Raw genomic sequence first — 258539 nt, forward strand, 5'->3', positions numbered from 1 at the left:
TATCTCCTCTAAAGCTTCATAAGAGATCTCAGCTGCATCACTCACTGTGCTCAGATTATTCTCCTTAATAGAGACACTCACACTCTCACATTTATCTCCTCTAAAGCTTCATAAGAGATCTCAGCTGCATCACTCACTGTGCTCAGATTATTCTCCTTAACCAGAGACACTCACACTCTCACATTTATCTCCTCTAAAGCTTCATAAGAGATCTCAGCTGCATCACTCACTGTGCTCAGATTATTCTCCTTAGATAGAGACACTCACACTCTCACATTTATCTCCTCTAAAGCTTCATAAGAGATCTCAGCTACATCACTCACTGTGCTCAGATTATTCTCCTTAACCAGAGACACTCACACTCTCACATTTATCTCCTCTAAAGCTTCATAAGAGATCTCAGCTACATCACTCACTGTGCTCAGATTATTCTCCTTAGATAGAGACACTCACACTCTCACATTTATCTCCTCTAAAGCTTCATAAGAGATCTCAGCTACATCACTCACTGTGCTCAGATTATTCTCCTTAGATAGAGACCTCACACTCTCACATTTATCTCCTCTAAAAGCTTCATAAGAGATTCTTGGTAACATCTTGCACCGTGCTCAGCCCTTACGAAACAATAATATATGGGAATATATTGACAAATATATAATGTGACATATTACATAATACATTTCCAAATATTATAACCGGTGCTAATATTTTCACTATTACATCAATATATGCATTGGAACAATATAGTATGTATTGAACATATAAATATATTTAGAATCAAAGACTAAAATAAATCTCAGATTTTGATCTTTTATTGGTTAAATTGCATATAGAGGTTTCCACATAAATGTTGAAATTAATTATACACATACGTATATATATACTTTATTCATGGAATGAGTCAAAGCAGATTTTCTGGTTCCTTGCATGATTTGCATGAATATGAATATAGGGGGAGATCTGCTAGTATTTATTGTTGTATTACTTTGAATTTTTAGAAGGGTTTGTGTGTGTGTATATTCATGGAGTTACTGTGGTGCTGAACAGTAGAGCCTGTATATAGAATAACGATTGGACAAACACTTGTAAGATATGATATGTTTTAAAAAATAATGGCTGGGCCACTTCTTACAGTGATTCCCTAAAGTGCTTTTAGTATAAGCAGGTGTGCTATTTTAAACTATATATGTTCGAAAATATAAAACATGTATGCAACAGTTCGTAGAGTTGGGAAGAGAAGGCAGGAAACCGGCGAAGATTTAAAGACTTTAATCCAAATAAATAAACAAACTGAAAGTAATGCGGTAAACCCTCATGGAGGACTGCCACGCGCACACATAATAAAAGATAAACAAAACACAAACGTAAAATCCAGGCCTGGTCCTCTATATTATTCTGTATTTTAATTTACAATTATTTAATTTAAATATATTTATCCTTCATATAATAGGAAATATATTTTCTTTCCGTAAAGGTGGCTATTATTCTTAGCTAGAGAGTTTCATTTTTCAATTTTATTTTAAACTCCACAATCAAATGACATACATACATGATAATAAACCCATTGATTTACTACAGATATATTAAACAAAGAAAAATGTTATGTAGCAACCAATAAAGAAATTTTATACAATTATATACCATACCATTATTCATCTACAATTACAACAAATTCTTGTTGTGGTTATGCATTCATTCAATCAATCAATCCCTTTCCAATGTGTTTGGGAAATGTGATGCCATATGCAATGCCTGGCATTGAAGACAAATTTACAAACATTAGTTTGCTTAAATATTTTCAAGAACTAGAATTTTCTTTTTATAGGATTCTCAAGTAAGCTTACAATGTGAAAACAAGTTGCTCCTGTTACAATGTCCTGCTGGAGATCTAGTCCTGTGCATGACAATTCATTCACAAAAGCAAGATGTCTCTCATTTGAAAAATTGTCTCCATCTTTATAAAAGAAAAAGAAGTCAATTTGACCATAAACATAACTTCATTTCCATCATGAAATGTCACAGTGCAATTGTTTCTTCTTTTGGCTCTGACATACTGCTTTGATGAATAGACAGTTCGGCCTATCTGAACTCTGCTAAATGCCTTCACAAACATTACTATGTAAGCTATGTCCTAAAAACATTTCTAATGTAGACATGTCTGCGCAATCCAGCAAAAGATTGAAGGGAACACCCATTTCTTTCACTCTAAAGGCACCTGTGTTTGAAAAACAAAAATGACTTGTGTCATTTGTCATCTTTCTAATGAAATCAGCAGTGGTATTACCAATTTTGGTGGTTTGAGCAATATTTGGGAGACACTGAATAAGTTTCACTGCATTTACCATTTGTAGAGGAATATTTTGAGTTCCATGAATGAGACGAAGCAAATGTCCATTTTTGTCCTCAAAGTGAAAGCAAGAATGGGTCCACAAAGGTCCAAGAGCTCTAACACTGTCTGCTAAATGAACTAATAAGTGAACATTGGCTGTCAGGTATCTGTCACCATAAAGCTCATTCATCTGAGAACAAAACTTCCACAGAAGTTTCTCAGCGTGATCTATTTGTGCAAAGGTTATGGAATCCAAAGAAGAATGAACATTGCTTCACTTAGCAGCAGAAAGTGATTGTAGTATAGGTTTGCAAGAATACCTCGAAAAACTACTGGCCCAAAGAACAACAACATACACCGGTACTCTGAAGCTTTATAGTACATTCTGTGGACAGAAACAGAGCGAGGGAAACGTGTTTTAAATGGTGGTTTGAATTTCACTCATGCGTTTGTCTACTTCACTAATTGATCTGACCATGCTAAAAGAACAGCGTGAGAATTCTGTGGAAAACCACAAATGCATCAAAAGTCGCATTACACCAAGAAGCACAGAATGCATGTAATCAACACCTGTGCCTAAGATCAAATCAAAGCTATTTACTGTGCTGAGGTATGTGGGACCCTTAACTCCACGCACTATGGTTTCTGAATCAAATGACAACTTGGCATCTTCCACAAAATCTCGTATGAGTACGTGCAGGACCCTTTGGATCTTCAGTTTGAAAGGGGAAAGTATGCACATGTCCCCTTTCTCCTGTTTTAATTGTCTTGCCAGGCTGTTCACATTTTAAACATCCAAAATGTCCATTGTACTGAATAGTATTTAACACTAAAGCTTTTGCGGGTAAATCACAAGTACCTGCAATGGTTAATACTCTGCAAATAAAGGGACTATCTGATTCATAAAATTTAACAAGGACTCCATCTCTTTGTATATTATTAAGAGTGTCACACAGCGGTTAAGGAAAGTCCAGCATAGATGGTTTTGACTCACCAAACCAAAGACCTGCAAGAATCATGTTTTTCCTCTGTTTGTACGCTCAACAAAATTTAGTTCATTTATGATACAATAAAAAGGCCACACTGAGAATTTAGAGGACTTGAAAACAGGAATGCCATCTGTGTTCAGAGTAAGGAAATATTGTGGGAATCACTAAGTAACCCACCACCTGCCAAAACTTCTGATATACTTGTCCATCATATATATCCTCTACATTGCACTGGCCCTTTTTTTGTCTAATGAATCTAAATTTTAACTTTTCCTCAAAACCTTTTTTTGCGAACAATGCCTTAATTTGAGATTCAATTGGAACTTCAATGAAATATGAAGTTGATACCTCTGCTTCACAGACCTGACACTGGCCGTTATCGCTCTCTACTGACATGTAACAACCGTTGCAATATTTGTGCACAATAAATGAGGGACCTGCATTATCAAAGATTTGTTTGATTTTTTTAGATTTCCCAGGCACTCCTGTTTTGATGTTCTACTGGACAATGCAGGGAGATCAATTTGACCAAGTCACTCAGGGCTTTCCCTGTAATTTTGTGTCTATTAGCAAAAGCTAGTATAATGAGAACGCTTTCTGCAGTAGATACAGGAGCATTTTTGTAAAGTGAACAATCACCAGGATTTTCCTTAAATTGAATTTCTGCATCATCATTAAGGTCATTGTCAAATAAAGTGCCATCATTCCAATCAGCATCAATACCATAGTGAATAGGATCAAAATGTTCCCACATCACAATCAGTAGTGTACGGAGTGTAGTCTTGTTTTGTATAAAACTCTTCATTAACATTACAAAGTTCAGGTCCGTACATCATAGAAGATCCCTCTGTCTGAGAAATGCCATTGTCCACTCCAAGCACTTCTGCAGAGCAATCATCTGCTCTGTGGATTGACATGTCTCCTAAGGTTGCAGTGTTTTTTTCCTGCAAGAAACAAGAACAAACACCAAAGTGTGCAAACTTTCAAAAACAAACAAACAAACAAACAAAAACAATAAATTCTCACTTTGATGATTTTTCTTCTATATCTTTTCATTTTTGATTGGTCCTTAATTTTCCTTCTCCAACGAGACTGATTAATTGTTATTTGCGCCATCCTTTCTCTTGTGACTCAAGAGTATATACTGTACTACTCAACCAAATAACTTGCCTTAAAATTAAATCAAACAATACTGTGGCAAGTTTATTTGCACTGCTTCTTTTATAAATTAGCCAAACACATCTGACATTGTTAGCTAAAGTATTTTGCCTCATTGGCAGTATAGGTGTTGCACTGATTACATCAGGGTGTGCAGTTTACCTGTGAGCAATGATTGCCATGAATGTCATGGTGCACTTAAACAAGTAGGAGATGGTTCAAACCATAGATACAAATAACCATAAACACAACATTTATATTGCCCATTGTAAAAACTGGCATTTTACCACCAAGTGTAATGACACTAAACAGTGAGGGAAGCAGAAAGAGAAGGTAAGTAGCCCACAAAGATCTTTTTATTAGGCATAGTTTATGGTACTGAGAATTTGGTCTTATCCACAGAACAGAGATCAGTGTGATGGAGATACCTAAAAGAATCCGTAACCCAATCAAAAAAAGAAAAGTCAGTGAGCCAGTCACTGCCCTACAAAATGAAGAACAAGAAGGTAAATAAGTTTAATAGTTTTGACAGTCATTTGTATTAAAGGCTTCATTTAAATTAAGTCTGTACGTCAATAAGCCTTTGTGTGTCCCTTAGGCTTGCCTTGAACCCCATGACTTTTTGAATTGCTGACACTGCCAATTAAGCTATGCTTGCTTACAGTGTTTGGGAAATTTGTGGTGGTTGGATGTTAACTGTAATGTGCATATGTATCTGGGGTTTATTATGAATCAAAAAGCTTCAATGTTGTATTCCTAGTGACTATTTATTGACTTTGGATTTATTCTTACAATTACAGGACTTTATGTTTTCTAACATTTGAAGATGGATATACTGCAATAATTTGTAAGACCTGCGACATACTTACAGAAAAGGAGTCGCCAATTACTAGCTTTGAAGGACTCATTCCAGGAGCTCGAGTTCTTGCAAGATGGTCAGACAACAAATTTTCAAAGTCAAAGAAGGACTGTCTTCGTCTTTTCCATCTACTGTTTGATCAGTCCTTCACTCATGAAGAATGTTCAAACTCTGTAGCATTTGGAAAGGCATGGCAAAGTCCCCAGAGGGCAAGACAATTTTGGATAAAAGTAAAGTAAATGGAATACTAAGTAAGTTCCTAAATCCTTTTTATCAAATGTCAACTTCATGTTCCATACATTTAATCTAAATGTTTGGTTATGTTATAGGCACAATGGGATTAAAAGTATAGTTACAGTAATTTCCCTTGACCAGTTCATGTAACATTTTCCCTTTTTCCCCAATTGTAGCTTATGTCATGAGCTGCAGCAAATGTCATGGATGGAAACCAGTTGAAAAGTCAAAGCTGAAGAAAGCCCTTATAAACAAGTGTCGCATGAGATCAACTTAAATGTTTATGTAATTGTAGTGTTACATCAATGATGTTGTGTCATTTACTGGTATTTTATTTTGCTGTTTCTGTATTTAAGTATCTATATGTAGCTGTGCTGCAGTCTAGAATTTGTTATTTATTTATTTTTTTTTAATGCTGCTTATAAAGTGTAAAAAAGAAACTATATATTTTAGTTTGATATTGTAGAAAACTTGTTTCTCTAAGATTAAAATATGTCTTTACAGAGATTGCAAAGTATAAACATAACTCATGTGCAGTATCTAACACTATTTATTTATTTATTTATTTATTTATTTATTTTTATTTGAAGTGCCTTGTAAAAGATTTCCATATTGTATTTTCTTGCCATTGTATTAAGCATGTAAAATGAAACTTGAAAACCTACATGAGCAAAGAAAATGTTAACCTCATACTGAGCACAGTAAAAGCAGCCTAACGTCTGAGCAATAAAACTTTCTGCAAGACACTTAAGAGCTCTCCCATCTTCATTTTAATACAGTCTCATGGATGTCTTCTCCAAATTTACTTTAGTCTCATTTATGTCTATTTGTATGTTCCCTGGGCAATTTTATGAGGAAAACGTGAAGTCAAATCTGAAACCTAAAGTGGACACTGATGAGAATCACAATCATAAATGCTGAGCTTAGTAAGAGCAATCTCTGAGTGAAAACACTTTCTCTAATTAGTGTTGAAAGAGATTACAGCAAGACAATAAAGAGAGTTTTAGGAGAAAAATCTGAGACACTGCTGATACTACAACAAGAGCTAAATAAGAATCTCAATTAAGTCTCAGATATTTCTCATGTCTCAGTTGTGTCTACTCTTATTTCTCCTAATCGATTTTAGGAGAAACATCTGAGACACTGCTGATACTACAACAAGAGCTAAATAAGAATCTCAATTAAGTCTCAGATATTTCTCATGTCTCAGTTGTGTCTACTCTTATTTCTCCTAATCGATTTTAGGAGAAACATCTGAGACACTGCTGATACTACAACAAGAGCTAAATAAGAATCTCAATTAAGTCTCAGATATTTCTCATGTCTCAGTTGTGTCTACTCTTATTTCTCCTAATGGATTTTAGGAGAAACATCTGAGACACTGCTGATACTACAACAAGAGCTAAATAAGAATCTCAATTAAGTCTCAGATATTTCTCATGTCTCAGTTGTGTCTACTCTTATTTCTCCTAATCGATTTTAGGAGAAACATCTGAGACACTGCTGATACTACAACAAGAGCTAAAATAAGAATCTCAATTAAGTCTCAGATATTTCTCATGTCTCAGTTGTGTCTATTCTTATTTCTCCTAATGGATTTTAGGAGAAACATCTGAGACCCTGCTGATACTACAACAAGAGCTAAATAAGAATCTCAATTAAGTCTCAGATATTTCTCATGTCTCAGTTGTGTCTACTCTTATTTCTCCCTAATCGATTTTAGGAGAAACATGGGAAGACAAAGCTGACACCTAATTTAGACAATAAAGAGATAATTCAAGCTTCTCTCATCACAATCTCAGTTTTAACTCTCTTAGACATCTCTCATTTGCGTCTATATTTGTTTCTCCTAAGGAATTTTAGGAGAAACATCTGATAAACAGCTGACACTTAATCAAGAAACATAGGAGAAATCACAACTATGTCTCCTGAGCTTAGAAAAAGCAACCAATGAGCAAATAGTTTTTCCTCTGGGCCTGTACGTGAACCGGTGACATACGATACACATACTTGGGCCCCTGAAGGAAAGAAAGAAGCGGAAAAATGCAAGAAAACCAAAAAAGCGATGGAACTCAACTCTTGGACTACATAAAAAACCCTTTAGTGAAAGACATAGAGGCAGAATGTTCTGGAGATGTTGGATCTCCAGTTCACAGCACCTTAGAGGTTGCCACCCAAGGACATGTGAAGAACCACTGCAGATTTCTGTCCTTGGGCTCTGTGTTAAGCTTTGACCTGCCCAAAGATATGAGCCTTATCCCTAGCATTCAAGATGTCATCGCAATTGGCCCTCCTGAGCAAAAGAAGATAGACTCTCATCACCTGAACACTCAGATTGATCGTCCAACAGCTCTGAGCACCTTTAAAACAGTCCGCTCACGTCCAGTGCAAAAGGAAGAGCCCAAACAAATTTCTCAAGGTGAAGTAACCCTTAAAATTGATTGTAAAGACACCAAAAGGATCAGCATTGACACGGTTTCTTTTACTGAAGATAAATTTCCTCCTCCACCTTCTCCATTTGTTGAGGACATCTCATTTGAGGAGAATCAACCCTCATCAGTCAGTGATCTGACCAATATTCAACAGAAACATCTATCTGGGATCAGTTTAGTGCCCAAAGAAGAGGTGGTTAGTTGGAACGCAAATGGGGACTCAACTTGAGAACAAGGAGAGCCACTATGTAAGTGTTCCAGAAGATGCCATCCAAGGTATAGCCAACCACAGCTCAATTACGGGAGAGATTCATGTATGTCCTAGCGTCCATACCTTGGTTAACAATCTTCATGGACACATGTTCCATTAGGCCAGCGAAGAACTCCAGCACTCAGCAATTAAGTCCCAGCCATGCATCTCATGTAGTGTTGAACTTCAGAGCCAATGGAAGAGAGGACTCAGTGGACTCTGGTCATTCCAGCTCTGGGAGCTTCAAGTTATGTGCCGAGGGTCCATACATAGACTCCTCAGATTGTCCAGTGCCCAAGAGGACCATTGGGAAGGTACCATCCCTGGATGCAGGAGTGTCCAACAATAACTTTGAGTTCTCCAAGGACAATAGCATTACCTTATCTTTCGACATTGATGATCCAGTTCATCCTGACCATCAACAGTTTGAGCAGGAAGAGGAGGAGCTGGAGGACATCTGGAACCACACCAACAGCTACCGAGAGAGTCTGAACTCTGACATCATGTATAATGGCTACCAGGCAACCTCTTCTCTAGACCAGCACCGGGAACCCTCACCCAAAGAACAAGCAGTGCTCTTCAGGAAGTTGGTCACGGGCCTCTGCACCCAACCTTCTTGTGGCGGAGATCAGACTGCCACCATATGTCCAGACTATGGTCGGTTCTGGGAAGCAGCAGAACCCAAGGGAAGAAAGGCAAATTCTGGATAAAGGGGACAGAAGGTCTTGGGCTGCGTTCACTCAACAGGAACAGGTTTACAAACAAGTGACTGTTAATGAAACGGCTTCAGATATCTTGAAACTACCTGAAATACAGGACCAGCAAAAGTATATCTACCATTATAGAGAGGAGGAGGAGGAGGAAGGGGAGGAGGAGAAGGAAACAGGTTTTCTGAAGGTGAGGTCTATAAGTTGGCAGTCAAGCCTTGTTAGATGTTGTTTAGGACTGTTTTAGTCAGGGGTGTCCACCCTTACTCCTGGAGGCCCACTGTCCTGTAGAGTTTAGCTCGGACCCCAGTTATACATACCCTGAACTAGCAAATCAAGGTCTTTAGGCATACTAGAAACTTCCAGGCAGGTGTGTTAAGGGAAGTTGAATCTGAACTCTGCAGGATGGTGGTCTTCGAGGACTAAGTGGCTTTAGTCCTGCTCTTAGACGGCCAATGTCCTGTAGAGTTTAGCTTCAATCAAACACACCTGATCCAGGGACCTCAAGGTCTTCACGATTGCTAGAAACTTCCAGGCAGATCAGGTGTGTTTAGGCAAGTCAAAGTTAAACTCTGCAGCACAGTGACTTTGTGGTTTAAGTCCCCTGGTTTCAGTCCTACTTCTGGAGGGCCGCTGTCCTGCAGAGTTTAGCGCTAATCCCAATTGAACACACCTATCTATCTAATCGAGGTTATTACTAGGTGTACTAGAAACGTCTGGAGAGGTGTGTTGGGTATAGTTTGAGCTAATCTCTGCAAGACTTTGGCCCTTTAGGACCAGGATTGGACATCCCTTGAACACGTCAGAATGATATTAATGAGATGAACGCTCATGGCTGAAGTGGGAACTTCCGGAAATCTTTGCCATCAAATTAAGTTGTGGCCAACATATCTAATATATTTTTGCCCACTACTGAGGTTCTGATTAGTGCATTGATCTGTGTTCTCTCTCCGCAGGACCAATCCTTGAGCCTCCTGTCTGTTCATAAGGGATTGAATGGGAGCAATGATAATGATATCCAGGTACCTAAAGTATAATTGCAGACAATATACAAGAATAGAGAGTATATGCTTAAGAGTTCTTTAGAATATTGAGTAAATAATTATTGTATCTCATCATATCAATGTTGTTAATTCTAATCTTTGACCGTTGTTTTTCAGAGTGGAAGACAAGAACTTGAACTGCCATCTATGGAAGGTACACTGGAGAGGAAACACAAACTACAGCTGGGTGGAAAGAAGGTAAATATCACAATTAGAGATATTTCCTTGACCCCAACCGCAAGAAATACGCATTGTGTGTCTCATGACTCATGTTTTACCTGCAGGCTACTTTGGTAGACGTCAAATGATGGTTGCATTTCGGTTGGTCTTTATGTAACCAATAAAATAAATTCCCTATTTCAGGCACCATGCAGGGCGTGGAACTCCTATCATGCTGTGCTATACAAACAAACAATATGTTTCTATCAAGACAGGAAGGATACACTCATGGTAAGCTTGAAGACTTCATGTTCTGGCTTTGCAACCAAGCAGAAAACTTTGTGTTCCTTTATTGCAAAAAGACATCATTAGTTACATTGCAAGGTTGAACCATGATTAAATTGTTATTGAATTACATTTAATGGCAGCTGGAAAGTATCTAAAGGTATTAGTTTAGCCAAATTACTCTATATTTGTACCCCATAGAGCTGTGTGACCAGCCTTCCTCTGAATCTAATTGGAGCGGTGTGTGAACCATCGCCAGAGTACACCAAAAAACCCAACTGCTTCTCCTTGAGGTAAATGACGGAACAACTAAATGGCGTCTCATGTTTGTCTTAGTTAGAGATGGAAGTAGTTATTTAAGTCATTTTTACCTGCACATATTCAGTTGAAGGACTTCACTTTTCTCTCAGATTGCGGGATGGATCGGAGTATCTCCTCAGTGCACCGTCCCGATTCATGATGAAGAAATGGATCCTCAGAATCCAAGCACACACTGGTAATATACCATTAACTGTCTGCCTGTCTGTCATTAACAAGTTTTCAATGCTGCATTATATGACCACTCATATTCACATGCAATCCTCTGATTTCTACAGCGTCTATTGATTCTGTAGTGAACAGATCAACATGTCATGGGTCTTCAGCTTCAGCGACGCTCCCTAGACATTCTCCTGCTATCACTGGCTGTCAGTGTGGAGATAAATGTCACTGCTTCATGAGAAATTATGTCACCACCACTGTTTTAGCACAGAGTCAGCCCACCTCAGGCCGAACCAAAGAGATTATAGTTCACACCAGCGAGGCTCTGCAGATCCATCAAAGGCATCAGGATCTGTTGCACCCCTCGTTTTCAGATGCGGGTCATTGTGGTAAGAAACTGTGAGACTAATACAGTTCAGTGAACTAAGAAAAAAATAACAACAAATTGCAATTTTAAATATATCTCAATACAAAACAGTAATTTTAATCTTTAAAAAATAATCTTTAATTCATTTGATCCAATAAATGTAGCTTTAGTAAGCATAATTTAATTTTATAATTTATTTGTATTTATGAATGTAAAATATATATATATATATATATATATATATATATATATATATATATATATATATATATATATATATACAATGCCGTGCATTTTGCAATATTTTAATGCTTCTGTCCATTATTATTATGTCTCATTTATATAAATTACTCAAGGCTTAGTCATATTTTATAAACCCTCATAGCTCTCAGTATTTAATTTATAATAAATGTGTATAAATTGTATAAATATGTTGTTAGATAGTTGCTTGATCGTAGTTGCATTACTTTAAATAGCACTACAAAAAAAAAAATTATAATGATAATAATTGTCTTAATCAGTATTTTGCCTTGTCCAGGAAAGAAAAAAAAATTATATATATATATCTTAAGTATGCTATTATAGGGGATTTAAAAGCATATACTTGATACAAATTTAGCTTTCTCAGCAGCTCATTCAAGTAATAAATAAATAATATGCCAGATAAATGTTTTAGACATTCAAAAGAGGGCAGTAGAGGACTCTGGTGCTGATCAGCGCTTCACCAGACATTATGAGGCATGGTCACATCTGTTTGCTGTCAGCGGCTTTCTATTTCTGGAGAAGCACTCTGGATTTTGTCATCTCCACCTTGGTCACATTATTTCTCACCTCGAGTACTTTGTTACTCACTTACACTGTCTGCCCTTGTACTGCAGAGGTTGAATGATTCATTTTCTGTGTTGTGTTTTTTCTCTCTCTGTAGAGGATGAGTTCGACTCTCATGGCGAGTCTCTGAGACAGAAACCATCCTCTATGTCCACTGTTCAGGGCTGGACCAGCGAAAAGAGACGCTCACACTCCTTTACCTCAGGTACATATGAGCCACATACGATTAGGACTGAATTCAGCTGCACTTAAACTAATATAGGGCCCTAAGATTTTTTAACATTTCGGTGCTGTTTAGCTGGTTGAATTCAGTTTGAGTCAAAAATCATGACATTAAGAAACAATTTATTAAAAGTAAAAACAAAAAGAAATTCAGCCATATGGAATGTTTTATTTCTTCCCCCAAATTCAATTTTTTCCATTTAAATTTTTCTGGATTCCGTTTTAATGGTTAATTTAAATGTTAGTAATCAAAAAGCATATACTATAAAATACATTCTATTTTTCTTAAACTCTCTGTTTTCGGCCAAAATTTTTCTAGATTCAGTTTTAATGGTTTAATTAATTTTTAACTGTATGGTTTAATACAAATTATTGTCCAAAACTGTGGTAATCAAATTAAGACATGAAAAATAACAATTTAATTAAAATGTAATCAGATGAAAAAAAAAATTATTTTCTTCTTTTTTTGGCAACAGATGCCTACTATTGAAATTAAATAATGGAAGGAAAATTGCATAATTATTCCTTAAAAAACATTTCTTATTACTCATCTCTACAGCCACATATCAGAGGATCAAGCCTGTAGCGCCTCCTTCAGGCAGAGGCCAGGACAGCAGCTCCAGCTACTCAGTGACTCTCTTCATCAGAGATGGTGAGATGCCATCAGTCTGTAAAAGCACAGCGACAGCCTCATCAAACACCGATCTGCCCATGAGGAGCTACATGAGCCTCCCACGACCCCCCAACAAATCCGTCTTCAGGAAGTTCTTTGGGAAAAAGGAGTGATGGACACTTTCTGTGACACTGCAGGTCAAAGACCCTGACTGACACATGTGCAGGACACAAGTTCAAAACATTTCTCTTACATTTATTTATGGATCTGATGGAGAACCATTTGTGTATAGTTTTTTTTGAATGAGATCTTGTATGATTGTGTTGCTTCAAGATGTGTAATGTTCACTCCTACTTCTTCTCACTTCATCAGCCGTTTTGATATCGGCTCATGGACGGTTCAGTTAATCTTTTACTCACCCTCATGTTGTTGTTCCTAACCGATATGACTCTTTCTTTAATGGAACATTGTGCATTTAGCTGCACTTTTATCCAAAGCAAATTACAAGGAGGAACAAAAATTTGCAACGCCAGCAGGTTTTTTAGACTATTTAGTAGCAAGCTAGAGAAGAGAAGAAACACAGAGAATATTTGAAGTCTGTCAAGCTCCAAAAAGACAAAAGCACAACACAGAAGTATTATAACAGTAATGCTTATGACTCCTCCACTATATACCAATTGCTCTGCAGTCATAAAACAGTCATGCTTTGTGTGAGAAACAGACCCAAATTTAATATTTTACTCCCTACCCAAACATTTTAATATGAAAGTCCAAAAATCTCACTTGATTGAGGGCTGTGGGCTGAATGTTAATGCATTATAAACTAGCTATATTATATTGGTATATTCAATTTTGCATTAAATTATATTATATAATATTAGTCTTTTAAATCCAACTAAAAGATTTTATCTTTGGCATTTTCCCACTTTTTTTAGGTTAGACTGATAAAACTGGGACTCGAACTCAGGACGTCTGATGACAGCATGATGCCCATTTATCAAATAAATAAAAAAATCACTAAAATCAATTCATTAATATTTTTTTTTACAAATCTTAAAAAAATTCACTTTTCAGTGCAAAAAAAAAATATTATATATATATATATATATATATATATATATATAAATGGTAAAACAAAAATATAAATTAGAAATAAAATCCTCTCGTGATAAATGGCATGACGGATCAATTTAGGGCATTTTTGCACTCTGCAAATCTTCCCTTGGTGCTTTCTTGTCGTTTTGGAGCACAATTAACCCTTTTGTTACATAAAACGTGTTTCCAATTATTCTGGAGGGTCACTTTGTTGCACAGACTTGAGCGTAATGACTTCGGCTCGTACCAAAACTCTGAATGAAAGTGTCTGTCAATGAAAAGTATTAGACAGAATATAGTTCAAACTATAAAAAACACTTAGAAAATAGGAACATCATGAGGGTGAGAAATGATCGGTTCACACTAAACATAATTACTATATTATATTCTATCAAAACTTTATAGTTAAAGGTGTGAACTTTCATTTATGGATGACCTCAACATTTTCCCGTGCTGAGACGTCTTTATTTGCCAGATTTGTTTCATGTGTATAAATGAGTGCAGTTTGCTGTGGATGTGATGACAGCTGTAAAATACTGCCGTACTGAATCTACTGATATGATACTTTCGATAGCTAATGTGTTCAGTGTTCCTACCACATTCCACTTGAGGTGGTTTTCAGTTCGTTTATGGTCTGTTTTTGGCATGGATTGCAGTTTCTCTGAGGTTTTGGCACATATTATTTCTCAGCTTGTCATGTTTCTCTGCATCTGCTGGTGTGAGTTCTGTGTGGACTTATAGGGTTAATTCAACCAAAAATGAAAGGTCTGTCATCATTTATTTACTTGAGGGTGAGCAAATGTTGTCAGTAATGAACATTTTTGGCCAACTGTACCTTAAACATGTTGTTTTTCTTTCTAAACTAAACATTTGATTCACATATACTCTAGCGTTGCCTTCTGTATTTAAACTAATGCAGTGTGTCAGGAGAAGATGTTTTTTACTGTCTGGGTCATGCATGATCTTTCGAGATTGGTTGCATGGATGTCTATGACCATTTTAAACAATTTAAGAATGTAATGCATTATTTGAGATATTTTACATGTGGAAATATGATCAGATTGTAAAGAATCTTGAAAATAATGCATTCATAAGCATTGTAAGAAAATAAGGTCATTACAGTTTGAATGAGCACAATGAGTATTCACAATGTGGCCTTTCTTCCTTTAAACGCGTGGTAAAATAGAAACACTACACTGGTTATATTTTATTGGGTCATGTACCTCCATAAACTACCATTCAATTATGTCGGTCCAAAAGCCTTTGGTCTCTGTCTCTAGATATGGCTATTTGAACAATTTGTACTTTTTAAAAATGACTTTTAATTCTTTGTGTGACCTACTGAATAAGATTGCAACAAGCGTTTGCAATCATTTGCATTCGTTTGCTGTATCAAAATCAATAGTTACATAATGGTACTGGATTTTTTTATATTTTCCATACTTGACTGGAATATTTAAAATTGTATTTCATTGTATATACAAGGGAAGATTCTAAGGACCGGAATATTGCATTTAAGTTGAATTCTAGTTATATCTAATGGTGTATCGCTTTTCGCAATATGCAATATTGCAAAAAATTTAACTTTTCTACATTTACATTTAGTAGCAGTTTATCAGTGGTGACAGTATCAAGGTGATGAACATATGGCAGAAATGTACAGTTCAGCTCTTATTTTCTAATAATATTAAGGGGTGAGATGTATATTGTAAATAGCAGAGGGCCTAAGACAGATCCTTGCAGTACTTCACTTATACTGTGCTTTGTAAAAAGAGCTGAATTTGTTTCGTATAGGCAATGAAAAGTCTTCGGCCCTGAGATAAATCAATGTCCACAGCTTCTCTCATAGTGAAGAAATGAGCTGTTTGTTTGTCTGATGCCTGTTTTAACGATCCACTGGGCACAATTCAACACACCCTCATCTTTCCCTCTCAGACGGGGATTTCAAAAGTGCTGATATGGCAACTGCAGATTAACATTGTAAGAAAGCCTCCTCAGTAATCATTAAAACAGCACGGAGGACATCTGAGCCTTCGGCTTGGGCCCCAGACCCTCGGAGGTCGATGTTGTGCTCGTGTGTTTGCATATGAAAAGCTGGATGCCCCTCCAGTCCCTTTAAGCTTTCAAAGATTCTCCGCACACATAACTGGTGAGCATTTCATGTTAAAATGATCATAAGAGACAGTACAGTCGCCACTTGAAATAAAGCAAGCAGGGTGCAAAACAAAAGAGGATCGGCTGTAAATCCGGGCGTCCCGGACCTGCTGTCAGCGGTGGGGGTGAAAGTGCTCAAACAATGGCTTTCATCACACGGTTAATGTCGGATTAGATTGCATTAAGTACTCGAAATGTGCTGAGTGCAAAGGAACGGGGCTTATTTAATGAGCCATAACGGTGTGGTGTGGCCCTGTATATGCAATACGAGATTCAATAATATTTTGCATACTTAATATTGAATCAATATTCTAACCAAGAACAAAATCTAGTCGAATGCAGCTATTGCTTTTGATACAGAAAAAGCAAATTCAAATCTTTAATATAGGACGCATAATGCTTTAAAAAAAGCCTCAAGTCTCTGCCATATTTTGGTCTCTTGACATAGCTATTGGTAAAATGTGTGGTTTTTAATAAGACTTAATGTTTGTTGAAATGTGACTGGATTTTTTTCCCTCCATACTTGAATATTAAATATCAATTGTGTTTATGTAAAGAGACCAGAATATTGGAGAGGCTTTATGATGCCTTTATATGTTTGCAGAAACTGAGAAACTGTTTTTTTCTCTGAATCTTTTTAATACAAAAAGTCATATTGTAAATGTTTTTACTTTCACTTTTGATTCATTTATTGTCTAAATGTATTAATTACTTCAAAATATCTTGACCCCAAACTTTTAAATGGTTGTGTGTGTGTGTGTGTGTGTGTGTAAGGCTGTAGACAGGACATTCATTTAATCCATTTCTCTGTCAATGACTCAATATTTCAGTGAGTCAGAGTGAAGTTGAGCAACGCTGCTATTTTCCCATCCGTCCACATCACGTCTCACCTCAGTTTGATCCCGTGATGAATCCATGAAGACTCACAAACTTATACAAAAGACATTAGTCAGTGCCCATTAAAAGCCTCAAACAGAAATGAAAATCACAAGACTAAATACAGAAAATAAGGAGAATTTTGCTTTATCTGATTTGCTATACTCATTCATAGCTCTCTATTGATTTTCATCTCTCAGTATGAGACAAAGTTGATATTTAAATGACATCTAGTGGGGTCTGAAAGTCTGGGATCACTATATCTGACGTCCTCCTGTCAGTTTTGCTCCGTGATGTTGATAAATGAGCGGAGCGTGTTTAAAAAGAGCATTGACTGGTGCTCACGAGTCAGTTACGCCGATGAAAGCCAACAATGGAGGTGGAGAGTGTCAGAGCAGAGGGGCGTGTCACAGAGGTCATGACCTGCTCCTGTACCCCACGCCACAGGTCAAACTCACTTTGACTCTTTAGGACAAGAACGAAAAAAAGCAACGTGCACTAACAGGCATCTCATTCTCAATAGTTTGTATCCTTGCCGGAAACAATGAAATAATTATTTTATCCAATATTTAAGAAAGATTATTTTAATATACCGGTCAAAAGTTTAAAATTATAATAAAGAAAATGTATTTGCTTGAAATATAACTCTTTTCCTCACCAAGTCTGCCTTTATTGTACTAAAAATACAGTAACTACAGATAAATTGTGAAATATTATTATAATTTAAAATAACTGTTTTCAATTTGAATATATTGTATATTGTAATTTATTCCTGAATTTTCATCATCATTATTCCAGTCTTTTTTAGAAACATGCTCTTTTATTAAAAATGTTAATATGTTCTTTTCTGTGAGCTCGAGCTGAAGGGTTTGACCTGGTGTCATGGGAAACTCTCTGTCCAAATGTGTCCCTGAGGGCCGTTTCTGACCGTCTCTCTTGTTATTGTCACTGCTGGCCAGTTCCTCAGAGGTCACGACCTCTCACTCATTCATATGAGGAGGCTGGAAAACATTGCGTCAATAAGGACGGGTTTGTCAGATGGAAACAAGAGCTCTTCACTGAAGCAAACACTTCATAAAATCACAAGGAAATAGTTAAAGTAGTTAGAAAAGTTAAAGCTGGTCTATGTGCAGCAGTTGTTTCAGTTTCCCAGTCATGCATTTGGCAGATGCTCTGCATTACATTACATTCGAGATGTATGTTATGCATTTCTTGGGATTTGAACCTATGACTTTGTTGCAGGCATCATGCTCTATTTGAGCTATAGGAAAACATTTTCTTGGCTCTATTTGTAAAAACAGATAAATTGTGTCTACAATAATGCACTTGCATAGAGTCAGTTTTATAGCAGAACTGAGAAGCTTGAATTTTGCATTTCAGTTGCTTTTTGCACAAAATGCTCATAATGGCGATCTGCAAAAATAGTCACAAAAATAGAAAGATAGTGCATACATTAAAAATAAGTGTATTATAGTGTAAACCTGTTTTAGTTTTCTGAATGTCAATTTAAAAAATAAATGAATTATAATTTGACTAACTAATAACATAATTTAAAATGCAAAGGGTTAAATGTGTAAAAAAAACTGAATTATAATTTGACTAAATAATAACACAATTTAAAATGCAAACAAAGGGTTAAATGTGTGAAAAAAATTAATTATAATTTGATTAACTAATAGCAAATTAATCCATATGCGAACAAAGGGTTAAATGTGTAAAACTGAAATAAATATAATATAAATCAGATAAGTCAATCAATTTAAAATCAACTGAGTTAGAATTTCAATAACTAACTGCAAATAATTCAATATGCAAACAATATTTATAAAAAAATAAATAAATAAGATGCCTCCAAAAGAAGATAAATCATAAAAATTACAAAAATTAGGTCAAAATACTGTTTTTGTTTGCACATCATTTTATTTGCATTATTAAAATTGATACAAAGTTTTTTTTATATATATATAATTTTTTTAAGTAATGCACAAAGGAAACTGCATTTTGTTTAGATCAAGTGAAAGTGACCAGGTTTAGCATCTTCACGTGATCGTGACAGACTCCTGGAGAACTCAACAAGGTTAGTAAGCGATTTCATGATGTTAGTGTAATGCTAACATAAAGTATATAACATTTATATCTTAAGAGTGTATTTGAATGTTTGTCCTGTGCATGCAGCGTCTTGCACCACAGATGTCCAATGTACTGTAAGTGCAATGCTACAAAACCAGTTTGTGCAAACTGAAGGATGATTCAAAGGGATTTTCTGTGGTTAATGGTGATTTACATTGATGATTCCTGTAATATATTGAGAGACCTTCTCATAAGATGAACCAGAGATGCATGCATCACACTCATTTATTCTGAAAGCTTGTTTTTGTATAGATGTGAGCGTGTTTGGCTCATGAACAGGTGTCTGGTATCGTGTGATCTGTGCTTTTATATCTCTTTACTGTGGTCTTCCTCGGCCGCTTTGATCTGCGTGGCTTCAAAGGTGAAACTCTACACGTGTGTTTTGAAGGGCAGTGATGTATGCGTGTCCTCAAGTCATCATGACTCACAGGACACTTCTGTTTTTGTGCTCGGTCCGGTATTTTTGTTCTGCTCTTTCATATGAGTCCCAACTGATATGTTAATATAATAAAGATCCGATAAACAGTTTTGTCTGTATTTGAGCAGTCGAACATTTAAAAGCATTGTAATTTGGTTAACTAATTGCAAATCATTCATATGCAAACAAAGAGTTAAATATATAAGTCTGTTAAAGGTCTGTATTTCACATATATAACAAATATAACAAATAATTAAATGTTGCAATCAATATTTACTGAAAAAAATTAAGATACCTTCAAATGAAGATTGTTCGAAGCATGATATTATTGTAGCAGATAAATAAATCACAAAAATGACATTATATTATTGTTTTTGTTTGCATTATAATTAACACTGTACACAGTTAAACAAGAGGAAAACTGTTTAGCTTTTAAAAACAATACCTTTCTGTTCCATCCTTGTGACCAAAATACTCTGCTTTCTTTAATTTCCAAAGTCTATCTTTTATGCATTTAATAATTCAATACCTAAGACTAATACATGCTGCTTCTGTCCGGTGTGTATCTCTCATTTGTTGAACTCTGAGGCATTGGTTAATTTGTTGCACGCCTGTCTGTTGTGATTCATCTTGATGTGCAAAAAATCTTAACGTACACTATAATATGCAGAGAGGGGTACGACATTTAGGGTCTGCCCTCCGTGAATGCATGTCAGCAATATGGAAATGAAAGGCGATTTAAAGACGCCCAAACATGCTTATTCAGTCATGCTTGTGTTGATGTCTCTGTCAATGAGTGAAGAAACACATCTGAAACCATCTGTATGTGTTGGCACCGGATGGAGCAGCTCTTATGGGCAGATGCTCCTGGAAATCACCAAGACTCTTCTGCAAGCTCAGATAAAGTGGACTTATGGAAATTACTTCTATCCATTTTCAGTGATGCTAAACTCATCTTTAGTGTGCACAAGGGAAAGCCACTGAAAGCAGTTTTAGAGGAAAATGAATAAATAACAGGATACGAAATCATTAGGTGTCATGATGCTCCGGTGTTAAATGCTACAAGTCCTATTAAAAAAAACAATGAGTCAACATTTATGCAGAATCATTAGTATTTCAATATTTACGTCAAATACTAAGCAGTCACCTCCCAGACAATTATACAGGGGAGGAAAATCTGTATAATGCATATTTTAAACTGGTCTTTTATTGTGTTCAGTCTGAGGCACACCTGTGCAATAATCATACTGTCTAATGATAAGCCACACCTGTGAGGTGAATGGATTAAATCGGCAAAGGAGAAGTGCTCGCTAACACAGATTTAGACAGATTTGTGAACAACATTTAAGAAAAATAGGCCTTTTGTGTACATAGAAAAAGTCTTAGATATTTGAGTCCATGCAGCTCATGAAAAATGGGGTTAAAAACAAAAGTGTTGCATTTATAATTTTGTTCAGTATATTTAGTAGTAGCTCGTGTACATGTAATGTACTGTAAAATTCAGTTAATGATGTAATCATACAGACGATGAACAATATTAACAGCAATGATTATATGTCGAAATCAAAATTTGGTAGTTCTGTATATTTGGACTACATAGCAACTAAATTAACCTAGCAACAATACAGAACTCCCTAACTACTGTACATGCTAATCCAAATAATCAGTCTCCCACAACACTGATTTTTGGGAAACTTTTGGAATTTTTATTTTTATTTTGTGCGGCCTCTTTTGCAACTCTAAAACATTGTAAAGTGTAAATATATCATCTCTGTTAGTGAGTTTCTAAACATGTGAAATATGTTTCTTTATTCATGGTTAAAATGATTCCCCAAGGCACATGTCATGCATTGGTTGGTTAATCAAGACGACATGAGGCTAGTTAAGGGTATGGATCTCAGAAGACAAATGCATATAGGGTCAGTGATCTATATAGTTATAGTTCCAAGCCTTTATGCCTAAATCTATAAAAAAATTACATACAAATGAAATAAATACAATTCTAGTTTTAAAAATGAAATGGGATCAGACGTTTTAAAAGCAGTTGTTGTGGTTGGGTTCGTAGCATTGCACTGACCATCTGCGACGACATGAACGACTTATATTTAGCAATTTGTTTTAAACAATATTGCATGCATTAAAAACAATTCTTTTTTGCATATTAAAAACTTAAATTACATCATTTACTCACTATATTGTTGTAAACATATCTAATTTTAAAACAGTTGCTGGTAGCCATTAACTTATGGAAGAATATACTATAGAAGTCAATGGGTACCGGCAACTGTTTGGTCAGCAACATGTCACAAAATACCATCTTTTGTGTTTAAAAGAAGAAACTAATACAGGTTTGGAACATGATGACAACATTTTATTTTGCCCCTTTAAACAGACAGAAAAAACAAACAAAGAAACTTTTTTAACTTTGTGAAAGTAAAAGACAAAATGTAAGTTTTAATGCATTCAAGTTTTCAGTAAATAATGACATTTATAACTTAATATGCATTTATTATTTCAAAGTGAAACATATAGTATTACATGTTTTAAACATATTCAGGAACATGTTACCATATACATATATATGGTAAAAATAAATAAAACACCTGGAAGCCTGACAGCGTCGTCCTCTCAAACATGAATTTATTTTCCTGTCTAATGTGAAGCTCATGAGGAAAGGTCGCGTCCTGTCCCACTGAAAACATTTAAGGGCTGACATCACCTATGTTCATCTCACACACGGCTCCGTCCATTACGAGATGTGCTGGAGAGAACATGCTTAATCACACGCATACATCACACACGTATGAACACGGCTCGACGGCAAACAAAAATCACAATTATCATGAACACATGCTCCTCCTGGTTTACTTCAGGCACTCTTGTACAGCTGAGACAATGTCGTCGAAGACCACGTCTCTGTTTTCCTTCGTGATCTGTTGGAGGACAGACAGACAGCATAACTTAACTGGAATTTGACACTTTTGAAAAATAAATAAAATAGAATTTCAGTCAAATCTCTTGCAGTTCTGATCAACACTGATTAAGTGCTGGATTGCACAGAAGTTAGTGAATGACGCGAGTTTGAATTCTGTTGATGTGGACTTAATACTTCAATACAGACCCACAATAAGAAATGAACAGGAATCTGTTATCATTTATCATATGAGCAGCGCACATGTAAACCACACACTGAATGTTTCCATATGTCTGGATTCATCTTATGCTTATCTAGACACATGTCCTGTTTGACTCACAGATAAACACTCAAATGAAGCCATACATCCAATTTCATCCGTGTGGAAGGCCAGCGTCCATCTGATATCTTTTGGGGAACTATGCACTTCTGATTTATAAAAGCATTTAGGTCTAAATTAAAGAATTATGAATTTGAATTGCATGTAGAGTTTCCATCCATTCTGAATTGCACAATTTTAATAAACCTGAGTGACATGTACCATATTTTTTGGACTATAAGTCGCACCTGAGTATAAGTCGCAACAGTCCAAAAATGCGTAATGATGAGGAAAAAAACATATATAAGTCGCACTGGACTATAAGTCGCATTTATTTAGAACCAAGAGAAAACATTACTGTGTACAGCCACCAGAGGGCGCTCTGTGTCTTCAGTGTAGACTACAGCAGCATAGAGCGCCCTCTAGCGGCTGGAGATGGTAATGTTTTCTCTTGGTTCATTTCTCTTGGTTCATGTCAAATTAATTTTGATAAATAAGTCGCACATGACTATAAGTCGCAGGACCAGCCAAACTATGAAAAAAAAGAAAATATGTAATGTGTCGGTCATGCATAAATGAAAGTGATCAGATTTGTGTACTCAAAAAAAAAGTTTCTCTATTTGCATCTTGATTTTATTTAAATAATCATTTTCAAAATGCATTTATTCCAGTTGTTTAGAATCAGCACTTTATTGTAAAAAAGGAAAAAAAATTGTAAACAACATTTAGCAAAAAGTAAATCAATCCGTTAGTGTATTTAAAACGAATTCAGTTCATTATAGAAATTGTGTGTTTTATTTCCTAGCCTGGCACTTTGGAAAGACCCTTTAAAAAAAAACACTATTACTTAATTACACCATTACAATTGCATTTATTCTGTTCAAAAGTATGAATATTGTTAAGATACGGCTAGCTGTGGAACAAGCAATGTTCAGTTAGTTGATGATCAAATTCTGACTGGTGTTGCACCACGTTAAGTTTATTAGTTAATGTTAAAACGGTGTAATCCAAAAGCATGGAAATTTTATATGCAATTCAAATACATAAATCTTAAATTTAGGCCTAACTTTTTTTGGAGTGTATCATAGGCAGGCATGTACTGGCCATCGGGACTACCGGGAGATTCCCGGTGGGCCGCGGTCTGGTTGGGCCGGTGCGTTATGTATTTTGTTTTTAAATCATTATTTATCGCAAATATATTCGTAAGTATATTTTTGTACAGTCCAATTCCGGCCTTACGTGTCTCTTTCATGAAGCCGCAATTTGCTTTTTTTTTTTACGTTAGTCACAATAATTTATTTAAAACATTACAAAAAGCAGTATAAAGAACAGATAAAACGACGCGTGCGCATGATGCTGATGCGAGCTGCGAGACGTGACGTGTTCACTGGCCAATCAGAATCAAGTTCTAGCCTTGAAAAGCGGCCGCTTTACAACTGCGACGAAATTTAATATGTTAAATAATAAAATATCTAAGCGTAAAGGAGGGGCCGAAGTTGAGAGAGAGAAAACGACAAGCACTTGAGGCACATGCCACCAAATGTGTCAAGATAAATAAATTATTTGCTGGAAGGCAAAAGACTTGAGTGAAGACGTCCTCAGGGCGGGACTTGACTGCTGAGGTGAGACAGAAATGTAATGATACACGTTACTGCATTGTTTTGTTTTAAAAAGTTAGGATATTCCAGCTGTAATATGCCACCACTCACTGATCTATATAAATTGCATTTAAAATTCTCAGCTCTCAAGTTCTGTCTAATTTATTACAAAATTCAGACAATACCGTTTTGGCGTCAGAGAATGTGACGTGACAGATCGCTGTAGCGCCTCAGTTCAAGTAAACCGATCATCTGTTACTTTCTGTTTAAAGATACAGTACAACTTACAGAAATTTATATATGCCTCAGAAATAATATCGATCAATTATCAGTCAAAACAGCAGGAGAACAATTATTTCACAGAATGTTACATTTACCTCAAGAAAGCCCTTTAAAGACCATAGCAGGTTAGTTGAGATTGAAAAATAGCCATAAGAAAGGAGTATTTTGCTAAATATGTGCACTACAGTGCATATTTATTATATTTTCACCTAAAGTATTTTACATTTGATTATGCAATATCTGTACCTGAAAACGGTGCTATTTATGATAATTTTTTAACATTTTTATTACTGACTGTTCACTTGTGTTCTCATGTTTGAACTTAATAGTTAGTGTTTATTGTGGTATTGAAATTACAATTGTGAAATGAGATTGCAGCTTATTTACAAAGAAAACAATAGCAATTTTATTTTTATCTTTGTTTATGTATTTATTTTTGGCAGGGCAAGACAAGTTCTGAACCCTAGCATTGAGCTCTGCATTTGAATAAAGTGACTTGACATACAGCCAAGTATGGTGACCCACATTCAGAATTCGTGCTCTGCATTTAACTCATCCGAAGTGCACACACACAGAGCAGTGAACACACACACACACACACACACTGTGAACACACACCCGGAGCAGTGGGCAGCCATTTATGCTGCAGCTTTTTAAAGGCCTTTGATTATGTTATGAAAAATTTAAAATAAATCACTACACAACGTTCTTTGTCTTAATTACTCTTTTATTTTATTGTAGATCAGTGGTCTTTATAAATAATGCTTACTATAGTTCAGTGGTCTTAATACTAGCCTACTATACGCAGCCAACAGGTCAGAGGTAATTTGTGTGAATTAATATAAAAAAAAAGTGTTATGTTGCAGCACATGAAATATAGTTACAGCAGAAAATGTGTACCCTAAGCATTAATATTTCTATTAGAATAATAAGAAGCACATAAAATAAGACCTTTAGATATTTAAAATAAAGCCTGATAAAATAATTTACATTTTCTTTGTTTATTATTTTAATAGTTTTTTCTTGGTTTTGATAGTAATACATTCTAATTAGTAATTTTACATCCAGATTAATGTATGTATAGACATGTAGTGTGCGTGTGTGTGTGCGCGCATGTTTACATGCATGGTGGGCCGGTCTGGATGAAGTCCAGGGCTGATTTTTTGTCCCAGTCCAGCCCTGATCATAGGGTCAATATAAACTCTTTAAAATAGATAAAGGACAAGAAGAGTGTATTTCTGTAGCATCTGTTGAATGATCTGCAGTATGTGTGTGTGTGTGTGTGTGAGTGTTGCATGCAAATGGAAGGTGAGAAGGAGGTTTGCTTGGAAATCTTGAGTGATGTAAAACACGTTTTTACCATAAATATCTTGACGTCCTGTCGGCTGCGCACCTCCTCCACCAGCGCCAGAGGTTTTCCTTTAGGAACAGGGATGGTGCCCAGGATGGAGCAGCTGGAGGCGTCCAGCGTCTGTCTCACCGCACGGATAAACGCTTGGCTGAACAACTCCATCTTTCCGATCTCATCGATGACAAACAGCCTCTTGCTTCCCTCCCGCATCTGTTCCATAATCAAATTTCATTTAGTTTAACTTGATGTACTAACATAACTAAAACAAAAGCTAAAATAAAAAATAATTAATATATATATATATAATACAACATAAAAAACAGAAACTAATAACATCTATTACTTAAAATAATTTAAATTAAATGTGTGTATGCATATATATATATATATATATATATATATATATATATATATATATATATATATATATTACATTTATAAATTAAACCGATCAGATTTGTATACTCAAAAAAAAAAGAAAAACACAGTTTATCTATTTGTTATCTATAAGACAGTAGACTAATACACTTAATGAATAAACAATAAAGCTATAGACCTAAAAAAAAACCTAATGGAAAAAGGCTACACATTCAAATAAAAGTTAACTGAAATTAAATCAAATCAATACGTACGTCTCTGAATAGAGGGAGAGCGAGGCTCTCAAACGACTGAAGATCGACCACGTACTGACCGACCCTGAGTTCACGTCCACCTGCGGCGGCCTGAGCGCTGGATCAAACACAGAAGAGTGTGTTAGTGGCTGACTCTGAGCAGCGGCTGACCGATGGAGAGATAGATACCTGAGCCTGGACAGCTGTCCTCTGTCCCCTGTGAGTGTGACCACATCAAAGCCCACTCTCCGGCCTCGCTCTCGGACCTCCTCTGTGTAGAAACCACTGACAGAAACCCCGGCCGAGACCACGGCGTCACACACTTTCTTCACCAGAGTGCTCTTACCCACACCTAGCACACAAAACACACACTGAGGATACTTAATGTCAGCATGAAAGGGTGGCTATAAATGATCTCACTACATGATGGCTTAACTGATGAATTAACCTGTTAACTGCCACTCACATTTTTGAACATAGACTTAAAAGTGCATGATCCAAACCTAAATTTTGTCAAACACTCTTGTCATAAATTAATCGATTACTTTTCCTACATATCTAACGATTTTGACTTATTTTCTCTTGCAATTTTGAGTTTATATCACAAGTTCTAGACAAGTACATGGAAACTATCCAAAGTTCTGTTAAAATTCCATAGCAGTGAAAACAGCATCTCTATATTCATCCTACATGTCTTCTTAAGGTGGAAAAAAACAAGGTTATTATAGTTAAACCGTGGTAAGTAACCACAAATAAACCAAGGTTTTGCTACACTAACCATAGATAAACCATGGTTTTTAAAATTGAGGTTAAACAACAACAACAACAACAACAACAACAACAGAAAACATGGTTACTACATTTTTACCACAATAAAACCATGGTTAATTTTCTTCAGGGATTTTTTTCTTCTTGCTTTTATTTATCTTTTATTTATTTATTATTATTGCCCTGTCTTAATGGTATGATGTTTCGTATGCTGTTTGATTAAAATATTAATAATAATAACAATAATACAAATAAAAATCTGAAAAAAGATTCACGCTCCTGATTGATCGGAGTCATGCGTTTGAATCAAACGAATCGGTTCCAACGTAAATTACTCGCTCAATTGAATCGGTTTATCTGTTCCCTCCGCTTTTCGCGTCTTTAGTCATGTTTACACGACACTGTCAGCACTTTACGTGCTTATCTCTCTAGTTTTATGACATTGACTAAAATAGTATGACGCTTATAATTAAAATATCTAAATGTATGTTTCATTTTACCGGGAACGCCAGTCAGGAACACGTGCTTCATCATTTACAGATGATTCCTGCTGCTTTATTTCAGGTCGGGAACCCACACATGTACACTTGATACGTTCTTCTTTGGCGTGTGACACTCACTGCTACATAACTTCCGGCAACAAAATATGACGCAAGCGCAAAGGAAGTCACGCGCCTGTGCGCAGGATTCAAAAGTTTATAAATGAGGACATTTTGCATGCACTGAGGTTCTTGTCTTCTTTTTCCACAGGCAAAACCGACCGTAGACTCTGTTTTCTGGCTTGTGTGGTATTAAATGAGCTCCTAGACTTACAATCTTATAATGTGGGTTACTGGGAAATGGAGTTTATTAGTTAGTTCTTTTCATAAAGGATTTTAAACAATATTGTAGTTTTGTTTAGAAGTATAATGCTAATAAAGCGTATTACTGATAATAAGTGGAACTGATTTTATTTTATTTCTTATTATACTCTGACACATTTTACTTTGAATAATTATAATAATTAAATATTAATAATTGTTATTTGTATTAGTTTGGATAATTTTACATTTACATTGAATTGAGTCATTTAGCAGACGGTTTTTATTCAAAGCGACTTACAAATGAGAACAATTGGAGCAAATCAAAATCTACAAAAGAGCAATGATATGCAAGTGCTATGACAAGTCTCAGTTAGCTTAACACAGTACATGTAGCAAGATTTTTTTTAATTATATAATTAATAAAAAGAAAAGAAATAGAATAGAATAAGAAGAGATCAGGCTATTGTTAAAGGCCTTTTTTGGTTAATTGTATAATAAATTAAAAGAAAACAAATAGAATGCAAAAATTTTTTTTAATTTATTTACGTTTTAACCATGTACACTTGGTTACGTGTTGCTTACGAATGGAACATTTATCTTAATGTTGTTCTGTGGTTGTAAAAAAAATTATATAATAATGATAATATCATTATTTATTTTCTTTATTATTATTATTATTATTAATAATAAGTATTGCATAGGTACACATGAAGCAGAGGCCAGAGAAATGTGTTTTTGATCAGCCGCAGTAATTTTTTATAAAATGGATCTTCAGTTATCTTTTATTATTATTATTATTTATTTATTTATTTTTTGCATTCATATATCAGGGGTGGTTCTAGGGTGAGTGGAGATCTGGCGCTTAGCCCAGAAAAATCAGTGTATGTGACTTTTTATTTTAATAAATTAGAAAGATTTACCTTGTTTAAAATATACAACAAAAAACAAAAACAAATGTAAAACATTTTATTTAAAGTACTGAGGAAAATACATTTGCTTTTTGCAAACAAAAATTAATAATTGCAAAACAAATGAAACAGCCTAAAAGCAATGATTTTGCAATAAATATTTTCCATGATCTTATCTATTAATATATTTGCAACGCTGCTTTTATTTTGCGTGTCAGTCTAGTTTGAGCTTGCGATACCATTTTTCCTTTGCGCTTCACCTTTCTGCACGTCTCTCTTTGTGGCACTGTTTTGACGTGGGGGCGGATTCAAGGGACAGGGGCGTGTACAACATGCCTCCCTGGAAGTGACGTCATCGGCCCGAGACGCAGCTCACTGATCCAGGTCCTTTTATGATGAGCAGAGACTATCAAGTGGATCGTTTATTTTTATTCAGTAGCATTAAAACATTCATGTTTTCGTTTTATTTACTTTATTAATAAATGTATGTGTATTAGCAGCGTTTGCTCAAGTTAAAGAAGTTATTAACATGAACATCTGCTGTTTATTTCTCTCTATGTGCACACTTTTATAGCATTATGTGTACTGGGATCGCTAATCATTTGAGTCAGTTCGGGAGTTGGTAGCGGGATCGCGAATCATTTGAGTCAGTTCGGGAGTTCTTAGCGGGATCGCGAATCATTTGAGTCAGTTCTGGAGTTCTTAGCGGGATCGCGAATCATTTGAGTCAGTTCGGGATCGGGAGTTCGGAGCGGGATCGCGAATCATTTGAGTCAATTTGGGGATCGCGAATCATTTGAATAAGTTCAGAAGTTCGTAGCGGGATCGCGAATCATTTGAGTCAATTTGGGGATCGCGAATCATTTGAGTCAGTTCGGGAGTTCGTAGCGGGATCGCGAATCATTTGAGTCAGTTTGGGGATCGCAAATCATTTAAAGCGGTTCGGGAGTTCGTAGCGGGATCGCGAATCATTTGAGTCATCTGACTCCAGTTTGGGAGTTGGAGGGGGATCACGAATCATTTGAGTCAGTTCGGGAGTTCAAAGTGGGTTTGCGAATCATTTGAGTCAGTTTGGGAGTTCAAAGCGGGTTCGCGAATCATAGCTGGATAGGCATTTTTAACTAATTTAGTAGCTAGTTCTAATTACGTTTTCCACGCTTGTTTAGGTGTGATATGTGAACTCGTATTTTTTGTTTTAATGATGTGCCTTTTAACAGTATCAAGTATATTAAAAAACTAAACAAATCGTGCCTAAAAAGTGCACGCATCTAGGCTAATGTAAAGTAACATGATGAAGTCATACTAGTGCGCGATTTTGAGTGCGTTCATTCACTGCATTATTCTGTGTATTCAAATGCATTTATGAATGCATGTGAATGATCACAAAATTCAAGATATGAACCCTTTGTGCCAAAAGGGATCTTTCTTGTCATTATAGAACCTTTTTAGCATAAAAGGTTCTTTGGAGTTGAGTAAAGAACCCTATGGTTCTATATAGAACCCCAATGATCCCTTTCTTCTAAGAGTCTGTTGTCATATATATATATATATATACATGAAGAGTTAATTTGCAAAAAACATAACAGATTTTTTCATTGTGCATTCCAATTAATCTCAGTCAAACTGCAGTTGGGTTATTTTGACTAGGTTAAAAATAATGCGAAAAATAAAGAATCATATGTTATTGCAAATTAGAAAACAAATGCTGTTTTAAATTTAGTTCATTTCAAAATCCTAATAATAATAATAATAATAATAAAGTAATTCTTTGAAGTCCTTTTGTGAAAAAGCTTTTCTTCAGTTTTCCAGTTGGGGCCACTATTACTCCAGGTTCAGATCATAGTTGTTTTTCAATTGATATCCAAGGATAATTCAACCTTGAATACCCAAAGACCAAACAATCTCAACTTAAATGAACTGATGTGAAAACTATGAAGTTTTCAGAAATACCTTTGGTGAAAAGTCTATTTACCGCTGTATGTGGTCTTTAATCCTGCCCTCCCTGTGAACAAGTGCGTGGGCGGAGTTTGGCAAAAGTTCAACCAATCATATGCCGCGGTGGGCGGGGCCACAGACCGGCTTCATGTGATCCGAACAAACGCAGTATTTGGCTCGAGAGAGTGGAGGGTGAAGATACCAGCTGCTCTGAGAACATCAGTGTTTCTCTGTGGAATATAATCATTCACTGCATCTGTATTTTAAAGGAATGAGACTGACGTTATGGGATTTTCCTTTACTCTGAATGCTGAAGGTAAGGTCCACTTTTTAAAAAAAGTAGCCCAGTGCCAGACAGACAGTCTGTGGTTGTTACTTATTGTTTAGCGTTTTTTTGTAACAATAGCTGCGGTGAGTTTTTTTAGGTTTAGTAAAGATGTGTCAGGTTTAGTCATGTAAACCCTTGGATTGTGACCTAATGAGCTTTCTATCTAGGCGTCACAGGCGCGTGCAGCAGGTTTTGGGCGTTTTGGGCGCGTTCCTTGTTGTCAACACAAATGATGCCCAAACATGATGTCTGTTTGACAGCTCACTAAGTATTGAGAAAGTCCTTCTGTTTTGGAGGTGTGTGAAAAATCCTGAGTTCTCACTGTGTGTGTGTGTGTGTGTGTGTCCTTGAAACAATACTGAGAAGGGCTTAGGTGAAAATATCACACAACCACAGACTAATGACACATGCATTTAGTCATTTTGTATCTTTATTGTGTTTAATATGGGATTTTCCTGTATCTGAGGAGTTATCAGGTTCAAGTGTAGCCCAGGGACTGTGCTTTAAATAACACACAAAGGCAGTCAAGATAAAGTTGATTTTAAACACAAGCTGTCAGATATCCACTAGAGGGCTCTTGACTGTTCTTTTGGATCAACAATACAGGGCTGTTAGAATATTTTATATTATAGTGATTATCTATAGCACATGTTTCCAACACATTAGTCTTTGCAAGGCAGAATTAAGAGTTTGGTCATCTGGAACTGTAACACAATAACATGCAGTTTATTTACTATGTTTACTGTTTAGTTGTGTTTCTGATGCTTGAGTGTCATTTTCCATGGCATATGAATGTGACAATCATTCAGAAGCATAGTTTATATAAAATACCATATCTAATGCCATTGTACTTTTTTGTAACGACATAAACAGTCTTGCTGCTGTGATCACTCTTTATTATGCTCTAATCAAAGAAATCACGAGTGCTTTAATGTCTTTGTGTACAGTGGAGATATGAATGCAAGCATCTTTATGCTGTGTCACTCAAAGGACTTCAGTATGAGTGTTTTCTGTCTTCTGAACAGCCAGCGCTTATCAGATTATGGTCAGGTAATTGCACGTTTGATTAGACAAGTTACACAGCCAAGTCCTTGTGTCAAGGTTAATAAAGCCATTTTCATTATAGCCGTATCAGTGATACGTGAGGGACACGGACAGGAGAAAATCCTTCTGATGTTTGCTTCTTTCATGCTTGCAAATCAAATTGCATCCCTGTCTCTAAGGATAAAACCAACCTGGAAAGCCTTTATATTTTGTAGACTCAGAAGTGCAATGTTCTTCAAGGTGAAGTGTGCTATTAAGATAGTTTTTCCTAGTCTAGTTTAGGCCTAAAGTATAGAGACCACTATATGTGAACTATCCGTGTTTATTTGTTCTGTATTGTGACTTACATCCGAAATTAATTTATTTTGAAAAACAAAAACATAGGGCTGGGTTCAATCTATCTAGGGCAATGTTGTTGATTGAATTTTAAGAATTGATCATTGCATTTAAAAAAAAATTAATATATGCTCATGCACAGAAGAAATGCTCACAATAAGATCAACATGCATTTGGAAAATAGTTAGAATGCATTTTTATTTAATGCTGAAATTAAATGCAAATAACACATAGTGTAATGCAAGTAACCATCTAGTCATGCATTCATAATAGACTTATTGAATCCCAGATCTGCTGTTGTTGACGTCAAAGGCCGTTCATCCAATCAAACTATTCAGTGCTAATTGATCTGTCATTTTGAGAAGTTAAACCAACTACAGAGATGCCACTGCCGCATTGTGGTAAAGTGAGGTGAGAATACTGACAAGGTGAATGACTATTGTATTAGTCAGTCTGCATAGTCTTTACTCTCTTAATAGACTCTTGTTATAGGCAACAATTGACAATGTTGGCACTCATTGAACTGAACTGAATCAACAATGCATCTCAATTCTGAATCTAAACAATGACACTGTTGCTTTCTGCAGAGATGCTTTTGTAATGGAAATTTGAAAGCACTTTAAAATTGATGCAACATGATTGATGCAATCTTGCAACTAACATTGTTACTGTTTATTACTGTTAAGCAGCTTTAAAAACAATCTGTATGTGTAAAATGCTATGCATAAAAGTGTCTTGGCTTTACTAGATTTAGAAAATTGTGCAATTTCATTGTTATCGGCATGTTTATGTTTTCTTGTTGCTTGCCTACATTTACCTGTGAGAAATGAGAAGTCTTCCCGTCTCTGGGTTTAGATGGCATACTGACTACAGAGGGATGTTTATCTTGCGTTGCACTCCTGAATGCATTCATAACATAACAACAGGAAATTAAAGCTCATTTTGGAGACCTCTCTTGAAAATAACACCTGTCAGGACAGGTGGACAGCTGCTCGCTACCCTCACATCAATCAGGAACGCTTTGTTTAATATGCACCAAGTTACTAAGCGTTATGTGTATTGTTTAAGTGTGTCGGATATGGAAACCTGTTTCGATTTGCTGTCGTACCAGTCTGATTGAATAGGAAAGGGTTGTGAGACAACAAACATATGAATCTTAGCTGTGCATCTAATCCGTCGGATAGGAATAGAATATCTTGAGATGTGGCAATCAGGCCCAGAGGATGCCAAGACAACTGTTTATCGCTGTTATCGCCCTCATTGCATGATATTACAAGGATATTTCATGTTTAATCAGAAGAGATGAGATGGACTCCAAATGAAATGGATTAGTAGAGGCCATCTGCTCTTCATGTTTACTGGCAGCTCATTCAACGTCTAATGGAGCCCATCAAAAATGGCCTTTCCCAAGGCAAGAGTCAGTATTATTAATACTTAGCGATTTGTAAAAACCATTGATGCTGAGTATGAAATTTCATCAAATTTGTTTATGTACCAAAAATATGCATGATTCCTCAAAATCATAAAATAGGCAACCTACAAACTCAAATCATAACTACAGTTCAACATATCACAGAAAGATTTTTTAAATTGGATACCATGGATCTTTAGCAATGCAAATTTGTGCTTGGTTTGTAATCAGTCACCCGTCTGGTTCATTCTCTCTTGTACTTGATAATGACCAACACTTGTGACTGGCATCATCAGAGCAGATCCCTGCCAGCTGCTAGTTGATGCCTCAACACGCCTGTTTGTTTATTCCAACCGCATTTGTCTAACTCTTGTCATTTGGCGGAGATGCGAGAATCACAACAATGAATGTTTTTTGTTGGTTTTGGAGTGTGGAAAATGTAATCTTTTTTTAAAAACGTAGTGTTTTATCAGCTCTCAAACACGCTGTTTGGCCATTCTGTGTCAAATCAACCAAATCTCAGAAAGTTCCCAGTCTAACGTGAATAGTGAAGAATACCAAAATATGAAATCTCATGGATGTATGTTTACAAAATAATTCACTATTTTGTCGAGGGTGGTCAAAATGAAAAATTTCCCGTGAGATTTGGAAGGTAAAATGGCTTTATAAAGATGGCAGCATCAGTATGATATTATTCTTACTTGGTCTATTAGTGTAATCTGTTGACTTGTATATTACAGTTCAAACACAGGAAAAAACATTTTTTGAATTTTCCTCCAAAGATTTGCTTGGTGGTAACTCGAGAGGTATTAAAGATATCTTAATGTCCTGTAAGATTCTGGTTCAAACTGTTCTTTAGGTATATTTATTTTTAAGGCCATATACTGTATGGTCTAGTTCCAGAGATATTGGGATATCTGAATGTGTAAATCGTTGAATTTGACCCATTTTAAGTGGTCGAAAACCAAATGCAGGTCACTTTGCATACATATGACACTTATTGTGAATGAACTAAAGATGAATGTATGAAAAACAAATAATGCCGAAGCTAGACATATATCTTGTTTTCCTATATCAAACTTATTTTAGAAGTCCTATTGGTTACTAGTAGTCCCCTGCTGGCTTCACATTGTAATTAAATAAGGTTAAAGCGTTTGAATGCCACTATTGTGTTCACAAGTTACTCTTGTTGTGCGTCTTTATCTCATGTGTTTGGCTCATGATTTGAATGATAGGATGCTGTGAACACATTAATTTTATTTGTAAGACCGGTTGTGTAACACCTTCATTAACCTCTGGCTGTATCCTGATCTTTGGCTCGAACACTTGACATTGTTCTCAGCTATAAGGACATGTATACACATGAAATCTGAGCAGGTGTATCTCCATCATTCATTCTTCAGTGTGCACGCGACACCATCTCATCGTTCAGTTGGGTGAAGGAGACGCCCTGATTGAGTTTCTTAGAGATGTTCTTGTGTTGCACGCTGTCGTGCGGTTCTGAGCAGGAGATGATTTACTGGCCCAGGGAATATCTGCTGCTGCTAATTTTGTCATTGTCACTGACGTTGCTTTACCCTTTTGTCTGTTATTGTGTACGGATTCAGTCCCACAATGCATCTGAGTTTGGTTACAAATTAACGATTAAGAAATGAATGCTTATATTCATCAAGGATGCATTATGTTGATCAAAAGGGACAGTAAAGACACTTATAATGTAACAAAAGAGCAGCAATTCAGCATATTAGAATGATTTCTGAAGATCATGTGACACTGAAGACTGAAAGCAGTTTATATATATATATAAAAGAGGCTTCTAACTTAAACATGTCTTTTAAAATGAAATCTACAGCACAAAATTGGTGTATCTGCATGCTGCAAAGATATTTTCTAAGCATGCCCAGAGGTGAATGTGTGAGCATGCATTTTCCAGCCTCCTATAATCACCTTACAGACCCAGTGTAAGCATGTTATGTTTTGCAGATGAAATATAAGTTGGTTATCTCCTCGTTCTGTCACTCATCCCATTCTGTTTCTGCCATCATGGCTTCACTGCTACATCTTTATGAGAGTTAAGCAGTAAATTAAGCTGAAGTGGGTAATTTTTGCACTATAAGCACCCAGTTAAATTGCACAAATAATGTTTTCCCCCCCTTTCATTGTTTAACATTTCAGTGGTGTCATAAATGGACACGTCAGGCCACTCAAACAAACGGAGAGTTGTTATAAAAGTGTCAGAGTGTTTCATTATCCAGGGAAGTATTTGAGCATTGAACAAATTGCATCACAAATCCATTTTGTTGTCAGAGATGTTGGCAATCCTTAGCCACACGAGTGACGTTTTGCAGTATTCATACAGTACATCAAGGACCGAAGTGGAAGAAACCGCTCATTTGTCATGTACTGTATAGCTTTTTTGAATACTTCTTTATAGGCTCAATGGGATCTGTGCATAGCCTTAGTTTGATTTTTATTATATTCCTTATTTTTTCTGCATGTATGTTTATGTTTCCCGACATGTGTCAGGGATGCGTATCTGTGTGTGATTTAACTGCTGTAATCCAATCGCCGGATATATGCCACATGTGATCTGCCGTTGGTTGATGAATGGATGGCTGCTTTCTGACAGTGGAGGCCCATTATTAACACGTTTCCTCAAAGTGTGCTTTGTGTTAATAGATGCAGTCTTCTCAGATTGTTCTCTAGTCTCAAACTGTTCAAGAAGATTAAGAAGAACAAGTTGTTAATGGGTTTTGAACCCAACATGGATGTTGAATTCAACTGATATGCGTCTGACAGACTTTTAGAGAATGTAGGGTTAGCACTAAATGCTACATATTAGCATGCAGCATGGCACTATGTGGGTCAGTATGCCGACCCGTCTGGTCAGGGGTCGTGATATATGGTGACAGAGTACTGTGAGAAGTTATGACCCAGTTATCATCTGAAGTATGAGCTGCAGACGCGGTTCAATGAAATGTAGGCTAAGACCGACGTAAGGCTTACATGCATTTAATCCTGAACAATTTATCACAGAGTGCTGCTTGTGGAGGGGAAAATGGATTTCATTGCTTTTGAGTCCCTTTTGCAGATAACCGCTCTTGTTCATAAACGGTTTGAGTCAAGATCATCACATCACACAAAACAGTTGAAATGATACCAGGTTGCTTTACAGGATTCATGAAAAATCATATTTTTCCCTATGGAATTGAATTTGCATTGAAGTTTAATGTAGTAGCTGAATGCGTGGGTTAACAATTCAAAAGGATCAACAAAACTATTTTTTATTATAGCTTGTCATTTTCTGTTTTTGTGAAATTTGCTAAATTAGTTTTACATCTCAATCTAGACACATTAGTATTCTAGGCTGTAGACACTTTTACATGAATTTACCACAGTAAACCATGGACAAAATCACAGTAAATGCAGTCTCTCGTGTCTAACGGCATTTATAAAATGGCAGCAGTAGCAAAATGAAAATACACTAGTGTTCAATAAGTAATTTAAATTAAATAAACCATTTATTGGATATTTTGATATATTTGATTATATATTTTGGTCTTATATGTGTCTCGGGCCTATTCTTCATTTTAAGTTTGTGGTATTTCCGACGCTGCCGAGACCGGCATTTTTTCAACAACAAAATAAACACAGCAAACATGCCAGTGTGGGAAAGCAGCGGTTAAGAAAGTATCCATTGATTCAAAGCTAGCAGCTTCTACTTGATTTTCAGCCATAGCAGCTCTATATAATGCATGGAATATGTTTAACTCTATTTTAATGAATTGCATTGTTTTTGGTGTCATGCCTATTCAATAAAGACAGACTTCTGCAACTAACTTGACCTTTCTTTTTAATAAACTTGAAAGCCTCTACACTCATTTCCATGTGCGTTTACCCATAGCGTGCTTCCCTCTTCTGGTTCCCCACTACAACAAACAAACAACAATTGTTCCTATTGTCACATGCATGAGCTGATCAAAATCTAATGATTAATGTGTGAAATAATCAATGATCTGAATCATTAGTGGCATTAGTGGCAGCCCTCATGATAGTATTATAATTATTCCTCACACAAACAGTTTTGCCTTTTCAAAGTAAAAATAAAACCCTTTTCAGTTTTTATACTTCAAAAATGTCATGTTTAATTTAATGTGTTGCGACGATTACGTGCACTTTGAGTGAAAATGTTTTCAATTCTACAAGTAAATCCTGCACCAACTAACTTTATAATTATCTTTTTAGTCTTTGGCATCTAGATTCAACTTATTTCTCAATGTTCGTTGTCCATCTTGTTGTTGAATGTCTGTTGTCTCACAGAAGAGACAGTGAATGTGAATCAGTCATTAACCCCTCGGCCACTGGACTCGGGGCCACGAGGGTTAAACCTGCTCTCTTTTCTCCAGTGGCTCCAGACAATTGGGACACTGACCCTGACGCTCCGGACCTGGGATCTGAGATGAGAGGGATTTCGAGCACATACCTCTGGCCTATTGTGAGAGAGAGGAGAGGCATGCAGTCGCTTGTGGACTCTGTTCTATTCACTTTCTCTCGACTCAGCCTTTTTCCTGTGACATGTTCACAGTTGTGTGAGATAGTGAAGTGCAGTTTGCACAGCTGGGAAGGCCACTGAATAGAAACATACGCAGGTTGGTACCAAAAGAGAGCAGGGTTTCACGGGGAATATGTTCCTGTTCATTCGGCCTTAAGCGACTTTTGTTCTCTTGTTGTTTGTGAATTTAGGTTTGGCCTCGTCAGCTTTCCCTCCATGGTTTCTAAAAAGGTCTTAATCAAATTTAAAAGAAGCAGTCAGATTGTATGCTTCATTTTTTCTTGTAAATAAACTTAATGTAAGGAAAATATTTGAGTTAATGTATTCTAAGTGGTTTTCAGCATGTTGATCAGGTGTTCTGGATGGTTACTATACTCTTAAAAATAAAGGTGCTTCACAATGCCTAAAATATCTGATGAACCTTTCTGTTTCACAAAAGGTTCTTTGTTGTGAAAGAAGGTTCTTCAGATTATGAAAAGTAAAGAAAAAAAATAGATGGTTCTTTGAAGAACCTTGGACTGAATGGTTCTTTGTGGAACCAAAAATGCTTCTTCTATGTCATCGCTGTTAAGAACCTTTTGAGCACCTTTATTTTTAAGAGCGTATGTTACTTACTGGTCAAATTCTGTATTAAATTCTTCCAGAATCATGTTTGTCTATTTATTTTGTTTTTAAGTTTTTTTTCTTGGTCTTTAAAATTGGCAAAATTACATAACTTAATGCAGTCAATGTCGCTTTCATTTATTTCCTTGTAAATAAACGTCATCCTTTATTTTCTCAGAGGAGTTTATGGACACTCATAATGTCAAAAAACATCAACACACAAAGCATTTAGGCATTTTTATTTAAATATTTATAATTTTTTTTATGTTTAATCTTTTTAATAATTGTATTTGTTACTTTTTTTATTTATAACTTCAATTTTTCACTTTAATTTAATGTCTTTTTTCTGTGTCTTGTGATGTTGTAAGTTGTAGTTTTTTTTCCATCAATTTTTATCCCCAGGAATTGAACCAATTACCTTTGCAAGAAATGGACATATCTTTTAGAAACACACTTTTTTTTATATATAAATATATGTATTATATTGTATCACTCCTGCAGACAGTATTTTATAGAATAATATAAGCTTGAAACCTAAAGTTTGATCGGTGATAAAGTATTTTTGCCTGTTGCATCCCAAAAGCCCTGATATACATCAAGGCCTCGAAAAACAAGCTGACATCATTCTGTGTGTAATAATGAAATCTCATCAGCCGTTGTGTTGGTTGGAGTAGATTTGTATTTATCAGACCTGGCTGTCTTATTATGAACTCTTAAAATGCTGTTTTTATGGGTGAGGAGTTTCAATTATTGTTTCAAATGGAGCGTAACCTTGACAGATGTGTGCTAATGTGGTCACGATAATAAGGTTTGTGTTAGTTTGAGCCGCTTTGGGAGTTGATACTGGATGGATTGATGTTCTAACCTCCTTCATCTGATCTTCTTTGGGCAAACAATATTAGAAATCAGATTCTTTCTTCATGCAATACATGTGGGCTAGATAATAATATTACAGCAAGTTTAATGCAATGATTATGTCAAAATGAGCTTTGAAAACTGCTGTCAGTAAGTTTGACATTTTATTAAAATGATAAACACAACATAAATTATAACATTTAGCTTAACATAATAGTTCAATTCAGTTTTGATTGGATAAACATGTTAATCAAAGATGGTTTATTGGTATTAAAGAAATGCACTAAATTCTTGATTTACACTCCTGATTTACAAACTTGGATAATGGCCCTGTTGTTGCACATACATGATAATACGGTTATTATACTGATATGAAGATATTATGTTTTGTATATGAACCATATTAAGACTATATAGTTTTCAGACATGCACCATTGAAAGTAAATATAAAAATCTTTCAATGTCAGTGCATCTCTTGTAATCTGAAACAATCACTTGTACCATGGTATTCCTGTAAGACTTTTTCCCCCGAGTGGAATAAAAGCTCAGTACATGCTTCTACAGGAACAATAGACCTGTAAAATGAAAATGCTGACATGTCGTCCTGGGTCTATTTTTAGGACTAAGCAATTAATTCTAAGAATGGCTTAATTACTTTTACATGCATCACAAAAGGACAATCACAGAATCATGGGAACGTACATTCCTGGGTAAGAAAACACTATTTGATGTTGAACATTTTTACCTTGAATAGTAAAACGCAGGCTTTTTTATTTTTACTTTGCACATGGTTATGTATGGATGTGACTGTTTTTATATTCTGCATGCTAGTGTTTAAAATGGTTAGCATTCAATGCACTCTTAAAAATAAAGGTTCTTAATTGGCATCTGTGAAGAACCTTTAACATAGACTCTTCCATTGAACAAAAGCTTCTTTATAAGGGAAAAATATTATTTAGATTTTTGAAATGTCCTTCACTGTAAGAAAAAAAAGAAGCTTAAGAACTGTTTACTGAAACATTCTTTGGAAAAACCAAAAACTGTTGCATCACTGCAAAAGAAATCCTGGAAATACCTAATTTGGTGTTTCCTGTCAAACAATAATAAACAGACTTTTTTTCTTATAGATTGTCATTATGCAGATTCACCATTTTTGGTAACTATTTCTCTTTCAGTTATCCCCCAAAATGTACAAATTGTACCATGTGTCAGCAAAGTCAGTATTTTTTTTTTTTATCCAATTCAAAAGTAAACATTTGGTTATTGGTCACATGGTCAGGCATGTGTTTAGCTGTCAGTAAAATGTTTCAGTTCATGGCCGTCGACGTCTCCATATATTCACTCGTTATTTTTTTTCAGCTCTGGGATTGTCCTCAAAAGCGCCGTTTCCCTTTTCCTGTTTAACTAATGAAGGCCAATTAAGCTTAATTGGAGAGTCACTTATCAAGCAGTCCTGTATTTAACCTTCCCTGTCAGCGGAGCAGCCAGCCACAGGTCAGAGCTCATTTAGTGATGCATGAAAGCTGAGATTTAACTCATTCGGTTGCTAGAATGCATCGTGCAATGACATTTTAGAGAATTTAAATGCGTTCTTCTGCAATGTTAGTTCTGCCCTCTTCCCGTCTTATCTGATCGCTTCTCCAGCCCAAGAAACCTCCTGCGGCCGTGTATAATTGCTGATGACCGTTTCATGAATACGAGCCGTTTGATAAAGCCAGCGATTGCTCATTCCAGCGGTCATGTGGTCTGATTTCTGGAAACAACTGGTTTTCATCGTGTTGATAAGAAGTGATTGATTCATGTTTCTTTTACCAGCAGAGATGTTCACAAACGCTTGCTTTTGACATAAATAATGTGAATGTTGCAGTTCCCCGTGCTTTGATTTGACAGACTAAAGCTTCTCTCCTCCTTTAATGGGGATTAGATCAGTGAACTACAGTCTCCTGAGCTTGACAATAAACAATATTTTAGTCAAACAAAATCTTACAGGTTCCTAGGCCTATTTTTAGTAATGCATGACACATTTAGTAAAAGTTAAGTATAATAAAACATTACAGCGATTTTACCATGAATACGAGGGTTTTACTAAGGATGTGTTCAGAAAATGTCAATCATTTTTTGATTGTATCATTATTCATTCACCCATATGTTGATCTTAACCCATATTACCTTGCTATAAATTAGGTAATTTGTTTATAGATCAAAGACGAGGCATTTATTTCGGCATCATATTAAAATTACTTAAGCGATTTTATATTTTTTGTATAAATACAATGTTTTAATTCAACATTGTGCCAACTTTTTCATGACATCACTGGACTCATGTTTACAGGATATGAGTGATTTTGACAGGAAAGAGCCTGTCACTCTCTGAAAGAGCCTTTTATCAAGCGTGTGAAGGAAATTGGCCTTTGTTTCCTGTTGTGTTGTGCCATGCTGGTCACTCTATTGTTCTCACATAACAAGTGCTTCTAGAACACAAGCACTTTTATTGTCACTCAAACCGCATTGGAAACCAACTGATGCGTTTTACATTCGATTTCCTAACACTGTTTGGTAACATTATCTTGTTGCACTTCCAGATTCTCAGGCAAACTGGAAAGGACTTAATACGCTTTTGTCGATCATGTTGTCCATCTCAGGCCAAGGTTGCACATTTACTGAAAGTGAAAAGGAGAAATCGATTCTTGGTTGCCATTTTTTCCTGTTACAGAAGTTGAACATATAGGACATTAGTGTACATTGTTACTCGCGTGTTCTGTACTGTTTTCGATCACAAGAAGTGCGTTTGACTGGGTACGAACACCAAACTGAACCCTCTGTTGTATCTCATTCACTCTTTGCCTTTAAACAGATGCTTATACATAACATGATGACAAAATACCAATCTCGTCAATCATTGTAGCAAATATGTGATGTGTATCATTATATTAAATCCGTGCATCAGGTTTTAAGCCCAAGACATACTGCATTATTTTAGCAATCCTATAAGATAATTGCATGTTTAATTAATGCAATTAGACGTTTGCTGATAGCCTATTTACATCTACCTCATACACGAACCCTCTTCGTACACTCGGGCCATTTTCAGTTAAGTTTTCACCTGCTAGAGATCTGGACTGACAGTGGCCTGATTCTTCCTCATCTCATCTCTTTTCTTGTAATCTGTAGCTCCTTGGCAATGTCGAGCAAATCACAGATCATCTGCTCCTATTCCCTCCCCCTCTCCTCTCCAAAGTCCTCTCTGGAAGACTTTCTCCGAGCTCACTGTACGGATGTTTAATGAAACAGAAGCTACCTTCTTTGCTGTGGGGTGAAATGGAGCAGGGATGAGGCAGATTTCCTTCACATTGTACTGGAACGGGATGAATTGAAAGGATTGTTATGCAACAGAGATGACCTTCTTTGCTTTAACCTATCAAGTTTATTATTGTCGTTCTGCTACATGATGTCAGCACTTGAAATCCTCCACAGTGGGCTTCGGATGGGTTGTGAGTGTTTTTAAGAGGTGGTTTTTCTGAGACAGGGTCATAAACATCCACATCTTTGAAGCCCCAGACACTAACCATATTTACAGTGCAGTAATTGCAACAAATGCCACATGTCACAAACATGGTTTCCTTTCATAAAATGTTGTTTTATTGTGAGTTTGTTGTAATTGTCTGTAAGATTTAAGATGGTGGGCGGGAAAGAAACAAACATAAATGAAAAACATTCTCACAGCTTTGATTGGCATTACACAGCAACCTGTTTTAGCTTAGCATTGGTCGGTGCTGCTGAATAATATAAACTAAAACTAGATTAAGTCATAGTTGTGTTTGGAAAATGGCTGGCTTCTAGCTGGTAGAAGCAGGTTTAGGTGGTTAACCACACTGAAAAAGGCACTTTTTGGTTTTACAATGCAGTTGACCTACTAGCCAAGGGATCTAGTTGAGCTGGTAAACCCAAAAAGTTGGAAAAATTAGTTCAAGGTCATAAGGTTCCTTCCCAATGAAAACAAGAACTGATAAATTGTGTACCTTGAATGCATTGTATAGGTCACTTTAATTGAATGATTGATATTAATTAAATGCAAGTCTAAAGTACTCAGTTAACAGCCTACAGAAATACATTCATTTATTACATAACCAATAAGGGTTTACGTGAATAATTAATAAGCGCCACGTCTTGGCATATTTTTGCATATATTTGACCATTTAGATGCACACCTTGAGCTAAAAGATGACTTTACATGTATGTGTTCTGAGCGCATCCACAGAAATCCTCCTGAGGAACAGCGCAAGTTCTCTTTCGCGTTTTTACAAGCATGAATAATTTAATCAACTTTTATAAATCAAGCACGTTCCATTTTGCAAAATTCACGTTACATGATTTTACTGATTTGCAGGTGAAATTGGGCTTTTATGGAGGATGCCAGATGAATGTTGCTGGAAACGGGGCGTAATTGGCCGCAATAATAGTTTTATTTTAATTATTGTATTTTCGTTATCGTTGGAGGCTGAAATCAGATCTGTATTTCGATTAATTGCACAGCCATAAGGCAAGTTAAGTAATCAGATACTTTTTTGGGGGGTAACTAGTAAAGTAGGACATTCATTTTTAATTTACAAGAAAATGAGTTACCTTTTCAAATAAGTAACGCCAGTTACTTTGTTTTCCCATTAATTGACTGACAGCTCTCCTGTCCCCATGTAAAAATCAAGAAATGCAAACGACTAATTAGTTACTGTTTTAGGGGTTAACGCAATATTGTAATGCATTACTTTTAAAAGTAACTTTACCTAATGCTATGCGTTAATGTAAGTTTAAATAATTGATTGATTGGTTAACTAGTCCATTAGGCAACCCAAAGACTTTGAAAACATGTAGTTTTGCTAAAGCCAAGCAGAAAATCATTTTCCAAATCTACTTTGCTTTTACCTTCTGGATTGTATACTGTTGTCTTTTTGATTTTCATCCCATTGTGTCCCAAATAGTGAGCTCGATATGGACTTATAGTCTTGTGACTTTGGTTCATCCGTTTTTGTATATAATGTTGTTGAAGTCGAGCTCTATGACTATTTTCTGCCGTAGGCCCATCACAGACCCAACAGCTTGTTTTAACCGGCTCAATGTAGCATGTGATTTGAGGCCTGTAAGAATCAGCTTAAGAAAACCCATGTGAGAGTTCAAGGAGACTCAGTTCCCATGCGGTGGACTGTTATTATGCAAAAAACGTCTTCAGTAAAATAATTAAAGTAAGTCTTTTGTAAAAGGTTCTTAAATGAGTCCCCTTTGGGCTTAACAAATCTCAAGTCTGCAGCTTTCTTCAGCATAAATGTCATATTTATCTGTGGTGGCTTTATTATATCTGCAGGGGAACTTTTTTCCCTGGGTGTGAAATGAAGTTGTGAAGGTGAAAGATCCTCTGCGGTACCGTGCAGCCGTCCGTAACATTGAAAACATCTCCAGACTTCAATCAGAAACCCTGCAGTGAGGCGATAAGGAAGAGGGGAAGAGGAATGATGGGTTTATTTGGGTCCATGTGGTTGGGCTCCAGCGGTGCTGCGATTAAGGACAAGCACCGTCCTCTGTTCGTTTTTCATCTGGTGACTGATCTTGTCTCGAGGGCTTGTAAGAAACATTCTCTCTGTGTAACTGAAGCTCCCTTTATGTCACTCTGAATTATATAAACATTTACGCCATGAGATTTTTCTGAGCTTAAACACTGAGTCTCTTTTATGAACAAAACAAGCACTGTAGAGTTGCATGCTGATTCAAATGGTGCAGTTTCCCATGGCATAGTGGCTAGCATGTGTGCTACAACACAATAGTTCTCAAGTAGGTTTGAACATAGCTTGTGTTCAGTCTCAATACTTTTTCCTCCTTAGTTGATCTCCCACATTGTATCTTTTTATGTGTTTATATACATACCCCCCCCCCTTCAAAAAGAAGTTTGGAATTTAATGCTAGTACCTTTTTTCATTATATCGCTCTATTTATTGCTCTATCTATTTAATAACAAAATAATAAAAAATAAAAGCATCTGCTAAATGACTAAATGTAATTGTAATCTCTTTATCTATTGCTCTATCTTTATCTTTTTGTCAGTTGCTCTATCATTCTGTCTGTCAGTCTTCCATTTTATCATTGCTTTGTTGATCTCTCTTTCGATCTATCCCTCTGTCATTCTATCATTCTATCTACCTATCACTCTATCTGTCTCTAGCTTTTTATTTCTCTACCATTCAACCTATCTATCTATCATTGTTACTTTTTCTGTCTAATTGTCACTCTATGCTTGTTGCTGTATTGTTCTGTCACTCTATTTCACTGTCTGTTGCTCTATCACTCTATTGTTCTATTGCTCTGTCACTCTGTTGCTCTGTCTGTCGCTCTATCACTCTTTTATTCTGTTGCTCTGTTTTTCTACCACTCTTTGTATAGCTCTATTGCTCTGTCACTCTGTTGCTCCGTCTGTCGCTCTATCACTCTTTCATTCTGTTTCTGTTGTTCTACCACTCTATATATCAGTCTATTGTTCTGTTGCTCTGTCTGTCGCTCTATCACTCTTTCATTCTGTTGCTCTGTTTTTCTACCACTCTATGTATAGCTCTATTGCTCTGTCATTCTGTTGCTCTGTCTGTCGCTCTCACACTTTCATTCTGTTGCTCTGTCTGTCGCTCTCACACTTTCATTCTGTTGCTCTGTTTTTCTTCTACTCTATGTATAACTCTATTACTCTTTCATTCTGTTGCTCTGTTTTTCTAACACTCTATATATCACTCTATTGTTCTGTTGCTCTGTCTGTCGCTCTATCACTCTTTCATTCTGTTGCTCTGTTTTTCTACCACTCTATGTATAGCTCTATTGCTCTGTCATTCTGTTGCTCTGTCTGTCGCTCTATCACTCTTTCATTCTGTTGCTGTTTTTCTACCACTCTATGTATAGCTCTATTGCTCTGTCATTCTGTTGCTCTGTCTGTCGCTCTCACACTTTCATTCTGTTGCTCTGTTTTTCTACTACTCTATGTATAGCTCTATTACTCTGTCACTCTGTTGCTCTGTCTGTCGCTCTATCGTTCTATCTGTTGCTCTAATTGTTGCTATGATTTTTTATCTATTGCTATCTGTCACTCTAATTATTGCTCTAGCATTCTGTCTGTCATTCTAACTGTCACTCTTTCTATTGCTCTTTCATTGTATCACTTTATCTGTCGCTCTATTGCTGTTTCTATTGTTCAATCACCCAAATTTTTTCTGTCCCTAATCATGTAGCCAGTTCTCTTAAACTCCCATAATGCTTCTCTTTATATTTGAGGTTCAGTGCTGTGTCTCGTTATAGTATTAGCTAGGATGGATTCATAAGGTCAGAGGTGACTTCACCACCAGGGCTCTGATGTCAGGTCGTATCAGCACTCAGTGGAAAATGGGAGTTTATCCAGTTCACCTCTCTTGAACACTTTTTTTTCTTCATTAGACCGCTTCACAGGAGCAGTGGAGGAAAGAGACCAGCTTATATGATCTGCAGGGAAGCCTAATAAATACATCCAGAGAGGGAGTGTTTTTTTTTTATTGAGAACTGGCAAACTGTCTTGGACTGTCTGTTTGTCTGTCCAGATGCCAAACCTGTTTATAAACAGCCATTATGGTTGAAATTCAGCTTGAAACTTTCAGTGCACTATTAATGAAATGATGGCACTCTGCGTTTGGTCCATGTAACTTACATGCTTAATGAGCTTGCAGAGTAATTTGGTCTCTGTTTGAACTACAGCTCTCATTTATTTTGCATGTCTGTGTATGCATACATTTCCACACATCTTGGGTTCAAACCCCGGTCGAAGAGGAGAATGCATTATGACTCATATCACGTCAGACGCATTAGTTTTTTAAAAACCGCAAACGCATGTCACTTGATGAGTCGATTCACAGAGTGAAAGAGAATCTCATTCATGGGGCTTGTTTCTCACACCTGAATGAGAATGCCCTCCTCCATTAAGTCAAGTGGTGCATTGTGTAATTTACCAAAGAAATGCAAATACTGGGAACAGATGCACTGGGCTTCTCTCTTCTGCTATCATTAGGAATGATCCTGTACTGAAGGACCCACTGCGGTGAGATGGGCCCATAGTCTTTACAAGGGAAAAGCCATGTCACCCCGGCACGTGACTCCTGCCGGATTCTTTAGCTCTTTTCTTTGCCTCTACAATCTCTCAGGAAGGATAAATGGGGTTTTTTAGTGCACCGAGCCTGAGGGAAGACTCACTCAATGAAGGACACACACACACACAGCGAGATTCTTTTCAGTAGAAAAATGGGAACTTTTAAAAAGTATCAGCCGCTCAATCCCTCTCTCTTGCTCTCTATGAGAGTTTCCTCGAATGTTTCCACCCCGCCCCGTACGAGAGCGGGATGAGGGAATGGAAATGACTTGGACCATGTTCTGTTGCATTTCTTTTTATGGGGCATTTCAGTGAGTTCCTTTCCACTCCTTTTAATAAGGGTTTTATTCACTGTAGGAGAATATATTAACCCCAGCTGATGTTTGGAGGGTTTTCGTCATATTTTTGGTCTTCAAATTACAGCAGAAGTTTTGTATGTCCATAAAATTGAGAAACACATTTTCAAGACAAATTCTCTCCCACTTTGCCTCTAAATCAAGCATTGTAGATATAATTTTATTTTTATTAATTTATTGCATTAAATAATAATAATTATTATTATTAATAATTGCTGTTTTTCGGGCTTCGTAAAAAATATAACTAATTTATACATAAAACAATAATATTAATAAATATATTTTAGGAGTAGTTATAATAATAATAATAATAATAATGTTTTTTTTTTACATTTTGAAAAACTACTACGTTTACTAATTATTATTGTTATTATTGTTTTTCTTGCCTTTTACATTTTGCTAAATGTAGATAATTGTTATTATTATAAAATATATTAATTATTATTATACTTTTAATACTACTACTTGTAGATTAATATTATATTTTTAAGTGTAAATTTAGCAAAACCACTACTTTTAATACTAATACTAATAAATTATATATTTTTTATTGTATTGTGTTGCACTTTTGCTCAATTTCTTTTTCTTATCATTATCTCTCTTGTTTTCGTCTAGTTTATCTGTCCTTTGGGATGCTTCTTGGCATTGGTTTGAGCGCTGCTCAGTGTGGCTGTGTTGGCTTTGTCTGGTCATTTCCACGTGATTTGGATTCATCTGCCGCACGTCTTGTCAGAACGGGCCCGTGTCTCACGGCTGATGCCCACAGAACAGCTGTTTCCAATGGCACTTTCAGAAGGGCTTTCAAAGTGACTCTTATAAAAAATAAAAAAAAAGAAGAAAAAAAGAGAGAGAGAGACGGCAGCTGCATGACTGAGGCGAACAGTCAGATTCTCATGGAGCTTTATCGAAACCATCTCCCTGCGGGGTCCATCAAGGCTATGGAGAATAAGTTAGCGGTTTTTGGTTAATCACATTTCTGTTGTTGGAGTTTCTCTTTTAATTAGTGGAAGTTCCTGCTGGGATGTGACAGATGTTCAAAGCTGCCACCATTTCCTCTTTGTCATTGTTTATTCATTCTGTCGGCTGCGTTTGGTACCCAGCTGCTCGACAGGCCGCTATAAACCCTCACCTCCAGACGCAAATGCAGAAATTTGGTGGCAATTTAACCACCATTAAGGCTAAAAATTTACATTTCCGTTATTTGATTGTGAGTACTTTAACAGATATATCAGTTGAGTGAGTACTTGAGATGAATTTGTGCAATTTTTTTTGTTTTGTCATAAAACTAAATAGTAGTAAAAATAGACAGTTTCCTTATAGAATATGCAGCAACAAACATACAGTCTGACCGGACTGATTCACAAACAAATGTGTCTGGTGAACTGATTCTTTTAAAAGAATCGCATGTGTTTTGTTTTGCAAAGTAACTTGTAACTACACCACAGAATAACACAAAGGCAGTAAATAGACCATTTCTCTGCGTTTGTTTCTGTATGCAACAAAGCTACAGCGTGACCAGTCTAGTCTGATTCATAAACAAATGACTCTTATATGCCAATTCTTTTAAACGAGTCTCAAACTTAAACTTGAGCATATGTTGTTTTGTTTTGCAAAATAACCAGTAACTACCACAGAAAAATGCAAAGACCGTAACTAGAGAATTTTCTTGCGCTGCATGCACCATCAGATGTACAGTGTATGTGTTTCAGTGATCAATCATTGCTGTCTCTTCTCCAGTTTCAGTGAACTGCTCATCGCTAATGGTGACATCAGTCTCTTTCATGGCTTTCCCTGCTTCTGGGCAAAAACAACAAAACCTCCCTCTGTGCTTTTAGCTCTTTCCTCATCTCTCAGTTTGTCAGTTTTTGTTGTAGACAGGTAATGGAGCTGATGGAGAGTGTTGCTGTACTGAAATAGGTACAGATGCTACTGTTAACACACCAGACCAGTGAGAAAACGTTGAGAAGGTTGCGTGTCTAAATTAATTTCTCTAAAGCATCTTTAATACAACATTATATAACAGATTCATCGCTATTAAAGATATATTTAAAGTTTCAAGCAATGACTTTGCATTGCCTTAGGACATATTCAAATGCGTCTGTATGTCATGTCTCCCATTTTTGTTAGGATTAATAGTTTTGTGCGCTTGAAGATTATAGATATTTACATTCATGCATTTGGCAGGTGCTTTCATCCAAAGCAAATTACAGTGCACTCAAGAAAGATATGCATAAATGCATTTAATTAATAGTTCATGCATTATCATATTTATTTGAGTATCTGTCAGCTGGTCTATTTAGATGTATAAATCAGTGTTGCATTATTAAATGGCATGTTGAACTAGAAACAGACTTCATTAAACGAATAGTTAACCCAAAAATGAAAATGTGCTAAAAAATTTGCAATTATGATCACGTAGCATTGCATCACTTTGCATGAAATTGCATGAAAGTCCAAACAGCTGATTTAAAAAAAAAAAAAATCACTATAATCTACTCAAGTCCATCAGTTAACATCTCGAGAAGTGCAAATCTGCATGTTTGTAAGAAACAAACGTTTTTAACTTCAAGCTGCCACTTCGGGGGGAAAAAAATTACTCCTTAAAAACACTTCCTTCAGTGAAAAAGTCATCTTGTCTAAATCAGGAGAGAAATCTGCACATAACAAACACTGTTTACAAGAAAAAACAATCCAAAACAGTTTGATGTGAGATGCACTTTTTCACTGGAGGGAGCATTATTATGGATAATGAACTCTTCCTTTTAAGACCAACCAAGTTGATTATAGTCGAATTTACATTTCTATGTTTGCATTTGTCAGATGATTTCATAGATGCCTTCAGCCAGTTGTTTTTAACATAACCATCAGTTTGGGATTATATGAGTCAAATATGAGGGATTTATCCCATCAGGTCTGTTTAAGCAGCAGTTAAACCTTCACGCTCGGTCTCCTGATGTCCGTTGGTGAATGAGTTTTGGTTGAGTGGCTCAGTTTGGTCCTGTGGTGCCAGCAGTGTGCTCACTGTCTGCTGTGACTAAACAAAGCCTGCCAGAGCCAAAGCGTCATCTCTTTGTGTCATGGTGAAAGTGGTCGCCAGGTTCTTCTCTTCTCATTGAATATCCTGTTTCATAAATTCATATTCCCAAGGAAAAATGGCTGGTAGACAGCATATCTCGGTGCAATCGTATCTCAAACGTGATGCATTTCATTTGTCAGCTTTTGAAAGCAAATAAGACTCATGCTGTCATTGGGGACAGCTGGATCAAGCTGGGGTTACCAAATTGAGTCCCTCTCTGTAGCACTAGTGAGGGATGATGGGAGAGACTGAGTGTTTACAGATTACAGCTGACATCAGATGGATGGGACGGCATGATTGAGGGTGAAAACATCAATGAATAGACCTCCTGAGCGTAATAGATGCCCAAAACACTCACCGGCTGCTGTGGGACATCCTCTCAGGTCACTGTAAGCAAATCTGTCTGAAGAATTGGTCTCAATGGATTCTTGAATAATATGAAATTAATTTCATTCTATTTTACAGGCATATGATCTTTGTGTAGATATTATGTTAGTACTTTTCTAAACAACACATTTATTTGTGAATAATGGTCCATTTATTAAAATCTGGTCCGGTTGGTTAGTTATTTCTTTTGTTTAGTTTTTTTATTTTTTTTTATTAATTTATTATTATTTTTTAAGTCATTTAGTTTAGTATTTTAGATAATTATTTGGGGTGATTTAGTTACTGTATTTAGTTGTTTTAAATTTACTTCGTTATTTTAGTGATTTAGTTGTTTTAGGTCGTTATTTGGGGTGATTTAGGTATTTATTTGATTTGTACATTTAGTTATTTTAGTCATTTAGTTGTTTTAGTTAGTTATTTGGGTATGATTAGATTTTTTTAGTTTTTTCGGTAAATTTGTTATACTTGTGTTTTTATTTTTATTTTATTTGTTTTTTTGCAATGAAAATAGCCTTAGATGCTGACATGGCATTCAATAAATATATACTTCTACTAGTTCATAGTCATTTTATTCTTGTATTTATTTATTTAGTAATTTTTGTCACTTTATTTATTTTTTTGTTTGTTTAGTTTTTATGTATTGTATTTGTCGTTAAGTTTGATGTGACATTTTTCCATAGTATTTATTTCAGAATTAATCCCGGTTTTTCAGAGCTGAATTCACTGATTTTTTTTGCACGTCCCCCTGCCAAACAAGTGTCCTTGTTGTGGTCAACTATGGACAAGTTGGCCGACAAATTGTTACCATGTTTCTAGCTAACCTGGCCTCGTTCTGTGCATGCCTGCTGTTCATTCAGTCGTCTTCTACTCAGAAGCGTTTATGTGTATTACACACAGGCTGTTGTGGTCTTGATCAGCACACTTAAACCTTTATTTTAGTTGATTTGAATGAAAGCATCTTCTGAAGGCCTACTCATTAACATGGATGTTTATCTTCCGCTGATAAAGCTACCGTAAGTGTGTTTGTTGTTGGAGAGCTGTGTGACTTTCTATGGTGTTAGACAGTCAGTATTTAAAGTGGCCCACATGAGGGACGTTCCTCTGAGGGGCATGACATCTGTTCTCAGGCATTCATCACAATCCCAGAAGCCTTTCTGTGTTTTTTGTTTCATCCTCTAGGTCATTTGCATTATTTTATGTACATGCTCCCCTGCCGCCCACTAAAAACCTCCAGAACGCTCCTGTGAAATATAAGTTCGTCATGACCAGACCGCATTTGCATTTCAAAGTCACTCTGTGTCCTGAGCAGGTGCCATGAGACCATGTGTTAAATCCTAGCTAAGCAACAGTGCGGATTTGGTTTCTGTTTTGCTCATGTACTCGGTGGTATATCAAACATGTTCCCATTTACTTTTAGTTCGGATGAAGTATTTTTGCTGGAAACTTGTTGGATTACATCTGTTTGGGATACAGGGTTTCACTGTGGACTGGAGTTTGAGTACAAGACCGTTCTACTTTTTGCTTTGGAGAGTCTGGCTAAGTTTAGAAAGGAGTTCAAGCACACTTCTAACTGAATACTGCACACTATGGACTGTGTACTGCCTTGTCTGTTTTAGAAAAGGATGTGAAACTGGATGCAATATGAAATGGTAAATTGGTACACAGTAGTACACTACATTGTTACCACATGTGTTTCTTCATTTACTAGAAATCGATTAATATTGGCTTTTTATGGCTGATACCCGGAAATACCGATTTGGGATTATGTTTATTTTTGTTTAAAAGGCAGATAACAAATAAGCATTATTATTTATATTTATTATATTATTTACTATCTATAAATCAATCGGTCGTTCATCCTTTCTCACTGTCTGTAGGTCCTTTTTTTCTATCTGTCCATCTATTATTATTGGAATGAGTGTCAGATAACCAATAAGCAGAGACATTTTATTTTATTTTATTTTTACACAAATCAAATCGTTAAAAAAACTACAGATAAAAATGAAATATCCATTATTAATATTCTGTTTTGTATTAATTAAATTTATAATAATGTAATTTAAGAAAATAATTTTCTTGTCTTTTTCATATTAATGTATTATTTTTTATGTATTCATTTATTTATTTAGTTGCATTATTTATATATATATATATATATATATATATATATATATATATATATATATATATATATAAATAATTTTTGTTGTTTTTTCTTTTAAATTTTGTGTAAAATCCTAACTTTTCACAATGATTTAAATAATGAAAACACATGGTTGTTTTTACCTTGATTTTATTCAGTACTCTGAAAAGGAAGTCAAACACACTGCATTGAGGACGCACAATGTGTTCTGTTGTCTGCTGCATATTTTGATGTATTTATGCTGAACAGAGAACATTGCTAATTACTCACTGCTTCTGCTAGTGAATCCACACAAACACACTCAGCTCTCAGTGCGTATGAAGTGTGTGTGTGCGGCATCTGAAGTGTCCATCACATATCAAAAGCCTCACTCTCATGTGAATTATGCTGCACTCCTTCAGGTCCTCCTGTTGAAATGTGCATGAGAGGCCATCTTTCTCCCAAACATCCCCCAAAACTGAAGTGAAACAGGCGTGTTGTCCTGAACCCCCTCCACCCCGCGCAGTAGATCAAAGTGAAACCGCCTGGAAGAAAGGCCACACTTACACAAATGAATCCAGCGCAATTAAGCTCTGCCATTTCCTTCCACTCAAACGATCCTTTATTAGATTCTTTCTAAGTTGCACTGATGCTGAGGAGGGGGTGGAGGGGGGTGTAGCTGAACATGAATGTCCTGATGTTGAGGAGTGACCGGATTATTCCATACACACACACACACACAGAGAGGGAGAGTGTGTGAGCGTCATTGTGAGCAGTTGAAGTAAAGCCAGCTGTGAGCTCACTGCACTGCTGAACACCGAGTGTAACCAGCCAACCATCAACAAACACTCGACAGCTTTGAGGATGATAAAAGATTAGGCTGCTACTCATTGAAAACGTTTCAAAAATGTGTTTTTAAAACAGGTCTGTTATAGCCTAAATAAAATTGTTAACACTTCGCTCAAACTTTGGCAGCTTTATTTTAAGCTCTGACTTTCAAAAACAACCCGTTAAACACGAAATATGTTTCTTTTCAGTTGTTTTCATTATGTTCAGGCCACAAGAGAAACATTAAGCAATATATGTCTGTCGTTCTGTCTGTTCTGTCTGTTTGTTGCTCTTTCTTTCTGACTGTAATTCTGTCTTTGTCTTTGTGTCGTTCTGTCTGTCTGTTGTTCTGTCTGTTTGTTGATCTTTCTTTCTGACTGTAATTCTGTCTTTGTCTTCCTGTCGTTCTGTCGTTCTTTCTGTCGTTCTGTCTGTTTGTCGTTCTGTCTGTTTGTCGTTCTGTCTGTCTGTTGTTCTGTCTGCCATTCTGTCGTTCATTCTGTCATTCTGTCTGTCGTTCTGTCTGTCTTTCTGTATGTTGTTCTGTCTGTCTTTTTGTCGGTCTTTCTGTCTGTCATTCTGTATTTCTTTCTGTCATTCTGTCTGTCTGTTGTTCTTTCGTTCTGTCTGTCTGTTGTTCTGTCTGTCTCTCGTTCTGTCTGTCTGTCATTCTCTCTGCCATTCTGTCGTTCATTCTGTCATTCTGTCTGTCTGTTGTTCTTTCGTTCTGTCTGTCTGTTGTTCTGTCTGTCTCTCGTTCTGTCTGTCTGTCATTCTCTCTGCCATTCTGTCGTTCATTCTGTCATTCTGTCTGTCGTTCTGTCTGTCTTTCTGTATGTTGTTCTGTCCGTCTTTCTGTCTGTCATTCTGTATTTCTTTCTGTCATTCTGTCTTTCTGTTGTTCTTTCGTTCTGTCTGTCTGTCGTTCTGTTGTTCTTTCGTTCTGTCTGTCTTTCTGTCTGTCATTCTGTCGTTCATTATGTCATTCTTTCTGTCGTTCTGTCTGTTTGTCATCTTGTCTGTCTGTCTGTCTGTTGCTCTGTCATTCTGTTTGTCATCCTGTCTGTCTGTCTGTCTGTCATTCTGTCTGTCTGTTGTTCTGTCTGTCTGTTGTTCTTTCGTTCTGTCTGTCTGTCGTTCTGTCTATTGTTCTGTCTGTCTGTCTGTTGTTCTTTCGTTCTGTCTGTCTGTCGTACTGTCTATTGTTCTGTCTGTCTGTCTGTTCTTCTGTCTGTCTGTCTGTCGTTCTGTCTGTCATTCTGTCGTTCATTCTGTCATTCTTTCTGTCGTTCTGTCTGTTTGTCATTCTGTCTGTCTGTTGTTCTTTCATTCTGTCTGTCTGTCTATCTGTCTGTCTATTGTTCTACAGGTTTGATGTTGAAATGCACAGATGCTGAAACATATGTAAAGCTGCATGCAGAATGTTTGTCAGTGAGATAAAGTCTTTTGTACCGAACAAATGCAGAGCTAAACACCTGCATGGATTCCTTGAGTGCCAAAACCATCTCTCAGCATCCAGAAGGTCACGTATCGAACCACACACAGGAACAATGGAGGTTTTTTTTGTCTTTGTATCATTCTCCTTTATTTTCCAGTGAGGTTGAATGTCACAGTCTAGAGCTGGCCCTTTATATATGCAAATGAGCCTGTTCTGCACAGCGGTTGGGGGTTTTGTGAGCGTTTTCCTAAACTCAGCCCCAGCCTGCCATCCCTTTCTCCTCAACTTTCACCTCCTCCTGTCCTCATTCTCGTCTGTCTTTAATCTCTAAACTTTAATCGTTTTTTATCATTTAAATGTTATAAAAAAATGAAATTGGATAATTTAATAATAATCATTATAATTGTTCTAATTACTATTACTACTAGAATTAGAATACAAATTTTTTGTATTATGGGATGGTTTTTATTTTACAATCCAGTAGCATTATTTTTGTAGCATTATTTATTGATTGATACTTTTTATAATTTAACAAAACATAAAACTAAATAATAAAATAATTATTAAATTAATAACAAATATTATTTTAAGCAATATTAGTTTTTATTATTATTTTTATTAAATACTCATTTTTTATTTTACAGTGCAATTGTATTGCAATATTTAACATATTTCTAAAAATTTAAATTAATATTTTTATAATTTAAATGTGAATAGGTAAACTATTCTTTAAATAATAATAATAATAATAATAATAATAATAATAATGTATATTGCAATATTTTTAATAATTTTTGTATAATTATAATAAAATATTGTTTTGAATAATCATAATAAAATAATAATATTATTATAGAAATACACATTTTTATTTTATAGTACCATTGTATTGTTGCAATATTTTTAATATGATTTCTATGATTAAAATTATAATAAATTATTATTTTGAATAGTTAGAATACCAGTAGTTGTTGTTTTTGTAGCTGTTCTTATTGTATAGTCACACTGAATGTGGGGAAAGGTTTTTCCTCTTGTTTTGGTCTGAGCTGATCTCGTGGTCTGTTATCTAAGAGCACTTTCTCTTGTAGATGCTCCATGATGTAAAAATGTGGTTCCTGCAGCAACAAGTGTCCTGAAGGACCATCACATACAGCAGGATAAAGGGCCGTGTCTTCAGGGACGGCTGCTTTAATACATGTGGACCGAGGATAGATGGCTCGTTCCTATTTTTTTGTGAAGGGATGGATCTGGGGATTTGAGAGGGGAGCGTTCCACGGAGCAAACCAACGACTTTGACTCTAAAACTTCAGAAGTTCTCTCTGTCCTTAGCATAAGTCTTTTTTAACATGCTTCTGGTTGCACAAGCTGTGGATGTGTTGAGAAACGTGTCTGAACTCAGCTGATAACACGACTGACAGTAGACGTTGCATTCTTTGATATTAGTGTGAATCAGTGGGGTCTTCCTGTCTTTGCACAGCATTGGTTTAAGGTGAATGTTGCTTGGCAGGTTAGTTAAACTGGTGACATGTTTATAGCTGTTCACCTGTATAGTAAAACATCTGGTTTAACTGATTTCAAATTAGCATTGTCTGGACTATCCTGAAATACTAAGTAAGTAAATAAATATACACATTGCAATCTTTCTACTTGAAAATTTCATGTTTTATGTAATGTGTTAATTGCCTTTTCTTTTTAATAAGCTGTGAAATCTACTAGCAATTTATGAGGGAAAATGGTTTCTACACCAATATTTTTATTTTATTTTTTTTCAGTGTACACTTTGAGAGTTATTTCAGGTTACAATTTTTTTTTAATATTATTTATATAATTTATAATTATTAATGTAGGGATTCAGCTTTTATTAATATTTTTGGTTTTCACTTAAAGTTTTAATAATTTAAGTATTTTTTTTATTAGTCTTTTAATATTTTTTTATATCATTTATTTATTTTAGCTATTTTTTATTTACTTCGTTTTAGCTATTTTAGTTCTTCAGCGTATTTATTTTATTGTGGTGTTGATTAAAAAAAATTAATTTTAAAGTCATTTTAAATTAGACTGTGCCATAAATTGTAAAGTTGTATTGTAAAGTTATTATTGTTCTTATTAATATTATTATATTTTTGAAATATTCCATTTTATAATTTTACGGCAACATATTACAATAGTTTAGTTATTTTAGTTTTTAAAGTAATAATTGTAACATGAATAAATTATTACTTAAAATATAAACAGTTAAATAATAAATATTATAAATGATTTTAATTATTAAAAAGATAAATTCTATTATCTTCTATTTAGAAATTTTGCAGCAAAATACTACTGTAGTTTTCAGTTGTTTTTATTTAATAATAGGAATAATAATTAATTAATTAAAAATAAAGTATAATAATACTATACAATGTTAATATTTTAGTAATTAAAAAAAATAATTTATTAATTTATGAATAATAAAAAAAATAATAACTATTATTATTTTTAAAATATTTAATAATTTAGTTTTTTTGCATTATGCATAACCACAAAAAGGTGAAGCTGCCCTAATTTTTATTTTATTTTTCACAATTTATCACAATTTTTTTATGAGCCTGAGCGGCACGCTGCTTCTAGTTTGAGTGTCAGCTTGTGGTGTACTATTATTTTATTATTGCTATATAACCAGAAAGCGTTGGGACAACCGTGCTCTCATCTTCAGTGTTTTCTGCTCCTTGGAGGCTGTGACCTGCTCCGCTGAAGCAGAAATAGCAGTGTTTATGAAACCAGAGATGCCAGGGTCTGCTTACAAAGTGAGGAATTTAATAATCGTCATCCGAATCACCTCAGGGTTAAAACAACGGCTCTCGAAGTCTGATTGAAAGCAGAGACGTCGTGTGAAGTGTGAACTTCTTGTGTGTGTTTGTTCTGAGTTCTTCAGCTCTTTGTTGAACCTGAATGAACACAACTGAACGTCGATGGATAAAGAACGTACATTTGAGTTTGAAAAGGAAAGTCTCTGAATAGGTTCATTACCTCATTTTGGCATTCGGCCAGTCATTATATCTGAAAGCCGTTTAGTGTGTAAGGTGTCTGATTATAGACTGTTATTTTAACTCTTCTTGCCAGCCACTTGTTATTGCAATCATTACTATTAGTTGCTATTGTTGTCCAAATGCCAAGCATTAAACTTTGCTACATAACTACATAAGCAGTTTGTGCTGTTCACATGCATGCTTATTAAAGACATTTATTTAGTTATTTTAATCTGACGGTCTTAATAAAGGGCTTTTTAGACTTGATGAAGGCTGAAATACATTGGCACAATAAAGGACTGATTTTCTAAAGCAGCACCTTTTTTATTTCTTGATTTCTCCACTCCACACGTGTCGTTGGTTTTTCAGTTTTTGCCTTTTACTGGTTGGTTTTGAGAAGTTCTGATCAGATCTGACAGACGTACATTGAATCAGAGATGGGGAAATTAGTTTTTGTTCATTTAAATGAAGCTAATATGAAATAAGATGCAAATATTTGATGAAACATTTTAAAAATTTGCCTTGGCAACTGACTAAAGTCGAAATACTGAATATTAAAAAAAATGCTAAAGTATAATAAATATATAGCTACACACAAACACACACACACACCCACATATATATATATATATATATATATGCAACTAATAATAAATCATCATAATATAATGATTTCTGAAGATCATGTGACGCTGGAGACTGGAGTTATTATGATGAAAATTCAGCTTTGATCACAGGAATAAATTGAATTTTAATATATATATATATATATATATATATATATATATATATATATATATATATATATATATATATATATATATATATATATATATATATATATATATATATATAATTATATTATTTTTTATTATTTTATATATATATATATATATTATAATATGTATATATTACATCATAATAATATTTCACAATATAATTTTTTTCTTGTCTTTTTGATCATATAAATGCAGAGCAGAAGACACTCCTGAAAAAACATTAAAAATCATTCTGATCCCAAACCTTTGACCCGTAGTCAATGTATATTTATAAAGATACTTCAAATATTATTAAAAAGTATAATAGTGTATATATGAATAAAAGGTGCAAAAGTTGTCTCTGGGGCTGGACATTTTCTAAAGATACTAATATTTACTTTTAGACACTAACATGTACACTCTAAGCACCTTTAGGGTCCTTAAATGCAACCTCTTCCCAGTGCAGCTTTTGTACCATTTTTTCTGAGAGTTTGAGTTATGCATCTACAGTAATACTACTAATATTATTTTTTTAATATTGAGAATTCATTCTTTCTTATTCTTTTGCACTATTAGAAACATTTGAGGGGGTTTGATTTCAGAAAGAAATGAAATTTGAGTGTTAGTATTTGACTTCCTCTCACTATATTAGAGTTGTAGTGTTGTGGGGGTTTAATCTCAGGTTAGGTTTGCGCTCATGCTGTCAGTGAAACCCTCTGCGGTGTCCTGACTTTTCAGCACAGCTCTCCTGTCAGATCCGGTTTGGAGGAGGAGGAGGAGGAGGTTTGGGGTGACCCCTGTGCTCAAGAGAATCGCAGCATTCAGCGCTCTCTGTCCTGCATACCTCACATCTTTAATGCACTCAAATGTGCAATGCATAAAAAATACTATAGTATTTTTGTGCCATTTTTTTATTTAAATACTCAAATTAAATAGGTATGAGCTCAAACCCCCACAAACCTTTCTAATGCACAAACATATATATATATATATATATATATATATATATATATATATATATATATATATATATATATAATCACCAATCTTAACAACAACTGCAATGATAAAAGCTATTATTATTATTATTATGCACATGCACAACTTGCCGTTATGATGGCACAATGTCTACAGTGGGATTTAGAAATAATTGTGTGGAAAAAGGTAAAGTAAAAAATTTATAGTAAAAATAAAAAATGAAAGTTTGTGTCCATGCACAACTACAACTTGTTTTTATGATGCCTGTGATGTGATTTATTATAAATAAGATTAAAATGAAAAATAAAATTGATATAAAATCGCTGCTATAAAATCTATTTGTACAAATAAGAAAAATATTAATACAAAAAATTTTATTTAATAATAAAAAAATAAAATGTAAAATAAAATTTCACAAGTTCCACAATATCTACAATATCTACGATGTGATTTAGTATAAATAATTGTGTGGAAATAAGGTTAAGTAGAAGGTTCATTGTAAAAATCACAATTTAAAATAATAAAAGTTATGTCCATGTACAACTTTCAGCTAGGCCACAACATCTACTGTTAATTTATTATAAATAATTGTGTTGGAATAAGAAAAAGTTTAAGAGAAAAAATGTAAAATGTAAAATAAACCAGAGAAAAAAATAATAATAAATAAAAGTTGTGCCTATTCACAACTCACTGCTACAATGCCACAATATCTGTGATGTGATTTATAATAAATAATTGCTTATGAAAAAGAAAAAGATTAATAGTAAAAATTTGGATAAAAAATAAAACATTTTTTTTTTAATGCAATTTATTCCCAAGCATAACTTTCTGCTACAATGCCACAATATCTACAATGTGATTTATTTTAAATAGTTTAGTGGAAATAAGGTTAAGTAAGCAAATCAAACTGATGAACAGGAATGAAATTAAAAATAAAACTAAAGATAACTTTAGCAATGGCAAAATAAGGTTAAACATGCTCACATCAAACGGTGTGCTCCTGATATTTTCCTCAGGGTGCAGCGATCTCATCTGAAGTAGATGACAGAGGCGTATCATTTTAAAGATGGCTGCCAGCAGCGGGTTCATTAATACTCCCGCAGCCTCTAATCAGGCCACCATGTCAAAAGATTATTTTAAGACCTGGCGAAAAGGCACCAAAGACACAAAACCAGCCCAGCCAGCGACAGAAAATGAGTTCATCGCCATAATTAGTCTCACAGAAGCCCCCCTCCATCTCCCCAATTTCATTTATTTGGCCTTGGAGGTTGACCAAAGATAATGAACGCTTGAGCTCGTTAGAGACCTCTGTGTGTGTGTGTGTGTCAGACCTCCCATCATTAGCTTTCTTCGCACACACAGAAGGCCCAGTCAGAAAACGAACTCTGCACAGGTCAGAGGTCAGAGGTCATAGGGATGATGTATTTTTGCTGACCGTGAAGCTGTGCTGCAATCAGGGGCCCCAGTAGAGGAAGACACGATGGAGAGCATTTATCATTGTCTGTGTTCTAGATAGAGACCACCCTGATGTCTAGTTTGTGTATGTGGCAGATGTTTATTTTGTGTTTTAGTTTACACTTTCCAGAGACTTATACAGTACAGACCAAAAGTTTGGAAACATTACTATTTTTAATGTTTTTGAAAGACGATTCTTCTGCTCATCAAGCCTGCATTTATTTGATCAAAAATACAGAAAAAACTGTAATATTGTGATTATATTATTACAATGTAAAATAATAGTTTTCCATTTGAATATACTTAAAAAAAATAATTTATTCCTGTGATGCTAAGCTGAATTTTCAGCAACATTACTCCAGCCTTCAGTGTCACACGTAACCTCAGTCGATCACATGATCATTTAGAAATCATTCTAATATTCTGATTTATTATGAGATAAATAAATAAATCATTTATTATTATTATTATGCTGTCTAATATATTTGATGAATAAAAGGGTAAAAAGAACTGCATTTATTCAAAATAATTAATAATATATTTTCTTTACTATCACTTTTTATCAATTTAACACATCCTTGCTGAATAAAAGTATTGATTTTATTTAAAAAAAAGAAAGAGAAAAATTATTATTATTTTTTTTTTTATTAATCAAAGTATCCTAAAGAAGTATCACATGTTCTGAAAAAATATTAAGCAGCAGAACTGTTTCCAACTTTGATAATGAATCATCATATTAGAATGATTTCTAAAGGATCATGTGATAATGATCCTAAAATTCAGCTTTGCATCACAGAAATAAATGATCATTTAAAGTATAATAAATTTTAAAACTATTATTTTAAATTGTAATAATATAATCACAATATTACATTTTTTTCTGTATTTTTGATCAAATAAATGCAGGCTTGATGAGCAGAAGAAACTTCTTTCAAAAACATAAAATTTTTTAATGTTTCCAAACTTTTGGTCTGCACTGTATGTATATATATATGTGTAGAGTTGTTCCGATTCCGATACTAGTATCGGAAATATCTCCGATACCACAACAAATTCTGGCATCGGCATCGGCGAGTACATGAACCCATATACCGATCCGATACCATTTTCTTAAAAAAGACCTAGTTATGACCGCAAGCTTTGCCTAACCGCTGCACGGTTCTTCTTCGCTGCTCAAAATGCATTGAAAACACAGGAAGTTGTGCTGTGTTGCCACAAGCAACCCCTGTTTAGAGCAGCGAAGAAGAAATGAAAACGCGTTAGCAGCCCTTATCTATATATGACTGGATCACTCATCACATTCTAAACTGCCAAAAGACAGTGAAGCCGCTACTATATTATAGATCAGTGGTTAGCAGTATGTCACTGTAGTACCGGTAGTTACAGACTCTCGAGTATATTCAGTACCGGCAACTGCGTTCAGTTGCTTCCGTGTAAGTCAAAACGCAGGGCTCCAGACAGTAGCCGAATATATACTAGTGTCTGTGAATATTAAACTGCAAAATACTATTTAAATATTACTCCCGCAAAATCTACATCTCTGTGGGTGACTGGCACAGATGCGCGAGAGCTCGCTGTTTTGTAGTCTCTGCTGTGTGTCATGAGGACACGAACGCATAAACCGTCACTTCATGAGAATTTACCGTTTCATTTGAGAATACTGTCATATCATAAACACAGACACTCAAAGATCTTCATGGCAGCCCATTAAAATAAATGTTTGGTTTACATGAGTAAATTGACAATATATAAAGCTACTGTTGTAGCCTACAGTAATAATAATACATCTCTATAATAATAATAATTATACCTAGATGGTTGCTTGTTTTTTACTTGTTTTTTACTTGTTAGAGATTATCTGATTAATAGATCTTTTTTTATATTCCTAGACTTATTTGTTGCAGTTTTTTTATACAGTTATATTGTAAAACTTAAATACCTTTTTTAGTTTGCGGTGTTAGATTTTTGGCTGCATTTGAAGTTCTTTTTTGCATAAGAAAATAAATAATACTGTCAAATTCATGTTAGATAATAAAAATACTGTAATAAATACAGTAGTTCACCATGTATTTGTTCATGTTTTATTGAGGGATCTGTCTGAAGCACACCATAAAAAAATTCTAGCAATTTACACAGGGCTAGTAATATATACAGCTGTATATACAGATATACACCCAGGTATCGGATCAGTACTCGGTATCGGCCGATACCCTGAGCCCAGGTATCGGAATCGGTATCGGGAAGAGAAAAAGGGTATCGGAACATCTCTATATATGTGTGTAATTGAAAAACTATTTCATAAACGTCTCAATATTGTCTCAATATTAATATATATTCAGCAGCCAAAATTAAATATTTAATTGTGCATGCTATTTTCTTCAGTCTTTACATTTCTATCTTTTAAAAACATTAATAATTGAAAACTGTTAAATGTAATCTTTAGCTAAACTCAAAGATGAATATAAATCTTTTATACTATACATTATTACATTGTAATGATAGGAAAAATAACTAACAGCTTATTGTTAATAATGAACACTTAGCCTATCTATGTATTTATGTGCAGTATTAAAATATAATAGATTTTATGTCAGTCATTAAAAAAATAACAGCTTATTGTTAAAAATAAACACATTCATTCATAAATTTTTGTTCAATATTAAAATATAACTTTTAGTGTAAGCTATTAAAATAGTTAAAGGGGTGGTTGATTGCGTTTTCACTTTTTTAACAGTAGTGTGTAATGTTGCTGTTTGAGCATAAACAATATCTGTGATGTTAAGGAGCTGAAAGTTCAAAGAGTCTTTTATAATTCTGGCTGTTAAATGCCTACAAAAATGGTGGGTAGGGACTACAATGAGCTACTTCCTGGGTTTGTGATGTCACAAACCTAGATAAACCCCGCCCCTGGAAAAATGCAGCAAAGGGGCGGAGCCGTGTTTTGCTGCTTTAGAGAAGAGGTAGAGAAAACAAGGGTACATTTAGCACATGCTTTTATCGAAAGCGTCTTACATTGCATTCAGGCTAACAATTTTTTTCTCCTAACATGTGTTCCCTGGGATTCGAACCACCAACCTTGCACTTGCTAACGCAATGCACTACCACTTGAGCTACAGGAATTTGTGGTTCTGTGTTTTAACGATTCTAATGGATTCACAGATTTATAAATCAATGTTTTAAAGCAGCAGTAATTAATACTGTTCCTCCTAGTTCTGCATCTCTCTCTCTCTCTCTCTCTCTCTCTCTCTCTCTCTCTCTCTCTCTCTCTCTTATTCAGATCACCAGCTCAGCTCCAACATGCATGAATTGCTTGGAGTGTTTTACATTTTTAGGTTTCTTAGTATATAAACATCTGCTAAATGACTAGAATTAAAAGGAGAAAGTGTTTTAACTACTCTGCCTTCACAAGAAGCCTTTGCAAGTCGTTTCCAGTTAGCATGTGGTTTGCTTGGATGAACTGCTGTGTTTAGACATCATTTGGATTTAGACGTTTAGATTTTTAAAGAGCTTTTGGTGAAGAATCTTGTTGGAATTCAGCAGTTTATTCTGAGTCTCATTACACTGAAGGAAACTCTTTTAGTTTACAGCTCAATAGTCACTGAGTGTTTTAAGGACAGAGTTTTTCTCAGTGACCCTGCTGTGTGTGTGTGTGTGTGTGTGTTTTAATGATTGTGTCAATGTGAAAAGGATTACGTAAACGGAGCTCCTCTGTTTTGTCCTTGCTCATCCTTTTAGAAAAGCCTGTCTCATTTAATGAAGTTATTTCAGGAAGCACTTTTGCTGCTACTGCATTTCAATGTGAAAACATTTAGTTAGGCTTCAGCACTGGGATCCAAAATCCTGCTCGCTCGTATCACTGTGAAGGACGGTCCGAGGGGAAGCAGTCTAGGAAAAACATTGCAAATAAACCAATGCAATTAGATAAATTGCGTTAGCTGATTTGATGTTAACATAGAAATTGCATGGTAGTTTTTATATTGTAAGTTTGCTTACAAAACTGTATTGTAGTATTAGCTAAAAATGCCTTGTGTGAGTCAAAATTATAGATTTTTCTTTTATGCCAAAAATCATTAGGATATTAAGATCATGTTCCTTGAAGATATTTTGTAAATTTCTTACCGTGAATATATAAAAACAAAAAAAAATTGATGAGTAATATGCATTGCTGGACTTCATTTGGACAACTTTTTTTTTATATATTTAGATTTTTACAAAATCTGATCCTTACAAACTATACACCAATGGAAAGCTTATTTATACAGTTTCAGATGATGTATAAATCTCAATTTTGAAAAATTTACATTTAAGACATTTAAGGTTTTGTGGTCCAGGGTCACATATGAAAATAAAACAATATTTTGACTTCTAAAGATATTGTTGTATGCTCGGTCACAATATTATTAATTTATTTAATATAAAAAATATTCAAAAATTTCAAATATTTAAATAGTTAAATTATTATTTTTAATAAGAATAAAAAATATTGGGGTAAAAAGACTATCTTTTATCCAAAAACTACAGCCAGGGCTCCCTTATTAACGTCTTGGTTGTATTTTATTTATGTCAGCTGTTAATTTGGGCCAGACCTTTACTTAATTAATTTATAAGTTTTCGGATAAAAGGGTATTTTAATAATGTTTATCTCAAAATTAGCTTGTTACTAATCAAAATGCTTTATCCAACTCTTGCAATATTGCTAATGTCTTTATAATGAAATACAGTATGCAGCATTGGCCTATATATTCAGTGTTTAGTGTATATTTGTAATAACTATATTAAGTGTTAAAACAACAGCATATACATTACAGCTTATCTTGTTGTGGCCCACATTGCCCCACCAGATGTTGTTTCTCCTGCAAATATAAGCTACATCAGACATTTAATCATGGGATAGGGCGAATGTAGTGAAGATGGGATGTTTTGTGGCTTGTTCCTGTTTTTAGGAGTAGTGAAATTGGAATGAAGATTAGTGGTTCGGTTCAGAAAAAGGGTCACAGTGTTTACATTTGTAGGATTTATAGCAGATTTTTTTTGTGGGCTGATAGCAATGTCAGGTCATGCTACATGATTCTGAATAGAAAATATATAAAGTTGCATGAATGTTGCACCCGTGCAATACACATGAACAAGAAAACCCCATTTGGGTCATCAGTGGCATCTTCCCAACCTGCATGCATTGAGCTGTACAGCTGAACAAAAGGTGAAGTTCAAATGCTGGAGTCCCCACTGGGAACCTTGTCTATACATGTGTATATATATATATATGCTATATGCATTTATAGGTGCGCATGTAATATATGCATTGCAATTCGGGGCCCCAGTACTCTGTGGGAGCGAATAAATGTGGCATGAAATTAAAGACATTTTGCTGTGTTCTCTTTGCCTAATGCATAATCCAGTTTGAAAACCACTGAACGTTCCCTTAAGTTTAATAAGACTGATTTGAACCCCTACTTGGCCAATAAAAGTTAGCAACAGAAATAGGCGTTTATATTTCTGAAAGATGTCTTTGTGAGAAGACCTTCTTGAAGGAGTCATCAGGCATGTTGTGCGGTACACACCCTGCCACTTATCTAACAGTCTTACATTGTTCAGTGGTCATAAGGAGGTTGTGAGAAAGTCATCCCACTGTTCTCTCTGAAATCCTGGAAGAGTATCCGAATAAATATATTCTGCTGTTCTCTGCTGCGAGATGCATTAATGCGCTTTTGTTTTTCTCCTTGCTCCCAACAGATCGCTCTCCTCCAGCTGTCGTCCTAAATTAGCTGAGCTCTGTGAAAGGAGAGCCTTTTCAACTGACCCCTTCTGCTCCTTGAAGCTCCAGCCGTCCGTGACACCCAAATGCTGCCTGTCTTTCATCAAACTGGTCCCTCCTGGAGAAAAATGGACTTGGAGTGAAGGGCGGCCCTTTATGTGGGCTGACTCCCTCTAGGACTACTCTGAAACTAGTTGAGACTCAAATGGGTGACCTATGACAATGTAACCAATAAGGGGACTTGAGTTCTCGCTTTCCCAAGCAGCTGCAAGCAGGATATGAGCTTGAGCCGTGGGTATCGGTGATAAAACAAACCTTCCATTGCTTGAGGCCTCCTCTAACGTCATGCAGCCATCTGAGGAATTATTTAGCAAGAAGCTGAAAGCGTTGAATGGAAGTATGGGACATCCGGCAGGCAACACGCAAGGGAAGCTGGATGGGGGTGGCAAGACGAATGGAACGCCTGCTATGCCAAAAATGGGGGTGCGAGCCAGGGTGACAGACTGGCCCTCCAAAAAAGATGGTTGGGTACCCAACTACGAGACTGTCATCACAGCCTTTCAGAACGGACAGCTAGACCAAAGTGTGCAGATCACGGATTTAGGTGGAGCTCCTTTGGAGCAGGATTATTCGGATACAAAATATTCCCTGAGTGACCTTTTGAGTCGATCCCCTTTGAAGGGACTCCATCCCATTCGTCAAAGGAGTAACAGTGACGTTACCATCAGCGACATTGACGCAGAGGACATAATGGACCAGAATGCTGTCAACCCCAACACAGGTGCCTCGTTGCATCGGGAGTATGGCAGCACGTCTTCAATTGACCGCCAGGGTCTTGGAAACGATGGGTTCTTTACTATGTTGCGAGGATATCGAATTGACAACTTGGACCATCGCAGCGCTCCGCCTGCTGGGTTCCCAGAGCTCCTTCGCTACGACACAACACTCTCCCCAAGCTTGCAGACCGCTGCACAAATAGCCCGAGGAGAGATCGTCCACATCTCCGGCTACGACTACGTGGACAGCTCCTTCCTCTACAGCCGAGAAAGAGAGAAGTCCTTCATGCGTCGTCTCAAGTCGGAATCATCCGAAACATCGCTGTTCAGGAAACTGAGGACTATTAAGAGCGAGAATGACGGTCTGCGGCTCTCCACCGAGCAAGATGACCGCCGGCCGCTCAGCTTCCAGAAGTGCTTCGCTCACTATGACGTCCAGAGCATCCTCTTTAACATCAGCGAAGCGGTGGCCAATCGCGTAAGCCTCAGCCAGAGGAAGAACACCACCACTGGAGCTTCTGCCGCCTCCCAATACCAAGTCCCAGGAGGTGGACAAGTGGCTGGGAATACAACTGGACCTGCATCCATGTTCGAATCGCCGCTCGGAAGTCGGGAAGACCTCAATCCCAAGGAGAATCTGGATGCGGATGAGGGGGATGGGAAGAGCAATGGATTGGTGCTGAGTTGCCCGCATTTTCGCAACGAGATTGGTGGAGAAGGGGAGAGGAGGATATCTCTATCCAGGGCTAACAACGCCACCTACAGCGCTGGAGGAGAAAACTGCTCATTCGAGTCCTCCTTGAGCTCCCACTGTACTAATGCCGGCGTGTCTGTACTGGAGGTGCCACGAGAAAGCCAGCCAATCCACCGTGAAAAGGTCAAGCGGTACATCATCGAGCACATCGACCTCGGAGCATATTATTATCACAAATTCTTCTATGGGAGAGGTAAGCCTTGTCTTTTGCATGAAAAACAAACCTGATTCTTGTTTGTTAAACTCAACATGAAACTAAATTGACCTTTCATTCCTGGTTCTATTCAGAATGATTCGTCAGTGTATGTTATTCAACATTTTTATTGTTTATAATCTTCCTATGCCTCTGAAACATAATTTCTATTTAGGTGATGATGTCACAAAGGTTATGTTTGTGTTTTTGTAACTCTGGCATGGACAAGTATTTTGTGGCTTATATGCATTTGTTGGAGTTTCCCTTTCAGATCAACCGCAGAACTTTCTACTCCCATCTGTGGTTTTATGGGATTGTGATCCCATGCTAATTTCCCCTGTTTAGTAAATCTGGCCCTAAATATTTTCATAGGTTTGTATCTTCATTGTACAAATGCTCCAAACCTGTATGAGTTTCTTTCTTCTGTTGAGCACAAAACAAGATTTGCAACCTGTGCTTGCAAAATGTGTCACAATGAGCCAGCTTTCAAACATTAGTCCTTATATCTCCATAAATATATAAAAAAAAAAAACATTCAAAATGATGTAAGATTTCTTGGAAATGACCAGAAAATGACTGGTCTGGTCTTCTGAATCTTCCAAAGCAAAACCACATAGCAACGTTGAATTTTTTTTCGACTAATAATATTACTTCATTAATAATCACAATATAAAAAACTGAACAAAGAACAGAAAATGCAAACAAACAGTTAAAATAGTGCAATTTAAAATAGTGCATTCATCTTACATCTGAACAATAGCATTTAAGTAAGACAACATATAGGCTTATCAAAAGAATCACTTTAGTGTATTCATTCCAAATTAATTGGTTATTAATACAAAAGCAGCGAGCAGCAAGTGATTCCCACTTATAAGACCTGCTGTGATGCAAGGATCTAATATAATGTTACATATCAGATGTTTTTCCCCAACTGTTCCTCAGACGTTCACTTAAGACGGAATAGATTATGTTTTCAGGAGTACTCACCAAGACAGATATTTTGAAACACTAAGTAAATGTGTATATTGGAATTGCACGCTGTCTGTGAGATGTGTCTTTATGCGCACGTTATGAATGCACGATCATTTTGCTTGTATCAGCATGGGTTTGAACATCACATATCACTAGTTCAGCCATCGAGAATTTGCTATGAATATTCACAAAGCCTCAATGCATCGACTTCAATGGTATGGAAAATAATTCTATGGAAGTCAATGGCTACCATTGGCAGTTTGATTACCAACATCCTTTCAAATGATCTTCTTCTGTTTTGTTCCACATGAGTGGGTGAGTAAATGACAGAATTTCCATTTTTGGGGCGGGGCTAACTTAGCAAAGTGTCTACAACGTACTATTCATTTTTAAAACAATATTTTTGCTGTGTGAAATATTCTCTCCTTTGGATGTCAGTCTGATGATTTAGGGACCGTAGGTTTTAAGAAGTATGGCGTTTGAGGTGTGAGAATGTTCTCCTGTCTTTGGCCTGTGATTTGTCATGTGAGAATAGACAGGGTGAGGTGCAGCTGTTCCCCTCCGAGGAGCCGTGATGCCGAGAGAGGCGAGACGGGACCCTCTCCTGTCACCACAGTCCCACCGCTCTTCATTAAAACACCTCAGCGTGTCTGGGAATGGAATAAGCGTATTATACCTCAACTTATTTTGCACAATGTCGTCCGTGTTTAACTGAGAAGGTGTCCGTGTCTGTCAGACTGCTTTTTTTATTGCATGTCTGCACATCTGCATAGACAGGATTGTGTTACTCATTCCTAAGCTCTGGAAAACAGCTGCTCCACTTCTTGCCATTCAGAAGTTCATTTCTTTCCTTTGACTGCGCTGAATAATGAGCCGCAGCCTGTGGGTGAAAGCTGTGATTGTGTCCCGCACGTTCACCGGCTTTCCAGCCATAGCGAATGAGCCAATTACAGCTCAGCTCAAATGACAATAAATCATGTTAGCCAGCTCATTCTGTTGGGAAAGAGATAATCATCCACCGTGCCGAGCTGCCAAAGACCTATCAAGCAGAAGAGCTCAATTTCCTTTACTTGTGTAAGGATATATTTTACCCTGATTAGTCTTGTGCATTTAACTTTATTTTAAGTGTTGTTTAAAGAGGAAAGGAGTTTTGACATAAAAATCGAAATTTTACCCATTTAGCCATGTGAACTAACTAATAGCCAGATATTAATTTATTTCGTTATTCTTAGGTTACTGTTGAATCTAATGCAGCTTTGTTTAATACCTAGCTCATAGTTAATTTAATGCTGTTTATGCAGTGAAGAATAACTTAAATAATGTTACATAATGGAAGATTTAAATAGGAACTTTAGTGCTTTTTTTATTACAACTCATTTGTAATTGATTGCATAACTTTAAACTGAATGCAAAACTTAAATGTATACATTTTTACGCAAATTGAAATAAATGAAATGCATAGCTTTAAACTGGATTATATTGAGTGCATAACTTCAACACAACTTTAAATGAAATAAAATTAAATTCATAACTTGAATGCATTGCTTCAAATTGAATTTAACTGAATGCAAAACTTAAATGCATAACTTAAATTCTAATAAATTAAATATATGCATAAATTTAATTAAATGGAATGCATAACTTACTCTTAAGATAAATGTTGGCTTTAAATTATTAAATACAGAAACTGATTTAATTTTGACAGTCTGACATTCTCGACTTCAAACAAACGGTCAGAGTCCATTTAACCTTTCAGAGCTGATCATCACCCCGTCATCGTCTCTAGAGGGACGTGAAAAGGACAGAGCTGTCAACATCTCTCCCTAGAGCCACTATCTTCTTTCACACTTTACTCTCCGTGATGCTTTTATCACCTGGGGAGAAGCATTGATTCCGTTAACTTCCTCTCCTGTTTTCCCCTGTTCGTGACCAAGATGCTGCATGATCGGAGATGCAAGCTGTGACATGCTCACTGAACGTCTGCATTAATGCATGAATGTTATTAATACTTCATATCGGTAAGAATCATGGCTCAGCTCAATGCCTCCCGTTGGCGACAGAATCTGATGTGTCATAGTTGCATTTCAAATTATTTTCAGCTCAAGAAACATGTCTGCTCATTATATCAGTGTTGAAAATATTTCTATGTAAAAAAAAAAAAAAAAAAAAACCTTAAGGATTTTTTAATGAAAAGAAAGTTTGAAAGAAGAGCATTTACAGTAATTGAAATCTTATGTAACTTCATAAATGTCATGATGAATAAAAATATACTTTCTTACTGAGCCCAAACTGTAAACGTAATATACTCTGTGTAAAAAAGGAAATAATTCAGTACTACAATATATGAAAGTACCGTATTTTCTGGACTATAAGTCGCACTTTTTTTCATAGTTTGCAAAAATGCACTTATTTGGAGGCATTCTCGAACAAATCTTACACAGCTCTGCGGATGATTTTGAAGCGCGTTGATGATGTGAGCGGTCTCGCTCTCCTCTGGTCGATGTGTTTCTGGGAGAAATGCCCATATAAGGACTTCCGTTCTCGTCTACGTCATTAGAGCCACGGTCGGGAAAAAAAACAGCCGAAACTTGTACCAACCAGGAAGTAAGATTTTCGGTAGTCATTCTTCTAAATTATTTTTTAAGACTTTAGCCATGTTTACCATGAGAATCCATCTCTTTAACACTGTGAACAACTCTGAAACACCATTGTACCCCCCCTTTAATGGTTTTTTCATCTCAGTGACATGCTTTAGCACACTATTCATCATGTTGCATAATTTTGGCCTCATGTTTTCAACTTGATGTCCAAATGCATGTTTGTCTCTAAAGGGGCTTACGAAAAAGGATATCAAGAAGAAAGAGGTTAAGCTTGGTCTGTAGCTGGTTTTATTTCTGTTGTTAATCTCCGATGGTGCATTGAAATCAGAGATTATGCTTCATATATAGCAACGATGTGTCTGTGAGACGTCATTGCCATGTGTACATGACAGATGACTAGAACAATATTTTAACCTTAACTCTTCTCCAATATAACTTTTTTTTAATATCATGAAGCCTATCAAGAGCATGTCATACTGGTATTTTATTCCAAAATCAAAATAGAAAATCATTTATAAAGTATTTAACATTAAGTTTCTATCGAATTAAATAATGTATTTTAAACATTTATTTGTTAGTTTGTTTGGAACAGATGATCATTTGACCATCGGTTGTCATTAAAATAATTAATGCAAAAATCTTAATGGTACAAAAATAAGCTTTTAGTTTAGTTTGTTTTGTTTTAATATCATAAAGCCTATCGTCACATTTTATTCTAAAATCAAAATATATTTTTATAGTATCTAAATAAGTGAAATATTTTATAAGTAAATTTATAAGTATTTAAAATTAATTTATCCTAAAATATATATTTTTTAATATTAATAATATCATGCATCCTATTTCAATCATATAATATTTTAAAATCTAAAGAGAAAATAATTTATAAAGTGTTTACAGTTAAACTACTATCAAATTACGTAATTTATTTTAAACGTTAGTTTGTTTGTAACATATGATCATTTTATTGTATTATTTGATTATTTTTAAAACATAGTTGCTATAAAACATTATTTGTTTGTTTGTTTGTTTGCTTGATTTTTTTTTATTTTTTTATGGATAATCTTAATAAATGGTTCTAAAATAAATGTAATTTTCTTTATGCAAAATATACTGTGCATTTATTTTTGTGGAGAGAAATATGACATTGACTTACTGAGATCCTTTTAGTTATATAAATTTAGTTTTTGTGGATACACAGGATAAACAGGAATAATTTATATTTCATTTGTCCATTTAATCATGAAAATATGAAGATGAATAGCTGTTTAATGTAAAGTATTACAGTGATGGACAAAATGATCAGAGCACTAGTATTTTCAGCAGCTAAACGTGGATTTAAGTCAGTTATTTCTCTCTGACCTCTCAGATAAGCAGCTCTTGGTCCTCTTCCTCTCCGGGTCGCTCAGGAAGGTGATTCTTGTTAAGTGTTATGTGTCCTTCTAGAGCCTGACCTCACATCTGTCCTGTCGTTTCCCTCAGAGCACCAGAACTACTTCGGTGTGGATGAACACTTGGGTCCGGTGGCCATCAGTGTACGGAGAGAGAAGCTGGATGACGGGAAAGACAAGGACACAGCGCAGTATAACTACCGCGTTACCTTCAGGACGAGTCAGGTAATAGAGCAATAAATAATGATCATTAATTGAGATCGCATTTGATTCATTGATCGGCCTGTCATGTAATTAATTCAGTTTAAAATCAATCCAAATTGCAATAAAATTTGAAAAATGTTTTGTTTCAGCTATTTTTCCACATTCAAATTAAAGATTTTAATTAATACTCTCCTTCTTTCAAACTTACAAGCTATAAAAATATGTAAAAATGATATTATTTATATATATATATATATATATTTATATATATATATATATATATATATATATATATATATATATATATATATATATATATATATATATATATATATATATATATGTGTGTGATAAAATAAAAATAAATGTATGAAAATATATCATCCTTAGGAGGTCAAATAGAAATCAGTTGCTTATAGCTGTATTTAATTAATTAGTTGATTTACTTTCTTACAATACAAAATCGTCAAAGTGTAAACATTTTAATGGTTCTAAAATAAACGTTATTTTTAAATTATATTCATTTATTCATTCATTTAGGATTCAGGATGGATAATCTTAAATTATAATTAAATTATAAGAAAATCTTAATAGACCTAAATTATTTATTTTGTAATGAGGTGAAATGTTTGTTTATTGTTTGGAAAAATGGTCTTAATTGTCATGAAAATAATGTCAAAATGCAAAAACATTGTTGTAAAATATACTTCATTTTCTAAATATAAATGGTAAAATAATATTATAATTATTTTATTAATATAAAAATATTTATTTATTTATTTAGGATGGATAATTTTAATAAAATCTAATTTTAATAAAAATAATCATAACAGACCTAAAATGACATTTCATTTTTTTTATGCATTATATATATATATATATATATGTATGTGTGTGTATATATATATATATGTGAGTATATATATATATATATGTGAGTATATATATATATATATATATATATATATATATATATATATATATATATATATATATATATATATATATATATATATATATATATATATATATATATTTATTTATTTATTTATTTATTTATTTATTTATTTATTATTATTATTATTATTTTTTTTTTCAACTGCTCCCCGGGCGCCGCAGCATAAATGGCTGCCCACTGCTTCGGGTGTGTGCTCACAATGTGTGTGTGTGTGTTCACTGCTCTGTGTGTGTGCATTTCGGGTGGGTTAAATGCAGAGCACAAATTCTGAGTATGGGTCACCATACTTGGCTGTATGTCACTTCACTCATATATATATATATATATATATATATATATATATATATATATATATATATATATATATATATATATATATATTTATTAATTTATTTATTTTTTTATTAGTTGAAATATTCTTATTATTTTTCGAAGAGAGTAGATGATATTATCAGATGATATTGATATTGTCATCTTCTCTCTTATCAAATGCATCGTCTCATTAAACCTCAGGCTTTGATCTTTAGCTTCTAATGGAACTCTTTCACAATGAAAATGAATTATGAAGCCTAGACGCACTCATGAATCAAAACGTCAGAATGGGATTTAAAGAGATGCTAGTGCTTCAAATCAGCATTCAGCATAAAAGCCTTTTACTTTATAAGTGAAAGTGCAGATAAAAGGGTCGAGACTCAATTACTTCCTTTCAGACAAGAGCGTGCTCTCAAATCTCCTGCAGGGAGGGGGAATTTCATTGCCAATGACTTAATATCCCAATGGATCTATGTATTTTTTTGTCATAGACTGACACTTGAGGTCAAACGCTGGACTGCTGTATTGACCAGACTGGTAAAACCTCCTGCCTTGTCATGGGATTTTGATTGTCTGAGGCAGGAAAATGTCCGTGCTGTGTAATGCATGTGATGTTTTATTCCTGTCCAGCGTACTAACATCTATCTCTCTCTGTCCCTCAGCTAACTACCCTGCGCGGGGCGATTCTGGAGGACGCTGTGCCCTCCACAGCGAGGCACGGGACGGCCCGCGGTCTCCCGCTGAAGGAGGTGCTGGAGTACGTGGTTCCCGAGCTGAACATCCAGTGTCTCCGACTAGCCATCAGCTCACCCCGAGTCCCAGAGCAGCTCCTCAAACTGGACGAGCAGGGGGTGTGTATTAAAGAGCTCGAATCTGATTGGATGAGCTGCGCTTGATGCTGTTGTTAAAGGGGTCATATGATGCTTTTTTTAAATGATCATAATTTTGTGTATTTGGGGTAACAGAAAATGTTGATATGCTTTTATGTTCAAAAAAACACATTATTTTTCAAATACTGTACATTATTGTAGTTCCTCCTGTACGAAGTCCCTCCTCCTGACAAGAGCAGTCTGCTCTGATTGGCCAACTGACCCAGTGCATTGTGATTGGCCGAACACCACAAGCACTCGTTGGAAATGTAACACCCTTTCTATTATCGCGAGCTTCATCTTTCAAAATAAATGGAAAGATAGTTAATAATGTCTTTAGTTTTACCATCAGTTCAAGCGACGAGTGGTGTGACAGACACAGTGATGAAACTCGTATGTGTTTGCAGTACACAAGACACGTGGTCTCTAATGTGTGACCGTCTCTCTCGCTCTCTCTCTCTCTCACACACACTCACACACTCGATGCAAAACTCTACATTTGAACAGTCACTAGCAAATACTTAAACTAAAAACAAAACATACTTCCAGTAGCTGATCCGGAAACACCAGATTGTCGTGGCTAAGTCAGAATGACCTCCTCTCCTAAGTTCACGAAACGGTCGTCAATAAAATGTGTTGCTGTTCTGTTGTAAGTAATCTTAAAGATGCATCTACATTTGGAAGAACAAATGAAGTGCTTTTGTTTTCTCCTAGATACACACACATCTCTCTGAAATGACTGCTTCAACACTAACTGTGTTACTGAAACCACACCGCCTCTCTTTGCGTGAACATTTGAGCGGCATTACGCAAATATTTCCACACAGTGATGTAGACATGTGGGGGCGTGTTTAAAAGAGGTGTTTAGGGGGGGCGTGGCAGAGTCTTAACTTTGATAGAGAATATCTCTTTGGGTTTAGTCTTTGCATCTTCACAGATCGTCTTCATGCACCAAGAGCTTGTAACACTCCAAAGAGAAAGAAAAAATTTAATCATATATTATGCATTTTGGTTTTAGGTTTTAGGTTTTAGGACAACTCTGATGAAACCTTTTGATCCCCTTTAAATGTTGACTAGTGTATTAATATGTCTATAAAATAATAATAATAATCAATAAATAATCAATATTATTATTACTATTACTACTACTTCTAATATTATACTACAACTGCTTATACTAATAAAACCAACTACAATAAAAATGTAAAATAAATATAATAATAATTAATCAAATTAATAAAAAAATAAATATTGCTATTGTGTTATTTCACTATAAAATAATCAGAAAGTATTTAAGAAAATATTATACAAATATAAATTGCATCTGATAAATACAAATGTTTATGGTTTATGATCTCAATTTCCATATTTTCATGATTTATAGTTTTTATTTAGATAAATAGTGCAGCCCTAATGCATAGTGTCTTTTATTGTAGTACTTTTGCCGATGTTTTATAACAGTACGTTTTATTGTTCTAATGTTCAGAGTCAATATGGGTTCTTCAGTGACTGGTTCTTTAACACTTTTTGGTAAACTGTATACTTAGCAGGCATCGTTTAGTCTGGCTTTAATGTAGCATTGTGTCTTTTCACTGAATTTTAAGCAGCCTATACTGTGCTGTGTAAAGATGCCTTAAGAATAAGTGAAGTAACGGTTTCTCACAACCCAAATATATCTGCAACAAAACAGTGCAGGAAGTGTTTGTGGATATATTGCATGGTCATGTGACTAAAAATCACCATGCACTTGGTCTCAGAAACAGCATGTCGAGTTGTTTTTCCACATGTCAACACACTTTCAGATGGTCGTCTGCTTTCTAAGGGAGAAAATCAGCCAATATCATGTTTAGAGATGATCAATAATAGCTCCAGTCATCCATTGATTTCCTAAGTTTGTGTGGAAGTGTGAATGACATATAGCTGGAATTATATTTTATTTTGTACATCGAGGCGTTCCATTCGTTCCCTCTCAATATTGCTTCTTTAGCAGCTTTACAAGAAAGTGTTTCTTGAATGTTAAATATAGTCCTTTTTTCATATGAATGGAAAGCCCAGTCATTTATTTTTTTCTGGTTATATTCTTTTTTCGGAAGAAAGTAATACTTTTGTTCAAGAAGAATGCATTAAATTGATCAAAAGTGACAGTAAAGACATGTAAATGTTACAAAATTTCCTAATTTAAACTTTAATTCGAACGACTTTTCTTTTAAACCTTTTTATTCAGAAAAGAGTCCTGAAAAATTAAATCCATCAGGGTTTCCACAAAAATATGAAGCCGCACAACTCTTTTCAAGATTGATATTGTGAAGATCATGTAACACTGAAGACTAGAGAAATGATGCAGAAAATGCTGCTTTGATCTCAGGAATAAATTACATTTTGCAATATATTCACATGCAAAACACTTATTTTAAATTGCAATAATATTTCTTAATTTTACAGTTTTTGCTGTAGTTTTAATCAAATTGTTATTAAAAACTTTATTAATATTTCACAGGAAACTATATTGTTACAGCAGCAACCTCAATTTAATCCATGCACACAGACATTTTTAAATAATTACACACCCTAAAAAAGAATCTTACACACACAAAAAATGCACATTACCCAATAAAATACATTACACGTATTGCACATTAAAAACCTGATAGCAGCAGGCAGCAATTATTTGCAATGCCGTTATATATTGGAGGGATCACTCTGCCACTAAATGTACTCTGCTGAAACCCCTCTAAAGCATGTAATGGGTGCGAATCATTGTTCATAATAACATTTATTTTTCTCAGCATCCTCATCTCCACAACCTGCTCAACCCAGTCCTGTGTGATGCCAATAGTAGAGCTTGCCTTTTTAATCAATTTATTTAGTGTGTTCCTGTCATATGTGGATGTGCCCAACCCCAACCCTTTTTTGTATACAGCTTCCATGTGGCTGAATCAGTCCCCAAAATAGAAACTAGATCTGGTTTGGGCCTCTTCCTCCTAAAATCAATGACTAGTTACGAGTTATGAGGAGATACTAAGCCTCAGATGGTTATTATTACACCAGTCAACAAAGTCCCTGATTGTACTTCCTCACAACCATCCCAGATACATCCCACAACAGCTGAATCATCCGAATCAGATATATATAGACTAAACAGAAAAGGTGACAGGACAGGTCCCTGTGGCACTCCAGTTCTACACAGAACTGTCTCTGAGGCACTTTTCTGAAGCGGCACGCTTTGTGGCCTAGCAGTTAAATAATCAGTCCCCCAGAAAACAAGCTCCAAATCCACCTGAATCCTCCTCATCTTCTCACACAGCAACTCTGGCTGAATGGTGTTGAATGCACTTGAGAAATCAAAAAAGGTGAAATTGTGCCAGGATTATCCAGACGTGTGTAAAACCTCTGGAGCATATAGATTAGGCTATATTAGGCTGGTATGCAAACTGAAGAGGGTCAGACACTAAGAAAGAACAAGTCTTTCAAAAGTAAGAGCAATAGATCTGAAAGTATTACATAAGTACTACATAAATAAATGCAGCCTTATCGAGCATAAGAGATTTCTAGTGTTATCGAGCATATAGGATAGTGTTACCAACTCCAAGCTTCTAAACACTGTCTTAGTATTTCCCTGTCACATGAATGACTGTGGATTCCCATCACCACATGTGCTGTGAATCTTCTTGTCGGGTTTACTGTCGAGATCAAACGTCGTCTGAAAAATTCCCAAGGTGTTTAGTCTCACATAAGAGACAGAAGCAGAAAAAGTAACATACCATTACTGCACTTAATGCACTTTATTGATCTCAGTTTCATGTTTTTTCTGTAGGAGCGTGTAAGGGTTCGTCCCAAAAGACTTGTGTTTTAGTTGTAGACCTTGTGTGGGATCCCATCTGAGTCAGTCGAGCAGGAAACTCCAGTGTGTGTAGTCATGTGTGTTACAGTGAAGCAGGGCAGTCTGGGTAATGTGTGTAATACTGTGATCAAAGCTGAATTTTCAGCATCATTACTCCAGTCTTCAGTGTCACATGATCCTTCAGAAATCATTCTAATATACTGATTTATTATCAGTCCTGGAAACTGTTGTGCTTCTTCATATTATTTTTGAACCTGTGATACTTTTTGAAATCATTACAAGTCCTACTGATCCAAACTTTTGACCCATAGGGTATATTTGTGACCCTGGAGCACAAAAGCAGTCTTAGGTCTCTGGGGTATATTTGTAGCAATAGCCAAAAATACATTGTATGGGTCAAAATTATAGATTTTTCTTTTATTTGATTTGATTTGCCTTTATTGTCTCCTGACGCAGAAATTTGTTTTGGGCATTCGGGATAACAGATACATACAATATACATATAACACAACATACTTCCCCTACACATAATTTACCACCAACCCACACCCCTTATTTCTTCTTATTCAATATTTTAATAGAAAGTGGTACAAATGAAAATTTAAACCTATTCAGTCTACAGTTTGGTAACCTGTACCTTCTACCTGAGGGCATCATCTCATACTCACTGTAAAGGACATGGTTCGGATCATTAGTAATTTTTAAACTTTGTTTCCTGACCGCCTCCTCAAAAAGCTCATTAAGACTGGTCGGTGGCACTCGTCCAATTATTTTTCCCGCCCTTTTAATCAATGTTTGGAGCTGTGATTTTAATTTAACTGACAGGTTACCAAACCAAGCTACCATACCATATCGGACAATAGACTCAATTGCTGCCTTATAAAATAGTAACATAATATCCTTGTCAACACCATGAACTCTTAGTTTCCTTAAGAAATGTAGACGCTCACATATTCTTGAGGAAACATACTCCACTTGATTTGACCACTGTAACTGTTTGTCTAATTGAATCCCTAAATATTTATATGTTGTTACTTGTTCAATCGGTACTCCTTCAATTATAATAGGGCTTTGATCGCCTATAGACCTAGGGTCAAAAATCATTTCTTTGGTTTTATTAACATTAAGGAGCAATTTATACTTATTGCACCACTTAACCATCTCCTCTATCTCCTGTATGTAAACACCAATGTCTGATTTGTTGTAGAGTAAGCTAAGTATGGCCGTATCATCTGAAAATTTAATAATAAAATTATTCCTACCGATAGTTCTGCATTCATTTGTATATAATATAAAAAGTAAGGGCGAACTTACACAGCCCTGAGGGGCACCTGTACTTACACTAATCATTAGGGCCGGGACTCGATTAAAAAAATTAATCTAATTAATTAGAGGCTTTGTAATTAATTAATCGAAATTAATCGCATTTTAATCGCATATAAATATTAGACCTGAGAACAGTGAGAAGTAATTTTTTTCACATGGATTTATAGTATACCATTGAATAATGACTGAATACATAAGCTTAAGCAACAAAATATTGTTTATTTTGTTCAACCAAGTCTAGCAGACCAGTGCAATTTTTGCCATGAAGTGTAGCAATAGCATATTTAGAAACAATTTAGAAATAGTACATTTCAGAAATTCAGGAAGCTTATAGGTGCTGGAACCTTCTGTAAAGTGTTTTTTAAGTAAAACACAATACTGTCAATTACATTCAGAACATTGGAAACACTGACTATTATAAAACATCTCTCTGTTGCTTCAGAGGCCATAACATACTAAGTCCAACTCTCAATAACCTTGGCCAAAACAATAAAGAGTTCAACATAAACTGTTGCACCAACAAAATAATACATAGTTCAACATAAAGTGTAAAGTCCACGCTAGCTGCTATATGTTTTGCGTTGAGGTGATGCTTGAGGCTCGATGTGCTGCAGTGATATGCGAACGCTAGTTGGTGCTCCAGTATAATCGGTCCCGCCGAAACTCATCCAGTGAGAAACGTTCCACGGTGCAAAAATAAGTTATTAAAAATGCGGGATTTTTTTCTGTAATTAATTAATCTTAGTTAACGCGTTATTTTTTGTGTAATTAATTAATCTCAATTAACGCGTTAAAGTCCCGGCCCTACTAATCATATCAGAAAGAGTGGAGTTAACTCTCACCTGCTGCTTCCTTTCTGTCAAGAAAGAGCCATACCATTTAACAATAAAAGGGTTCACTTCCATCTGCTGTAGTCTACTTAACATTATCTGCGGAAGAATACAATTAAATGCAGAACTAAAATCCATAAATAATAAACGAACATAACCTGATGGATTTTCCAAGTGCTTTAAGATGGAATGTACAGTTGTAATTAAAGCATCATCAGTACCCCTGCCATTATTATAGGCAAATTGGTACGGGTCCAAAAGATGCTGTACCTCACTCCTTAACTTACAAACCATTATACGCTCTAATGACTTCATCACTATAGATGTCAACGCTACTGGTCTATAGTCATCATTTTGCTGTGGGCATGTTTTTTGGGCAATGGAATGACAATTGATGTTTTCCAGATAGTTGGAATATTACATGTATCCACAGATAATTGAAATAAGGGGCACCAAGCCGGAGTTAGTTCATCTGAGAATGTTTTTATGCCAAAAATCATTAGGATATGAAGTAAAGATCATGTTCCATGAAGATTTTGTAAATGTCCTACCGTAAATATATAAAAAATTAATTTATGATACGTAATATGTGTTTCTAAGGACTTAATTTGCACAACTTTAAAGGTAATTCTCTCAATGCATTTAATTTTGGGGCACACTCAGATTCCAGATTTTTTAATAATTTAAATATCTCGGACAAATATTGTCCTCCTAACAAAACCATACATCGATGGAAATGACCCTTATGACTGGTTTTGTGCTCCAGGGTCATACATGTATGTGCGTGTGTATAAAAACCAAAATACAGCAAAAACAGTAATATTATGAAATATTTGTACTATTTATTCCTGTGTTTTCAAAGCTTGATTTTCTTTTTTATTCTTTAATTTTTAATCATATTTTTTTATTACATTTTAAAATTGCAATATAAAAATAATAGACATTTAATATATATATATATATATATATATAATATAATTATTATAATGTTATAATATATAATTATTTAACATTTAATCTATACTTAAAAAATGTATTTCTATATTGCACATCTCTTCAAAGACTGCATTGCTATAAGCTTTGAACTTTTTTCCTTATTTCTTAACGTTTTTTGCATCTCAGAGCTGGTTGGTTTGCTGTTCAATGCTTTGAACTTTTTAAGCTCTTTAGAGAAATGAATGGGAAAAATGCTTCCAGAAGCAGTCCTCAGCAGCAGGTTGCCCACTGTTTCTGCAGTGTGACGGTTAGCGCTGTGCAGGTAGTAAATGACTGTATGATGACCGCATGTTTGCTGGTGCTTGAGTCTCAGAGTCGTGAGAGGAAGTCATTCCTGCCCCGAGGGCTGATGGGAGCAGTGATGTCACTCACCGCAGTCAGGGTGGCGTTATGTAAAGCACTCAGCTCTCTGTGCCTCCATCACTAGCCTGTGTTTCTTCCGTCTTGTGGCGTTTCATGTCATTCGGAGGTTTATCTGGGTCTGTGTTGAGCTCTCTGAGGAACAGACAGAAGAATGTGTTTCAGTAATCTTTATCCTTTCTTCTGTACGTTTGAATAAAATATCAGGATCCAATAGAAAGTGTCCGTGTCAAAGATTTCAGACTCGTCCTGTGTTTTTGGCATTTCTTGCTCTGTTTAAAACTCTAGTGTGCTGCCTTGTTTTGATGTCTTTGACCTTTGCAACGCATCTCACTGCTTTTAAGGTCTTGTCCTATGAAATTGATGATTCCCTGTCATCACGTATGAAACTCTCCACTGACCTGGTCACACTGAATTCTGGCATTGCCTTTTTAAATGAAGAATAAATGTGATGCTGCCTTAAAATTTGCTTTAAAGTTAATTATGCGTCTGATGACATTAATTTCCCCAATGATTCCTAAGAAATATTTTAATTATTTAAAATAAAAGGTACAATTTTTGAACAGTTGAAATTTATATATAAATATGAAAAACTATATTAAATGTTTTAATATATATAACATGTAGGTTTTTAAAATGTTATGAATAATATTGTAATTTTTATAAAATATTTCTAAACAAAATGACTTATTATTTACCATAATAAATGTTAAGATTTTTAATTAATATAATAAAATATACATACATTAAAACACTTTCATAAATATTTTATATTTTTAAAAATAATATAATAAAAAGACAATTATTTATCAGTTAAAATGACTTATTATTTATCAGTTAAAATTTTGTAGAATTATATATATACACACACACATGATTTTTAAATTTATAATATATATTTTTTTATTTTTATAAAATAGTATTTTTGATACACTAGTGTTTGTAACAGAACTTTGACTCTTTGTTGCTGTTTAAATGTAAACTGTTGAGAGTAATTGATCTCATGACATCACTGTTGGCTCGTATGACGGCTCACATCACATTCGCTCCTCTGTGTTTCTCACCGTTTTCTTTCTCTAAAATCTGCCTGTTGGACATATCTCAAGCCATTCAGAATGTGTCAGCGGTTTGGATGCCGTCATGTACTCCTTTAATCACTCGAGTGTGTGTGTGTGTGTGTGTGTGTGTGTGTGTGTGTGTGTGTGTGTGTCCTTCCTGAAGCCAAGTAGGGCATCTCCTCTGGACTGCATTAGCGCTGCTCGAGCAGACGCTGTGGAAGTCACTGGCTGTTCCTAATCTGAAACAGTCTGCTGAAGGTTTCCAGGAGCGAGGTCGCCAGTACGGTTGCACGCTGGGAATACTTGACCTCCGTAAGAGAGCGGAGTCTGATTCCCGTCACGACTGGGTTACGCTTGCGTTCAGAGTCTGTGAGGGCAGTGCTGCTGTGTTTTTAGTGACCTGTCACAGCTCACTTCAGATCAAAGGAACTGAGGGTTTGAACCCTTTATCAGCTCGGTGGCAGGCTAAACTTGCTTAAACAACACCTCCGACTGGTAATAATATTCAATAATAATAATAATTAATAATATTATTTCTTCTTATTGTGATTATTATTAATTATTATTAATAAACAAAGCATGCATATTGTGATTTCTTTGTGAAATACCATTTACATTTTCCCTGACACAGAGTGTTTGTGTATGCAATTCCTTTAATAATAATAATAATAATAATAATATAAATAATAATGGTATTATTATTATTGTTGTTGTTATAAATAAACAAACAAAGTGCATATTGTGCTCACTTTGCAAAGTAAATGTTATTTTACAGATATAATAAAGCAAATGAAACAGAATATACAGTATATGATTTATTTGTGTAAATAGTGTTTTTTAGTTAAATTTGAAAATATTAAACCACCCTTTTTTATGTTGCTTTGGCAAATACCTGAAATAAGTTTGTTTAGGTATCACAGTTTTCTATGAGATTTAACTTAAACAATAAAAAAAAACCATTTCATTTCAGTTAAAAAATTATATTAATTTCTAAAAAAGATTATAAATAAAAATTGGATTTGCTATTACAATTAAAACATGCAAGAAATATTGTGTGATTTATTTCTATTTTTTTTCAGCAGTAGTAGCAGTATCACATACGTTTTACTAAATAATAGTAATATTTCTAGCACAATGCCTTTATGTAAAAACGAACTTTTATTTTGACGGGTTGCTGTGAATACCTTTAAACTGACACTGGTTTTCCTCAAATGAAACGGTAAAGTGCTTGTGAAGTGACTCAGAACAGTTCTGGGGATGTTGTTGATGTGTTTATGTCCTCATTGAGACGGCAGATGCTGATTCAGTCTATGTCGCACAGAGACGCGCAGAACATGCAGGATTCAGATTTCGACCAACTTTTGCAGCTTAACATTTTAAAATACTGGTCCATATGGAGATTTGATTTGATTCATTTATGCTAACTTTGACCAATTCCTTGACTGTGATATTAAATAAGTTTAAATAAGTTTCATGACTGGATTTTGAGATGCCGTCCGCGTTTTCTGCTTCGCGGAAATCATATCGCTGTATGCGTCAAGAACCGGGTTGACCGGGTACTCGGTACCACCGGTACTTAAAGAAACCTGCTACCGTCACATTTTCATTTTTTTTGTATTGACTTGGTACGACCGGGTCTTTTGACAACACTGCCTAGGATGCTTCGAGGGTGAGTAGAAGATGGACGAATTTTCATTTAACCATTTAATGATTTAATCTAAAATTAAAACCGGAATGTGAAAAGAAAAGTTCATTATAACTTTAAATTGATAAAAGTGCATAAATACGTTAATAATTTTATAACAAAAATAACAATGTCTCACACTAAACAAAAGCACACATTTTGAACAGTGTTGGTGGAACGAACTTTTAAAAGTAATGCATTACAATACTGCTAAAAAGTAACTAATTACGTTACTTAGTTACTTTTTATGGAAAGTAATGCGTTACGTTACTTTTGCATTACTTTTTAATTATGAGAAGGGCTTGATTGTTTTTAATATAAGAATTTGTATTTATAGCAAATGTAAAAGCACTTTCACACCAAAAAAGTGTAAAGAATAAATCTCAGTCTGAAGGAAAAGTAAATTCACGTGTGTGCAGAAGAACACAGGAGAGGAAGATTCAACACTCTTCAGCAATAAAAAAACAATGAAGCACAATTTTACACCAGTTTATCTAAAGTCATGTTAGTTTGGTTGAACTGGATCATCGAAGGTTAGCAGCAAAGACATAGTTAATAAAATAGGATTAGATACATTTGTGTTTGTATCATATTCTGCTGTTTTCATTTCTTTTTATGAATACTAATTTTTTTTTTTTTTTTGCGAGTGAGATAAATTAATGCACATTCACATTTAGTCTAGAACTACATCATGTTCACACAGTGCACACAACGCCTCTGTGCTTCTGATTTCTCTCAATATAGGGACCGGAGACTCGTCAGTCAATAAACGGGAAAACAAAGTAACTCCAATGTTTTCTGAGAGAGAGAGAGAGAGAGAGAGAGAGAGAGAGAGAGAATCGTGACGATCCACAGGGTTTTCTACTCTGCCGCTGAGTTTCTAATCCTTCCATTTCCATAATGATTATTAAATCCTCATGAATAAGGTCTCTGTTTGTAGTCAGTGTGTCACAGACTGAGCTCTTCTGAATGTACTCATGTACAGTACAGACCAAAAGTTTGGAAACAAAACTATTTTTAATGTTTTTGAAAGAAGTTTCTTCTGCTCATCAAGCCTGCATTTATTTGATCAAAAATACAGAAAAAACTGTAATATTGTGAAATATTATTACAACTTAAAATAATAGTTTTCTATTTGAATATACTTTAAAAATTAATTTATTCCTGTGATGCAAAGCTGAATTTTCAGCATTATTCCTCCAGCCTTCAGTGTCACATGTAACATCAGTCGATCACATGATCATTTAGAAATCATTCTAATATTCTGATTTATTATGAGTGTTGGAAACAGTTCTGCTGTCGAATATATTTGATCAATAAAAGGTTAAAAAGAACTGCATTTATTGCAAAATAAATAAAAAATTCTAATAATATATTTTCTTTTCTATCACTTTTTATCAATTTAACACATCCTTGTTGAATAAAAGTATTGATTTTATTTAAAAAGAAGAAAGAAAAAAAAATTACTGACCCCACATTACTGACCAGTAGTGTATATTTTTATTACAAAATATTTATATTTTAAAAACATACCTTTTTATTTTTTACTTTTTATTCATCAAAGTATCCTAAAGAAGTATCACATGTTCTGAACAAATATTAAGCAGCAGAACTGTTTCCAACTTTGATAATGAATCATCATATCAGAATGATTTCTAAAAGATCATGTGATAATGATCCTAAAAATTCAGCTTTGCATCACAGAAATAAATTATAATTTAAAGTATAATACATTTTAAAACAATTATTTTAAATTGTAATAATATAATCACAATATTAAATTTTTCTCTATTTAAAAAAAAATAAATGCAGGCTTGATGAGCAGAAGAAACTTCTTTCAAAAACATTAAAAATAGTAATGTTTCCAAACTTTTGGTCTGTACTGTACATGAAAATACCCATCCACACCTAAAAACCAAACCTGAGATGAGTGTTTTATTCATGACTTCTTCTGAGTACATGCCTTTGCTCGAGGAGTGAAGTTTTAGTCGTAGTAAACGATTATAAACAGGCTTCTGTGGCACGTGTTGTTCTTGCAGCTGAGTTTCCAGCACAAAGTGGGCGTCCTGTACTGTAAAGCGGGTCAGAGCACAGAGGAGGAGATGTACAATAACGAGAACGCCGGGCCGGCGCTGGACGAGTTCCTGGATCTGCTCGGTCAGAGAGTCCGGCTGAAGGGCTTCACCAAGTACAGAGCTCAGCTGGACAACAAGAGTATGTGCTGAACACACCACACTATAAACACCATTTACTTTTCACATTTAGAAAAAATTATCTACATACACTACTGGTCAAAATTTGGGATCAGAATGATTTTAAATGCTTTTCTTCTGCTCGTCACGGATGCATTTATTTGATCAAAAATCAATATTGTGAAATATTATGATTCTGTAAAATAATGTTTTTCTTTTTTTAATATACATTAAAATCTTTTATGTCAAATATACATTAAAAAAATGTATTTCTGTGACGCGCAGCTGAATTTTCAGCATCATCGCTCCAGTCTTCAGTGATCATTTCACATTTTTTGGGAACTTGTGATACTTTTTTTCAGGATTCTTTGATGAATAAAAAGTTACAAAGAAGAGCATTTATTTAAAGTAGAAATTAAAACTTTAATTCAGCAAGGATGTGTTAAATTGAGGAGAAGCGATGGCAAAGATTTATATTTTGAATAAATGCTGTTCATTTTAACTTTTTATTCATCAAGGAATCCTGATAAAAAAAATTGCAGTTTCCAAAAAAAAACTATTGCCTACATTAATAATTCTAATAATAAATCATTATATTAGAATGATTTCTGAAGGATCATGTGACTCTTTATAATGGAGTAATGGCTCATGGAAATTCAGCTTTGCATCACAGAAATAAATTATATTTTAAAGAATATTAAAATAGAAACCATTATCCTATATTGTAATAAAATTTAGTAAGATTACTGTTTTTTTCTGTATTTTTTATTAAATAAATGCAGCCTTGATGAGCAGAAGAAACTTCTTTATAAAACATTAAAAGTATTACTGATCCCAAACTCTTGACCCGTAGTGTGTGTGTGGGTGTGTGTGTGTGTGTGTGTGTGTGTGTGTGTGTGTGTATGTATGTATATATATATAATGATAAAATATGATGATAATTAATATTATTAGAAATTAATTAATTATTTGATAATAATAATAATTTATAAATAAACAGTGCACATTGCTCTAAAACACTACATTTTAATAGCATTTATTTTTTTCACATTTGCAAAAAAAAAAATATATATATATATATATATATGTGTGTGTGTGTATAATTTTTGTTTTTGTTATTATTAAAAATAAATAAACAAGCACAGTTATTATTGTGCTCAGGCACTTGACTGGTTTTGTTGCTTCTGTGTAAACTTATTTACTTTATTTTCTTAATTAATTACTTTATTATTGATAATAATTAATGGTAAATTTTGGAGAAAAAAATAATTTCTCCTCAGATTTAAACAATTTAAAATTATATATATATAATGAGATAGTGATGTGTTTGTGTTGATTGTTCCAGCGGACTCCACCGGCTCTCACTCGCTCTACACCACATATAAAGACTACGAGCTGATGTTCCACGTGTCCACGCTCCTGCCCTACACCCCCAACAACAGACAGCAGGTACAGATTTATTATATGTGTCATGATATGTTCTCTTGATCAGATAATGCCGTTGTCTCCCTTTAGCTGCGTTCTGGATCAATGCTCATCAGGGTTTGGATGTTAATAGAGTTGATATAGTGTTATGTTGGTGAAAGAAAACCCAATGTATTTAAATCTGAATATGTTTTATAAATTAAAAGATATATTGATGAATCTCTTTTCCCTCTTTTTTTGAACATTCTTTGATTATTTTTTCCTTCCGTTTTTAACAATTTATTTTATTTCTAACTATATATTCATTAGTGTTTCATTTCTATTTAATTATTTATTTTATTTTTATCTTTAGTTTTTTTATGTATTTTATTGTTTTCCCCCTTTTTTGGACAATATTTTGTATATAACCTCAGGTTTGAACAGTTAGCACTTTGTTTCTTTTCAATTATTATTTGTTTTCCCCACATATTTATTTTAATTTTTTATTTTTATTTGTTTAGTTTTTTTGTATGCATGTGCATTTTAAAGCATTTACTTCTTTCAAGGAAAAAGAAAAATCTTAAAGACTGAGTACTTCACTTTGGTAAATGCATGCACTGCATTGCATCTAATGCCATTAAATATATTTAATACGTTTTGTATAAAACGATTCAGTTGCAATGACTTTCCTAAAACGGAGCCTCATCATTGCACATGTCTTGACTGATCGCTGTCACTTACATCTCTTGACAGTCGATTGGCAGGATTAGAGGATTTTCTGTCTTTTTCTTCTCCAACTTCAATTAAATTCGATTGTGCAGGATTAGTGCATAAATCCCTGTCCGTAAGCTTCCAGAAGACTCGTGCTCCGTTCAGCCTCACATCTTCTCATACACCCATAATCCTGTTTGTAACCCTTGGCCACTCACAGGAAGGCAAGCGCATGATTAATATGACATCTCGGGGTTAATGGAATATTATGAGTTCCTCACTCCGTTCCCTTATCAAATATCTTTGAGATATGAAGGGCTGACAGTGCTAAAAATCTCTCAGGTTACAGATATTGTACTTATGGATGAGCACAAGAGATTTTAAGACTTTCACAGCTTTTGCAAACATCTTTTGTGCCATTTATTGTGCAAAAAATTAGTTCAGATGGCACATTGCTGGCGAATGAGTTTATATATATATATATATATAACTCATATTTTTAATCTTTGTTTTTGCTGTGAAAAAAAATGTTACCCTCCTAAATTAGTTAAATATTTTTGATTTAGAAGACAAAACATATTAAAAATAAATCATGACAAACAGGGTCCAAAATCTGCTTTTTGCCACATCTGCTGATATTAGTTGAAAATGTTATTGTAATATTTTTTTACAGGCTGTATGTTTAGCAACACAAAATTATTATTATTGTTATTAGTAGTAGTAGTAGTATTGTTAGTGTTAGTATTATAGTTTCTTATTTATTTATTTTACCCTCCGTTTGCTCTTGACAAGTGTTAAATTTTACTGTTTTTATCAACACACATGTATTAGTATAATTAGTAGTAGTATTTGCTGTAATAATATAATAATAATAATAGTTTTTATTTAATTTCAAAATGTTTAGCAACAAGTTGTTTTATTTTTTTCACTTTTTATTTTGTTCACAAAATTATTATTATTATTATTATTATATTACAGCAAATACTACTACTAATTATAATACATGTGTTGATAAAAACAGTAAAATAAATAAATACGAAACTATAATACTAACACTAACACTACTACTACTTTAATTATTTTTACTATTATTACTACTAATTTGTTTTATTTTCAGAATTTTATCAACATAACATTTTTATTATGATTTTATTTAATTAATAAAATTTTTAGAGTTATGATTATAGCTGATGTCCATTTATTTTTCAATATTTTAACAACATTCAATATTTAAACAACATAAAAATAATATTTTATGTATATTATTATTATTATTATTATTATTATTTCACACTGCAAATGTTAACTTTGGGCCCTGGTTACAAAAGACGATTGAAAATATCATTTTCAGTAATTTTTCCTATAATTAGAGTTTCTGTTAGTTCATATTAGCCAAAATGAAAGAATTTTCGGGCACTTTGAAGCTGATGGATTTGCTGCTACACTTACTAAAGTGTCCTAAAACCTGTCCTTTGAGTAAACGGCACACACCGAGTCCATGCACCTCTGTTCTTTGTCTTCTCTCACCAGTTGCTCAGAAAGAGACACATAGGAAATGACATCGTCACCATCGTGTTCCAGGAGCCTGGTGCCTTGCCTTTCACACCCAAAAACATCCGCTCCCATTTCCAGCATGTGTTTGTCATCATTAAAGTTCACAATCCGTGCACGGAGAACGTCTGCTACAGGTGAGTGAAGCAAACGTCTGTGTGGGAACGATGCCTTTGATTTACACCGTAAATTATGATTATGATGCACTATATTAAGAGAAATAAAGTGAATTCTGTTACTGTAAAGAGAGAAAAATATAATTGAAGCTGACGGACCTGCATTAAATGCTGGATAACTCGCAGGAACTGTTTAAAAGCAATGCCAAAGGCTGGTTGAGGCATTTAATTATTGCATTAAAGGGGAAATTATGTAATTGGATAAGTCTGATTTGTGCATCTCTCATATCATGAAATCTATAGTTATCAGTTACTGTAAAACCCAAAAATACACACATACCAGTGCCATGAAAATAGTCCATATGACTCCTCCTCTATGTAAATCTTATGAACACTTACTGTAGTTTTATGGAACACTGCTAAAGTCATTATTCACTGAAAATCTTGATTCGTGTTGTTGTTTTTAACTAAAACTTTTACAATTATTTTTGGCCATTGAAATAATGCAGAAAATGTGAGCGAAAAAAAATATATGTATAGATATTAGAAAAACGGGAATTTAGAAAAATAAATAAATAATAAAACACTAAAGTCAAAATACTACAAATTAATCAACTAATTTAAAAAATATATGTGAAAAATAAACGACCACCCTGTTACAATAAAATAGAAATGTAAAAAGTTAAAGAATAAAACTGGAATATAAACAGTACAATATAATACAAAATTAAAATTATAATATACAAACATATTGTGTTAAAATAGAATAGTAACAAATTGATAAAAGATAAAATGGAAATTAAAATTCCTAAAACTAAAATAAAAAAAAAATAAAAAAATTAAGCAATTATATAAATATAGAAAAATATCATAAAATAACAAAAGCAAAGCAAAATTACTCAAATGTAAATATTAGAGGAAAAAATTATAATAATTTAAAAAATTTTAAAATGTATATATATATATATATATATATATATATATATATATATATATATATATATATATATATATATATATATATATATATATATATATATATATATATAGTATATTATATTATATATTAAATATAAAAGCACATAACAAAATTACTTAAACTTATAATGAAAGCTAAATATATAAATCAAAGCTGTAATAGTATACAAATAATATTATAATAACACTGGCTCTCGTTTCCAGTGAATAACGACTTGTATTTCACTTGTAGTTCATCACAAAACTCTATCATATGGACTATTTATGGTTTTTGTTTTGTTATTTTTGTAGACGCCAGTTCATGCTCATTGCTGCTTTCTTTGCGAAGATCTGTATGAACTTTCCTTTAAAATTGCACTTTTTTTGTTTTACGGAATTAATCATTTATTTCAGATTTTTGCTATTCTTTGAAGGGTTAGTTCACCCCAGAAATAAAAATTCTGTCATTAAATACTCGCCCCAATTCCGTTCCAAATCCGTAAGACCTTTTTTTTTTCGACTTCGGAACACAAACTCTATATTTTTGAAGAATGTTTAACGCGTGAAACGAGGTGTATGGGTACAAATGGGATTAGACATACGTGTTTTCAGATCTGTGACGTGCATCTCATATTGCATTGCGTTAGTCACACCAGACAATCTCCCTCGTTGTCATCTTCACAGTGTTGCGGTATCCAGGTCCAAAGACGTGCCTCCGTTCGGCCCTCCCATTCCTAAAGGAGTCACCTTTCCCAAGTCAGCCGTCTTCAGGGACTTCCTGCTGGCCAAGGTGATCAACGGGGAAAACGCGGCGCACAAATCGGAGAAGTTTCGTGCAATGGCGACCCGCACGCGGCAGGAGTACCTCAAGGACCTCGCGGAGAACTTCGTGAGCACGACGACTGTGGACTCGGCGGTGAAGTTCAGTTTCATCACGCTGGGGGCTAAGAAGAAAGAGCGGGTGAAGCCGAGGAAGGACGCCCATCTCCATAGCGTGGGCGCGATCACGTGGAGCGTGGTGGCGCGGGATTTCGGCCAATCGGCGGACGTGGAGTGCCTGCTGGGGATCTCCAACGAGTTCATCGTGCTGATCGAGGAGGAGTCCAAGAATGTGATTTTTAACTGCTCCTGTCGGGACGTCATCGGCTGGTCGTCTGGCGTCATGAGCATCAAGATCTTCTACGAACGGGGGGAGTGCGTGATGTTTTCCGCGCATGACAACTGTGGAGAGGACATTCGAGAGATCGTGCAAAGACTTGAGGTAAGGGCTCTTATTTATTAAGAGTGCATAGAAAATTATATATTTTGTCCTATGTATTCAATTTAGATTGTGTGTAAGTTAGGGTGACCGTACGTCATCTTTTCCCTGGACGTGTCCTTTATTTGGACCTGAATAAATGCGATAAAAATCGTCCAAAATATCGGCGATTTGACTTCTGCTTTCTAGAGTCGCCATTCATTGTGTGCATTTTTGTATCAAAGCCCTGCTCAGTTTTTTTTTAAATCTGGCTCTTACCGTGTGCTTCCGCAAACATTATAATATTGCATATAATTTCCGCGCATCAGGGAGCTGCGATCAATATTTGGAGTATTTAATTCACTTCGGATGCAGCTCATGTTGGATGCATTTTTGGATCTGATTTTAAACTGCGGCAAGTACATTTTCTCCCCTGAGATTAAGGTTTGAAACATTGTATAAATTGCATTTGACTGAAATGCTTGTATTGAAACGTTTAGCATTCTACCTATGATAAAACTGTGGTCAATGTTAAGTTTTGTGAAGGACGGCAAGTGGTAGGAAGCGTTTTAACTGGGTTTATGATCAATATGCATAACATTAACTGTAAAATATTTATTTTAGGTATAAAAATTACATATTTTGAGTTTTGATATTTGGGATATGTTTGTTGCACTACTAAGGGGGCTAATTTAACCCCCTCAAACCCAATAACCAAACAAATCCATATTTATCAAATGTGTAATAACAGTATTTATTTGAAATAGAAATACTTTGTAACATTATTAATCTCTTTACTGTCAGTTTAGATTAATTTAATTCATCGTTGCTGATTGAAAGTACTAGTTTCTTGATTTATATAGCGGTATTGTTAGATTAACTTAATGACTGTCAACCACAACTCCCATGATGCACTATTTCTATTCATCTTTCATTTAGACGTCTGTCTACTCAGTTCAGTGTTTTCTCTTAATCAAAATTCAATCTGGTTCAATCAAAACCTGCTAATTCTTCTTTTCTCGAAGCTGGAGAAGAAAGTTGGCTTGCAGTTGTGTTCGTGTTATCTTGGGTAACAGTCTAATTATTCCTTAAATGACTTTTCTTAGGGGATATTCAGTTAGTTTCATCGTCGTCCTGTAAATGTGTGTCTTGAGAAATCATCCTAATCTTTTTACATGATTATTGTTTGACGAGTGTGTGTTACTCCTGGCGCGGCTCCTGATCTGTGTTTTTTTGGCTTCTGTAAATGCCCAAACCAGTTAAACTCACTCGGGTCACTCAGTTTTTGGCTTTCGGATGCTGTTGAAGCATCGTAGATGACATTAATAATTCATGATTCAAAGGCATCCTCAATCATACTATAATTACTTAAACTTATACTATATATCATATAAATATCACGTTTTGGCTCATACTAGCAGTTTGCATGTGTGTTTCTCTCATGTCAGTGTTACAGGACGGGCTGACGGCGAGAGGTGAATGTGAGAGTAAGAGCAGTGCTGTGGCAGACGCACAACAGATTGCTCTCTTTAAAGCAGTTTAGCACAGACACAGACGTGTGGGAATCCCTCTGAGGATCACTTCACAGTTTGCTTTGCTTCAGCTGCTCTCTTGGAGTTTGTTTGTTGCTCTGTGTGTAGTTATTCACTGGAATGAATGAAAATGCTGAAACTGTAGCAGTTGACCAGCAGTGGTTTAGCGTCTCATTGATCTGTGTAATGATGTGTGTTTAAGGAAAGCACAATGTTGGGCTGCTTTAAACTCTGTGGGAAATCAAAACACCTAAAATCTGCTTGTTTACTACTGGTTTCTGGGGGGTTACTGCGAATGATTCATTGGGGTGTGTGTGTGTAATGCACACATGAAGTTTACGTTTGCATTCGTGCATTTGGCAGATGCTTTTTTTCGAAGCAACCTGTATTGCTGAGAGTCGAGCTCATGGCATTGCCATTGATGGTGCCATTTATTTTATTTTATTTTATTTACATTTGATATAGCATCAAAAAAGTATATAATCTTTTTATTTCTATTTTTGTATATTTATTTAAAATATTATTTATTCTACCATTTTCATTTATAATGTTTTCATAACATTTAAAAAAATAAAATAAAAATGTATATATTTTCTAATTCGTTTATTCATTCATTATATATTTACATAGATTTGATCAGTACATCAAATATTTTTTTTTGTCTTTTTAATAATTTTAATGTTTATTTTCTGTTATTTATTCATGCTTTTTTATTTATTTACTTATGTTATCAGTTTTATTAATTATATATTACATGTAATTAACATTTAATCACAATATTTTATATATTTTATATTATTTATTTATTTATATATTCTAACATTTATTACATTAAAAAATAATATATTTTCTGGCCTTCTAATAATTTTTTATTACATTTATTCATTCTTTCTTTCATTCTATCAGTTTTGTTAATTATATTTTGCATTACATTTAATAGTTGCATCAAATAAAATGTAAATCTTTTCTAGCCGAAAACACCTGTATCTTTTTCTGTTTACTTATTTGCACAAGTAACTTTTCTAGCTTTTACATTTTTATTATTTTTTATTTTCTTATAATACCCCACATTTGGCTATGGTGACCTCGGAATAAGAGAGAAACAGACTAATATTAGCGTAGATGCCATTCTTCTAATGATGTAGCAAGTACATCGGGTGTTATGTGAAGTGTTCCCTAATAAATGCAGCCTAAAAATCCTTTAACGGATTTGGATATTAAAAGCATATTAGTATGTTATGTGTAAGCCAGGTTAAAGAGATGGGTCTTTAATCTAGATTTAAACTGCAAGAGTGTGTCTGCCTCCTGAACAATGTTAGTTAGGTTATTCCAGAGTTTAAGCGCTAAATAGGAAAAGGATCTGCCGCTTTATAAGTAATAAGCAATATTTTAAAATCAATACGATGTTTGATAGGGAGCCAGTGCAGTGTTGACAGGACCGCATTACAATAATCTAACCTCGAGGTCATAAATGCATGGATTAACATTTCTGCATTTGACATTGAGAGCATAGGCCGTAATTTAGATATATTTAGATATAGTTTTACAAATGCTATAAACGTGGCTTTCTAAGGAAAGCTATCAAAAAGCACACATAGATCCTAACTGATGACGAAGAATTGACAGAGCAGCCATCAATTCCTTCAAAGTAGTTTTTTTATGAATGGATGGCAGTTCAATAAGTTTGTTATTGCTGAAGTGCAGACTCTGTTAATGACGTCTGAATCCTGAAAACAGACTCAAGCTGTTGTGGTTTCAGTCCTTCATTGAAACTAATGTCGCTCGCTGAATCAGTGTCTGTATTTGTTGACTAACTACTTCTAACAGCGGAAATCAAGTGAACAGTGAGTCACTCTCGCTAGCTTGGCTTATTACGGTAAAGCTTTTAAGATGGATCAGCGTCTCCTCAGAGTATCATTTACTGACTCACCAAACCTCCCGGACTCCGCCGACTAATCAAATACACATTCACTAATCAATGTACTCATTATATATATGTGCTCTTAACCCTTCACCTGCCCGTCCACTCCTGTTTTCCCATAAGTCCTGCTGGTTTGGAGCTCAGCTCTCGTTAATGCGCTCTAATGATTGAATGAGATTGTGTCACATGACCATGTGAACATAAGCAGCAATCACCATCTAATAATGGCATGTTTATACTGGTTTAATGCTAATTACTACAGCCGTTAATACTGGAGTCCAAAGAAAATCAGTCAAACCAGTTCAAGATGGGCAGGTCCTGAGGAAAACCCGTCTGTAGAGAGGCACTGTGTCATTTCTGTGCCACTAGCAGCATCTAATGGAATTAAACACATTTACAAAACACAAACACAATTAAAGCCACATTTTTAGAATTTTTAAAAAGTTGTTGTTATTATTATATTGGATTATATTGATTATATTATATTATATTGTTACATCATATTATATTAATTTATAATACTTCTATTTTTTATTTTAGTGATTTGTTCATCAACTCTAGTGATATGTTATTGTATTATATTGTATTATATTATCTTATTCATATTTTGGAAAATGTAATAGTCTGGATTAGGGGTTTGTTTAACAACTTTTTATTATATTACATTTTTAAATTTGATTTATTATTTGAAGTTTAATACTTAGGGATAGGAGTTTGTTCAACAACAAATGGGTGTTTTTATTATTGTATTATTTTTTATTACATTTTATTCTATTCATATATTTTATGTTATTTTTATTTTAAGTAAATTCTAACTTTTTATAAAAATTATTAGGAATAGGGGTGTGTTCAATACCTATTCTATTCTTTTTTAATTTCATCTGATACAGAAGTATTAATTTAAGTGTTATATTGCATTTTTTTTCATTATATTAATATAACTGTTTTATATATTTCATTTGAATTATTTAATTATTTTATTATACTTTTTCATTTAAAATTACTTAATTATTTATTTTCTGGATGTTTATTACCTAAATGATGTGGGTTTGTTCAACAACTCCTATTATATAATATATCATATATCATGTCATATCATATTAATTTGATATTAAATGTAAAAGAAATCAACTTTATGTTGTTGATCTTGCATTATAAATGCAATAAAATTTCTGTTTTTACCATCAGAGTGAAGAGTTTCTTTCTCTCCACTGATTCGTTGTATCTTCCAGATAATTTTTTTCCTTTCTTAAAAACAAAAACCGTTTTCCCTGGAGTGCCCTTGTCTTTATTTCCATATGAAAGGCTCTTTAGATTGAGAGGACATACAGGCACACATCCGTCCCTCTTGGATTTAAATGTTGCCGGGGGACGTTGGTTTTATCTATTTTTTTGGCTCATCTCCCTGTGACCGTCTGTCCTTCACATCTGAGCTGCTTAAAGGAACAGTTCACCCAGAAATAATGCTGCCATTATTAACCTACCGTCATGTTTCCAGACCGAAATGACTTTTCAAAAGGGAGGGATTGTGAAGAATGTCCACGCATCTCTTTTCCTTCAAGCTCACAAATGAAAAAAGTGCTATAATGTGACTTTTCTGAAGTGATGTTATTCTTTTTGTGGCTGATAATATTTAATAAACAGAGGCTGATTTCTCTCTCGCTCTCTCTGTCTTGCTCCAGATGGTGACGCGCGGCTGTGAGACCACAGAAATGACCTTGCGCAGGAACGGTCTCGGTCAGCTGGGCTTCCACGTCAACTTCGAGGGCATCGTGGCTGACGTGGAGCCGTTCGGATACGCCTGGAAGGCCGGATTACGTCAGGGCAGCCGGCTGGTGGAGATCTGTAAGGTGGCGGTGGCCACGCTGACCCACGAGCAGATGATCGACCTGCTGCGCACCTCCATCTCCGTCAAGGTGGTCATTATCCAGCCGTATGAGGACGGAGCTCCCAGAAGGTATCAGTGACCTTGGCCATTTTAAAAGTCATTTTAAAAAATCTGTGAAAGTTTCTGACTTAAAAAAAATAACTTTTTAAATTTTGCATTTTTTATTTTATTTAGAAGTTTAGTACTTAGGGTTAGGGGTTTATCCAGCAACTATATTATATTATATTATATTATATTATATTATATTATATTATATTATAACATAATTTTATATAGATTTTAAATGTGTATTTTTTATATATGATATAATATTCTTATTTTGTTAGAAGCTTTATACTTGGGAATATAGGTTTGTTTAACAACTATTTTAATTTTATCTTATTTTATTTTTATCTTATTTTATTTTTAGTTTATTTTTATTTTTATTATTTTTTTTATTTTTTATTTATTATTATTATTATTATTATTATTTATTTATTTCATTTTTTTAATATGAGCCATGATTGAAGATATTCAATTTTAACTTGAATATTTGAAATGAATATGAGTTAAAACAATTATCATTTTCACTAAACAATTATTTTCATTTTCACTACAAATGTTCTCTTACTTCATTATTTTTTTGCATTTAACATTATCATAGTATAGTCATATCAGATGTAAACACATGCTGATCGTTTCCAATCATCCCTCTCTCAATCCAGTATGTCAGAAAATCCTCTTACAGTGATCCGTGTTCATACATGATGCATCAGAAGCTTATTTACACAGCAGAGCATCTCCTTGAGCTTTCTGTACTTTAAAGTGGCTTGTCATGTTGAGCATTTAAAAATCATCTAATAATGTTATTGGGAGACATGTGAGGACTGAACAAATGCATACTGTATCTTTAATGCAACGCAAGTCGTTTTGAATAAAAGTGTCTGGCAAATGCATCAAGATAGAATATTCCTAGAATTGCTTGAACTCCGGATGTCATCGTGGCATCCTATATGCATGAACTGTACACCCGGATAAATGTATTTAAAGGGAAGACTTGCAACACTCTCGTATACAGCCGAGACTCATGCTTCAGGTCAGACGTGGAGGAGCAGAGCCTCGAAACATTGCATACACTAATATAACCAAATATTTACCCACTGTTTACATTTTCAATCCATAAGTGGGTCATTTTGAATGTGGACACATCTGAAATGTTTCTGTTTTTCCCTCATTAGTGTGATGTACGGGCGGCATGTTTAAAGATACATATAGAAATGATGGAGAAGCTTGAGGACGGCAGGGTTACAGCCACTTCCTGCTGCTCGAGTGTAAATAAATAGATTTTCTGGGTTAGGCTAATATTAGAGCCATATTTCACCCGCCCAGACTGGTTTCTGCACAGCCATAAAAAGACATCTATGAGCTCTTTAAAATAAGAGAGGATGTAAAACCAGTGTGTTTGATGGGAAAGTCCCGATTTATAAAGCGGAGAGCTCTGCTCCTTTATTCTGATTGGTTGCATACAAAGCTATTGTTCATTACACTACTACTATCATTATATTATTTTGTGAATCCTTGCTATATATATATGGAATAACCATTTTATGAAAATAACAAGTAATAAAATATTAACAACAGTTAAGAGGGTTTAAGGGAGTGCTAACAATGCCCCTTAGCTGTTATTAATCAACTGTAAACCACGGCTTGAAAGCGCTTATTGCGGGTTTTTTTTTTTCGTTTGAGCTGGGTAAAATTTTTAATGTTGTCTCTTCTGCTCAGCAGGGCTGCATTTATTGCTTTTTCACTTTTTGAATTTTAGTCAGTGTGTAGTAGTGTTGCACGGTGCAATGATACTTCAAAAGTATCGCGATTCTAGGAAATTAAAAACGTCACGATTCCTTAATTTATTAATATCAATACTTTAAAGAACGACTGCGTTCCAGATTTGTAAGAGACGTATTTTATGTTGGTGTGTGCAACGCACGCTTCCAGTGCCTCCCTATGGACGTCTGTGTTTTTTCTCCTCACGCAAGCAAAAAAGGGCTACAGCGAGATGTCTGCATTAGTGGCTTTACTAAACTGATTTGGCTTTACTAAAATGTGTGCATAATCGCATTAAAATAGTTTAAATAAATTGTTCAGCTGAACAAAGCACGAGGTTTTCTTGCATAATTAACATTTTAATTGTTTGGTCAGACAGTTCATATATAATATTCACATGAATCGTGGATTAAGCGTGGAGTTATCTTCTGTATGCTAAATATGAAACGATTCGTTCAGGGACGAACCATCACTAGTGCAATGTCATATAGCTTATACTAAATATTTGGAATATATATTTTCATATTTTATTAGGTTCTTTGATAAGGTTACAATACGAAGGTCTAGCAATGTATCTTCCGTGATGTTCCAGATGCGCAGGTCGTGGTGGGTAAAGAAATTGTACTTTATTTGCGGGCTGGGGCGGGACAAATAATTTCATAAAAGCGGGACCCGCGGGTTGGATAAAAACCCGACCCGCCCATCACTAGGCTTCATGTGCGAGCACAAGTGATACTTTTTTTATATTTTTGATATTTCATATTTTGTTCAAATGTTTAATATATCTGCTGTTTATATATTCATTTATGTTAATTTATGAGCGTGTTATATGATTCGAATGTTGTCCTGGTTTTAAAATAAAGCACAGCAATGATATTTGAGAGAGTATTTTCCCTTTTCAGGAAAAGTATCGAAAAAGTATCGAAATCGCAATTCTTGACTAGGTATCGGTATCGAAACAATAATTTTGGTATCGTGACAACACTAGTGGGTAGTGTGTATGTTTAGACATAAAAAAAGATCTACAGAGTTACAAATTTCAAAGTCCACTCCCAAGGGAGATAATACGTTTTTTTTTAAATACTAAATTATTATTGTATTTGCAGGCTCATTGGTATCTTATCTCTCTATCCCAATCTAATAGTGTATTATGAGAGGATTGACCCTTGAGTCACTATTTCTTGGATAAAAGGCTCGCTAATGTTGGGAATAACTCTTGGTTAGACGTCTGGAATCAAGTGTGTTTCTAAAACAACATACTGAGTCTGTAAGAGCTTCCACCTAAATGCATTGGGTTCGTGTTTCTCTGCACATTCACACGCTGTAGATCATTCTTCATGTGTCAGCGCAGGTCAGAAGTATCAGGTTCTGATGTGGAAAATGTGAATGTTTTGTTCTCTGTGGAAGTAAATAGTGAAGCAAAACATTTGATTAGCATGTGGAAAGATACACAAATTAGCTTTAGCGTGCACTTTAAACTGCTGTGAATAGTTTTACGCTAGTTTTGGGTATTATTCAGCTTTTAATGGGAAAACAGATGTTATAAACTGATTGAGCTGTTTATTCTGTTAAACACCCAGCATCTCACAGGGTTCAGTAGTTTACGTCTCTTTTCAACTGGAAACTATTTAGACTTTTATTTCATTTAAAGGTTATTTTATTTCTAGGGTTAGGTTACACAAATTTTTGAATAAAGGGGTGTCTGCTTTTGTGTCTGATTCATTCATTAATTCAATAAAGGCACATTAAATTGTTCAAAATTGACAGTAAATCAGTTATGAAATCTGTTTGGAAAAAGCTTTATTTTGAAAATAAACTCTCTAAAATAATAACTAAATGCATTTTTTTGTTTAAGTATGCATTATGTTACTTTTGCATTACTTTTTGTCACCTGAGCTGGGCTTGCTTATTCATTTTTAATAACAAAAAGCCCAAGAGTTATGTTTTTGTCCACTGTAAAGGCCGTTTCACACCAAAAGGGAAATGTATAAGCTCCAGCCTGAAGGAAGTGTCACTGTCTCTCCACTTCACTCCTGATTTCTCACAACGGTGACAGGAGAGCTGTCAGTCAATACATCAAACATCAAAGTAACTTGCGTTACTTCTTTGCAAAAGTAACTCATTTTCTTCTTGTTCATATCTTTTCATCTTGTTTGTATTTCACAGATGAAAGTCATACAGAATCTGAACGACGGAATTTTCATTTATTCCTGATCTGTTTCTTTAATGTATTCCGGCAGTATTTCTCTGTCAAAATAAATAAATAAATCCCTTTCGAGGATGCTTTGCATTGCTGTTGCTCATGCCAAGAGATCCTGTCAGAAAGTGTATCGTAGCTGTTCTCTGGCCTCCTGAGGACGCCAGGTCAGTGATATCCAGAGGGCAATGATAAATGCAGCTCATGCAGAGATCACATCGTCTGATTCTAGACCTGTCTTCTGCATCTAATTGATACGAGCCTGTGGGCTGCTTATGCAAATAGAAGAGCAGAACGTTAACCCTTCACCTCAAGCGCTTCATGCAGACAATAGCTCCAGAGTTGAATTGCAGAAGGTTTTTTTTATGACTGTATTCGTAACCCTCAGGCTCTTTTCTTTCAACCCAAAAACCCACCTCAATGAGCTTCTCCTTTTTCGTGTGTCTTCTAGTTCCCTTCTAGCGCTTTTATCCACCTTATTTTTAATATAAGAGCTGGAGGAACTTGAATATGCAAGGATTCCAGTGACATTCACTTTTTATTATTTTACATGTACAAATAATCCTGTTATACTGCTTGTTTATTGCAAACTGGAGTTTATTTTATTATTTTAATTTATTATCCTAATCGTAAACCCGCTGGTTTTACAGTTTTACTTCTCTTTAAGTTACACATTTAAAGAAAATTGTTTACTTCTGTGTTTACTACTGTAAATTAGCAATGTTTATATTTTCTATTTAACACAGATGTTTATGAGCACACTTTGCTCCTATCAAATAAACAAATACGTAGCTTTGTTTCTCTTTCCCAAAAATTATCCAAATTTGTTACCACATTGCCACTAGTTATATTGTCATATATAACTATATATTTTAATATTATAAACATAATTTTAAACCACTTTGAATTCTTAAGACAGTTTTAACATAGAGGGCCTTATCATACATCTGGTGACACATGTGTTTTTTTTTTTTTGTTTGTTTGTTTGTTTCAGCCTGACGCAGTTATAATTTTTTGTCATTTTGTTTAAATAGCAAATGCATTTTCCAGGACTGGTAACCAGATGATAACTAGTTCAGTCCCTGCAAAGATTGAATCATGAATACTCATCATTGTGACATGTGTGCAATATTTTAAACATTTTTTGCAACCTTTTTAATTTTCTTTAACCCATGCATTTCAAAGTTACAAAATAAAGAATAAATGCAATTTATGATGCATGAAATCTAGAAGTCTCTATATATGACAGGTGGTTGAAATATAAGATGAACTGATGTTTTTCTGCTCTCTGTATCTCTCAGGGGATGTTCAGAGCTCTACCGCATTCCCATGGTGGAGTATAAGCTGGACAGTGAAGGGACGCCCTGCGAGTACAAGACGCCCTTCAAAAGAAACACCACTTGGCACCGCGTGCCCACCAGCGGCCAGGCTCTTCCCCGTGGATCCCCCACGCAGGGTCCTGATCGCATGCCGTGCCAGCAGATCCTCCAGCACGCTCAGACCGCCATCCCACGAAGCACCTCTTTCGACAGGAAGCTGCCGGACGGACCCAGGTATCACATCAGTTTCAGATGCATGCTTTGTGTTTCTCTTAATGTCAGTTGAATGAGTGTAACTGTGAATCCATCACCTTCCTGAAGCAACCAGAGCTCAGGGTGATAGAATGCACCAAAAATACAGCAGGATGAAGACATAATGAAACTTTTAATTATGTCTTTGCTGACATTTGATGTTTGGAGCTTTATGATGGAATTGCAAATCCAGTCATTTAAAAATAGAATTTACAGTACTGCAGAAAGTGACCGAATTTGACAAATTTTGGATGAATAAATCAAAAGCAGTGGATACCAAATACAGGAAGCTGAATTTTTTTTTTTTATCAAAATTCGAATTCTATTATTTTTTGCAAATATATATATGAAGTCTGCATGTTTTGTGTGTTTGCAAAAAATAATAGAATTCGAATTTTGATTAAAAAATCTGAATTTCTGAAAATTAAAAACAGCTCTACCAATTCAACTGACTAATTTTAATCGCTTTTAATATAATTTTATTAAATCATAATTATAATTATATTAAACTGTACCAATTGCATGATTTCAAACTGTAAAATAAAATATAAAAACTGGGGCAGTAAGAAAAAATGCATTCATTTTTAAGAAACAGTCTATGAAAATGTATCTTAAAATTGCATGCAATATTGCTCCAGTAAATTTATTGAAACTGGGAAACAAAACAAAAATACTCATAAAGATTCACTCACATAAAGGGTGAAAACCTGAAATATGTATATTGAAATAGAAAACAGATCATTTAAATTGTAGTAATATTTCACTGTATTGCTGTTTTTGGTGTATTATGATTAAATGCAGCCTTGCTGTGCATTGAAAAACACTTTAAAAAACATTTCGTTTAAACATAGTACAGTACATAATCCTGCCTATCATTGTATAGTATGTTCAGTTTTAAAGCTTGAAAATCTCTTTTCCCCTTAGAAAACATTGTGAAGTTGTTGAAATGCATTTATACAATATTTTAAAGCTATATTTAAAATAAATATATTTTAACTGAAAAATAAGACAAACATACTCATTAAGATTTTTTTCAGTGCACAAACCTGATTCTTATATTGGGAAAATTGACTCAAATATGTGACAAAACAACAAATATGTAAAATATGCATTAACCAAATATGTGGAAAAACAACAGCAAATAAACATGGATCGTGCAGTTGCATGCAACATTTTCAGTTTCAGCGTGCACTGACAATTTACATTCTGCTGGAAAGTGTTGTGTTGCATTTCCGGTGTTCCCGGGAAACTTACTGACCCAGATCATGAATTCAGCTTCCTGTATTTGGTATGCAGGCGATATGCCTCTCAACTATGGTCTGTTATAATGTGGTCATTTGTTCCTCGCAGTGTTGATGACCTTTCCAGCTCCTCAATGAGACTGCATGTGGAGAGAGCTGTGTAACAATCTTACCCTCTTATTAGTGATGCACTAATACTAACACAAAAAACACACATGCAAACTCCTCTTACATTTTCAAAAGAAATGCATGAAGTGATGAAATGTTTACCTTGAATTCAAGGTTGCATGCATGAATGTAAGATATTTACAGGGGTTAAAGGACATTAATGCATTAATATACTAGCATGCATATTGTTGGTGCACGTCATCATTAGTGCGTTCAGGTCGGTGCATTGTGACTTCAGACTGACGTTGCACTCCTCTGTGTGGGTATCAGCATCGCAGCTGGAGTGAGAATGTGTGTTGCTCTCGCTGCAGGAGCGTTCAGGACATTGAGAAGCCTCTGGTCTCGTCCTGCAGTAAAGGAGACGCGTCCCAACACTATCGCAGCTCACCCAGTAACCAGTCGTCCTCCAGCGACCCGGGACCCTGTGCAAGCACCGGCTGGAACCAGCTGCCGGGATACGACGGGTAACACACACGCACTCATTCTGCTCCACATATGACATGCACACAGCTAATACGATTACCGTATTTTTCGGACTATAAGTCGCACCTGAGTATAAGTCGCATCAGTCCAAAAATACGTCATGATGAGGAAAAAAACATAGAAGTCCCACTGGACTATAAGTCGCATTCATTTAGAACCAAGAACCAAGAGAAAACATTACCGTCTCCAGCCGCCAGAGGGCGCTCTATGTCTTCAGTGTAGACTACAGAAGAACTGAGCAGCATAGAGCGCCCTCTGGCGGCTGGAGATGGTAATGTTTTCTCTTGGGTCATTTCTCTTGGTTCATGTCAAATTAATTTTGATAAACAAGTTGCACCGGACTATAAGTCGCTGACTATGTTACTATAAGTGCGACTTATAGTCCGGAAAATACGGTACATTGATCATTTCATCATCAGGTGTTCCTTTAGTATTTATTTATTAGTTTAATTTAGTATTAATGTGTTAACTCAAATGAAATAAATCAATCAATAAATATATATTAGATTAATCAGTTTGTATCAAATATTATTCCATATTTATTTAGTTTACCCTAGTTTAATTTTGTATTAATTTATTGGTTCAGTTAATATAAATTAATAAATCAACCAACAATATTAATTAATAGGATTATATTAAAAATGTTCATTTCATAAATACATTTTTTTTTGTATTAACGTCTTGGTCTTATCAATTATATTAATATAAAATTAATTGATAAATCAGTTTTTTTTATTAAATTTTAGTCAGTATTCATTTAGTGTTAATTTACATAAAAAACTATTAATTTAAATAAATTAACTAACCAATTATTAATGTTATTTTTGTTTATCTATCTATCTATCTATCTATCTATCTATCTATCTATCTATCTATCTATCTATCTATATAGTTTTAGTATTTAATAAAAAATATTATTTTGTATTTATTTTATTGAACATTTTCTAAATGCATGAATCAATATATTAATTAATAAGCATTTATTCATTTATAAATATTTATATAATAAACATTTGTTCATATAAATTATTTAATATATTATTTAATGTAATGTTTATCTCACATTTTAAGTACATTTTATATAGTGAATTGTGTTGTCTATCTGACATAAATTGATTTGCATTTTTAGAAATTAATTCACGTGTAACCGAATTAATTTTCAGGCAGAGTAGTTGGTAATTTTCTAATTTAATAAAAGTAATCAGTCCTTGATTTTAAGTTGGCCATTAAGATTTCTCTTTAGCACTGCACACTTTTATCAGATTTCACACGTCTCGTCCAGCATCGACAAAATCTATCAACATCTGCAGACGTGAGCCACAGGATCTTCACACAGTTTATTACCAGACTTTGTTGACTTCTTCTTAATATCCAGTGTTTTTCTGCAACCAATCCCATTGAGGCGGAGACTTTGATCACAGCTGGAGGTGTTTAAATCCAACTCTGTGCACTGCAACGAAAGATGAACATCTCTTTTGGCTGATTGGAGTAATTCTGGCCGTTCCCATGAGTCTTGAGCTCTAACCGCTCTCGTCCGCAGGTGTCAGTCTCCTGTGCTCCACGAGCGCTCGGCTGAAGCCCAGGGCATGCTGGGAGACGGAGAGAGAGAGCCGACGCTGGAGAGGACATGCTCTTCAGGTGCCTTTCACACATCCACAGCCTCACTCTCATCCTTCACTGAACACAGACGCTCAGACAGACTTCAGCCACTGCGCACACACATATATATATATATAAATCAATAATCACACTGTTTTTGGCACATTTATTTAACCCTATATACAGACACAGCAGACCTTTTTTTTTTTTACAGAATGAATAGTAATATTTTTTATTTTTTTATTTTTTTTATCTTGTAGCAGTATTAGTAGTAGTAGTAATTTTTTTTACTTTTTAACATAGTCATATTTATATAGTTTTTTTTTGCATTTTAAATTACAAATTGCTAAAACTAAAAGCAAAATGATGATGGAAAATACAAAAATAAACAAATTAATATATATTAACAGTGTACTAAAATGACATTGCTCAGAATTACTACCGGATAAAATATTATTATAATTAGAAAATATTATCATGATTATTGCCATAATTAGAAAAATTTGCATTCATAACTTTCCCAGTAGTAGAAATTAGGGCTGCATTTTTTTTTTTTACAAAATGAATGGTATTATTTTTTATTTAATTTTTTTTTATCTTGTAGAATTATTATTAGTAGTAGTAAATTATTTTATTTTTTCACCTAGTCATATTTATATATAAATATATATATATATATTTATATTTTTGCATTTTAAATTACAAATGCACTTTTTATCTAAACCAGTGAGCAGCTAGAAACCATGTCAGACAGTCAGAAATTCTGCGATCTGCATGTTTATCCTTCACTCTTTCTTCTCAGAGGCGAAATGGCACGTCCCTTCCACCAAGATCCTCAATTCCTTGAAGGAAAGAGGCAAGGATTCACCAAACAAATTGACACGGGTAAGACTATTCCCCCATTTAACACACAACAGAAGACAAGTGATGCCAAGAGCCAAACATTAGTTCAACCATTAAATGCCTTTAAAACAGTGATGTCCAAGCTTTTTAACCCTTCAGTGGCCCTCATGTTTCCTCTGGAACATCTGCTGTAATTAGAGATTTTTTATTTTTTTATAGAAAGTAGAAGTATCTATAGATTACAATAGGTTAAAAAAAATTATATATTTTAAATTAAATATTGGAAATCTTATTTGGAAAGGGGGGGATTTTTAAATAATATTTTACTCAGGATTTCTTATTATAGTTAACTAAACCATTCACCAAAAAAAATAAAATAAAATAAAAGTAAAACAAAGTTAAATATTAAAACAAAACTAAAAAATCTATTTTTTATTTATTTATTTCAACTAGTTGCCAAGGCACTACTCCTAGTTCTTAATTAAGTTTAACTCGCAGTACTAAAATAATTAAAACTAAACCTTAAATAAAAAACATTAAAAAATAGCTAATAAAAATGACAAATGACAGCATAATTGCTAAAATGTTAAGTAAAATTAAAATTAAAATCTAGAAATACAAAAATAAAAACTAAATATTTAAAACTTAAGATAATTAGAAACCATTATCATCATAATAGTCTTTATTAAAAAAATGGTGCTATTATGATACTTTTACAGGCGATATATAAACTAATGTTTATTATTATTATTATGAAACGATAGGTTAACTTTTATAGACAGGTAACTTTATAGACAGATGACAGAAAATACAAAAATAAACAAATTTATATATATATATATATAATAGGAGTGTACTAAAATGACAATACTCTTTTTTTTATAAAAAAAAATGAATTTCTACCTGATAAAATATTATTATGTTTAAAAAATATTTACAGAATTATTGGCCTTAATAGAAAAATGAGCATTCATAACTTTTCCCGTATTAGAAATTAGGGCTGCACGATATTGGAAAAAAAACTCACATTGCGATATTTTGTTTTTCTGTGATATATATTCCGATATGAAAAAAAGGAAACAATCACCTCATGCATATGCGTCATTACAGGCACAAATAGACACCTTTTCTCTCTTTTTAAATTAGGCTACCTCATGAATCCAGGTTTTCCAAGGCTGAGGAGAGAATTTTTTTTTTTATGGATAGGGTTAAATCACCTACATTAGATGCAATGCTTGTTTTGCATTGTATAGATAAACACTGCTAAACAACATGATGAAATAATAATTTACTAAGAGTCTTCCCAATTCACAAGCCACAGTTCAAACCCTTAAAATCGTATTGTTTGATATAAACTTTATGTGGATTCAGAGGCTTGTCCTACATCCGTATAGGAGCTTATGAGGTCCGGTTCATTTAAAGGACAGAAATAAACCATGTGATCTGTTTATAATTCAGTTGGATAGTGTCTGGCCAGCAGGAGGCATTTGTTTATACATGCAACTGTATGTTTAGATTTCCCTACAGTGTCTGAATGTGTTTCAATGTGGTCTTCACATATGAATGTGCTTCCTCTGCTTGGGACAGTTCTCCGACTCGTCTTTAGTGTTTCTGCGTTGACTGAAAGCCTTCGTGTGACAGACACGCATGAGACCGCTGGTGCTGCTGTCAGTGTGCATGTGTGTCAGTGTGATGAATGAATGCAGATAAGGTCAGTCCGCCCTTGGTGCTGTTATCTCTCTCTCTCTCTCACCTCCAATGTGTGTTTTACCCAATATCTCACACTGTCAGCTCCTGTTATAGCGTCTGACCACCGGCATCCAGCTGAAAGTGAATTACAGTCATTTAGTGCAGAAACAACAGGCTCCTGTATTGAAGATACAGTGTACAGTAGATAGAAGCTCTCCTCCAAACCTAGCGAGCGTCATTTCTCTTCTGAAGTGAAGTTTACATTTGTAGAATTTTTCACTGATGAGTCTGGCTTTAGTTAACAGAGATACTCTCATAAGCAAAAAGAAAAAAGGTTAATAACTATATTTTATCAGTAGTGAATGATGCAAAAATAATTAAGCATCGTCATTTTGTTGCACTGCATTTGCATTTATTTAAGCATCATTAACCCTTCGCTTAAAAATGTTACTGACTTTGTTTTCTTTTTCAGTTTACGGAGGACAATTTTATAGAAATTAACTGTAAAAGCTTGTCAATTCAGTTTTTATTTTTTGCAATAAACCACGTGTCATCCTCGTTCATAAATGAAAACATATGTTATCAGTGCGATCATCTTCATTTGCTCCAAGGTAAATTAATGTCTGGCTTACACTAATGTTAATACTTCTTTTTAATGAGGCTTTTCTCTTTCAGAGACTGTGAAGAGCATGTGCAAACACTGCAGTTTTTAATCACGTTACTTCCTAATTGAACAATTTCCATTAAAGAAATCAGCAGATATTGTCTTAATTCATTCCAGCCCACGTTAAGTGTCATATCCAATCAGCTTCACTAAAATGAAAGTAAACTATTGCTATGTTCTCTAATGATTTTCTCAGTTTCTCTGAAGGCTTTACGATCCTGAGAACGTTTAATCTACTGAATATGATTTGTATGTCTGCAAAGAAGAGCTATAGGTGGTTTTTATCTGTACAGCTTTTTAAACAAACACAGAGAAGCATGAAAGATTAAAGGACGCTCTCTTCATTCACGTTAAGTGCTGTGTCTATATCAGTATCTCTAACAAACCTTTTTAGCTCTGAATGGTCTCTAATGTATGTTGCGTTGTGTAAAATGCTGGGAGATGTACATTGGTCTGCTCTCTTGATTTATTACGCCTATTGTCTGCACACTAATTAATGAATACAGCTCATATTTGCATACATTACTAGTCGCAGAATTATTCATGAGCTGACAGTAATTAGTTTTGCGGGTCTTTGCAGCATGCAGCGGTACATTAAAGTGGCGTGATATTAGTTTGGACTAAAGAAGGCATCACATGACAGAATACGATGGCAGACACCGCCTGTTTTCCATCCGCTAATTAGAATTAAAGATCATAAAATATGCAAGCATGCACAAAATGTCACGGAGACAATGGGATGATAGATACTGTGTTTTGTTTCCTTTGTATAATATTTAAACCCAATTCTAAATGGTTAGTCAATGTGTTTTAAAATATTGAGCTTCGGTACTTAAGCTGGCAGTATAAGTTTGATCTCATATGTATATATTTATTTATTTTTATATATATTATTTATGTATATTTATGTAAATCCTATTACATTTATTTTATATTGTTATATATATGTGTGTGTGTGTGTATATGTGTGTGTGTGTGTGTGTGTATATATATATATATATATATATATATATATATATATATGCGTATATATATATATATATATATATATAGTGTATTATGAATTTATTATATATATAAACACAAATCTATATATATAATATATAGAGTTCTTAATAATTTTATTTGTGTGTTAAACATTAGTTATTATATATATATATATATATATATATATATTATGTATATTATTATAATTATGTATACTATATACTGTACGTTGCTAGTTGCTATTGTATGATAGTTTTTTATAAAAATGTTTCTTGTCCACGTAAATATAGCAGTGCTGTTGCTGTAGAATTATTACTTTTTTAATCGATTAATTAATTTGTATTCCTTTTCATTTTTAAATATAAACATGCCATAGCAAATGTTTGCCCAAAAAATGGCCCTATTATTAATTTTTCTTTGGTACGTTTACCATTTTTCATTCTCCTAGCAGACAGAGTTATTTACTTGTTTGTTTATAATTTTTGTTCATGGCTTTATATGTCTTTTTCATATTTATATTTATATTTTATGTCTTTTTCATATTTCTTATTAAATATATATATATTATTTATATGTATTTATTTTCCATAATTTTTATGTTGTTTGAGAAAATAGAACTAGTTCTTGGTATATGGCTGCTAAGTTGTTGCTTAAAATTGTTATAGTACTAAATTAGTGTTAATCGCAGTTTTAAACCACCACTTGGCAAAAGGCACGGTTCGTGTTGATTGCAAGTGACTTAGCCTGATTTTTTTGTCTTCCTCACCTGGTGACTTGTGTAATATGTTGAAAGATTAAATAAAAAGTAATAATAAATAATAAAATAAATATAAAAAAGACTGCAAGTGGCATCACTTGTGGAAGTGCATGCATCTAAGAGTGCAAGTCTGAAAATGCAAGTGCTATGGGGATGTTCAGCACGGGTTCTCTTGTGATGTGAAGCATTCACAGATTTAATCTTGCACCTCCAGATCTGCTAGCACACAAATCAGGGTCAAACATGTTTGATTTTTAGGATTTAAATCCGAATGATGATGGCTTTATTATTACGTCAGTACTTTCACAATAGCAAATGCTGCAGCAAATCTTGTAGTGTGTGCATGTTTAAGATCGGAGGGAAGATAGTCTGCAAAGATTCTCCTTATGTGTGTCATGCAACTGGATTTCATAATCAGCTAGGATTTTAAAACTCCTGCAGTGTGAGCCAGGCTTTAGTAGATGTCTTGCCAAAATGGCCCTATTGCTAATGTTTCCCTGATATGTTTTTCTGTCGTCCTCCAGCAGGGCGGCGATAAGAACTCCAGCCACTCCAGCAGCAACACTCTGTCCAGCAACGCCTCCAGCAGTAACAGTGATGAGAAGCACTTCGGCTCCGGGGACCTGATGGATCCAGAGATGCTGGGTCTCACCTACATTAAAGGAGCCTCCACAGACAGCGGCATTGACACTGCGCCCTGTAGCATGCCCCCGGGGGTCGCCGGCGCGTCTGTTTCCCGTGTCATGCTCCAGGGCCGCGGCGCGTCTGATCCGGGACACCCGTGGACACCGGAGCTGACAGAAGAAGGATCCACGGAGGAGGACCACAGCAGGTTATACCTTCCCCAGAGCTACGCCACGGCTCTGGCCACCGGACATGGCCCCGCGGACACGAGTATGGGAGACCTGAGCGAGATCTCATCTCATTCTAGGTGAGCAAAAGAGAGACAGCTGATGCTTATGAGAATATAAATAAGTCAGATTTGTATCTTGAGGTTAAATGGATTGAGCATTTCCTGGCTGATAATGTTCAGATAATGTTTCTGCCAACATTATTGATTAGCCTGCTGGATGGATTTCCACCGTTGAATGCTAACATCAGAATATGTGCACTTCCCTCTCTGCCATCAGTTATTGTTAATAAATATGCATATGCATATTCTTCCAGTTACGCACAAACAAACATACAATTACCGTATTTTCCAGACTATAAGTCACTCTTTTTTTCATAGTTTGGCTGGTCCTGCGACTTATAGTCAGGTGCAACTTATTTATCAAAATTAATTTGACATGAACCGAGAGAAATGAACCAAGAGAAATGAACCAATAGAAAACATTACCGTCTCCAGCCGCTAGAGGGCGCTCTATGCTGCTCTGTGCTCCTGTAGTCTACACTGAAGACATAGAGCGCCCTCTCGTGGCTGGAGACGGTAATGTTTTCTATTGGTTCTAAATAAATGCGACTTATTGTCCAGTGCGTATTTTTGGACTGATGCGACTTATACTCAGGTGCGATTTATTGTCCGAAAAATATGGTAATTGGGTGCAACTGTTTAAGTAATTTGCCTATTTTGACATGTTAAATATCCAGCTGTGTGTATTCACTTGTAGTGAGATGAATGCTGATTTTTAGTAACAGGTCTGCAGGCATTTTACATCTAAATGACTGATATTGACTTGTGTTCTCATTTTATAGATGCTAAAATCTTGACCAGTTCAGATATTTGGGGCGGTTTTTGAAGGAAGACTCTATTGCTCATTTAGGCTGCATTTATTTGATCAAAAATGCAGTAAAACATTCATATTGTACACTATTATTACAGTTTTCTATATGAATATTCTGTATGTTAAAATGTAATTTATTGCTGCGATCAAATCTAAGTTTTCTGCATCATTTCTCCAGTCTTCAGTGTCAAATGATCTTCAGAAATCATTCTGATATGCTGATTTGCTGCTCAAGAAACATTTCTTATTATTATCATGGAATTGTTATTTTTTCATCATGGAAAAGAAAGATGCATTGTCTTTCATTGAAGTCATTATTTGCAATGTAGAATAATTGTGGGAGTTGTGTAATTGAGGTAATATAGGAACCAGAACCAGAGATTTTTCAAAAGTATACAGCTTTACACAGGTATTAATGCTTTTTATGTAAAGAATTGTAAGCATAGGATGTTACATAAAAGGCAGAACAAATGGTAAGAAGTCTCTTTGAGATCGGGGAGAATGGCAACTGTCATGCTGTTGTAGAAAGGTCAGGGTCCTGCTCATAGGCATGTTGTCAGTTCTGATGTGTGTGTTTTTGAGTGAATGTTTGACTTGTGAATACATTTCAAAAGATGCCAGAACAGAGCGCTGTCAATGCAGAATTCACCCACTGTTTCTTAAACGAAAGCCCAAGGGATTGTTCACAGGACCCAGCTGCGTCGTATTACTTTAAAATGCCCCTATTGTGCAATTTTTAAGGTTCCTAATATTGTCTTGGAGTCTCCTACAGGGGCTTTAAATGCATACAAGGTCAAAAACGCTTTCGCTTTCTCAAAATATGCAATATCCAATTAATCTCAAACTGTTCGTTTAAAGCCGTTCCCTCTTAACCCCTCCTACTGTTCTCTGATTGGTCAGATGGCCCTAGTCTGTTGTGATTGGCCTACTGCATACAGCACATGTCGGACACAGTATACCCATTGCCATAGTTCTGTATTTTGAATGCTCGATATAAAAAATAAACATTATTTGTTATTCATACAGGTTGTGATTGAGTGGAGCCAGATGGTCCAAATAAACTGGGTGATGAGCCATCTTTCAAGAGCAAGCGTTTTGTAAATCAAGCATTGAACTCCTCAAGATTAGAGTAGCACTCATCTTTGAAACGGCTTTATAACTTTGCAGATTGTTTACATTCATGAAAGACTATTCAAAATGGTATAATGGCCACTTGGTGCTTTCATAACTGTAGATAATTTGCTTTGATCCAAAACAAGGACTTAAATTGTAATAATGATGCATTTTCTTCTTGGTTTAGCTTGCTTTTAAAATTAGACATACCAAAATATGTTAATGCAAGAACAAATCTCATTGAATCAATGAATGATTCAATGACAGATAAAGTCATTCGTTATCTCCCAGTGGAGGAAACAATATAATCAATGTTGAAATCAGCAAATGTGCTATTTTGAAAAGAAAATTACTTTCAAAAATAGATTTGCCCCATTTTGATCTTTACCATAGACATCCAAACTATAAACTTTTATCCCAGTACTTCTGTGATAATATGAATGATTGTAAGACAGAAATAATACTGTGTGGTTGAAAAGTCGTAGCTAAACATAACTGCTCTCTGAAATTAACCAGATGTTAAAACTTCCTAAAATGCCACTGGGCACATTTGTACAGTATTTCCCTTCTTTATTTAACCACCAGTTTTTAAATTAAACAGTACAGAAAATCAATTTCGTGTTGCTTTGATGGTTGGGTCACACGTTCCTTTGTCCCATGTGCGTTGGCCAGTGGTTCCCACCACTCCGGTACCCCCTTACCCCACAGATTTAAGCACATGTCCTCTCCAGAACCTTCCAGAACTCAGGCAGCCCCCCAAAGTAGCCAGGAGCCAGGGCCCAGCACTGATGCACACACACAAAGCCGTAGGAGCTCTGATGACAAACCCATCCCGGACGAGCCCCCGATTCAGTCCGAGAGTGGGTGAGTGTGTGCATGTGTGGAATGGGATGCATTTGCTTTGTATGATTGGTTTATTTGGGAGTTAATTGTTTGGGCCACTAAAAGCAGCATTAAGACGCTTCATATGAAAGTTATTTAATTTAATTTACCATTTGCCATTACCACATACTCAAGACCTCGAAATCTCTTGAGCGTGTAAAGCACTCAAGCAAAACTACAGTATGTCTAAAAAGAGTTGTATTGTAATTTCTTAATGCGAACAATTAGGTTGGGCCTTAGATTTGATTAAATTTAATCTTGCCCTCCAAGCTTGCGCCAGTGTGACTCATTAAGCGTCTGGTTTAAAAGGCCAGGAGAGACCAATCTATTCCGAGGCTGAATTTAGCCAGCAGCGAAGGTCTCTCACTTCTTTTTATCCAATTAATCTCTCCGCTGGCACAATCGTCAGGCAATTCCAGTTTTCAAGGACGAAAAACCGTCTGCAATAGATTTCAGATCAAAGTGAATCTTTCCTCTATCGATCCGAGTATCACCAAGGCCTGAAAGGAACCATCGGTAGATTAACAGGGCTTGATCGACGTGAGTTCTGTGCCAGATCAGCTCTGTAAACGTGCAGACGTAATATACTTGGCATGTGTCTCTTCTCATTACTGATCTGTATGCTGATGTCCGATCCCTGTGGACTGTACTGTTCCACACAGAAGATCGATGTTGGCCACTGGACTCCGAATGATCCTGGAGGGGAAGCGACTGAGCCACCTCTGCTTTTCCTCTAATATTCTAGCTCTGGTATTCATTTATGGTAAATTTGGCCACTTTTGACATTGAGATGATATTCAAAAAGGGGCCAATTTACCTCAAATCAATAAATCGGTCTTATTTATTTTTCATTCTATCTACAGTGTATCTATCGTTCTTTCTATTTTCGTTTAATCAAATTTCAGTTTAGCTACAAATTGCAGTTATTTGAATTTGAATATCAGTTTATTTTAACTATTATAATTCTATATATTCAAAATTCAAATGACACATTCCGTTTGCTGTCTTTGATCTAAAATGCAACAAACTCAGTTTGGGTTTGTCTTTAATTATTATTGTGTACTTATATATGTATATGTATTATTTGACAGCAGTAGATGTCTGTTTTGTCCACGTTTAGACAGCAAGTGTGTAACTCTCCGGTCCATCTCTTCACTAATGTCTTTTGTTCAGTGAAAGTTTCCAGTTAAGCTCTTCTAAGATTGATGGTGCGGCAGAGCTGCTTTTCTCCAGCTGTTATGAAAGAAGCTGTGTAATGCAGTTAGCACCTCCTTTCCTGGTTTATTCCACCTCAGCCTTTATTTCACGTTATGTAACCAAGCCTCTAGACAAATCATCCAATATCGCTCGCATTTGTTGTGCCTGCTAATGAAGCTTTTTTCCCCGTTTGCAGTGCAGCTTGACACTGTAAACTGCAGCTGCTAACTTTCTTCTGTTTCTTCTACTTTCCTTGGCTTCTTTTGCTCAGTGGAGCCGAGAGCTTGTTGTCTTTCCTTCTGAAGGCTCTAGCCGAGCGGTCCAGGTACAGACACACACCCCCACTGTTGTGTATGTTTGTGCTCACCCCTTCGACCCCTGACCTTTCTGTTCTCCCCACTGAGTGTAAATGTCTGGAGTTGAAATTCTCCCCACTGTGCCACACCGACCCTCCTCTCCTTCACACCTCGACAGTTTCTGTCAGACTCAGACATAGCCTGTAGTGCTCGTATCAACAGTTGCTCATAGACACATACACCAGTAAAGGCCAGTGGGTCACTAACTGTGTTAAAACCGTGACACTAGTGCCAGACTGCTGTGATGACATTGTCCAGCACCTGCGGGCTTTGAGTGAGTGTTTATATGTCCTTTTCACTATTGCACTTGTTTGGATTTTTGCTGCATTGCTCCGTTGTTATTTTTATCTAAGACATAAGAAGCCCTATTCGCACAGGATTAGTGAATAAATAGGAATAATTGCGGAGGTTGTCTGTGATCTTAATCCTGTGCGAATCTGCCATGTCTGTAATTTGTAAAGTAAAAAATTCCCCCGCAAAAATACCTACCATATTTCGCCAAAAACCGAGGTCCTGTGATACTATTAGTCCCATGTGAATCAACATCTCTGTGATTTGGCGGGTTGTATGTAATTTTCTAGGTTTTTATCCATATTTTGCGAAGAATGGAGCACCGTTGGAGTTATAAGATAGTATTTTAGGTGTTGTCATCATATTGCTCCACCATACAATTTGCAGAAATAGAAAGCTGAAAAGGTTTTAAGGTTAATGTGTTCCAAAAAAAAACCAAGCATATGCTAAACTATATGAATTTCTTCTTTTTTAAATCCATCTGGAGCATAGTACGGGACTTCCAAAGCCTTGAGATTCAAGGTATCCGCGAGATAAGTCAGTAAATTTGAGTAAAATCACAGGTTTTGCTTATCCCATGTGAATGCATCACACAAAATTCAGATGCGAGGGTTGGGGGATAATTTCAAAATCTCACAAGGTCCCTAGATAATACTAATCCTGAGTCAATAGGGCTAAAGACAGCACATTTCTGAATATTAACTTCTCACAGTATTAATTAACTCACTTTCAGTATATTGTATATACACTCGCTGAGTATTTTTAACGCGGCTGCAGTTTGTATATTGGTAACCTTTACATCTCGTATATTATTTACAAGGACATTCTAGAAGAAATGAAGCTGTGCATTGAAATGCCTCTCATTGTTTCCCTGTGGATGTCTGTCAGCCTGAGTCTGTAATACAGCAGGTTTAACCATAATATATGCTGCTGCATTTCAGATTTTCTTCCAGTTTTATGTACAAAAATGTTAAATATTGATGCAAAATATATTAAAAACTTATGCCTTATTGCATTCAAGGGATATTTAATTTATTTTAAAAAGTTTCAAAAGTTATAGCTACTCTTCAGTTTATTTTTTATTTTTATTTTGTTATGTATTATACTATTTTTATTACTTTTGTAATTATTTGTTTTTTATTATTTGGTTTCATTATTATTTGCATAGTTAATTTCATTTATTTTCTCACACACACACACACACACACACATTAATTAATTTTATTGAATTTAAGTTTTAGTTGTTTAATTTACTATTTGTTTTTAAGAATTCATAAACTTTTGTTTGTTTTATGATTTTTATTTTATCTCCTAGTATTGTACTTTGGTTTAACGCTGTTCTGTGTGGATCTGTATAATGTATTAGTATTTACTTTTTATTCGTATTGGCTTGTTTTGTTTATTTTTTTAAAGCTATGTCATTCGCCACATGCTCCAGGAAAAGGCATGATTTAATTTTCTTCTAATTACTGGGGTTTGCCTGATCAATGACTTGCTCCAGATGCTGTCGAGTGCCAAGTAAAGCCATGCATAGTTTAAAAATACAAAATGTTGTACACTCTCCAAGATAAATCGGTATTGAATTCCATCTTTCTGCTGCTCCAACTGAAAAGGCAGATTGTCCAAAAACTGTTTTCTTATATGTAGTCAAACAATCACCTCTAACTGATGACCTAATCTGCCTAATATTGACCTTACAGAAAGTCACACCTTGTGCAAGATCATGAAGTAGTTAATACATACATCAAAGACACGTGCAAAAAAAAAACTAATATTGCAGTGATGATAACGCCATGGCTTTTTTGCTAAAGTTTTCACAGCTTGTTTATAAAGAGTATAAACTGGTTTTAACATAGTTATACATGTGTGGGACCAACTTGTAGAACAATAAGAAAAAATTAGAGAGAACCATTGAATGCATAAAGAATTTAGAAGCACTCATGAGCTCTGTTGATTAGGATGAACTCTCTTACCTGTGCGGCTCTGTGTCCCGCAGACAGCTGAACGCCGCAGAGCCGTCCTGTCGGCTGCAGGACAGAGGACCGGACAGAGGACCGGACAAGCTGAAGGACGGAGGTCTGCAGCCCAGCGTGTCTAAAGAGGACTACATGAAGATGATGCGGTCTGAAAGCCCTCCTGGAGAGAGCGGCCACAGGAAGGTACAGAGGAGTCTTATATCACACATACTGAGCTCATCTTCACTAAATACAGATACTGCGGTCATATCAAACATACTGTGGTAATAAATAGTACTGCATCAGTCTGAATGCATGGTATGAACGCATGGATTTTTTTGGTAAGTGCTTTTATGATAAAACCATGTTTTTTGGACATGATACTGTGCTAATACCATGTTTTTGTGTCATGTTTCTTGGTGCAATAATATATATATTTTTATTTGTGGTAATACACCGAGGGATTCTGGCATGTACCATGGTAATACCGTATTGTTGTTTTTTGGCCATGGAAATAGCATGTTTGTTTGGGGTTTTTTTGGGGGGGGGGTCAGTGTGTACCATGGTAATACCATGTTGATGTTTTTAGGCCATTGTAATACCATATTGTTTTAGATATTTATTTTGTCAGTACTGTGTTTTTTGGCATATACCATGGTAATACCTTGATTGTTTTTGGTGGGGGGGGGGGGTTCGATGTGTACTATGGTAATACCATGTTTTTGTATGTATGATGGTAAAACAGTTTGTTAGACAAGCTCCATGGAAAAAAAAATCGATAGATAATAGTAGATATATGTAAATGTATAGATGTGTATCTTAATAGTCTTATGCGTACAATAGTAACACCATATTTTTGCCATGGCATGTTTTTAGACATTATGTTAGAATGTGCTTTAAAACATGATGCCATGAAAATGCCATGTTTTGTAGACAACTACGATATGATAATACCAGATTCTTATGTACTTTGATAGTATGTTTTTAGTATGTCAATGACAAAATGTTTGTTTTTTTGTTGTTGTTTTTTTGGAGAATGGACAATAGTACTACCTATTATAGTAGTAATATGTTTGTTTGTTTTTTTTTTGGAGTCATACGATGGTTAAACAGTATTAACGAAAAAGTCTGGTAATACCATAGTGATTTAGATAAGTACCTTGATAGTACTATGCTTTTAAATTGCCATGTTTTTTGTTTGCTCGTTTTTTGTTTACCATGATAAAATTATGTTTGTTTTACACTAATACCATGGTTCACTGTGGTATACTGTTTTTATTTTATTAAATTAAAATTAAATTAAATGTATGCATTTAGCAGACGCTTTTATCCAAAGCGACTTACAGTGCATTCAGGCTATCCATTTTTACATATCGTGTTCCCTGGGAATCGAACCCACAACCTTGCGCTTGATAGAGCATTGCTCTACCAATTGAGCTACAGGAATACTTTTATTTTATTTTATGCATTTACTATAGTAATACCATGTTTTTAATGCATAGCGTCATAAAATAATGTTGGTACATTTTTGACACAGTAATAGTACCATAGCAATGTTTAGTTTAATACCATGGTTTAAAAGTAATACTTTAATTTTACTGTTTTTAAAATATTTCCAATGATAATACCATATTGGCATATTGACATAAAGTAGTAATAATGTTTTTTATTGCAATTTTTGGACATGTACCATCAAAGTGCCAGGTTGTCTTGTTAGTACCATGTAAGTATATTAATTGTACATGCACTTTCTGTTGTAAACATTGCTTTTCCATTAGCTGTGATCAGTCTGTGAATGTGGTCTCAGTCAGTGCTGATAACCTCTGTGTGTGAAGTGAACGAGGGTGTGTGTGTGTGTGCGTGTGTGTGTGTGTGTTATCAGCCAGAGACATGATATAACACTCGTCTGGGTCCGGACAGATTCTGTTTGGCTGATCTGATTGCCGAGCTCTCGCTGCGTCTGCTTTCTGTTCTAGTTGTGGATTGACGGGAGGAAGTTGTTGGAGGAGCGTCTGTTTCTATAAAGTCTCCTGTGCTCCTGGAGACTGTCTTAATTGCGTTAGGAGTTCCCGCGTCTCTCCTACCACCCATTATCTGCCGGGAAGGGCCGGAGTAGATGCACAATGCCCTATTTTTAGCGGTCTGTGTGGCGTTGTCTTGCTCTCAGAGTCAGACGGGTCGTTGTGCTTCAGACCGTCCCGTCCAGCTCAGCTGACAGCATAATATCATAAACCTTACACCTGACAGCCGTCTGTGTTTCCTGTGCTTACACCTCAGCTGTCTGAGCATCTGCACTTCTGTACCATCTCGCCAGGCTGTTGCAATGCGGTTGCTAAAGTGGTTTCATTCTTACTGGCTCCCTGAAGTCTCTGATATTCTGATGTCCGGTCTCTCATTTAATGCTTTTTATTTGTCCTGCAATATGATCAATTGATTTTAAATACAAATTCTAAATGTATTTAAAAATGCAAACATATTTCATGTAGCCTTTGATTTGATAGTTGTCATAACTATACATAATGATTATTAATAATTATAAATGTTAATATTAATATTATGCATGAATATTATTATTTTTCATTAATAATAATTCATGCAATTCTAAAAATGTGCAAGTACAAATAATTAATTTGAAAATAAAAACAATCAAATTTAAATGCTTAGTAAAAAATATATATATTTTGTTTATCTGCATGCTGTGTGATTGTTAAAAGATATTGTAGTATTTTTAATATACTATTATATTTGTATTTAAAAATATAGTTTATTTATTTATTTACAATATTAAGAATTTAAATTAGCTTTTTATTATTATATGAAAATGTTATGATTTTGTTGTGTATTTTTACCAAATCAGTTTTAGTTTTTTATATTTTAGTTTATTTTTATTTCAATTAACAAAAATGTTTATAATCATTTATTTAGTTAACAAAATGTATTGTTAAATATTAACTTAATATTATTCTTCAAGTAAATATTTTAGTTCTATACACCTTTGCTATACACCATTCAATAACATTATATATATATATATATATATTATTATTATTATAAAATTAGGTTTTGATATATTTACATTAGGCATTTTTGGCATACAAAAAAAAAAATCTGTAATTTTGACCCATACAATTTATTTTTGGCTATTGCTACAAAGACACCCCAGAGACTCGAGACTCTTTTGTGCTCCAGCGTCACATATCAGAATGCATTATTATGTAATATAAGATAAGTTTGTTTATAGTGTACATAGAAAAGGAGTTGTTTCTGGACCATCACAGATTTTTTTTAACCATTAAATGAGGAACCCAAGAAACCAGAGACCCGGATATCAGATAATTGACCAGAATATCAAAGCATAAAAAAAGAAGAAAGAACAGACCAGACCAGCTCGAGGACCAGACCAGATCTAGTCTTATAAAGTTGCATGTGTGCAAGAAGCCAGAGAGCGAGAGCGAGCTCACTGAGGCTGGTTCGTGGTTGAGCGATGGGATTTGAGTGGGATCCTGGTCTAAAGGAAGTGAAAACAGAGGGTTGCTTTGAGCCCGGAGGCGTTTAGCTCGGCTGAATCCCGTGAGCCTGCAGTGATGGCATTTCAACAAACTGATGTTTTTGATCATGTTTCAAATAGTGGAAGACGTATTGTGTGCTATAAATAAAATGAGCAGGATCAAGCAGCTCCGCCTGGGAATGAACCAACTTCCTCTGGCTCACGCTCTGAATGGAAAACATATACAATGTATCTGAATAGCTTTAGCACAGTTTAGCTCATGGGCACGTGTTTAACTTTGTCCTTATGCCCTTTGAGAGATATTTTTGATAAGACTGTAAGTCTGTTCGAAACATGGTGAGCTCCTTATCTAGGCGCCAACTTAAGGCAGTGTGTAATTAAGATTTTTAAATGTTTTAAATCAAGTCTATTATGCTCCCCAAGGGTGTGTTTATTTGTTAAAATACAGTAAAATTGTGAAATATTGCTCAAGTTGAAAACAGTTGTGCTGTTTCATATTAATGCTGAAACTGTGATGCATTTCATTTTTCAAGATTATTTGATGAATAGAAAGTTTAACAGCATTTATTTGAAATAGTCTTTAATAACATTAGAAAAGCCTTAACTGTAACTTTTGATCTTTTTAATGTATATTAACTGCAAAAACTGCAAACTTTTGAACCAGAGTGTACAATGTTTTTCGGGGGGAAAAAAATAGAATAAAATAAAAATAAAACTTTTGCCAACAAGTTTTAATGCTTTTAATGCTAATGTTGGTTTTGTAACATGTAAGGCCATTAAAAATCAGTTGTGAGTGTGCTTCATGTGAAAAGTTTGTATTGTGCCTTTACTTATGTTAAGTATGCTTATGTAAACCATTCAGATAATTAATTTAAGATGCTCAGATTGTAGATAATAGTTTCAATTCAACACTTTTAAGTTTAGATTTCTGCATTTGGCAGATGCTTTGATCTTACACTGTATTTATTTGATCAGTTCATGCATTCCCTGGGAATGAAACCCACGACCTTGGCATTGCTAGTGCCGTGCTTTTCTGTTTTCAGCTACACGAACACTTGGACAAGCACATGCCTTCGGATGGACTTGCTAGTATGTGCTGGATATTGAACATGTGACTCTGTCTGATGCACACTTCTCCCTCTCATCCAGCTGACTAAATACGGCTCTGCTTTAGTCACAAGCGGAAGAACAGCAACTCTCTGTCTCTTCCTCAAGCAGTGCAGATAAAGAGCAGGCTTTATTTATAACACCCTGCTGTTTAAAGACACAAGACTGTGAGGACTTTCCATTCGTTCAGTCCAAAACAAACCTACTAACTTCGTCCTGCGGGGAAAGATAGGAAATCCCTGGGATTATTATTCTGGGACTTTGATTGCACATGTATGTCTATGTGTTTGATTACAAATCAAATAAACTAAAATGTAGATTTTTCTGGTGTTAAAGGGATACTCCATCCCAAAATGAAAATGTTGTCATAAATCACTTACCCCCATGTCGTTACAAACCCGTAAAAGCTTTGTTCGTCTTCAGTTTAAGATATTTTGGATATAAACCGGTAGGCTTGTGACTGTCCTATTGACTGCCAAGTAAATAACAGTGTCAAGGTCCAGAAACGAATGAAAAGCATCGTCAGAATACTCCATCTGCCGTCAGTGGTTCAACAGTAACGTTACGAAGCGTCCAGAGTACTTTTCATAGACAAAGAAATCAAAGATAACGACTTTATTCAACAATTCCTCTCCTGTGTGCCTCTCCGAATCAACGTAGCACCATTTTGGCAAAATCTACACTCCATGTACGCTCTTCTGTGTCAGCAGCGCCACAAGGATACATTTTTCACGTATAGTTAAGCTTTGGTTTGAAAGCAAACAATGCATCAGCGCAGCACAGAGCGTACGCCATCTGTGTACAGCTCAGATTTGCCAAAATTGCGCTACGTTGATTCGGAGAGATGCAGAGGAGAGGAATTGTTGAATAAAGTCGTTTTCTTTGTGGACAACAATGGCTTTCTTACTTTTATGGACCTTGACACTATTAGTTACTTGGCAGCCTATGGGACAGTCTCAAGGTTTTCATCCAAAATATCTTAAATTGTGTTCTGAAGACAAACAAAGCTTTTACTGGTTTGGAACGACATGGGAGTAAGTGATTAATAACAACATTTTCATTTCTTGGTGGAGTAAATCAAGTGGATTATCTGTGATTGACGTTGTTTGTTTCCTGTCAGGCATCTGCGGCGGGCAGCATGTCCCCGCGGCGGTCGCTGTACCGGACTCTCTCAGACGAGAGCGTGTGCAGTAACAGAAAGGGATCGTCCTATGCCAGCTCACGGAGCTCCATGCTGGACCAAGCACTGCCCAACGACATCTTATTCAGCAGCACTCCACCCTACCACTGCACCCTACCACCCCGCATCAGCCTCAGCCAGCCCACATCCAACCTCAAGAGTGAGTCAGTCAGTCTATCTATCTATCTATCTATCTACAGTCATGGCCAAAAGTATTGGCACCCTTGGTAAATATGATCAAAGAAGGCTGTGAAAATTAATCTGCATTGTTAATAATTTTGATCTTTTATTTAAAAAATTCACAAAAATGTATCCTTTCATTGGATAATAAGAATTTAAAATTGGTAGAAATATCATAATGAAATAAAGGTTTTTCTCAAATACTCGTTGGACACAAATATTGGCACCCTTAGAAATTCTTATGAGTAAAATATCTCTGAAGTATATTCCCATTCATATTCACAATTCTGAGCATCCCAGCATGATTATAAACATGAAATTATCCAGCCATGGCTTCCTGTTTCTCAGAAATATAAAGAGGAGGGAAAAACAAAGCCCAAATTCCCTTAATCATCCATCAAAATCAGAAAAACCAAAGAATATATTTCTGATGTGCAGCAAAAGATAATTGAGTTTCACAAATTAGTGAAGTCGCTTTAAGAAAAGAGCTAGAGCAGTGAAAATTCCCATTTCCAGGGCAATAATTAAGAATTTCCTATCAACATAAAATGTTATGAATCTGCCTGGAAGAGGACGTGTGTCTATATCGTCCTAATGCACGGTGAGAAGGAGAGTTTGAGTGGCTAAAGACTCTCCAAGAATCACAGCTGGAGAACTGCAGAAAATAGTTTAGTCTCTGGCTCAGAAAACCATTTAAAAAATTGTCAAACAGCACCTACGTCACCACATGTTGTTTGGGAGGGTTTCAAGAAAGATTGTCCTAGCTCATCCAAAAACAAACCAAAGCATATTCAGTTATCAGACATGACTGGAACTGTAAATTGGACTGGCTTCTATGATCAGATGAAACTAAAATTGAGCTTTTTAGCAGCAAACACTCAATATGGGTTTGGTGAAAACAGGGATAAAAAGTATCCCATGTGTACAATGAAATATACTGCTGTATTTTTGATGTTGGGGGCCTATATTTCTGCTGGAGGTCCTGGACATCTTGTTTAGATACATGGCATCATGGCTTCTGTCAAATACCAACAGATAAAAAATGTTAGAAATCTTATAATGGGCCATGTTTGGATCTTCCAAACTGTACAATAATCCAAACACAAACCTCAAAAACAACACAGAAATGGGTCACTGAGCTCAAAACCAAGCTTCTGCTATAGCCCTTCCAGTCCTCTGACCTGAACCCTACAGAGAATGAGAGGAGTGAACTGAAGAGGAGACGCACCAACATGGAGATTGGAATCTGAAGGGTCTGGAGTGATTCTGGATGAAGGAATGGTCTCTTATCTCTTGTGAGGTGTTCTCTAACCTTATCAGGCATTATAGGATTTTTTTTTTTTTAGATCTGTTAAACTGGCAAATGGAGGTTTCAAAAAGTATTGAATATAAGGATGCCGTTTATTGTGGTCAAAGTGTATTAGAGAAAAACATTTATTTCTTAATGATATCTCCCCCCATTTAAAATTCTTATTATCCAATGAAAGGATACATTTTTGTGAATTTTTTAAATAAAAGACGAAAAAGATTAACAAAGCAGATGAATTTTCAAAGCCTTCTTTGATCATATTTACCAAGGGTGCCAATACTTTTGGCCATGACGCTATCTGTATCTATCTATCTATCTATCTATCTATCTATCTATCTATCTATCTATCTATCTATCTATCTATCTATCTATCTATCTATCTATCTATCTATCTATTTGTGTGTCTGTCATTCTATCGTTATATCTATCATTCTGTCATTTTTTCTGTCTCATTCTATCGTTTTTTTATCCATCCATCCATCCATCTGTATTATCAGTTCAGAGGTTGCCCAGCTTTTGTGTTTTATACAATAACTGTTTACAAAGTGCTAAAACATTTGTTTTTACCTTCTCTGAGTAAAACCATCAAGCTTTCAAACTTCAAGCTTTTCAAAGTAATTTTAAAGTTCCAGATTGCGCTTTGTATAATCAACATTTATGTCGTTTTTCTGGCCAAGCACAAAGCTCATCCAATATACTAAATGAAGTGGGAAATTATTTATTTTACATATTCAGATCATGACATCCATCAGTCGCTGTATTACTTCTTTTGAGTTGAAGAAAAACCGTATAGGTTTGAAACAGCATGCTGGAGAGTAATTGCTGTTAGAGTTTAGTTCATATGAAGAGCAGCATGCATTAGCAGCAGCAGCAGCTGTCGTCTGTAAACGCTCTCGTCACATTCAGTGCGTTTCGGCCTCATGCAGTCACACAAACAGGAAGATTTCTGTCCAGAGAGGCGCTTACACCTCCATCAGGAACGTGTGTGACACACAACGCTGCATGACTCCTTTTATATGGCGTCCTTAATTAAAATGCAGGATGAAGAAAATGTCATGGCTAAAGAGCACAGAGAAGACACCTGTCACAGCCACTTCCCCTCACAGCTGTCAGGATCTGTGTTTTTATCGCTGATGGGAACGCAGTTTGGAAACTTAAGCCACACTTACAGTTGGGTCCGTATATATATATATATATATATATATATATATATATATATATATATATATATATATATATATATATATATATATATGTATATATATATATATGTATATATATATATATATGTATATGTATGGACACAGGCACAATTTTTATTATTTTAGCTGCTGACCAAAACATATTCAAGTTACAGTTATATAATGGATATGGGCTGAAAGTGCACACTATGAGTTTTAATTTGAGGGCATTCTAGTCACAATTGAATTGAAGCTTAAAGTGTGCACTTCGGTCTCATCTTGATTCTGTTCTGGTGGCATACAGAGATGAAATTTTTTAAACTGTGTTTGTGTCCAAAAACAGTATGTATGGACCTGTCTTAATGTCATTGTATTGGATGACAACATTTATTAATATAAATTTGCAAATACTGACATGCTGCTGGATTTTTTTCTGTTTTTCTGAACAAACTGTTCATATCTGTGTTTTGCTTGATTTTTTTTTGTGAATGTGTGTAGTCAGTTGTATTTTTAGCATTGCCACAAGAAACAATATCGTGTACATTGACCTAAACAATCATCTAGTACTGTATTTCATGTCAACTTAAACTGTTGACATGTTTATTGCAACTAATAATGACAGAATAGCACATCTGGATACATGCTGCAGATGTTGTTTTATTAAAAACTAACCAACTCCTGTTGTTTTATTTAATGAATGAAACTTAGTTTGATATTTTGTGGTATTATGCAATATTATTTATATAAAAATATTGTATTCTATTTTATTTTTTATAAATATTATATATTAGTATATATTGTTATATAAATAATAATAATAATAATAATTATTATTATTATTATTATAAATCTAAAATACAAATATATTTTATTGAGAAGAGGAAACATTTTAACAGTAATATAAATATAAATAATGTTTATTATATGATTTTTAAGGTTGACTTAAGTCTGTAAAAATACTTTTTATCTTCATTTTAAATTGCATTGTTAATTAAAATTTAACAGGCCTCTTTTTTCCAAATGTTTTGCATGAAAATCGTGTTAATGCTATTATTATTATTATTTAGTTATTTTGTGGTCTTGTGCAATAGCATTTTTTATTGTTATTTATTATGATGATGATTATGTTTCATTTGTTATTTTTTTATGTAAAATATAATTATATTTTTCTATTGAATTCATTTAAATGTAATATTAATCATTTTAATTACTTGTTTTATATTTTATATAATTGTATTAATTAAATATTGTTTTATTATAATTTTGTTAATAATAATAGTAGTAGTAGTAGGAAACAATAATATAAATATTACAATTAATTTTAATTATAATAAAATTTGTTATCAGATTAAATGTGGCCTAAGTCTCCAAATATGGTTCGGGTGTACAGTAAGTACCTTAATTTAAGATATATACACAGGTTGTCTGTAGTGGGGTAAACCTTCTTTAGATGAAAGTGAAATATGTGACACATAAAGACAACAACTAACACAAACAATCATATCCCATTTGGTTTCAAGGATGTGTAATATGAACACATTTAGCAGTTTTAATCCGAGAGCTGATTCTTTTATAGCTGGTTTTCGAGTGGCCCGAGGAGGCTGAATGCTGTCACGTGTAATACATTTCTGATTGTTTCGACAGATAGCAGTTTGCTGATTTTCTTCCCTCGCCCTGCTCATCTAGTGAATTCTCTAATTTGACAGATTGTGTCCCTCTGAGGCTCAGATATAGAGAGAGAGAGAGGCACATTTACCTCCAGTGTTTTCCCTCGCATCATTCTCAGAGCCAGTTCTTTGTGAGATGGAAATGTTTATGTCATATCCTGTCTATCAGACGAGAGAGAGATGCACAATGAGAGGTTTGGACGCATGCAATTGATTGAAAAATGAGGCCATGTTTAGGAGCCTGAACCCAAACGTGACAGCGTTTAGACTTCATCTGCTGACGGGACGGCTGTCCAACATCGTGCATGTGCAGAAAATGACTTTTTTGGTTTTCAAAGCCTAACAATCGTCTGTTTCGGTCATCCTTTGAATGCATGATGTGGCTTCAGAGTTCCTTCAAATGCAAACAGCACACTTCGAATCAGCTCCAGACTTTTACCTGATTAATTGATGTAGAAATAATGAAGGAATAGCCAAGATCTGTGCATAAAACAGCTTTTGAGTCAACTCTCCAGTTACTAATGCATATTAAAGGTACATATTAAAGAGCTGTTTTCCTTCACCTTTCCTCCAATTTTTAATTAAAGTTAAAAATTAAATTAAAGCTCATAGAGTGCATTTAAGCCTATATTCATGATATAACTATAACTTGAATATATTTTGTTCAGCAGCTAAAATAAAATAAAATAATTTATGTTTCCAAATGGACCTGACGGAGATCTTTATAAATATTTAGAAAAATTATAAATAATATAAAACATATATATATTATTATACACTATATATATTATCATATATATACTATGTCCTATAATTTTATCTAATAATAATAATAATGTGATAATTTTGTTCATAACAATATAAATTATTATAATACTAAAATATGTGCAATAATTAAGTACATAACATAACTTTCTAAATGTAAATTTTAAATGTGTACATTTATTTATATATTCATAAAACATTTTGGGGGTCAGCGTGATTTCTTTTAAATAAATTAATACTTTTATTGAGCTAGGATGCATTAAATTGATCAAAAGTGACAGTAAAGGTGTTTATAATGTTACAAAAGATTTCTACTTCGAATAAATGCTGATCTTTTGAACTTTTTATTAATCGAAGAATCCTGAAAAATAAAATGCATCACAGAAATATTGTGCAGCACAACTGTGTTCAACACTGATAATAATCAGAAATATTTCTTTAGCATCAAATCAGGATATTATTCTGATTTCTGACAGTGGAGACTGGAGGAATGATGCTGAAAATACATGAATAAATTAAATTTGACTATATATGCACATAGTAACCAGGTATTTTAAACTTTTTTTATAACATTTGACCATTTCATGATCATATAAATGCAGCCTCTGTGAGCAGAAGAGATGATGTTTGTAATGTTGTGGGTTAGTCTCTCACACATTTTCTCCTAGAGAGCAGATCTTAGATGAATGCTGTGATCTTGCTCTCTCTCTATTGTGTTGAAGGATGAAGTCTTTGAGATCTTGTAAAAGGAACCATTATGTGTTGAAGGCGTCAGGTGAGCGTTTTAACCTCTCTTCCTCCCACTGCCTTCATTAGAGAGCTCCTGACCTCCGACAGAAGGACTGTGGCTGTGTTTGTGCTGTCTGTAGAAGCCCAGGGGAAGCTCAGCGGTCTCTGATCTCTCTCTCTGTCTCTTTCTCTCTCCAGATGACTTCTGGTTCTCTGACGGCTCGCTCGCCGACCGCTCAAAGTTCAGCGACCCGGGTCTCATGCCTCTGCCGGACACCGCCACGGGTCTGGACTGGTCTCACCTCGTGGACGCCGCCAGAGCCTTTGAAGGTGCGTGCAGAAGCGCTGAAATGCAGCGTAACCTTGAATTGCGTATAAAAATCCCATGCATTTGGATGACACCGTTTTAACACAAACTAACAAAACTTGATGCATATTCATCAGTCATGCATAAATGAAACAAACCCGATTGCTGTAATTGAGCTAAAAAACTGAATGTGTTTTAAATACACAATAACCAGCTTTATATATTGCATTGACTTATTGAATATTGCATGTTCCGCAGCCATATTTTCACCATGTTCATACTATTTTTTTTAAATCACATTAAACAGGAAAATTATTGAAATAAAATCAAACCGATACAAATAATTGTTTGATTCTAATGCATTATTATTATTATTATTTATTGTTATTATTATTAAAGTTAATAATAACAATAATAAACAAGTAGTAATAATATGTGAATATTATGAATTATAATTATTATTAATATTTCTGTAGTTATATATGTTATATAAAATATATTTAGTTATATTATAAGGTATTTGTGTGTGTGTGTACATATGTATATATAATTGTTATTGATTAGTTATTATTGTTTCATATTTATGTTGATCTGAAGAATATAGATGCAAATAATTAATAATGGCACTTAGTATGAAATTTTGACTTCTAATGCAATAATTTTAATATTGTCTATTGATATTATTGTTTTTAATTTTATTACTATTAATTAAAATAATTGTACATGTAATGTATATTTATATTGTTATATTTATATATATACATTGATATTTTATGTATAGAAATGCACAATAACAAGGTTTATATATATTAAATTGTCTCATGCATTTTAATTATTTTGACATTGCTTGTTTCAGAGCTAGCCGTATTTTAACCATGTTCATACTTTTTATAAATGTAAATTGTTTTTACAATGAACATATTTTAATAAATGCATTGATGAATGTAGATGTAAATGCAATGAAAATAGCAACCTGGTTGATCTGTTAAAACAGAAATCTTGGCTGCTTGGCCCGTTTCATTTATGAATTAAGTTTATTAGTTATTTATGCAGTTATTTATTACATCTATCGATGGAAATTTCATATTTAAGTTACATGCATAAATCTTAAATTCAGGGCTAAATATCTGAGTGCATGTACTCTGAATCCACCTGCAATTAAACACTCGTAATTTGTGCCGCACTCGTCCTCCTGTCTGCTCCTGTCCTTCTCTAAATGGATTAGTGAGAAGGCCATCATCATTTGCGTAATGGCTTCAGTCTTCTTTCAGTCATCCAAGCTGTTTTCACTGCTTTGTGTGCAGCTTTAGTGCTGCTTTTTTAAATGTTGCTCTTATTTTAAAGTGTTCGATGCTGTAGATTTTTTTCTCAGGAGGATCGATTTCATGAGATTTATGCTTAAATGGATTGTTTTAAACCTATATACTGTTACTATCTTCTCGTTGCACAACTGTCCTTTTTAGGTGAATCGTGAAATCAAGTCTAGGTTGTGTTTTACCATAAAATCAAAAGAGAAATTAAGTTCTAGATGTGAAATAACGCCTATTTTCTAGGACCATTAAGCTGTGTTGCTTTGTGATTTTCATTATTCTCATGCCAGTTAAACACAAGCCTTAAAGTATGCTTGCAATTGTCATTAATTGTTATTAGATTCTTATTTAAAGTTACACTTTAAAACAATTATACACAATTTAATTCAAACAAAAAGATAGTGTGTATACTCACACACATATATAATTGTGTGTGTGGGGGGGTGTGTTTTGGAGGGAATTGTACTGGTATGAAAATAATGTCACAGTGAAAAAAAATAAATGAAATTTTTTTTATTCTTTTTTTTTTTTTTTTTTTTTTTTTTGGCTGAAACATGAGAGACTTCAACAATCAAATATATGCAATTGCTAACATTTCATATTGTTGCTAACTGGAATAGTTATGTATTAACTAAATGTTAAACCTTTTTATTATTAAAATATCAGCTTTATTTATTCTTGATTGGAATCTGTTGCATGCTGAGCATTAAGTCCCAGAATGCACGTCTGTTAATATGTGTGTAATTACTACTGTAACGCTTCATCTTGATTTGTGTGAAGAAACAACACAACGTGCTGAAAGCTCTGGTCTTGTGTTGTTTTATTTGAGCTCTGAGCAGCCTCTAACAGAGAAACACAGAGCTCATATTGTCATGTTTTATGTTTGATCAGAAACGCACATGCAGGGATGATCGTAAATTAAACTCTTTATGTTGTGCATCATTTCCACAGCAGCATCTGTTTCTCCATATGGTGTAATGAGAGTAAGTGCATTGATTTGAGAGATGCTACAAAACACTGTCTGTCATAAGGCCTTTCACCCATATGTCACATTTAAAGACACAGAGGGGACTGAGATTCAAACCCTTGATTGTTCAGAACATCTGCACAGTTGTCAAAGAATTGGTGTTTATATACATGTATATACACTAGATGTGCATACATACTGTATAATGCATAATATATAGCATGGTATTAAGAATTTGGAGGGCAAATGTGCTAATAATAATGCAAAACATTTTTATTTTCTTACAAAATAACATCTAAAAGATTTTTACATTATGGTAATGAGATTTTTTCATTTATTTATTTTTTTTAGATGCAAGTGCAAAATATATGCATTGTATTTTTTGCGTTATGGTAATGAGAATTTGGAGGGGTCATGTGCGTATGATAATAACAACAATCTATTAAATGCAAATGCTTTTTCTATTATTATTATTATTATTATTATTATATTTAATATAAATGTATACTAGTACTGAGAGTGCATTTGATGGCTTATTTTGGATTCTTTTTTTGTGTATTAGGAATACTGTTCACGCTTTGGCAAAATTTTTTGTTCCTCTTTTTTAAGTCACTTTGGATAAAAGCATCTACTAAATTTGTAAATGGCAATTGTGCTGGGTAGCCCCGCCCACAAAGGCCTCTCATTGGTCCAAAATTCAGTTGCACATAACTATGCATTAAAAATTAAATGACCGTGGAACACAAAACCAGTCAAAAGGGACATTCTTTTGAAATTGAGATGTGCATATCATCTGAAAGCTGAATAAATAATCTTTCCATTGATGTATGGTTTGTTAGGAGGACAGTATTTGTCTGAGATACAACTATTTGAAAATCTGGAATCTGAGGGTGTAAACAAATCATAATATTGAGAAAATCTCTTTTAAAGTTGTCCAAATTAATTCTTAGCAATGCATATTACTAGTCATAAATTAAGTTTTGATACGTTTACGGTAGGAAATACCAAATATCTTTAATCTTTAATATCCTAATGATTATTGGCATAAAAGAAAAATCGATATTTTTGACCCATACAATGTATTTTTGGGTATTGCTATCAATATACCCCAGAGACTCAAGACTGCTTTTGTGCTGCAGGGACACAAATGTTCTGATTGGATTATGGTGTGTCATTCATGCTTTTTAAATTTCATTGTGGACCAACCAATCACAAATCAAAATCACTTTCGGATTTGCTCTTTCACTCCGTTACATGTGAACCAACTCTTCAAAACCTGAGTGAAAGACGGTTTGAGAAACAAGTGTCTGGACTGAAGAGTCAGAGGCGTCCTCAGCTGACACTCAAACAAATGAGTCCATGAACTGTTAAAACCAGCCCAAACTGCTTCATAGACCATAAATACACTTTAAAGACTGATGCAATATTTGGAAACAAAGTTATAGTTTTAGAGGAGATGCTTGTCTCTGTGACCCAGAATAACACTGCATAAAAACACTGAGAGATAAGTTTAGCTCAAAGCATATTTGCCCTCCATTTGCATCAGCGAGCATGAATGGAAGTCAACAAGAAGAAAAGAAGTGTTTAAACAAATGTTCATAAACACACTGTTTTATTGAGTAACTCCAGCTAAACACTCAACGTGGGACTTGAGACGACCAATGTTTTTTAAGATACCTGCGATTCTTTAATGCAAGTGTCAAGACACATCTCACTCTTATCTGAGGCCAGCACAAATCCCATTTTTTTTTTAACAGTGAAGGGTTTCATCAGATGTGACTTGTGTCTGAAAGCCTCATGACAATGTGAATACAGCCGAACTGTGTTTTATTGTGTCTCCCAAATCAACACACATTCCCCCTACAAAAAAACAAAAAAACTATGCATTTAATTTTGCCAGAAATTGTATGTTTTCTTGATTAATTAAATGCATATGGATTTTTTTTTTTTACTTTTGCAGTAATGAGAGTTTGTAGCAGAAATATGCTTATAATAAGAAGAATAATACAAAACCAGTCATAAGGGTCAATTTCTCGAAATTTAGATTTATGTGTCATCTGAAAGCAGAATAAATCATCTCTCCATTGATGTATGGTTTGTTAGGATCAGACAATATTTGTCTGAGATACAACTATTTGAAAATCTGGAATCTGAGGGTGCAAGAAAATCTAAATACTGAGAAAATTGCCTTTAAAGTTGTCCAAATGATGTTCTTAGCAATGCATATTACTAAACAAAATTGAAGTTTTGATATATTTACAGTTGCAAATTTACCAAATATCTTCATGGAACATGATCTTTACTTAATATCCTTATGATTTTTGGCTTAAAAGAAAAATCTATAATTTTGACCCATACAATGTTTTTTTGGCTGTCGCTACAAATATACCCCAGAGACTCAAGACTGCTTTTGTGCTCCAGGGACACATATTAATGCAGACATAGTTTATTTTCTTCCAAAATTAAATGCAAATTCATTTATTTATTTATTTTTGTGTTATAGTAATGAAAGCAAATGTAGAGCAAATGCACTACTGCTAATAATAATACAAAGATGTATATTTTTTTGCATTATGGTAATTATTTTATTTATTTTTTTGGGAGAAAATGTGCTTATTAAAATAATAAAAATACAAAATGTTCTCATTTTATTGCTAAATTAAATGCAAATGCATTTTGTTTTTATTTTGCATTATGATGAGAATTTGTAGCAGACATTTGAAAATAATAACTATTAATTCAAAATAGTTAAATTGCTTGCTAAATTAAATCTAGATGCGTTATTTCCTTTATTATTTTCTATTTATTTTTTTGCATTGATAATTAGTGGATGAAATTCGTTTAATTGTCATAATATTATTTGTAATACTACTTAATTCTTAACAAATCTATTAGGATTGATGAGAATGTGATTGTGAGAACTGATTATTATTAACACATCATCACATGACTGTATTTGATACTGCCATCAGATATGATTGAGTCTGAGTCTCAGCACTGAGTTTGCTGTGGTTTTGTTGTGTGTGTGTCCTGATCTGAGTGTCTCTGGTGTTTCTTTGTGTCCAGACCAGCGTGTAGCCTCGTTCTGCACCATGACGGACATGCAGAGAGCCGAAGCGCTGCAGATCTCACGTGAGCTCACCAGACGTGTGGCGGCCGCTGAAGGAGCCGCACTGGAGGCCGGGTGAGTTTATAACCCAACACACACACACACACACACACAATCCACTGTGTGTGTTCATGCCCAGACTTACAGCTCTGTCTCGCTCCTCAGTGATACGTCTCCAGCCACGCTGACAGGCAAAGTCAATCAGCTGGAGGTCATCCTGAGACAGCTGCAGTACGACTTGAAGAAGGTAAACGATCCCGTCCTGAGGGAAAACCAGAGCCATGTTTTTTAGTTCTTTAGTTCTTTAGAGAACATTTACATTTACATACTTTTATCTGAAACTGTCCAGAGATTGAGTTTTACAGCTCATTCCAGAAGGAGGGAACAGTTCATGTAAAAGTCTGTGAAAGTGATTTTGTGCTTCTTTGAGATGACATTCACTTGATGAGCTTCTAGAGGCACATCACTCTGAAGTAAAGAGAAGTAGAGAATGTTAAAATGGTAAAACAAATAATAGAATTTAAAATGCATTATAAAAAAAAATACATTTTAATTGAATAAATAAAAATAGGTCGGTATTACAGCCTTCACAATATTACAGCATTTGACAATATTACCAGGGCTGGTTGAAATTAATTTAAAAATAAATAAATAATGAATTAAAGTGTAATAAAAATGACAGTATTGTTTCTAATTTGACAACATTATCACATTAACAAATATAAGGCTTTACAAATGGCTTATGAGGCTTATTAGGCAAATATAAGTAAAAAAAAAAAAAAACATTTTGAACAATATTGAAAAAATAAATAATAAAAAATAAGATTAATAAAATAAAAAGAGGTAAGTTTTACCTCTTTCTAATTTGACATTAATGCTTGCACACTGTTACAGAATCGACAGCATTACTACTATTAAAATTTGTTTTTTTTTTAAACAGAACAAAATCACATTACATTTTATAAATACCAAAATGACAATATTACCACTTAATCTGACAAAATTACTCTCTTCACAATATTACAGAATCTAAAAATACCACCACATTTATAATTTTTTTTAATAAATAATAAAAAAGAAAATGTTTTTAATTTGAAATAAAAATTACAGTATTTTTAGGTTCTTATTTTTTACAATATAACCAGTTACAGATTTACCATTTAACAGTATTATCACTTTAAAAATAATTTAAAAAATAAAAAAAGAAACGTTTTATTTGTAAAAGTTTAATCACAATTATATTGACAGTCATAGTGTTTCTCTTCAAGTTAAAGGTGTGCAAGAAACTATAATAGAATCAAATTATTTATTAAAGACCAATTATTTTACACTGCATGTTTGTTTTTAATTAGTTTACTTGTTTACTCACACTATTCAAGGCTTATCCAAAGGCTCATATTTTGCATATAATGACAGCATATATTAAGCACCATAAAAGAGCTAGCTGACTATATTCTGAGGCCATTGTTTGACTTCTGTGCTCAGGAGAAGGAAGACAAGGCGATCCTGCAGGTGGAGGTGCATCACCTGCGGCAGGACAACATGCGTCTGCAGGAGGAGAGCCAGACGGCCGCCGCACAGCTCAGGAAGTTCACCCAGTGGTTCTTCCACACCATCGACAAGAAGCCTTGATGGAGACCGCTGGAGACGTTCAGGACCCCACACCATTGACCGTCACTAGCAAAGCCCGACTCCTACCGCAGTTCAGTCAGATGTAGAATGTAAGTATGTCCTGGACTGAAGAAACCACTTGTGTTGGTGCAGATGAGCAGCGAAGAAAACGGAGAATGTACTCGATTAGCAACTAAACGATGTTTCCGGAGGTGGATTGTGAATGTAACGCATCAAGACTTCATTCTCTGCCTCCGTTATTGAAAGGTGCAATCAAACGTTGGAGCTCAGAATCATTTCTGTCCACAATCATCAAGTTCTGGCAATAAGAGTCGTGGATTCTCTGAGCAAACACGATGTGAAGAGTTGGGGAAGCTGTAAATGTTGAGATTGTGCCTCAAAGAAAAGCCGAAATGAAGCAGGTGTGTGCAGCACCTGCCTCGTCTTGAATCCGCGATCACATGCCAAACTCTGTGTCCTTGTCTGTACAGAACCTCCAATCAAGTGTCTTGTATTTAACACTGTTATTTAAGCTTATTTCACCTTAATTAGTTTATTTTATTCAGATGAACGGCGTCTGGAGGGACGGCTGTGAGAAGGCCATACTGTGATGGACTGTGTCTGATACACAGTTACACTGAGGATTTGTCTTTTTGTCCCTCATTGCAACATTTGGATGCTGCTAGATAACACTTTGTCGGTTTCTATGCTTTTACAAACGTGTTTCTCTGTAAATTTCATGTAAGATGGGAAATGTGGTTGCTTTTTTTTAATAAACGTAGTATGTAAAATAAATCTGATGCGTCATCTTAATATTTCAGGTCCTTGGAAAAAACATTTACATGTTTCTAAATGTGTGCACAATGATCATTACTTCTATTTTATTTCTTCCATTTTTTGCATTATGGCAATTAAATTTTTGTAGGCGAAGTTATATTTGTAATGCAAAAAAAAATTTCAAAAGTTCTTGCAAAATAAATCCAATATTATGTGCAATAATGTGCAAGGAGCAATAATAATAATGTCAAATAAAAAGTCATTTTCTTGCGAAATTAGATGCAAATGCAAAATTACATTTTCACGTCCAGAAAGGTGCTTAATTTTCATTTAATAGTAGTAGAAGTAGTAATAATAATAATAATGCATAAACAAATAGTCTTTATTTTCTTGCAAGATAAGATGAAAATGCAAAATTTTTTAATTGTATTATTTGAATTATGATAAAGTGAATTAGTTGGAGAAATGTGACGATGCTACTACTACTACTACTAATAATAATAAGTCAAAAACAAATATTCCTTATTTTCTTGCTAAGATGTAAATGAAAAATAATTTGTATATTTTGCATTATGGTAATGTGACGTTGTAGGGGAATGTGCTTAATTGTTTGGTGTGAGTTGAATGTCTGGTACTTTCTGGGCATCCTGAGATTTGATTGACTTTCTGATGACTCTGACATTTTCTCCAGTTCAGCACCGGCAGAGAATGATTGTTGCCGTGGGTTTTTGTTGCCATGGAAGCAGCAAATTGAGCCGAGGACTCTTCTGGGAATACCTGCCTTAGAATAAGTTCATATCTAATGGACACTTATCTGAGCATGCACAGGTGAGAGACAGAGAGGCTATTAAACGAATGTAGTTCATTCTCCAAACCTTTCTAAAAACCAATAATTCACCGAAAAATTCCAATTCAGAATTTTGATTTCTAGGTGAATTGTTGCTTAAAAGAAACTGCTGTTGATGTATCTAGCATGTTTTTTCTTTCTGTTTTTATATGTAAATTGTTAAAGCTTCAAAGAGGCCAAACTCATAAATTACATAATGATTAAAGAATCTACGTTCCATTTCCACGCACTGTAAATCCTAGCTGCCAGGAATCTCTTTCCAACATCAGAGACGACCGCAGGATTGAAGTGGTGCAAGACGGGGAGACGAGCAATCCAGGGAACAAAGCAATCCTTAAACATTCCCAGTGGAGCCGTAGGAGGCCAGAATGACACGGATTCATGTAAACGCTCCTGTTCTCCATGTTACACTGTCACACTCTTGCACGCTGAAAAATGCTGAAGCCTCATTTACAGGCCACTATTTACACCGAGCCAGTCAGGAAGTGGAGATGTGACACACTGTAGCCCCTTTCACACTGCCATTCCGGCAAATACAGGGGTAAAGTGTTCCTGCAATTGTTCCCTGGTCGCTAGATTTGGCACTTTCACACTGCCAGTGATGACCCGGTATATGTGCGTGCTTTCACACACAACCCTTGAAGATCCCGTAACGACACGTGACATCAGCGCGTGACGTGTAATGTACGAGTCGACAACGCTTGGCACGTTATACTTTAACTGAAGCAAGCAAACGATCTCGGCGTTAGCGCGGAAAGTGAGGAACTAACTGATCTCTGCTTCATTAGAGTTTGCACATGTGTTTTCGTCGCGAACGTTGATCTTCCTTCAAAACAGCCGGTAACGCATCACTTCGATATAGAATTAGATCTGGCTTTTGTTCACACAGTGCTCGTCCCGGGTCGAACCCCGCAATGTTACTAGGTCCCCGACCCGGGTTCAATTCGGTAATCAATTCCGGGACGTGGTTGCTTTCACACAGAAGGCGCCCCGGCAATGTTCCGGAAGTATTGCGGGTCCGACGTGCAGTGTGAAAGGGGCTTGTGAGATGCAGGAAGTGCTGGTTGAGTCCCAGCTGACTGTGTTTGAGACGATATGTGACACACGGCTGATTCAACCGCTCGCAGCATTCCCACACTCGCCCAAAACATGGGAATGTTGCAGGATATCTGCAAATTCCTGCCCTGAAAGAATCATGGAAATCTATGCAACTTTTTTGTTGAATAAATAAAACCGATTTGTTCATTACAGACACACAGCCTTTGGTTTCACAAGACATTAACTGATGAACTGTTGTGATGTTTTTATCATCTGTTTGGATTCTCATTCTGACAGCACCCATTCACTGCAGAGCATCCGTTGATGAGACACTGATGCAATGCTACGTTTCTCCAAACCTGATGAAGAAACAACCTCATTGTGCATGGCCTGAGGGTGTGTATAATGTTCATTTTTGGGTAATTGTTGCTTTAATCACCTCTGTCTGCTTTATTAAGACAAGAGAAAACAACAGATGTCTATCAAATAAGTGGAGTAATAGATGCTGCTTCTCTGACTGAAAAATACATTTTTCAGAATGAGGATCACATATTTCTTGATGAAAAGTAAAGCCTGTGGTAGCCGCAGCTGTTTGGGTGTGGTGCACAACTCCACCGCAAAGGATTGTGGGTAAGAAGTGTAACCCCTCTCATCCGTGTCCTCCCTGACGCGGCGAGCGGGTCTCCAGCATGGGAGGTGGACGCACTAACAAGGAGGCTAAATGGCTACAGCCACTAGCGCGTCTCTTGAGATCGGGGAGTGAGGTTTACCCACACAGCACTTCTCGCTGGCCTCCGTTACACTCACCCCCATTCGGGTCACAGTACCAATGTAACCCCTCTCACCCGGGTCCTCTCTGACGCTCCTCGCACTCGCTCCGAGTGGGGCTCGAACCCAGGTCTCCGGCATGGGAGGCAGACGCACTAACAAGGAGGCTAAATGGCTACAGCCACTAGCGCGTCTCTTGAAATCGGGGAGTGAGGTTTACCTGCACAGCACCACTCGCTGGCCTCCGTTATAATCACCCCCCTAAACCTCACTCCCATCCGGGTCACGGCACCAATGTAACCCCTCTCTCCCGGGTCCTCTCTGACGCTCCTCTGACTCACTCCGAGCGGGGCTCGAACCCAGGTCTCCAGCATGGGATGCGGACGCACTAACAAGGAGGCTAAATGGCTACAGCTTCTGACTGTATTCCAAGCAGCGCTGATGTTAACATACTGACTTTAATCAGGCTGGACATGTTTATTTGACCTGGATGAGAGAGAGATACAGCCATGTTTTCATGACAAGTTTATGGAAAGATGTATATTCATTGTTCATGACCTCGCTTTCATTCATGTCGAATTAAGAATGGCATCTGCTCTGATTAAAGGCTAGTGTTTTTTATTGTTTTAGCAGTAGTCGCTTTCACAACAGTTTCCTCTCTATTTAGCCTTTTCTGTGCTGAAATGCACTAGCTTTTAAACGTCTGGGGGACATTGTTTTGAGAAAGATATTCATACTTTTATTTTTCAAGACATGCATAGTGTTGTAAAAAATTTAAATGTTGTTCTGAAATAAACTCAATTCAATATTTCATCTTTTTGAGTTTTATTTTAAACCTATCCCATTTGACATTCTTCTTATTTAATGAGTTAGAATTTAAAGATTTAATGAATTAGTCATCAATTCACAACCCTGATGAATCCCTGCATTACAGGAAAGCTCTGTGGTGATCAGATCAATCAGAGCACGTCTTCGCTCCACTGAGCATGTGAATCAATAATCAACATTTGCATGCGTGATACATTGTTTCCTGCCAGTTCTGCAAGTGCAACATTAAAAAGTCTGAGTGAAACAGAGTTTATTTTTCTTTGATGTGCTTCCATGCAGAGGAAAATCTGCAAATTCTCCTAGTTGTTGCTCACTGTAGAAGCTGCCTAGAAGCTAAGTTCATAGAAATTGCATGAAGCCAATCAGACCAGAATCTGTCAAAAGAGTCTGTTTTTGTGGGTAATTTGCATCAGGGCTCATATTAGAGGGTGGTTCTTCTCTCTTGGCAGGAGGTTGTGGTCATATGCATGTGTGTGATGAAGCTAAACCCAAGCGTCTGTGTGTTTTGTCTTCATTAGCTGTGCTGATGGCCTCTGCTGCTTCTCTGGAGCTTTTTGGGACAGTTTCAAGGCAGATCCGTGCTGCCAGACCGGGCTTCACACAGCACGGCCGCAGAAGCAGACACGAGGTGGATCTCTGAGAGTCTCTCTTAATGGAGATGTTTAATCAGCGTCTGCTGTCTCTGCCAGAGCGGCAGATGGGATCTCCTACTGCTGGAGGCTCTTCTGATTGGGGTCATTTTTCTGGGTGGGTTTGAAGCCGCAGGAGTTTAAACAATGGCTAAAGTCAAGGCTTGGGTGTCCAGATTTCGTTTATGATCTCCAGAAGTCTCCAGAATAATCCTGTTTCACGATCGATCTATCGCATGACATCCAAATGATGGTTTATGATAGTATAATCTGCCGTTCTGTTTCCATTATACTGATGTTTTCTGTAGGAAACCTCAACTGTGTCCCTGGAGCACAAAAGCAGTCTTGAGTCTCTGGGGTATATTTGTAAAATACAGGGTATGGGTCAAAATTATAGATTTTTCTTTTATGCCAAAAATCATTAGGATATGAAGTAAAGATTATGTTCTATGAAGATATTTTACCGTAAATATATAAAACTTAATTTTTGATTTGTAATATGCATTGCTAAGAATTCATTCGGACAACTTTAACTTTGGATTTTCTCCATATTTGTTTTTACACCATAATGTACATCATTAAAAAAGGCTTTTTTATGCAACTATCAGATGATGTACAAATCTCAAATTTTTTTTAAGTACCCTTATGAAAGGTTTTTTGGTCCAGCGTCATCTACAGTTTCTCAGAGTCAATGTCAAATGCTTATGTTTTGAAACCAGAAGTCATTCACAATAACATCAGTGGAGTGAACTAACCCTTTAGAGTGAGGTTTCAGCACATATAGTACTGTGATTGTGGTCTTCAACAGCAATTCATGTCACAAACCACTGTCAGGTTGATTCTGCCGTACCCTCAAATACACCAGACAGAGATTGCTGGTGAACCACAAGATGTATGGAGCTCGTTTGGATCTGGAGGATATCTGCCCCTCTCCGTCCTGACACACACACACACAAGCTGAAGCTCTGACGTACGTCTTGGCCGCAGCGGAGAGACGCTGAAAGCAGATTTCTCCAGGAACAATAGCAGCGTGATGTGGGTTTGTGATACGGCTCATTGGCGCTGTAGGTCTGTAATGACTGGAGGTCGACACACAACGACTCTTTCTGCGCCGTTTGCTGGAGATGAGCTGATATCAGTAATGAAGCGGATTGATGAGTGTGAATGGCAGATGCAATCAGCTCTGATTACAGAAGAACACTGTACAATCACACGAGCCGTTTCCCAACTTGACAGGATAAACATCACACACACATATACAGATATATACGTAGCCTTCTACACAAAGACTAATATTTCTGTGCAAATGCAAGTATTGTGACTAGCCTCTTTTGTGCATATTACTACATTTATCATGCTGAAAACTAGAGACATTTACTGATGTTTTTTACCTTTACTCAATTTGGTTTCTGGTTTTCCTTCAACAAAAATGTGTTGAAAGAGGTCAAATCTTTGTGCAGTTCCTTCATGATTACGTGTAGACTACTAACCTAACATTTTTGGCAGTGTTTTGTGTTTCACGCGGCTCTGAATCCTGCCAGGCAGCTTATTAGTTCAATCTTGCCATGTCTCTACAGCTCTAGATGATTACTCATATTGGGCTTCCCTCCAAACGCTCAAATGTCAGCGTGTCTGTAAGTAATTAATCCAGATTTAATTGTGTTCTGCTGTTTGGGGTGGCACTGTACTTCACAGCAGCTCGGAGCGCTTCAGCTTCTTCCCGTCACACTGTGCTAAAGTAGATGAGCTTCTTAGTGAGGTAACAGAAATGATGGGCTTTAGTAGAGTCAGTGTACTATGAGTACTTACAGTATCTTTCGATCAAATCAACGTGTTGATGAATGCACGACAAGCTAATAATGCAGTACTATAAATAAACAAAACAGTGAGAAGTCAAAGTCAGTTTTGTTTGTTTTTTAATTAAAACAGTTTAATGCACTTTTTCAGTAAGCTTATTGCAATGCATTTTTTGCAATGCATTTTTTATTGCAATTATTATTATTTTTTTTATTATTACATTAATTGCAAATGCTATGTCCGGGATGATTTTTCTAAATATATCTCAGATGTTTCTCCCAAGATTATTCTTTGTTAAAAACAAATGTTTTAAAATTATGTATATTACACACTTATAATTTAATGGGGAATGGCAAATATAAATTTTTTAAACTATATGTAATAAGTATTTTTATTAATTCTTGCCTTTTATAATTGTGTTGTGTTCCTGTAGCTCAACTGGTAGAGCACTGCTTTAGCAAGCAAGCAAGCGCAAGGTTGGGGATTCGATTCCCCGGGAACACATGATATGTAAAAATTGATAGCCTGAATGCACTGTAAGTCGCTTTGGATAAAAGCGTCTGCTAAATGCATAAATTTAATTTAATTTAATTTATAATTTGTAAATTATATACTTACTTTGTAATGTAAAAATGATATAAAATCATGCAAAAAGAAAATTACACATTTTTACAGCTTTAAAAAGTATAACTAAATTATTTTATAAGTAATTTATATTATTTTATATTTTATATTATATTATTTTAATTTATATTATTATTATAACTTTATTTTAATTATTATTATAATTTCTATAAATAAATCATTTTACACCCATAAGATAATAAGCCGTATTTATATATAATCTAATTTTGAGACCTATGTCTCAATCAGAAATACATTTGGAAATATTTTATTTGGAAATAACTATGTTTGAGATTCTTCTCCTAAAACTCCTCTTTGTTTGAGTCAAAATCGAGATCATGTCTTAAACTCTAGGAGACATATGATATTACTGGGAGAAACATCTGAGGAGGAGATGTGAGCACTTGAAATTCCATTTAGATTTAATTAAATATATTAATTAATTTGGATGTGCTTGTTTGTTTAGTTTGTTGTGAGTGAGGGCGCCAGATCCAGTTATTATACGCATCTTATCTTTTCTACTTTAGAAAGTGTATAAAGTGGGACTTTGCAGTTTAGGGTTAGCGATATCTTTATCTGATCTTATTTACAAGATCAATATTTACATCTGTCAAAAACTTAATCAATGCTATCAAAACAGTGGTGCAGAGATCTATAGAACAATTAGGGAACAGCCACGAAGAAGCCTATACCTTTTTCATTCTTTAGACTTATAAAAGTTATATTTCTAACAAAGTCATGCTAACAACATTCATAGGAGCACTAGACAAAGTTATCTATATAGCAGTGGTTATTAATTAAACTAAAACGTATTGTTGCATGAATAATAAACAACTTGATAAAATGATACGCAACTAAACTATAGTGATGGTGAAATATGATAGAATTTAACATTGTTCATTCCTCCGAAACAGAATCCATCTCTCACAAACATTTACATGTCTGTCTCTTTTAAAGTGTTTTGTCTATGAAGACCTCATTCATGTCTATGGCCATGGACACACACACACACACACACACACACACACACACACACACACACACAAACACACACACTCACAATAATTCTGCATTGTGCTAATTTTCAGTTTCTCTATAATTTATAATGACCAACTGTTGTAATATGTTTTTCCAGAATCAAAACATTTTAAGCAGACTTGTTCTGGATATGTTCTGGACCTACAGCAGCAGAATAAACAACTGTCGTCACTTGAGAGAAGCTATCCAATGATAACTAATAATAATTATTAAAGCCTGTGGCAATCAGTCATTTATTTCCTAATGTTTATTTACCTTCCTGCAGAATCGCCGGCTCGAATTGAAGCATTTCTGTTTTTGGACGGCTAAAGCGAGTGATTGTTTGTGGAAAGAGGTCTCTGTCCTTCCTCTGCGTAGGATGAGATGAGTTTCCTGTTAAAACAAAAGCACACAAACAAGCTGTTAGCATTGGCTCAAACAGCACAGGATAGGGAGAGCAGGTCATTATGTGTTTGTTTGTCGTCTGGACATGTGGAAGTGTCTGGAAACCTGGCCTGATTAAACTCACTAAAACACAGTCAATATAACAACATCAACACATTGCAGACTGTTGTCTCACAGCAAGAAGGTTGATGATCAAATTTTTTTTTTCTTGAGAACAGTAGCAGTATTGATATCAATGATACTGGCCTTCACTAATAATAGGCAAATCTGTAAAAAGATGCAAAACATTTTTAAGTTGCTTCTTGGAGATTATGTAACGTAAAAATTATGATAATATAAGTTCCTGTGACTCAGTGGTAGAGTATTGCATTAGCAGTGCAAAAGATCATTGGTTCATTCCCAAGAAACGCACATACAGGTAAAAACATTTTTTTTTAAGTATAGCCAGAATGCACTGTAAGTCACTTAGGATAAAAGTCATATAAGATTAATCACAGAAAAATGTGCAAATAGAAAAGTAATTACTTAAAATGGTTTATATGACACACTTGCTATATACACACCCATACATATATATATATACATATATACATATATATATATATATATATATATATACACACTTAGAAGTTGCGTGTAAAATTATTTATCCACAATTTATTGCTTAATAGAAAATATAAATCACAATTATTGTGTTATAAAACAATTATTTTATCATTTTTAAAACCACATATACATATATATGTTTGTGTGTGTGTGTGTGCACAAGTAGTTTTTTTTAATGTTCTTCTTATGCTAATACAATGCTCTCTTACACTCATCAATGCTCTATTTATTTGAACAAAAATACTGAAAAACTGTAATATTGTGAAAAATTATTGCAGTTTCTAATATTTATAATTCTAATCTATATATAATTTATAATATACTTTAAAATGTAATTTATTTCTGTGATGCAAGAAAGAAAGTAGTAAAAAATGACTGTTTGACCTCAAACATTTGTATAGTATTGTAAAACAAAAGTACTATTTTGAATAAACACTGCTCTTTTAAACTTTTTTTTTTTTTATCAAAGAATCCTGAAAAAAAAAGTACCACAGGTCCCGTAAAAATACATATTTTGGAACTATTCTTCTAATGCGATCACATTTAATCATTTGGCAGATGTTTTTACCCGAAACCAACAACAAGTTCCAGTGTGTTCATGGTTCATATTTCATCAGCGTGTGAGTTTCTCAATGCACAGCTCTACAGCAGCTCTTACTGATCACAGTCCTGATCAGGACAACACATGATGCTTCGGGGAAACATTATTCCTACCATTAGTGTACTGTAAATTGCTTTACATAAGCTATAACATTGCTAATATATTCTCTGTGCTTGCTTCCTATATGAAAATCATTTTGTTGCTGTGGAAACAATAAATGCACATGCAGCTATCCAATAACAAAGACGAATGGCTCAATCTTCAGCCCTCTTCTTATTTCTCATTTCACAGTGGAATTAACGCTCGGCTGGAATACAGTACCTTGTAATATCTTTCACCTGTGTCATGGAGTTTTATAAGCTCATGAGCGTGAACAGATGATGAATGACACACAACGATATGCAATAACTCTCCTGTGTTTACACAGATGAAACTCATCTATATGCTGCATTTAAGTGCTTGTCAGAAAATACTACTTCCTTCTGAAGTTGTAATTATGAGTATGTCACATTCAAGTGATTTATTTTTGGATGCTTGCTCCTTGCAGTGTGCTATAAATTGCCCAATACATGCTTTTTCTGCATGTAAAATGTGCAATATCCAATGAATGGCTACAGACAGGACATAAAACTGACAATGACACCCCATAGCAAATAATTTCAGAAAACGTATCATGACACTGTGCATTACTTCTTTGGAGAAACTGTAAATTGATAATGATAATTTTAATTCATACAATATCAACACATTTTCATTACAAACTTTAGAAGATGTTTAATTAACAAAACATAAAAAAAAAAAAATATAGTTACCAGCCAACTGGCAGTTAACACTTTAACTTGCATTTGTTATTTTAATCCCTGGCTACAGGTATAATTGCATTTAGATAAAAATCTAATTCAGACTGTACATAAAAGATGCATTATTCCACAATGTTTAAGTACAAAATTTGTTCAATTTAAAGTGATTTGACAGGGAAATCTTCAGTGTTTCCGTACATCCTCAGACATATGCTTCTAGATGTTATCAACTCACAATAATTCCTTTATGCTTATTATATATACAGGACACAAAAAACCTACAAAAACAAGAATATGAATGTGCAGATGGGCAAGAGAAATGCTATTATGGGAAAACATAATAGAAAATCCAACAAGTTGACCAGAGGGGAAATGAGAAACAAGTAATTTTATCTGAAGAGTAATTAGTTGAGCTCTGGCTGAAGCTCTAATGCTTGTTTCTGTGTGGGCAGAACAACCAACACACACTGATGAGGAAACAGTTCCAGTCTGTGAGGAGTCATTATCATGTCAGTGATATGATTTTGATGATATGTTGTGGGATAATATTATTAGTTAATGATGGTTTTGGGTTTTCGATTTGGATTAATTCATCTAAATACAAGCAGAGTCAATGATAATTAATTCAACATTAAAACCACATAACACACCTAGGGCGGTGTTCGCATGAGGAGTACTTACTAAAATGTGTATCATTTCAAGGAAAACAGGCAAAACAAATTTAAACTTTTTATAATAACAGTGCACTTAAAAAAATTATATTTATGTTTTGTTTTTGTTTTAAACCAAAGGGCTTTCATTTTGACAGAACACTGCAGGGGAACTTTTCTTTTGAAATTCTTCTCTTTTGTTAACAATAAAGTTACTGCCACAATGCCAGGGTATAGTGGGTGGTTGCCAAAAGTGGGTGGATGGTTTTTAACATGTTGCTATGGTGATCTGGGTGTTTATTTAACATGTTGCTATGTAGTTGATATGGTTTTCAGGGTGGTTTTTAACATGTTGCTATGGTGTTCATGGTGGATTTTAACACGTTGCTATGGTGTTTAGGGTGTTTTTTAAAAACATGTAGCTGTGTAATTGCTATGGTGTTCATAGTGGTTTTTATCATGTTGCTATGGTGTTTAGGGTGTTTTTTAAAAACATGTAGCTGTGTAGTTGCTTTGGTGTTCAAGGTGGTTTTTAAACATGTTGCTATGGTGTTCATAGTGTTTTTTAACATGTTGCTATGGTGTTTAGGGTGTATTTTAAAAACATGTAGCTATGTAGTTGCTATGGTGTTCATAGTGGTTTTTATCATGTTGCTATGGTGTTTAGGGTGTTTTTTAAAAACATGTAGCTGTGTAGTTGCTTTGGTGTTCAAGGTGGTTTTTAAACATGTTGCTATGGTGTTCATAGTGTTTTTTAACATGTTGCTATGGTGTTTAGGGTGTATTTTAAAAACATGTAGCTATGTAGTTGCTATGGTGTTCATGGTGGATTTTAACATGTTGCTATGGTGTTTAGGGTGTTTTTTTAAACATGAAGCTGTGTAGTTGCTATGGTGTTTAGGGTGTTTTTTTAAACATGAAGCTGTGTAGTTGCTATGGTGTTCAGGGTGTTTTTTAAACATGAAGCTGTGTAGTTGCTATGGTGTTCAGGGTGTTTTTTTAACATGAAGCTGTGTAGTTGCTTTGGTGTTCAGGGAGTTTTTTTAACATGAAGCTGTGTAGTTGCTACGGTGTTTAGGGTGTTGTTTTTTAAACATGAAGCTGTGTAGTTGCTATGGTGTTCAGGGTGTTCTTTAAAAACATGTAGCTGTGTTGTTGCTGTGGTGTTCAGGATGGTTTTCAACATGTTGCTATGATGTTTAGGGTGTTTTTAGAAACATATAGCTGTGTAGTTGCTATGGTGTTCATGGTGGATTTTATCGTGTTGCTATGGTGTTCATGGTGGATTTTAACATGTTGCTATGGTGTTCGTTGTGGTTTTTAACATGTTGCTATGGTGTTCATTGTGGTTTTTAACATGTTGCTATGGTGTTCTTGGCGGTTTTTAACATGTTGCTATGATGTTTAGGGTGTTTTTGAAAACATATAGCTGTGTAGTTGCTATGGTGTTCATGGTGGTTTTTAACATGTTGCTATGGTGTTCATGGTGGATTTTAACATGTTGCTATGATGTTTAGGGTGTTTTTGAAAACATATAGCTGTGTAGTTGCTATGGTGTTCATGTTGGTTTTTAACATGTTGCTATGGTGTTCATGGTGGATTTTAACATGTTGCTATGGTGTTTAGGGTGTTTTTTTTTAAACATATAGCTGTGTAGTTGCTATGGTGTTCATGGTGGTTTTTAACATGTTGCTATGGTGTTCATGGTGGATTTTTAAATGTTGCTATGGTGTTTCAGGCTGTTTTTTAAAACATGAAGCTGTGTAGTTGCTATGGTGTTCAGGGTGTTTTTTTAAACATGAAGCTGTGTAGTTGCTATGGTGTTCAGGGTGTTTTTTAAAAACATGAAGCTGTGTAGTTGCTATGGTGTTCAGGGCGTTTTTTTAAAAACATGAAGCTGTGTAGTTGCTATGATGTTTAGGGTGTTTTTAAAAACATATAGCTGTGTAGTTGCTATGGTGTTCATGGTGGTTTTCAAAATGTTGCTATGGTGTTCAGGGTGGTTTTTAACATGTTGCTATGGTGTTCATGGTGGATTTTTAAATGTTGCTATGGTGTTCAGGGTGTTTTTTAAAACATGAAGCTGTGTAGTTACTATGGTGTTCAGGGTGTTTTTTAAAACATGAAGCTGTGTAGTTACTATGGTGTTCAGGGTGTTTTTTAAAAACATGAAGCTGTGTAGTTGCTATGGTGTTCAGGGTGTTTTTTTAAACATGTAGCTGTGTAGTTGCTATGATGTTTAGGGTGTTTTTAAAAACATATAGCTGAGTAGTTGCTATGGTGTTCATGGTGAATTTTAACATGTTGCTATGGTGTTCGTTGTGGTTTTTAACATGTTGCTATGGTGTTCATTGTGGTTTTTAACATGTTGCTATGGTGTTCAGGGTGGTTTTTAACATGTTGCTATGATGTTTAGGGTGTTTTTGAAAACATATAGCTGTGTAGTTGCTATGGTGTTCATGGTGGTTTTTAACATGTTGCTATGGTGTTCATGGTGGATTTTAACATGTTGCTATGAGGTTTAGGGTGTTTTTGAAAACATATAGCTGTGTAGTTGCTATGGTGTTCATGGTGGTTTTTAACATGTTGCTATGGTGTTCATGGTGGATTTTAACATGTTGCTATGGTGTTTAGGGTGTTTTTTTAAAACATATAGCTGTGTAGTTGCTATGGTGTTCATGGTGGTTTTTAACATGTTGCTATGGTGTTCATGGTGGATTTTTAAATGTTGCTATGGTGTTTCAGGCTGTTTTTTAAAACATGAAGCTGTGTAGTTGCCATGGTGTTCAGGGTGTTTTTTTAAACATGAAGCTGTGTAGTTGCTATGGTGTTCAGGGTGTTTTTTAAAAACATGAAGCTGTGTAGTTGCTATGGTGTTCAGGGCGTTTTTTTTAAAACATGTAGCTGTGTAGTTGCTATGATGTTTAGGGTGTTTTTAAAAACATATAGCTGTGTAGTTGCTATGGTGTTCATGGTGGTTTTTAAAATGTTGCTATGGTGTTCAGGGTGGTTTTTAACATGTTGCTATGGTGTTCATGGTGGATTTTTAAATGTTGCTATGGTGTTCAGGGTGTTTTTTAAAACATGAAGCTGTGTAGTTACTATGGTGTTCAGGGTGTTTTTTAAAAACATGAAGCTGTGTAGTTGCTATGGTGTTCAGGGTGTTTTTTTAAACATGTAGCTGTGTAGTTGCTATGATGTTTAGGGTGTTTTTAAAAACATATAGCTGTGTAGTTGCTATGGTGTTCATGGTGGATTTTAACGTGTTGCTATGGTGTTCATGGTGAATTTTAACATGTTGCTATGGTGTTCATGGGGTTTTTATCATGTTGCTATGATGTTAAGGGTGTTTTTTTAAAAACATGTAACTGTGTAGTTGCTATGGTGTTCATGGTGGTTTTTAACATGTTGCTATGATGTTTAGGGTGTTTTTTTAAAAACATAACTGTGTAGTTGCTATGGTGTTCATGGTGGTTTTTAACATGTTGCTATGGTGTTCATGGTGGTTTTTAAAATGTTGCTATGATGTTTAGGGTGTTTTTTTAAAACATATAGCTGTGTAGTTGCTATGTGTTCATGGTGGTTTTTAACATGTTGCTATGGTGTTTAGGGTGTTTGTTTTTTTAAACATGAAGCTGTGTAGTTGCTATGGTGTTCAGGGTGGATTTTAACATGTTGCTATGGTGGTTTAGGGTGTTTTTTTTAAACATGAAGCTGTGTAGTTGCTATGGTGTTCAGGGTGTTTTTTAAAAACATGAAGCTGTGTAGTTGCTATGGTGTTCAGGATGGGTTTTAACATGTTGCTATGATGTTTAGGGTGTTTTTAAAAACATATAGCTGTATAGTTGCTATGGTGTTCATGGTGGTTTTTAAAATGTTGCTATGGTGTTCATGGTGGATTTTAACGTGTTGCTATGGTGTTCATGGTGGATTTTAACATGTTGCTATGGTGTTCATGGTGGTTTTTATCATGTTGCTATGGTGTTCATGGTGGATTTTAACATGTTGCTATGGTGTTCATGGGGGTTTTTATCATGTTGCTATGGTGTTCTTGGTGGTTTTTAACATGTTGCTATGATGTTTAGGGTGTTTTTGAAAACATATAGCTGTGTAGTTGCTATGGTGTTCATGGTGGTTTTTAACATGTTGCTATGGTGTTCATGGTGGTTTTTAACATGTTCCTATGGTGTTCATGGTGGTTTTTAACATGTTCCTATGGTGTTCATGGTGGTTTTTAACATGTTGCTATGATGTTTAGGGTGTTTTTTAAAAACATATAACTGTGTAGTTGCTATGGTGTTCAGGGTGGTTTATAACATGTTGCTAGGGTGGTTTAGGGTGTTTTTTTAAACATGAAGCTGTGTAGTTGCTATGGTGTTCAGGGTGTTTTTTAAAAACATGAAGCTGTGTAGTTGCTATGGTGTTCAGGGTGTTTTTTAAAAACATGAAGCTGTGTAGTTTCTATGGTGTTCAGGATGGTTTTTTAACATGTTGCTATGATGTTTAGGGTGTTTTTAAAAACATATAGCTGTATAGTTGCTATGGTGTTCATGGTGGTTTTTAAAATGTTGCTATGGTGTTCATGGTGGTTTTTAACATGTTGCTATGGTTGTTCATGGTGGATTTTAACATGTTCAGGGCTGATAGTGAAAAAAATTCCTGAGCCTGAACTTTTTTTCCTTGCCCCCCGAGAGGGTACTATGTATGCAACGCACTTTTAACACAACTTGTTGGCCCCTGGGCCCAAATATATAAACAGCCTAAGTATGTATAACCCTGATCATCATTATTGACAAGTGGCTCTTTTTTAGATATTTTCATATTTGCATTATGCCCTCAGTATTATTCAAGAAAACACAGCATTTTCTTCTCAATATGTTCAGTGCCTACATTGACCTTATTAGCCCATCTTAGTACAATCACTGGAAGTAAATGCTGCAGATGCTACAGTCATACCAAGACAGGTCAGTAAGTGCCATTACTTACGTTTGGAGTTGAGAAATATGAGACACAATTGCAAACACCTTCGCGCATGGAGCATTGCCTTAACCTGTATCAATCTATTTGACAAAGACACGAGGCCCGCCCCTTAACTACTTCTGATTGGCTCATGAGTCGTTGAGCGTTAAAGCTGCTCTCTGACCTGCGCATCTCACATCTAAATGACAGATCAGTACGACGACATATAGTGCCATGTAAAAAAAAAAAAAAATTATTTAATAAAAAAAAAATCTAAGTTTCCGAGATAGTCGAAACTCCGAGATTAAAGTCGGAATATTCAGAGAATAAAGTCGAAATATCTAACCTCTGCAAAAAATAATAATAATATTAATATTAAAAATAAAGTCGGAGAATAAAGTCGAAATGTTCCGAGAATAAAATACTTTATTCCGTGCGGAAACAAGGCTATGGTTGTGACGATGACGCACTTGATTTATTAGCCTATGTAGCCTACTGCTGTTCTGTTTGCATAGACAGAACATAGCAAAACGTTTAGATATAGTTTCAGCTATTAAAACAGTTCCGTTTTGTATGTATGACACATTGATTTCGTTTCTGTTTTATTAAGTTCACTTCCGCAGTAAAGAGACGTCTGCAGATTTTGTTTGTCTGTAAATACACGGTGCGCTGTCATTCATGATGAAAATAAAACTAAATGTCATTATCCATGATTTCAATGAATAATCCACCTGGTCAACATAATGTTTTACTCATTGATACTTTTAATTGAATAATCACTTGAAACAGTTTTGCTGATTTGTATTTATTAAAACGATGTATTTTAAATTTATATTAGTCTACATCAACTTGTATTCCTTGTACATAACAATGAATGTGTCGGAGGGTAAGGGGATATTTGAATTATTTATGAATAAACTAGTGTATTCTAAATCAGTGACAAGATCCTTAATAGAAATCTCCACTTTGACGCGAGAAATGCATCTTTACAGATATAATGAAAGAGTTTTTGGTTTGATTTGTTTTATTTCGTTAAGCAATAATTTAAATCTCCCCATCTATGTATTTGATGTTGGTAAGGCATGTATTGTTTTGAGGATAATTCGTTTCTACTGGATAAAAAAAAGTGCAAGTGACGGCTCTTGCGCCTCTGTATTGCATTGTGCAAGCTTCCACTCTCCGCACAAACCATTGGATATGCGCCTATACCTTATGTATATCTGACTAATCTTCCCATTACAACTTAATTAATAAAAACAGAAACGAAATAATTTTGCCATACATACAAAACGGAACTATTTTAATAGCTGAAACGATGTCTAACATAACAGCACATATTCTCTTCCGTGCTTTTAAAAACAGACATCAAATAAACATTAGACAATCTTTTTTATTATTATTATTATTTTTATTATTTTTTTAACATGGCACTAAAACGCCGCCGTAGACCAATATAACCAGAACCTGAATTTTTTTTTATTTTTTTTTTCGCAGCCACAGTAGCCTACGCCGGAAATCCGGCGTGGTGCCGGAACGCTATCACCCCTGCATGTTGCTATGGTGTTTAGGGTGTTTCTTTTTAAACATTAAGCTGTGTAGTTGCTATGGTGTTCAGGGTGTTTTTATAAACATGAAGCTGTGTAGTTGCTATGGTGTTCAGGGTGTTTTTATAAACATGAAGCTGTGTAGTTGCTATGGTGTTCAGGATGGTTTTTTAACATGTTGCTATGATGTTTAGGGTGTTTTTAAAAACATATAGCTGTATAGTTGCTATGGTGTTCATGGTGGTTTTTAAAATGTTGCTATGGTGTTCATGGTGGATTTTAACGTGTTGCTATGGTGTTCATGGTGGATTTTAACATGTTGCTATGGTGTTCATGGTGGTTTTTATCATGTTGCTATGGTGTTCTTGGCGGTTTTTAACATGTTGCTATGATGTTTAGGGTGTTTTAGAAAACATACAGTTGTGTAGTTGCTATGGTGTTCATGGTAGTTTTTAACATGTTGCTATGGTGTTCATGGTGGTTTTTAACATGTTGCTATGATGTTTAGGGTGTTTTTTAAAAACATGTAACTGTGTAGTTGCTATGGTGTTCATGGTGGTTTTTAACATGTTGCTATGGTGTTTAGGGTGTTTTTTAAAAAACATGAAGCTGTGTAGTTGCTATGGTGTTCAGGGTGTTTTTATAAACATGAAGCTGTGTAGTTGCTATGGTGTTCAGGGTGTTTTTGAAAAACATGAAGCTGTGTAGTCGCTATGGTGTTCAGGGTCTTTTTTTAAACATGTAGCTGTGTAGTTGCTATGGTGTTTCGGGTGTTTTTAACATGTTGGTATGATGTTTAGGGTGTTTTTAAAAACATATAGCTGTGTAGTTGCTATGGTGTTCATGGTGGTTTTTAACATGTTGCTATGGTGTTCATGGTGGTTTTTAACATGTTGCTATGGTGTTTAGGTTTTTTTTTTAAAAACATGTAGCTGTGTAGTTGCTATGGTGTTCATGGTGGTTTTTAACATGTTGCCATGGTGTTTAGGGTGTTTTTAAAAAAAACATGTAGCTGTCTAGTTGCTATGGTGTTTAGGGTATTTTTTTAAACATGAAGCTGTGTAGTTGCTATGGTATTCTGGGTTGTTTGTAAACATGTTGCTATGCAGTTGCTAGGGTGTTCTGGGTTGTTTGTAAACATTTCGCTATGCAGTTGCTAGGGTGTTCAGGACTGTTTTAACATGCTACCATGCAGTTGCTATGCTGTCCTGTGTAGTTGTATGCATGTTGCTATGGAGCTGACAGGGTGATCCGAGTGATTTTAACGTCTTGCAAAGGAATTGCCTTGGGGTTCTGGGTGGTTTTATGCTAATTGTTTAACAGTTCCTAGATTGGCCTGGGAGGTTTTTAGAATGCCAGGGTGTTGTGAGGAATCAATGGATGGCTACAACTTTTGGTCAAAATGCAAAGTGCCACTTCACAAACCAACTTACCTTGATGCAGCACTGTTTTAAAATCAGTGATTTGCAGGGTTCTCAGATGTAGCATAGCTTCAGCACATAAGCACCTATAGACTCAGATTTTGTGTCACATTTGTGTAGGACACAAAGCTTGCTTAAATCTTTAAGACTGCTGTTAGGCTGCCATGTATGGCTGTTTCCCTCAGGACATGCAAATCTAGTTATGTTTGAAGTGTGTCAGTAGTTTCAACACAAATTTCGTTACTGTCTTCAAGAAGATAAATGATTTCCAGAAAAGCCTGCCCTCCAGAAGATCTTTGATCCTGACATGGCCCCTCCAGAGAGACCTGCACAACATAACATTAAATCCTTCAAGTGTGCCCCAGCTCTCTATTCACAGCAGGCAAGTAAATCTGAATAAGAAGTGACATCTTTAAGCTTCATTATATTAGCACATGATCCCCTCTTAAAGTCTCTAGGAGTGCGGTGAGTGTTTGTTTACAGTCTGTCTCCTCTGCAGCATGTGTTGGAGATTTCCTTAGCCTGTGGTCTAATTGTTCTTGGGGTAAATTGGGCCTCCTGTTCACTGCCATTGCACACACGGTAAATCTGATAGATAATCAAAATCGATTTGAGCTTTGAAGCCGGTTCAAAAACCCCCCACTACCGCTCACACCCACTGTGCTGGCATTTAGCAGTGGGGTATCACCTTCAAAAATACTGTGCTATTTAGGTTGTCTTAAGAAATCTGACATGCTAGTAATTTTAGAAAACGTCACAACATCCTAGCAATGTGCCAAATCATGCTAACAGCAAGTTAAAAACATGTTAGAAACATGCTTTTCTAACAATGTCAAATCATGCCATCATGTTAAAACATGTGTAGAAACACGTTAGCAACATGTTAAACATACCACTTCATGGTAAAATTGCAAGCAAACCATAAAAGACTATCTATATTCTAAAACTACTCAGGCTACTCTAACAAATGCATAGGAATATCCCTTATGAAAATTAACTATTTTATTATAGTAAAGTGTTGCACCCAGATTTTTGATGGATTGATTACCATTTGTATAACCACAGTATTACTACAAATACCACAATTAAGGTATGGTCAGTGTAGCAAAACCATAGTTATTTTGTGGTTAATTTGTGTTAACATTAAAAAGGTTTTAATTTATTTTTCTTTGTTTTATTTTATTTTGAACGATCATCCCTAACCCTAACAAATGTCTAGCAACATACTAAAGAAATAAAAATAATAATTCACCCAGAAAACCCTACCAATGCATAGTAACACATTTATGGTGTGGTAAGGTAAGCAATTATTTCCATTTCCTCTGTCAGAAGTCAAAATAGCGAACTGTAAAGTAACACTTTTTTGGTACCCTTCGGTTATGGAACATAGCATAGCAAAGGGTACCAAAAGGGTGGAGCTAAAATCCCCTCAGAACGTTGATTGTGTGACACAATCAGAATCACAATCAGAATGAGAATCACATTTATTGCCAAGTACTGTATGCATGTATGGTAAATTGGTGCTTGACAAAGACAAAAGAAAAACAAGAATAAATAAAACAACAATGTGATAAGCAATTTTAAAATAAGACAAGTAAAATCTATAAAGTAAGAGTGGAGAGAAAAAATCAGGAAGATAAAGATATCAAATACAAAATAAACATGAACACTAACCTAAACTGAACATTCCTGAACATTGTGCAAAATGTGCAGAGAGGAGCCAGTGCAAAGCTTAAAGGGGAGGTGAAATGCTAGTTTTCACTCAATATCCTGTTAATCTTGAGTACCTATAGAGTAGTACTGCACCCTTCATAACTCCAGAAAGTCTTTATTTTTATCATATTTATAAGAGAAAGATAGTCTGTAACGATTTTTCCCGGAAAAACACGAGCGCCTAGAGGCATGACGTGTGGGCGGAGCTAAAGAATCACGAGCGCCAGTAGGCTTTTGTGTTGAGAGCGTCTGGAAGCTGTGACACAGATCCAGAGGCTGAAATTTAACAAGAGCAGCATCAGCAAAGGCGGTATGCTATGTGGTTGTTACGGCCCATTACCATTTCAAGGCTCGTGAATTCTAAGGACACAGGCCGAACATATAACAAAGAAGAATCACAACCCCTGATGTGAATTCCAAGAAGTCTCTATTTAATTAAAGTTCAAAATCAAACATTCACAAATAATATTTATAATAAAGAAAACAATCTAATGGATGATAAAGAGAACAAACAGTTCACGGGTAGGAAAACTAAGAATATGTACTGAAACTGTATATATTTGCTTAGCGGTTTTGGAAAATGACTAAGTTCCACTTTATGTCGTCTTTTTTATTTATTTATTTTTTTTAAGCTGTACATGTGGAACATCGCATGTTGTTTACTTGATGTGCTTATGCGCTGATAGCTAAGTTAACAACACAGAAATATTTGAAGCAGTTTTACTCACCGCCTGCGGTTCCAACACACGATCGTGAGTGACCCTTTTTCGTTGGGATTGCATCATCCTTAAGAAATAAACGATACGCAAATCCGTCGTCAAACTGGGCCTTGTTTGTAAAACAAGCATCTTCGAAATGCAGGGAACAAACAAAAACACTTGCACAACTCCGTTGATGCTCTGTAAAAATAAACTCCATCCACTGGTCCCTTAATGCTGTTTTTTTTGGTAATCTGTGCGGGGTTGTCTTGCCCTGGCAACCAAAAACACACTTCTTTTGTGACTTTTCGCGATGCTCTCGCTCTGATCAGTGAATCGCTCTGATCAGTGAAATGTTTGTGCTCAGCCTCACTATATGGGAGCGCGCGCTATTCCGGCAGAAGGGCCTCAGGACCCATATAAGGAAATTCCGCTCCATTTCCGAAAAAAACTTTCAGAAACTTGTGACAAACCGGAAGAGGTTTTGTTGGAACAAAAATACTCCTTCAAACGTACAACTTAATTTTTGAAACTTTGTCCATGTTTAGCATGGGAATCCAACTCTTTAACAGTGTAAAAAACTCAGTATGCATGAAATAGCATTTCACCCCCCCCCCCCCCCCCTTTAAGAAGAATATAGCAGCCCGAGTTGTGTGTTAATGTAACACATGTGAAACAACATGTGTGCAGACATCCCAAGTCTCCCGGAAGTTCCGGGAGTCTCCCGCATATTGAAAGCGGCTCCCTGAGACCCGCAAATTAGTTAAAATCTCCCGGAATCTAGACCGAGCGAGCAAAAGCGCGCATGCGAAACAGATACTGTGTTTCAAACCGTGTAGTGCGCGCACGGCAGAGACGGAGAGGGAGCGAGAGACCTTGCGTGTGTGTGCTAATGTGCGTGTGTGCGAAGCGCATGTCAGACAGAGAGCATCCTGATTGGCCTGTTTCTGCAAATCAACCCATCAATTGTCAGTGTGGGTGGGCTTTTATCTCTTCTCCCGAACAAAATTAATCAGTTATGTCTATCTAGAAACAGGAGCACCATGGCAGAGGGAGAGTGCCACAAAAAAACAAAAAAAAGTACCCGTCTTATAGATGTAAAACATAATTACAGTCTTGCTCAAGCATTGCCCATGGCGGGTTATATGATTGCAAAAGGCATGTTGAGGTGAGGTCTTCTGGATACCTCCCTGAAATGACTTTTTGCAGGTTGGGATGTCTGTGTGTGTGTATGGTGTTTTTTTTTTTGTTGTTGTTGTTGTTTTTTTTTAGCCAAGTGTAAAGTCCACTGGCGTGAGTAAGAAGCACTGGGAGCTCAACTAGCCTGGGTATTGTTGATAAGGACAGTTGCAGATGGAAAGAAACCGTTTTTGTGGCGTGAGGTCCTGGTCCTGGTGAGAATTGTCAGCCACAATCTTAAACACCCGCTTCAGGGTCCTGGAAGTGTACAGATCCTGAAAAGATGGAAGGTTGCATCCGATTACCTTCTCAGCAGAGCAGATGACAAGTTTGCATTTGGCCTTTGTCCTGGGCAGGGGCAGCAGCGTACCAGATGGTGATGGAGATGTGGTGAGAATGGACTCAATGATGGAAGTGTAGAAGGGAACCATCATTGTCTTTGGCATAAAAGGGGACAAAGCTTCTTCTTCACTCGTTCCGCTCTGCTTCGAGTGTTACATAAGAGTGTGCAAACACAAAAAAAATATAACAGTGTGTTTTAGAATTTTATATTTTCACACAGACATAAAACCACTCAGAACAGCATACAGCATAACAACATTCTAAAAACAACAAGTACACAATAGCAACAGCATAGCAACATTCTAACAGCGTTCTTTGTGTTTTTAGAATGTTGCTATGCTGTTGCTATGGTATTCTGAGTGTTTATGCAAAAGGTACACTAGTGGTTGGAACAGTTGACATACTGTATTTTTTCCCAGGTATTTACTGCCTTCATAACCGGAGTCCAAAATGCAGCTGCTCCTTCAGAGGACGGCAGCATCAGCTAGCAGTGGTGTCACAGTGACCTCTGCTGGCCTGGAGTTTAAAACAACAACACTTGAACCCATCTGACCGGGGTCACATTCTGTCAAAAACACCAGGGGCCTCATAAATCCTAAAATGTATCGTACGATCATCTCTCAAATATGCATAAAATATATTGAAAGATATATAATTTAGCACTGATTTACACACTGACCTCACATAATGTGATTGACACCGCACACTCCGTCTTAAATAGAAAAAGTCCAATCATCTAAAAGAGCTCAGAAATGATGGCACGCTGCCTGTAAATACTCACACATGACGATTTGTGTATTGATTGCTGTTGGCTTTTAGAGCGCTGCATGATTTTATTTTGTGACATCATTTATCTGCGGAGCAGCTCATAAATTGTGAGGGTCAAAGTATCACCAAAATCCATCAAGCATCTCTTTAAAACGGCAGCAGGAAAGCCATTTTGACACTGTCCACACTTACGCATCAGCAGAATACAGTCATGTAGAGTGATGAATATATGTTCACAAAACCTGTCAAGCACATCTCACTAGTCTCCACAAAATGAAGAACGATTGATTCATGACTTCAGTGATCATTCCTCATATCACACACTGTATGACCACATAAACATGTAGGCCTTTTCTTGAGTTTTAGTAAAACTGGTGTGTGCATTTGTAAAAATTTTTTTATTAATATTTTGTTTTCAGATATTATTCAAATATTTTAGGCCAGATTTCTCTCTCTCTTTCTTTTAGGTTTTTCCTCTAATTTTATATTATATATATATATATATATATATATATATATATATATATATATATATATATATTAGTGTTGTCAAAATTAGCGCGTTAACGCATTCGATTAATTTGAAATATTTAACGCGTTAAAAAAAAATAACGCAATTAACGCTGTTGCAGTTTTTTTTATTTCCAGTTGTGGCCTATGTGTGTTCAACGTGCAAAGAAATATGGATAAGACCAAGGAAGGACTTTTAGACGGAAAGTTTCAGTATAAAACTCTGCCGGATTACTCTTCAGTCTGCCACAAGAAACAGCAACATTAAAATCATGAACTCAAATGTCATTGTAAAAAAAAAAAAAAACAATGACTGTAACAGTGCGTAAATCAGACCTTTCTGTAACGCTAACGTTAATAAGCTTAAACAAAAATAACGAAATAATTGTGTAGCGGAGTATTTTTTGTACACAGTGCCGCGAACTGTCAATCACTCCTGTGCGCGTGCATCACTGTCCTCCTCAGCTGCAGCAACTTGCGCTCTCTCTCTCTTCATCAAGCTTTAAAACAAAAAGGGGACAAAAAGATCATATTGTCTTTGTGCATAGGCTATAGATTAATTAGATAAATGAATATCTAAATTTGTGCCTTGCCGTCTACGGTATTTTTTTAGAACTTAGAAAAAAGATGCTGCAGCCAATGAACCGCAAGCGGGGGCTGCAGGACGACTCAACCTCCGCAGACAGTTTTTAATGTTTATCAGACAATAAATACTCAAGATTTTGCTTTAGTATAACTCACAACGAGTTTCACACACCTTCTCCGCCCACGTTGAGTTGTTGACACTTAACAGTGGAAAAGCGACACATGCGCTATTCACTTGTGTAACTTAAGGGTGAATGGGTAATGTAGTTTCTGCTCTGGGTGGGATGAATTAGGAAGCTTGCATTGTGAAGGGCGCTCTGAAAATCGGCAGTGCAGGTAAAAGATTAAAACCTCTATTAAAACAGATGTCCAAATGAGCGTACTGGTATGCTACAAGCACGTTCTGGGCGCACGGAGAGGTGGCGGTACGCTCAAGAGCTATATTTGGAAGTGGCGGTACTGAGTGCATACCAGCCCACTTAAAGCACTGGCAATGACTATACTTTGGAATTTTTTTGCAGTCCACTTAGAATTCAACATGGAAATAATTTTTGTTTTTTATTGGCATTGATTGTTTTGAAATTCAAATGGTACTTACATGCCTGTGTTTTTATTTCTGTAATAAATATGGCTTTCAAGCCAACAGTTAATTTGGAGGATATTGATGGTTTATTGCAGGTATGTTGTTTACATGAGAAAATCTGTGTTACAAGTTAAACAAAAATTCCAATAAACAATCATATTTTGAATTTAAATAGTTTCTTTGTCTTGAGTTTACATTAATTATTTACATTTTACATATCCAAAAAGTTTCAGTCTTTTAATTGCGATTAATCGCGATTAATCGCGATTAATTTTAAAAAATTGTGCGATTAATTAGTAAATTTTTTTTAATCGATTGACAGCACTAATATATATATATATATGTTTAAGTTTTTAAAGCTTTATGTGTAACATTTATATTTTATTTTATGATCTGATTAAAAATTATTTTGAAGTTTAATTTTAAGTTTATTTTTAAGTTCATGAAAAATGTTAAATGGAAATAACGTTACTATGCAAAAATTCCAAACGGCCCGTTAAAAACAATTATTTATAAAATTATATTTAAAAAAATTCCCTTAGTTTTTGGGGGGAAATTATTACTTGATACTAGCTGAATTTTTAATAGCCAAACATTTTTGAAAGCTATTTCTACTTTGTTTTATGATATCAAGACAAAATTATATTTATAACTGAACACCTAATTGTCTTTGCAACAGCTCTATGCAGTTTTCATTCAATCATCCAACAGCTTTTCTGCTGCTGCTGTTCATGCTTGAATGTTTCCGCTGATGAATAATTATTGATAAAGCCTTGAGCTCAGCAGATTAACATGAAGCCGTCGGGTGTGCTTCCAGTGCTGCTTTACTCTGGGCTTTGTGTGGCTCTGATAGAATCCAATTAGCTGCCTTTTATTTTTGTTGCCACACCAGCAACTCAGAAATGTGCAAAATGGTGCCCCGTGGACACAGTCTCTCCAGAAGCCCAAAATAATCCTCCCCCTGGAAACCCTGACAGCGGAGATCTGCAGCCACCCGTCAAACCTGTCACAGCCCATCTGGGACCATTTTGAGCTCAGTGGGACGGCTGCGCCACACGCCCTCCATCTCGCCCTGCGTTCGGTGGATTCCTGCCAGAATCACTTCAACTCTCTCACGTCATCTGAGGTACGAGAGAGAGAAACGAGAGCTAATAAAACCCAGTGATACAAACTTTAGAGTAAACATCAAATTCAAATGGACTATTATATATGCTTCTGGTGTTATTGTTCATGATTTGTCCACACACTGCAAATACAAGCACAAAACACACTAAATTTGGTTAGATCGTAGAAAACAAAACTCTTTGTGAGATAATAAAAATAATTTGATTTCGAATAGATTGAAAAATCTTCAATATACCTGTGCATGTCTATTTATATAATCTTTTTATCTTTATGCAGGCCTTTTTTTTACTGGAAAGCAAGACAAAGATACTGACAAAAAAATGCACAACAAACAATTAGTACTTTTGAAGTAATAGTAATAGAGCTCATATAGTAATATAAGTTACTTATATAAGTTATATTGTAATAGTACAATGGTAATAGTACTTTTGAGCTAGCTTTTATTTTTATATTGTCCATTTTTGTAAAAATTTTAGTAAGTTTGTGTCTGTATATCTTGTTTTACACACACACACACACACACACACACACACACACACACACACACCTAAAGGATTATTAGGAACACCTGTTCAATTTCTCATTAATGCAATTATCTAATCAACCAATCACATGGCAGTTGATTCAATGCATTTAGGTGTGTGGTCCTGGTCAAGACAATCTCCTGAAATCCAAACTGAATGTCAGAATGGGAAAGAAAGGTGATTTAAGCAATTTTGAGCGTGGCATGGTTGTTGGTGCCAGACGGGCCGGTCTGAGTATTTCACAATCTGCTCAGTTTCTGGGATCTTCACGCTCAACCATTTCTAGGGTTTACAAAGAATGGTGTGAAAAGGGAAAAACCTCCAGTATGCAGCAGTCCTGTGGGCGAAAATGACTTGTTGATGAGGTCAGAGGAGAATGGGCCGACTGATTCAAGCTGATAGAAGAGCAACTTTGACTGAAATAACCACTCGTTACAACCGAGGTATGCAGCAAAGCATTGGTGAAGCCACAACACACACAACCTTGAGGCGGATGGGCTACAACAGCAGAAGACCCCACCGGGTACCACTCATCTCCACTACAAATAGGAAAAAGAGGCTACAATTTGCACGAGCTCACCAAAATGGGACAGTTGAAGACTGGAAAAATGTTGCCTGGTCTGATGAGTCTGGATTTCTGTTGAGACATTCAGATGGTAGAGTCAGAATTTGGCGTAAACAGAATGAGAACATGGATCCATCATGCCTTGTTACCACTGTGCAGGCTGCTGGTGGTGGTGTAATGGTGTGGGGGATGTTTTCTTGGCACTTGGGCACAGTTTAAATGCGACGGCCTACCTGAGCATTGTTTCTGACCATGTCCATCCCTTTATGACCACAGTGTACCCATCCTCTGATGGCTACTTCCAGCAGGATAATGCACCATGCCACAAAGTTCAAATCATTTCAAATTGGTTTCTTGAACATGACAATGAGTTCACTGTACTAAAATGGCCCCACAGTCACCAGATCTCAACCCAATAGAGCATCTTTGGGATGTGGTGGAACGAGAGCCTCGTGCCCTGGATGTGCATCCCACAAATCTCCATCAACTGCAGGATGCGATCCTATCAACATGCGCCAAAATTTCATAATGGTTTCAGCACCTTGTTGAATCAATGCCAGGTAGAATTAAGGCAGTTCTGAAGGCGAAAGGGGGTCAAACACAGTATAAGTGCGGTGTTCCTAATAATCCTTTAGGTGAGTGTGTGTGGATACAGTATATACTGTATATACATTTCTTTTACTGGAAAACAAGTCAAAAATATTACCTAAAAATGAAATGCAACAATGAAATGTACTATTTAAATACTATATAAACTAATAATATGGTAATATGGGTATTTGACATTTTAAGGATACTGTATAGATTATTAATGTTGATTTTTCATTTTTTTTATTGCATCCATAATTTCCACAATGGATTCAGATATAACGATTCTGTACACAAAGTCTTCTATCATCAGAGGAACCTGGAGATGAGCTCTTATGTCTGATTCCTCTGAGATTCCTCTCATTATCCCTCTATTTCTCTCCCTCCAGCTATTTCAGATGACAGTCGTGTTATTAGTGGAGCCTGAGGCACAGACAGAGAAGACGCTGGCATGAGGTGACCATGGGAGAGTGGAGCACCATCTGTTATTATGTTTTTGCCTTGAAGTCGACATGAAATCACAATTCACACCATTCATTTTATTTTTAATATCCTGTTCCACTCAGAAATACTTCCTTACAGACATAAAATTGGTTGTGAATATTGTTTCATATTGACTTTAAAAGCGAAAATAAATGCGTTCTTGTCTTAAGACAACTTTCAAGAACTTTTTTTGATCCACTTCAGATGTTGACTACTATTGTGTGTGTGTGTGTGTGTGTGTGTGTATACACCGACACACACACACACACACACACGCACTAAACTGTGATGTAAGCACTTAATTTCTATTTTCACAGATTTCACATTATCTGCATTCACAGATCCAAGACCAAGACCAGAACAAGAAGATGCTCAAAGACATTAAAAGCATCTATAAATTATACTTGGAGCCTTTCCTACTTCAAGACAGACCTTAATTCATAATAACGCTTCTTCCAGCGATAAAGTAATCTGGTCTGAATCAGGAGAGAAATCTGCACAGATCAAGCACCGTTTACGAGAGAAAACAACTGTAAATGAATGTGTTGGTGGATTTTGATATGAAACTTTATGAAAGTGTTATCATGGATTATTTAAGGATTTGTTTCCTACAGTAGGAGTGCTGTGGATTATTATTGTGATGTTTTTATCAGCTGTTTGGACTCTCATTCTGACGGCACCCATTCACTGCAGAGCATCCATTGATGAAAAAGGGATGCAATGCTACATTTCTCCAAACCTGATGAAGAAACAAACTCATCTACATTGTGGATGGTGAATATTTTCACGCGAATGTTTATTTTTGGGTGAACTATTCCTTTCAGTTTAACAAAGAAGACCCAGACAGCAAGCAGTTTCGGCCCGGGTCTGGCCCACATCTGGCCCACATGGATTTAATGCGATCTGGGCCAACACTATGTTGCTGTCTGGGGAAAAATGTAGAAGATACAGTACTAATTACTTTTCAATTGAAATGCATCAAGTTAGAATAGTCTGAGGAATAATTATTTCTTTGGCTTGACTCTATACCCAACAACAACTTGACAAAAAAGCATCAGAATCTCATCCAGAATCTAAAGACCTTGTTGCGTGAGCATTTATAAAAACGATGAAGACCAGGTTGGAAGATGAGAAGCACAGAAGGCCGAACCAGAGGGAATTCTGGGTCTCTTCAACATCTGAAGGCCCTTTCATGTACCACAGCCACTAGCCAGCGGGATTCAACCAAATCAATCACAGTGACAGCAGTCCACGCCATACAGAGGAACACACATGTGCAAACTCATTTCGTTTGCAAGCATATATCTTATCCAATTCACACATTAAGCAAAAGCGCTGCAGTTTATTGCAGATTCAATGAAATAATAATTGGCTTTCAGTGCAGATCTGATCTCATATTGGCCCCCAATAAAGTATTTAGACACAAATTCCTTTGCATCACATACAAAATATCAAACCAAGTTGCATCTGCCAATCTCAGATGATTCTAGAGTTTTTTAGACTAAGCTCCAAAAGTTTTGCACGAAGTCAGATCTCAAAATTGCATCACCTCCAAACAAAAGTTTTGACATCATGATGCAACGTATTGAAATTAAAGCCATAGCCTTTATTTCTCAGCACTGTCACTTAAATAACTGCCAATTTAAACTGTAAAATGTAACTAAAATTAAACCTAAAGACTTTGCACCAGAGTCAACAAAATATATTTTAATAAGTGCTGTCAAACAATTAATCGTGAAAAAAGGCATTCAAAATAATAGGTTTTTATCTACCCAAGTGTGTGCAATGTGTATATTTAAAACTTATATATAAATACACATGCATGTATTTAAGAAACATTATTTGTTATATTAAATAGATTGAAATTATATGAATATATGCACCTAAACACGTAAATATTTTCAAAATATATACATGCATGTTTGTGTATTTATACAGTATATACATAATATACACAGCACGCACACAAAACTAATATTATATAAAAAAAAATTTTATTTTGGAACGTGATTAATTGTTTGATAGCACTTATTTTTTTAATACTTTGAACAAAACAAATCAACATTTTAATCTCTTAATAGACCAATATCACAGTCTGTAAAAACTGGAGAAATCACAACATATGAATCTGAACATCATCTACAGCCAATGAACAGCCACGATTTTAACTGCAGTTCCCAAGCACAGTCACAGCATCAAACTCATCTTTGATCATTCAAACAGACCTGAAACACCCATTTGTCACAAACACTTTCTAGCATATCGGGAAATTAAATGTAGGTTTGGACTGTTGATGCTGATGATTGGTTCATGCGTTCTCAGTCTCAAGATTGTGGGTGGTCCGTCCTCAAGAGTCACACATGAGCCCTCACTTTCACTTTGTAGTGCAAATCAATCACACCGTCCTACAATTCTTGCCATCTCCTGATGAGGAACACAATCTAAGCTGACCGACGCTCCCTCCGGTGATGGACTTCACAGACGCTGTTCCAGCACTTTCATACAACAAAGGCTGCCAGGATCTTCATCCGCCCACGCTAATGAGAGGCTCTGCCTTTGAGCTCAATGTCTTTGTAGTGGGAGGAAAGATTCAGAGTATAACTTTCAGACGGATGAATAAAACGTTAGTTGTTCTTCAAAAGAGTAGAGAGAGAAACAGGTGGGTCACCAGCAGTATCAGTCTTTAAACAGTGTTTTCTACACTGAAAAAAAATTGCTACAATTTACAGTAAGAAAAATGTAAGCTGTGGTTGGCGGAATTTAACCGTGAAAAATATGGTAGCGAAATTTTAGGTTTTATAGTTTAAACTTAAATTTACAGTTAAATGTTAAATACTGTACTGCCCTAATTGAAAAGAAAAATCTAAGAAGAAATTCTTGGTTATTCAGTGTAAATTATACCGTCTTTTCACTTCCAAAAACGGTACATTACCGTAAAATTACATGTAATGTCAAATGCAGTTACCCACCATATATACAGTAGTAGGGTAACCTACCGTTAATCATTTAACCAGTTTTTATTGTAGCATTTTTACAGTCTTTTACCGTTAAATTCACAGGTTTTACAGTGTAGTGTTATTTCTTGAATTTGGTGCAAACTCATCTATTACCTTTGATTTTCCTTAGGAAAAAATCTGCTCTGGATGCAAAAAATGTATTATAATCACCTCAGTTATACACTGTAAAACCAAAAAAACAAAAAAACAAAAAAGTATACATTTTATATATTTATATATATATATATATTTATATATATATAAAATGTATACTTTTTTTTTGGTTTTTGTTTTGTTTTACAGTGTATAACTGAGGTGATTGAAGTTGAAAATAAAACAAAGATCCTAGGAACATGTTTTATAAGAAAATACAATTTCAGTGTTTCTACAAATTTAATTTACTCAATATGCTACCTTTTTTTCTTTTTAATTATTTGTGAAATTTACCAGCAATTTTGAAAATGTATTTTAGTAAATCCCACATCAACTTTTTTTTACTCGAAAAAGTGAGTAAATTTTATAAATAATAACAAAGAAAAACCAAGTAGCAGAATGAATGAAATGAAAACAAGACTGAAAAGTTATTTTCTTATTATTTGTACTCCAATATCTAATGTATAAGTACAATATATAAAAATTAAATATTATATATTTTTTAATAATAGCTAATTGAATGTAGTATATAAAAAAAATCATAAAATTGCCATTAGGGAAAAAATATCGATTACAAATGATTGATTATTATCCAGCAGTGTATTTGATTTCTTAAAGCAAATTAAAAGTAATAAAAAGAAGAGAATTCCTTGTTAAAAAAAATAAAAAAATAATATTAATTATGATAATACATAGGCTACATACATAAAATGATTGTATTTGACACTTCTGTCACATCTGAAATAATGGCTATGCCCCTGGTGTGACAAAATGTTAGCTTATACATAATACTTTTAAAGCCCTTTTTTTTTTAAATCTTGGCTTACATACATTTTTACGTATGCAATGTCATGCAATAGCATCATTAAACTAACATCTAACAATGAAAAAAAACGTTTTTTTTTTCTAACCTATGGCCATAAAGGCTGGTGTAATTTGCACCCTGACTAAGCATTTAAAGAATTTAGGGGAAGCATTTAAATAATCTTGTGAATGCACAAAGAATGCAGAATCTTATCGTTAAAATCGAATCGAATCGTTATAAATTTGCAAAAATCGTTCTTGAATCGAAAACCTATGAATTGTGAATTGTATCGAATCGCTGCCAACCCAAAGACTTAATTTCATTTAATTTTATTGAAGGATAACTTACACACTCGCACATAAAGCTTTTCCTAACAACCAACCACCCCAACCTGTCCCAACTCTGTCCAAAGCGTATTCACATACACAGTATAGTATGATATTAAGATATTACAGGATAGAACCATATTTGACGAAGCCACCAAAACAAACAAATATATAACCTGCATATACATACATATACAAAAATATCTACATACACATACATACACATATGCACGCAAACATGCATGCATGCATACATGAACACATACATATACATGCACATATGCTCTCAAACATACATGCATACATACATAATCTCTTACATACAGGTCATACATCAGGGAAACATTTACATTGGTCACAGGATTGCTAGTAAGTTAAAAGGGCTGACTTAAAGAGTGGAAAGGAAGACATGGACCTTAAGGAACAAGGTAAGCTGTTCCAATCAGAAGGGGCTTTAAATTTAAAAGCAGTAAATCACGTCTTCCGATTTCTTTAGATATATTTGGGACAGAAAAAAAAGGGATTATCAAGGTGTCTCAGGCATTTAAGGTGTGATTCTGTTGTACTCATATAGAAAAAGTCAGCATAATCAATAATAGGAAATAAAAGCTGTTACAATTCTTAATCTAATCAATTGTGTGAAGCAATTAATTCAACGATATAATAGTCTTAAATTATAATTTACTTTTTTCACTATAAAGTCAATATGAGGCCTGAAGGAGAGGCTGGAGTCGAGCCAGAGTACCCAAATAATTAGACTATTACCTTGGATATCTCGGTCAGACCTAGTGGAAAATAACATACTATATGACTTACTTTTATTCAATATAAGTCCATTATCCAAAACCCACTTTTGAGTAGTATTAAAATCAAGTTGCAGTGAGGATCACGTTCTGAAGAATAAATAACTGCATCATCGGCATACAAGAGAATTTGACTGTCAGAGCACATTTGTGGGAGGTCATTAATGAAAATAGAAAATAAAAGAGGGCCTAAACTAGAACCTTGTGGAACACCCTTTTCCATGATCATAAACTGAGAGAGAGCACCATTGAAAATTACACACTGACGTCTGTAGTGAAGATATGTTAAACCATAAAATGGACTGTTCAGAGAGACCAATGTTATATAATTTATCAAGGAGAATATAATGATCAACCAGATCAAATGCTTTGGTAAGATCTGTAAATATTATTCACAGCCCTATCATGTCTTTCTGCAGTGTTCACTTTACAAATATTTGGAGAAAGCAAAAATGCTACAAAATGCATGCATTTGTAAAAACATGTAATTTGCTTAGCAAAACCAGCACTATTTCTTGACTATTTATTCTGCAGATTTGATGCAGACCAGTGTTATTCGGAGTGGTCTCTAGCTTGGCAAACTGTACTAGGGTTTTGCACATATTCAACAAGCTCAACACACACATATAAAGGACGAGTTAAACACACATCCAACTTTCCCTCCAGGCCAAATGTGTCTAGGGTGCATATATTCAGTCGATCTCACTCACAAGCAAATGCAGGTTCCCCTTTAACCCTGAAAAAGTCAGAACATCTAAAAGCTTGGATGTCAAAACAGCTCAATCTTTAGAAATCAGATATAGTATGTTAAACAATTAGCTTTGAGAGATCCAGCCTGGAACACAAAAGGGCAAAGGAAAACAAATGTTTTTCCGGTGAACTCTGCAGGTCAGTGGCACAGAGGAGTTTGTAGCCTGAAGACAGGAGCTCTGTTCCTCAGCGTCTATATTTAGGAGCCTTACAGTCAATGCTGATTGTAGTATATACTGCTGCAGTGACATGTGGGACAAACTGACCTGTGTACCATTATATGCAGGCTTTGGCAGAGAAATTAATGTGCACTGATATTATCATAGAATTTTTAAATTATATTTAGCCCTGATGAAATTTCTTATATATATATATATATATATATATATGTATGTGTGTGTGTGTGTGTGTGTGTGTGTGTGTGTGTGTGTTTTGGCATTAATTCACTATTATATTTCTCTGGACAAATAATAATCTATTTATTGATATATATTTTTGATCTGGTCATGTTTCATGAAATTGTTTATTATATTTAATTGGCAAAATAATTAAATAAAATAATAAATAATAAACAATTATAAATAATTTATATAATAATAATAACAATATTGTTATTATTATTTTTATTAGTATTACTGTTATTATTATTATTATTATTACATTTATTTGTTTTGTTTTTATTTGTTTATTTTTGAAAAAAATATATATGTTTTCATGGCATTCAGTGTTATATTTCACTGCCAATGTAATATTAAATATTAATAATAATAATTATAATTATTATCATTATCATTAGTTTTATTACTATTATTTTGCCAGTAATATTATTATTATTATTAAATTAATAATAATAATTGCTTTATTTATTCATTCATACATTTATATTTATATATATACATTTATATTTATATATATACATACATACACACACACAGTATATAAAATACAACTGGCCATGTTTTCTTGTCGTTTACTACTACATCACCTACTCAGGTTTTATAATAAACCATATATCACTGAATTGTGCTCACTACTGTTCACTTTCAATGAAAGGACATTCATAACACTGTTCAACAACAGCAATCCACGGTTATAAAACTATCTCATCTTCATTTGACTGGATCATGACTTCACATTCTAACAGGAGTCCCCTCAAACCAACTTTAGTTTATATATTTCAGTGAATTCATGTCAGATTCATCTGGTTTCTCTCGCTCAAAACTGTTGGATTCAGCCACACTATTTTCTTTGTTCACTCCCTAAATAGCAAACCAACAACCATTGGATATTTAAGAGATGATGAAGAATTGCACTCGACAATGATGTCACAATTACTACCAAAAAAATAGAACTGAGGTTTCACCCAGGCAACTGCACAGAACACCTTAGCAACCACCAAGCATCACCATAGCAACAACACACAACATTCCAGGATTGTAGCACTGGAACACTCATATTTTCTTCAAACCAAGTACAGAGACTGTCACTTTAAGAGTTTTGGAGCCTACAAACACTAAATGAAACATTCTTCCACATTGATGAATATCATCTGTATTAAAAACTCTGAAAGTGCAGCCCCACAGCACTCTGTACTGTTTCCCATCTCATATTCACCTGCTGGAAAACAACAGTGCCGAGGAAGGAAATATCAATCAGGCATCAAGTGTGTCGAGCTACTTTGTCATGTGCCACCATCCGTGAGAAACAGCTGACAAATGAAAACAGATCACCAATCACTGACACCAGCGCTGCGGAGGAGGAACAGCTCCATTTCAGCAGGAAAAATGACGGAAACAGCAGAGAAACCTCTGGAGAACTCAGAGGTAGAGATTCTCTAGTTAGTGTCCAAAATCACTTGGAGGACTGAGAGACACATAAAAATGAAAGAAAGGAATTACCAGATTTAAACAAAATGTTATATTTTTTTTTACAATTAATACATTTCTAAATTTATTAATTAAGACATATTGAAAAGAGTTTAATTAGTTAATGTTTAAAATAATTATTCAGGTTAAAAATAGACAAACTTAAAACAGTCTATTTAATTAGTTTTAAAAATAAAACGGTTAAATATTAGATAATATTTAATATAATTGGAACAATTAATAAAGACATTTAAAACTTTTAACTTATTGTTTAAAAAAAATAAAATATAAAAAAAATAACTGGAAAAATAAGTGTAAACAGTCCCAGTTAGTTTAATAAATCTATATTTTTTATTAACATTTTTAAAACATCAATTAAACAGTTTTTAATGTTTTAATAATAAAGTGAAAAAAATATGTTAAATACTTTTTAAACTAATTGTTTAAACTAAGAAATTAAAGCTGTCTGAGTCAATGTTTGAAAACAAAAATTGTGAAATAATTTGAAAAATAAATGCACATATTGCTATGAGCTATGAAAACATATTGCAACATTTAGAAAATGTCCTCCTCAATATATAGCATTTATATATCAACTCATTCTAGAGGCTGAGGAAGAATTTAGCATTTATAATTAATAATGCTTTTGGCTTTGTTTTGCCAAAGTGTCCACTGAGGAGAATCCAGTGGATGAAGGGTGTATAAAAGAGAGAAAAAATGAGGGAATCCAGCTTAAATTGTGTTTCATATCTCCTAAACATCCCAGCACTTTATTCCACTGCTAATGAAATCTCTCTCTCTCTCTGCACACTCTTCACCTCAGATGATGTCATTTCCCTGAGGAGTGTTTCAGCCAGTCGGGATGCAATTCCTTTACTGTGTGTGTGTGTGTGTGTGTGTGTGGAGCAGCAGTAATAAGACATCTGTCCCACAGCACCTGCTTTCCACATCAGTATGCCAGCGCTCTCACTGAGGAGTCCCACCAGCCGCAATCTCTCCTGACACACAGCACATACATATGCACATAATCTAAACGCAGGGAAGTCAATATTCCCGTGGATGCAGGACAAACCTCAAGTCACAGCAGGTTAAACTCAATTCCAGAACGATACGAGAGAAACAGCTGGAAGAGTGTAGAATAAGGTATTTGTGAAGTTTTCAGATTGTGTGATTTTAATGATTCAGATTGGTTTCAAAGTTTTACTAGTTTTGATGCAACATCACACCTGGAGAGCAAAACAATGCCAAGTATTTATACCAGGTTTGTTCTACTGTAGCAGTTATTATAGTTAAAAACTAAAAAAAGATTTTATTTCTTGGGACAAAATTTCTGTTAATAAAAAGAAAATTAAATGCATATTAAAACATTTTTGCTACAATTTTTTTTTTAAGTTTAGTTTACTTCAAATTGATTAACTTCAATTTTCAGTCTGTTTTATTTTTTTTACTTGGCTGCCCTAGTGAAAAATAAATGTACTATATTTTATGCTATGTACAGTATACTACAAATACATTTTCATATTTAGGTACTTAATAAAATGCCCTGCAATTGTACTTTTGGTATGTTAAACTGGTAAAATTAAGGTTTGCTAAATTGGATCAACTAATTATGTACTTAATTGTGAAGAAGTGCAATTAAACTTTAAATAAAGATAAACTTTAAATATTTTGCTTTCAAAGATCATACAATCAAAGATATATATATTTCTTTATACAAAATTTTTTTTTTTCCCTTTTTTATTTTTTATATTAGTCCTATTACATTTTTTATATTATTATTAATATTTTTATTTTCCTTTCTAAAGAATTAAGACATGAATGCATTGTGTTAGTTATAATATTGTGCATATCATCAGGAGGGGTGTTTTCTTTTACAAAATCATTAGCAATTGTCTGATTGTGAGTATTTCCATTGTACTGTAAGTGCACTAATGTAGCCATGCTTTTTTTTTATTATTATTATTATTATTCAGAACAAAACAAAACTAAGGGATTAGCCAAAATCATAATCTTTTCAAACATTTTAATATATTAAAATCCTCTCTGCAAAATCACATGGATTCCAGCCTGAAATGTGTAAAACTGGAGCCTGCTTATGAGGGAACGCATGTATTAATGATGAGCATGGAATAGACTAACACAAAAACCTCAAGTTGACCGTACTTCGCTCCAGTCGAGAAGAGGTTAAACTTGGGTTAACATGCAAGATTACGGTCATGGGTTGCAGATTACTGGTTTAATAGATGCATCCTCTATATAACCTTGGGAAGTGTGGCTTAAATCATTCTCCAGTGGTGATGCACATATGTATGCTTATGTCTTTAGGGGATTTGAGTGAAAATGCAGTACAGAAATGAGCAAACAAAGCCAGCAGATTGCAATCCACAGTTTTCTAATGGCATGATTTGAATAGATCTACATAGATGAGCATTTTAATCACTTCCGACGGGAAACCAGAAAAAATTAAATGAGAGAAGCTCGATTCAGTAATGAAGTACAGAGTCATTATGCATTTCAGAGTAATCAGCCGTTACAACGGTCCCTATAGAGAGCGTGTGTTACACTTAACCACTGTCGAGAATAATGAACTGCTGCATGTTATTAACTGAACAAAATTAATAATTGGCAACATATTTGTGGCTGCACATCAAGGCTACAAAGCATTGTGGGATGCAGCTCTGACAACCGGATTAAGAAATGTGAAAAAACACTTTCTGATATCACGAGACTGACAAGGAGAAATGTCCAGTTTTTGACTGGCCGTTGTGTTAGTATTATCATACAAACCTGGCAACCCTGACAGTAAAGAGCATGTGCTTTAAGTTTAGAATTGTAGCATATACAGTACATTTATGCATTTAGCAGACACTTTTATCCAAAAGCGACTTACAGTGCATTCAGGATACACATTTCATGTTTTTTCCGAGCAACAACCTCTCGCTCTCTCTCGTGAAGCCAATAAGGAAGTGACTAAAACTGCAATTCATCGACTGGCCGCTTGAGGCTGACTGCAGAAGAGAGTCAGTCCCATAGACTCCCCATGTTAAAATGCCCAACTTTACAGCAGAAAAAAAAACATGTTTACAGCCAGGTAAAAAAAAATATTTTGGTCTATATTGCTAATTTTGCCCTTCATGACAACTGTGAGGGGGGTGAATTATTTGTATAACTCATCCGTTTAAATTCTATTAAGCCTTAAAGTGCTGCATAGTTAAGGGCGTGGCCACTTGAGTGACAGGTGGATTGCCGCTGCTGTCACTAGCTAGGTGGGCGGGGCTTCCGCAACTAGCTCCCGCCTTTTCTGCCCATTTTCTATTATCCGTGAGTGTTGTGGGGTGACGCACTGCCAAGATATCGAAGGCCCGCTTCGCACACTTTAAGCTTCAAAAACACTCTTCAGGAGTCTACGAGTGACGTCACAGACACTACGTCCATGTTTTTATACAGTCTATGGTTTTTACCAATATGTGCACTCCCTGGGAATTGAACCCACGACCTTTTGCACTGCTAACACAATGCTCTAGCACAGAGCCACAGGGACTTGAAAGCACTGTTAAAGGGTAAAATGTCGATAGTTCCCAGCAGCACCATCCTCTCCCACACAGTGGACAGAATAGCACACTATATAAACACTGTCTCATGGTTTCTAATGCGGCAGGTATCATCATCATCTCCTGCACCAAAGGCAATGCTAATTTTAGTCTTAGATTTCGTCCCTGCAGGTATTGAGTCACCATCTGTGGTTCCCCAACCTTCATTCTCTCTCTGTCCTTGGAGTCCCACAGCAGCAGCACGCCGTCTGTCCTCCGGCTATGATCTGTCTGGCTGTGATGTGGTCTCAGTGTGCCGTCTCTCACCATCCATTCTACAACTTTTCTTGGGTGCAATCTCACGAAACCCGTCAAAGACATTCTCAGGTCATTTTTCTAGACTAAATATTTTACTCAAAGAAAATTTAGGACCAAGATCTTGTAAATTATTTTACACATAATAATAATTAAAGCTACACTAAACTATTAAAACTAATTTAAGTTATGTAGTGTAACAACATATGAAATCAACATAGTTTTTTAGCATCACATTTACTGTGCATTGTCATGTTTGTAATATTGGTAACTAAACCGGTTACTAGTTCGGTCTGTTTGCCTTTACCTCACCAAAACAATATTCCTTCACAAGTAACTTGTAGTTTTTTTTGCATTAACCACTAGAGGGCCAAAAGTTACAGTTTAGTTTTAAACACAATTTACTCATGAAATACCATAAACAAAACAAAAATCATTCTCATTACTGTAATGTGAACAAAACGATTACACATTTGTGACCCGTCACGGAAACCAGTGACACAAGTCGGCAGCACAACTTTCGAGCAAAATGAGAAAGAAGCATTTTTTTTTTTTTTTTTAATTGGTGATTTTTTTTTTTTTTTGCAGAATCTGTTAGTTGATATCACAAAGAAGCCTCTCCGTGTTTGAGATAGCAGTATTGGTATATTTAAAAGCGTACATTTTGAGGTTGAAATCAGCTAGTTTGTCGGAGATTCTAGCATGCAGTAGGGGCGTTTCATTGTCTGTCTGTATTTCCATACTGGATAAGCCGGCTTTTGTTTCTTTTGTTATTGCCCCCGCCCTCCGAGGGACGCATGGCTACTTAGTATGCAGCGCTCTGGCCGGCTCTAGCGAACAAGCGCTCACTGATTCTGAAGACGATCTGAGCGAAGATGAAAGCGGCATAATAAGACTGTATATTATCCCTAATCTACAACTGAGCGAAGATGACGACGAGAAAGACTGGCATCAGACGAGTTGAACCATAAGATATCAGAGGCTATATTGATAGTAACATTTGATGGGGATAAAGACAGAAATTGGGAAAATCCGTAACATTTAGAGGCAAACAGACGGACAGTGCAAACTTCGGATCTGCAAGAATACTTTTCTGTCTCTTATGGGGTGAGTTTCCATAAACATCAAAGTTTGTCGTTTTGTGTTCGTTCTAAGAACACGTACACGTTATCTCATGTTTAGTCCATGTTTAGACCTTCCCATATCTACCTATTGTTATTAGCTAGCTCATCGGTTATCACAGAATCCTGTTAAAAAAGTCCTAATGCTACACAATGAAATCAATTCATCAAGTTTTATGTAGAAAAACAGCAAATTAGCATCAATATGTACTTTTTGTTTACATAAACATTAAAATAATGACATTAAAAATGATGGCCACATTTGAAAGATTAAAGATTTTTTTATAAAAATATAAAACTCACATATTTCAGCCTCTAAATCATTTTTATAAAAGTCAAAAAAGATAAATTATTGACATTTATAATGCACATTCTCCTTTATTATTAATAGTATGCGGTCCGATTTTTCCCGTTGTGTCTGTCGTTGCTATGCAGGGGGTATGGCTTATCTAAATGAGATGTAAATGAGCCACATTGTCACTCGCAGCAGTGAGAACTGCACAATCTTCAGAGGCTATTTCTGCCGTTTCAGCTTTTTTGAGTGCCTACCTTCAAATGGCCACAACTTCTCCAAATATTATCAGATTTCCATGTGTTACACATCGTTGGAAAGCTTGGAAACTACACTTTCAGAATCTGTGAAAAAATGCCCCAGAACCGACTTGGTCACATTTAAAGATTAATTTGCAAGAATAATAAACATGCCCCCTGACTTCCATTGGTCGGCCAAACAGATAGCTACTCCCGCTCAAAAGCTAGATGACGACAAACATGAACAAATAAAACATCGAGCAGCATCATATATATGATCATTTTGAAGAGTAAATATGCAAAAATGAAAACTAAAAAAAAATTGGTTTATGCAAAATATAACGTCTTTTTGTCTTTTGATATCTTGGGTGAAATTCACCTAGAAATCAGACTAGTGCAAAAGGCTGGTTTTATTTATCTGATAAATCAAGTAAATTCATTATGTATGGCATGTTTTTGTGAGATTCATCTAGAAACCATCAGGAAGCTACATATCAGACTGGAGCAAAAGTTGATTTATTCATTCTATAAATATGATAAAAGTGATCATTTAAAAGTGTAATTTTGTGGACACAGTAGTAGGCCTACAACCTAAATGTTGCTCTTGATTGTGTGGATTACGTGTTTCATTCATGGCAGCCCTCTGCGTTTAAAAGCATCTTCCCGTAAGCTATAGATTCATTATCACTTCATGCAAAAATGATTAACGCAGCAACGCTTCAACTACTCACGATTCACGAGAGTCAAGAGTCAACTCAAGCCCTCTGGTGTTGACCAGGACTGCCAGCCCCACTTATCGTCCTCAGGAGCGTGTGCATGCAGCTGTGTGCATCTCCTGGTTTGGTCCCAATGCATGTGTAAACATCTGTCTTGTAAAGCTTTTAAAGCAGAGCCTGTGATTGCACTTCCTCCTGACCGCTGGTATGCTCCTGTGAGACGGAAAATAGCTGAAGGTCAGCGTGTCCTCCACACGTCAGCATTAATGATGAGGGTCAGTAACAGGGTCCAGACGTCCGGCTGAGGGCAGATGATGCTTCAGATGACAGAGATCTAGAAAATTAAACAGCATAATTAACTATTCTTATCAATAGCTGACTTTTTTTTTTTTTTTTATGTTTTTGGAAGAAGTCTTATATGTCACATCTATTATTTAATCAGAAATACATTAAAATGCATAAAAAGATATATTTAAAATAAATGTTTTTTTTTAATGAAAATTGTAAGCTGTGATTTACAGCATCATTCCTCCAGTCTTCAGTGTCACATGATCTTCAGAAATCAGAATAATATACTGATTTGCTGCTCAAGAAACATTTCTGAATATTATCAGTGTTGAAAACAGTTGTGCTGCTCAATATTTTTTGTGAAAATTGTGATGCATTTGTTTTTTCAGGATTCTTTGTTGAATAAAGTTGTCAATTTAATGAATCTTTCCTGGATAAAAGTTCTATTTTCTTTAATAAACTGATATATAAAAATCAATAATTATAAATAAATTTATAAATCATTTTTATACATATTGTTCTGCGTCTGCTTAAGAAACATATCTCATATTATTGTCAATGTTGAAAACCGGTGTCCTGCTGCTTTATATTTTTTGTTTAAACTGATGCATTTTATTTATCAGAATTCTTCAATGAATAGAAAGTTCATAAGAACAGCATTTATCTTTTGTAGAACTATAACGTTACTGACACTTCTTATCAATTCATTGCATATTTGCTAATAAAACCATGATGACCTCTGAGTGAACCTGCCTGCTTTAAAACAAGACTTCAGCATGATCCTGGAAGCACATTTAATACATATGAAATGTTTCTGTTAATGCACCATATTACTCACAGTATAATCTCTTCATATAATGTGTTTAAAAACTGAAACAGGCTCCACCTCACCTCCAGAGACAGAAGGCCGTGTGAATCTCATCTCTCCACTCGAATCCCTCTGTAGTTTATTCTCCAGCGCCTGTCCTCATCCGTCAGCTGCATCGATCGGGACGGTGATATTTCAGCTCACAGGTGATGTTCCCACAGCCAAGGTGAGCTAAAGGTCGTTTGGGGTTTTATAGTGAGATAAAACTGAGCGAATGACTTAATGCCGACAGAAGAACTGTCAAAAGCTGCTTCACTTTACAGCCAGAAATGTATCAAATGAGTGCAGCAGGATTCTGATTCAAACGCATATAGTTACTATTTTTAAAAGAAAGCAGTATGCACACTGAATTTTTTGTATGCATGAAATAATCAGGTCGTGTACTACATTTGATACAAATGAAAAGTGCACACTGTATGAGATACTGCATCCTACAATGCAAGGCAAATGTTTGACCTTGAAAGCAAATGCGATTTTTAATATTGTTTTGATTATGACTATATTGCTAATATGCATTTTCAATTATACAAAAATGATCATTCGTATCCAGGATGACTGGATGCCACACAATTCATTGCACAATGCAACATAAAACATTAGGTCATGAAGCAACCATGTAGCATACTACTACTTATGAAGTTTATTACTGAACTTGTTTTTAATTAATAGAAATTAAACGTTTAAAATACTTGTTTTTAAATAAGAACACATTGTACCATTTTCATCACATTTACAATATTTCATATCTGAAGAGACTTCGAGGACCTAGATAGAAATGTACTTAAGTGGAAAGTACGATATTTGTCTGTCGAATAGTGATGTTAAAGTCATACGTTTGCAGAAGAAAAATAAATAAATCAAGTAAGGCATAGATAATTAAAAAGTGTACTTAAGTACAATTCTCAAGCAAATGTACTCTGTTACTGTCGACCTTTATATAATCAAAAGTAAAAAAAAATACTGTTGGTAAAATAAATAATTGCAATAGGAAAAACAGCAAAATTCATATCCAAGATGACTTGATTCCAAAGGTTATGTGGCAACTGGCAACATAATATTGCGGTTTGACAAGTTTATTATTAAACTTTTATTCCAGCACAGCGGATACTATATCAGCTGAAAACACATTTAATGTACACTGCTTATTTTAGCTAAAAACAATCTAATACTGTCATGGGATTCATGATTCATAATGATCTGCAACAACTGAGGCTGTATACTGTTGCTATAGATTTGTGTTGCCATATATAATTATAAATATACATATATACACGATATATATACAGTGTGTGTGTGTGTGTGTGTGTATGTCGCTTTGGATATACTGTATTGTATGTCGCTTTGGAATATATATATATATATATATATATATATATATATATATATATATATATATATATATATATATATATATATATATATATATATATATATGCACATACGTTAACTAGTATATCAATCAATCAATACATTTTATTCAATTCATTTTTTAAAGGAATTATAATTAACACTATGTCTGTTTTGCCTGTGCAATAGAAAGCTAATCTTCCCATTGGAACAGATCTGAGATTTTCATCTCTGACAACAAACAGCAATAATCACATCAGTCAGTTATCAGTTATTATGAAGCACTGAAGCTCTCTGCATCTTCACTGCCTCACACACACACACACACACACACACACACACACGACAGCATTGCCAAGTCCATATAGCGCAGTAAAACACAGCAGTGATCCTTGACAACTCAACATACAAGCATCTACAGTCACGTCCAGCCTCGCTCAGTGTCACACGTGAATTAAACTGACCTGCTGTCCAAGCACACGACCCCTGCAGCCACACATGATAATGACCTCATTATATACAGTCTGTGGGTTCCTCATAAACATTTCAGATGGACTGAAACGTCAGAAGAACTTTCATATCAAGCTATCATTGGCTGGAGCTACAGTTAATGATCGCAAAGGATGCATAGCCTACTTTAAATCGTAAAAATCACATTTATTTTACATTATATTTAGTGAGCCTTAATGTGCATTCACATTCACAAGGGTATGATTTTCGAAATATTTCAGCCAAGCCTCGTTCTTATAAACAGCCAAATATTACTGTTTATTTAGGCCTATATAGGACTTCAACCTCTTGAAATGGAGAAAAACTAAGCTAAATGGGTTGATATTTTCCACAATATGAAGCTGATGTTGTTTTTTTGCATGTTGACACGTTTCTAACTCTAACATTAGTGACAAAGTTAAAATTTCTGCTAGAAAGAAAAAAATAGACTGAGCTCTTACTTGTTTTCCCTCCATTTTGAATGAGTTCTAACTGATGTCACTTCCTGTGAATCACAAGTGGAGAGTTTTTTTTTTTTTTAAATAGGGGGCATCACATGTTAACATGCAGAGTAGCCCAAGTAAAAAGTTAATAATATAAGTAAAAAAGTAAAAGATATATAAGAAAGATATTTAGAAATTAAATAGGGTTGTGAAGCATTTCTTGCATAATATAACTATTAATTATATTTTATATAAAATTATGTACATTATTATATAAAACATTTATTTTTTTCATGCATTGTTTTCCTTAATTGTTCCATAATTGTTAAACAGTTTTTATATTGCACAAAAAATTGGTTATTATATGCAAGGTTGCATAATAGCAACATGCACAATTCAAAAAAGTTTGGGGTCAGTAAGATCTCATTAATTTATTTTTAATACTGCAACCACACATTAAATTGATCACTAGTGGCAATAAAAACTTGTTAAGATTTTTATTTCAAGTAAAAGCTGTTTGTCAAATAAATGAAGCACAGCTGTTTTCATTATTGCTAATATCAGTAAATCAGCATTTTAAAATGATTTCACAAGGATCTTGTGACACTGAAGACTGGAGTAATGATGCTGAAAATACAGTTTCGATCTCAGGAATAAATAACATTTTACAGTATATTCACATACATTTTAAATTCTAATAATATTTCACATTAGAACTGATTTTGCTGGATCTTAATCAAATTAATGCAGAGACAAATCTTACAGTCTCCAAACTTCTGTATTATATACAGAAACAGAGGCATTGAGAGATAATTAATAATTGATTAATGCATCCGTTTTATTTATTTCTACCGCAGAAAACAGAAATAATAATTCTCTCTCACATTCCACAGGACACAATGGCAGATCAGGATTTGTGCCATTATCAGGCAGCCTGTCACATCTCATCCAGCCTTAAACGATGTGTGTGTGTGTGTGTGTGTGTGTGTGTGTGTGTGTGTGTGTGTCTCTCCCACCGGCATTGTGCTCATAATTAAGTGTGATTTCCACTGGCCGAATGACGGAATAAGAACGAGGAGAAAGCATTTCTGCTCTGTGCTTCATCACTCATCACATCTCATCACACACACACTGACGCCGCTTAAGACCTTCTGAACACACACTTTCTCTTCAAATGAAATGGTCATTTCAGTGTTTTTTCCCTTCAAATGTTTCTTTGCGTTCAATCACAATCAGGGCCTGTCAATTCCCAAAAAGATTAGCATTCGTTCAGAAACTAGACTATATGGGTCGGTAAGATTTTCTAAATAGAAAATAATACTTGTATTCAGCATGGGTGCATTCAACTGATCATTAAATTATTTTGTCAGCTGAAATATAAAGACAGAAACAACTGAAATTTCAATAATAAAAAAAAAGATTAGAGATAAAATAAAATAATTAAATAAGTACAACAGTTACAAAAACTGAAATATAAACAATAAAGCTAAATACAATATTAAATAATACTACACATGGAAAAAGCACTTAAAATTACAAACTAAAATGAAAATACAAATATTAATAAAAGATACTATATAAATCATGGTAAAATAACAATACTGAGTAGGTTTCCCAAACTCTCCCTTTATTCCATTGGTCAGACATTAATGTAGCTCCACCCACAACTCACACCATTGGTTGAGCCAATCTTGCTAGTTCAGGCTCAGTACAGCCGTTAAAAACAAAAACACATTTTTAAGTGGCTCTATGACTGTTCCAGTGTTTAGTTTTTTTATACGATCAGATTTTAGACCAATCACTGGATGACTTAGTTATATCTGCATAGTTAACGGATATAGATAGTAGGAAACAGAATTTAAAATAGCATTTTAGACAATCACAAGTAGCGTACGCTAAACATACACTTTGATAAATAAATTATTTTTATTTTCTTTGCACACAAAATGTATTCTCGTATCTTTGCAATATTGAAGTTGAGCCACTGATGTCACATGGACACATCTATACAGGTTCAGAGAGCTCTCAGATTTCATCACAAATATCTTTATTTGTGATCTTAAAGGGTTTGGAAAGACATGAGCAGGGCCGGATTGGGACTCCTTTTCAGCCCTGGAGTTTCATGCCTTAGACCGTCCCACTTTAGTTCACAACTGTCTATATTAAAATAATGTAATTAAAACCTCAGAATATAATTCCCTACAGCCTTGTCTTCATACAATTCATTGTATTTAAAAAAAAAAAAAAAACATCATTTCCAATTCATTGCAAAAACAATAGCCTAAGTTTTGCTTCACAGTGAAGATTTATTAGAACAGTAAATAACAGGATAGTGTAAGAATCTCTTTTAAGATTTAGTATTCATAAATATCCAAACATTGAAATAAAGAAAAAAAATCTAATAAAAACAAAGATATAAAACAAAATAAAGATTAAAAAATGTATTGCACGCCACTTTCTAACGACAGTATCATCTCAGCTGAATCATCAGGTATCATTAATTATCTCAGGGCATATTTCATTGAGCAGGGCTCTTCATTACTATTAGTGTTTCTGAATGACAATCCTACCTGTCCATTCTGATGTGTTGGGCTCATGACTGGGGCTTGGTAACGTTACCGGGCCTTGCTCTTCACTGTTGAACAGCTACAAGAAAAAGTTTGATCCATGAGCGGTGGTTTGCAAACAATGTTGTTTTGCAATGACGCTAGCATCTTGAACCGCTCCTAATTACCTTAACGTTAGCTTACTTACCGGCCTCCTCGTCTCCGTTTGTTTGGTTTTTTTTTTAGGAAGAATGTGCTCAGCTTAGAACATTTAGCTGCGTCAGTTTCCAAAGCTTTCTTCTTATTTATTCCGGACTTTTCAGCGTCGCATTTGCGCTTTCTGTTATCCATCTCACTTTTTTTATTTTGAGCTAGTGACGTGTTGAGGGCGGGGCCAGGGAGTCAACAGATAAAACACGTCATCATTATCTTGCAGGCTGCACTCTGCGAGAAAATGAAAAATAAAAAATAGTGGGACAGCGGTAAAATAATAAATAAAAAGAGTGGGGCTGCGGTAAAATAATAATTATAATCAGGGGCGGATCTACCGGGGTATGCCACCCTAAAAGAAAGCCTTGCCTCCCCTGCTGCCACCCCAGTTGGCAGCAACAAATTAAAGGTTATGGCCAATTTGAAAATTTACTAGCGCGAATCTTTCGTGATTTGTGAATCGTGATTCTTGATCCCGCTCCGAACTCCCGAACTTATTCAAATGATTTGCGATCCCCAAACTGACTCAAAAAATTCGAGAACCCGCTATGAACTCCCGAACTGATTCAAATGATTAGCGATCCCGCTCCGAACTCTTGAATTGATTCAAGTGATTCGCGAACCCGCTTCGAACTCTCGAATTGATTCAAATGATCCGCGAAGCCGCTCCGAACTCCCAAACTAATTCAAATGATTTGCGATTCCCAAACTGACTCAAATGTTTCGCGAACCCGCTCCGAACTCCCGAACTGACTCAAATGATTCGCGATCCTGCTCCGAACCCCGAACTGACTAAAATGATTCGTGAACCCGCTCCGAACTCTCGAATTGATTCAAAACCGCGAAGCCGCTCCGAACTCCCGAACTGATTCAAATGATTTGCGATCCCCAAACTGACTCAAATGATTCGCGAACCCGCTCCGAACTCCCGAACTGACTCAAATGATTTGCGATCCCAATAACTGACTCAAATGATTCGCGAACCCGCTCCGAACTCCCGAACTGACTCAAATGATTCGCGATCCCGCTCCGAACTCCCAAACTGACTCAAATGATTCGCGATCCCCATAACTGACTCAAATGATTCGCGATCCCGCTCCGAACTCCCGAACTGACACCACCTGCCTAGGGCACCAACTCCCAGAGGGGTCACCATCCCAGTTGCTCCAAAAAAAAAAAAAAAAAAAAAAACTTCCTACATTCTCCCATCCGCGCTCGCGACCGCTCGCACCTCATGTTAACGGCTGAATGTTCTTAATTGATGGATGAATCCAATCCAGCGAAGAGAGAAGAAAACTATGTGACGTTGGACATCGGACGAGTATCAAATTTAGGGACCGTCTCTAAAGTTACATGCGATATTGGTATACACTTTTCTAACGTCAGTAGCATTTGAGGAGAATGACTTATAGTCATAAAATTGTGTAGTCACAACTGTAATTGTTCATGTAGGTGTCAGCTATAATGCACAATTGAATTAAATGTTTGATATTTATTAAAATCATCTGTAAATCATATGTAAATTTATGGGGTATGGTCACTTATTCCTTATATGTTTGTAATATTTGTTATAACTGTTTCAAATGCAAGACATTGATTGCATGAGATTAAGTTTGTAAATGATAGCCTGTGTCCTTTTGTAGTGTGCACATATATTTATCATCAAACTGTGATAACTGTGACTAAATTCAGTATATATACGTCTGCCATATGTTGCCACACCTCAAAAATTCCTGCCCCCTTCTCGCCACCCCATCAATATTTTTCTAGATCCGCCCCTGATAATAATATATATTTATATATATATATATATTTCAACCCAGTGCCATGACAACACCGGCCCACCGGGAATAATTACACCGGGGGAGTAATTAATGACAATTTCTAATTTTGAGGTCAAATATTGCTTTGATAGTAAATATTTTGTTATTCAAATGAACGTTTAATAAGACAGCTGCAAGCCTGTTTAACATTTAACTCCTAAAGAAGCATCTCTACATGTTGTGTGTACTGCAAACACACTGGTGGGATTCAATGGAGAAGGGTGAAACGAATCCACCTGAGCAGCAGCAACGTGGCATAAACAAAGATTCAATTAGGAGACAAGATTGTACCCGTCCACTGAACGCTGCAGGTGTGATCCGCCTCGAGCGGATGCATGTGCCACTCATAAACCTGCAGCACTATTATTCTGCTGGATGTGTGCATTGTTGAGTGACCCGATCAAATTTAAGGGTTTAAGATTTGTTAAAGTAAATAATTCACCCCGAAAAATTAAGATCTGCTGAAAATGTGCTCACCCCCAGGTCATACAAGATTAGGATGAGTTTGTTTCTTCATCAGATTTGGAGAAATGTAGCATTGCATCAGTGTCTCATCAACGGATGTTCTGCAGTGAATGGGTGCCGTCAGAATGAGAGTCCAAACAGCTGATAAAAACATCACAATAATCCACAGCACTCCAGTCCATCAGTTAACATCCGGAGAAAACCTAACGCTGTGTGTTTATACAGAACATATCTGTAAAGATGTTAATAACTTGCTAAAATTTGAGTAATAATCCAAATGAATGCTTCCTCTGGTGAAAAAGTGGTCTGGTCTGAATCTGGTGTACTAGTTTACAACCTAAACTTAAAATAAAATAAAAATACAACGGCATTTCAGCAGGGCTATTTAATGGATTCGATTTTTTAAAAATAATAATAACAATTTAAGTTCTGGGGGAAAAAAATAGTGGCGAGTAAAACCAGATGATAAACGTGCAAATATACATTCATATGATTAGCAAAAACAAAAGACATTTTCCCACAGGTGGAATCCACAGGTAACAAAGACAAAAACAGCTTATATTTCAAAAGTGCTTTCTTTAAGTAAACCATATTAAGACTTTAAAAAAGAACCTGTTTCTGCTTCAAATAAGGAAATGATTGAAAAAAAAACATATATATATATATATATATATATATATATACATATTTTTTTTTAAGGCACTTAATGCTACATTACCCTTATAATTCACAGAACAGAAGGAATGAAATCCAGTGGTTTCATCAAAGCACCACATTGTGTCATGAACCTGAAAACACTGTTCACCGTTCATTCGTTCGGTGTAAAAGAGCTGCATTTCAATCCTGAGATCACTGTCTGAATGACAGGAATGTTTCCATTTAGGTGTTTATAAGTCTTTACTTAAGTTTGGTGCAAGAATTTTTTTTTTTTTTTTAAATAATAATGATATAATCAAAACAATTTCGATAAATAAATATGACGCCATGCTGTTCAAATATATGCAAATAACTTGATGAAATAAGCAATGTGCTGTCAAAGCAAAAAAAACAGCTGTAAAATATAGTAAGTAAATAAATAAACACTAACTGATTAGAATAAGAATAAAATTGCAAGTTATATTTTAAGGCAACTCTTGACGAGATGCAAATTGGTTAGAGGTCCTAATCAAGTAATAACTCACCCAAAACTGATTTCTGTCAACATTTACTCACCCACATGTCATTCAAAACAATTTATTTTTTCACTCGCATGAAACAAAAATGTGATCTTGGATGGAAATGAAAGTGCATAGTGATTTGTATCGTCACCTTAAAAAAAAAACCCACTAAAATGCAGCACAGAGTAAACGTACAGTACAGTGCTCTTAAAATTACATGTGGGCAAGTAAATGAAACTAGAAAATGATGAAGTGTTCTCTTCTCAGTGCAACATGACAGTATGAAAACAGACTTGCACAGGCATCGTGAACACAATATAAATATAAATCTGGAGTCTCTTCAGATTTCCCAGCTGTCACTGAAGTAGTGCTCCTCTTCTTCTACATCACAATACTTCTCCTCCTCTTCCTCCTCCTTCAGCTGTGACATCATCGTCTGAAGAGCAGCCTTCACTTCCTGAACCTCCTTCTCTAAGGACAGTGGCCATTACAGTTAAAGAAAATGTCACCAAATGATTTCTACTCATTCACACACACCAACATCCACAAAATAATAGAAGCAAAGCTCAGACAGGATCCAGAGTTCCACATCAAACACCGAAAAATAATAGAAAAAGAACTACAATACATGGGTTTAATCAAGCTGTAAGAACAAAGGTATGACCCTCAAGTCTGTGAAGGAAATACTAAATCTCCAACAGTATTTACTGCAGAAGTTTTCCTGGGATGCCTATTTTTTGTTGTTGTTTTCAAATGTTAATATGCCTTAAAATTCAAGACAAATAGGCTTCAGGCTTCAATTGTCATGAAACAAAAATACACTTAATAAAAATTGCAATTAAAAAAAACATTTAATAAAACAAATGCCAGTAAATAAATAAATAATTTATTGTGACAATTCAGTTTTTGCTTAGTCAGTATTGTGTATGGAGTGTAGATTGATATTAATAAAAAATATTATTAATTATATGTTATTTTTTAACATAAGGCAGCAACATAAAACATGAAAAAAATGAATACTTTTGCAAGGCACATATATATCTAATCTAAATAATTATTAAAATACATTTAAAGTAGTAATGTATAATGCATGGCTGTAAGAAATTAATACACAAAAAATATATCATTATTATTATTATAACAATTTAATAAAAAATATTTGAAAATATATTTCACACTGGCCATTCATATGCTATACATTTCTTTAAAAACTGTAATAAAATGATTTAATTAAAAACATATTTTAATTACAAGCCATGTGTTATGCATTACTTTTATATTAATAATGCATGTTTGCAAATGCAAATTTATATATATATATATATATATATATATATATATATATATATATATATATATATATATATATATATATATATATATATATATATATATATATATATTTTTTTTTTTTTTTTTTTTTTCACCATTAGCTGGTGTGGCATGAAAGACAATTTTGGACCCAGTTCACATCATTCTTCAGTTACCCATACAGTACTACAGACATCTTAAAGACTTTCGTGATGTTTGGCCTGTCCACCTGACACAGATTTCACGATTATGCGATCACGCTTCCTCCCCAAACAGCACTTCTTAATTCAAAGGCTCGGTTCATCTCCCCGACGGACCTCGTTCAGTTCAAGCAATCTCTTCTAAATAATGGATGAGTGTTTCATGAGAACGGGCTCTGCCCTCATCAGCGCTGGTGTGAGTGGGACCGAGTGTCCGGTGTAAGTGGCGAATCAAAGGGACGCACGCCTCATGTGGCAGATGGGGCCTGACGGGCACGTTTTGCTCTCCAAATGGCCCCATTCATAATTAAGCAGCCGTTAAAGAGCGCTTCATGAATTATGAAAGAGGATCGGTAAGATCTCCCTCTGGCTGAATGGACGGATCTAATGAAGTTCCTCAGGCACAAACCTCAGCTTATTATGTGTTTATTTGCTCATCTTCCTGCTTAACCAGTGCAATCAATCCAGTGCTATGTGTTCCTCAAGTTACATGAAAACCAAACCTCATGCACGTATAATGAACGTCTATGAGACAAGAGACTGCAGGAGGCTTCATACTTGAGCAGATTAATCAAAGTCCATCATAAGACTCAAATGAAGAAGGTTATATAAGATTGTTTGGCTGATTTATATCTCAGGATATGATTCTGACAATATTCTGTCAAGGTTTGATTTGTGTCTTCAACAGAGCGAGACATGATGGAGCCAAGAAATCATTAGCATGATGGCATTTTTCATTAAGAGGTTGATTAATGCAGTGCTTCATTCACATAGAGGTTTTTAATTTACCATTAAAAAAATGTTACCTGGAATGCCTAAAAATAAAAAATAAAAAATTCTAAAATAATTTATTTTAACAATAATGTAATAATTTAAAATGAACTTAAAAAATGTGTTTATTTGATATAAAAATAATGTTAATATAAACTTTGTTAAATAATTTAAACATTTTAATACAAATGCAATAACGTGGGATATTTCCTATTTTTATAAATAATTATTAATTTATTAATAAAGTATTAGAATTAATAAACGATCATATATAAATTATTAATTAGACATTTGACAAATAATTTTATAATAATGTAATAATTTCAAATATTTCTATAGAAAAATAGTGTATTTAAATTATTAGAATTAAATATAATTTATTAATGTAAAAAATTAGAAAAATGTCTCTGCGTTTATTATTTTAATAAAAATAATTCATTATAATAATGTATTATTTATTAATAAAAAATTATTTAAAATACATTTTAAATATTTAATACTAATTAAAAAAAACATTTTCTATAACAATTCTACAGAGCGCGAGAGAAAGAGAGAGATGTATATTATATATACATTATATATACAGTATATGTAGATGGCAGATAGCATACAAAGCACTGGTTCTCAATTGGGGGGCTACAATTTTGTGAATGTGCAGTAAACCACTGGCTGACATAAAAAAATCTAAATTAGTGTACCTCGATGTCTAATGTAAACCTTGATCCTGAAGTGAAATCACATGAGAACTGCTGCTATAAGCAATGAAGTCATACAAAGATGGATGGAATGAAGCAGAACAAGATGGGATGTTCAGATCAATCTCGTCTACACGCTTTCCTCTCAGTCAACGCAAAAGCTCGGCTCACAGGTGGCCAGAAATATGAAGATGTCAGAGCGATGACAGCGCACTGTTTCACAACCTTTCCCTTCATCTCACCGCTTTCATCTCACTTCAGAGTGACGGGCGACTAGTCTGTCTCCATTTCCCTTTTCTCTGTCTGTCACCTCCTTTCAACCTTCACTGAGCGCTGGGTTTCTCTAGTAACTCAAATCTCATCCCTCAGATTCAATATCTCTCGAAAAAGTAAGGAAGAATGGTTTATCCTTAATTCTAGTCTGGAAGAGTGTCGTGTGCTGTCAAACGAGACATTAGTGGCTTTAATGAGCGCGAGAGACGTGTTCCTGTGGCTGTAAGTGACAGCAGAATGATGAAGTGCTGATGAGTCATTTTTATTAGGCCCAACAGAGAACATGAGAACGGAGCGCACGGATCATTTCATTCCAGCCTAACAGCCAATCAGAGCGACCTGAAGAAGCCCTGAGACACACTCATAATGAGCTCAGAAAAACTGACTAAAAGTGTGTATTCTGAAGACAGGTGTGGCGTTTGGACAGGCAAAATCCACCTCTGTGAAGCTAGGATGTTCTGGGTGGTTGCTAAGGTGCTTTGGGTGGCTGCTAGGGCATTATTAAGGTGGTTTCTAGGGTCTTGCATAGCTAGGGTGATCTGGGTGGTTGCTAGGTTGTCCTGGATGGTTGCTAGGGTGTTGCTAGGTTGATCTGGGTGGTTGCTAAGACAATCTGGGTGGTGTCTAGGGTGTTGAGTTGCTAGGGATGATCTGGATGGTTGCTAGGGCGATGCTAGGACATTATGGGTGGTTTATAGGCTGTTGCATCACAAGGGTGATCTGGATGGTTGCTAGGGCGTTGCTAGGTTGTTGTGTGTGGTTTCTAGGGTGTTCCATCGCAAGGGTGATCTGGATGGTTGCTAGGGCGTTGCTAGGTTGTTGTGTGTGGTTTCTAGGGTGTTGCATCGCAAGGGTGATCTGGATGGTTGCTAGGGCGTTGCTAGTTTGTTGTGGGTGGTTTCTAGGGTGTTGCATCACAAGGGTGATCTGGATGGTTGCTAGGGCGTTGCTAGTTTGTTCTGGGTGGTTGCTAAGACACTCTGGGTGGTTTCTAGGGTGTTGCATCGCAAGGGTGATCTGGATGGTTGCTAGGGCATTGCTAGGTTGTTCTGGGTGGTTGCTAAGACACTCTGGGTGGTTTCTAGGGTGTTGCATCGCAAGGGTGATCTGGATGGTTGCTAGGGCATTGCTAGGTTGTTCTGGGTGGTTGCTAAGACACTCTGGGTGGTTTCTAGGGTGTTGCATCGCAAGGGTGATCTGGATGGTTGCTAGGCGTTGTTAGGTTGTTCTGGGTGGTTGCTATGAGACTCTGGGTGGGTTCTCGGCTGTTGCATCGCTAGGGTGATCTGGATGGTTGCTAGGGCGTTGCTAGGTTGTTCTGGGTGATTGCTATGAGACTCTGGGTGGTTTCTAGGGTGTTGCATTGCTAGGGTAATCTGGATGGTTGCTAAGGTGTTCTAGGTGGTTTCTAAGGCATTGCTATACTGCGGTGGTTACTAGGGCATTATTAGGGTGTTGCTAGAATGTTCTGGATCGTTCTGGATGGTTGCTAAGGCGCTCTGGGTGGTATCTAGGATGTTGCACTGCTATGTTATTGGGACGGTTGCTAGAGTGTTGCTAAGATGTTTTGACCAAGTCAAAATAGTTTGTGATTTGAACAAATGACTACCACTAAACATGAGTGAATGATCTAACAGTACATGCGGACACACAGAGCTCTGTAAGGATATGAGTGAGGTCCTCGTCGTGCTGCTCTATGGCGGTCTGAAGCTGCTCTTCCAGGTAATGCAGTCGCTCGCTGATGAGCTCACAGCGCTCCGCCAGCTCTGTCGTCTCTCCACACAGATCCTGAGACACAAACACATCACACCCATTAAACCCTGCAGCTCAAACACATCTCTAGCCGCTCAAGTGTGGTGCTAATATGCTGATAATGCTTGTCAGTGCACATACAGCACCAACATGTGTGCATTTTAAACTGGAAGAGACATTTTTATGTCATTAATATACATGGATGGAAAACAGACAGAAGTTAGAACAACACTAAGCAGATGTTTCACAGCATGTGATTTTAAATGTGTGTAAATCTGTTCTTTCTGGTTTGTTTATTTGCTAGAAAATTGAGTTTAAAATTGAGTTTACGTGTTCCCAAATATAAAAAGTGTTTTAAAGGCGTAGAGAGAAAATCAAGCTGGAACACATATTAAATAGTATATAAATAATACTAAAACAACACTGATTTCTATGGTTTGTACAAAAAAAATGGGATAAATAGATTGTGAAGCTTTCCAAATTATATATTACAAGCACCAAGCAAACTAAAGCACTTATTAAAAATAATTTAAATAAAACTGAAATAAATATTATAATATTAAAACTTTATATATTAATTATTATTCTAAATAAATAAAAGTGACATTATGCTTTTGCAACTGAATGCAATAAAATAAAGTGCTTAAATGAATAAAACTAATAAAAATAGTAATAATAATAATAAAATATAAAGTTAAAAATAAATATTAAAACAAATAGAAATGATAAAAGCACACAATTACTAAAATAAACAGTGAACAATAATACTAAAATAAGATGCTTTTACAAGCATCAAACAACTAAAACTATTTAAATTTTGTTAATTTTAAATCTAAAAAAGACAATGATTAGATTAATAACATTAGATTAATATTAGATATAAACAATATAAATGTTGTCTTTGCAACTTACCGTCAAAATAATTTTAAGTACTAAAACAACTGAAACTGTAATTTAAAAGCACTAAATATTAAATAATACTAAAAGACAAAAGCAAAACATTTGTAAGACTAGCTAAAATAAAAATAAAAACTGAAAGTATAAAAAAACTAATAAAAATATTAATATAAATGAAACTAAAATAACACTGATTTGAATGGTTCACAAAAATGAGGCATAAGACGATCTTTAAGAAGTATCTCTGAGACAAGCGTGTGCTAACTGGGTCAGCCACTGAAAACAGTGAAACTTATCCATAATCTTAAAGCGGTGAAGAATAAACGGTGACGTTAAACCGTTAGCGACTGTGAGGTCAGACGTGAGCGCGGCTGTCAGCTCCTCTTCTCCTCATCAGAGTCCCGTAATGACTTCACCCAACACTTTAGCAGCAGCAAGGTAAGTGGGACAGGTCCGCACGGTCGGCTCCGTCCCAATTCCATCAAAGCATGATTCACTGTTTTACTCCGGTGCTCAGAGTCAGAGAGCGTCTCGAGGTGGTCGACTGACTCACATCCGCCCGGTTCTCTCAGGAACGGCCTCGTGTAGCTTTAATGAGGTCTGCGGTCTATTCTTAGACCCCCCAGACCAGCTAATGAAACACCTTTTATAGATGCTAACTTCACACTGCGGGCGAATTAAAACACTTCTGAATGAGGCTGGAGTCTCCGGGGACGCATTTCGAGAACAACAGCCGCACCGAACGGACTGAGCGATAGTTACTGAGGTGTAATGGAAATCACGCTGGGCGAATGTTTTTAAAGGTCACTGCGATTGCTTTATTGCGTCTAGAAGTCACAGACTGCAAAAATTGTAGCTTGGTGATAATCATGAGAGGCATAATAATACAGAAATCCTTCACAAGGAAAGATCAGTTTAATTCTGATCATATCAAATGACGTTAAGAAGAGATTTGCAAGGTATTTAAATGTAAGGTTTGGTTGATGGTCCTCTAGCATTGACTATATGAGCTTAAGAAATGGAGAAGACAAAGCTGTGACCTAAAGCACACTAAGTTCCCAGATTCGTGTAAACACAGCAGAGCGAAGGCCTTCACTCACCTCAGGAGACGCGTCCTCCAAACAGAAGAGAAACTCCTCTAATTTCTGCAAGACACAGGAGGACGGATAAGTCACTTTAGCAGAAGATTAAAACAAAACAAAAGACCTCATCTATTATTAAAAAAGCACTCAGCGCACTGACATTATGGGAAGTGTGCAATAACTCGTCATTACGGCTGACAAGAAGCAAAATAATTGAGCGGGTTCGGCCCATCTGTGTGGGTAATGATTGCATTCAGGAGTTGTGTGCTAAAGCAGACAATAATTAGCACTCAGTGGCAGATCTATTAGTTCAACTCGAGCTGATGGGAGCCGGCCTCGGAAAAAATAGATTACAGCCTCATGTCTCAGAGATTGGGATTTAAATGACACAATATTAATTATCATCTCCTGTCGGCAGGAGCAATATTAAAGTGCCCCTGGTTGGGCGTAGACCACTGCCCCGTTTATTAGATCCTGACCTGGTTTCAAATCATATTTAGCTTGTCAAAAAGTCAATGGTTTATTGCTAAAGTAATTTATTCATAAGAAAGAGACAGCTGCTGCAGGCAACAATGTATCAAAAATAAGTATACACACACACGCACACACACACGCACACACACACACGCACGCACGCACACGCACGCACGCACACACACACACGCATAGAAAATAACAACATTAATATAATCAATTAGTAAATTACAGCAATTATAATTCTATTACTAATTATTATTAATTATATTAGTCAATTATTCTTATTCTTATTTATATTAATATTTATATTAATAATAATGCATATTTCTATTACTGTTGTCATTATCATCATAACTATACATTATCAGTATAATGTAATACATAGCCATTGTTATTATCATAATTGTTATCATTATTGCAATTGTCAGCATTTAATTATATTAGCATTTAATATAATTTACCATAATAAATACATGTGCAAATATGTCCAAATAGAATAATTACAATTATATTTCAATCATAATTATTATTATTATTATTATTATTATTATTATTATTATTATTATACATATTGATTATAATTATCATTATTATTACTAACTCTAATTTACTATTATATATATAGAGAGAGAGAGAAAGAGAGAGAGAGTAAATTAAATTAATACTTATAATAGTATTATATAATATTACCATACATATCTATTATTATTTTTGTTAACTAATATATATATATATATATATATATATATATATATATATATATATATATATATATATATATATATAGGGCTGTCAATCGATTAAAAATTCTAATCGTGATTAATCATGTGGTCGTCATGAGTTAACTCATGATTAATCGCGATTTAATCGCACATTTTTATCTGTTCTAAATGTACCTTAAATTAATACTTTAATAATAAGTTTAATACTCTAATCAACATGGGCATGGACAAATATGGATGCTTCATGCAGATGTACGCATGTTTATTATTAGTGAATCCATATTGAACAGAGCATAAAGACTAAACATGTTTCAAAGGTCTTAGATATGTTTCAGAGAACTTGTACATATCTATTAGACACGTGGAAACAGAACAGAAATACCAGGTTCCCATTACTTCTCTTTCTTTGCACTGAGCAATTAACACAAGCCTGTTTACATTATTAACATTATTAGCAGCACACTTCTTCTGAACATGCAACAGACATTTACTATTACATCTGTTTGTCTCTCTGTGCAACATACAGTAATTTAAAGCAGCTAAGTTCTCAATAAAACGGTTTTCATTGTTATATTTGACTGTTTCTGTTGTTAGACAACAGAATGAATATAATATAGTGACTCAAACGCGACGCATTAAGAAATATCTCCCTTACAAGATGTTAATCTGCACAAGAATCCTGATTTATAATCGAGCGGTCGTCTGATGAAATCAAATACAGACAATAGCTGTGTTGTGATTTTAGCAATACTTAAGTTGCATGTAAAATCAGCACTTGCACTAGCATAAAGAATTATTATATGAATTATATTAAATAAAGAGATGAAGGACAGAGAGATGAAGAGCAGCTTCACCTCACCTTCAGAGTCCTGGAGTGGCTGATCTTCAACAGACTAAAGACAAAAACAGCCATGCACTTAGAGACAATAGAGCCCCGCCGAGCTGGAAGATATCAGAACCACTTAGAAAAAGTTCAGAACGAGAAGGGCAGCGAAAGGAGGAGGAGAACAGAGCGGAAATTAGAGTCAGTCAGCGAACGGATGGTTTTTATGGAAATGGAAAGGGGTTTCTATTTTTAGTTTCTCATTTCGTGAGTCTTTCGTAAAGGACAAGCTGTGTCTTAAACATTGAAAAGCTATGAAACACGATGCAGGAAAGCTAGTTCATGACTGGACTATTGTAATGCACTTCTAGGTGGTTGTCCCGCATCTTCAATAAACAAGCTACAGGTAGTCCAAAATGTCCTTATCAGGTGAAGAAAATAGGGTCATATTATCCCAATTTTACAGTCTCCGCACTGTCTACCTTTTACGTTTCTGTATCATCTACTACTTAAGGCGCGGTCACACTAGACTTTAAACGTGGGAAATTATTTCGGACGCCGCAAGATAAAACGGTCTCTCCTCAATTATCACAACATGGATTAATCTGTGCTTGTACTGTGTCTCTTGCGACGGCGTCGAAAGCATCTTATATTGTACTTTCTGCATCTCTCTATATATAAATATATACACCCTAAACAATAAAAAATTATAAAACGTCCTCATTCAAATGTATCATCTGTTCCTGTTTTCTGTTGACACTACAAACCATGCAGCTTCTTTTTTATTTTATTTTTATAATCTTTTAAATATGTATTATATAAAATAGGACGCTGCGCTACAGCTAAAGTTATATAGCTAGCGCTTCCTTCATTCTTGAATTTCTGCACAGAGAGGTCAGGCAGTGATGTATCGATCTTCTACTGGTCCCACATCTTTACGTGATGCGAATTCGCAGGTCAGAGTTCACCAAACTTGAACTTTGGAACGCAGCGAAATGCGAAATTATTCGCATAAGCTTGCGTTTCCGGTCTGACGCATTCAATGGAGAGAAAAGTGCAGTGTGACCACCCCGTTACATATAAGAGCCTTGATTGGTGAGCTCCTGCGTCCCTAAATAGTCTTCTAGCACACTACAATCCTCACACTCTCTAAAGTTGCAAAACGCTGGACTTTTGGTAGTTCCCAGGATAGCAAATGTCCACTAAACGAGGTAGAGCTTTTTCACATTTGACCTGATAACATTCAGGTATTAAAATAATGCATCTAATAATCTTGGACTGCGTTGATATCTGATCACATGCACATTATTATTCTTTAGCTTGGTTTGAATTCATAATTTTTGCTTGGTTGGAACAGCAGCTGTGCTAATTATGTCTCAATTAGTTTCTCTGTTTCTGCCACGGGATGTGACTAAGATTGACACAAGCTTCAGTCCGGATCCAATCAGAATTTAATCACTTTTTGCCAATAAAAAATATTGAATATGCATCAAATTGCATACAGTACTTTTGCTCCATTTGGGCATTTGAAAACAGAGTTGTTTTTCCTTCCTTCACATATTCTCACTATATCATATGAGCCATAAAAGCCTGATGCATTATGATACTCAATAAAAAAAACCTGATATTTTTAGATTTTTGTCTAAACTTCCAACTATTGTTTCATTTTAAGGCTTTACAGGGTTAATTCTACTCTATGCTTGCCAAGAGGCCAAGTTAAAAACTAGAAAGACGAACACTTTTAGACCATGAACATGTAATAAGTAATTATTTTGGTCCATTTTGCTGATATTTAATGTGTTGTGGTTTGACCTTAGTGAACTCTGAGTGTTGGAGGTCAGCCTCGGGGCACCAGCGCCCCCCTAGAGCGGTCAACATGGCGCAGTCCGCTTCCTCTTTAGTGAATGGCAGGACATCTGAACCCGATCCAGGGATGAAGGTAAGATCCTCCAATTCGGAGATGCTGGAGGTGCGCTGATCGAGGCCTTTCAGGAGGAGATGACAAGCCTCCAAATCAGCCTCCCAAATGTGCTCCAGTGCTGGACTTCCACAGCTACAGAGAGAAATACTATTAATAACACTTGCTTTGATGCTTTGTAATTACATGCAATGACATCCAGACACTTAAACCTTAGTGCATTAATAATTATTGAGGAACTGATACCTTGAGTGATCTGAACTACTGCCAAACCTGATATATCACACTAATGGAGTCTTTCCATTAGTTCATGCATTTAATGAAACATGCATCAATGAAAAGGACATATATTCATCAAACTAGACATTTCTACTTTGCCTGAGGATTTCTATCCAAAAAGAGCATAAAATACGTTTAAACAACCATAATGTTACTATATAGAGACACTAAAGCTCCCTGCTGTTTTCTACAGTCCATGAAACTACGAGAGAGCGCACGGAGAGGATGATAATTACGATCTTCACACCTGTGTCTCTAGAGACAGCTTCGATAACAGACAATGCTGTACTCTCCACAGAAACCCCGCTTTGCTCCTCCTGGTGGCTTCATTCGGCTGCCTCACAAACCCACAGAGATTCATTTACATGTTTGAGTTTGGTTTCATGCATCGTGAAGAGCTGAGATGGTGAAATAGAGGTGCATTAAAGATCTCTGCATAACTCATAATGGATTCCAATAGAATTCTATGCATTAGAATGTTGCTGAAAGGTCATATTCCAACAGATATTGGGATGTTAGATTGCTGCTAAAACATTGGATTTTAATAGAATTAGACATGTTGGAACATGTTGGATTCCATTCAGAAGATTGGAAGGTTGCTCAGATGTTGGAATTCAATAGAATTCAACATGTTAGAATGTTGATATAATGTTGGATTCCAACAGCATTCCATGTTTGAGAATGTTGCTAAAATACAGGATTCCAATTCAATTTGACATGTTAGAACGGTACTGATATTTTGGATTCCAATAGAATTCAACATGTTACAATGTTGCTAAAACACTATTCCAATAGAATTCAACATGTTAGAATTTAGCAAAAACGCTACTAAAAACCATTCGGTCCCACTTTATATTAGGTGGCCTTAACTACTATGTACTTACATAAAAAAATAAGTACAATGTACTTATTGTGTTCATATTGTATTGTAAAACACTTTTGCTGCTATTGAGGTGGGATAGGGGTAAGGTTCGGGAGAGGGTTGGAGGTATGGGTAAGGTTAAGGGTGGGTTAAGGTGTAAAGTATGGGTCAACAGTGTAATTATACATGTAATTACAGACATTAAATACAGATGTAATTATATGTAGGTTTTTTTTATATAAGTACAATGTAAAAACATGTATGTACACAATAAGTACAATGTACAAAATTATTAATTAAAATGTAAGTGCATAGTAGTTAAGGCCACTTAATATAAAGTGGGTCCAACGATTCTAATAAAAGTTTTACGTGTTAAAATGTTGCTTAAATGTTGTATTCCAACAGAATTCCATGTTTTAGAATATTGCTAAAATGCAGGATTTCAATAGAATTTGATGCGTTAGAATGTTGCTAAAATATTGGATTCCGATAGCGTTTGACATTAGAATGTTGCTACATTGCCGGATTCTAATAAATTATGCGTTAGAATGTTGCAAAAACGTTGGATCACAATATAATTCAACATTTTGGAATGTTGCTAAAATGTTACATTCCAATAGAATGTAACGTGTTAAAATGGTTTTGCAATGAACAGTACAGATCACTGCAGGGTTTGATAGTGAATATAGTTTAAATAAAAAAAAATTGTGAGCTATTTTTAGTGTTATTTTGTCAAATGCTCAGTACAGTTAGTCCTTGGTGATTATCACTAGATGAATTTTGGCTATAATTGATGTTTTAATGAAAATGATTGATGGCAGCACAAAAGAAAAAAAAGAAAAGAGCAACAATCATCTCTGTGTTTTCTGAAATCAAACAGACGCAGTAATCTGATTGACAGGTTCCTCCCGCAGGAAAAGGGCTAGTGGTTCTCTGATTTTGCCGCCTGCATGTAGGGAAAACCAGTCAATTAGCTCAACGTCTACATGTACACAAACAAAGGAATCCCCTGATGGAGGGCTGACAGGGACAGTCAGTGCTAAAACCAGACAGATAACCTGATTTTACCCCTCAAATCCCACAGCTGTTGCTTTTTAATGGCCATGAGTGTGAGATACGTGTGTGTGACTGTGGTGCTGGTGTTCAAAACAGCATTTATGTGATAAAAAAACAGTAATACTATGAAATATTATTTACATTTAAAATAACAGTTTTTTACTTTAATACTGTATATTGTAAAATGTTATTTATTTCTATGATCAAAGCTGAATGTTCAGCATCATTCCTCCAGTCTTCAGTGTCACATGATCTTCAGAAATCATGATCTTGCTGCTCAAGAAATACTTATAATTATTATCAATGTTGAAAACAGTTGTGCAGCTTAATATTTTGTGGAAACTGAGATAGATTTTGTTTTTCAGGATCTTTTTTTTTTTAATAGGGAGTAAAAAAAACAGCATTTATTTGAAATATATTTATTTTTTTACATCATAAACATCTCTACGGAGTGATTTCTGACTGATCATGTGACACTGATTACTGATTACAAAATATATACTGCATGTTTGTATTTATACATACATAATAAATATACACAATACACAAACATGTAAAATGTAAACAAAAACTTTGATTTTGAATGCAATTAATTGCGATTAATCGTTTGAGAGCACTTATTTTTTTCATGCATATAGTGACAAGTTGCTACAAAATAACAAAAAGGTACTTCCTCATTTCCTCTCACTGTTTGAAAACAAACAGTCTGGCTATTTTTGACCAGAAGAACGTGAGTGAATGGTATTTTTCATTTTTCTGGCCCAACTATTCCTTTAATATTCCCATTTGTGGAAAAATCAAAAAGGGAGAGTCCATTTATTTGAGCGCGGCTAACAAAAGAACCCCTGGCGGGGTTGAGTGCGACCGCCGGCTAATGCTTTCAGAGTCATTGCAGGCAGGTTTCCATGGTGAGTAACAAGAAGAACAATCACTCCGGCTAAAATAAAATTGAAGGAAAGTGAGAAGCGAGGGTTTCCGGAGTTTCGCCCCTCCTCTGCAACCCGTACAGTAATCACCTTGGCAACAGACAGTGCTTCTGGCATCCGAGCATGTGCTTTTGCAAAGGAGCGAATGGTAAACCATATGCCACGCTTCCCTCCAGATGGCCGCCCATAGTGTTTTATTGAAATGTAATGAATGCTACATTTCTACGGTTGAGTACTGCAACTAATAACTCATTCGATAATACCAATTATGTGTTGTATTTATGTCGAGAGAGATGCTGAATAAAACAATAGCGCTCGTGGAGACTTGCATCAGCGAAGGAAAGTCTGGCACTTGCTTAACCTTTTCGTCTCCATTACTATGCATGAAATTTACAGCTCCTGGTCCTTCCATCATGTGGACTCGAGATCACCAGGTCAGAAATAACAGGGCGGGATTGTGTTCCCACTTTTGCATTAATTAAACCAGTGCTTCTCATACGGTTCTGCTTCAGAACCCAGACTTTGTGTGTGTGTGTGTGTGTGTGTACTTGGATTGGTTAAATGCAGAGCACCACTGAGTATGGGTTATCATACTTTGCAAATGTCAGGACTTTCACTTTTCACAAGTGTTCGAATCATTTTGGCTGTATATATTATTAATGAAAACGATTGGTAACTTCACTTCGCAATATCTAAGTGGTTGATTTTTGTCTAGAATAAGCTGCAAGTGGTTCTAAAAATCAATAAATGCAAGAAAAATGAGCCAAGAATGCTCAAAACAAATATACTTTTCTAGTGAGACGATTTATTAAAGTGGCAGTCTCATTTATTCATCTCATTTGGTTCATTTCGAGATGTCAGTTTGGACAGAAGCCGAGCTCATCAGAAAGAGACTGATGCAGTCAGTGCAGACCTGAGTGATTTAATACACTGAAACATCCAGAGACAGCGTGAACTGCTTAAATAAGAAAAATAACCCAAGGTACGAGACGAGAGGCTGTTTGTGTGAAAGAGAGATGAGAAATATCCATTACCTGTGAAGTCTGTCCTCCAGAAGCTCAATATACTTCAGAGTGTTTTCCTTTAAACTGCGCTCTGTTGAGGAGAAAATCATGATGTACATCAGAGAGAGATGCTGGAATATCACACATATTCATGTCCAGGCAAGACTGTCATTTTATTCTGGATACAACTCATGAAAACATGTCCAGATCAAGTTTCAAGAACAATTAAAACTTTAAATATTAAAATATTGTGTGGACATTTTATAGCCTTTGTAAAACACAGTGTTCTTAATGATTCTCAGTATTGCAACATTTAAACATAAAAAGCAAGACACACACACACACACACATAAAATTCCCAAAATTTCTATTTAGATATTTCTATTTCTTATATTATAATTTTTATTATTACCATTTAATATGTACCTATATATTTGTATAATATTAAAATAAGTTTGATTATCTAAATCTTTTAAGTGTGACAAATATGAAAAAAAAAACTTTCACAGCACTGTATACATTATATTACTACCATACTTATTATTCAAATTTATTTATTCGTTTACTTTTTATTTTTGGGTTGGATTTGGATCACCTGGACGAATTCCTTACAGGTAACATTCACTCTTATAAACAATCATCAATAATCACTGTTACAATTATAAATCTGCAAGTTAAATGTCAAACATATAGTCAAACATGCTAGATTGTTGCTAAAACATTGGATTTTAATAGATTTAGACATGTTAGAACATTCAAAAATGTTGGATTCCATTCAGAAGATTGGAAGGTTGCTCAGATGTTGGAATTCAATAGAATTCATCATGTTAGAATGTTGATATAATTTTGGATTCCAACAGCATTCCATGTTTGAGAATGTTGCTAAAATACAGGATTCCAATTCAAATTGACATGTTAGAACGGTGCTGAAATTTAGGATTCCAATAGAATTCGACATGTTAGAATTTAGCGAAAACGCTGGATTCTAATAAAAGTTTTACGTGTTAAAGTGTTTCTTAAATGTTATATTCCAACAGAATTCCATGCTTTAGAATATTGCTAAAATGTAGGATTTCAATAGAATTTGATGCGTTAGAATGTTGCTTAAATATTGGATTCCGATAGTATTTGACATTAGAATGTTGCTAAAATGCCAGATTCTAATAAATTATGCGTTAGAAAGTTGCAAAAATGTAGGATCATAATATAATTCAACATGTTAGAATGTTGATAAATGTTACATTCCAATAGAATAATTATTATTATTATTATAATTCTATAATTCTTCTCTAATTCGGTCACTATAATGCATGTGTCCTGATCTAACAGCGTTGAGCACAATCTCCACATTTTTGCACACTGAGCCTGACGGTGTCGTTCTCAAACTGTGATCTCTTCCTAATCCAATTCCATCCCCAACACCCCCCACACACACACCTAAAACCGAGAGAAGAAAAAATCTGCACATTTCAGCCCTGATTCAGTCTGAACCTGATCTCATGACAGACCTGAACTCCGATCAAATCACTGAAACGTGCTGTAATGCCGCCCACTGGTCCATAAGCTTCATCCAGCAAACCACAGACGAGCGAGTCAACGTCTTTATGGAGTGAGATGTTTCTCACAACATACTGCAGAGATGAAAGTCTCTTCAGCAGCAGATGGGGATAGTGGCACTGAGTGAAGAAGTGCTGCATGCTTGGGTTTTTTTGGACAGTATATTGTGCAGCAATCTCTTAACCATCAGAGAGTGGAAAATAGTGTGAGAATGCAAATATAACGCTGTTGGAGTCACAACCTAGCAGTCTGTGGACATGCACCAGCCATGGTGCACATATGGGAGGTGCAAGCTCAAATCAAACCAGGTAATCCAATTTTAAGTGAAAAACATATTTAAAAAAAAAAAAAGACCACTAAAATGCTACTTTAATCTTATAAAAATAAAAAAAAACTATAGAACAAAATAAATAAATCTGTGTGTGTGTGTGTGTGTTAATGATAACAACCCTCTACCATATGTCCATAGGGAACAAACCCAAGAAATCTCAAAATAAATTATGCATCATTATTTTATGCAATTAAAAAGGCATACATAACTATAAGTGAAAAATACTCAAAACATGTTTTATTTAATATATACATGTCTATTGAAGTTGGTTTATGCACTAAAAAAATCTAAACATATTGCTAATATGACAATAGAGTATTTAAAGGAAAGCGTTTAAAAGATTACTGTGACTATACTAGTAATATACTATACTATTATGTATACTAGTAAAGTCTATAGGTGCTACACTAAACGTGTTAAATAACAATATGTTACTGTGCCAAACAATATGTTAACCTGTTACTTCATTCATGTAACAGATTATTTAATGCTGGATTCAGACGGTTTATTGTGTTACCAAAAAACCATTAATATCCAGAAAAAATAAAATAAAAACTTAATTCTAAACCAGCCTGAAACACTCTAGGACTCTTATTTTGAAATGCTTATGCTTTACTACTACTAGCTGCTCGTTTAAAAAGACAAGGGAAGAATACACTCTCTTTCAACCATCTATAACACATTACAATAAAAGAAAAACATCATCAAATCAGGCTTTCTTTACCCCTTTAGCTGTAAGATAATTATGACCATTTATGAATTAAGGACTTTAAAGGACTTTGATCAAATGGGTTAAATGATATATTAATTTTAACCTAAAATTTAATGTCAAATTGAACGCATTGCATCATGAAATACAATACACAGTAGTAAAGTGTTCTTTGTTGTTGTATATTATACATTCTTGATTAAAAATATCCCATGCAAACAACATTTGCATACTGTATAGAGTATGCACACAGCAGAAATAGTACAAGTAGTATGGTGATATGCTATTCTGATCATTATAATTGTCAATAAAAAGTGACTAAAGCATGCATAATATCTCCTGGAGGTATTAAAACAACAAAGCTTCTCATAAAAGCATGTCTTTTTCTTGTTTTCAGGAGCTGATCGTCTTGCCTCGTTAATAAGGTAAGCTCAGACGGGACGAAATGTGAAACGACTTCATTAATTAGCACTTTTCTGACAACTTGAGAATCAACTATCATGCGGTGTGGTGTTAACAAACAAACATCCTGCTAATGCATCTGAAGGACGCTCATGAGCTAATGATGGCCAAAAGTGCATGCATTTATTCAGAGAAAGCTGGTAATTATTTGTCATGCATAAAAGAACACAAAGCCTCTTTTAAAGCATTAAACAAGCCTCAAAAGCAGACACTACACCTGCAGCCATGTGTTTCGGTGCAGATGCAGATGCGTGGGCATGAAATGCTGGTGCAATAAGAGGAATAGCCTGTCATTTTAATTGAGTCAGAAGAGACAGCTGTGATTAATGGGCCTCTGTCTGGGTTTCTGAGTTTCAGCACAACAGCACAGAGAGAGATGCACAAAAGCATCTTAGTCAGCACTTAAAGATGCACAGACTCTTGCCATGGTTACAAGGAGCATCCAAACTTGGTCTCCAGAGCACTAACCATGAGCATAAACAGGTGTGCTGTTTGACAATAATGAGTTCTGATTTTGAAGCAATATGCTAAGCTGGTGGTCACTGCATGACCTTTTGAGGGATTTTCAAGGACAATACAGTAGTGATGAGTTGCATTCAGGGTTATTAATAACAAAAGGTAAAACCTTAAATTGTTACTGGAAAAAAAAAGAAAAAAAAAATGCCAACTGAAATAAAATGAATAATAAAACGCAGTAGCTGAAATATTATTTAATTCTTTTTTTATTAAATTTTGTAAAGCTTAAATTTTAAATGCATTTAATTCAATTTCTCATTTTAACTTCAACTACAAAAGTTACTCAAACTGAAATTTAACACACACAAAAAAAATTACAGATATTTAAAAACTACATATCTTTTAAAACTTATAGAAATGGGCAAAAACTAAAAAAACTGAATACTAATTAAAATTATTAATAAAAACTATAGAATTTAAAATACAAACTGAATTACAAAAACACAAAAATTACTAAAACTTGAACTTAAATTTAATGAAAGTATAAAAATACATAAACATAAAAAACTAATAAAAATGTCAAAAACAAATAAATTGACCAAAAGCCTTATACTTATTTATTTTATTTTTTTTTGCATTAAACTAACTGAGACTTTTTATAGTTCTTGTATATCATTGCTCTTTTGTTGATTTTGATTGCTTCCATTGTCCTCATTTGTAAGTCACTTTGGATAAAATGAAAATGCAAAACATATATATAAAAACTGATATTACACATGATTTATAAAAAATATAAAATGATATTGATGCTACAATAACACTGCTTTGCATCCCAAACTAAAGGAGGGCAGCAGGACACAGCACATGGTCATCCAACACAATCTGAGTCTCGACAATAAGAAATAAAAGGTCCATCTCATTCAAATCAGCGAACAAAAAAGAGAGATGCATTAGAGTTTATTTTGTTAAGTGAATCTTTGCAGAGACCCTGAGATATAACACAGCAAACAGACAAAGCCTAATTTCTGAAAGCCCCCGTCACCTGCTAACATTCTCTGCTCCTCTAATTATATCTCCTCCAATGGACAAGACACTTCACCCAGCAACGAGGCACTTTCATTTGTTCCCTGGGATAGAGGTCTCTGATTAAATCTGGAGCTCTACAGCATTAATGGATGTAAACAGCATCACATGAGTCTCGTCTGAAACAGCGAGGCCTGTCAGCAGTCTTTAAAGATGCTACTATGGTACTGTACAATGTGTATAATCACTGACACATTGAATGGTACTGGCCGGAAAAATTTCTAAATTGGTTAAAATTTCCGGGTTTTAGCTTTTTTCAAGCTAGTCCTCACACATTATATGTATGCTTATTTGCATTGCTTTGTCCATTCTCTGTAGATCCCGCCTTCTTGCATAGCACAATTGGTCGATTATGAGTAAAATTCCATTTAGACAGAATGTTTAGCATCCATGATATGAAAATATTGGCTGCAAGACACTGGCGGAGTGAATGAGGCTTGAGAGAGCTGTCTTCACAACTTAATTTGACACTTTAGAATGTTAATAAAGTAGAATGTTGCAGTTTAGGGTTAGTGATATCTTTATCTTAATTTCAAAATATGAAAAATAATTTTTTTTGTTTTTGTTTTAATAGCAATAACTGGCAACACTGATCCCCTGACAGTAATCAAAAAAACCCATGGACAGGTTTTTGCTGACAGGATAGCACATTCCATCAGGGAAACACAAAAAAATGATGACATTATCTGTCAGAAATATTATCAATGCTGTCAAAAGCATTAGCATTTATTACTAGTACAAATATTTGTTGAAAAAGTAGATTATATAATGAAATGAAATACACAAACTCTGCCCTTTTTCTCGTAAATCTGAGTGTCTCTCGCAATCCTGCCTTTTTTCTCGCAAATCTGATTCTCCCGCGATTCTGCCTTTTTTCTCGTAAATCTGAGCGTCTCTCGCAATTCTGCCTTTTTCTCGTAAATCTGAGTTTCTCTCGCAACTGTCTTTTTCTCGTAAATCAGAGTGTCTCTCGCGATTCTGCCTTTTTTTCTCATAAATCTGAGAGTCTCACAATTCTGTCTTTTTTCTCGTAAATCGAATAGTCTCTCGCAATTCTGCCTTTTTTCTCGTAAATCTGAGAGTCTCTCGCAATTATGAGTGTATCTCGCAATTCTGTCTTTTTTCTCGTAAATCTGAGTGTCTCTCGCAATTCTGTCTTTTTTCTCGTAAATCTGAGTGTCTCTCGCAATTCTGTCTTTTCTCGTAAATATGAGCGTCTCTCGCAATTCTGAGTGTCTCTCGCAATTCTGTCTTTTTTCTCGTAAATCTGAGTGTCTCTCGCAATGCTGTCTTTTTTCTCATAATTCTGAGTGTCTCTCGCAATTCTGTCTTTTTTCTCGTAAATCTGAGTGTCTCTCGCAATTCTGTCTTTTTTCTCGTAAATCTGAGTGTCTCTCGCAATTCTGTCTTTTCTAGTAAATCTGAGCGTCTCTCGCAATTCTGTCTTTTTTCTCGTAAATCTGAGTGTCTCTCGCAATTCTGTCTTTTTTCTCATAATTCTGAGTGTCTCTCGCAATTCTGTCTTTTCTCTCATAATTCTGAGTGTCTCTCGCAATTCTGTCTTTTTTCTCCTAAATCTGAGTGTCTCTCGCAATTCTGTCTTTTTTCTCGTAAATCTGAGTGTCTCTCGCAATTCTGTCTTTTCTCGTAAATCTGAGCGTCTCTCGCAATTCTGAGTGTCTCTCGCAATTCTGTCTTTTTTCTCGTAAATCTGAGCGTCTCTCGCAATTCTGTCTTTTTTCTCATAATTCTGAGTGTCTCTCGCAATTCTGTCTTTTTTCTCATAATTCTGAGTGTCTCTCGCAATTCTGTCTTTTTTCTCCTAAATCTGAGTGTCTCTTGCAATTCTGTCTTTTCTCGTAAATCTGAGCGTCTCTCGCAATGCTGTCTTTTTTCTCGTAAATCTGAGAATCTCACAATTCTGTCTTTTTTCTCGTAAATCTGAGAGTCTCTCGCAATTCTGCCTTTTTCTCGTAAATCTGAGAGTCTCACAATTCTGTCTTTTCTCGTAAATCTGAGCGTCTCTCACGATTCTGCCTTTTTTCTCATAAATCTGAGTGTCTCACAATTCTGTCTTTTTTCTCGTAAATCTGAGAGTCTCTCGCAATTCTGCCTTTTTTCTCGTAAATCTGAGAGTCTCTCGCAATTATGAGTGTATCTCGCAATTCTGTCTTTTTTCTCGTAAATCTGAGTGTCTCTCGCAATTCTGTCTTTTTTCTCGTAAATCTGAGTGTCTCTCGCAATTCTGTCTTTTCTCGTAAATATGAGCGTCTCTCGCAATTCTGAGTGTCTCTCGCAATTCTGTCTTTTTTCTTGTAAATCTGAGTGTCTCTCGCAATGCTGTCTTTTTTCTCATAATTCTGAGTGTCTCTCGCAATTCTGTCTTTTTTCTCGTAAATCTGAGTGTCTCTCGCAATTCTGTCTTTTTTCTCGTAAATCTGAGTGTCTCTCGCAATTCTGTCTTTTCTAGTAAATCTGAGCGTCTTTCGCAATTCTGAGTGTCTCTCGCAATTCTGTCTTTTCTCGTAAATAACAATAACTGGCAACACTGATCCCCTGACAGTAATCAAAAAAACCCATGGACAGGTTTTTGCTGACAGGATAGCACATTCCATCAGGGAAACACAAAAAAATGATGACATTATCTGTCAGAAATATTATCAATGCTGTCAAAAGCATTAGCATTTATTACTAGTACAAATATTTGTTGAAAAAGTAGATTATATAATGAAATGAAATACACAAACTCTGCCCTTTTTCTCGTAAATCTGAGTGTCTCTCGCAATCCTGCCTTTTTTCTCGCAAATCTGATTCTCCCGCGATTCTGCATTTTTTCTCGTAAATCTGAGCGTCTCTCGCAATTCTGCCTTTTTCTCGTAAATCTGAGTTTCTCTCGCAACTGTCTTTTTCTCGTAAATCAGAGTGTCTCTCGCGATTCTGCCTTTTTTTCTCATAAATCTGAGAGTCTCACAATTCTGTCTTTTTTCTCGTAAATCGAATAGTCTCTCGCAATTCTGCCTTTTTTCTCGTAAATCTGAGAGTCTCTCGCAATTATGAGTGTATCTCGCAATTCTGTCTTTTTTCTCGTAAATCTGAGTGTCTCTCGCAATTCTGTCTTTTTTCTCGTAAATCTGAGTGTCTCTCGCAATTCTGTCTTTTCTCGTAAATATGAGCGTCTCTCGCAATTCTGAGTGTCTCTCGCAATTCTGTCTTTTTTCTTGTAAATCTGAGTGTCTCTCGCAATGCTGTCTTTTTTCTCATAATTCTGAGTGTCTCTCGCAATTCTGTCTTTTTTCTCGTAAATCTGAGTGTCTCTCGCAATTCTGTCTTTTTTCTCGTAAATCTGAGTGTCTCTCGCAATTCTGTCTTTTTTCTCGTAAATCTGAGTGTCTCTCGCAATTCTGTCTTTTCTCGTAAATATGAGCGTCTCTCGCAATTCTGAGTGTCTCTCGCAATTCTGTCTTTTTTCTTGTAAATCTGAGTGTCTCTCGCAATGCTGTCTTTTTTCTCATAATTCTGAGTGTCTCTCGCAATTCTGTCTTTTTTCTCGTAAATCTGAGTGTCTCTCGCAATTCTGTCTTTTTTCTCGTAAATCTGAGTGTCTCTCGCAATTCTGTCTTTTCTAGTAAATCTGAGCGTCTCTCGCAATTCTGTCTTTTTTCTCATAAATCTGAGTGTCTCTCGCAATTCTGTCTTTTTTCTCCTAAATCTGAGTGTCTCTCGCAATTCTGTCTTTTTTCTCGTAAATCTGAGTGTCTCACAATTCTGTCTTTTTTCTCGTAAATCTGAGAGTCTCTCGCAATTCTGCCTTTTTTCTCGTAAATCTGAGAGTCTCTCGCAATTATGAGTGTATCTCGCAATTCTGTCTTTTTTCTCGTAAATCTGAGTGTCTCTCGCAATTCTGTCTTTTTTCTCGTAAATCTGAGTGTCTCTCGCAATTCTGTCTTTTCTCGTAAATATGAGCGTCTCTCGCAATTCTGAGTGTCTCTCGCAATTCTGTCTTTTTTCTTGTAAATCTGAGTGTCTCTCGCAATGCTGTCTTTTTTCTCATAATTCTGAGTGTCTCTCGCAATTCTGTCTTTTTTCTCGTAAATCTGAGTGTCTCTCGCAATTCTGTCTTTTTTCTCGTAAATCTGAGTGTCTCTCGCAATTCTGTCTTTTCTAGTAAATCTGAGCGTCTCTCGCAATTCTGAGTGTCTCTCGCAATTCTGTCTTTTTTCTCGTAAATCTGAGTGTCTCTCGCAATTCTGTCTTTTTTCTCATAATTCTGAGTGTCTCTCGCAATTCTGTCTTTTTTCTCATAATTCTGAGTGTCTCTCGCAATTCTGTCTTTTTTCTCCTAAATCTGAGTGTCTCTCGCAATTCTGTCTTTTTTCTCGTAAATCTGAGTGTCTCTCGCAATTCTGTCTTTTCTCGTAAATCTGAGCGTCTCTCGCAATTCTGAGTGTCTCTCGCAATTCTGTCTTTTTTCTCGTAAATCTGAGCGTCTCTCGCAATTCTGTCTTTTTTCTCATAATTCTGAGTGTCTCTCGCAATTCTGTCTTTTTTCTCATAATTCTGAGTGTCTCTCGCAATTCTGTCTTTTTTCTCCTAAATCTGAGTGTCTCTTGCAATTCTGTCTTTTCTCGTAAATCTGAGCGTCTCTCGCAATGCTGTTTTTTTTCTCGTAAATCTGAGAATCTCACAATTCTGTCTTTTTTCTCGTAAATCTGAGAGTCTCTCGCAATTCTGCCTTTTTCTCGTAAATCTGAGAGTCTCACAATTCTGTCTTTTCTCGTAAATCTGAGCGTCTCTCACGATTCTGCCTTTTTTCTCATAAATCTGAGTGTCTCACAATTCTGTCTTTTTTCTCGTAAATCTGAGAGTCTCTCGCAATTCTGCCTTTTTTCTCGTAAATCTGAGAGTCTCTCGCAATTATGAGTGTATCTCGCAATTCTGTCTTTTTTCTCGTAAATCTGAGTGTCTCTCGCAATTCTGTCTTTTCTCGTAAATCTGAGCGTCTCTCGCAATTCTGAGTGTCTCTCGCAATTCTGTCTTTTTTCTCATAATTCTGAGTGTCTCTCGCAATTCTGTCTTTTTTCTCATAATTCTGAGTGTCTCTCGCAATTCTGTCTTTTTTCTCATAATTCTGAGTGTCTCTCGCAATTCTGTCTTTTTTCTCGTAAATCTGAGTGTCTCTCGCAATTCTGTCTTTTCTCGTAAATCTGAGCGTCTCTCGCAATTCTGAGTGTCTCTCGCAATTCTGTCTTTTTTCTCGTAAATCTGAGTGTCTCTCGCAATTCTGTCTTTTTTCTCATAATTCTGAGTGTCTCTCGCAATTCTGTCTTTTTTCTCATAATTCTGAGTGTCTCTCGCAATTCTGTCTTTTTTCTCGTAAATCTGAGTGTCTCTCGCAATGCTGTCTTTTTTCTCGTAAATCTGAGCTTCTCTCGCAATTCTGAGTGTCTCTCGCAATTCTGTCTTTTTTCTCGTAAATCTGAGTGTCTCTGGCAATTCTGTCTTTTTTCTCGTAAATCTGAGTGTCTCTCGCAATTCTGTCTTTTTTCTCGTAAATCTGAGTGTCTCTCGCAATTCTCCCTTTTTTCTCATTAATCTGAGTGTCTCACAATTCTGTCTTTTTTCTCGTAAATCTGAGAGTCTCTCGCAATTCTGCCTTTTTTCTCGTAAATCTGAGAGTCTCTCGCAATTCTGCCTTTTTTCTCATAAATCTGAGCGTCTCCCACAATTCTGAGTGTATCTCGCAATTCTGTCTTTTTTCTCGTAAATCTGAGAGTCTCTCGCAATTCTGTCTTTTTTCTTGTAAATCTGAGTGTCTCTCGCAATTCTGTCTTTTTTCTCGTAAATCTGAGTGTCTCTCGCAATTCTGCCTTTTTTCTCGTAAATCTGAGTGTCTCTCGCAATTCTGTCTTTTTTTCTCGTAAATCTGAGTGTCTCTCACAATTCTGTCTTTTTTCTCGTAAATCTGTGTGTCTCTCGCAATTCTGTCTTTTCTCGTAAATATGAGCGTCTCTCGCAATTCTGAGTGTCTCTCGCAATTCTGTCTTTTTTCTTGTAAATCTGAGTGTCTCTCGCAATGCTGTCTTTTTTCTCATAATTCTGAGTGTCTCTCGCAATTCTGTCTTTTTTCTCGTAAATCTGAGTGTCTCTCGCAATTCTGTCTTTTTTCTCGTAAATCTGAGTGTCTCTCGCAATTCTGTCTTTTCTAGTAAATCTGAGCGTCTCTCGCAATTCTGAGTGTCTCTCGCAATTCTGTCTTTTCTCGTAAATAACAATAACTGGCAACACTGATCCCCTGACAGTAATCAAAAAAACCCATGGACAGGTTTTTGCTGACAGGATAGCACATTCCATCAGGGAAACACAAAAAAATGATGACATTATCTGTCAGAAATATTATCAATGCTGTCAAAAGCATTAGCATTTATTACTAGTACAAATATTTGTTGAAAAAGTAGATTATATAATGAAATGAAATACACAAACTCTGCCCTTTTTCTCGTAAATCTGAGTGTCTCTCGCAATCCTGCCTTTTTTCTCGCAAATCTGATTCTCCCGCGATTCTGCCTTTTTTCTCGTAAATCAGAGTGTCTCTCGCGATTCTGCCTTTTTTTCTCATAAATCTGAGTGTCTCACAATTCTGTCTTTTTTCTCGTAAATCGAATAGTCTCTCACAATTCTGCCTTTTTTCTCATAAATCTGAGAGTCTCTCGCAATTATGAGTGTATCTCGCAATTCTGTCTTTTTTCTCGTAAATCTGAGTGTCTCTCGCAATTCTGTCTTTTTTCTCGTAAATCTGAGTGTCTCTCGCAATTCTGTCTTTTCTCGTAAATATGAGCGTCTCTCGCAATTCTGAGTGTCTCTCGCAATTCTGTCTTTTTTCTTGTAAATCTGAGTGTCTCTCGCAATGCTGTCTTTTTTCTCATAATTCTGAGTGTCTCTCGCAATTCTGTCTTTTTTCTCGTAAATCTGAGTGTCTCTCGCAATTCTGTCTTTTTTCTCGTAAATCTGAGTGTCTCTCGCAATTCTGTCTTTTCTAGTAAATCTGAGCGTCTCTCGCAATTCTGTCTTTTTTCTCGTAAATCTGAGTGTCTCTCGCAATTCTGTCTTTTTTCTCATAATTCTGAGTGTCTCTCGCAATTCTGTCTTTTTTCTCATAATTCTGAGTGTCTCTCGCAATTCTGTCTTTTTTCTCCTAAATCTGAGTGTCTCTCGCAATTCTGTCTTTTTTCTCGTAAATCTGAGTGTCTCACAATTCTGTCTTTTTTCTCGTAAATCTGAGAGTCTCTCGCAATTCTGCCTTTTTTCTCGTAAATCTGAGAGTCTCTCGCAATTATGAGTGTATCTCGCAATTCTGTCTTTTTTCTCGTAAATCTGAGTGTCTCTCGCAATTCTGTCTTTTTTCTCGTAAATCTGAGTGTCTCTCGCAATTCTGTCTTTTCTCGTAAATATGAGCGTCTCTCGCAATTCTGAGTGTCTCTCGCAATTCTGTCTTTTTTCTTGTAAATCTGAGTGTCTCTCGCAATGCTGTCTTTTTTCTCATAATTCTGAGTGTCTCTCGCAATTCTGTCTTTTTTCTCGTAAATCTGAGTGTCTCTCGCAATTCTGTCTTTTTTCTCGTAAATCTGAGTGTCTCTCGCAATTCTGTCTTTTCTAGTAAATCTGAGCGTCTCTCGCAATTCTGAGTGTCTCTCGCAATTCTGTCTTTTTTCTCGTAAATCTGAGTGTCTCTCGCAATTCTGTCTTTTTTCTCATAATTCTGAGTGTCTCTCGCAATTCTGTCTTTTTTCTCATAATTCTGAGTGTCTCTCGCAATTCTGTCTTTTTTCTCCTAAATCTGAGTGTCTCTCGCAATTCTGTCTTTTTTCTCGTAAATCTGAGTGTCTCTCGCAATTCTGTCTTTTCTCGTAAATCTGAGCGTCTCTCGCAATTCTGAGTGTCTCTCGCAATTCTGTCTTTTTTCTCGTAAATCTGAGCGTCTCTCGCAATTCTGTCTTTTTTCTCATAATTCTGAGTGTCTCTCGCAATTCTGTCTTTTTTCTCATAATTCTGAGTGTCTCTCGCAATTCTGTCTTTTTTCTCCTAAATCTGAGTGTCTCTTGCAATTCTGTCTTTTCTCGTAAATCTGAGCGTCTCTCGCAATGCTGTCTTTTTTCTCGTAAATCTGAGAATCTCACAATTCTGTCTTTTTTCTCGTAAATCTGAGAGTCTCTCGCAATTCTGCCTTTTTCTCGTAAATCTGAGAGTCTCACAATTCTGTCTTTTCTCGTAAATCTGAGCGTCTCTCACGATTCTGCCTTTTTTCTCATAAATCTGAGTGTCTCACAATTCTGTCTTTTTTCTCGTAAATCTGAGAGTCTCTCGCAATTCTGCCTTTTTTCTCGTAAATCTGAGAGTCTCTCGCAATTATGAGTGTATCTCGCAATTCTGTCTTTTTTCTCGTAAATCTGAGTGTCTCTCGCAATTCTGTCTTTTTTCTCGTAAATCTGAGTGTCTCTCGCAATTCTGTCTTTTCTCGTAAATCTGAGCGTCTCTCGCAATTCTGAGTGTCTCTCGCAATTCTGTCTTTTTTCTCATAATTCTGAGTGTCTCTCGCAATTCTGTCTTTTTTCTCATAATTCTGAGTGTCTCTCGCAATTCTGTCTTTTTTCTCATAATTCTGAGTGTCTCTCGCAATTCTGTCTTTTTTCTCGTAAATCTGAGTGTCTCTCGCAATTCTGTCTTTTCTCGTAAATCTGAGCGTCTCTCGCAATTCTGAGTGTCTCTCGCAATTCTGTCTTTTTTCTCGTAAATCTGAGTGTCTCTCGCAATTCTGTCTTTTTTCTCATAATTCTGAGTGTCTCTCGCAATTCTGTCTTTTTTCTCATAATTCTGAGTGTCTCTCGCAATTCTGTCTTTTTTCTCGTAAATCTGAGTGTCTCTCGCAATGCTGTCTTTTTTCTCGTAAATCTGAGCTTCTCTCGCAATTCTGAGTGTCTCTCGCAATTCTGTCTTTTTTCTCGTAAATCTGAGTGTCTCTGGCAATTCTGTCTTTTTTCTCGTAAATCTGAGTGTCTCTTGCAATTCTGTCTTTTTTCTCGTAAATCTGAGTGTCTCTCGCAATTCTCCCTTTTTTCTCATTAATCTGAGTGTCTCACAATTCTGTCTTTTTTCTCGTAAATCTGAGAGTCTCTCGCAATTCTGCCTTTTTTCTCGTAAATCTGAGAGTCTCTCGCAATTCTGCCTTTTTTCTCATAAATCTGAGCGTCTCCCACAATTCTGAGTGTATCTCGCAATTCTGTCTTTTTTCTCGTAAATCTGAGAGTCTCTCGCAATTCTGTCTTTTTTCTTGTAAATCTGAGTGTCTCTCGCAATTCTGTCTTTTTTCTCGTAAATCTGAGTGTCTCTCGCAATTCTGCCTTTTTTCTCGTAAATCTGAGTGTCTCTCGCAATTCTGTCTTTTTTCTCGTAAATCTGAGTGTCTCTCGCAATTCTGTCTTTTTTTCTCGTAAATCTGAGTGTCTCTCGCAATTCTGTCTTTTTTCTCGTAAATCTGAGTGTCTCTTGCAATTCTGACTTTTTTCTCTTAAGTCTGAGTTTCTCTCCCAATTCTGTCTTTTTTCTCGTAAATCTGAGTGTCTCTCGCAATTCTGTCTTTTTTCTCGTAAATCTGAATGTCTCTCGCAATTCTGTCTTTTTTCTCGTAAGTCTGAGTGTCTCTCGCAATTCTGTCTTTTTTCTCGTAAGTCTGAGCGTCTATCGCAATTCTGTCTTTTTCTCGTAAATCTGAGTTTCTCTCGCAATTCTGCCTTTTTTCTCGTAAATCTGATTGTCTCTCGCAATTCTGTCTTCTTTCTCGTAAATCTGAATGTCTCTCGCAACTCTGCCTTTTTTATTGTAAATCTGAATGTCTCTCACAATTCTGCCTTTTTTCTCGTAAATCTCAATGTCTCTCGCAATTCTGTCTTCTTTCTCATAAATCTGAATGTCTCTCGCAACTCTGCCTTTTTTCTCATAAATCAGAATGTCTCTCACAATTCTGCCTTTTTTCTCGTAAATCTGAATTACTCTCGCAATTCTGCCTTTTTTCTCGTAAATCTGAATGTCTCTCGCAATTCTGCCTTTTTTCTCGTGAAAAAAAGAATTTCTCTCGCAACTCTGCCTTTTTCTTGTACACAATTTTCTTTATTTTTATTTAAAATCTATATAAATTAAATTCTGTCTGCAAGTACTGTCATAATGGATGAATACTTCAAAACAAAAAAATAATTTGTTTATATATGGCTTATATTAATTCATATTAATTATCTTAAAGAATGCTACATTTTCTTCATGCAAATTATAATTTCTTCTTATTTTTCCTTTTTGTCTCTGAGGTGCGATATAATCTAGACATGCATGGTTTGTGAAATTCACTAAAACTCATTTAATGCTTACACAATAAAAGGATGTTAATGTTGTAAATGCACTGGTCTGGTATCATCTGACTAGTTGGCGATAACTAGATGCACATTAAATTCTTCTCGACTTAGCTCTGGCGTCCCGTGAGGATCCGCAGGAGGGAGATTGCGGGAGGTGGCCTGTCATTTATTCAACAACAGGAGAAGACGGCGGCTGACAGCCAACGGGAATCTGGCCAGCCGTTCGAGGGATTACACTCGTCTGCTTAATTTGACACACACACATTTTGCTCAACAAAGAGCTTTGCTGGTCCGCGTCTTTGTGCCGGGATGAGAGAGACTGTGAGCTAATGATAGCCTGAGCGTTGATGCTAAATATGCAAAGCGGGCGAATATGATACAGAACACAAAAGATCTTTGACATGAACGGGTTGCTCCTGCTAGGCTCTTATTAGCCTGTCTTCCCACTCGCGTAATAACACACGTATTTGCCACATAACTGCCATCAAATCACTGTTTTTGACATAAGGAAAAGGGTTTGGGTGCGTCACTTGTCATGCCAGGGTTACAGTTTGCAGTTGAGTTGGCACTTGCGTAATTAGGAAGATATTTACGCATATTAAATGTTATTTTTAAACATGAGTCTTTGCCCCGGCTTGTGCAGAAACAGAGCTGTTGTCATGATCTCACCCTCGGAAAACAATTACTAAATGGAGCGGAAAAAGCTCAAACTTCTGGGACCAAAACATGATTCGTAAGAAACACTAACTTGTGGTAAATATTTGTTTTTTAACTTTGTACAATAGTTTTTTGGTGACTGATGATGTTTTGAACATTTGCACACATAGCTATGTTATTTTTGTAAAATACCGCAGTATTAATTGAAGAACCATGGTTTTACTATCACTGTATCATGTCTAGAGATGATCAGTGTATGCTAAATCAATGTTACTAAAAGATGGAATAGTATTTCTGCCATGGAAAAACATAAATGTATACTTTTAATAAATATCTACCAATTTTTATTTAAAAGTACACAGAATATACTTTTTTTCAAACAATTCTGAACTTTTTCAGGTTTTTCTTATCACAAATGTTTTCTCAGAATTTTAAATATGCAGTCTGAAATTTTTGAAAAAATAAACTAAATTTCAATTTGTAAACTCGATATTAATATCTCAAATTGTGAGATATAAACTCAGAACTCCCAGAAAAAAAAAAATAATAATAATAATGATAATAATTAAATTCTGCAGTATTCAGACATAACGACAGTATTTATGCACTGAATTTAATTTGCTGATAAAAAATAAATAAAATAAAAAACATGTATCTGGATAGGATGATTTTCATTAATGTGAAAAATGACAACAAATATAATAAAATACAAATAAAATGAAGCCTCCTGCAGGATAATTGACATTATTGAATAAAAAAAGCTACATGAATAATTCAATTTTGAAGTACTCATACATTATAATAATATTTGTACACTGAATTTAATTAATTCTAAATTAAGTGTGTGTGTGTGGAAAGTAGGATTTTAATTAGCATATTACAGTAATGATGTTGTAAACCATGTTTAATTGTCATAAAAATGTCCAAATTAAAAAATACATAAATTGCCAATATTTAAATATTGTGCATATATTACAAATATAATTTTTTCTTTTAATTTTGCAGTGAAATATGACAATTACTTGGTGAGATTCACAGAGCTGATAAATTGAACATTCAATAATAATAGAGCTGTTGTCATATCATACTTGTACAATAAGGGACAATTTATACTGTAATTTGACAGGAAGAGACACTGATAGCAAATATGAGGAACAGAGATATCCCGTCTATATAAAAAACCAATGAAACACCTAGAAAACTAAAGAAATCATCTACATTTTGATCTGAGATGATCTGGATCTCATGAAGAAATGGCTCCCCCCTGTGTCAGCAGAAATCAGCAGGTCTTGAGTCTTTATGAAGGCCGTGTTACTCACCGTACTGGGCTTCTCTCTCCTGTATTTCCAGTTTGATCTGGTTGTGTTGCTCCTTCATGTGGCTCAGATCCCGTCCACTTCCTGTGCTCACAGTCTTCAGCTTCCTCTCCAGACGATCTCTCTCGTCGTACGCGCTCCTGATTTCTGCCTTCAGTTCCTTCGCGCTGCTCAAGTCATTTCCTGCCGCGAGAACCCAACAGAAGCAGAATATCAGATGAAAAACATCAAAACTACTGGTCGAAACACCACCAGAAACAAGAATACTATCAGCATACAATGATTTGTGACATAATTCCAATTTGGCAAACTACAGATAGCATGCAAAAGAAACACTGTAACCGCTTTTTCTCAAGAAAATGCCTAGTGTTTGGGGATTGTTCTAGTATGTGTTATAATAATAGCGCAGCTTGAATTCATAGACATGACTAGTTAAGAATTAACTAGATAATAAACTTTGGGGTCAGTAGGATTTATACGGGAATTTTTTTTTTTTTTTTTCATTCAGCAAGTATTTATTAAATTGATCATTGAAATGTGTCACAATTGTAACTCTTTGTCTAAGAATTGACACAAACTGTAACATAAACTTGTCACAGAATTTGTGCCACATAACAGATGAACACAGAAAGAGCGAGCGAGTGGTACCTGAGAGGGCTGCGAGCTTGGCTTCATGAAGTACACTAGATCCCAATCTCTGACTCATCACCACCTGAACCATGAGAAACACAGATTAGACACCTGAGGAAAAGAGCAGCCACTTTTGAGCAGCAAAATTGAGTTGCAAAGCATTTATCATTTCCTCCATCATTAGGTTCCTCTCATCATCCCTCATCTTCAGATTAAGTCACAAATGATAAATTCTAATGCACAACAGATCTTAATATTCAGATGTTAATATACATGAGCAGAGAATTTAAAAAAATTAGAAAAAATTTAGGCTGCTCAGATGTTAAAAGCGCGATGGGCATTTAGAGTTTATGTGGACGTTTTAGGGTTTAAAATAACAAAAATAATATAGAATATATATATATATATATATATATATATTTATAATCACAAAAAGAAAATCTTAAAATGCATCTTAAAGAATATATTTGACTAAATAAAATAAAAACACTAACACTGTTCACCATACAAACTATATGTGAAGAGAACTTTTAAAATAAAAATAAATATATATATAATAAAATTCTTAAATACAATATACATTTGTGCCACATTAATGTTTTTGTTGAGATAATCTCGTACATAAAATAAAATATCATTTTAAAGTACAGCATCTATTTGAGCCACTAAGACTTTTTTGTTAATATATATATATATATATATATATAAAATGTAATAAAAATCTTAAATGTGTGTCCTTCATTTGTGTCACAAAATTTTTAAAGAAAATCGTAAAAAAAAAAAAAATTATATATATATAAATTATATATCAATTGGTGGCACTGAACATTCTGGAAGCCATTAGCCATTATATTATAGTAATGTCAAGCATGCAAATCAATGTATATGACCGTTTTTGTAGTCACTTGATAGAGTCATGGCGTCCTTACTACATTCTACACCCTTGAAAATCATAACAAGCGATGTCAAACTTTTTTTTAAAGCTTTCTCCTTAAATATGAAGAGGTCAAATAAAATAATAAGTCAGACATTGCAGTGATCTGCTGTTTTTGTCATTCTCTGGAGAAGATTTATTCACTTGTTTTTGGTCAGATTTTTCATCCGAGTGACTTTTCTTTCTGTTTTAATGATGTTTTCTTGGATTGTTTGACTACTCGAATTAAAACATAGGAAAATATGACTAAATTTGTTTCCTGCTAGCTCAACTTCACATGGACAAAAATCTGGCTCTGAACCTTTTCTTTATTCACAGTACATAGAAACTATCCAAAGTTTTTGTCATGTGACTTTGTGTTTCATGTCCAGTTATCAGAATGGATATTTCACATTTTATTTGAATTTTATTAAATAACAATTAAAAAAATGGCCAGTATAAGCAAATTAGTAGTAAAAAATAATGTAATTTAGGAAATAAGATAATTTACGGTTCATTCATCAAATTGTAAATAGAAAATAAAGACTGGAAAGTTGAGTGCATTAAGTAGCATGAGAGTATGTTATTCAGTTATACACTTCCAGCTCAGCATCGTTTTCTTGTTTTACAGTAAACAAAAAACAAAACAAAACAAAAAATACTTTAAATTAGATTTATTAGCTTATAAAATAATAATCTTTCCATTGATGTATGGTTTGTTAGTTTCAGACAATATTTGTCTGAGATACAACTATTTGAAAATCTGGAATCTGAGGGTGCAAAAAAAATCAAAATATTGAGAAAATCATCTTTAAAGTTGTTCAAATGAATTCTTAGCAATGAATATTACTAATCAAAAGTTAAGTTTTGATATATTTACGGTAGGAAGTTTACAAAATATCTACATGGAACATGATCTTTATATCCTAATGATTTTTGGCATAAAAGAAAATCTGTAATTTTTGACTCATGCAATGTATTTTTGGCTATTGCTACAAATATATCCCAGAGACTTAAGACTGCTTTTGTGGGACAGGGTCACAAATATAGACTTACTTTAGCCGTTGCCTCTTTGATGGAGGATCTCAGTGCTCGCTCTTGCTCCTGAAGTCTGGAAAAAAAACGAAATTAAAAATATAAGTGAGGCTGAAAATGAGATTTGAACACTAAATTATGGCAAATACAAGAAATATTAATTATGATGCTTGACTTGGCAGACAACATTAATAAACACAGGTAAGCAAACAATATTGATGCATTATTCACTGTGATTCAAGGCTAATTATTTAATTAACTAAAACTAAAACTAAAACAATAAAAACTTTTTCAATTTTAAAGTAACTTGAAGTAATGCAAAAATTAAAATATTTAAAAATTTCCTATTTTATTTCAGCTAGTCTCTCATTTTCAGTTAGGTTAAGTTGAGGTACTAAAATGAATCAATAAAAATTAAATATTTCAGACCTATTTAAAAAAAATATTATATATATATATATATATATATATATTACAAAAAGCATACAACAAAATTACTAAAACATTCAAATTTAAGTGAAACCACAAAATATAAAAATAAAATCTAATTCAAAATGTTAACAGAAACCATAACGTTATACAAATTATTTAAAAATAAATGCATAAAGTGTCTCCTGCTAGTAATATACAGTTTTATTAAGTGTATTAGACTCTAAAATATGAGCTATTCCTCATCAAGAGCGATTCTTCTTACGCATTACACACAGGTTTGGGACAGAAACCCAACACCAGCACCTGAAAGCTTTAACTCTGTGGAGCCTGAAAGCAATAAAAATTCATAACCGTGCTGAAAAGTGTCTCATTTCCAGAAGGGCCAGGTAAAAATACGATAAAAGAGAGAGGATTGCATGCAGAATCGGCTGCTTCTCTTCAAAACTCACTTTAAAGCAGCCCTCAGTGCAGGAGAAAATAAATCAATCTCTCAGCAGGGTTTGTTTAGCTCGGCTCAATGTTATGACCTCAATCTGCACCCTACCTCCAATAAATCTACATATGCATCAAAATCAATCAGTGAGAGACCAAACAGAGTCATGCAATCTAGAGTTCAATATTTCTCTGCTCAGACACACACGTTTCATCACCGCTAGAGATGACCTTGGAGCTCCTCCGAGAAATAAATCAACTGAAGAAGATTTAACTGATTTAACGTCAGTCTCAAATGTCAACGCTAGTGAAAGCTGACTGGCAGGTCATCTGACATCTTTAAATGATCACCTGTTGGTTTCTATACTAAGTCTATATATGTGTCCCTGGAGCTCGAAAACAAGAGAGATTTTAATGTGTGACCCTGAACCACAAAACCAGTCATAAGGGTCAATTTCTCGAAATTGAGATTTGTACATCATGTGAAAACGGATTAAATAAAATTTCCATCAATGTATGGTTTGTATATAGTTTATAGCAATAGCCAACAATAAACTGCATGGGTCAAAATTATAGATTTTTCTTTTATGCCAAAAATCATTACGATATTAAGTAAAGATCATGTTCCATCAAGATATTTTGTACATTTCTCACCGTAAATATATTAAAACTTAATTTTTGATTAGTAATATGCATTGCTGAGGACTTGATTTGGAAGTGTATCTAAAGTCATGTTAGTTTGGTTGAACTGGATCATCAAAGGTCAGCAGCAAAGCCATTAGTTAATAAAATATAATTAGATACATTCATTAATTATTGCAAGTTTGCGTCACATTCTGAGTTTGCATTTTGCTGTTTTAATTCATTTTGTTGAATACTAAATCTACCGCTTAACGTGCATCCTTTGTAAACAAAGCAGTGCTGCGCTTATTAACTTTAATATGCATTATACAGAGGCTACATGAAAAAAACTAAATCCCATCTAAACTTTTCTAAAGCCAGTAAATTCCCCTCAGACATACATTCATATAAACTCCTACCTCTAATTGAATTGCGATATGTGCATCTCAACCGATTTGAATCGTCACATATTTTAATCATTCTCGCCGTTAATTGTAAAATCCCTATGCCATTGAGAATTAAATGCTAGTTAATGCATTTAATTAAATGCATATGAAACCTAGTGCGGTAAAAATAGAATACTATTCTTTGGGATCTTGTGAAGTAAAGTGCTGACCATCTTAATATCTTAACCATTAGTGTTGAGCAGGTTTGAATGTGTGTAAATGAGAGATATTTTGCAGTCACCTGATGATCTCTGCGGGTGGAGACACGCGGTGTTCAGAGCTGATCATGTCCTCCAGCGCTCGAGCCATCAGCCGCAGCTGAGCCGGATCCCAGCCGCCGAGGACGGGCTCCAGCTGCTCCTCCACAGCTCTGCTCCGCTCCTGAAGCTCCTGAAGCCTGCGCTGGAGATCACACATCTCCTTCTGAAGAAGACCAACACATGCTTAACCTCTTCACCTAACATCAGCTTCAGATCTGACCACAGATCAGTCATAATGGGAATTAGATTTCATGCTGACAGTCATGCATCTTTTTAGTCACATGATCCTATATTTCTGTTCACCTGAATCCTGTGTTTCTCCTCTAACAGTTTCTCTCGTGTTAGAAACCGGCTCTGAGAGCTGCTTGATCCCTGATCGGGACTCGGTTCACCATTTCGCCTGTTTGACAAAAATACAAATATATGTATAATCAGCCAAAACATGACACGAAAAGTGCTATTTTGGAAAACCAGGGTTATTGCATAACTCCAATTACTAGAAATAAAACAGATGTTAACTATAAAATAATACTAAAATAAAACAAAGTTTGCAAGGTAACCTTTTTTAATTTTTATTAAGTTTAAATTAAAGGCTTAATTAAAACTAAAAATGAAAAAAATAATAATATATATATATATATATTTAAAAACAACGAAAAATAATATGTATTTTGGAAACACAACAAAAATACTACAACTTTAAGTAAAATGAACATAACAGCAAAACATATGCATATTAAATCTTATTCAAAATATTAACAAAAAATTATAATTTCTCTGTGATACTAAAATAAAACTTTTGTAAACTAGTAATTAAAATATAGGTGAAATAAAAATTAAACTTAAAACTTGGCAACTACCTGAAATAAAATAAGCTTAGGTGGAAGTACTAAAATCACTGAAGCTAAAACTCAAATAAAGGTAACATTTTTTATTTTCATTTAGTTTAATTTGAAGCAAAAAAATAACTAAAACTAAAAACGTAAACCAAAAAAAAAAAAAAAAAAAAAATGTAAATCATAAAAATGATAATTAAATTAAATTAAACTTTAAAATCAAAATGAAAACATGATATGCAAATAAATTAAATATTAACAAACAAACAAAATGACGTGCAGTTCTTTAGCTTTTTTCTTATGATCATTAATAATCTAGTGTCTTTCCTGTGCTGAGAGCTCAGTCCATACTGTGTGATAATAAATATATGGAAACGATACGCAACAGGAAGTGCTGTTTAGACACATTCCGCCAGATCTGCCCTCCACCTGCGTGCTTTCCTGTTTAAACGGGATATTTCTGAAACCAATATCAACTAACAAAGCGCTCAAACACAACACAGTGACATGTTCTGTAGAGCTGGAGCAAATCAAGCCAGATTTAGAAATGAGGCATTTACAGAATTCAGATGTGAAGAATATATTCAATTCACATCAATATAAATATACAGGGAATATTTGTGTTAAAAATTCTTTTTAAAAGGAGATTAATTCTTTGATTCAGCTAGGATGTATTAAATTGATCCAAAGTGACACTAAAGACATTTATAACATAACAAAAGATTTCCATTTCAATTAAATGCTGTTCTTTCAAACCTTCTATTCATTAAAGAATGTTTTCAACATTGATAATAATCAGAAATGTTTCTTTAGCACCGAATCAGCATATCAGAATGATTTCTGAAGGATCATGTGACACTGAAGACTGGAGGAATGATGCTGGAAATTCAGCGCTGCATCGCAGAAATAAATTATTTTTTACAATATATTCACACGGGTAAAAAGATATTTAAAATTGTAATAATATTTCACATTATTACTGATTTTACTGTATTTTTAATCCAAACGACGCAGCTGTGTTGAGTTGTTGAATGTGTTCAGACCTGCAGTCGGTCCTGTGAACGGCCGCTCTGAGACGCTCCAGAAATCCAGAGACTTCGGGATGTCTGGATGGAAAACCAGGCTTCAGCGTCGCTCGCTCTCTCCTCAGTTCCTCTAGCTTCTTACCAAAGTGCTCTGCTAAACACACAAACACATTTTAGACTTCAACTTTCAGCAGTGTTTCTCTGATGGGGTGAGCCAAACTAAAACATACACCTGCTTATGCTCAATTTAGGTCAAAAACAAACCAAAAATTTCAAAAATACTACACCCCAGAGCCTATCAGAGTGCAAGACAGAAAGTACAAAACAAACACAACTGACCCACTTTACACACACACACACACACACATCAGGATCTGGGAAAAGACTAGTGCTTTAAGTCAAGATGGGCAAAAAGAAGACTTCCAGCTGACAAATGTAGGTCAATCATCTGATCTGACGAAGGAGTAGTTGCAGAAGATTTTCCAGACACACACTGAAGATTACTTTCAAGAAAATCAACTAAAAAGTGTGAGTATTGAAGGGAAGGACCCATGACACACTGCTGCTTCTGTCCATGAACAGCACACACTGAATGATGAATGAATGTCTGAATGATGACTGTTCATGACCAGCAGATGGCGCTGTTCAACACTGAATCACAGATCAATTGAGAACTGCAACCTACAGAGGTTTGGAGTTTTATGTAATAAAATAATAATTTTTAATATTTATATATCTTCTGTTTATTATTTTGATATTTTCTCTTAACTTTCAAATTTAAAAGTTTTTAGTTAAGTAATTTTGTTTTGTAAAAAAAAATCTAAATAGTTTAATATATATATATATATTTTTTTTTCATATTTCAAATATGTAGTATTTAGAGACATGTTGCCTTAGAAACTGAAGTAAAATATGAATTTTTTTAAAATAAATATTATAAATTATATTAATAATATTGTTATTTTATTTTACGTTTTTTTCATGATTTTAGCTAACAAAAAAATAACCCTGATACACATTAAGAAGTGGGATGTAAAAAGGGAATATTATTGCTATCAAGTCAGCAATCACAGATCATGCTTTTTGTTTGGTAGTTTTATGCAATAATAAAATAATATTTGTTAATATTTTGATATCTTCTCTTTTTTTATTTTGATATTTTCTTTTAACATTCAAGTTTTAAAGCTTTTGGTTATTAGTCATTTTTTTGTCATTTGTATTATTTGTATTTTTGTTTAAAAAAAATCTAAATAATTTAAAAATATATTTTTACTTTTATTTATTTTTAATATCTCAAATAAGTTATGTAGTATTTTGAGAAATGTTTCCTTAGAAACTGAAATAAAATCTGAAGAATTTTATTTTTTAGTATTATAAATTATATACATTTTTATATTATTTTTTTTTTGTTTAAGGAACGTTTTTTTTCATGGCTTTAGCTAACAAATAATTACCCTGGTGCAAAGATACACATTGGAAATGGGATCTGAAATCTTTTAAATAAATTCAGTGTATAGTATGCATACTATAAACAAAGAAGTGGATGTAAAAAGGAAATATTCTTGCTATCAAGTCAGCAATCACAGCGAATGTTTTGTGTTTGGTTGAAGGTCACTATCTGGGAGTGTTTGGGTGTGTCTGAACCACATGAATGTGTTGAAACAGTCTTTGTGTTCGGTCATCAGCTGTGGACTTATTTGGTCAAAAACTGCTGATATTTACAGATAGTGTGATCCTACTTTTAGATGTGGAAGATGAAATCAATTCGTTTGCATATTTAAACTTAACACACACAAACTACTGGCTAGAGAAACCCTTATGCTTCAGCAAATGAATGATCAAACCAACACTGAGCATGTAAATGTCTGACCTGTGTCATAATCATCATCCAGAACCGCTTTGTGCTGTAGTTTCTGGAGCTTCTTCATCACGGACTCGATCTATATATACATAAAAATAAACATTGTGAGTAACATTACAATGAGAAAACTGTTATAATAAAACTCTTAGTTCCTGTGATTCTGCACATTTTTTGCATGAAGAAAGCATGCACAAACGGAGTTCATTCAGAGCCACACATGCAACATTCGTGGCATTTTGTGCAAGCAGCCTATAAGTCATAATACTAACATTATGTTGTATAAAGCAAGATTAGAAAATTCTGAATTGAATATGAAAATCGAAAAACCTCCAGTAAAATGTATTTCCTAGCTACATTCGACATCATTGTGTCGCACTGACCTTGGTGTTTGTGCGATTGTTCTGCAGACAGTCTTGCAGAACATCCTCGCACTTCTTTATCCGAGCGTCTCGACTGTGATCCGAGGACGAGGTGGTGCTGTCGTAGCCGGATGTGACCGACGAGGCCGAGGTCGAGTCTGACGAGTCGATGGAGAACGAAGACGTGACTTCAGTGTCCAGAGAGCCAGAGTCAGAGTCCTGGACGCTTTCTTTAGCATAAGACGTCGTGAAGGACGAAATCTGTACATCCAGGTCTGCTAGCCACAGCTCTCGGGCCAATAAAAGACTTTTTTGCTGACCAATGGACCCAGGTGAATTGCTTAGAGAGAAAACCTCATGTTCTGATTGGCTAGTCGGAACATTGCTGATCTCTGATTTGCTAGTTGGAACAGTGCTGATCTCCGATTTGCTAGTCGGAACAGTGCTGATCTCTGATTGGCTAGTTGGAACAGTGCTGATCTCCGATTTGCTAGTCGGAACAGTGCTGATCTCTGATTGGCTAGTTGGAACAGTGCTGATCTCCGATTTGCTAGTCGGAACAGTACTGATCTCTGATTGGCTAGTTGGAATGGTGCTGATCTCTGATTGGCTAGTTGGAACGGTGCTGATCTCCGTTTGGCGAATCGGAACGGTGCTGATCTCCGATTGGCGAGTCGGAACAGTGCTGATCTCTGATTTGCTAGTTGGAACAGTGCTGATCTCTGATTGGCTAGTCGGAACAGTACTGATCTCTGATTGGCTCAAGTGATTTACTACTAAAGCAGTGTGAGGTTCTGAAGCAGCCGAGTGTGACGTTTCAGACTTCCTTCTGTCCCATTCAGACAGTTTGCTCACAGATTTGTTTGTGCTCACATCTAACAGATCTCTAGTTTCTAGCGACTGCTGAATGAAACTGAAGCTGGATTTGAAATCGTTGCGCGATGGCACTGGGGAATTTTCCTTAGCGTCACCCAAATGGTGAGTTTGGGAAGATTCTTGGCCGTTGTCTCTCTTGAAGACCTCCCCAAGCCATCGCTCACTGGGGCTGCTGGGTAATTTCAAAGCTCTCTTTTGAGTGTTCTCAGTAGTAGGCGAGTCAGAAACGTGGTCGGAGTCACGTGACTGGTTAAGCGGCTCTAAACGCATGTATCCCGGGCGTCTGAAGCTCCTCCTGCGATGGCATCCCGCTGCCGCCGGCGGACTCACAGCACCTGTTGAGAGCAGATTACTGATTAACTGTCTGCAGTCGTGATGATAAACCATGACAGGGGCTTTATAACTGGACACCCATCATGTAAACTCTCACAGTGGTGTATCTGTGATCAGTGTGTCAAATACAACACAGCCGTTGAGAAATAAAACTGATGGGCACTTTAGGAAATGCACAGTAAAAACAACTATAAGAGTTTAACAACAGTGTAAAGATACGATTCCAATATGAAAAAATTCGAAAATAAAACATTTAATTAAATATTAAAATGTAAATATACAAAATTTAATAACATGGGCATCATTACATATTGTACTGTATTACATGGTAATTTACACTTCAAACTATTTTTACATTTAAATATATATTTTGTACATTTTTAAACTTAAGTCTTTATTTATTTTTTACATTTTTAAATGTTTTAATATTTAAAAAAATAATTTACTTCAATGCATTTTTATGGGCTCAGTGAAATTCTAGCAAATGATGCTCAGATTTGTCAACACACACACACACACACACATGCACATACACACACGTGCGCGCACACGCACAGAGACCAAGAGATTATATATTTTATCTATATATAAGCAATATGAAGTATCATTTAGCATAATTAAGATACCACTATAGTTTATTAATACTTTGAATTACTTTTTATATTTGTATTTATTTTTATATATTCCATTTTAATTTCAGTTTTAGTAATTTTGTTCTGTTTGTCATTTGTATTTGTTTTTGTTTTATCTACATAGATTTTATTTATTCATGTTAATAAATTAAAAAATGACAAAGCTTCACTTCAAAAATTCATTTTTAATGCAAATATTTAAATGTTTTAAAATAAAAACATTCATTAAATAAATAAAAATATTGTTTGCAGGAAGCCTAACTTTTCCAAACTATGAAAGCAACATTGTAAAAATGACTGTAAGAGGAGCCAAAACTAGTTAATGACATCAAATGAACATTAAATGTCTCTTGCAGATCTTTCTAAGATAAACACACAAACTCACTCACATGAGAGAAATAACTGAAAGTCCATTCACACAACCCGAGAGAACAGACCCAGCCAAAACCTGATATGATAGTGACAAACAGATTTCCCTCAAAACAGGCCTTAAATATTGCAAGACAAGAAACATGATGCCAAAGAATCTCCTTTTATCTCCTGGCATTGCAATCTTTCGCCATAATTTACACTCTGCGCTAATGAAGAGCAGATGAAGTCACTGCTGAAGAATGTTTTCTAGAGAGAGAGACACATCCTCTGAGGACACTCAACTCCCAAAGCTTTGCCATCCGACCGCTTTTACATAAAATTGCAAACTGAAGTTAACATTTCAGCAATTTAATTTAACAACACACTTGCATGCTTACAGATCTCTGATGATGATATGTGACCCTGGAGCACAAGACCAGTCTTAAGTCTCTGGGATATATTTGTTGCAATAGCCAAAAATACATTGTATGGTTCAAAATTATTGATTTTATGCCAAAAATCATTGGGATATGAAGTAAAGATCATGTTCCATGAAGATAATTTGTACATTTCCTACCGTAAATATATCAAAACTACATTTTTGTTTAGTAATAAACAATGCTAAGAATTAATTTGGACAACTTTAAAGGAGATTTTCTGAATATTTAGATTTTTTTCTGATCATGTCAATCCAGTTAAACAGATATGACTAAATATGAATTCTCTTTTAAACCATTAAGTATATATGGGTTTGATGTTTTAGTAAGCGTCTTATTTTGTATTTAATTTTATATTGTTATGAGTTAATCATTAGCATTTCATCCACCTTCTTTAAGTCACATTTCAAGTTACTTTTGTTTATAAAGCACTTAATTCTACAGATTGCTTCAAAACAGCTTCACATTACAGAATAGGAAAACATCAGTGTTAATGTTGCAAAACATTTTAATTATAAAGCAAATAAAATAATAATTTCAGCTTTTTTATTTTAGTGTCATTATCAGCTAAATTCAGTAAAAATGTTTGTTTTCATCCTATAGCTTTGGTGCAGTTAAATCAGTAATTATAACTGAATAATAAATCGTCTTCTAAAACAGTTTCTTAATTAGTGTTTTTATTGTTTTTAAATATATATTTCTTATGATTTCATAACCTTAGTTTGTTTATTTATGCAGTATCTTGCTTTATAAATTACAGATTGCTTATATTTTTATGATTTATTTTCTTTAAGTCATTTGTCAAGTCACTTATTTATATAACACTTTACACAATACTGTTTGTTTATATTTTATATTTTAAATCATTTTAGCTTTTCATTCACTAATTTTAAGTATATATTTCAAGTCACTTATTTATGGAACTTTATACAATAAATTTTTATTTAATTAGTTATTAACTTTTCATCCACCGTAAGTCACATTTCATGTCACTTTTATTCATATTGTTAGATGAATTACTAATTCTATAACACTTTATACAATACAGATTGTTTACATTTTTATGTAAGTTCACATTTCAAGTCACTTATTTATATGATTACATTTTTCATTAGTTTGGAAAACCCTGCACTTCATCTAAAATGACCTTTGTGCGCTATGACCTACACAGAACAACTTTTGGTTATTTTTGCCCTTCTGTGGAACATTATAAAGAAGATATTTTGAAGAATACACTGAAAACAGCAGCATGGCTGAAAACATACAGTGTAGAGTTTGTCATGATTCCCTTAAAGAACAGATGAAACCCACATTTTCAGTCAAGCTGCATTTATTTCTAGCGCTTTATGCAGAACAGATAGTTTCAAAGCAGCTTCACATTAAAAAACAGGAACGTTAGAGTGCTAATATTGTCAAATTAATCAGTTATGAAACCAATTAAACTGTAAAGCAGCTCTACAGAAGGCAACGATGTCAATATTCTGCTTAAATGTTGTCCAATTTTGAAGCTGAATTCAATTTCTCCTGGGGGATTGTCCACCAGTTTTATGAGCAACAGGTGAAAATTATGCTTTTGTCAACAACACGCATGATTTGAGAAATGATTGTCTGGAGCAGTATATGAAAACACCAAGTATGTGCAAGAGCAACAGATGTTTGACTCGGCAAACACCAATAATTACTGATAAACAGTTGAACCACTAACAGAAACATCACACAAGCTTCAATCAATATTGACTTGCAGTGAGAGAAGCATGTGTGTTTACTTTAGTGGATTAGAGAGACCCTCTCCAAACACACTTCTGCTTTCCTCGGCCTCCCACTGGATGCTCACCAGTGTTTCACACACATGACGGTGTGCCGAGGAGATCATGAAGAGGAAAAAGGGAATGTTTTCCATTTCAGAAAGGTTTCGCCATTTGAGCTGATTCAACAAACTTACACACGTCCAGTGACGGCAGCGTTTGAGGAAGTGAGAGTTCGGTGGTCATTTTCTGAAAATCCTTTCTTTTTAACTCACAGATATTAAAGTCGACAGTAAAGACCAAGCTCAGCTCTCTGTGAGCCCACTACATCCAAAAACCCACGTCCACAGCAGCGTTTTACTGTTAACTAAAACCAAAACCATCTGTTAACAGAAATAAAATTCAATTAAAAACTTCAACTAAACGAAAAAGTGAAATGTTGACTGAAATCTTGCAACTAACTTAATATTTCTGAAAGTTGAAGTTGTAAAATTGCTAACTGAAACAAAACAAAAACTGAAACAAAAATATATTTTTTTAGGTCCACATTAAGTCGCTTTGGATAAAATGCAACTGTAAAAAAAAAACAATAATTTAAATTAAAATGAAAACTGAAAATATTGAAAATAGCAGCAGAACATAGAAAGATAGAACGATAGATAGAGCGATATATATATGAAATGTGTTAACAACAACAAATTATACCAAATTAAAAACTTAAAGTGACAGGTCTACTAATGAATCGTCAACTTCTCAAAGAACAGGAGCATTTTCAGGTCTAAATGGTTTAGGACTTGAGCACACAGGAATTCAAACTAGAGTTGTTCCGATTCCGATACTAGTATCGGAAATATCTCCGATACCACAACAAATTCTGGTATCGGCATCGGCGAGTACATGAACCCATATACCGATCCGATACCATTTTCTTAAAAAAGACCTAGTTATGACCGCAAGCTTTGCCTAACCGCTGCACGGTTCTTCTTCGCTGCTCAAAATGCATTGAAAACACAGGAAGTTGTGCTGTGTTGCCACAAGCAACCCCTGTTTAGAGCAGCGAAGAAGAAATGAAAACGCGTTAGCAGCCCTTATCTATATATGACTGGATCACTCATCACATTCTAAACTGCCAAAAGACAGTGAAGCCGCTACTATATTATAGATCAGTGGTTAGCAGTATGTCTCTGTAGTACCGGTAGTTACAGACTCTCGAGTATATTCAGTACCGGCAACTGCGTTCAGTCGCTTCCGTGTAAGTCAAAACGCAGGGCTCCAGACAGTAGCCGAATATATACTAGTGTCTGTGAATATTAAACTGCAAAATACTATTTAAATATTACTCCCGCAAAATCTACATCTCTGTGGGTGACTGGCACAGATGCGCGAGAGCTCGCTGTTTTGTAGTCTCTGCTGTGTGTCATGAGGACACGAACGCATAAACCGTCACTTCATGAGAATTTACCGTTTCATTTGAGAATACTGTCATATCATAAACACAGACACTCAAAGATCTTCATGGCAGCCCATTAAAATAAATGTTTGGTTTACATGAGTAAATTGACAATATATAAAGCTACTGTTGTAGCCTACAGTAATAATAATACATCTCTATAATAATAATAATTATGCCTAGATGGTTGCTTGTTTTTTACTTGTTTTGTTGTAAAGAGATTATCTGATTAATAGATCTTTTTTTATATTCCTAGACTTATTTGTTGCAGTTTTTTTATACAGTTATATTGTAAAACTTAAATACCTTTTTTAGTTTGCGGTGTTAGATTTTTGGCTGCATTTGAAGTTCTTTTTTGCATAAGAAAATAAATAATACTGTCAAATTCATGTTAGATAATAAAAATACTGTAATAAATACAATAGTTCACCATGTATTTGTTCATGTTTTATTGAGGGATCTGTCTGAAGCACACCATAAAAAAATTCTAGCAATTTACACAGGGCTAGTAGTATATACAGCTGTATATACAGATATACACCCAGGTATCGGATCAGTACTCGGTATCGGCCGATACCCTGAGCCCAGGTATCGGAATCGGTATCGGGAAGAGAAAAAGGGTATCGGAACATCTCTAATTCAAACCCTCCGAAACTCTTGTACTGCATTTAAATTTAGCAGCTGCACTTCTGCTGAAGTTCTGGCTAAAGTCTCGACGCACTTCCTGTTCGCTCACAGAGGAGACACAAACAGCTGGAAATCACCTCACACACACACACACTAAACCATTTGAACTGGGGAAACTGTTTGCACATAAACAACTTTGAACATCAACAAATCTGACGATGAAAGAGATCAAGAACCATGAAACTGTAACAGAAAAATTCAATCAAAATAACAACGGTTACAGAAATAGTTCTTCCAAAAAGGACCATTCTGTCATCACTCACCCTCACGCTGTTCCAAACTCATATGTTTGCCATAAATGATCAAAAATCACCAAGAATTAGACCCTATTTGCTTTCAAAATACGGAAAAGAACAGCATGAACTTCTGATAAATATCTAATTCTGTTTCACAAAAAATAAAAAAGACAAGTTTGGAACAAGGGGAGGGTGAGTAAATAAATAATGACAACAATTTCAATTCTGGATTAGCCTTTCCTTAAACCTCTTTCATGGAATGCATGCATTTTGGTGCCCACATAGTGCACCAACAATATCAGTCTGAAAGCCAGATCTGAACTTCTCTAACCTTCTGATGAATGTCTAAAAATAAATCAGCCGCTAAACCACCAGATGCGCCATCCTCGTCTATTCTGACACTGTTTGCAGAGCTTTGATGTGGGAAGAGATTGCAGCGAAAGGAATAAAGGAAAGTTCTGCGTTCCCAAAGATCATATTGCACACTAGAAATCAAAACATGAGGCTTAATATTCAGAAAACATCTCATTAGTCACAGTACAAAATACTGTGGTGGAAGAGTGGTGGTATTTTGATAACATGCTACTTAAATCAAACAACAATAATATAGACATAAACAACGTTAAACATTATCATAGAACATTGATATACACAATGGTGCTTAATGACTACCATTTACCATTGTATTCATATCCTACTTAATGCTATTGTTAAGAACTGTCCATAAACATAGTGCTTGCATCATATCATGTCCAATATAATAGTAACATCATGGTACCTTTAACAGGCCTACTTTTTTGTCATGTCCCAATTTATTAGGGTACTATGGTACAAAAACATGAAATTAGATTACTTTTGGCATATATGCTAATAAAATTATTCTTTCAAGCCACTTTCACTCAGAAATTGCTAGAAACGTTCACACAAACTTGCAATTATTTTGAGGTAGAAAGAGTGAAATAGTATTTTCTAGAAAAACTCATTTATACAGTATACTAAACTATTTTCATGCAATGCCAAATTTTCCAAACCACATAAAAAAATACAATTTCTACAAGCTAAGCAACTTTAAAGATTACTATGACACAACACCGTCAATAAAAAGCACTTCCAGCGTATCATGTCCAATAAAACACAGTGATACCAAAGTATATTGATAATTCATTGCGTTTCAATTTATGACAGCACTAAGATATGAGTAACCAAGTGACATATCAAGGAATGGTGTTGTCTTACCTGTCCTCACAGCGCACCGGTGACACCTGGAGTCGGTGGCACTTTTGTGGGTTATTGAGTTGTTTTCCACCCTGATCATTCCTGCGAACATCATGACTGTTTAAAACCCCTAAATCAACTAAAAATATAGTTGATATTCAGTTAAACGCCAAACGCCGCGCGTGTCATTCTCCGATGGGCGGCGCGTGCACCGAGCGCCATTCACTTTCCTTCAGAAATATATGTATTTTGTTTACACTTTACAGTCCGCATATGGCTGGGTTGTCCGATATGTAATCTCAATCTACGTTTGAATAAAACAGATGCGCAAAAAATCCAACTCTTCGACGTTAAATGGCGAGTTTCCGGTTGAAAGGGAAAGCCGAAGAATGCTCTGCTCGCGTGCGTTTGTGCTTCTCTCTTCAATCCAGAGAAAACATATTCATAGATCTTTGTTTTATTTCCGTTATCCTCTGGAAAGATGAAGCTAAACCAGACGAGAGCCGGGTCTCGTCCGCTCTTTGTCCCGTTATGTGTCGTGTTGTGAAGGAGTTTCTGTGACGTGTGCTGCAATTTGACTCTGATTCACACCAAAGCAAAACTCCCATCAACTTCAACTACTTGAACTTCCCATGTCTGGACTCTTATGTCATCTATCTTAAAACGTCTGAAAAAATACCAAATCAAGACTGGTTCTTTGTTAAACTGAAAAATCAAAACAAAACATTAAAAAAAATGTTTGAAATGGTTAAAATATTGTTTTGAAAATGAAATCTGAAATGCACCTGTGGTTGCTTTTCTAGGACATCTATGTATGAACTTGAGGAAAACTGACTTAATTTAGCTACACTCTTTTTTAGCTATTTAACCCAAAGGTTGGGTTAGTCCAAATGTGACCCAAAGTTGGGTTGGGTATCCACCAAAAATCACCAAAATGCCAGCTGATCAAAGACAATGAACTCAAATAATTAAGAAAAGTAAAAAGACATCCTGCAGCAATTGAGACACACATACTTGATTTAATATAATGATGATTATTATTATTATAAACCAATTTTAGACAACCAACACATTGTAAAAATATTTTAGATGACAAGACAATAAATGTCAGATCTATATATTCAAAAACACAATGATAATAAGTAATACACCTTTTTTTCAGCGACAATAGTAAAAATATAGATCAAAACACATTCCCTAAAATCCCGGTATAGCCTATTCCCAGCGAACAAAATATATTCTGAGTTATGAAAACATTACTCAAGAATGTTCAAAACATCCATTAAAAAAAAACAATTTAAAAAGCGTTTCTCTAGTTGTGGGAATGTTAAAGATGTGTAATCAGGACACAGAGTTTGGGTTATGTTCCATTGTATTATTTTGCGAACATTCTGGGAATGTTACATTTGAATGTAAGTCCAACTACTGTAAGCTACAATGTTTCAATGTTGCATAAATAAGGTTGTGGGTTCGATTCCCAGGAAACACACATAATGGTAAAAAAAAAAATGTACAGCCTGAATGCACTGTAAGTCACTTTGGATAAAAGTGTCTGCTAAATGCATAATTGTAAAATGTAAGTAATGTATAAATTAGTAATGTATACGTCACTAAAGACCAGATGACTTTAAACAAATGTTCTATTAATGTTACTGGAAGAATGTTGACAGAACGCTTGCCAAAGTTCCGAGAACATTTCCTGTTATTATGTTGGTTTCAGAGCAGATTGTTTTAGTTCTGGTTGTGTTTAACAGGTCTCTGGGTTGAAGCTGTTCTGTAACTGGTTGGTTTTGCCCAGGCTCTTTAATAAATGTATAGTGTATTGTATCATAAAGGTTAAACTGAGAGATTTCCATTGTGTTATCATTAAATATAAACTGTCTTCAATAATCAGACATCTTATCCGTTTGCCAAATGCAATCACTGCTTGAGTGTGTTCCTGTTGTGTGTCTTTCAGTCTCGTTCAGGCCCAGGAAGCAGCAGTGAGCGGACCAACAAAGCGGCTCTTTGTGTTCTGCTTTATAGCCAGTGAAAAGCCTCATTCGAGGCCTGTGTGTGTCTCATAATGGTTTAATTGAGGTAAACCTCACAGAGCGTCGGAATCAAAGTCTCTTATTGAAGCAGCTAAATCAAATTAACATCTGTTCTTGTTACTTTAAGACCCAGTGAGAACAACTGAACCAGCTGATGACTGGTCTTTTGTCGTCAATATACGTGAATATGTTCCAGGTTACAGTGTGAATACGATAATGAGGTATACTGTATGATATTTAGACACCTGTAAAAGCTTTAAAATTCACGAGTGAGGTATAACCAATGTAATTTATATTAATATATATGTCAAAATAGATCATAATTAAACCAAAATAGACCAAAGACAATCCCCTTCAAAAACAAAACATTGAGTTTAAGTACTAAAATGCAAATTTGTTTCTGGCCTACAAAAATACATCAACCCCACTATATTTAAGAGTTTATTCACAAACAAAACACCAATGGCCACACGTTTTCACTCACACCGGTCCAGTGCGTCTAAAAATATCTCAATTACAGAGAGACGTGCAAAGCAGGCAGCCACCACTGCTTTCTAAAAATAGCAGCAAAAGATGGAGCGATTGTCAAGCAATCTGATAAACCTGGTGAAAGTGCTCTCGGGAACAGAGCCGGTCTGTTTTGGCAAGACAACATCGAGGAAGCTGTGTTTATATTAAGACAAATGCATGATGCTGACATTAGGATTCATCTTTGCTCCTAAGTTCCGATCTGAATCAAATGACTCGCTATTTGCGCTCCGAAGTTCCGATCTGAATCAAATGACTCGCTATTTGCGCTCCGAAGTTCCGATCTGAATCAAATGACTCGCTATTTGCGCTCCGAAGTTCCGATCTGAATCAAATGACTCGCTATTTGCGCTCCGAAGTTCCGATCTGAATCAAATGATTTGCGATTTGCGCTCCGAAATTGCGATCTGAATTAAATGATTCGTGATCTGCGCTCCGAAGTTGCGATCTGAATCAAATGACTCGCTATTTGCGCTCCGAAATTGCGATCTGAATTAAATGATTCGTGATCTGCGCTCCGAAGTTGCGATCTGAATCAAATGACTCGCTATTTGCGCTCCGAAATTGCGATCTGAATTAAATGATTCGTGATCTGCGCTCCGAAGTTCCGATCTGAATCAAATGACTCGCTATTTGCGCTCCGAAGTTCCGATCTGAATCAAATGATTTGTGATTTGCGCTCCGAAATTGCGATCTGAATCAAATGATTCGCGATCTGCGCTCCGATGTTCCGATCAGAATCAAATGACTCGCTATTTGCGCTCCGAAGTTCCGATCTGAATCAAATGACTCGCTATTTGCGCTCCGAAGTTCCGATCTGAATCAAATGATTTGCGATTTGCGCTCCGAAATTGCGATCTGAATCAAATGACTCGCTATTTGCGCTCCGAAGTTCCGATCTGAATCAAATGACTCGCTATTTGCGCTCCGAAGTTGCGATCTGAATCAAATGATTTGCGAACTGCGCTCCGAAGTTCCGATCTGAATCAAATGATTCGCTATTTGCGCTCCGAAGTTCCGATCTGAATCAAATGATTTGCGATTTGCGCTCCGAAATTGCGATCTGAATTAAATGATTCGTGATCTGCGCTCCGAAGTTGCGATCTGAATCAAATGATTCGCGATCTGCGCTCCGATGTTCCGATCTGAATCAAATGATTCGCGAACTGCGCTCCGAAGTTCCGATCAGAATCAAATGATTCGCGATCTGCGCTCTGAAGTTGCGATCTGAATCAAATGATTCGCGAACTGCGCTCCGAAGTTCCGATCTGAATCAAATGATTCGCGATATGCGCTCCGAAGTTCCGATCTGAATCAAATTATTCAAATTTTAGTAGTCACTGGATTTTGGTAAGAACACGTCCATAGCATCCCTATTCATACGACCTTGGACAATATTAGTATTTTTACTCTCTTTCAAAAAAAAAAACAACAAAAAAAAAAACTTCCTTTTATAAGAAGCATCAAATGCATTTATAGGAAGTTTCCCCCCCAATCAAACAGTCTTAGTCAAATGATGATAGACTGACTAAACTGTATTTTTGTCCAGCTCTTGTATAAACATCTGGCCAATAATGACAGGACGGAAGACTTTGTGATTAAGTTTTACTTTTGGAGTGGCAATTAACATCAAAGACTTTGAGATGACTGGTCTTTTGTCGTCAATATAAGTGAATATGTTCCAGGTTACAGTGTGAATACGATTATGAGGTATTTGATACTTTAACTTCTGCTGAAACATGAAAGTCAAAGAACACTAGCAGTCAAAAGTCCATCCATCCATCCATCATCTGCCGCTTATCCGGGGCCGGGTCGCGGGGGCAACAGTCTAAGCAAAGACGCCCAGACTTCCCTCTCCCTAGCCACTTCTTCCAGCTCTTCCGGGGGGACCCCGAGACGTTCCCAGGCCAGCCGGGAGACATAGTCCCTCCAGCGTGTCCTAGGTCTTCCCCGGGGCCTCCTCCCGGTGAGACGTGCCTGGAACACCTCCCTGGGAAGGCGTCCAGGAGGCATCCGAAATAGATGCCCGAGCCACCTCAGCTGGCTCCTCTCGATGTGGAGGAGCAACGGCTCTACTCTGAGCTCCTCCCGAGTGACCGAGCTTCTCACCCTATCTCTAAGGGAGCGCCCAGCCACCCTACGGAGAAAGCTCATTTCGGCCGCCTGTATCCGGGATCTTGTCCTTTCGGTCATGACCCACAGCTCATGACCATAGGTGAGAGTAGGAACGTAGATTGACCGGTAAATCGAGAGCTTTGCCTTACAGCTCAGCTCCTTCTTCACCACGACAGACCGGTACAGCGACCGCATTACTGCAGAAGCTGCACCGATCCGTCTGTCAATCTCACGTTCCATCCTTCCCTCACTCGTGAACAAGACCCCAAGATACCTGAACTCCTCCACTTGAGGCAGGAACTCTCCACCAACCTGAAGTGGGCAATCCACCCTTTTCCGACTGAGACAGTCAAAAGTCTGTTTTACATTATTATGACTTTTTCCTCACATTTTATTGTAATAGTTAAGTCATCAAAACTTATGAAATAACACAAACGACATGGTTCATGAGTCATGACAACAGTTTTATATATATATATATATAGTCTATATTCCGGCTCAATAGTTTATATACTTCCAAACATCATCCACACTTGAGACCTGAACACATTTGTTAATCAATATCAGAACACCTGCTTGATTGCTTAAAGGAATAGTTCGCCCCAAAATGAAAACTTTGTCATCATTTACTCACCCTCCTGACATTAGATATTTTGAAGATGGCTGGTAATCAAACAGTTGGTGGTCCCATTGACTTACATAGTATTTATTTCCCTACTTTGGAAGTAAATGGGGACCATCAACTGTTTAAATACCAGCATTCTTCAAAATATCTTCTCCTGTGTTCAACGTAAGAAACTCATACAGGTTTGGAATGACATGAGGATGAGTAAACAATGACAACATTTTCATTTTGGGGTGAACTATTCCTTAAAGATTGAATGCTTGTAGTCATGCCCTGCAATGACTTCAATTAGTCACTATGTGTCAGTATTGTTCAACTCTCATAGGGGAGTTGTGTTGAAATGGTGTTTAGACAAAATACAATAAAGACTGAATCTCAGTAGAATATTACAGTGATCAGCTATGTAAACAGCTGTACGATTAAAAAAAAAATACATTTTCATTCATTGCAGGGGCATAGGCTATATATGTTTATACACACTTACTGGCCACTTTATTAGGTACACCTTGCTATCACCGGGTTGGACCCCCTTTTGTCTTCAGAACTGCCTTAATTCTTCGTGGCATAGATTCAGCAAGGTGTTGGAAGCATTCATTACAGATTCTGGTCCATATTGTCATGATAGCATCACATAGTAGCTGCAGATTTGTCCATGATGTGAATCTCCCGTTCCAGCTCATCCCAAAACTGCTCTACTGGATTGAGATCTGGTGACTGTGGAGGACATGTGAATAAAGTAAACTGGTCTGAGATGATCTGAGCTTTGTGACATGGTGCATTATCCTGATGGAAGTAGACATCAGAAGATGGGTACACTGTATTCATAAAGAGATGGACATGGTCAGCAACAATACTCAGGTAGGCCGTGGCATTTAAACGATGCTCATTTGGTGCCGAGTGACCCAAAGTGTGCCAAGAAAATATCCCCCACACCATTACACCACCACCAGCCTGAACCATTGAGACAAGCCAGAACGAATCCATGCTTTCATGTTCTTTACACCCAATTCTGACCCTACCATCTGAATGTCGCAGCAGAAATCGAGGCACATCAGTTCAGGCAACGTTTTTCGAATCTTCTATTGTCCAATTTTGATGAGCCAGTGTGAATTGTAACTTCTGAAGCAAGACGTCTTCATCACATCTAGATCCCTGCCATGTGATTGGCTGATTAGCAATTTGTGTTACCAAGCAAATGAATAAGTGTACTTAATAAATTGACAGGTGAGTGTACATGCATAAATGCACAATTATTATTTATTTTTTTTATTTAATATCACCTGATTCATTGTAACATTTTGAGCAGGTTAATAAAAAAAAATCTAATATTTAATTAAACTAGCAATTTAATAAACAGGTGTTTGTTTGTTTTTAATTTTATCAATTTATAGACCTTTCTTTGTCCTAAATATCACTCCTTCAAATAACATTTTTAGTTGGGGGAAAAGTTACTACCTAAAATTGAGTGCAAATGGGTAAACAAATTGTGGTTTTTAAGAAATAAATAACAAATCTTTTATAATAATATGATGTGTTGATATATAGCCAGGGGCGAAGTTTGTACCAAAAACAAGTTTTATTGACAGTTCTGAGGCTGTTTGATTTCAAAATAATGGTAAACATGTTTATAACTTTCAGGAAGATTAGAAGGAACAAGATCAGTTTAACATTTCGCAATTTATATGAAATACAACAGCTCAAAACTGAAGAACTAGACGTGGTAACAACATGCAACCATTTAAACAGAGTCCTTAAACTAAAAATACTCTAACAATAATATGCCCAGTTTACAAAGGCTGACATGCAGAGGAAAGGACACGCGAGGCATCTCACACCATCGGCTCATCGGGGTCCAAATGTGTCGCCGCCCTGCTGGTGAACACGTCGACCAGCATGTGTTTGGGAATCTCGGATCCGCGCACGCGCAGGGTGTAGCACGCGTCCTCCACCTTCCCCAGGCTCTGTCGCAGCGTGTGCAGTTTCTTAGACACCTCGTAGGGTCCCGTGTTGCCGATGTAGGAGAAACCGTCGTGGATTTGCCGCAGGAAGCCGCTGAGCTGGAATGGCGTGTCTATGTCTCCGTTACCTACGCTGCTTATGCACATGCGCATCAGCTCGCCCGTCAGGTCCGCGACACCCAGCAGGTAGTCGGTCGGAGTTATCTGGAAGGTCAATACGCATGCAACCTCACCTTCACCCTTCACACAACAGACAAGCAAACAGATAAGCTATTAGTAAATATAATAACGAAACTTCGATTTTCTGTAAAGCTGCTTTGCAACGATTTGCATCGTGAAAAGCGCTATACAAATAAACGTGAACTGAATTATGGCTTCTAGATCATTAGTATTCTAACTTATAAATGAATGGCTGATTAATCTGGTAGTGACTAGGATGGCATGATTCATTTAAATTAAATCTCAATTGGGATTTGGCGGATCTTTTAGTGAAGTGAGGTCATATGTGGCGTTTTTATGCAGGCGAGAGCCCCCTCTGGTCTTCAGATAAAGATTTACTACTGATCACAGAACCATCCTTCACTGAAAAATATTAATAATCATCTATTAATCGAGGAGCCCTAATAGAGACCCAAATCTTCAGTATGACCAGTAAAGAGCTGCAGCGATGTTACATTTCCGAGTTCAACACACGAACAAAGTGGGACATTTTTCTTTAAGCCCACAGTTTCTGAGTTGAGGGCATCAATAACAGGTTAAGACTTTTGTGACCTTTTTAAGTAGAGATGTTCCGATACCCTTTTTCTCTTCCCGATACCGATTCCGATACCTGGGCTCAGGGTATCGGCCGATACCGAGTACTGATCCGATACCTGGGTGTATATCTGTATATACAGCTGTATATACTACTAGCCCTGTGTAAATTGCTAGAATTTTTTTATGGTGTGCTTCAGACAGATCCCTCAATAAAACATGAACAAATACATGGTGAACTACTGTATTTATTACAGTATTTTTATTATCTAACATGAATTTGACAGTATTATTTATTTTCTTATGCAAAAAAGAACTTCAAATGCAGCCAAAAATCTAACACCGCAAACTAAAAAAGGTATTTAAGTTTTACAATATAACTGTATAAAAAAACTGCAACAAATAAGTCTAGGAATATAAAAAAAGATCTATTAATCAGATAATCTCTAACAAGTAAAAAACAAGTAAAAAACAAGCAACCATCTAGGCATAATTATTATTATTATAGAGATGTATTATTATTACTGTAGGCTACAACAGTAGCTTTATATATTGTCAATTTACTCATGTAAACCAAACATTTATTTTAATGGGCTGCCATGAAGATCTTTGAGTGTCTGTGTTTATGATATGACAGTATTCTCAAATGAAACGGTAAATTCTCATGAAGTGACGGTTTATGCGTTCGTGTCCTCATGACACACAGCAGAGACTACAAAACAGCGAGCTCTCGCGCATCTGTGCCAGTCACCCACAGAGATGTAGATTTTGCGGGAGTAATATTTAAATAGTATTTTGCAGTTTAATATTCACAGACACTAGTATATATTCGGCTACTGTCTGGAGCCCTGCGTTTTGACTTACACGGAAGCGACTGAACGCAGTTGCCGGTACTGAATATACTCGAGAGTCTGTAACTACCGGTACTACAGAGACATACTGCTAACCACTGATCTATAATATAGTAGCGGCTTCACTGTCTTTTGGCAGTTTAGAATGTGATGAGTGATCCAGTCATATATAGATAAGGGCTGCTAACGCGTTTTCATTTCTTCTTCGCTGCTCTAAACAGGGGTTGCTTGTGGCAACACAGCACAACTTCCTGTGTTTTCAATGCATTTTGAGCAGCGAAGAAGAACCGTGCAGCGGTTAGGCAAAGCTTGCGGTCATAACTAGGTCTTTTTTAAGAAAATGGTATCGGATCGGTATATGGGTTCATGTACTCGCCGATGCCGATGCCAGAATTTGTTGTGGTATCGGAGATATTTCCGATACTAGTATCGGAATCGGAACAACTCTATTTTTAAGACCAAGTGAGGAATAAATTGAATGGAACACTATATGTTTTATTACTTAATAGTTTGAAGACACTACTTTCAAAAGATCTCCATTACATTTTAATTGTAACTGTATTGATGGCAAGTTTTAAATTTTATAATATAAGTAACGTACAAAATACGACAGTAGTGTAAGATTACAATAGAATATGTAATGGTTCAATCAGAGCACCTTCATTAACTGAATAAAAAATGTCAAATAAACACTGATGCCCATTCTTTCTTCATCATTTTTTACAAGCAGAGTTTAAAAATCGTAACGCACTTGATGCCAATTATGACTTTCCAATCTCATAAATACAATCTTCCTAGTAGGACTTTAAAGCACCATTAACATTACTCTGATTCCCTCAATAAAAACCCAATAGGATTTTACCAGTAGGTTTATTGCTGAAAACAGGCTCTGATACTGAATAAATTCATGATTCTTACATCTGTTTTGTACATCACAATAATGTTCACATCTATTGTGGATTATGAAGCATATATACAACTGGCAGAAGTAAAAAGCTAAACATCAGCGATATGATTGTATTTGGCCTACAAAAATACATCAACCCCACCTTGTTTAAGAGTTTATTCACAAACAAAACACCTAGAAAACTGAGAAATCAATGGCCACACGTTTTCACTCACACCGGTCCAGTGCGTCTAAAAATATCTCAATTACAGAGAGACGTGCAAAGCAGACAGCCACCACTGCTTTCTAAAAATAGCAGCAAAAGATGGAGCGATTGTCAAGCAATCTGATAAACCTGGTGAAAGTGCTCTCGGGAACAGAGCCGGTCTGTTTTGGCAAGACAACATCAAGGAAGCTGTGTTTATATTAAGACAAATGCATAAAGCTGACTTTAGGATTCATTACCGTACCTTATTTTCTCTCATGAAGACCAGACGAGCGTTGATTTCCTCCAGGCTGATCAGAGTGCGATGTCTGATGAAGTGATGGAAGGACACGGCCTCAACATACTCCTGAATACCTGGAAATAAGACAAGGACACTCTCTCTATTATCACGGTTCAGCCGTGTGATAGTTCCCAAAACTTTAATTTGATTATTTAACTACACATATTTTGGTTCAATGAACTGCAAAAATCCCACACTAATTTTTGATCAACAACATAGAAAGAACTGAAATATTGTGAAGTATTATTATAATTTAAAATAACTCTTCTACTATGTAAATATATTGTAAATTGTCATTTATTCTGTATTACAGCTGTATTTTCAGCATCATTCCTCCAGTCGTCAGTGTCACATGATCATCAGAAATCATTCTAATATGCTGATTTGCTAACATTTCTGGCTCGCACTCCACCTTCTTAATTTGCGATCTGAATCAAATGATTCGCGATCTGATGCTCCGAAGTTGCGATCTGAATCAAATGATTCGCGATTTGATGATCCGAAGTTGCGATCTGAATCAAATGATTCGCGATCTGAATCAAATGATTCGCGATCTGATGCTCCGAAGTTGCGATCTGAATCAAGTGATTCGCGATCTGCGCTCCGGAGTTGCGATCTGAATCAAACGATTCGCGATCTGAATCAAATGATTCGCGAGTTGATGCTCCGAAGCTGCGATCTGAATGATTCGCGATCTGCGCTCCGAAGTTCCGATTTGAATCAAATGATTCGCGATCTGCGCTCTGAAGTTCCGATCAGAATCAAATGATTCGCGATCTGCGCTCCGAAGTTCCAATCTGAACCAAATGATTCAAATGTTGTAGTCACTAGATTTTGGTAGGGACACGTCCCTAGCATTCCTATTCAATTCTACACCCTTGGACAATATAAGTATTTTTTACTCTCTTTCAAAAAAAAAAACACAAAAAAAACTTCCTTTTATGAGAAGCATCAAATGCATTTATAGGATTTTTTTTTTTTTTTTTGCCAATCAAACAGTCTTAGTCAGATGATGATAGACTAAACTGTATTTTTGTCCAGCTCTTGTATAAACATCTGGCCAATAATGACAGGACGGAAGACTTTGTGATTAAGTTTTACTTTTGGAGTGGCAATTAACATCAAAGACCTTCTTATCTGTTGCTCCTCGCTCACAGTTCTACATGCAGTGTGACAATGAACAACATAAAGATGAAAACAAAATCTCAGCCCAGAACCCAGCGACTGTTTATGATGTGGAGCATGTGAAAGAGAGCAGGGCATCGCGGTTCCCACAAACACTCCACGTACAGGAGGTTTTGTTGTCTTCTCTCAGGCTCAGCAGGAAGAGAGATAACGTTATCGAGCATGAGATTGGAGACTCCCTCTGCAAGACATTTCTTTGGAGGTTAATTTGTCAGAACAGTCACCTTACAGCATGTAAACACACTAAGGTTGCAGGTCAAAACCACTAACTCCAGCTAAAATTACGACTGCAACACCTGTCGGTCTCTTTTTCTTTGACTTTAATTCTTCTTCTTCAAAAAAAAATTACAAAAAATTATACACACACACACACACACATATATATATTAAGATGATACAATAAAACATTTAATAATTTAATATATAACATTATAATCACAATAAATATGTATAAATCAGGGTTATTAAAATACTTATAATATTTATATATTATAATATTTTGATAAAAAAACGATTAAAACCTTAAGATAAATAATATGTAATATTCATAAAACTACAACAATATCTCAAATACACCAAAATATCACTGTTTTAAGTGATCATATTTGAGTTTATTTTTTATTTTATGGCAAATAAAATGCATTTTCACATAATGCTATCTTAGAATAAAAAGCTCCACAAACAGTGGAATAAATGCTTTAAAACAACAACAACAACAACATGCTATTCTGTTAATCCTCCAAGCAGATTCAGACAATAAAATAGTAAGGTAATGCAGTTAATGCATTATTGGAAAGTTAATAGGCAAAAATTGACAAACTAAGAACAAAACACACAAACAAAGAATAATGTAAAAATAACAGCTTCATAAGAACTTTATATTCAAAATTTTGTTAAAACGAAATATTCACAAATAGGGATTTAACAATTAACCACGAGAAACTGATTAAAATGTGACGATTAAAATCAGTTGAGATGCTAAACAAATCACGATCAAATTAGGGGTAGGAGTTTATATGAATGTATGTCTGAAGGGAACTTACTGTCTTTAGAAAATTTTAGATGGTATTTTTATATGAAGATAATTATTTTATTTGTGTTATTTACTTGATTTGGGGCTTGTTTTAAAAGTTCAATTTAGGTTTGTTATTTACCTTTATATTTAAATTTTGTTATTTAGCAGATACTTTTATCCAAAGCGACTTACAAATGAGGACAATAGAAGCAATCAAAATTAATACAAGGGTAATGATATATACTATAAAGTAATATTTCAGTTTCAATGTTTGGAAAATTTTGGTGTTAAGGGTACTGCCCTAGAATGGTTTAAATCACATTTAAAAGATATTTCCCGATTTGTCTTGGAGATCTGTGTTCTACATCAGCTAAATTACATAATGGTGTGCCACAGGGGTCTATACTTGGGCCTGTTTTATTTTCATTATATATGGGCCCTTTGGGCTAAATATTATATTAAAATATAATATTGTCATTTATATGCAGATAACACTCTGTGACAGTTATATATCCCTCCAGATCCAAATGTATCTCAATACTTTGATGGACTTTCTCAGTGTTTAGGTGAGATAAGAGCCTGGCTGCAAGTAACGTTCTTCATCTGAATACTAATAAGACTGAGTGTGTTGTTTTTGGACCACCTTCTGTTTCCAGGGAAATTTTAAGTAGGTTGGCCGCTTTGAAGATTTTTAGATATATTTTAGATCATGTTAAGTATTTGGGTGTTATGATGGATTCAGTCTTGGTTTTAGATAAGCAGGTTACTAGTGTTGTGAGGGCTGCCTTTTATCATCTCAGAATTATTTATAAACCGAAAACATTTCTCTCTTTTAAGGATCTGGAGACTATAATTCATGCCTTTGTGACATCACGCATCGATTACTGTAATTATGTTTATACAGGTATTTCACAGGGACAATTATCTCGTCTTCAATTAGTATAAAATGCTACTGCCAGACTATTGACTCGCACAAAGAAGAGAGCATGAGAATGTTTTCTTTAGACTGATTACTTGTAGAATTGAGAATTGAATTCAAGGTTTTGCTGATGGTTTTTAAAAGCATTGCTCCAAAATATATTGTTGTTGACCTATCGATTCATTATCAAAGTTAAAGAAACTTGAGATCTTCGAATCAGATGATTCTTCATGTTCCCAAAACAAGATTAAAATCAAAGGGTGATAGATAAGTCTTTCATAGTGGCTGCTCCTCGATTATGAAGCCCTCTCCCAATGCACATTAAATCTTCCCTATCTGTGCATGCTTTTACGTCTAGATTGAAATCCTTTTTGGTAGAGCTTTTAGAATTGAATAGAGTGACCAATTATGTTGAATCTTGTTTTGTGTGACTGTATGTAATGTTACAACTGCAGCTGTTTTAAATGTGCTATAGAAATAAAATGTGTATTGTATTGTAACTGCTCAGATGAGACAAGCCTTTATCTTCATCTCTAATAGTCAAGCGTTAAATGGATCAGATACTTATGAATTGTGCCAGTGTGAAAAAGCACTCTGAGCCAAAAGGAAAAGGATAATTGGGCTTTCAGTCGGCCAAATGCTGCAAACTCACTGTGTTTGTGTGAATAGGAGTGACAGGCGAAACTGTGCAGTAGAGATGTTGTGTGCCAGGCATGAAAGAAAAGTGCAGATTCTAATACGGGTGAAGCATTATCTTCATTTCTATCAGGAACAGCGTGTAGAAATCACTCCTCATGGTTACTGCACAGCAATGCCACTGCGCTTCAGATGATAAACAAACTGTGTGTTTGTCTGCGATGAACCGGGAAACATGTTGTCATCACCTTTTGTGGCTTAAAAAAAAAAAACCTTTTCTATTGTAGAAAATATAAGCGAATGGTTTAATGATGCTACTGATATAGTCAAGTTCCAAATTCTTAATTATGAATTATTTTGGCTAAAATAAAACAAATGCATTTGAAGGGATCAATGTCTTGATTTTTTGGGGGGGGAAAATAATTAGAGGAAAATAACACAAAGTAAAAGAAAGCATGCATGAACAAAAGAAGACTGTGAATAGGAAAAAAATATATTTCCATATGCCCACTTTAAATCCTAACAAAAATTATGTTTAAAGTTGCTACAACAAAAAAGTGAATAACTGATGTTTTATTTATGGGAAAATGAAGAAAATGCTTACTAAACTGGACAATCGACTTTCACAAATAACATTTAAATCTGAGCAACGCTACTATTTTTTGTATACTTTTAATCACAAATCAATGCATAAAGTCTGTGCTTTATGGCAGCATTTAAGTGCACTCATCTCATAAATGAGATCATTCTGACAGCTTAAATTAAGCAACTACTCAATTAATAAACCCTTCTGATTAATTAAGGTCGCCTTATGATTATTCCACCTGTTTATGCACTAATGCTTTGTGCGTGTAGAATCTTCTGCTACTTCTTGACCAGCACAAAGTTGATGTTAAAATCAGATCACAGTATGAGCGGCAATTAGTGCCAAAAATCAGCACTTTTATTGACTTCTGCACGAACACAAGCTCTTGAAACGCTTTATCACAGCCCAATGAAGCTCTTCTAATACAAAGAAAATAGAAAGCTGTTTGGCATGATCTGACCTCGGTCACGTCTCAAGAAAGACCCCGATGATTTCTCTGCGAGCATAATCTAAAATTGACTTCCCCTCCCCGCTAGATAACCGCAGAATTTGGTAGGTCCCCTCCCTGCCTTATCCACGCTTTCCTCTGAAGTCTGCAGACGTCGTGTCTACCCTCTCTTCTCTTAGAAAGACAGAAATAATAATGGCTAGAAAAGCACAGTGATCTTAGGACATTAAGCAACTTGAGATATTTAGTGGAGATCAACTGCACAAGCTTGAGCACAATGGACCAAAAGTCTTTAAATACAAGACTGTGCATGCAACAATACAATTATGAGACTGAAGTCATAGGTTTTTGAGAACAAAGTCAGTTATGAGAGTAATGTCGTAGAAAAATTACATTCAAGTCAAAACATAGTGAGAAAAAAGTCATGGCAATACCAGATCACATTTTTAGAATAAAGTCAAATTCTGTGAATGAATTCATCTCAATATGAGATTAATATTTTTAGAATTAAGTAAA

General features: G+C 35.3%; 5 protein-coding genes and 2 long non-coding RNA genes across 14 annotated transcripts in view; 2 read left to right on the forward strand and 5 right to left on the reverse strand.

The window, feature by feature from the left end:
• The first annotated feature begins 8352 nt into the window (after positions 1–8352).
• On the forward strand, positions 8353–14939 carry LOC113057462 (uncharacterized). The gene is made up of 10 exons (XM_026224895.1): positions 8353–8772; positions 8816–9148; positions 9915–9980; positions 10119–10199; positions 10365–10451; positions 10647–10738; positions 10856–10941; positions 11042–11314; positions 12218–12325; positions 12902–14939. Exons 1-10 carry the CDS (start codon positions 8353–8355, stop codon positions 13126–13128), a joined length of 1773 nt encoding a protein of 590 aa, XP_026080680.1. The 3' UTR covers positions 13129–14939.
• Positions 14940–22192: 7253 nt separating this feature from the next.
• On the reverse strand, positions 22193–28110 carry ntpcr (nucleoside-triphosphatase, cancer-related). Its single transcript, XM_026223333.1, has 5 exons — positions 27972–28110; positions 26893–27055; positions 26725–26821; positions 26102–26302; positions 22193–22561 (listed from the first exon to the last, which is right to left on the reverse strand). Exons 1-5 carry the CDS (start codon positions 28003–28005, stop codon positions 22493–22495), a joined length of 564 nt encoding a protein of 187 aa, XP_026079118.1. The 5' UTR covers positions 28006–28110; the 3' UTR covers positions 22193–22492.
• A 3177-nt stretch (positions 28111–31287) lies between these two features.
• LOC113056575 (signal-induced proliferation-associated 1-like protein 2) lies at positions 31288–142425 on the forward strand. 4 transcript variants are annotated; one of them, XM_026223334.1, is made up of 20 exons: positions 31288–31433; positions 68526–70270; positions 75325–75458; positions 77370–77558; positions 89711–89885; positions 91209–91312; positions 93509–93666; positions 95287–95863; positions 100975–101249; positions 106482–106733; positions 108472–108624; positions 110184–110281; positions 111045–111127; positions 115707–116113; positions 122742–122904; positions 128436–128655; positions 134525–134656; positions 139977–140094; positions 140185–140266; positions 141505–142425. In XM_026223334.1, exons 2-20 carry the CDS (start codon positions 68893–68895, stop codon positions 141649–141651), a joined length of 4845 nt encoding a protein of 1614 aa, XP_026079119.1. In that variant the 5' UTR covers positions 31288–31433; positions 68526–68892; the 3' UTR covers positions 141652–142425. The 4 variants fall into 4 exon arrangements, with proteins under 4 accessions (XP_026079119.1, XP_026079120.1, XP_026079121.1 ...); XM_026223335.1 differs by having other exon boundaries at positions 115710–116113; XM_026223336.1 differs by lacking the exons at positions 122742–122904; positions 128436–128655; positions 134525–134656; ... (1 more) ...; positions 140185–140266; positions 141505–142425 and adding an exon at positions 120370–120914.
• LOC113056576 (uncharacterized) lies at positions 140154–190852 on the reverse strand. Its single transcript, XR_003277717.1, has 6 exons — positions 190705–190852; positions 190521–190596; positions 185695–185842; positions 184531–184849; positions 150232–150348; positions 140154–140281 (listed from the first exon to the last, which is right to left on the reverse strand). It is a non-coding gene; the product is annotated as an uncharacterized LOC113056576 (long non-coding RNA).
• On the reverse strand, positions 164419–165693 carry LOC113056577 (uncharacterized). Its single transcript, XR_003277718.1, has 3 exons — positions 165278–165693; positions 164902–165013; positions 164419–164806 (listed from the first exon to the last, which is right to left on the reverse strand). It is a non-coding gene; the product is annotated as an uncharacterized LOC113056577 (long non-coding RNA).
• A 2523-nt stretch (positions 190853–193375) lies between the features above and the next one.
• LOC113056578 (disrupted in schizophrenia 1 protein-like) lies at positions 193376–243585 on the reverse strand. 5 transcript variants are annotated; one of them, XR_003277719.1, is made up of 15 exons: positions 243001–243584; positions 235039–236228; positions 234668–234737; positions 232816–232951; positions 231240–231336; positions 230918–231099; positions 228767–228821; positions 226816–226879; positions 226171–226350; positions 209230–209290; positions 204967–205207; positions 201151–201195; positions 199072–199189; positions 194384–194631; positions 193376–194309 (listed from the first exon to the last, which is right to left on the reverse strand). XR_003277719.1 is itself a non-coding variant. In XM_026223340.1 (14 exons), exons 1-14 carry the CDS (start codon positions 243092–243094, stop codon positions 194492–194494), a joined length of 2670 nt encoding a protein of 889 aa, XP_026079125.1. In that variant the 5' UTR covers positions 243095–243585; the 3' UTR covers positions 193376–194491. The 5 variants fall into 5 exon arrangements, 4 of the variants coding, with proteins under 4 accessions (XP_026079125.1, XP_026079124.1, XP_026079123.1 ...); XM_026223340.1 differs by having other exon boundaries at positions 193376–194631; positions 230918–231096; positions 243001–243585; XM_026223339.1 differs by having other exon boundaries at positions 193376–194631; positions 232816–232948.
• Positions 243586–249833: 6248 nt separating this feature from the next.
• tsnax (translin-associated factor X) overlaps positions 249834–258539 on the reverse strand; it is an 11439-nt gene continuing 2733 nt past the window's right edge. Inside the window, exons 5-6 of the mRNA XM_026223342.1 lie at positions 253199–253308; positions 249834–250478 (exon numbers count right to left, since the gene is read on the reverse strand). Of these exons, the coding sequence (XP_026079127.1) occupies positions 250110–250478; positions 253199–253308 (479 nt within the window). The 3' untranslated portion in view covers positions 249834–250109. The remainder of the gene's footprint in view (positions 250479–253198; positions 253309–258539) is intronic.

Source organism: Carassius auratus, chromosome 38 (genome assembly GCF_003368295.1).
Source record: "Carassius auratus strain Wakin chromosome 38, ASM336829v1, whole genome shotgun sequence".
NCBI classification, from domain to species: Eukaryota; Metazoa; Chordata; class Actinopteri; order Cypriniformes; family Cyprinidae; genus Carassius; species Carassius auratus.

Coding starts and splice junctions, on each gene's coding strand:
- ntpcr (XM_026223333.1), bottom strand. CDS start 28,005: ATGATGAAGCACGTGTTCCTGACTGGCGTTCCCG. Junction 27,056..27,971: donor GTTCCTGACTGGCGTTCCCG/GTAAAATGAAAC, acceptor TTTGTGTGCTAG/GTGTGGGTAAGAGCACTCTG. Junction 22,562..26,101: donor AGGACGTCAAGATATTTATG/GTAAAAACGTGT, acceptor GTCCTCCAACAG/ATCACGAAGGAAAACAGAGA.
- LOC113056575 (XM_026223334.1), top strand. CDS start 68,893: ATGCAGCCATCTGAGGAATTATTTAGCAAGAAGCTGAAAGCGTTGAAT. Junction 70,271..75,324: donor CAAATTCTTCTATGGGAGAG/GTAAGCCTTGTC, acceptor CGTTTCCCTCAG/AGCACCAGAACTACTTCGGT. Junction 134,657..139,976: donor CGCCGCCAGAGCCTTTGAAG/GTGCGTGCAGAA, acceptor CTTTGTGTCCAG/ACCAGCGTGTAGCCTCGTTC.
- LOC113057462 (XM_026224895.1), top strand. CDS start 8,353: ATGGACACATGTTCCATTAGGCCAGCGAAGAACTCCAGCACTCAGCAA. Junction 10,739..10,855: donor CCCAACTGCTTCTCCTTGAG/GTAAATGACGGA, acceptor CTTTTCTCTCAG/ATTGCGGGATGGATCGGAGT. Junction 11,315..12,217: donor TTCAGATGCGGGTCATTGTG/GTAAGAAACTGT, acceptor CTCTCTCTGTAG/AGGATGAGTTCGACTCTCAT.
- LOC113056578 (XM_026223338.1), bottom strand. CDS start 243,094: ATGATGTTCGCAGGAATGATCAGGGTGGAAAACAACTCAATAACCCAC. Junction 234,738..235,038: donor ACAATCGCACAAACACCAAG/GTCAGTGCGACA, acceptor ATGTATATATAG/ATCGAGTCCGTGATGAAGAA. Junction 228,822..230,917: donor CCACCCGCAGAGATCATCAG/GTGACTGCAAAA, acceptor TTTTTTTTCCAG/ACTTCAGGAGCAAGAGCGAG.